The sequence below is a fragment of the Xenopus tropicalis genome, chromosome 7, assembly GCF_000004195.4.
Source record: "Xenopus tropicalis strain Nigerian chromosome 7, UCB_Xtro_10.0, whole genome shotgun sequence".
In the NCBI taxonomy this organism is placed as follows: Eukaryota; Metazoa; Chordata; class Amphibia; order Anura; family Pipidae; genus Xenopus; species Xenopus tropicalis.
In genome coordinates, this window is record NC_030683.2 from 55583021 (window position 1) to 55804195 (window position 221175).

Consider the following 221175-nt stretch of genomic DNA (forward strand, 5'->3'; position numbering starts at 1 on the left):
AGTATAAGCCTAGGGTGGGAAATGCAGCCGCTACTGCTAAGTTTCAATAATCAAAATAAATACAAATAAAATGACAGCTCCCCTCAGCGTCCTCCCCAACATCCTCCAGCTCCCCTCAGTGTCCTCCCCACCATACTCCAGCTCCCCCCAGCATCCTCCCCACCATACTCCAGCTCCCCCCAGCATCCTCCCCACCATACTCCAGCTCCCCCCAGCATCCTCCCCACCATACTCCAGCTCCCCCCAGCATCCTCCCCACCATACTCCAGCTCCCCCCAGCATCCTCCCCACCATACTCCAGCTCCCCCCAGCATCCTCCCCACCATACTCCAGCTCCCCCCAGCATCCTCCCCAACATCATCCAGCTCCCCCCAGCATCCTCCCCAACATCATCCAGCTCCCCCCAGCGTTCTTCCCAGCATCCCCCGGCTTTCTCTCCAACATTCTCCAGCTCCCCCCAGCATCCTCCCCACCATACTCCAGCTCCCCCCAGCATCCTCCCCAACATCATCCAGCTCCCCCCAGCATCCTCCCCAACATCATCCAGCTCCCCCCAGCGTTCTTCCCAACATCCCCCGGCTTTCTCTCCAACATCATCCAGCATTCTCCCCAACATCCTCCATTTCCCCCCAGTGTTCTCCCCAACATCCCCCAGCTCCCCCCAACATCCTCCCCCACCTCTCCCGCTTGTCTGCCTGTCTCCCTCCCCTGCTTGCCTGTTGCGTCCGGCGGCTGCTGCTGCTGCTTCCGTCTGCAAGCTGCCTCCGCCTGCGTGCTGCTTCCGCCTGAGTCCGGCCGCTGTTTCCCCCGTGTCTTTCTAATTTTACAGCTCAGTTCTTTTATTAGTTTGCGCCCCGTGCGTGCTGACGTCACAGGTACGCACGGGGCGCAACCAATAAAATTACCCGCTGACCACCAATGAGCCAACGGAGTGTAACTCTTTAAAGGGGCCTCCTTTAAATCCACGATCTTTTGGGCCTGGGGCAACTGTGCCCCCCTGGAATATTAATCGCGATTGCAGGCAAGTGAGACCTCTCTGAAAATCTGCTTTTAATCCGACTCGAGTATAAGCCGAGGGTGAATTTTTCAGCACATTTTTGGTGCTGAAAAACTCGGCTTATACTCGAGTATATACGGTAATATCATTGAAATTAGTTTTTTTCATGGATGTTTTGTTTATGGACAATTGCCCTTGCCTATTGAGAAATGTCACTATGAATCATGTTTTTTGCACATTTTAAAATGTTTTAAAATTCTGTGTTAATTATGTAAATTACACAATTATGTATGTTAATGAAGTGTGAGACTATTTAATCATGTTCACTGCACTGGTTTGTATGCCTGACGAAGAGGTAGGCCCACGAAACGTTGCTGCTATACTTTTGAATAAACACTCAGAGGCTACGCCCCGCTTGCATTACACTCGCTGTGCCGGTCAAATATTTTTCTGGACTGTTCTGGGAGTGCTGACTCTCTAGGCTGTGCACCGAGCTATAAGGACTGGAGGTGGTAAGGATGTGCTGGTGGAACTTTTTCTGTCGGAAGCCAGTTTTGACCACTCCCTTTTTAAAACACCCATGTTATCACAAGAGCATTTAAGGCCATATTCACATTAAAGGTGGTAGCACCCCAAACACAAATAATTGGTGCTCACTGCAGGGATATCACCCTTCACTCATATGTGAAAGAAGTTTATTAAGTCATATTAAGCCATACCCTTAAATCCATATCCCTCCTCCTCCTTTGTGGATAGCACAGCCAACCCCCAGCACAAAATTAAACACCTTAGAGCCCTCTTAACTATTTCCAAATGCTAACAATCTCCCAGAGAAAACTCCTGCCAGGTTCACCTCCCACAGGCAACATAGGGCAGACAATTATAAAAAAAAAAGCAGATGCTGGCAAATGTAAGCCTGAGTAGAAATACGATTGCTGATATTCTCCCTCGTTAAATGGCCTGGCTGATTTGGCGATCTCCTCTGCCACGATAAAACTTTCTTTCACAGCAGCTTCAGTTTGTGATTTCGCACGGGTAAAAACCGTCTGTGGAAGTGTCAGATTCTTCTTTAACTCTTCTGCTTTCTGTATCTTCTGCTCTGCATTCAGGTCTTTCATGTTATCCTGATGTTTTGTCTCATAGTGCCGTCTTAGATTAAATTCTTTAATTACAGCCACATTAGCTCCACAAATGAGACGCACTGGGGGCAGCCATTGAAGCTGAGAAAAAGGAGAAAAGGCACAGGCACATAGCAGATAACAGATAAGCTTTGTAGAATATAATGGGGTTTTATCTGTTATCTGCCAAGTAACCTGTGCCTTTTCTCCTGTAAATGGCTGCCCCTGTGGCTACACAGAAGCTTTATTATATAAACTATAGTAGTCATTCTAAGGAAAACACACCAGTTGTACCAGTACAGGGCAGCATTACATTATATAGTAATTACTTTTATACACTTTCATTTTTTGGTGTTACTGTACCTTTAAAGCAGGCTTAGGCTACAAAAAGATTTCCAAAGCCTTGAACATCCCACGGAGCACTGTTCAAGAGATCATTCAGAAATGGAAGGAGTATGGCACAACTGTAAACCTACCAAGACAAGGCTGTCCACCTAAACTCACAGGCCGAACAAGGAGAGCGCTGATCAGAAATGCGGCCAAGAGGCCCATGGTGACTGTGAACGAGCTGCAGAGATCTACAGCTCAGGTGGGGGAATCTGTCCATAGGACAACTATTAGTCGTGCACTGCACAAAGTTGGCCTTTATGGAAGAGTGGCAAGAAGAAAGCCATTGTTAACAGAAAACCATAAGAAGTCCCGTTTGCAGTTTGCCACAAGCCATGTGGGGGACACAGCAAACATGTGGAAGAAGGTGCTCTGGTCAGATGAGACCAAAATGGAACTTTTGTACCAAAATGCAAAACGCTATGTGTGGCGGAAAACTAACACTGCACATCACTCTGAACACACCATCCCCACTGTCAAATATGGTGGTGGCAGCATCATGCTCTGGGGGTGCTTCTCTTCAGCAGGGACAGGGAAGCTGCTCAGAGTTGATGGGAAGATGGATGGAGCCAAATACAGGGCAATCTTGGAAGAAAATCTCTTGGAGTCTGCAAAAGACTTGAGACTGGGGCGGAGGTTCACCTTCCAGCAGGACAAAGACCCTAAACATAAAGCCAGGGCAATAATGGAATGGTTTAAAACAAAACATATCCATGTGTTAAAATGGCCCAGTCAAAGTCCAGATCTAAATCCAATTGAGAATCTGTGGCAAGATCTGAAAACTGCTCTTCACAAAGCTGTCCATCTAATCTGACTGAGCTGGAGCTGTTTTGCAAAGAAGAATGGGCAAGGATTTCAGTCTCTAGATGTGCAAAGCTGGTAGAGACATACCCTAAAAGACTGGCAGCTGTAATTGCAGCAAAAGGTGGTTCTACAAAGTATTGACTCAGGGGGCTGAATAATTACGCACACCCTACTTTGCAGTTATTTATTTGTAAAAAATGTTTGGAATCATGTATGATTTTAGTTCCATTTCTCATGTGTACACCACTTTGTATTGGTCTTTCACGTGGAATTCCAATAAAATTGATTCATGTTTGTGGCTGTAATGTGACAAAATGTGGAAAAGTTCAAGGGGGCCGAATACTTTTGCAAGCCACTGTACTCTGCCTGGCCTATCCTGCCTGTCCTATACTCTGCCTGCACTGTGCTGTCTGTGTGTGCCATGCTCTGTCTGCCCTATGCTGCCTGTATGTGCCATACTCTGCCTGTCCTATGATGCCTGTATGTGCCATACTCTGCCTGTCCTATGCTGCCTGTATGTGCCATACTCTGCCTGCCCTACTCCACCTGTGTTTTCTATACTCTGCCTGCCTTTAGCTGCCTGTGTGTGCCAGCTCTGTCTGCCCTATGCTGCTTGTGTGTGCCATACACAGCACATCCAGTGACACAAAGCTTACACAAAGGTAAGCCATCAAAGCAGCCAGACAGGTGGGGGGGGGGGGGGGCACACAGAGGGGGGTTGTGGGCCGCCAGTTGGACAGCACTGACTTTTGGGTTTTATTTTGTAAAGTTCTTCACAAAGAGTTCCCAATACATTTTTGTTTATAGGGCTATTTTATACAGGATCAGGTAGAGAGGGTGGTTGTTAATGGTACTTTGTACATTCTTTACTTGTAGTAAGGTTCTTAGTGGGGTCCCTCAGGGTTCTGTACTGGGTCCACTTTTGATTAACTTGTTCATAAATGACTTAGGTGAGGGTATTATAAGTAATGTATCAGTGTTTGAAGATGACACAAAAAATGACACAAAAATCTGCAGCCCAGTCACTTCTATACAGGATGTGGCATCCTTGCAGCAGGATATTGACAAACTGGTAATCTGGGCAGCTAAGTGGCAGATCAGATTTAATGTGGATAAATATAAGGTCATGCACCTGGGATGTAAAAATATGCCAGGCCGCTGGTAAGCCGTCTGGTCCAGGAGTTTTATTAGTTGGTAGTCCGCTAATAACTGCTTTGATTTCTTGTGGAGTGATAGGAGATTCCATAAACTGTCTCTGCTGTCTGGTTAGCTTTGGGTTGGGGATGTTGTCTAGGTATTCCTTCATGCTGTTTTGTGTTGCTGTGTTTTTTTTGTGTGTATATTTCTTTGAAATATGTTGCAAATATGCTGGCTATTTCTTGTGAGTCTGTGCCGTAGCAGCGATGTATCTATTTTGATTAATTACAGTTGTGCTGGACAACTTTTGTTGGAGGGGGGATAAGACCATGCCATTTTGTTGGAGGGGGGTTGTACCGTACCACTTTAAGGCGGAGGGGGGGTGATAATGATACAGTTTCATGACCCCCTGTAACTAAAGATCAGACTGTACCATTCACTTTACTTTTCCCTCCAGACTCACCCTGGCATCAAACCAATAAAATTCTATAGGTGGAACATGATTGGCTGTTCACAGCTCTGCCCACTTTTGGGCATCCAACAATCATTGTATTTTCATTCAGGCTGACCCCATGACTATGTGATTTAATTTTGGTGAGTGAAGCCTCAAAGCTGTTAGATTGGCAGCAGTTTCAATTTCCATATAAAAGTCAAGGGTGAAATTTGATTGGCTGTTGTTGGCTCCTCCCAGTTTGGGGTGATCCAAAAAATGTCTCTGTTTGGGGTGACCCAATTATTATGTTATTCAAGTTTGGGGGATGTAGCTTCAAAGTGTAGCAGCAGTTTAAAACTCTTCCTGTCAAAGTCAATGGAACAATTGGGGTGTTCGGAGCGGTGCCACAAAAATAGGGGGGACGGGATCGCTTTGAAAAGCACAAGCAACCTGCTCCGCTATAGGGCGAAGAAGTGTGGAGAGTTTGGGTGTTGTACCCCTAAAACTGTAGGAGGAGTAACGTTTAGAAGAAGCAGAAGAAAAAGCGGAAGAATAAGCGGAAGTTGAAGAACAGTAGTAGGTTTTTCATAAATATAAATAAGCCAATAAAACAAGCAACCCAGAGAGGCCGGGTGTCTTAGAAGTAAAGATGGGGGAGGGGTACACCACTCTGTGAAACACAGCGCAGGCAAGTATTGCTGCAAAGAATACGGTTTCTCCACTTTGTACCCAATATTATTTTTACATTGAACTGTGATTTAACATCCCTAATAATAAATTATAACTAACATTATCTTTTCAATCTAAATACACTCTGCAGGCTCCATCAGTACCTTCCTTGTTGAATTCTGCATGTGTGTCAATGCACAATGTCTAAACATCATTACATTTGCTTCTATTGCGCATGCGCCAAATTTTGCATGCATATAAAGTCTTTAAAAACTCACCTATTTTTTAACTCGTAAGAAAGGGTTACTCTGCATGCATGTCAACTGTATATTAATATATCATTAGTACAGTTACTGCACATACCCTATAGGTATATATGAATCTGTGACAACCTAACCTCTTTCCCTCTCTATTGTCTGTGGTTTTATTTCCCTTTCATATGTCTTTTTTCACTCTTCATACACTATTCTTTGGTCATTTCTCTCCTTCCAGCATTTCCATTCATATTGTACTTCTCTTATGCTTTTCCTCTTACAGTTTTTCCATATTTTTTTTCTCAAACTCATAGAAATAAGGTAACTGCGGTTAAAGAGGACCTGTCACCCAGACATAAAAAGCTGTATAATAAAAGTCCTTTTCAAATTAAACAAGAAACCCAAATTCCTTTTCTATATTAACACATCCAAACCCATTATAAAGGCATTTAAAAATCCCAGCTGTCAATCATATGTTGCCTGCCCCGCCTCTATGTCTTAGGCATTGCATATTTATATTGCATATTTTCTTTTAATCCAATAAACGTTGTCACTGCTGAAATACTACTGTTTCCATAAAGCATGTTATATATTAAAAGGACGTTGCTACTTTGAAAGCTCAGCCAATGATTAACAAAACTCCAAAGGATTAAGAGGGGTTCCCAAACTTTTTTATATGACTGTAATTCTGTGTTTAGGGAATCAGACCGGACCTGCTAATATTCCCAATGTTTGGGCTAGATTTTTTTTATTGTGGACATCTTGGTGAGCACCGTTAACCAGGTGAAAACAAGGTATTGGGGTCCGTTCAGTGGAGTGTGATAAGATGTCTGCCATGGATCAGTGTCTTAATAGTATGGGGGACAAGTGATTTTTTTTTTTACTACACAGAGCGCACCCGTGCCAAGTGGGCAAGGAAGTGGGTTGGCTGGGACTTGACCACCAACCACTGAGAATAGGTGCCTCAAGATTTCCTCCTAATATAGCAGTTGGGGCAGGACCAAAGCGCATGTAGCAAGATACCAGGGGCCCTGAAGCACCTTAGGTACACGGGTGATTCTTTAATGTGCTCCTGGTGTAGTACGTGTGGTGCACAATGCAATCAGTGCCTGTAATTTAATGAGATGGTGAAGGGGCTATCAAGTGCCTCTCGAGACTTTTTGCTCAGGAAGAATATCAAGGACATACAAAGGAGAGCCCACCGGTGCTCCTCTTTTGGTAGCATGTTTGCCCTGTGCAGCTCTTAAGCCATTGTGGTTGTGGCAGGTGAAACCTTGCTCCAAGCTAACCTCCAGAGAGTTGGACTACTGCTTAGTGGGGACTGAGGTACTATTTCTTACAGGACAGGAGATGTAACCAAGGGTTAGCCTGAGAGGGCCAAAGTTCAGCTTCATAGTACCACTCTGTTTTCAGTCCTCTACAGCCAAGATCCAATATAGGTGATGAATCTTGGCAGGGAGAAACAGCCACTCAAACAGACTCCCCACATGTTGTAAAGGAATTATCCACCGTGCATTAATGTGCGGTGCTTCTGTGTCGGTAAGCTTGAAGTATGCGAGGTTGAAATACTACTAACCAATCATGTAAAATCCCAGACAACTTTAGTCTGGGAAATTACATGATTGAATGGCAGCAGCTTGCTCACATTCCTCAAGCTTAACAGAACTGAAATAAAGGCTTGTCAAATTAAATAGTAAAAATATTTAAGTAAAAGATCACTGGTGAGGTCTGGGTTGGCTAAAGGGTTAGGGTGACCTAGGCTGTAAGACTGGGCACATCTACTTTTAAAACACTGCAAATACAGACTCTGAACAACTGAGATATAGGTGAGTAGTATGTACTTTTTAATGACGATTCAGCATCAGATTTGGGCTGCTTACTTTTAAAACATGAAAGATATTCTAATGCAAAGGGGTTTTTTGGATTTCAGTTTGGTGACTTTTCCCCTTTAAGACATATAAGAGGCCAGCAATGTGCAGAAATACAGGCCTTTAAAGGGGACCTACACCCTAAGAAATAAATCCAAATACTTTTTTGTCATGTTGAGCAAAATAAACTTATCAATTATTTAAAAATTGTAGACTAGTAAATTACCCAGCTCTATCTATGAAGCGACCATAGCCCTTCTGGCTAAGCAAGGCAAAGATCCCCATCTGAGTGAGCCATACCACCCCCTTTCAATACTAAGTTGATGTGAAAATACTGCCCAAGGTTTTGACTAAGTGGTAGAGAAAGGTGGTTATCCAAGTGGCATCAAACTAATCTGGTTTTATACCAGGAAAAGCAATTGCCTTGAACACTAGACACCTGTTTCTGAATATGACTTTACCCTATGACAATGCAAGTTGCAGGGCAATAGCGTGTTTAATATGGTCAAATGGCTTTATCAGTGGAAAACTTTTTAGCATTATTGCTTCAGTCCCAAGTTTATCCACCTGGTACAGCTCCTATACGCCTCCCCTATCACCTCAAAAAGGGAAACTTCTCCACAGCTTATTTCACCCTCTCTAGCAGTAGAAGGCAGGTATGTACCCTGTCCCCCTGCTATTTGTAATAGAGCCATATGCACAGGCAGTCTGTAATATTTCTGGATATCATAAAGCAGAAAAAGAGGAGAAAATACAACCTAATGCAGATGACACCACATTATACTTTAAGAGATGCTTCCTGTCCCCATCCACCTTGTGCAGTTAACAGCACTCTTTGGGGGAACTGTCTGGGCTCCAAGTAAGCCCCTCTAAACTCTATCTTCCTACTGGACCTACCAAACCAGAGGAACACCTATAAATGGGCACCAATGCAGGTTGACCAATTTGTATATCTAGATGTTAAAATTGCTGTCTCACTATATCAATTTAAACATAAACCGACTGGTACCCTGGTTAAGAGAAAATATTAAATTTTGAAAGGCAGCTAAATCAATATGGATGCCACAACACTTCTTTTCCACTGTAAATATCCTACTAAAAAACTTTGTATGGGGTAAAAATGTCCTACTCTGATGAGACCACCTAGTGAAGGTTCTCCTTTAAACACATTCCAGTGTAATGTAGCTAGTATTACACTCATTAATAAAAAGACCTCCTGTATGATTTTATCTAAAGAAGTTTCATTGTCTAAAATGTAAAGCAATACTAGGTTCAGTGACATCTAGTGCACTGCGGTGACTGAAGCAGCTCCAAGGTTAGTTCAAGTAGGGCATGTTCAGAGATCACCTTGGAAGGTGTCCCCCTGACCTTGTGTATCGCTGCCCTGCTAAGGAAAGTATAATCAGTTTTAGACAGAGGCTTTATGCTACTCCCTGTCCCATTTGGCAGTCACTTCGGCGAAGGTGTCTCCACACTTCCTCCAACCCCACAGCAGTTTATTGGGGGTGATTTTGCCTCTCCTATGCACCATGTCTAACGCTGGATTTCGGGTGGCATTTAAATTCCCCATGGCTAGTCCCGTTGCATGGAGGGTTAGGCAATGAATTGCCCAGCTGCAGTAAACGGTCAGATTTGTAAGGTGGAGGGATAATATAAGTTGGCAAGTGTAAGTTCAGAGTAGATCTTCTGCAGGCATCCAATTTTCCCAGATTTTTGTTTCAAAGAGTCTTAAACCAGCCTCCTTTTAATCAGGCAGTTTAGCCGCCGCCCCCCCCCCCCTTTCACTTTAGTGGGGCCCGGTAACTGGGCAATGAGCTGACAGGGTACCAGGGTCAGCAATGCTGACAGCTTAGTGCTTTGGAGTAGTAGCTCTATCTTTGCGATGGTGACAGTGGTGGGTGCTGCCACACCAAAGCGGCATGGTGGAACTCGTAACTGTGCCCAGAAGTATAGAGAGTGACGTCCCAGGGGTAATGAGAAATGGGCATTATTAAGTATAGTACATTTAGCCTGACTTACTCCTGCTGTATTGGGAACTGGTATCTGCTTCAGCTTTTGAAGGTGTGGGTCTTCTAGTCCAGAAAATTTTAAAGATCCTGTGGCACCAAAATACATTTTCCCATCAGCTGTAACACTTAAATGTGCTGGGTATAGCATTGCATATATATGCATAGATGTAGACAGACATCTCTGCAGCTTGGTACCGGAGGTCAACTTTGTCCTTGGCTAGAGAAAGTATGGTGTCCCATTCTCTAGCGCTAAGAAGCCTGGCTATCAGGCCATAGCGCTTTTAGTATGTATACAGTGCGCCCCTTCAATCGCAAACAAAAAGAGGTTGATCCCATCAAACATCTCCGCCAGCCAGGCTATGAACTCCCCTCAGAGTGCACTGAAAAGCCAATAAAGCGGAGGTTGATAAGGAAGATCCAGTTCCCTTTATTGTCTGCCTTGGCTAGGCTGTAACTCTTTCCAGTGCCTGTATTCACACTGTAGTGGGTTACAGACACCTTACATGCCACTTGTGGGCTGCTCGACCTCTGCGGTTCACTCTCACTCTCATATCAGAATATCCAGATTTATTACTGACAAGTCTAGCTTTAATTCATTTGTCTTGGCATTTATTAGAGTAAAGCAGGATTCTTTTGAGGAGCATATCCCAAGCAGCATATCTTGAAGCTTTGATTCTGTTCAGGAAATCTGGCACCATTTTGACGCTCTTCCCTGGCAAAGTTTCTAAGCATTGCAGCAGCCAGCAAGGCCTGTTTTTCTGCCTTGATCTGGAGCTGCGGTTCCCATTGTAGTTTGTTTGGGTTCGTAATTCAAGGAATTTGCTGGGTAAAAACCAGGGTTTTGAGCTTTCTGGAGAGGAGAACTCAGAAACACGTCTGCTTCCAACTGAGTAGCTGGCCTTCAGTGGGGGGCCTGGCACTCACCTTTATCGGTGCCCACAACCCTCCCTGCCACACCTTCCTGCCCATCACACTGCTCTGCCTTGTCAGTGCTTGTTACAGATGTAATGTTTTTTCATAAATTATGTAAATTTAGAGGGCCCAATATCTACTCAGCACTAGTTCATATAAATAGTAAAAATAATTAATATGCAAATAAAGTCAATGAATTCACTGGTGGTTAGTGGAACATTAAGACATTTGCCTTAATGTTAAACCCTTCCCACCTACCTGCCCCAGACAACAGCTCACCAATAAAGACTAGTCAAAACCAATAAGAACTTTCAATTTCAGAATGCATTGCTTTCAAAAGGAAACAAGGTGGACAAGGAAATATTCTTCCCAACAAAGGAATGAGGTATGTTTGTGTTACAAAAATGAGTTCAATTGTAACAATTTATTATTTAGGAACCTTTTTAAAGGGACAGTAACACCAAAAATAAAAGCATATAAAAGTAGTTAGTTACAGTATAATGCACTGTTGCCCTCACTGGTAAAACTGGAGTGTTTGCCTCAAACAGACTACTATAGATTATAAAAACTAAGCTGCTGTGTAGCCATGGGAGCAGCCATTCAAACTTCAGCCACTTCATACTTAGCAGATAACAGATAAGCTCTGTAGAGTATATGAGGCTTTATCTGTTATCTGCTATGTAAACTGTGCCTTTTCTCCTTTTTTCCCCCCAACTTCAATGGCTGCCCCCATGGCAGCTGGTTTTTATAAACTGTAGTAGTGTTCCTGAAGCAAACACACCAGTTGAACCACTGCCAGGCAACAGTGCATTATATTTTAATTAATTTAAAACACTCATTTTCTGGTGTTACTGTTCCTTTAACACGAGTCCATCTAAATACATTTCAAGGCTCTACCCAGATTATTTCTCTTCCTCTAATACTAGCGCCAGTGAAGAACACCTGTATACAAACACACACAAAAAACAGTCTGAAGTGTATATCTGCTTATCATGATCTTCAGTAATTTTGTTTTATTTTAACAAAAAAATTGTGTTAAGATGGTTAAAAGATTAAAGGATACTTAGAAGTATTTTTTAAATGATTGTCTTAAAAATTTATTTATAAAAACATTCTTGGCATCAGATTGTTAGGAAAAGTTTGTAGGGATGTTAAGCAGGAGTTTTTATGAAGGGACTCCACTAAATTCCCCAAGAAAAGGCAACTGGTGATTCCAACAATGAAAAAGAATACACATCAATTTAACTGCAGCAAACATGAAACCAGATTACCAGATAGAGGGAGAAAGAGCAACAGCAAGTGAGAACAGGTATAACCAGTATGCCGGCGTTTCCCTTATTTAGAAAATGTTAGCATTGAGCAGTTATATTAGTATCCCATATTTATACTGTTAGTCCCCTATTATGATGTTCCAGTGTTATTTTCTGTACTTGTAGTTAAAGAATTCTTTGCAACTGATAATGCACAAAAGTAAAAAATGCAGCAAAAACAGACAGAAGAAAATAAAAAAGACAGGTAGTGAAAGGTAATAGCTAAAGTATTTCTGGTCCAGTGCTCCAAGTACGTGAGTAAAGCCAGAGTGTCATCCTACAAAGAAAGAAGAGAAATTTGTCACACTGTGAAAACAGAAAATTTAAATAGCCACTGAGTTGCCACCTAGGTAACATACATACATTTGAAAAATTAGTGGTTAGACACGCTGGTCTTCAGCATCACCAAGACTTAGTGATCCTCCAGCACTTACAGAGCGCTCCTGTAATGAATTGCAAACAGAAATAGTACGTTGAACAAGTATATTCAAAAGTTAACGACAGGTAATGTTACAATGCTAATAATTTCAGTACCTGCATTACCTTAAGAGGATCCAATTCTGAGAGTTCTTCAGAGCGGTTTGGGAGGCGATTGCTACTATCACCATTATGAGCGAACGGATCTTAAAAAAAACAAAAAAAAATCCTGTTAATGTAATGCTACAACTGCAGGTACTAATGGTAGAAAGAAAAGGGAAAAGAAGATATTTGCTGTTAAATTGTTCTGACCATTGTTTTCTACAGACTAAGCCAGTTTGTGGTCATGCATATGTTGTACCTTTTTATGGTCTCACACAAACTACAACATATAGACTTGATGGTACATGAGGTATATTGTGCACTACCTGATTACATGATCATTGGCTTTAAATAAGACCACCTTCTCACAGCTGGTGACAAGACACTTTTTATTCTGAAACTGCATATTAGAGCATTATTGGAATAAAAACTACCATCTAACATCAATATACATTATTCTGCCAATGACAGGTGGCACAAGTGGATACAATGTTTACTTTCACTGAAAAATGCCAAAATTGTGTGTCAAAAAATGCCTTCAGGAGAGGTGACCAAGCACCAGAGCAGACGCACCTTTACAGCGCTTCCAGGGGTATCAGAGTAATCCCCTCTCATCCTGCCACCACAGGCCACTCCATAAGAAAACTGCCCATCCAGGGGCCTCAGGAGAGAAGCCGCAGCAGCCCAGAGCAAAAGCAGACCTCCTGGCAACATCGCGGCCCAAATGAGGAGCGTGGCCTAGCAAAGCTGGGGACTCGCGTGAGGGCAGTCCCAGGCCGCGGGAGCACGGTTTTAGCACCCAGAGTACACAGAAGCCCACAGGACAGGCTGAAGGCACCTCTGAAGTGTCCAACAAAGGGAGAGTGGCTTTAATACCTTAAGGGCTTCCTCCATCAGCAGCATTGCAAGCTCTGATTAAGACAATCCAGCCAAAGCCCCAGCATATCCCGGCTCAGCATTATAGCTACTAAGCTATACATGACAAGTCTATACCATTGGACTGAACCTGTAACCTAGCTACATAAAGCACCACAACAAGATATACAGACAAGGTGACAAGTGAACTTGTAAAAGAAATAAGCATATCCAAGCTGGAGATATCCAGATTGATACCAGTCAAGAAAGTCTCATATCAGACTACCCCACACAGGGGCTCCTGGTGGTAATGTTGTGGTGGGGACTCTATGTGCCCTCTCGACCACCAACATGGAGGAAAATTGAATTGATGCTTGCATCTGAAATGAGATATCCCATAGATGAATGCAACAATAATGAACTGACAGGCACGATAAACTAACTGTGCAACTTGCAGCCATCTCATGCAACAAGAACTGTCCACTAAATACTGCCCAACCATATAACCCCCACCAGATTCTTACAGCAAGCCCCACTCTCACCAGCTTTACCTACACTGAACTCAGAAATGAGGCAACCATCACCGCTAAAACTACTTACAGCAATAATGGAGAGTCGCACAGCAACAACTACACAGCTAGAGGGAAATAAGGGTGGACCTCTCACTCCTGCGTCATGATCTACAAAAGATCAGAGAGCGCACCACAGAAATAGAAACCAGAGTCTCCACTCTGGAGGACACTGTGACCCCACTACCTTATAACATAGTAGTGATCAGGCAGCAACTAACAACGGCGCTTGACAAGTCAGATGACTTAGAGAATCGGCTGCGCCAGAATAATGTGCGCATCACTGGTTTACCAGAGAAATCAGAAAGCCAACACCCAGAGACCTTTATTGAAAACTGGCTAAAAGAAACTGTCAGTGCTGACACGTTTTCCTCCATGTGCGTGGTCAAGAGGGTACAGAGTCCCAACCAGACCATTACCACCAGGAGCTCCTCCTCGCCCATTTCTCATCTGCATGTTAAACTATAGAGACTGAGATGTGGCTCTGGAAAGCAGCCAGAGTCTCAGAGAATCCCACATCCTCTAAAGCATGATCTACCCAGCCAGATGGTGCATTCAAATTTTTAACTCAGCAACAGAGGCAGATGACTGGCTTACCCGGAAAAATCTAGGAAGGTCGCCTTTTCACAAGAGGCAGGATTACCTAAAATAACAGGTAAACTCGGTATTACCAAGGCCCCTACTTAAACGGTCTGTATTCTCTGAAATTGCTATGGTGGTGAGAGTAAGTATCAATAACTGCTCTACACCTGCATGGAATTCCATGACAAATAACATTTAAAATGGATTCTCTCACGTCCAGGTCCCCAAACTGTGGAGCATACCTGCTCAAGAGACTTCAGACCTCATAGCAAGGGGGCAACACTGCCCCTACCCGGAAGTTATCCTTGACACTAACACTGGTGCATGGGAAACATCTGCATATAGCAGCCCGTTTATGGTTCAATTTTTTGCAATTGTATTTTCTTTTAATTTCAGTATATAATCAATGTTCACTATGGATTAGCATTGGGAAACAGTGCTGACTGGTTGTCACAATGTCATTCCCCCTGTTAAAATTTGGTTCTGGGTATAGGCTCACCTATGTTTGGGGGGGTGGGCAAGGAAGGTAGGGTTGGGTTGGTTTTGGCACTTTAAATGCACTTACTAAATGGAACTGTCTGGCTAACCGGCAGATCTCCATCTCCAGTGAGTACAGATCTGTTATATTATAGGTATCCTTAAACGGTGACGGCCCAAATACTATATATGCAACATTCCAATGGGTTCGGTTAAACTTTTGTCCTGGAACGTAAGAGGTCTCAACTCAAGACTTAACAGAGCACTAGTTCTTAACCATGTTTATAAATCCAAGCTTGATGTTGTGTTACTTCAAGAGACCCACCTTACAGGACAGAAACTGTTAGCCTTGAAGAGGCTCTAGGGGTGTCTGTATTTTGATTAAGAAAACACTGATATTTGATCTACTACATCTACACACTGAATTCTATGGCTGCTTCATAATAGTACATTATAAAATTAACAATCAAACTCTGATTCTGGTACATGTCTATATCCCACCCCCATACTCTATAGAGGTTCTGCAAATAATCTCTCAGAAAATTACAGCCCCCCACCCAGTATACCTACTAGGAGATTTTAATGCAACTGCTCACCCTAAGAACATCTAGAGTAGATCCAGTGGCCCCACACCTAACGAGATGGATGGAGGCCTACGACCTTTGGAGAGCACACCATCCATTTGATAGACAATTCTCCTGCTACTCGATAGGCCATGCCACACTAGCCCACAATGTTGCCTACTTGCCCAAAGCAATCTCAGACCATTCCCCGTTATGGTTGGAAATCCAACTAGGACCACCCACGGGCCAGCGACTATCCCAGTTATGGCTCGCAAACCAAAACAGTGGCTGATACCTGTACAAAAGAATTTGGGGAGTTCTGGGAGGCCAACCAAAACACAGCGGACCCCCTAGTTGAATTGGACACAGCTAAGGTAGTTGCCAGAGGCACCCTTATTGGTACAGTTCATGCAACGAGGGAATCTAAAAGAGAGGTTAAAGCCGCAGAAAAGGAACTATTTGAGGCAGAGCAGGCTCATTGTCATTTGAAATCTAAAGACACCCAGGACTCCCTTATCCAGAGCCCAAAGAGACCTAGACCTTTTGTTATCAAACAACACTAGGAAAAAAATACTACATTCTAAACAATGGGACTTTGACCTAGGCAATAAAAATAGCAAAAGTTGACTAGTTACAGACCCCACAACTATGGCCAATATGTTTGCAGAATATTTTAAATGAGATTTATTCTCCAAAAACAAATATATTTGAGATTAACTTAGATAAATTTTTGAACTCCCCCAATTGATGCCTACAGAAGTAAAACTCCCAGACAATCCACTCAGAAAAGCAGAAATTGATGTGGTTATTGCAGACCTCCAAACAAAACTCCTGTTCCATATGGACTACCGGCTGCCTGGTATAGACAACTGGCAGATCAGATATCGATGCATCCCTGAAACAGGAACTCCCCTCTTCATGCTACAGTGCAATAATAAATACTGAAGGATGGAAAAGACCATGTGAGTCCTATAGACCTATAACTTTTATCAACACAGATACTAAAAAAAACAGCAAAAGTGCTGGGGCAGTGGCCTCACTAGACATAACTAAGGCGTTTGACTCTGTGGCAGGTACTGGGGAAACTAGGATGTGGCCCTAAATTTATCTCATGGGTCAAAATGAAGCCTGTTGCCCAAGTCATGGTCAATAACACACTTTCTGAAGCATTTGAGTTGAAGAGAGGCACCAGACAGGGATGCCCCTTGTCACCCCTCTTATTTGCATTGGCCATTGAACTTCCAGCTGCAAAAATAAGAAACTCCCATGGTCAAAGGAATCGGGATTCACTACAAACTACACTACTACTACTGGATGAATAAAACAAAATCCATACTTTCCACTGGGGAGTCCAGTCGCAGGAGAAAACTCTCCCACACTTACTCTAGTATCTAGATTCTGCTACTGTGGCATTATAGTCACAACAGATTTATCACTGTAGATTAATGAGAATTTAGAGCCCATCCTACCAAAATTCTGGAATTCCTCACTGAAATAAACTACTACTGACGCTATGGGGCAGAATCAACCTCTTTAAAATATTATATTTGCCCAAATTTTTACATCCAATGTGAAACTTTCCTGTATTTATAACCAATAACCAAAAAAACGAAACCGTGAATTAATTTCTTTCATCTGGGCCAACAAAGCCCCAAGAATATTGTGGCTCACACTCACTGCTCCAAAAATAAAAGGGGGGCTTGTTCTGTCTCACTTGCAAAATTACTATTTTGCATCCCAATTTTGATTTTTTGATAACCTTGCATAATTTGGTAGCACCCAGGTCATTCGGTCTGTTGGTGTGCTGAAAACCTATAGATTGTGTGTGTGTATATAACGGTTTTGCATCACTACAACAACTTAAGGTCAAACTCAACTGGCCAGATATTCAGTTCTTTTGTAATTTCAAACTGAGACATGCATTCTACTCCCAGTTCAGGACCTACCGACTTTCACCTACACTACTGTCATGGGAAGCCAGACTCTGGGCTCCAGACCTCACCAATCTAGTATCCCAATTTTATAGCATAATCCATGCCTCACATCCCGCTCCATTTGATAATGCAAAACATAAATGGCTGGCAACTGTTTCATCCTTAGATGAGGATCAGTGGGAAGAAATGACTGATAAACTTTTTAATAATTTACTCCACTTTCAACAAAAGTGTTCATTTCCCAGGAACATCTGAGTACTTGGGTGTTTTATGAACAAAGATTTTTAGTGAAGCAGTAATTAGTTTTATGAAATTAAATCAAATGTAAAAAAACTGGCAGTTCAAAAATATGTGTACCCTTGTAATTTTGCTAATTTGAATGCACGTAACTGCTCAATACTGATTACTGGCAACACCAAACTGGTTGGATTAGCTCATTAAGCCTTGAAATACATAGGCAGGTGTGTCCAATCATGAGAAAAGGTATTTAAGGTGGCCAATTGCAAGTTGTGCTTCTGTTTGACTCTCCTCTGAAGAGTGATAGCATGGAATCCTCAAAGCAACTCTTAAAAGATCTGAAAACAAAGACTGTTCAGTATCATGGTTTAGGGGAAGGCTACAAAAAGCTATCCCAGAGGTTTAAACTGTCAGTTTAATCTGTAAGGAATGTAATCAGCAAATGAAAGGCCACAGGCACAGTTGCTTTAAAACCCAGGTCTGGCGTGCCAAGAAAAAATACAGGAGCGGCATATGCGGAGGATTGTGAGAATGGTTACAGACAACCCAAAGATCACCTCTCCAAAGACCTGCAAGAACATCCTGGTGCAAATGGTGTATCTGTACATCGTTCTACAATACTACTGTTTCCATAAGGCATGTTATGTATTAAAAAGGAAGCTGCTACTTTGAAAGCTCAGCCAATGATAAACAAAACAAAGAATTAAGAGGGGTTCCCAAACTTTTTTTATATGATTTATTTATATAGTCCAAAGATTAACCCACTGGTAAACCCTCTCTACGCCCTGGAGAATATTTACTCCATATGGTGGCCACCCATATGCAACATGCAAAAGCAACATGAAGAAGCATAAAATGAGATCAAGTTCTGCTCAAGACCTGCTCTGGATCTTTCATGTGTTCCAGCACAGGGGAATGCAGGCAGAAACACATGCCTGTATTTTCCACGAGGGTGTACTAATTGTGGTGCAGGCAAGCTCTGAATGCAGGTGGAATGCAACTAGATGCATTTTACCTGCATCACAAGGAGTACAAAAATGACTGAAAAGAAGGGGTTGCCTTTTGTCATACTGTGATTCACATAACCAAATATGAAGGTAAGTTGGAGCCAAAACATTATCACAGTACATTTGAGAAAACGTACCTGTTCTGAAATCATTTAGCGGAATGTCAGTATTCTCAGATTTTTTCTCTGTTAAACAGTAAGGAATACAGTTAAAAGACAAGTGAAAATAATTATAATAATCATTTGTTTGAAAACCTAAGTTACTTACCATTTTTTAGGTTTCGGTCAATGAGTGGAAGAGTACTATCATCATAAACCTGCACACGGGAAGTTACCGCAGTGGACACCTTAAAGGACATAAATGACAAGAAACTATTTTTTACATTCATTGCTTATTTAGAAATTTAAGAAAATCTAACACAAACTCAACTGCATCATTGCTACTCAATAAAAACCCACGCCCTCTTCTTGGCAACTGCCAACCTTGCTGCACAGCAGTTACAGAATACAGTTTACCTGTAGAAGCAGTTATAAAGTTGGGAAGGGGAATAACATTATAAAACATACAGGATTAGTTTAGTTTACCTTAATCAATGGTTTATTTACTGTGTGATTAGACATGCCCTAGATGATTTTTTTTAATGTAATGCTTTACAGGTAAATTTAAATACTGCCAATAGTGCTGCATTTTTTGGTGTTACTGTTCCTTTAATGCCTTAACATACAAATACAAAACCAGTAAACTTAAATTCAATTTGATGTATATCTATATATTTTTATTTGTTTGATAATTGATACAGAAAATAAATGCCTGTTTGCCCTTAAAGAGGACCTGTCACCCTAAGAAATAATTCCAAATTGTTTTTTATTATGTTTGTCAAGTAAAATAAACTTCACATACACTATAAAAATTATTTTAATCTTATTTTCTTTAGCCGTGGAATTCAAAATTGCAGCAAGAAGACAGTCGCCATTTTGTGGACACTGTTATTAAGGCAAGCTTTGCACCCTGCCAAAATCTTGTGTCTGTGTCAGTATGGGGGGGGCCTAATGCTCATGCCTATGCACTGGTTCAAAATTAGATGGTAAGGAGGGAGGTGCAATGAGAGTAGTGCAGCAACATCTAAGAAGTTCTGAATTCAAAGTGAAAGTGTCTGCCCCGCCTCTATGCCTTAGGCATAGAGGCGGGGCAGGCAATATATGATTGACAGCTGGGATTTTTAAATGCTTTTATAAAGGGTATGGATGTGTTAATAAAAAAATGAGTTTGGGTTTCATGTTTAATTTGAAAAGGGCTTTTATTATACAGCTTTTTATGCCTGGGTGACAGGCCCACTTTAATCCAGTTAAGCAAATTATGAGGAAAAGTTGATTTGTTTTTTGCTTGAAAAAAAGACACCTGCCTTGCCTTACTCTTTCCAAGTAACATATTACTTTAGGTACTACTTGATCCAGAAGAAGGTAAAAAAAAAATCCCAATCCTCTCCAAGTTTATTATATGTTTCCCTTATATATAATTATAAATTGTTACCATTTTTTCTTTTAAACACTTCTTCTCCAATGTACACAATCCAAACTTGGCCAGCCTTTTCAAAATGAAGACTTTCAATCAGTGTCAGACTAGGGAGAGGGAGTCTGGGCCCTACCAGGGCTGCCACCTTAGGGGCCCCTCAACCCAGTCACTATGGCCACCGCTTGTCAAATCCACCCACTAGCCTCCATCCCCTGCATACATTTTACTTTCTCCTTGCAGCCATGATCAGGAGGGTGTCCCCTGGCCCAGTCTGACCCTGCTTTCCATACCCTTTACCAGCTTAAGTATTCCTTTTTTGACCCCTTTATAATTCAAAAACATCCTGTTTGGGAAATAGAGACCATAACTATACTGCATATTCTAGCTGGGACCTTACTAGTGCTTCGTAAAAAACTAAATATTTTGTGTCATCCGCAAACAAGGTTACAATACTTACAATGCCAACCCTCAGGTCATTAATAAACAAATTAAATTAAACTGGACCCAACACAACTCTTTGGGAACCCAATTAGAACCTTATTTCGAGTAAAGGATGTACCACTGACAACCACCCTTTGTAAAAATCCTTTAGCCAGTTTCCTATCCATGTACAAACATTACCAAGTATGTGGAATTGTCAAAAAAAATTGGTAACCCCATTTTAAAACATTCATAAAGTCATGCTGATAACTACTTGCCTGCAACTTCATTAAGTTATATGCTGCACAGAGAGTGTGCAAGTTTCAGAGTTTTGCATGTGACTACCTGTTTAGCGGGTGTTAGATAGGAAAAAACTTTATACAAGGAACTGTACTTGGTAGTCAACAGTAAGTAACCAGTGTAAAGAAGAGTTTGTTGGTATGCAAGCAATAAATTGTAGAGATGGGTAGAGGTGGGTATTCCTCTTGGAATGTGAACAGCAGAAACCTGCCTAAGGCATAGAGGTGGGGCAGGCAATATATAATTGACAGCTGGGATTTTTAAATGCTTTTATAATGGGTATGGATGTGGTAATAACAAAATGATATTGGGTTTCTTGTTAATTTGAAAAGGGCTTTTATTATAAAGCTTTTTATGTCTGGGTGACAGGTCCACTTTAAGGGGAGCTGCGAACATGGGTGTACTAAGTGGCTCACTGAGTGGCCACTGGCAGGATCCGGTGAAGTGCAGGGTGGAGAAGGGAAGAGAAGGGAACAGGATGGCTAGTCCACAACAACAGGTTTGCCAACATGGGTAAAGATGCTGAAGAAGACAGCTCTGAACTAGAATGCATGGGGAAAGTTAACTCTCAGAACACCCGGGGGGGGCAGCTTCTCTAATACAGGTTGGGGTAAAGTACAGGAATTGTGGACTGCTTTCTCAATCAGCAAAAAGTTCTTTTCCAGGAACGTGTTGTACATCTATGATGATGGAGCAGCTACTTGAGGGAGAGAATGGCTAGAAGGTTGAAGAAGAATCTAAAGTAATTATGGGGAAGGTAGGTTAGATGAAGATTTGGGCATAGTAAGGGAAATAGGAGCGGAGATTCAAATGGAGTTATTGGTAATAGCCATGAAAGACCACAAGTTGCATTTTCACAAATTACAAGCTGGTATCAGTTTGAAATGTATGTTTGCAAAAAGTCTGGTTGGTAAAATAGGAGAGTTGGAGGTATTAGCATTGGAGGAAATATATGATGTAATATGCATTGTTGCAACACCACTGTGCAAAGTTTGGGGCCCCTGGGTTTTAACAGTGTCTGAATGGTAGCAATTTAAATTTCCCTACTGAAAGTCAACGAGTTACCCAGTGACTAACTCTGCAAAGTTTAGGGACCCTAGGATTAATAGTTAAAGAACAGCAGCAGTTTAAATTTAAACCAATAAAAGTCAATAGGTGAATTTTAATTGGTGGTTGTGCCCTCTTTTTCTAACCTTGAGTTGAAGTCACCCATTGACAAACTGCAAAGTTTGGGCACCCCGGCATAGTGTGAGAATGACAGCATTTTAAATTTAAACCAATGAAATTCAATGGATAAAATCTGATTGGTTGCTAGTGGCCCATCCCACTTTTTTTGAACTGAAGTCCCCCAGTGACCAACTCTGCAAAGTTTGGGGTCTCAGGAGTTTTTCTCTGAACCGCAAATACCCAGTGACTCACTTTACAAAGTTTAACAACCGTGGAATTAATACTTAAATAATGGCATCAGTTTAAATATAAACCAAGGAAATGTAATGGGTGTAAACGGATTGGCTGTTGGTGGCTCCATCCACTTTCCTTAACCTTTAATCTTTGTACCCCAGTGACAAACTGTGAAAAGTTTGGGGACATTGGAATTAAACATATGAGAATGGCAGCAGTTAAAAGTTCCCAAATGAAATCAATTAAAGAAATGCGATTGGCTTTTGGTGGCTCTGTCACTTTTTCTAACCTTGAATTCGTAGTCACCCAGTGACTGACTGTGCAAAGTTTGGGAACCCTGGCATAAAAAGTGTGAGAAAGGCAGCAGTATAAATATAAACCAATGAAATTCAATAAGTGAAATCGGATTGGCTGTTGGTGGCTCTACCAACTTTTTCTAACCTTTAACCTTATTTCCCCAGTGGTTAACTGTGAAACGTTTGGGGACACTGACATCAAAACTTGTGAGAATGGCAGAACTTTAAATTTCCCCATTAAAATCAATTAAATAAATCTGGATTGGCTGTATTTCCACAGAAATGCTGCTCTACCTGTGCACTCTGCTGGAGAAACATGTTCTGAGCTTAGCTTAACCATTAAAGTGCTCAATCCAAGCAGAGAGGACCATTTAGAAATTTAACGGATTTGTGAATACTCTTTCAATTAAAAAGGGCAAAGATATTTATTCTTCAAAAAATTTGTGAAATCTAAAATACCCACACAGCAGCAGTCTTTAACAAGAAAAAGACTGTAATTCTGCAGTTTAATGTAGCAGGGAATCCGTGAATGTGCAAAAATTACCATCTAGAAGGAACTTTCCATTCTACATGTTATCCACTCCCGATTGCATTCAAAGCAACTCAGCCAATCATATAGGTAGCATCAGATTGCCATAGAAACGTGGGAAAGGAAATCTCACTGCAATGTGTTATAGTTGTCCAGCACTGAGCTCCCATTGTTCCTTCCTTGCCTTCCTCTCTATTTCCCTGCACTTGCTTCAGTACTACTACTACAATACAGCAAATTATACTGTAATTATATGTTGCAGGTCAGCAGGCTGGAAAATTGTGGCAAATACACAGTAACTGCATGTCAACCATGTTAATGACGAGGGACAAGGAAACTTGACGACGGCTACTACAGTGTGCGTGAAACGTTTCAGAAGTGGCAAATAAGTGAAGGAGGCAATATTGATGAAAACTAAGTGACTGAGTATAGCAAAGGAGTAATGATAATATGGGGAATCTATGCAATAAAAGACTTTCCTTGTTCTTTAAAGTTACCGGGAATAGCTTTTTGCGACCCCTGGCAACTTTCAAAGCTCTACTGCCTGAGGAGAAATTCTTAACTAGCCTCAAGGCAGAAGCGCCCCTGCATCAACAATGTATGTGGCATAAAGACCCCAAAATAAAAACATTGCACATAAATGTTAATAGCTGTTTGTTACTTCAGCTACTGCAAAATGTGGATTGCTGATTGTTTTATGAAAAGTAAATTTTAGCCGTTATCTGGTTGTTAGGGTCCAATTAAAACAAGGCAGAGGAGGGCCTACATAGGAAGTATTATGAAATATAAAAATAAAATTGTATCCTCACAGAGCAGTAGTTTTTTGGCTGCTAGGGCCAGTGATTTTTGGAAGGCTGAAAAGAGTATGAAGGCAAATAATTCAAAAACGATATATATTATAGATGCCTAATTAAAAAGTTGTTAAGAATATGCCTTTTATGAAAAGTTAACAGGAAGGTGAACCTCCTTATTTAATTAGCAGCATTTAGCAAAAGAAAAGTGTGCCTGCAGTTTACTTAAAGTTTAACAGCCTCAGTAATATTAAGTTACGATGGGAAACACAGCATGTTTCCCAATAAGCTCTGCGTACCTGAAAATCATTTCTTTTCCACCCATCTTTTTCCAGTGGTCTTCTCAGTTCTTTATAACCCCAAATGGTCTGAAGGCAAAAACCAGCAGCCCGTATCTCTTTGTCTGAACGACCTCTGTCAAAGAATTAAAGTCAATAAAGTGCAGGCTTTAAAAAGGCAGACAGACAGCAATGACATACTAACATACTCACCCCCCTTTATTAATAAGGACAAGTCTTTCAATTCCCTGACTCTCACGCAATCTTTTTGCTGCCTCTAGATTCCCAGAAATAACTTCATGAATAGTACTGATAACGCCGACATTCGTATCTTCAGAAAGTGCAGATGACTGGGCAGAGGAACTAGACAGACGTGCAACAAGACTGTTCAGAGCATGTTTTCCTAAAATAATAAAAAGGTATAAAATATAAGCAAGCTATTAATTTGCAATTAAGTGGACAGCAACCAACGTGAATCCTGGGCAGTAGCCCCAATGCAGCCCCCTTTTCTCTACTCCGCACTTACAACTTTGCACTAGTAATGTGGCCCCTATGGACCTGCTCTGACGCTAGATGGTGCTATTGCACTTTTTTCACTAGCAGAGCCAAATTTTCACTTAAAAAAAACAAGCTAAATTTAATGGCCACTCCTGCCTTAAGGGTTCAGGGACCGGCCAGTTACAAGGGGCAGCAAAAAGCCACCTCTGGTAACTTTAAAAGTTGAATTTCAGCTTTAAAGAGGAACTCCAGTTTTCAAACCAAAATTAAAGAGCCCCACACAATACAGAAACACCTAATATATCTATCACTGCAATATGTTCCTTCTAAAGGTATGAATAAATACCATTTTTATACAGTTTTAATACAGTTTTTAAACAGTTCTCTTTCTGCACAATTTGAAAACAACTTTTCAACAGTTTACTGACAGCATGCAGGAACTACATAACCCACAATGTATTACACTGTGATGTTCCTCTCCTTATTGACATCATATGTGCATGTGATTGTGGGGTTAGGAGGACACAGGCTGAAGGCAGGCTGGGGAAAGTCGACTACGGTTACATTTTTTTAAAATCTCAAAGTAGTCAGACCAGCAGGGCAACAGGGGGCCAGGCTTAGGTAACTGTTCCCAACCATATTATTGCATTAAAAATCATGCTGGTTTTTTTTTTTAACTGAAGTATATCGCAAAGTTGCTTGAGTTTACTTTATAAAAAGCTTAAGTTGTGTTTGGATGGAGTTCCCCTTTAAAAGTTGAATTTTTTTTTTTTGGGGGGGGGGGGGAAGTGTTTTTTTGTGGGAATAGTCCTGTTTGATCCAAGTAACATTTGGTAACATAGCCAGGTTGAATTTGATTGATTTTTTTTTTTTTTTTTTTTTTTTTAAACCTCATCTACTACCTAATACTAGTTGATTCAGAGGGAGGAAAAAAAAAATGCTCTCTGCAGCCTCTACAATTTGCCTTAGTGGGGGTATTCCTTCCTTACTCACAAAATACCTTGTTCAGATTTTAGTCTTCTTCCAACGAACATTCGGATATCTGTCATACATTTAAATTCAACAATCCGAAACTAACATTCAGACTGAAATTGTAGGATAAAGCCCTTAAATACAAATCGGAAGATGTTCTTAACATTAAATATTTGTCAGACACCAATCTGGTAAAAGGGACGTTCATTGCAGGTTCCCCAAGGATATGGTATGATACACAATATATGCACAGATTTTATCATTATCCAACGGAAATATTCTAACCTGCCCGATCAACTAAATGACTGATCGCAATGGTATGAAAATTATTAGGGCGATAATTCAGAGCCCACACATGGCACGAAAATCTTACGAAACTAGGTTTTTTGCTATTTTATTAGTACGTGTGGCCAGCTTTAAGTGTATAAAGCCATGAATGAGATTTGACCAATGTTTAACTCAACTTAGGCTAATGCCAGACGAGGCATAGGGCGGAAAAGCACTTGCTGAAAATTCCGCCTTACGCATCCTACATGTGCCTGCACCCGAATGAATGAGATACGCTCGGGTGCAGGCACATGTAGCAGATATACACATAAAAATGTGAGACAATGCAAAGTCTTGCGTTTTTATGCGTATATCGGCTACATGTGCCTGCACCCGAGTGTATCTCATTCATTCGGGTGCAGGCACATGTATGTAGGAGGCGTAGGGCAGAATTTTCAGCAAGCCCTTTTCTGCTTGCCAAAAATATCCGCCTTACACCTCGTCTGGCATTATCCTTAAGCACCAATACCGCTGCCTTATAAATAGTTTTGTTATTTGCTCTGTGGATGCGGTCAGCTTTAAGATCTTCCCATCTTTCCGAAACTACCGCAAATTACTATATGGGCTGAAGCAATGACCTAGACCTACAGTAGAGCATGGAACTTAAAGATGAATACAAGCTTGTTAGATGAAGACATCACAAAAAGTAAAGCTGATCCATGTAAACAGAAGTGAGAAGTGTACGTAGTACTCTGTTAATGATTTGGTTGTTGTATGAAAAAAATTGCTAAGCTAAGTCTAGAGACATACAGGGTATGTCAGCCTGCAGACAAGCACAGTCTGTGCTTGCTGTGGAGAACCTGCTCTGATGCTTTACAAATCTGAAAGTTGTGCCTGCATTCGAAAGCACTGGGGAGCAAATACAACTTTCAGATTTTCAAAGCGGCAGGACAGATTCTCATAAAATCTGCCCTGTGTGGCACTAGCCAACATGCCACTCTCAACAAAGACACTGAAACCAAGGACTTTGTATGTGGATTCCTAGGTAGCATGTCACATATTCTAAGAGAATAATGAAATATTTCTGTTAAATCTGTGCAATCCTCAATGAGTTTGGCATGACAGAATAAAAAGATGTGAGCACACCAATGGACACAGCATACTTTAATCACAACAGAGATATGAGTTATAAAAGTATCTTCAAGGGGTGGCCTACAACTCACAGGATACCCCTGTAAAAGTGCCTACTTATTCAGGTTTGGTAAAAGACCAATATCCTGGTCTTGCAAACATCAAATCACAGTGGTCTTGTCCTCTACAGATGCAGCATACAGTAGCTCATACTAGTCAAAAAGCTAACAGGTGATTTGCTGGGTTTTTTTTACACTTAACCCTTTAAGTGCCAGTAGAATTTCAGTAGAATTTTGATTCCCCTCAGTGCCAGACGTTTCTAAACATTCTGTGCTCTCTCATTTTAGGGGCATTTACTGGGGGGTGCCCCCACCCCCCAGTAAATGCCCCTAAAATGAGAGAAAAACTTGTTTGGAAAGCTCAGGTTCTCCTGACAAAACGATATATAGTTTTCCTACCTAAACTAACCCCCCGTTAGTTTAGGTAGGAAAACTATATATCGTTTTGTCAGGAGAACCTGAGCTTTCCAAACAAGTTTTTGTGTATTGCAACTTCTGGAACAAGCTTTAGCTCTAAATAAAAAATAAAATTTAGATTATTCATGATACAGGGATTTATACCAGAAACATTTTATTTTATGGACAAAAATTCAACTGATTCGGAAAGCCTCATATCTCCCAAACATGCCAATACCTGATATGTATAGTTTTATGGAGATTTCGGACTTCTATAAAACTCCCAGCATTACAGCAGCATACTTTAGATTCCAAAGCCAAAAATCCTGGAACATTAGGTTTACCCCAGGAAACCATATAGTTTTAAAAAGTACACAATCTGCAGAATGCGAAATGGGTAACCATGTCTTTCAACTCAAAAGTACCAAACAGCAATGCATTTCTCCAGCTAAGCGTAAAGAGAATTTTTCCTCAAAGTCCCTTCTTCAGCTATATCATCTCCCAGGAAGAGTCTGACCCTGCAATTCAGAATGGGCCTTGTCTTACCAGCACCAAGACCATACAGAGATTTATTGGTTTTGACAACTGCTACCAACAATTCATCAAGGGATTCTCTTCTCACATAGCCCCTATCCTGGCTCTCATTCAAAAAGGTGGAAAACCTTAAACTTGGCCCCTGCAAGTTTTGGAATCCTTTAAAGTCTTTCAAATCCTTGAAAGAGCTTTCTGCCCACTCTGCTGCCACAGCCCTACCAGAGTGAACCTTAAAAGGGGATTTATGGAGAAAATTAAACTTTAATATAAACTTTATCTGACTAAAATAATAAACGTTCTAAATATAATCTATTAAAAAGTTTGTTCTGTTTCTGAAATAACCAAGTTACTCTCCACTCTCTCCCCCCCCCCCCCCCCCCCATCATCTGTTTCTTTTCATTTACTCTTCATGCAGTAAGTAAAGTCAGTTTTGATCGACAGGTCTAATACATCTCCTTTGGGGGGGTTGCACCCTTTGCCTAGACAAGGTAATTCTTTCAAAATAGCTGCTTTGGCAGAAATCCCATTTCTTCACAAACAGATTTGTGCTGAAGCCAGTTACTTTGTTTTTGCTAGTCAGTTATTTGACTTGCCTAAAATTGAAGTTCAAATAAAACAGAACAATTTAAAAAAAGAAATTAAAAAATCCAAAATGTTAGGGACGGAAGCATTTGCAGGAGGAATATTTTGTTGAGTGCACCAAGATGGACCTCTCATATATTCCATTTATTATGCACTTCCTGCTATGCGCCCTCAGTTACAAATACCTTCCTACATATTGCCTTTCAGTTTCAAAGTATCTAACTGAAGGGAAAATGGATCAGAATAAGTAGCTCGTTCCTGATTCAGAAAGTCCATGTGCCTTAGTAGGCCATGAAAAAGCTACTGCCATCTGAAAAGCAGGGTTTGCGTGCCCAGACAGGGGTAATTTGTATCAGAGTAAACCTTTGTAGTCTTCTTTATTATTTTTGGAACCATTGCAAAGGCCAGAAAACCGCTAGCGCAAGTTCCAGTTGTGTGTCAGAGCATCTACAGTCAGGCTAGATGTTCAGACAAAAAAACCTTGGCGGTTAATCTGAAGCCTTTTCATCTACTTCTGGTAGCCCCAAAGCCTGCAGTTTGCTGAAGTTTCATGTGCTCTCCTCTATTTCTCTTATATGTCTGGAGAGATATGCTTCAGCCCAGGCAAATATCTTTAGAGATCTTTTAATAAGGTCTTGCATCTCCTTGGTGATTTATATAGAAAGCTTTGGCATGGGTTTGTATCTGAACACTGCAATTGTTTTTCAAGCTCTGAAAGCTAACACAGCCTGCTATAGTGCTTTTAATTTCAGAGTGTTAACAATCACAAGGCAACTAAATGCCTGCGCAGCGTGTGCCATCCCACCGGCGACTTACATTTTTGCTGGTGGGATGGCAATCTCCCTGTGTGCCAGAGCCCTAAGGGGATCTTTTTGTAATCGGAATCACCATACTTAGTTTTGCCTCCCATAAAGATTAACTATATCATAGTTATAATCAAGTACAAGGTGCAGTTTTATTATTACAGAGAAAAGGAAAATCATTTTTAATAATATAAATTATTTGATTAAAGTGGAGTCTATGAAAGATGGCCTTTCCCAGAATTCAGGACTTTCAAGATAAAGGCTCCCATAACTGTACTGTAAATGCAAGTACTGAGATAATTTTCAGTAAATTTATAAACATTGTAGCTAAGCAAAAACTTGAAAGCCATTTTCACCATCAAGTTTAAACCTTCCAAGTAAACCCAGCACAATCAGACCTATACTAACCTATTTATACACTCATACATAAACAATATATACAACATCAATACTAACTGTACATTTTAGTATCACAATAGCCTTGGATACTATGCTTGATCAAGAACTCATCCAAGCCCATCTTAAAGCCATTACAACATCACTAGGAAGGGCATTCCACTGAGAATCCCCTTGATAAAGGACTGTGTTCCTAAACGTTGGGGTTTTCACAATCCACAAGTGTCTGCTTTTTCTGTTTTATTACATTTTGTCCAACTGGTGGTAGGTATACTATGCTACCATACTATTTACTGTTCTGTGAATATTTTCCATATAAAGAGCATTATATGTTAAACATACCATTTGCTGCCTTTTGTGGTTAGTAGGTGTGCATTGTGTAATTGATTGATTTGTATTAATATTCTGTTTGCCCCTATGTGGGCTTGGGGAACAGATTCTCATTTGCACCCTTTTTCTTCTTTTTGCTGTCATTGTTTTAAAGCCAGCTATTTCTGCTATTTGTGCCCTCCAAAAATATTTGTTTGAATTTCATGGCACCACAGGCAGAGGACAAACTTCTCCCATTAACTTTGAATTTAGTGTGTCTGGTGCAGTTATGTGGAAGGGGTGAATAGTGTATTCAAAATCACCCCACATAACTTAAACCTGAAGAGAGGCTCACTGGGCATGCTCGCTGCCTCTGCTCCAATTAAAATGAGGCATGTCCAGTGTGCACCTATTTGAAGTCATCATAGTCAAAGCAAAGTAGGGCTCAGAAAGCAAAAGGGGATGGGGCTTTATGACAAACGAAGTCAGTAAAAGATGCAGTTCAGATGCTTGTAACAGAGAAACAAAATAAATCTACATGCACGAAAATGTGTGTCATTCTGGGGGCTATACACAGTAATTTTAGAGATTTAAAAAGTTTTACAAATTCTTTAAAGTTACCTGAACTTACCGATCAGTTCCCTGTTCCTGCTGTCTCCACAAAGGTTGCGCAATGCTCCACAAATGGCACGAACAACACGCTCACTCTCATGGGTTAAGTGATCAGCAAGTGAAGACAGACCTTTCTCCTGTCGAACTGCAGCCCGAATGCAGCGGCCATACTAAAAGAGCACATAAACCAAAGAAAGATAACTGAAAAGAATATAACCAACTGAACTCAGCATTTTATCATACTATTCAAATATGAAGAGAAATAGTGACTGAAACTGACATTTTAGGAAACAATATATTGGACATAACTAATACCACAGTTTCTAAAAATTTGAGGCCAGTCTTATTTGCAATTCCAGTGACTTCTATTTGTACTTCACTACATCTATAGTGCTGACCTCTATTTCTACTAGAGTTTAAAAGTGTTGTTCACCTTCCAAACACTTTTTTCAGTACACAAGTTTAGACTTTTCTGTTCCTCTCTGGTGTTTGTTTGACAGCTCAGTTGCAGTCTCAGAGAGAGAGTGAAATTACAATATTAGAAAATTGTCAAAATTAAAAAAATATCAATGTCAAAATTTTTTGTTCGTTTTTTTTTTTGCTTTAGGATAGCAATTGTCTACAAATGTTGATGCACGCAAATGTAGAGATAATTGAACTACAAAAAAACTGCAACAAATAAAATAGTAATAAAATGTATTTGCTCCCAAACAGTTTTTTGCACAGTGAAAAAAGATGTCATTCTAAGCAACTTCTCAACAGTTAAAAATTTTAAGTGGCTTTGAGTTGAGAATTTGCTATTAGAAAAAAGTGCAGCTTTCCAAACCTTAATAATATAGTATGCATGCACTGTTTTAATGTATCCCTAAAACTGGGCATTTTATTTCCACACCCGTTTTACCAGAATCATCATAGCACTGCAACTGGCAAATCTGAGCTTCTCCTACTTAATAAAAAGGTTAAACTTGATGGACGTGTCTTTTTTGAGCCGACATTACAATGTTACTATGTAATAACTATATTCATTAATAGCAATGAGCAAATCTGTGCCGTTCGGTAAATGTATTACAGACATTGGGTGAAACCTGGAAAAAAAATTTCCCTCATCCAACTCACTAAGCAAATAAATCTGTTCTACCCATCGGTAAAACCATTTTTTCTAAGCACAGGACAGGTACAGGTAACTTTCTTAAAGGAACAGTAACACCAAAAAATGAAAGTGTTTTAAAGTAATTAAAATATAATGTACAGTTGCCCTGCGCTGGTAAAACTGCTAAGTTTTCAACAGAAATGCTACTATAGTTTATATAAATGAGCTGCTATGTCAACACGGGGGCAGCCATTGAAGCTGGGAAAAAGGAGAAAAGGCACAGGCACATAGCAGATAAGCTTTGTAGAATATAATGGGGTTTTATCTGTTATCTGCTAAGTAACCTGTGCCTTTTCTCCTGTAAAGGTCCCCATACACTATAAAATCTGCTCGCTTGGCGATGTCGCCAAGCGAGCGGATCTTTACCCGATATCCCCACCTACAGGTGGGCGATATCGGGTAGGAAGTTGCTTTAAAAAAAAAAATCTGATCGTTTGGCCCTGAGGGACCGATATCGGCAGCTTCTATCTACCCATGTATGGGGGCCTTTAATGGCTGCCCCCATGGCTACACAGAAGCTTTATTATATAAACTATAGTTCTTTCTAAGGAAAACACACCAGTTGTACCAGTACAGAGCAGCATTACATTATATAGTAATTACTTTTATACACTTTAATTTTTTGGTGTTACTGTCCCTTTAAGTAATTTGTTGTATCCTTATATACTAATCATTGCTGCTAGTTTTATAGGTGGGACTGGTTTAGCAGCAGCAGTTAAAAAAAAAAAGCAGTCATATTTCTCAGGCAATGACACTAAAACAGAACATCATGAAGAGTAGTTTCACTATACCTTAAAAATATTGCCAAATTTTAAATAGATGTTAATAGACAAATGTCTCTACACTCGAACTACCAAAATTGTATTTTACCCTTTTAACATAAGTCAATAAATAGGGCATTAGTTTAAAAGAGGAAAAATACATGCATTCTGACTTGTTCCTTTAAAACAATTGTGAAAGGAAGAGGAGGAAGTTTCATTTTTCAGTTTAAGCCCCTGTATAATGTCCTACAAACATAAAAGGAGATGCCACTTACATTTCAGAAAATAAACTTATTCATGGACTGATGTTTAAGGATCTAACCTCCTAAATACAGCACACCCCAAAAGTAAAGTAAAGATGAAACTTACAACCCAGTTTCCAGCACACAGGTTTTGAATTGCTCCAGCTGAAGCTTCTAATACAGCAGGTGTGTGTGATAACTTCACAAGAGATATATAAAGCCGCACTATCTCTGGCTGGAAAAGAAGGTCATAGCCTGCAAAATATGAAAAGTTGGGGGGGAAGTATCATATATGTATGGGGGAAAACACTGCTAAAAACTTTTCTGAAGAGGACCACTAACCTTGTGCTGGCATTGTTCTTTTTGGAAAGTCAATAGTGTCAACAACAGACTCTTCTGAAGCCTTTTTACCTGAAATTACACAGAAATATGCTTCACACTGTGGAGAACTAACTGTCTCAGACACTACACAATTATTCCTTGGAATTTATATATCCCACACTACCCCAAGGCTGGAGGGTAGATTAAAGGGCATCTTAAGAAGCAACAAATAAGGATTTTAAATTCTAATGACACTAATTAGCATGATTTGCTAACCGTTGTTTTATGTAGACTAGGACCAGGGGTCAACATATACACTGATTTATACCCACTCCTGAGGTATTTTTTGGGACAGTTCGTGGTTGATGCAGGATATGGTACATAAAGGTTTACATGACATGACCTGTTCTTCATAAAGCCAAGTTGATTGCAGCTCATAATGCTATTCTCCAGAAGATAATTTTGTAAGTGTTTCCTTAAAGGAAAAGGAACACTAAAAATTTTAGTAAAAGTAAAAAATCTATTCTACCCTGCCCCAATAATTGCCCTATCCTGCACACCATTATTTTGAATGCTTTATTACAAAATACCTGTTAAAACTTGGCTTCCGGTCATTTGAAAAAAGGCGATGCAGGGGAAGCATCCACTATGCAGTGATCAATCCTAGCCTTCCTTCTGTATAGGGTTTGGGAGCGGAGGAGCGTCTTTTTAAGCCACTCCTTCGCACCCCGCTCGTTCCCCAGCCCCTAGGCAACGAACACAAGGAGGGGAACGAGTGGCCCCTGGGGCGCGATCGCCCAGGGGCCCCATAGGAAAGGCCAGGCAATGTACGTGGCTTTCACTGCACTGCCTCTCCCTTCCTCAGCTTCCCCCTCTGCCCCCCCATTCCTACACCGCCAACTCACAGATCGTTAAGCGCAGCTGCCTCTCCTGTGTCTCCAGATTCTTCTGCCCAGATAAGTGCCAAATACACACACAATCACACACTTATACTTACACACACACATTTTTTGGAGGGTTTCAGACATTCAAAGCACTTACAGCACTCACACTTACTTGCACACACACACATGCACACAAAACACATTTTACCTAGTGTACACACACACACACACATAATTTGTAATTTTTTTTTTTTTATTATTCTTATTTATTATTTTTATAAAAAATGTTTTATTGCCATTGCGGATAGCGTATTCGCTAACCGCACTGCGCAATACCTTTTGTGTATTATTTTGTTGTTTCTACTACATTTTCTGTGATTTTGGTGCATTTTTGGGTATTTTATTGCATTTTCAGTTATGCATAGTTGTTCGCTTGACCAAGCCAAAATACTCAAACTGTTATTCTGACCACAGATATTAGGCAAAAAAAAAAAAAAAATTTTAGTTTTTTTTTTTTTTTTTTATATCATCAATTTTATTGCATTTCACATTGTTCTTTGTTACTTGTCTTTGCACATGGACATTTTGTCTGCTGTATTTCAATTTGGTATCCTCTGTACCCCACATAGTTTGGTAAATCTATGCATATAGGGCATCAAACTGTTCAGTAGACCCCTGGCGTTCATATTTAGAATGTTTTACGTTGATACAGTAAAAAATGTGAGGGTACAAAATGGGGTAAAATGCAAGCTTTGTGACAATTTTCAGAAAAAATGTTCTGTTTAGCATAGCTTTGTAGTTTGCAGTAGAAAGGTGTATTTACCCATTTTTGTTTTGTCAGAATGTGGACTTTCGGAAAATATGGTTTTCTAGGGTCTCCGTACTGTTAGGGGGTCTAATGGCACATAATGCACATGCCGGAAGCTTATATTGCAGCGTATACACTTTGTATGTACTAACATCCTTTTGGGGTCTCTAAATGCCAGATACATCGGTGATCCTATGCACAATGGGCATCAAACTGTTCAGTGGACCCTTGGCAATTTTGGGGAAGCATTGCGACTCTAGTTTGGAGTTGAAAGACTCCATGTGTGTGTATCTATCTATCTATATATCGGTGTGTGTGTATATATCTATATACATATATCTCTATATATTTATATATGTACCGTATATACTCGAGTATAAGCAGAGTTTTTCAGCACAAAAAATGTGCTGAAAAACTCAGCCTCGGCTTATACTCGAGTCGATATACGCTGCGCTGACATTCGTCTCCCCCGTGTCTGCCCGCGTGCGCACATGTGAACGCGGACGTGGGCAGACACAGGGGAGATGAATGTCAGCGCAGGATAGATCGGAAGTGTAAGGACCAAGGGGATATATAATAGTTATAAGTGTTTTTGGCTCTAGTGCCCCTTACTCCAGTGTTTGTGCCTACAGCTGTCAAGCATGCAAATGTGTAAAAACTGTATAACTAAGGGCACATTGGCATCCATATGCATAATCTCATGAGCACATTGCACAGCTTGCACGCAGGTCACAGAACATGCAGTGAACTTGCACGCAGGTCACAGAATATGCGCCCAGTGAATATAAAGTGAAGTATCACAGAAACCTCTAAGACCTCTGAATATGGAGTGAAGTGGGAACTGCATAATAAGGTACAAAAGGGTAAATAGAAGGAGGCAGTTACTGTAGGTGCAAAAAAACAACTGGACAAAAGTGGGACTATAATTAATTATTTTAAACTAAATGTTAAAGTATCTTCATATTAGCATTCTTATCTTGATACTTTGTAATGCAGCTTCAAGGCAGGAGGGTCAAGGGGTCCTCCATCCACCTTTCCCTAATCTGCAGCTACCAACATTATATATTTATGAAGAGTTCACAGGGGGTCAACACTGAGTGTCCTATATTAATTATGTGATTATTGAATCTTAGCAGTAGCGGCTCCATTTCCCACCCTAGGCTTATACTCGAGTCAATAAGTTTTCCAGTTTTTTTAGGTAAAATTAGGTACCTCGGCTTATACTCGAGTATATATGGTATGTGTATATATATATATATATATATATATATATATATATATATATATATATATATATATGTGCGTGTTTATATGTGTGTGTGTATATATATATGTGCGTGTTTATATGTGTGTGTGTGTGTATATATATATGTGTGTGTATATATACAGTGGCTTGCAAAAGTATTCGGCCCCCTTGAACTTTTCCACATTTTGTCACATTACAGCCACAAACATGAATTCCATGTGAAAGACCAATACAAAGTGGTGTACACGTGAGAGGTGGAACGAAAATCATACACGATTCCAAACATTTTTTTACAACTAAATAACTGCAATGTGGGGTGTGCGTAATTATTCAGCCCCCTGAGTCAATACTTTGTAGAACCACCTTTTGCTGCAATTACAGCTGCCAGTTTTTTAGGGTATGTCTCTACCAGCTTTGCACATCTAGAGACTGAAATCCTTGCCCATTCTTCTTTGCAAAACAGCTCCAGCTCAGTCAGATTAGATGGACAGCGTTTGTGAACAGCAGTTTTCAGATCTTGCCATAGATTCTCGATTGGATTTAGATCTGGACTTTGACTGGGCCATTCTAACACATGGATATGTTTTGTTTTAAACCATTCCATTGTTGCCCTGGCTTTATGTTTAGGGTCGTTGTCCTGCTGGAAGGTGAACCTCCGCCCCAGTCTCAAGTCTTTTGCAGACTCCAAGAGGTTTTCTTCCAAGATTGCCCTGTATTTGGCTCCATCCATCTTCCCATCAACTCTGAGCAGCTTCCCTGTCCCTGCTGAAGAGAAGCACCCCCAGAGCATGATGCTGCCACCACCATATTTGACAGTGGGGATGGTGTGTTCAGAGTGATGTGCAGTGTTAGTTTTCCGCCACACATAGCGTTTTGCATTTTGGCCAAAAAGTTCCATTTTGGTCTCATCTGACCAGAGCACCTTCTTCCACATGTTTGCAGTTTGCCACAAGCCATGTAGGGGACACAGCAAACTTCTTATGGTTTTCGGTTAACAACGGCTTTGTGCAGTGCCAACTTTGTGCAGTGCACGACTAATAGTTGTCCTATGGACAGATTCCCCCACCTGAGCTGTAGATCTCTGCAGCTCATCCAGAGTCACCATGGGCCTCTTGGCTGCATTTCTGATCAGCGCTCTCCTTGTTCGGCCTGTGAGTTTAGGTGGACGGCCTTGTCTTGGTAGGTTTACAGTTGTGCCATACTCCTTCCATTTCTGAATGATCGCTTGAACAGTGCTCCGTGATATGCTCAAGGCTTTGGAAATCTTTTTGTAGCCTAAGCCTGCTTTAAATTTCTCAATAACTTTATCCCTGACCTGTCTGGTGTGTTCTTTGGACTTCATGGTGTTGTTGCTCCCAATATTCTCTTAAACACCCTCTGAGGCCGTCACAGAGCAGCTGTATTTGTAATGACATTAGATTACACACAGGTGCACTCTATTTAGTCATTAGCACTCATCAGGCAATGTCTATGGGCAACTGACTGCACTCAGACCAAAGGGGGCTGAATAATTACGTACACCCCACTTTGCAGTTATTTGTAAAAAATGTTTGGAATCATGTATGATTTTCGTTCCACTTCTCACACACCACTTTGTACTGGTCTTTCACGTGGAATTCCAATAAAACTGATTCATGTTTGTGGCTGTAATGTGACAAAATGTGGAAAAGTTCAAGGGGGCCGAAAACTTTTGCAAGCCAACATACATACATACATATATACATATATATATATATATATATATATATATATATATATATATATATATATATATATATGTGCACATAAAACCCAAATGAATGCGTAAGTCTGCATGAAATTAGCAACACTGCTACAGAGAAACCCAAGAACTTTTTGTCCTTTTTCTATCTTTATACCATACTTGCTTCCCTGCTTTACAATCTCTCTCCTCTCTTGTTTGTGCTGTTATCTCTAATGATCTCTCTTTCCCTTGTTCTTATTCTCCCTCTCTGACACACGTGAAAAATGGAAGGAAGCAACAGTCACATTGTAAAATTTACCTTTCCCTCTTCGAACCCCAAAGCAGCTAGGGTTTTGGGTCTCTGCACTGGCATTAGGAGGGTTTTCCATGTACTTCTCAGCATGAGGGATTTCCCGGTGAATGTGATAAGAAAGGTTTCTTAGCAAGCACACAACATTCTCTACAAGCTAAAAGAAAAGAAAATATGAGTTCCCCACTACAAACTTACAGTGAAAATAAAAAAACTGAAAATGTAAAAAACAAACTTACAAAACATATAGAGTTGTGGAAGGCAAAACATACACAGAAAAAAGGTAATTGATACTTTACCTTACTATCGACCTGTCCATGGCTTACTTCGGATCGTAAGATATGAACAACAGATTCCACTAACCCTTCACATTCTCTCATTTTCCTCCTTGCCTCAGAACGCTCAGAAGAAATATTACTAAAAGTTAAAGTGGAAGCATTTATGATAAGAACAAAATGGTAAAGGAAAAAAAAATGTTTTGGGTTTTTTTCAGCAAGCTCACCGCAGACAACCTGTAGTGTTGACTAGGGCTGGCTCCCACTCAACATGTCTGGGCTTTCCTTCCACCACAACCTGCATCGCTCCATCCTGTTGCCATCCTGAGTGAGGAACTAAAATTTCCTGTGTCAGAGTATAAAGAGCCTGGTCAACCAGCTCCATCTTTATAGAGTCCAAAGAGGACAGATTCCAAAGAGTACCTGGAAACAAAAAAAAGAAAAGATATGTGGTAGGATACTTATGTATGTATGTTTTTTTATGGGACAAAAAAAAAGCAGTAGATTAAAAAAAATAAATAAAGGCCACAAACTTGTGTGTATGAGTGTGTGTGCACTTGGCAAAATGTGTGCTGTGTGTGTGATAAATATGCCCCATAGTATCAACTCCTGTCTAGGGGCACCTGGGGTGTGATCAATCCCCACGCCTAGGAGCTGGAGATCAAAGGAGCAGCTGTAAAAGCTGCTTCTCCACCTGGAAGTGCTGCAGAACGTACAATCTACGATCTGTGGCACTTTAGTCCTTTTACTCACGGAACACAGATTCTACATTCTATGGCACTTCAAAGGTTCAAGTGTTGTGGTGTATCCTATGTAGTGTACTATTTTTACTTGCAAAGCCAGCTGACAGATGCCCATTAAACCACTGTATATCAGCTATTTAATATGTTATCTCCCATACAAACTGGGCCCAAAGCACAACATGGCTGCCTCCTGTTTAACAACACAATAGCAAACAAAAAAAAAATAAATTTGTTTTTCCTAGATAGAAATGCAAATGCATATTTTCAATAATGTCTTACTGAAAATAACCCTAAAGTCAACCCTCCCTGTTACACCTTTTGCTCACCAGTTACACACTCCGCCAGTTCTCTTCCTTCTTTCCCCTCCCCTCTTCTGTGCAGTAGTCTTGCCAAAGCTGGCACCCCATCACAGTTTTTCACAGCCATCTTGTTTTCTCTTGCAGGTCCATAAGAGAGATTTTTGAGAGCACCACATGCTGCAAGTCTTACTGGTGCTCGCGGGTCCTCCAAAAGGCTGATAAGGGGTGGTATCCCACGCAAGCGGCATACCTATAATTCAGAATTTTACTATGATATTACAAAGTCAAAATTAAATGGATATTGCCAACAGAATACAAAGTGTTATATATTTTTTTTCACTTTACCGATTTAAAGAACTACATGTATAGAAGACATGCAAAAAAATAAAGCTATAGGGAAAAAAATCAAATCAACTATTTTCATTATACAAATCATTTACGGGAAATGATTACATGGCATATTTTCAATGCACAGAATACAACTTGTTGCATTAATACTCCTGATTTCAATGAACAGGGATTGTGCTGAACGTACTTAGCTATCTTTATCAAGGTCCTAATGAGGACCGAAACGTTGGTTTTTAAACAATGAGTTTTCAATAAAAAAAATTTTTTGAATTTTAAGGGTGTGCCGGCCATGGATTATTTCATGCTAAATACTCAGATTTTGGCTGTGCACCCCACAGAATACTAAAGCCTTGGAGTGCAGACACCATCAGGACTGATATATATATATATATATTTATTTTTTTAATTTCATGGAGCTTCACGACACTTTAAAGAGGCAAATCTATGCAATCCCACGAGATTGGTATTTTTTTGGTCTGGAAAAAATTTCCCCAGGTATAAGAGGGGGGGATCATTTCACCAAGTTGCCCATTTCAGGTTAGAGTGTTAGTGAGGTGGTGCGCAAGAGCACCACAGGTTCACTTCTTGTTGTCAGGTGGAAGTGAAGTAACGATCACACATTTAAACAGTTATGGGTTAAGGAATATTCTTTTCTTTTGTGCTCCTGAGGAAGCGTGACAGATATCATGTGAAACGCGTTGAGCTATAGCTATATTGGATCAAGATTACTGTTTGAGCTAGATTCTCATATGCTTCACTCCATAATACATGCTTGTGAATAGCCTGCATTGTGCAGGATTTTACCTTTTCTAATAAACAGTGTTACACTATATACATTTTCTTTCTCTTTCATCATACTGTTGGAGAGGAGGAGTTCATTCACCCTTAACAGTTAGTATCCTTTTGGCTTAGAAATAGTTAAGTCTGTTGGGGGGATTGCACTAAGCACCTTAAAAAGCTTTTTGGTGCGTTACATACACTTAGGGGCTGATTTACTTACCCACGAACGGGTCGAATGGAGTCCGATTGCGTTTTTTTCGTAATGATCGGTATTTTGCGATTTTTTCGTATGTTTTGCGCATTTTTCGTAGCGTTAAAACTTACGCGAAAAATGCGCAACTTTTCGCGTAAGTTTTAACGCTACGAAAAATGCGCAACTTTTTACGCAACTTTCGTAATGGATACGAAAAACTCGCGTTTTTACGCAAAAATCGTATTGGTAACGAAAAATTCGTACAGAATCCGAAAAAATCGCAAAACATACGAAAAAGTCGCAAAATGTTCGTTTTCAAGTCGGAACTTTTCCAATTCGGGTCGGATTCGTGGGTTAGTAAATCAGCCCCTTAGGGTGCAATATCTTGTACTTAACGTATTACACTATTTGCTCTATATTGTTTCATTTTTAATGCGCTTCATGTTTTGGATATGTCTCGAGGTGCTATTGAAGTGGATTCTTTAAGGAAGCTGCAAGCAATTTTCAGCACATCACAAAGAAGTTTTCATTTAAAGGGGCCCGTTTAGCGCTGAGTACTATTGCCACATTTAGTAAAATTAAAGCTGGCCACACATGTAAAGATCTGCTCTTTTAGCAAGGTCGCCAAACAAGCAGATCTTTCACCAACATGCCCACCTTGAGGTGGGCTATATCAGGCTCATTCTATAATTTGTCCCTTCAGCCATACCATGCCTGCCTAATGGACAGATAGTGGTTGGAAAGGCCAGTCAGAGCCCCATACACAGGTCAATAAGCTGGCCTGGTCTGTCAGCAGCTTTTTTTGGCCCATGTCTGTATGAAACCAAAACAATGCTCTGTTATTGCTTTATAATAAATTAGGCAAAATGTATTTTCAGCATAATTTTTGTTTATTTTTCTCATGCTGAAAAATTACGTATATACAATGCTTTGCTAAAGTATTCACATTTTTCATGTTTTGTTGCCTCACAACCCGGAAATAAAATGGATTGTTTTGAGAGTTTGCACCATTTAATTTACAGAACATGCCTACAACTTTGAAGATGTATTTTTTTTTTAATTGTGTGCATAACTGTTCACCCCCCTCTAAAGTCAGTACATTGTAGAGCCACCTTTTGCGGCAATTACAGCTGCAAGTCATTTTGGATAAGACTCTATAAGCTTGCCACTGGGATTTTTCAAGCCTGACCACAGATTCTTAATTGGGTTGAGGTCTGGACTTTGACAAGGCCATTCCAACACATTTAAATGTTTCCCCTTAAACCTCTCCAGTGTTGCTTTAGCAGTATGTTTCTGGTCATTGTCCCACTGGAAGGTGAACCTCTGTCCCAGTCTCAAATTACAGGCAGACTGACACAAGTTTTGCTCAAGAATATCCCTGCATTTAGCACCATCCATCTTTCCCTCGACTCGGACCAGTTTCCCAGTCCCTGCTGCTGAAAAACATCCCCACAGCACGATGCTGCCACCACCATGTTTCACTGTGGAGATGGTGTTCTTGGGGTGATGGGATGTGTTGGGTTTGCGTCAGACATAGCATCTTCCTTAGTGGCCGAAAAAAGTTAAATTTTAGTCTCATCTGACCAGAGTACCTTCCTCCATACATTTGGCGAGTCGCAGACATGCCTTTTGGCAAACTCAAAACGTGCCTTCTTATTTTTAATGTTAAGTAATTGCCTTTTTCTGCCCACTCTTCCTTAAAGCCCAGCTCTCAATTATAGGTTGGAATGTAACAAAACATGAAAAATGCCACTGTAGGTATTATCTGTTAATGGATACTGATATTTTTAAAGATCATTACTTTTAATCATACAGGGATCTATTTTATAATATTGACAATTTGGTTTTTTTTTAAAGCACTACAAGTTTAAGACACTCAAACTTCTAATAACAATTCATTAATATACACTTGGAAGTCCACCAGCTGTTTGATTTTTCCATACAAGCACCCAGCAACAGGGCCACCATCAAAAGAGCATTGAAGGCCATGAAGTGGAGAGACTTACCATAAACTGGGCAAGGTTTCAGCAGATTTGGAACAGGATGTGGTTGTATGGGGGCCCCATGATTTATTATGGTAACCCTGGGTGACAATGCAACTTGCGTTTTGTTTAGCAGGGTATGCCATAATCATCCATATGCTCATTAAAAACATGTTTTTCAATCTTACGGTACATAAGGAAAAACACACAAACACACCTCTTTTTTTACATCCTCATTTCGGTAGGAGAGATGTTGCAAATAGGCAGCAGCATTTAACCTTACAGCATCTAGAGTATAGCTAAGCATTGCCAAAACCTCTGGAAGTTCTGGTTGTCTCCAAGGTCCACTGGTAGGTGCCAAAGTCAGTGGAGCAGGTCCAAGACTAGAGAGGCTACCTGATGTTGGAACTGACCCAAAACGATCAGAGAGCGGATCTTCATAACTCCTGGAAAAAGAAAGTCTGATTTTAAGAAAGCATTATCATGAATATGTCCCAAAAACATGATCACTTTTTATACACATGTCCTTAAAAAGCCTTTTATACCAGCAAATATTGTACACTATTATACACAACTTGCTTATATGAATGAATGCTTTTATTACAGAAATGCTGCCAGAATAAGCAAGGCTTAAGGATAGCCAATTATAAGGAATGCAGTGTTGTCTTTGCATGACAAACCATAGCTCACCAGACTGTACTATTAATTAGGAAAGGCTGATTTAAAAAGGTACTGAATGCTTCCTGTGAGATCAATAACATGGTAAAGAAAACACGCAGATGATATAATACCCGACACAGAATCTCTTCAGTGCTTTTAACTCTACACTCAAGCCCTTCCACGTGCGGGGCATTACAAAGTTACTGAATTAAAGCAGTAAAAATTAACTTTTAAAATGAGAAATCACACTAATTGCATACAAAAATGTTATTTCAGTAAGCTTACGGAACGCTTTTTACAAAAGGCAGTCAGCAAAAATTAAATAGAAAAAACACACAGAGGGTACATAAACTTAAAGGAGAAGGAAAAGCTAATAGAGAGTTAATCTCGAGCTGCAGGCATACCTTCAGTTGTCTCAATAGTGCCCTTAAGTCTCCCCATATTTCACCTGTTCAGATGATCAGAAGCCAAACAGTAAGAAAAAACGCTGAGCTGTGTAAAGAAAGTTCCCATAATGCCTCGCCACACCAAGTGAACATGCTCAGTGTGTAAGACTATGAGTCAGCTTCCTGCTGATTGGCTCAGATCCACATTCCTAAGGGGGGGGGGAGTAGGGAGGGGGGAGAGAGCTGCATGTCTCTGGCACAGTAATTACAGACACAACAAATCTTTTCACAGAGAGCATTTCTGTGAGTGCTTATGGCTGTATTTACATAGACCTTTCCGATAAAGCTTTTTATCTTTCCTTCTCTTTTAAAGTATAATGGTCAGTACCTGCACTTTTGCCAACATCTGGTTGCTTGGGCCCTAAATTAAATGTCTAGATTAAAAATATCGTAATGGCAGAGCAGGGGCAGGCTGTACTGCTGCACAAGGCAAGGGGCAGCCCGGTAAAGCAACGTCTAGCATAGCTTTTGGGGTACCGAGGGCAGGAATTTTTCTGGCCTGGGTGGTAGAGGGACGATAATGCAAGCAATGCCCGTTTTGACCACTCTTCTTATTAAAAACACACCAAATTCAAACCACTCCCATGTTATCACAAGCACGTTTAAGACCATGATCACATCAATGGTGGTCGCACTCCAAGAAAACCCAAATAATTGGTGCTCACTGCAGGGATATCACCCATCACTCATATGTGGAAAAAAAGCTCATTATGTTTATGCCATATAAAGACACACACTTGAATCCATATGTCTCCTCCTCCCCTGTGGATAGCTAAACAAACCCCAGGACACACCTTAGGGACCCCCCTAACAACTATTTCCAAATGCTAACAAGCTCCCAGAACAACTCCCTGCCAGGTTCACTTCCCAGAGAAAGCACAGGGCAAGCATAGTATGGCACACACAGGCAGCATAGGACAGGCAGAATATGGCAACACACTGATCAACTCAAATGAATAGTTTGCACTGCAGTACATCAGCACTGAAGGCCCATTAACTTTTTCAAGTCAGCATGTCTAGAGGGCACCTAAACTCAAAAAATTGATGTAAACTTTTCTTTGTGCACTTTTATAATTTATATTCATTTTCAAGATATAATAACAGATATAACAATATGATGTCACAAGGTAGAAATATTGCCCTAAAGGATTAAGGTAACCTCATCTGCAGTAACCTGATCTGCTTAGCTATTCTATAAAACCCATTACAACTCTTGCCACCCCAGTGTAAATTGCTAGCTGAGTAGCTTGAAGGTTGTAGTTTATCAAAAAGTTCCCTAATGGAGACATCCCTTCATGATTACTGAAGCAGTGGCAGCCTTCTCTGGAAAGAATCATAAGGGGAGAATCATGAAATGGCTGCTGGAACAAACTTGCTGTAAATACTTTGTAAATACTTTCAAACAAAGGCTTTGGGGTAAGGCTACATATGGACTACCTGGATGACCATCAGATAGCTCTATACTCTTGCTCTTTCCATTTCTGACCATCACCTCTCTACGCTGCCTGTTTCTTTCCTCTGTAAAAAGCCCAAGGCTGCAGGCATTTAGAAAGCAATCCTGCCCTCTATCAATGCAATTAATATCAGATGGTTAAATCCTAACTGATGTCCTATAAAACGATTTTTCATTACCAAGGTATCACACAAGAGGCATCTCACAAAAAGCTCTCTCAAGACCTTTGCAACCTTATTGTCATAAAACATAATGATGGCATTGTTCACAGACATATTTCTAAGCTTCTGAATATTCCAGTGAGCACCGTTGGTGCAATAATTTGGTAGTGGAAAAAACATCACCCTAAACCAGCCATGACCAGGTGCACCTCACAAAATTTCTGACAGAGTAGTCAAAAGAATAATCAGAAGAATTTCCAAGAGCCAAGGATCACTTGCGGAGAGCTTTAGAAAGACCTTGAATTAGCAGGTACACTTGTTTCAAAGAAAACTATAAGTAATGCACTCAACCGACATGGCTTCCACTGCTGAAGAAAAAGCATGTTGAAGTTTGTTTAAAGTTTGCTGCACAGCGTTTGCACAAGCCAATTAATTTCTGGGAGAATACAGTCTGGTCAGGTACGACCAAAATTGAACTCTTCGGATGTAATTGCACACACCATGTTTGGAGGGAAAATGGCTCTGAATAAGTTCAATGGAACCATTGTGATTTGATGTGTGTGGCTGTACTACCCTCAAGGGTTTAAATGCCCTACTACCAGTCATTTGAACTGAAGAAGCCACTTGGATGAGTGGTGAAACGTTTTCCAAAAAAATAAAAAAAAAACATTTCACCACCAGAAAAGTCATGTTGTTTGGGATTTAATTCTGCTAGATGCTGTATATCATGACCTGGATGAATAAGAATCTTTACAGACATATTGCTTTTCATTTTGGGAAGAATACCCTAAAATTGGTACGGGAATATGAGAGAGGATGGACAGAAAACTTATGGATTGCAGAAAACATCTTAGTTGTAACCTACGATGCCAATATCAGAATCACACCAAGCTACCTACATCTGGGTACTTGGGTAAACTTGAAAGTGTGAAACGGAGACTGACAGCACAACTACCAGCTATGACTTTGCAAAGAGAGTGGTTGAATTCAGGGCAAGTAGAGGCAAATAGAACAAATTCACCAGTTTACTGTCACATACCAACACCACCCAGCGAACAGACAAATCAACACGGAGGAAGGAAGAAAAGATCAAGACATGTCAGAACATAAAGGATTTGTGGGTAAAGAATTTATCAGATAGGGAACTATCAGAATCAGAGAAGGACGTCTTAGCCAAGGGACTAAACTTTGCGGTGGCTCCACGGTATGTCCCAATGGTAGACTTCATCACAGCCACAGAACAAAGCAGCAGAACAAAGCTCAGTCCTAACCAAGTATGTTTATTGCTAGATTTGTGCCTTAACACCACATACTTCAAATACAAGCCAAGACCAATTTTACAGGCAGAAACATGGCTGTGTAATTGGTTCACCAGTGTCACCCATTGTAGCCAACTTGTATATGGAGAAAGTGGAAAGGAAGGCCTTACTTACATTCAAGAGAACTACACCAAGTCACTTGTTCAGGTTTGTAAACGACACTTGGGTTAAAAATCACATCCAATGAAGTGGCGGCCTTTTGAAAACAAATTAACTCACTGGACAATAACATGTTCACAAGGGAGGATGTTCATGAGAACAAACTTGCTTTTTTTGGACTGTTTGATATCCATCCAAGAGGGGGGTAAAATATACAGGAAACCCACTTATATGGATCAATATCTGTTGTTCAATTCCCATCATTAGAACACTACACCACAGGCCGGAAAGTGTGACAACCGATGCAGAGTCAAAGGACAATGAACACAAATCTCAGAGGAGCACTGAAAGCTTGTGACTACCCAGACTGGGCCTTTGTCAAAACAGCAACTAAGCCCAACAGGAACACCAAAAGGAATAACCGTCCTGAGACACAGAGTAGGTGCAACATAGTCAATCCCATATGTAGCAGGAGAAACTCAGGAGAATTTTCAACAAACGCCACATACCGGTGTTTTTCAAACTTAGCAACACACTGAGACAAATACCTTTTCAGTCCAACTTCTATCTAACTTGACATCTCAAGAACCCATATCCAGTCCTAAAACTCACTCTTTAGGACTAAAGATGCACCTTTCACATTACTGCCACTATTACTATAAGGAAGTTTCTGTGGCATTACTGGGTGGGATTAAAAAGCATGGCAGTAAATTCATTTATAATATGGGTTTTGAAAAAAGTACTGCTTTTCAGTATGGATGTTATAATTTTTGTGAGACTTAAGCTGGCCATACACGGACTGATATACTGTGCATCAGACTAATCATTTTTGGACCATGGCGATCTGTATTTTAGTCGATCGTTCGCCAGAAGATGACAAAAATATGAACGGGTATGGCCACCTTTAGCCAGAAATAGGCACTTTCAAAAATTATATGGAATTATCTTGGGGATTCTCAACAAATGCAGTGTATTATCATGCAGCAGCCAAAGTATGAATATCTGTATGAAGCAAGTATTTTTGTTTGGGGTCTCTGCACACCACACAGTTTTATAATCATATACAAAAGGCCCCTGGGTTTCACATTTATGATGTTTTAAATTTTAATATTCTTGAGATATTATGGAGTGTTTTTGCAGCTAAATTATAGGCCATTACATTTATGCACAATATATATTTTGGAATCTTTACATGCCATACATGTTGACTTTGCCAACATATCTTTAGGAAACCTTTGTAGTTTAGTAGTTTGGAGATATATTTACCCTTTTTTCGATTCATGTGCAATTTACAAAACGATATGTTTTGCTAGGGTAAACCTATATTTAACAGCTTTTACCATGCGCGCACACACACACACACGCATGTTACTGTAGTGACAGCATTTTATATCAATTTAATTTCAGGGGTCTCCACATGCCCCACATTTAAATAATTCTATCAATGTTGGACATGATGACCCCTGTCATTTAAGTTTGTTTTTTTTTTTTGTTTTTTTACATATTTTTATAGAGGCTAAGCTTTACATGCATCTTTCATCAAAATGAAAGATAAGATGCTTTAATGGAAACCCCCTGAGCATTACAAGTCTCTATAAAGTATATCACATAGCCAATATGTAAAACAATACTTCATATTAACAATTTCCTTATATACTTTACCAGTAGTATTTGCCATTGCATAATCTTAAATAGAAAATTGCCATTTTAGGTGCTATGGCCTGCCTCCTGGATCATGCAACTTACTACGAACACAAAAACTCCAAGGACACACATATATCAAATTTCTTGCGGTGACCCTTGAGAGAGCACACAGACCAGTGCATAAATTACAGTGCAAACTGCGGTGATATATACATAACATGTATATATTAAAACAAATTATGTTTTAATCTATACAAAGTCTGAAATCCTCTTGAAACTCCTATTATATACAGCGAGAAAAATAAGTATTGAACATGTCAACATTTTTCACAGTAAATATATTTCTATTTGGACTACTGACATGAAATTTACACCAGATGTTGGTAAAAACCCAAGTAATCCACACAGCCAAAGAAATCAAAACAAGTAAGTCTTTAAATTAAGTTATGTGTAATAAAGTGGAATGACACAAGGAATAAGTATTGAACACATGAAGTAAAGGAGGTGCTAAAAGCCATGGAAAGCCAAGAAACCTGCTGAAATCAGTCAGCATTTAAAAAGCAATCCTGTCCCCTATCAGTGCAAATTAATGTCACCTGGTTTAGTCCTCATTAATGGCCCATAAAAAGGTTTTTCATTACCAAGGTATCATACAAGAAGCATCTCACGAGGGGTAAGAGCAAAGAGCTTTCTCAAGACCTTTGCAACCTTATTGTTTCAAAACATACCAATGGCATTGGTTAAAGACTTATTTCTAATCTTCTGAACAGTCCAGTGAGCACCACTGGGCCCATAATCTGGAAGTGAAAAGAACATAATTCACCCTAAACCAACCACGACCAGGTGCTCCTTGCAAGATTTCTGACAAAGGAGTCAAAAGAATAATCAGAAGAGTTGTCCAAGAGTAAGGATCATTAGTGGAGAGCTTCAGAAAAGACCTTGAATTAGCAGGTACAGTTATTTCAAAGAAAAGTAATGCAATCAACTGACATGGCCTCTATGCACGCTCATCACGTAAGACTCCACTGCTGAAGAAAAAGTGTGTTGAAGCTCGTTTAAAGTTTGCTGCACAGCATCTGGACAAGCCAATGAAATTCTGAGAGAATAGAGTCTGCTTAGATAACACCAAAACGGATGCTTTGGATGTCATTGCACACACCATGTTTGGAGGAGAAATGGCCCTGCACATCACACCACACCAACAATGAAGTTCGGAGGTGGGAACATCATGGTGTGGGGCTGTTTATCAGCATATGGTACTGGCAAACTTCATATAATTGAAGGATGGAGAAATGTACTGAGACATTCTTGATAGGAATCTGCTGCCATCTACCAGGATACTGAAGATGAAACAAGGGTGGATATTTTAGTAAGACAATGATCCCAAACACACAGCCAAGGAAATTCTTAGTTGGTTTCAGAGAAAGAAAATAAAGCTGCAACAAAGGCCCAGTCAATCACCTGACTTGAATTCAATTGAAAAATCTATGGAAAGAACTGAAGAGTTCATGAAAGAGGCCCCCTGAACCTTCATGATTTGAACTTTGTGTGGAAGAATGGGCCAAAATCACACCTGGGCAATGCATGTGACTAGTTTCTGCATACAAAAGGCACCTTGGTCATTACCAACAAAGATTTCTCTATTAAAAAATTTTTTGTATTAAAAACATTTCGGTAAGCATGTTCAATACTTATTTCCTGTGTCATTCCACTTTACTACACATAATTTATGGACTATGTGTGGATTACTTGGGTTGTTAAAGACACCTGGTTTAAATTTCATGTCAATAATCCCATTAGAAATATACTTACTGAGAAAAACATTGACTTGTTCAATACTTATTTTCCCTTGCTGTATATTCAGTATTGAAACACTCACAAGACTTCAGCTTTGTAGATTAGTTTTATTTTGTCATTAAAAATGTTTCTGATGAGAATTTCAGTATTATAAAAGTAGTGTTTTTATCATTTTAATAGTATCTACAGTCCAGGTAGACTAAACATATCCTCTTAGAAATGACCCTATAAAAGCACAAAAATGTAAACAATGTATGTTATATTCCCTTACTGCTTAACATCTGTTTTTTTTTTTTGTTTTTTTTAAACGGAAATAAAGCACACTCTACACACATTTTAAAATGTATTAACCCTTTAAGTGCCAGCAGAAATTGACATTTCAGTTCCCCTCAGTGCCAGACGTTTTGTAAACATTCCATGCTCTCTCAATTTAGGGGCTTTTACTGGGGGAAAGGTTAAGTTTAGGAAGGCAAACTATATATTGTTTTTTTCAGGAGAACCTGAGCTTTCCAAATCTGCCTGAGTTTTTGTGTATTTCCACTTCTGAAACAAGATTTAGAGCTTAAAATACAAAAAACAAAAGCTATTTTTCATGATATAGGGATTTATACCAGAAACAAATTTTATTTTATGGACAAGAATTCAACTGATTTGGAAATCCTCATGTCTCCTGAACATGCCAATACCTGATATGTATAGTTTTATGCAGATTTTTGACTTCTATAGATCAAAAACTCCCAGCAGTAAATTACTAAATTTTCAAAGCATTACAGCAGAATACGGCATATTTTAGATTCCAAAACAAAAATCCTGGAACATTAGGTTTACCACAGGAAACCATATATTTTTGAAAAGTACACATTCTGACGAATCCGGAATGGGTAACTATGTCTTTCAACTGCTAAGTACCAAACGCCAATGCTTTACTGAATTTAGCAGTTTCTATAAAAAATTATGAAAATTCTAAATTCGCCTCAAATCTTCCATTTTCAAGCACCTTATCTCCCACATAACATTAGGTACCAAGAAAACACACCCTAAATATGAAAGCCAAGGGCCCACTGAACAGTTTGATGCCCATTGTGCATAGGGTCATCAATGTATCTGGCATTTAGACACCCCAAAAGGAAGTTAGTACATACAAAGTGTATACGCAATATAAGCTACCGGCATGTGCATTATGTGCCATAAGACCCCATAACAGTACAGAGACCCTAGAAAACTATACATTTTCCAAAAGTACACATTCTGACAAAACAAAAATTGGTAAATACAACTTTCTACTGCAAACTTCCAAACTACAAAGCTATGCTAAACAGAACGGTTTTTATTACATTTCCGAAAATCCTCACAAAGCTTGCATTTTATCACATTATGTACCCTCACATTTTGTAACGTATCAACATAAAACATTCTAAATGTGAACGCCAGGGGTTTACTGAACAGTTTGATGCCCTATATGCATAGATTTACTAAACTATGTGGGGTACAGAGGATGCCAAATTGAAATACAGCAGACAAAATGTCCATGTGCAAAGACAAGTAACAAAGAACAATGTGAAATGCAATAAAATTGATAAAGAAAAAAAGAAAAAATAAATCACAAAAATAAATTTTTTTTTTGCCTAATAACAGTTTGAGTATTCTGGCTTGGGTAAATAAGTTTTACAGACAAAGTCAAGCGAACAACAACTATGCATAACTGAAAATGCAATAAAATGGCTAAAAATGCAATAAAATACCCAAAAATGCACCAAAATCACAGAAAAGTAGTGAGCGAAGGAAGGGAGAGGGAAAGAAGAAAAAGCCAAACACATGTTTCCCTATGGAGCCCCTGGGCGATCGCGCCCCAGGGGCCACTCATTCCCTGCCTCTGCTCGTTGCCTAGGGACTGGGGAACTAGTGGGGAGTGAACGAGTGGATTGAAAAGCCACACATCCGCTCCCAAATCTGGGAGAGAATAGAATCTACGTCCTGTGGCACTTAGGTACTTTTATACACAGGACGTAGATTCCACGTCCTGCGGCACTAAAAGGGTTAAATTACTCACATTCAGGAAAAAATTGATTTTGAATTATTTACAAACCTCTAGAACTATTTTAGGACTATTTCACTAGAAACCATAATTAATTGCTGTGAAGAATCTTATTTCAGTAAAAGCATGTCCGATATTTGCATTGCCCCACAGTAAGGATACTTCATAAAGATACCTCAGAAAAACATAATTCTAATATCTATAAACATTCTGTCCAGATATTTCATTAGGGAACAAGAACACATAAAAATGAATGGTCAATTTAAACATTTTATATTAAAAGTTATTTTATTTATAAAGCGTTATAATGCATGCAGCGCTGCTAAAAATAATCTCCAGAACAACTTGGTGGGGAAAGCTTTTGTTTAACCTACTATTTATTATTAACCTCGTGGCCTTGCCTGTACCCAAGGAGGATCCAAATAACTTTGAGAAGAGAAGTTTGCATTTCAAGATCAGCAGTGCAATTAAGCACAGCTTTTATTTGTTAGAAAAGCCAGACCACAAAAGCATAAAACGCAAACTGTAGGTGTCTCTTAAATACCACCACATCTTAAGAATTTACTTACCTCAGTCTTCTGCGAGGGTCACCTCCATTAGCTCCTCTCCTCCCAGTAGTAGCATAATCAGGTCCATCTATATATCCACCCAGGCTCCTACGATCATCTTCCAATCCATAGGCATCTTCAGAGCCATAAACCCTACCTGAAAGTAGATCAGACTGGCTGCCTCCAAGACCACCGCCCCTAACCTGTGGTTGGGGTCCATATCCAGGACCTCGGTAAGGATCAATACTACGATATCGCTGATTTGGCCTTGATAGGCTACTATAACCAGGATGTGGAGACTGGGAAATCACTGGCATTGTTGAATCGACTCCAGGACCGCGGAAATGGTAATTTCTTGGTACTGTAGTATAAGTTCCTCCACCTCCAGCAGGCTCCCTGTATGGTCGATCTAATGTTTGAGAGTATCCCACAATTGTTTGTACCTGGAACAAAAAAAAAAAAAAAAAAAATCATCATTTACAAGAAGGAACCAATGACTCTCAAGCCCCATTATGGAAGCACAGAAGACAGTAGGATTAATGCCTACATCCAATTAAAAGACAAGTTGGAAAATGAAAGAGTTCCCTTAGAATATTCCCTCTCTGCCACGCATTAACCCCTCCTCCATCAATTCTAAAAAGAGAGCTAGACCAAACAACACGGGACTTTGAGAAAAGGATTTATTGGAGAGTATACACAAATCGCAGTGTTTGTTCCAAAGAAGTTAGTAAGGGTGGGTAAAATACCAGAAAGACTTTTTAAAGGAGAAGGAAAGGCAAAGTCACTTGGGGGTGCCAAACCCCAAATGACTTTAATCGCTTACCTTGTACCCCCGGGCTCGTGCCCCTGTTCGGAGAAAACAGCACCAGCCGGGGTACCTGTAGCGGAGCGCTTCCTCCTTCATTTTGCCGGGACCCCACAACCGGCGCATGCACGAGAAGGAGGAAGCGCTGCAGGTACCCCGGGCTGGTGCTGTTCTCTCAGATCAGGGGCACCAGCCCGGGGTAAAAGGTAGGCGATTTAAGTCACTTGGGGTGCCTAAAATTTTGGCACTCCCAAGTGACTTTGCCTTTCCTTGTCCTTTAAAGCACAGCTAACACAGTGAATAAGCAGTATTTCCTATTTGTGGACCATGTAAAGCATGATGGATGGAAGAATGACTTGGTCAACCCCTGCTTTGTAAGATTCTTTCAGAAAATGTAAGAGATCTTTGCAGTGGAACATATTGAGGGTCTCTTTTCAGTTGCTGTGTATTCATAATGTATAATTGAAATTATACAAATCTTCAGTTTTAAATCTTTTTTTATTCTTTCCACTCTTGCCTTAACTTTTTCTACTGATTGGGTTTTCATCCTCTCTCAAGCTCTTCTCTGGTCAAGCATTAATTTTGTAATGTAAACCTCAGGGTTTGCATTGTGCTACAAATAAATTTAACAACTACCGTATTTTTCGGACCATAAGACGCACTTTTTTTCCCCCAGAAGTGGGGGGAAAAAGTCCCTGCGTCTTATGGTCCGAATATAGCCTACAGATATACGCGCATGCGCGTCATTGTGCATGCGCACAGCGCCAGAGCTAAGCGCCGGTAAATAGAGGAGGGCCCTGCACACCACACGGGCAAGTAAAAAACCTTTTCTTTAAGTATATCTGTAGGCCAAATGCTGGTACAGATGGGGGCAATATGTTGGGTGCTGCTGGTACAGGTGGGGGGCAATATGTTGGGTGCTGCTGGTACAGGTTCGGTTTTAATGCACATAAAATATTTTAGGACAGTATTTGTTTCAGAATCTTTTTTTCTTCATTTCCCTTCTCTAAAAACTGGTGCGTCTTATGGTCCGGTGCGTCTTATGGTCCGAAAAATACGGGTATATTTAACATATGAAATTAGCAACAAGATATGGTCTCCTCTTTGGGTTTTTGGGGGTCTCTCTTTATGGCTGATTTTTAACTTGGTGTTTTTCTCCCTTTTTTTGCCTTTCTTTCTCCTTTAAAGAAAACTAAAGCCTATCTAAAGAAGTAGGGCATAAATGTTGTACATTATGTTTTGGGTTATTGTACCAGCCCAAGGCAACCACAGCACTTTTGCCAGGAAGATATGCGCTGCTGATTAACTGCAGTTATGGACATATTCGAACCCAAAGGTATTAAAATAAAAGCACTCCCTTCTATTTTACATTATTTATCATGGTTTAGTGCATTGTAAAAATTTATGGTATATATCACCTTTAAATGGCAGCAGAATTTCCCATTTCAGTTCTGCTCAGTGCAAAATTATTTTTTTGAAAATTTTGGGCTCTGTCATTTTAGAGGAGGGCAGTTAGTTTAGGTAGAACATCTACATATTGTATAACACAGAACAATGAGGAATGTAATAAATCCAATAATAAATCCAATTTTCGCCTAGGGAAATCTGCAGTCAGAACAGTTTCAGCATTTTCTCTTGGCCAAATTAGTTTTATGGACAAAATCAAGCAAAAAAATATGCAGAACTGAATATACTAAAAAAAAAATGGGTAAAAATGCAATAAAATTACTAAAAATGCACCAAAAATGTCATACAAGCACAGAAACATACAAAAAGGGCCACTCGTTCCAGGCCTCTGCTCATTGCCTGGGGGCTGGGGAACAAGTGGGGAGCAGCTTTAAAAGCTGTTCCACCACTGCCAAACATGGAAGTGCTGCAGAGTGTAAAATCTGCAATCTGTGGCACTTTAGTCCTTTCAGCCACAGAACAAGATTCTACGTTCTGTAACACCTAAAGGGTTAAAGGAACTGCAAGATTTCTTGGCAGCTACTGGTTGTTCTCTACGTGTAATAACAATCATTATATTCTTCATATGTCCGAGTTGTGGCGTACGGTAGTAAGATGAAAGCCTTTACTCATAAAGAACAACATCCAAGCCCGGCTAAACTTTGCAAAAAAGGTATACTCAGTCTCCCACAACCATGTGGAAAAATGTATTATGGTCTGGTGAGACCAACGTTGACCTGTTTGGCCAAAATTCCAAAAGGTATGTTTGGTACAAAAGTAACAGCACATCATCAGCACACAATACCCACAGTGAAGCATGGTGAAGGCAGCATTATGCATTGGGGCTGATTTTTTTTTCAGCTGGAATTGCAGGATTCCATCCCCCTTGACTAAAGCACCAAGTAACATTCTATTTTGTCACGAAACCTTCAAGTATCCGGAAGGATGCTGAAGATGAACTTTTATGTTCAGCATGACACAAACCCATAGCATACATCTAAATCAAAAACCAATGGCTTCACCAATGTTCTGGAATGGTCAAACCAGAGCCCAGATCTTAAAACAACTGAAAATCTGTGGGGTGACTTAAGAGTTATGAACAGAAGATGCTCTCACAATTTGACAGATCTAGAATATTCTTGCAAGGAGGAGTGGGCAAAAATTGCCAAGTTCAGATGTGCCAAAATGAGAGACTCTTACACAAAAAGTAACACATTAGCATACCAAAGGCCAGCCACAGGATACGGCAACACAAAAGCATGCCGTGCAGGAGAAGGGAAGATTGGGAGGGTACTCCCTTAGGTTTTAAATTACCATCCTGCAACCTAATTGAATTAAGGTATTAACTCTACTGTTCTGCCTAGACTGATTGAGAAATAGGAATTCCATAATTACACATGCAAAATAAGCGAAGGTAAAAGCAATGGTTTTGACTGCAAGAATAAGACAAAGAAATGAAAGATGTAAGAAATTAGAAAAAGTTCAAAACAAAAAAAACATTTTCAACAACATAATCCAGAAAAAAAAAAGTTACACAAGACTTGTCATGACATAATACTCACTGGGATTTCATTGCATCGAGTTTCATCGTTTAGAGTGCATGATTTGTAAGATGAATCATCATCAATGACATATCTCTCATCTGCATGAACAGAGTGGGCCTCCATCCTAGTTGAGGTGTACAAAAATGGTGACCCGTCCTACAGAGAAAAAGACGTGAGAAAACATAAACCAATTAGATTTACTTATACTAGATATAGCATGACCTGCATGAATGAAAATCTTCAGAGTCATAAACCAATTAATTGCTCTCCGAAAGTAACACTAATTGTATTTTAAAAGAACTTTGCTAATGTCACCGAAAAGGTATCACTCTTTGCGGATGACATTTTGATATACCTAGCTGACTCCGGGACCTCACTGTCTACTAGAGACTATCCAGACCTTTGGCAAGTACTCGGGGCTAAAAGTCAACTGGGACAAATCCCAACTCTACCATATTGACCCTGCCCCAGTAGCACAAGCCACATCAAACACCCCACTAAAAGAGGTCATGACATTTAAGTACTTGGGGATACAGGTACACACGGACCCCAATACATTTAGGCAGCTCAACCTGGATCCACTAACAGACTCTCTTTCCTTGGCGCTCAAAAACTGGGAGAAACTACCCCTCTCATTATGGGGCAGAATCAATATCATTAAAATGATATATTTACCAAAGCTGCTGTACATCTTGCACAACACTCCATATGCTATTCCCCGTGCTGTGTTCAAAAAACTGAATACGATAATTAATCCATTCATAGGGGCAAACAAGCCGCCCCGTATTTCTTGGGAAAAATCAACATCCCCTATAGGAAAAGGAGGCCTGGGACTCCCCCACTTTTACTTTTATTACTTAACCTCACAAATATATTATTTGCATTGGTGCTTTGCACCTAATCCATACAACCCAAACATGCCTCTCCAAGCCTCAATCCTTCATTCACTAGAGGGTCTGGGCACCTACCCCTACAGGCAAGTTTCTGACATGACAGCCCTTCCAGACGTTCTTAAAACCCCACATCAAGCATGGACCACTGCATTAAAACTACTGGGCTGCCCGTTGCCATATCCTTCACCATACCTTCCCCTGTGGAAAAACTCACTTCTCCAGCAATTGTATGACCTGCCTGATGTGATATACTGGGCTCGCTTAGGCATTAAAAAACTATCAGATCTTCTCCTAGAAGACCAATTTCCAACCCTTCAAAACCTCCAAGAGAGGGTACCTGGCCAACGGATCCAACTGTATAGATATCTCCAATTACGTCACGCCTTCCAAGCCCAGTTCCACTCTCTTTCCCTTACACAGGGGACCACTCCCCTTGAGGAAACTTTATACTCTCCTACACCTAAAAAACTACTATCCAACCTATATAAAAGTGTAATGGAGAGCCTCCCACCACCCTTTAATCGGGCCCGCCAACTCTGGCACCAAGCCATCCCAAACCTACAGGAAGACCAATGGGAAGAAGCTATAGATACAGCCTATGACTACCTAATCTCAATTAAGGATAGGCTTATACAATATAAATCTCTTCACCAAATTTATATAACCCCCCTGAAGCTACAGAAAATAGGCAAGAGGCAGAATGATCTCTGCCCCCGATGTAACACCCCCGGTGCAAATTTTATTCATATGATCTGGGCATGTCCCCCTATAAACAGATTTTGGAAGGATGTAATGGGCACTATGGCTCAAGAGCTGGGCACCCCCCGAATAATTGACCCTGAAGTCTGCCTAATGGGGGTCATCGACGATATCCTCCCCACCAACGCAGCCAGAATTAGATTCAGCACTCTTATGTTTTATGCAAAAAAGACTTTTGTTAACTTTTGTTAAGCTTCACCTTTGCTGCAGAGAACTGCATAATAAGCAAGTAAGGAATCCATAACTGGACAAGTGACAAGAGTACTCTCTCAATTCAATCCTGGCATCTCTATACCCCAAAGTGGATCCATGCCCTCCAGTCTGCCCCAACCTGTCCAGTGGTGCAGTTGAGAAAGATATGCTCGTTTCAGCAGAGGAAGTTTTAAAAACTACTGAAGCATTGTGACTTGTGGTTTTATAAAATAGAGCCAGGTTATAAATGTGAAGCTTGGAGGCGTTCTCTCTCTCAGCATAGCAAAACAATTCTACTTGGCTTAGACATATGGGCACGTTCAAATGTGGGATGAAGAGGTGTGTTACTTGTTCTCACCTAGTCGTAGGAGATAAATTCACATCTTACATTACAAATCGGACATATGAAGCAAACACGTTGATTCTAATACAAAGAATGTAGCATAATTGTACTTTGTTTAACATGCAGTACGAGACAAATGTTTTGGAGTTTAAGGGAGCATAAAACATATATAAAGACTAAGAGGGAGACCAATATCTCTAGACCTTTTTTTTTCCCCATGTACACAAGCAAGTGCGTCCTTCTTTAGTGTCCAGGGTATAAAGAGAATTTTCTGTCGACATAGGGATGGTGATATATTACATAACATTCTTAAGTGTGAAGTTTTTTGGAGGTTTTTTTTTTTTTTTTTTTAAATCTCAGCACTAAAATGCACTTCGGTATAAACTCTGAGTTTGATGTGTCCTGTTAATATCAGTAAACCATTCTGCTTTAAGTATAATTTTATATCTCCTTTTCTGCATGTTGCAATAAGGGTATATATTACATTAATATAAAAAAGTAACATTCAGGGTTTTTTTTTTTTTTTTTGTTGAGATGAGCTAATTCTCTTAACTTTTGTACTAAACTGCACAATTAGTTATGACCCATATACTATAAGCTAAAGAAAGGCTTTTCAACCTTCATGAGCTGGAATTTGCCCTCTAAGCTATTTAGGACAGGGTTGGAAGAGGGCAGATCATGCAGGTTGACCTGCACAGACCTTTTTGACAGTTTCTTTTGAGTTGGACTTACCTAGTAAAAAAAAAAAAGAAATAAGTTTTATCGTAACTGGATACCTAGTTATGATCTTTAAAGAATGACGATTTACTTAATATGGAGTGTAGATCCTTTTGAACAGTTATAGATTATTTTAGTTTACTTATTAACCCAGACCCACAATAACTAAAGACCAGTTTTAGAATTGCAACATACAGACTAGATTTATATCCAACAACAACTAAAACCTGATACTAGAGGTAAATAGGGTCCTGCCCAATCGAGTCTACAATATAAACGCATAACTTCAAGACCCAAGTGCATTACACTCTGAAAAATAAAAAATGGTTTGTATAAGGGATGCACCGAATGCACTTTTGGATTCAGCCAAACCCCCGAATCCTTCATAAAGGATTCAACCAAATACCAAACCGAATCCTAATTAGCATATACTAATTAGGGTTTGAAAGGGTTAAACCTCAAAAAAATGATTTGCCTGAATCCTGCTGGAAAAAGGCCAAATATCGAGCCAAATCTTGGATTCTATGCATCCCTAGTTTGTATGTGTTATATGTCTTCCTTTTGGTCTGTATATAAAAAAATACATTTGGATTTTCACATACGTTTAGACCGAACCTTTCTAATTTAGCCCAACTTTAAGAGTTTTCTTCTCAATTTTAATACCTATTTCCCTTCTCCCCTTTCCTGCATTCTCACTTCCCTCCTTATCCTCTAAGTTTTCTAATTTAGTCTCCCTTCCCCAAACTTTGCTCCTTGTCTTTATTTTTCCCTCCATCTCTGTCTCTTGCATCCCCACACACTGATCAGTTAAGCCTTGGATGCCTTGTTGCCCTGTCCTATTGGTTTGTAGAGAACAAAAGAGCATTGAGTTTCCTGGTGGTAGCCATTTGGTGTGGAGGAGCTGTTCCTTCCAGTTGGTAAGTTTAGGGCAGAGGGATGGAAAAAAAAATCTCCTGATTAAGGTGGAATGTGGACAAGACCCCTGGTATGATGGAGGAACAACCTAAGAACCACTCTGTCCTTGTGAAAGATGCAGAATGGGGATTTATGGCTGAGTGTGCCCAGTTCTGAAACTCATCACGCTGAAGAGATAGCCACAAGAAAGTTGGTTTTCAACATACAGAATGCAATATCAATAGGGGCAAGAAGCTCAAAGGGAAGAACCTGCAGAGTTGTAGCACAGGGTTTAAATTCCAGGGAGATAGAGACCACCACTATGGCGGTCTCATGTGGTCAGCTGCCTGCAGCATATGGATAATTGTTTCTGTAAGAATACTGGGAGAACCAATATTTTATACTTTGAGGGAGCTGACACCTAATCCATGTTCTAGGCCATCCTGGAGAAAATCAAGTAAGAGTATTTATTCATGCGACTTCAGTGACCAGGGTACCCCCACTCTGTTGGCGGGAGCCCAGAGGTGTGTTTAAGAGCTTGCGTAGGTCAGAAAACCATGCCCATTGGGTCCAGTACGCAGTGATTACAATGGCTGTTGGGAACAGGTAAAGTCTGCGTAGAACTGGATGGATTTTTGGAGTCGGAGGAAACACATATGAGGTTGAAGTCCCACCTTGGTAATTGAATATGGTCCACTTGCATCAGGCAGTGAGGTGATGAACACTGACTATTCCCCTGGGGGTAGGGTGGTAAAACTTAAAAAGTGTGCCTAATAGTTCAGCTGGCCCAGTACTGCTGGTTGCTGTTAGGATGCAGGTGCAGGCTTCTGCTTACTGAAGAATTAAAGACACCACTATACAGGCTGCCTTGCTGCATGCTGCCCCTTGGTGGTTGATGTGAGCCACAGTAGTGGCGTTTGATTTGACCTGTAGATGTGGTGACAGTGGATGAGGAAAGTAAAATGGGGCGAGTTCCAATATGTTCATGTGGAGAGTGGACCTTTCTCTGGAACTGAATAGTCTTGTATGCGAAGAAGCCACCCACCCCTAGCCGGCCTCTTGGGAGATTTGGCTGTTGCTGGAGCGAACTTTGTACACTGTTGGAAAATGTAAAAGGAGCATTGAAGTTGTGGTTGGCCTGTGGCCATTTTCTTTATTTAAAGAAATTCAAGTAGTAGTGTTCTCATGTGGAAATGTGCGATGAGGTAATTAAACTGAGGACACACATGCATGCTCTGGTGCAGGTGTACAGTAGGATGGTGACTCACCGTGTTGGAAGCTGAAGTTTACACTCTTTTTCTAGAGTAAGGAGAACCCTCTGCTGAAGACAATTTAACTTAATTCAGAAAAAAAGATGTCAATTGAGGCATTACACAGAAGTGAGATGCACCAATTGCTTTTTATGATGAGGTAAGTAAGAAGCTGGACAGTGGGGATGCAGTAGATCTATTTGTATTTTGCCAAAGCATTTGATACCGCTCCCCACAAACAACTGCTTTCTAAACTAAGGTCTATTGGTCTTAGTGAAGTCATTTGCACATGGATAGAAAATTGCCTACAGGATCGGGTACATGGTACATTCTCTACTTGGAGTAAGGTTCTCAGTGGGGTCCCTCAGGGTTCTGTACTGGGTCCACATTTGTTTAACTTGTTTATAAATGACTTAGGGGAGGGTATTACAAGCAATGTTTCAGTGTTTGCAGATGACACAAAACTCTGCAGACCAGTCAATTCTATCCAGGATGTGGCATCCTTGCAGCAGGATCTTGACCAACTGGCAATCTGGGCGGCTAAGTGGCAGATGAGATTTAATGTGGATAAATGTAAGGACATGCACCTGTGATGTAAAAATATGCAAGTCACTTATAACCTTAATGGGACTGCACTAGGCAAATCCATAGGGCGAACAAGGTTTTAAGCTGTATTAAAAGGGGTATAAATTCACAAGGAGGGGGTTATTCTTCCCTGTTACAGAGCGCTGGTAAGGCCCCATCTAGAATATGCTGTTCAGTTTTGGTCTCCAGTGCTCAAACGGGACATTATTGAATTAGAGAGGGTCCAGAGAAGGGCAACTAAGCTGGTAAAGGAGTCCAGAAAATTGAATATATAAACGATCAGCCTTACTGCTCACACGGCACGATGCGTCAATCCCCAATAGCCCACCGCCTGGCTTTTTGGAATATCACAGAAAAAGAGGAGAGCACCTTCACGCAGATGAACTGCTTCAGCCTTCATCTGTGTGAAGGTGCTCTCCTCTTTTTCTGTGATAAGCTGGTAAAGGGTATGGAAAGTCACAGTTATGAAGAAAGACTGGCCAAGTTGGGTTTGTTTACACTGAAGAAGAGGCGCTTAAGAGGTGACATGATAACTATGTATAAATATATAAGGGGATCATATAATAACCTCTCTAATGTTTTATTTACCAGTAGGTCCTTCCATCGGACACGAGGGCACCCACTCCGTTTAGAAGAAGGGAGGTCCCATTTAAATATTCAGAAAGGTTTTTTAACTGTGAGAGCCGTGAAGTTGTGGAATTCCCTCCCTAAACCAGTTGTGCTGGCTGATACATTATATAGCTTTAAGAAGGGGCTGGATGGATTCTTAGCAAGTGAAGGAATACAGGGTTATGGGAGATAGCTCTTAGTACAAGTTGATCCAGGGACTGGTCAGATTGTCATCTTGGAGTCAGGAAGGATTTTTTTCCCCGCTGCGGCAAATTAGAGAGGCTTCAGATGGGGTTTTTTGCCTTCCTCTGGATCAACTAGAAGTTAGGCAGGTTATATTTAGGCATTATGGTTGAACGTGATGGACGTACATCTTTTTTCAACCTAACTTACTATGTTACTATGTTAAGTTTAAATGGTGTTTGTGCTTAACAAAATTCTTACCTTTAGAAGCAGAGATAAAGTCATATGGAAAAAGTTTGGGAACCCCTCTCAGCTTGCATAATAATTTACTCCACTTTCAACAAAAAAAGATAACAGTGGTATGTCTTTCATTTCCCAGGAACATCTGAGTACAGGGGCGTTTTCTGAACAAAGATTTTTAGTGAAGCAGTATTTAGCTGTATAAAATTAATTTAAAAACTGGCTGTGCAGAAATTTGGTACCCTTGTAATTTTGCTAATTTGAATGCATGTAAATCATGAGAAAATGTATTTAAGGTGACCATTTGCAAGTTGTGCTTCTGTTTAACTCTCCTCTAAACAATGACAGCATGGGATCCTCAAAGCAACTCTCAAAAGATCTGAAAACAATGGTTTAGAGCAGTGCTGTCCAACTTCTGTTGTACCGAGGGCCGGAATTTTTCCGACCTACGTGGTGGAGGGCCGATAATGGAAACCAGTTTTGACCACTCCCCTTTTTGAAACCGCACCCACTTGAAACGACACACGTTATCACATGACCATACCCATATTAATGGTTGTAGTACAGCAAAAACCTGCCATACTCTGCCTGGCCTACCCTGCCTGTGTGTGCCATACTCTGCCTTCCCTACCCTGCCTGTGTGTGCCATACTCTGCCTTCCCTACCCTGCCTGTGTGTGCCATACTCTGCCTTCCCTACCCTGCCTGTTTGTGCCATACTCTGCCTTCCCTACCCTGCCTGTGTGTGCCATACTCTGCCTTCCCTACCCTGCCTGTGTGTGCCATACTCTGCCTTCCCTACCCTGCCTGTGTGCCATACTTGCCTGGTTTGTGCCATACTTCGCCTGCGTGTGCCATACTCTGCCTGCCCTACCCTGCCTGCATGTGCCATACTTTCGCTGTGTTTGCCATTCTTGGCTGGTTTGTGCCATACTCTGCCTGCGTGTGCCATACTCTGCCTTCCCTACCCTGCCTGTGTGTGCCATACTCTGCTTGCCAATCCACACTCACCAGCACACCCTGGCCTTTCCACTCTGTTCCACCTGGTGCACAGTACTTTGAGACGTCGGCACTCTCCACCACGATCCAAAATAGCACAAAATACCGGCACAACAGGATTTGTTTTAGCGGGATAAACCCTGCTGATTTTAATAGTAGCAAACCATGTTTTGCTACTATTAAAATCAGCAGGGTTTATCCCGCTAAAACAAATCCTGTTGTGCCGGTATTTTGTGCTATTTTGGACCATACTCTGCTTGCCCTATGATGCCTGTGTGTATGGCACACACAGGCAGCCTACAGTGACACAATGCTGGCACTGCTGCACAATAACTATATATTAAAAAACGTTTTAATTGCAGTACCACCTCAGTATATGTTCTTTTTGTAGTGTGCAGGGATTATTTGTGGGTTTCTACTGCTCCTAAATTGTGAACAGGGGAACAATGGGGGTGATTACAGCCTGAGGTGTGAACACTGCAGGGGGTGAAGAATGCAGGTATTAAAAGGTGTGAACAACACAGGGGATTACATATTTAAACAATACAGTCTGATTACAGCCTGAATCTGAGGTGAGAACCATGCAGGGGGGGCAGTTAATCACAGTACTGATACCATTTAAAGCTTACACAAGAGTAAGCCATCAAAGCAGCCAGACAGGTGGGGGGCCACGGGCCGCCAGTTGGACAGCACTGGTTTAGAGGAAGGCTACAAAAAGCTATCTCAGAGGTTTAAACAGTCAGTTTTTAACTGTAAGGAATGTAATCAGGATATGGAAGGCCTCAGGCACAGTTGCTTTAAAACCCAGGTCTGGCAGGCCAAGAAAAATACAGGAGCGGCATATGCGGAGGATTGTGAAAATGGTTACAGGCAACCCAAAGATCAACTCCAAAGACCAGCAAAAACATCCTGCTGCAGATGGTGTATCTGTACATCATTCCACAATTCAGTGCAATTTGTACAAAGAACATCTGTATGGCAGGGCGATGAGAAAGAAGCCCTTTCTGCACTCACACCACAAACAGAGTTGCTTGTTGTATGCAAAAGCTCATTTAGACAAGCCATAGTCATTTTGGAAGAAAGTGCTTTGGACTCATGAGACAAAAATTGAGTTGTTTGGTCATAACAAAGAACTCCGCATTCCAAGAAAAACACCTGCTACCTACTGTCAAATTTGGTGTAGCTTCCATCATGCTGTGTGGCTAGTCCAGGTACTGGGGCCCTTGTTAAAGTCGAGGGTAGGATGAAATCAACCCAATATCAACAAATTCTTCAGGATAATATTCAAGAATCAGTCACAAAGTTAAAGTTATGTAGGAGTTGGATATTCCAACAAGACAATGACCCTAAACACAGTTCGAAATCTACAAAAGCATTTATGCAGAGGAAGAAGTACAATATTCTGGAATGGCCGTCAGAGTCCCCAGACTTGAAGATCATGGAAAATCTATAGGATGGTTTGAAGCAGGCTGTCCATGCTTGGCAGCCATCAAATTTAACTGAACTGGAGAGATTTTGTATAGACAAAATGGTCAAATATACCGCCATCCAGAATACACTTATCAAAGGCTACAGGAGGAGTCTTGAGGCTGTTACATTTGCAAAAGGGGGCTCAACTAAGTATTGATGTCATACATCTGTTCGAGTGCCCTAATTTATGTACCTGTCTTATTTTGTTATGATGCATATTGCAAAATTTCTGTTAATCCAATAAACTTTATGTCACTGCTGAAATACTACTGTTTCCATGAGGTATGTTATATATTAAAAGAAAGTTACTACTTTGAAAGTTCATCCAATTATAAAGAAAACAAAGAATTAAGAGGGGTTCCCAAACTTTTTCATATGACTGTAGCTTGTTCCAGCTATAGGAGCTGCACATGCCAAGGCAATGGTGGGCTTAAAGGCTGCTGCTGAAACAGTTTCCCATTTGTTTTTGTACTATTGGCCAAAGTGATAGGGCATCCAATGTTTTATCCTCAAGTAGTTTCCTATCAGGTGTTTTCCATTCCACTTTAATATCTACAGTTTGATAACTCTACAGTTTAGTCTACTTCGGTTCATCCTGGATACCCAGGGTTGGGAACATATTCAAAGGAGAAAGAACAGCGTTTGCCTGTGATTTGTGGGAGTTAGTTGCATCAAACGGCATGAATCTTGGTCTCCCTATTGGCTAGCGTCATCCTGCAATGCCCCCACTTCCTCTGAGAATGAAGGTTCTATATCTTCCTCAGGGAAGGTACTGGTTGTGTGCTGAAGGAACCTGCTGTAGCAGTGAAAGGTTGCTGAGGCCAGTTTCTCAATTAATGCTGCCATGGTGATGAAGGAAGCCTGGAAGGGCTGAAACCAGTCAGGAATTGGGAAAAAGGGTTAAGAAGTTTTTTTTTCCTCTTTAAAATTACTCTGAATTCAGGGACAAAAGTATATTATTCTGCGAGTCCTTTAGTTTGATCTGGTTTCTGAATTATAAGTGCAGTTTTCTCCTAACAGGAGCACCAACCTGGGGTAAAATGTAAGCGATTACAATCACTGGGGGGTGCCAAACATTTGGCACCCCCAGTGATTTTTACCTTTCCTTCTCCTATAAGCTTGCTGCTGATTTAATGCCTTATTTTCATCCTACATAAGGGCACGTATCCAGCACCAAGCAAAACTGTGTAACAATCCTAAAAAAAAAAAAAATTAGCAGTCTGTAGTTCAATATTTCTGACAAATGACCTTAACATGACTCTGAATTCAGGGACAAACGTATATTATTCTGCGGGTCCTTTCGTTTGATCAGGTTTCTGAATTATAAGTTGAAATCTCCAGCTCCTTTTATCTACTTCCTGGCACAGTGTGAAGCCCAATCCCTCTTCCTCCTGAGCACTCCTTACCTCTTCGACTACTGGATAGTCGAAGAGGAAATCTTTCTGTGAGTGCACAGAGAAGCAGGAGCCGGTGTGCGCCAGCAGTTTTTTTTCTGTGCTCATTCATGACTGCATGACTCACTGAAAACACACAGAAAAAGGCACTTATGAAAGTGCTTCACAAACAAAGTGTATTAAGCATTATTACTGTTAAAATATCCGTTTCTCAATTTCCCAGATTAGATACACTATATATGAACCAGCATGGATTTTGTTGAAAACATATGGCAGGAGTTGATTTTGGATTCTTGTAAACACTTTAAGTTATGCACTACAGTAATAATGAAATACGAATTACAAATATGTTATCACAAGTTTTTAATATTTGCCGATTAGATAAATATTTTAGAAAAGGATTAAACCACTATTGATGGATTGTTTGCACTTGCATCTTAATTGATTCAACTATAACTCCCGGCACTGTCAATCTGTAAAACTTTTTGTTCAGTTTTAGAACAATTTATAGGTATTACTAAACATGGAACGCTGGTATGAACTTTTCAACAGATATGAATTGCAATTTGGGTACATACAATTTGTTTGTGAAGCACTTTCATAATTTTGTTTTTTGTGTGTTTTCAATAAGGCGTGCAGTCATGAATGAGCACAGAAAAAAAAAAGCTGCTGGTGTACACTGGCTCCTGGTTCTCTGTGCATCCCCAGAAAACTTTCCTCTTCGACTATCTTGAAGTCAAAAAGATAAGGAAAGCTCAGCAGGAATAGGGCCGGGGCATCATGCTGTATCAGGAAGTAGAGGAAAGGAGCTGGAGATTTCAACCACGGAGCAGTTCAGTTGCCCATAATAGATCTCTACGGGCTTTCCACTTGCAACAATAGGATTTTCTGGTGGAAAGCCCTTCGCATTGCTCCTGCAGGCAAATTTGTGTGACTTCGGAAAGTGATGCGATGTAAGGGCTTTCCACCAGCGACTCCTATTGCTGCAAGTGGAAAGCCATTTCAGAGTAGTTAGTGGCCCGTGATAGCAGAGATCTATCAACTGAACAACTCCATGGATTCTTACCCTTAAAGGAGAAGGAATGGCTAAGTCACTTGGGGGTGCAAAAATGTTAAGCACCCCCAAGTGACTTTAATCGCTTACCTCATACCCCAGGCTGGTGCCCCTGTTAGGAGAAAACAGCACCAGCCCGGGGTACCTGGAGCGATGCGCTTCCTCCTTTCGCCTTCGTTTCGCTGCGACTAACACAATAGGTGCATGCACAGTAGAGTGAAAAGCCGACTTCTCTGTTAAAGTTCAGCTTTTCACTCTACTGCGCATGCGCGCGCTAGCGATACAGGAAGGAGGAAGCGCTGCAGCTACCCCAGGCTAATGCTGTTCTCTCAGATGAGGGGCACCAACCCAGGGTAAAAGGTAAGCGATTCAAGTCACTTGGGGGTGCCTTACATTTTGGCACCCCCAAGTGACTTTGCCTTTCCTTCTCCTTTAATTCAGAAACCAGATTAGACTGAGTGCAAAGACTAAGGTATGTTATTCTGAGGGTTGTTTAGAGTAATTTTAAAGATAAATAAAATAAATGTAGTCCCTTTTTAAATAGCAGTGTCCTCACTCTGTTCTAAGGCTGCTTTACACATTTTGCAATTATGAGTGACCTCTTTGTCCTTGGGGTGCTTTGGTGGCTTTTTTGGCATAGTAGGTGTCAAATCTGCCACCTAGGAAGATTTCCCTTTATCCCCTGAAAGCTGCTGGAAAAAAAAAAAAGGCTACCAATCAATTCAAAATGTAGGATAGGTGGTGAAAGAGACGTGCAAAGAATTATGAGAAATGCTGATTCGCATGAGTCATTCAGCCTTCCCTGCCCACAGCACAATGTACCTCAGGTACAAAGTCTACTCTTAACAGATATCTATGCTACCATATGCGTTAGGTTATCCCCGTTTCCTTTATTGCTGCAGTTTGCACCAGATTATGTTTACACGGAGTTATAAAGATCCCTGTCTTACATGCCATCAACACTGCTTTTATATTGTTCAACAAAATGATAACAGTCTAGAATTTATTAAGCATTATTACTGTTGAAATATCTGTTTCTCAATTCCCCAGATTAGATACACATCTGCAGCTATATCTGTCCCTAATACACCAGAACTATGCATAAGATAAATAGATAGATATCTTATGCACAGTTCTGGTGTATGTAATTAATGTTAGCTTTATTAGAACAGTCGCAGTGCAGACACATGGAAGCTTTCAACTTAAGTTTTAAAAATAGGGTTGGGTAATTTTTAGCTTAAACATAGAAGGATTTTAATGTTAACCACAATAATGGAACAGGGACGAGGCTGATTGCCTTTTGCCATTGGAAAAGATTTACCCCGCCTCTCTGAGGTAAAGGGTCAAATTTAGGGAGGGGTTTTAGGATCCCTCTGAATCAACTGCAAGTCTGTAACTAGGATTTACTGTACTAGTTCAAATGGTTGAACTCAATGTTCCCTCTATGGTGTGTTCTTGTGCACGCACACACATTTTGAGGCCAACACACGCAACAAATTGTGGTGCGCACAAAGAATTGTGTGAAAACACAGAATTTTATATCTATTCTGACCTGAGCACACAGTTTTTAAAAATGCGCAGTTTAAACTGTGTGCACTAAAGAATTTTCTGTGCACACAGCCGAGAAGATATTAGAGGTAATATTGGTTGAACTTGATAATGGGCATGCTTTTAAACTTAATAGTGTTGTAACTATATTTATTACTGTTTGGTCTTTAGTCACATAGCTGCAGCAGGAGTAATTTCAGGCCAGTCCCAGCAAGGAGCAAAAAGTAAGAAAGGTGTAGAGACAACACAGGTAGTGCAAAGAGCAGTATGTAATTAGGCGGCCAAACAGCAACTGGGCACCATTTAATATATTTATATAGTGTGGCAGCTGAAATATTTACCTGTGCGTGTCTTTTAAGTAAATTGGGCAATGTGGGCAAAGAGCTAGCATGATTGGGACAATATATCTAAATAGGCAAATCATGGAAACTGGCCACTGCTGATCACCAATGACTGGGGCAATGGGATAGTGAAAAATACATTTTAATTACTCTCTAAACTAAAGAACGACATTTAAGGCGGCTCCATTCAGCTTAGTATTAAGCTAATTTAAAGTAGGTAATAATTAATTAGGCAATAACGGTCCGTGTGGCTGTTAATTCCAGTTAAGTAAAAAATCTGTAGCTCTGTAGCATGCCTATTTAGTTATGTATGATCACACTGAAGCATGCCAATACAAGAAAAGTAAAAAAAAAAAACTGTAAGGGAGCAGAGCTGCCTGGCATTCTACCTCCAGGAAGCAGGATGGAAAAGTGGAGGGGTTAATACTGGGAAGAGGACCTTCATTTCTATGTCCAACATAACATGTAGTGGGTGCCCTAAATCAGACTGGGCCATAAATGTCTTTTGGAAGTCTATATCTGGCCCACAAGCCACCAGTTGGACAGCCCTGTCCTAGAGGAAAGTGTGTATTAACCCCTTTCATACCCTGTGCTGCCTAGGGACCTTGCGATCTTTCTCTTCTATTTTATTCCTTCTTTACATTGAAAACTGTTGGCATAAAAACATAATGATTCAACATGAGTGCTGTTACTTACTATTTGAGACATATTTCTCTATGTAGCAATAAAATCAACAATTTCAATACTTTGGGAAAAACTTGTGCAGGATGCCTGTACAAAGAAATTTAGTTAATTTATTACCTGCTGGCAACGGGTGTGGGAGCCATTGGTCAGGGGTGGCTCCTGTGGAGTGACCCACACCCGGTCCAGCTGAGCAGTGATGTGTCTCCTTTCCTCTTCCAGAGCACGAGACAGCAGCTCAAACTGTGCCTCCTGAGCTCTCACTGAGGCCAAAATACTGGCCGGACTTTCAGACTCTGGCTCATCCATATAGAGAAGAGAGACCCCAAGCTGGAGAAAGAAAGTAGACAGAAAAAGGCCAAAGAAAAAAAAGGGAGAAAAACACCAAGTTAAAAATCAGCCATAAAGAGAGAGCCCCAAAAACCCAAAGAGGAGACCATATCTTGGTTGCTAATTTCATATGTTAAATATAGTTGTTTTATTTGTAGCACAATGCAAACCCTGAGGTTTACATTACAAAATTAATGCTTGACCAGAGAAGAGCTTGAGAGAGGATGAAAACCCAATCAGTAGAAAAAGTTAAGGCAAGAGTGGAAAGAATAAAAAAAGATTTAAAACTGAAGATTTGTATAATTTCAATTATACATTATGAATACACAGCAACTGAAAAGAGACCCTCAATATGTTCCACTGCAAAGATCTCTTACATTTTCTGAAAGAATCTTACAAAGCAGGGGTTGACCAAGTCATTCTTCCATCCATCATGCTTTACATGGTCCACAAATAGGAAATACTGCTTATTCACTGTGTTAGCTGTGCTTTAAAGGACAAGGAAAGGCAAAGTCACTTGGGAGTGCCAAAATGTTAGGCACCCCAAGTGACTTAAATCGCCTACCTTTTACCCCGGGCTGGTGCCCCTAATCTGAGAGAACAGCACCAGCCCGGGGTAGCAGCAGCGCTTCCTTCTTCGCGTGCATGCGCAGTAGAGTGAAAAAGCCGAACTTTAACAGAGAAGTCGGAATGCAGGGGTTACAAAATAAAAATACCCCATATGATCTGTCATTGGTGCCCTTTCAGCTACTGCAAAAACAACATTTACTGCATTTTATGTGGGGTAAAAAAAAAAAATATGCTCATCCTAGAAAACCATATATTTTCTGAAAGTTTACATTACCCCAAGTCCAAAATGGGTAAAGGTCTTTCTACTCCAAAGTACCAAACTTTTGCAGTTCCTAATATTGGTGATTTTGATAACATTTCCGAAAATCACCTCAAAGCTTCCACTTTGCAGCATCATATTTCCTACACTTTACCAAGATAAAACATTCTAAATATGAATGCCAGGGGTCCACTTAACAGTCATATGCCCAATGTGTATAGGTTTACCTAAATATGTGGCTTTTAGGGGGCCCAAGGTGAAGACACCCAATATGATCTATCCTGTCATTTCAGCACTTGCAAAAATCAACCTATTTACATCATTTTATGTGGGATGCAGCTACAAAACTGTATGTTCACCCCAGAAAACCATTTATTTTCTGAAAGTACACATTCCCCCCTGAATCTAAAATGGGTACACATGTCTTTCTACTCCAAAGTACCAAGCCATAAGCTTTCCTAATACTGGCAATTTTGATGACATTTCTAACAGTGATCATAACATGGTCTCCTTTGAGATAATGCTGCAGAGACAGCTCTATAAGGGTGTAACCAAAACACAACTTTAGACATGCAGAATTTGCCAGTATAAGGGCATCTCTGCAATGTGTCAACTGGGAAACGCTTTTCACACGGTTAAACACAGAAAGAAATTGGAATTTATTTAAAATGTTGCTTAGCAAGCATACAAGTCAGTATATTCCCCTTGTAAGCAAGGAAAGACATCACAAAGCAAAACTTAATAAAAGGTAAAAAAATGCAAAAAAGGTATCAGACAAGTTGAAATAGAGATGGAAAGGGGTATCGCAGCTAGGAGTAAAAGAAATCCAAAATTTTTTAAAATATGTAAATAGTAAAAAATAAAAAAAAAAAACAAGAAAGGGTGAGACTCTTATTATCAGTTGATTGACAATAACAGAGAAAAAGCAGAAATTTGGAATGCTTATTTTTCATCTGTATTTACAACTGAGGAGCCAGCTAATCAAGGTTTCCCTTTTAATAAACCCAATTCTAGTCATATAACTACGGATGCATGGGTCACTAAGAAGGAAATTCAAAAGAGACTTGAACATGTAAACAAAGGGCCAGGACTGGATGGTATTCATCCCAGAGTATTAAACAAGTTTAGCGCTGTGATTGCCAAACCTCTTCACTTAATTTTTCAGGATTCATTGAAATCTGGCATGGTGCTGAGAGACTGGCTATTTGTGGTGCTGTTATTTCAAAAAGGATCCCGTTCTCAGCCTGAAAACTATAGGCTCGTTAGTCTGATATCAGTAGAAGGAAAGCTTTTGGAAAGGGTAATAACGGATACGGTACTCAAATACATTCCAAATCACAATACTATAAATTTGTGCAAGCATGGTTTTGTGCATAACAGATCTTGCAAGACTAAGCGTTTGATACAGTACCCCACAAAGTTAATGATAAAATTGAGGATTATTGGCCTAGAACAGTGTTGTCCAAATGGCGGCCTGCGACCCCCCTCCTGTCTAGCTGCTTTGATGGCTTACTCTTGTGTAAGCTTTAAATGGTATCAGTACTGTGATTAACTGCCCCCCCTGCATGGTTCACACCTCAGGTTCAGGCTATAATCCCCCTGTATTGTTTAAAAATGTAATACCCTGTGTTGTTCACACCTTTTAATCTCCGCATTGTTCACACCTCAGGCTCAGACTGTAATTACCCACATTGTTCTACTGTTCACACCTCAGACAGACTGTAGGAGCAGTAGAAACCCATAAATAATCCCTGCACACTACAAAAATAACATATACTGAGGTGGTACTGCATTTAAAAGTTTTTTAATATATAGTTATTGTGCAGACTGTAGAAGCAGTGCCAGCATTGTGTCACTGTATGCTGCCTGTATGTGCCATAGGGCAGGCAGAGTATGGCACAGGGCAGGCAGAGTATGGCACAGGGCAGGCAGAGTATGGCACAGGGCAGGCAGAGTATGGCACACACCGGCCAGAGTATGGCACACACCGGCCAGAGTATGGCACACACCGGCCAGAGTATGGCACACACCGGCCAGAGTATGGCACACACCGGCCAGAGTATGGCACACACCGGCCAGAGTATGGCACACACCGGCCAGAGTATGGCACACACCGGCCAGAGTATGGCACACACCGGCCAGAGTATGGCACACACAGGCAGGGTAGGGAAGGCAGAGTATAGCACACACAGGCAGCATAGGGCAGGCAGAGTATGGCACACACAGGCTGGGTAGGGAAGGCAGAGTATGGCACACACAGGCAGCGTAGGGCAGGCAGAGTATAGCACACACAGGCAGGGTAGGGAAGGCAGAGTATGGCGCACACACAGGCAGCATACGGCAAGCAGAGTATGGCACACACAGGCAGGGTAGGGAAGACAGAGTATGGCAGGTTTTTGCTGTACTACAACCATTAATATGGGTATGGTCATGTTATAACACGGGTGTGGTTTCAAAAAGGGGAGTGCTTAAAATTAGCTTCCATTATCGGCCCTCCACCACGTAGGTCGGAAAAATTCCGGCCCTCGGTACCACAGAAGTTGGACAGCACTGGCCTAGAACATAGTATTTGTACTTGGATAGAAAACTGGCTGAAGGATTAATTACAAAGAGTGGTGGTAAATGGAAAATTTTTTAATTGGGCCAGTGTTGTAAGCAGACCCTGCAGGGGTCAGTCCTTGGTCCTTTACTTGTTTATTAATGACCTTTTTCACTCTACTTCATATACACTGGCCCCCGGGATTCCGAAGAAGGTCAAGTGAAGGAAGAGGATCACTCAGTTACATGAACCCCGAGCCTGTGCAGTTTTCTGCTAAAATGAGCACCAGGGTATCAGGTAAGTGATTACATTCCCTGGGGATGCCTATCATTTGGCAGCCCCCATTGATGGTAACTTTCCTCCTTCTTTAAGTTATTGCAAACAAATCTCTACACTTTTCAACCATGTCGGTTTTTAAACTCTGGCTGGTGTTTATGTTTATGTCCTGCCCAGTCTTGTCTCTCTTGTAGACCAAAACAGATTTATCTCTAGAATTGTCCCTCCTTCTTGCCCTTGATCCTGCCTAGTCTCTCATTCCTTATGAATAAAAAGTAATCACACATTAAAATACATTTAAAAAGTTACATTTACCTTACACCCCAAGAAAGTACTGCTTCTGAAGCTATTAAAAAAAATTAAAAAGAAAAGGCATACCCAACACACTCAAACACAATGTACCTAACCAAAAATGACTGGGGACGGTCGGTCTCAAAATTATAAACATAATGGCTAAATTATAAAAGACTGACTTCATCCCCATACTCTAAAATTACCAGTATCCCTCAATATAAAAACATACCCCTTTTTTTAAAATGTTATCAGTCTTGGAATTACACAATCACAGCAAGCAGGCAGGTGTCATTTTGTAGACACTGTTAGTAAGGCAAGCTTTGCATCGTGCCAAAATCTTGTTTATGTGATAGAATGGAGAACCTGATGACCAGGCCCATGCACTGGCTACACAGTTAGATGGTGAGGAGGGAGAGGAAAAGTGAAGACTGCAAAGACATATTGGAAGTTAAGGCATAGAGGCGGGGCAGGCAATATATGACTGACGGTTAGGATTTTTAAATGTCTTTATAATGGGTATGAATGTGTTAATAAAAAAGTAATTTGGGTTTCATGTTTAAATTTGAAAAAGACTTATTATACAGCATTTTATGTCTGGGTGACAGGTCCCCTTGAAAAAAAGTACTTCTCTCATCCATAAAACCACTTTCAATGTGGGGAAGGAGGGGCCTTCACATCAGTGCATTCTAATGGTGTCTAAACAGAGTTCTCACCAGAAAAAAAAAACCTCCTGCACTTAAATTACTTTTTTATGCTTGATGTGGGGGCAGAGAAGTGACAGAGAGAAGCAGTGTGGTGGGTTAAGTCAGCCAGGTGATGCACCTGGCCAAAATGGCCTAGCGAGAATACTGGCCGAGTTTCTAAACTGTGGCAATATCAATGTTGAACAAATCACACATTTAAAAGAGAAGGAAACGCTAAGTCACTTGGGGGTGCTAAAATGTTAGGCACCCCCAAGTGACTTTAATCGCTTACCTTGTACCCCGGGCTGGTGCCCCAGCCCAGGGTACCTGTAGCGAGCACTTCCTCCTTCCTTTTGCTGGCAAATTCCCAGGACCAGCACATGCGCATTAGAGTGAAAAGCCGACTTCTCTGTTAAAGTTTGGCTTTTCACTCTACTGCGCATGCGCGCGTGTGAAGCAGGAAGGAGGAAGCGCTGCAGGTACCCCGGGCTGGTGCTGTTCTCTCAGAACAGGGGCACCAGCCTGGGGTAAAAGGTAGGCGATTTAAGTCACTTGGGGTGCCTAACATTTTGACACCCATAAGTGACTTTTCCTTTCCTTCTCCTTTAAACCGGAAATTGATTTGGATATCCTTTTTAGCAAGTAAGGAAATAGGGGCTACTAAAAATAGCTTTTAGTACAAGGTTTATCCAGTTACTGGTTAGATTGCCAAATTGGGAGTCAGGAAGGGAATTTTACCCATCTGAGGCTAATCTGGCTCAACTAGCAGTTAGTTCGATTTCATATAGATATAAAAGGTTGAACTCAATGGACTAGTGCATATATGCCAAATTCGGCCCACCTGGCTGTTTTATGTAACCCTTGGTGAATGTGTCTGACCATCCAGCCAGATCAATTTCCATTTTCCTCACATAGTAACTAAGACTAAGGGGTATATTTATCATGCTGTGTAAAAAGTGGAGTGAAGCATTACCAGTAATGTTGCCCAAGGCATAGTGCTGGGCGGTATGACCAAAAATTTATATCACAGTATTTTTTTTATTATATCGGTATCACGGTATTTGACGGTATTTTTTTTTTCCCCATGCATGATTAGGTGACCACCCCAAACACCCCCCCCCCACCCACCCCAAACACCCCCCCATCCCCTTCACATAAATATAACTTACTGGCCAGGCAGCCGCAGGCACCCCCGACAGCTCACAGAGCCTCCTGGCAATTTTTCTTACTATTTCCAGGTTGCGCACGTAACGTCAGCGCGCACGTAACGTCAGCGCGCACGTAACGTCAGCGCGCACGTAACGTCAGCGCGCACGTAACGTCAGCGCGCACGTAACGTCAGCGCGCACGTAACGTCAGCGCGCACGTAACGTCAGCGCGCACGTAACGTCAGCGCGCACAACCCAGAAATAGTAAGAAAAATTGCCAGGAGGCGCCCACACCGGTATGCCGGTAAGTTAAAAATTTTTATCATTTTTTTTTTTTAAAAAAACGGTGTTCGGTATATACCGGTATACCGCCCAGCACTACCAAGGCATCCAATCAGTAATCAGATTTCAACAGTAGCAAAGCATCTATTGGCTGCTATAAGCAACATCACCGGTAATGTCTTACTCCACTTTTTACACATTGTGATAAATATACCCCTTAGTATCTTACTAAGTATATTAAAAAAAATTTGGCCCGCGCCTGTGTTTCAGATTTTGGCCACCTTATGTGATTGAGTTTGACACCCCTGGACTAGTGTCTTTTTCTCAATATAAATCACTATGCAAAAGCCAGTGAAAGCTTGTGTGTTTTATATGTTATACGAGGACAGGTTCACAGGGCAGTGCCCTGCAATTATCCTCTGTACAACCCAGACTATATTGAATTTAGTATAATAGCTGTATTAAAGGATAAGTAAGCCTTATATTTTAAAATCTAAACCTCTAAACTCACATTTTGATAAATCTGCCCCTTGGATTTATTTTTTAACACAAAAGCTAAAAAACTACATATCAGGTCAGGTTTCCAAGGGAAATTTTGTTGCCTGAGGGGCAACAAACAATGCAAAATTCCATTAAAAATTCTCCCTATTTAAATTGCCACAGGTAAAACGGATGACTGCCATAATTACAGGACAAAACTCCCTTCTGCATTTTTGCACCACTCTGTGAAAAGTCAGTTTTATGGTATGTTTAGGTACTATCATGCCTGTGGGGACCAAGATTTTGGGAGGGTGACTGTTGCCCTGCATTGCTACAACGGGTGTGTTTGCCTCATAAAGACTACTATAGTTTATATAAATAAGCTGCTGTGTAGCCATGGGGGCAGCCATTCAAGCTGGAAAAAACGAGAAAGGCACAGGTTACAAAGCAGATAACTAGTAGATAAGCCCCATATAATGGGGGTTTATCTGTTATCTGCTAAGTAACCTGTGCCTTTTCTCCTTTGTATGGCTGCCCCCATGGCTACACAGCAGCTTACTTATATAAACTATAGTAGTCTTTCTGAGGCAAACACACCAGTTGTAGCAATGCAGGGCAACAGTACATAATATTGTAATTACTTTTATACACTTTCATTTTTTGGTGTTACTGTTCCTTTAATAGTAAGAAATCAAAGTCTGGCTTGGGACTACACCAGCTACATGGGTGTAGGAGAAACAATAGGTCATCTGAAAGCAGCTCTGGCTCTTTCTGAAAGTTCAGACTCGGCACAATGGCTGCCTACACACCAATATTACAACTAAAAAAATACATTTGGTGGTTCAATAATAGCGTTTTAAATGGCAGAGTAAATTATTTGCTATGTTAACAGTGTAATCTAGAAATAAAAAGTATACCATAAAAATCATGGCAGTCCCTTTAAGCAGTCCCCAAAGTACAGAGATCCCCCGGGGAAACCCACAGTTGAAAACACAGTTCCTCTAAGCAATTCCACAAAGGCAGAAAGTTCCCTTAGACAATTCCAATATTAAAGGTACAGAGTTACTTTGGATAAATACCTACACAGTAACAGTTCCTGTTCCAGTTCCACAAATTGGTAGCCCTTCTTAGGGACCACAACACTCTCTTGTGTATTTATGTATTTTAGCAGTTACTCTACAGGAAGATTGGTCAAACTTCCATGTGGTTGCAGCACCCCCACACCCATCCCTTTTAAGGGTGATCTTATGCCTTTACAAATGGGTGCTGGTCAATAGGCAATCTTCTCCTTTACAAGCTGCAAGCGGGGGAGGATTAAGCCTACAGAACCAATGTTGTGGTCTTGGCAATCTCTCTATAAAAGCCCCCTGACTCAAACCAACACCCAGGTCAGGAGAGTCTTATCCTAAGAAAGGCTACCTTGCACAGAAGTGTCAGCCTTTGAAAAATATAACCAAAGTAAATAGTTAGGACCACCATATGGGGTTTACCTTGATGCGGTATGGTGGCTTACCAATCTTAGAATTCTTAAATATCTTAAAAACCCCTGTTTTTTTGAAAATACATGCACTAGCATAGATACTAATTGACTTAAAAAACAGAAGACCAGGGAATGTGCATTGATCAATCCCACTCTTTTTTGTATATGTTGTAGCTAATTTGGCCAAATCAGTAGTACTTCCATTGTATTTGTATATTCTGTTTAGGCTTGGAATGCTCCCACAAACCCCTTGTGTATTTCTGAATAAGACTTCCCTAGCAAGTTACTACACATGAAGCATACTCGGCCTCTGTTGCAACAACCCCCCTCACTTCCCAGACCAATAGCACTGATTTAGTAAGGGAAAGAATTTTGCCAGACCAAGTGGTAAACTGGTTTGCCCATTATATATCTCTGGTAGGGGCTGGGTAAAGAACTGTGCCATTTACGAGATGCAACCATATTTCAACAGCCAATCAAACTGCCGTCTGTAACTCAGCATTAGTCACTATGTACTTAAAAGCACAAACACAGCAGCACTGTACTCTAACAATGTATCTAAAGTGATAGTTAGAACCATCCATAAGGGAGCAGTATGTTCAACATGAATTCAATAAATGGGGTTTGTGCTGAACATACTTTTTGCACGTATGCTTTCTTGTTTCTTTAGCTAAATTACCTAAAAACCACCAAATATGGAGTAGATTGCCCTGTTTAGCTAAAGGAATTAAAAAAAAAAAAAAAGTTTTTTTGCAAGAACAAATCATATTAACTGAACTAACATTGCAGCAATACTTCAAATTCCTTATCTGTTTCCCTAATCATGTGACTAATGGTAGAAAGTTTCTTCAGGGATTTCAGTAGTAGCCGAGTAGAGCTGCTTACTTTATATTAGCAATAATTGAGATTTAACCTTGCATTAAATGATTTACTTAAAGGGAAAATAGTACCCCCCTCCTTTTAACATTAGTTCATTCAAATGCAAACAAAAAAACACCAAATGTTATTTAGTTTTCACCCCAGGCCTGCTCAGGGTGCCAATACATAATGGGCAGCAAAGCAATAGATAAAATTTATTGTTGATAAATGCAAGGCTAACATTTGGAAATTTAAAAAAAAACATATGGTACCTGGTGGCACATATGGATAATAAACTTTAAAGGAGAACTAAACCCCCAAACAATGTAGGTCTCTATAGAAACATATTGCATAAAAAAAGCTCATATGTAAAACCAGGTTTCATCTAAATAAGCTTTTTTAGTAGTATGCGCTATTGGGTACTCCTTAATAGAAAATTGCTATTTTAAAAATTAAGGGCTGCCTCCTGAGACCATAGGATTCACAGTACACACAAAGAAACCAAGGCACACATGCATGCTAGGCCACATCAGCCAATTAATGGACAGAGTTCTGTCTTTTGCTTCCACACTACTTCCTGTTACAGTTAGAGCTGCATTATGTCTGGTCAAGATTTGAACAGTCACCTACAAGTTAGAAATCAAAGCAAAAACCTAATTGGTTGCTACAGGCAACATCACTGGTGATATTTATCTCCGTTCTTAATAAACATACCCCTTAGTATAAATTGATGCTGGTCTGATTGCCATCTTGGAGTCAGGAGGTAAACTGAAGAGGCTTCCTCTGGATTAACAGGTAAAGCTAAACACCACAAGCTTTTGTTGGAGGGTGTCAGATTGACAGAACACTCAAACGCTCACTAAATTATGTCACTTTCAACTGAACATGCATCCAACCCTTCCTCATCCAAGAGATTACCAAAATTCTCATCTATGTTCTTGTCATATCTCATTTAGACTGCTGTAAATCACTACCCTGTGGACCCCCCCTGTCTAAATGTACCCAGCTCTAAACCATCATGAAAACTGTTTCCAGACATATACACCTCGCTTTTTGTTCCACAAGTGCTCTCTGCCAGCCCTTGCACCGGCTCATATACAGGATTCAATTTAAGATTTTTGTCCTCAATTCAAGGTTTCACCTACAAAGTGCTTACCAGTGCCACACCACTATATTTAACAACCAAGTGCACATTTCAGACTTAGAAAAGTATGCTTAAGAAAAAAATCATATAAAAAAAAAAATTTTTTTGGATCCCCCTGTGGTCATACAAAAATATTGTGGTACGATCTGAAAGTTCAGAAATTTTCATATCCGAATGATCATAAAAGGCGCAAAAAACTTTGGACCTTCTGTGCATGTTTTTGGAAGCCTCCCATAGGACTCAATGGTACTCTGCAGCTTCAACCTGGCCAAAAGAAAAGTCACCGTACCGAAGCTTGAATGAATCCCAAACATTTGTATGCGTACAGATACAATTTTGTTGCACAAATTGTCACAAAGTACGAAAAAGTCTAGCAAATTAACGAAAACTTCGTAAAAAATACGCAGTTCTATAAGTCAGAAAAAATACATTTTTTTCCCATTCGGGCTAATTCGTACTTTGATAAATGTGCCCCCTAGACACAACCTTAGGTCTGCATATGACATTCTCTCCTCCTCACTCAGGCATCCAGGACTTTTCACGTGCTGCACCTATTCTCTGGAATGCTCTCCCCTGTCCAATTAAACACTCTTAGCGCCTGCAGGCTTTCAAACCTAAAACTCACCTTTTCATTCAAGCCTATAAGTTAAGCGCTCAGCAACTGGACCACCCCACCAAGCCCCCATACTGTCTGCTCAAATATCATAACTATTCATCCATTACTGTGCACTTACAATTACTTCACTAACCAGCAGGAGCTTTACAGCCACACTGTTTACTACCACCATATATCTCACTTTCTCTCCCTCTTTGAACGTAAGCCATCGCAAGCAGGGCCCACCCCCTACTGTCTCCTAAAAATATCCAGTTGAAAATGTCTTTATATTAATCATTTGGTCTTGTATTGCCTCATTCTGTAAAGCACTGTGTGAAAGCATAGCACTATATGAATTTTCATTTTTCAACCCTACCTTACTATATAACCATTTTACAAGTTTTTGAAGAAAACAGAGTTTGAAGTACCAGTGAAGGAAACTCCCTTTCAGATTTTGTTGCAACTGCTCCTTTAAAACATTACATTTTTAAACCATTCCATCAAACTTTTTCCTGACAATAACAAATTAATTATAGGTGTAACTATATTGTAAGGAACTCTTATCTAGTAAAAACAGTATTTCAACTGTAATAGCCTCACAATTAAAATATTTACAAAGATGTAGGGGAAAACATTTATTGACCAAAACAGAAAATATAATTATTAAATAAACATCAAAAGCAGACCAATTAAGGGAAAAAAAATCATCTTAAATTCTTTATCACCTACCATCTTGCCTTTTGGTGGGCCTTTAACTAACATCATAGGGGCAGCAAAGTGCTTTAATTTGCAAGCATTCAGTTGAACTCTTACAGCAGCAGAGTTAAAGTTTCCATCTAGCTGATTCAAAGTTACATAGAGGAATATTTTTATATTCCTCTATGTATTTTGTTTTACACAAACAAAATGTAAGCATGAGCTTGCCTGAACAAGAGGGGCTAATAACAGAGCAAAGATGCCATAGAGAGATAACTAGAAGTCTCCCAAAGCAAGGAATGTTCCCAGTAACAATGCATTCAGATTGTCTCAAAGCATTTTTTTTTTTACAGTATACATAAAATGCCTAACACTTCCTGGATTGCGCAAGATTTGATTCTGTTCAGGAAAAAACACTGCCTTCCTCAACCTTAAATATAGGGTTTCTTTACTGCTGCTCTAAAGTTTTACATATATGTCCAAAATAATATAATATATAACGGATTTAACATTGTAAACGCTAAGGAACAAGGTCAGTATTTGTACTTAAAGCATTCGTTTACGCCCTATTATTTTCACGTTGCCCCATTACCATTTCCCAGATCCTAAACCAACTTGAAAGTCTTTAATTAAAAAAATATCTTCAGTTTGAAGTTTTACATCACTCAGTTTTTTAAAAGATTCAGCCTACTACAACACAAGTGACCACAAACGAAACGAACAATGAAACGTTCCAAGTAGACATTATTAAGCAGTTACCTATAAGCTGCGAGCTTCCTTAGTCCGTCACGAAAATAGGGCAATAATTACTTTGAAATCTAAGCATTTAGAAAAAAAAAAAAAAAGATCTACAGTAAAAGACTCGCTAACATGTAACGCCGCCCGACTTTCTCCATGCTTGTCTATACACAACTAGGGTTCGCTTACCGCTACAGAAGAAGAATTTGTACTGCTGACAGGGCTACACATACTCACTTCAAAATCCGGGCCTCCCCGCAAACACCACTGACGTCAGTATGTTCGCAGTGACGTCAGGCCCGGTAATAAAAGTTACCGATCGGATTCCAGCGTTCAAACCCCATACACCCTTACAGGCCTACCTGTGACGCTACATCCCGGGAGTATCAACCAATTGAAGGTCAGGAACAAAAAAGGTCAATCTGAAAGCCAATAAGAGAGAGCATTATACAGCGAAAGGCGGATAACAACCTATAGGGAGTGGTTTGTATAAATATATTCAAACATTGCATACAACAGCTAACAGGGAGTGGCAGGAAGATGTTTGTGATTACAAGAAAAATCATGTAATTATTTGGGAGTGGGTGGGGTGTTACGGCTTGAAGGACGCGTGCGCTGCTTTAGGATTTTTATTTTTTTTATTTTTATTTTTTTAAATCTTTTTGTTCAAGTTTTATAGCTTGTTTACTGTGCTTCGGGTACTTATTTGCTTCAAATTGTACTCGTTTGTGGAAACGGTCGAATGTGTTAACTCTACTTTGATAATACTGTACTGCAAGGTTGTCAGGTAAAGAGTAGCATATTTATGTATGCATAAAAGCCCAGTCGAAATATAACGTTATAGAGATATAGACGCAGAATTCTTACACCCTATAATTACTTTTTTACGTTGTCTGAGTATAGAAGATTGAATGGAGTATCACAAGTTTAGCTTTAACATTGGGGAATAAAATACGTTTTTGTTATAGTCGTCATAAGGGTGTTGCATTTAATATAGTATCACTGCTTTTTTTTATGGCGTGGTTTTTCATAGCAGTTCGTACTGTAGTTACAGATCTTTTTTTTTTCTCTTTTGTACTGTTTTCCTACAAACAACTGCATCTCTGTAGGAGATTTTTTTAACGAGTAGCCCTACCTTTTTACAGCTTAACTGTGCCAGTTGTTTGTCCCTTTGTAAGAAACCATGCAGCAGGAATTTAAGGCCCTTACATGTTACTATTATAGCCCCTTAGTCAAATTAAAGCTGGCCATAGGTCGCACGAAACATCGTCAGATCCGCCACACACAGTCAGGGCTGAAACAGCAGATAAGGAGGTAGAAACAATAGGATTTCTACCTCCTTCTGCCGATTCAGCCCTGACAGCAGATTTTGGTCAGGCGCCTTCTATGGCGCCCAATCAAAATTTTCTAACCTGGCCGATCGGCGATTCGTCCGATATCAGCAGCTTCCTGCGATATCGGTCGACTCGCCGACATGCCATACACGCACCGAATATCGTACGAAGCGAGGTTTCGTACGATAGTATCGGTGCGTGTATGGCCAGCTTAAGCCATAGTTTATATTTGGCTTAGTACTAATGAATTGAAACTGGCAGTCTAAATATTAACATCTGTGATGTGGAGGAATTTGACATAGTTTCAGGATTATTTAGGGAAGCGTGGTTTTTGGACGGACTGATCCTATTCAAAGTATTTTTTTTAAAAAGCTGTGTTGGATTCATGCAAAATCTAAGTAGACCACATTACTGCAACCCAGAGATATTTTGATACAGATTTCCTTAAAAAGCTTTGCTGGCTGAAGTTCTAGCATTATATGCACATAGTCAATTGATTATTCTGTATTTGGACTAGGATCTTAAGTGGTGTGCTGCAGGGTTGGGTATGGGTCAACTTTAAGTTGCTTATTAATAATTTGGAGGAGGGCATTGAAAGCATTGTCTGTTTGCCTGGTTACTGAAAACTTCATGTAACTATTTAAGGGTGAAGACTTAGTAGCAGCTACTTTTATAGCTTCTAAACTCCAGAAAATACTCAGCCATAGACAATACTGAGAATTGCCTCTGCTAAAAGACATGTAGAGACAGTTAACAGTAAAGGATCAGCATTGTCTATTTTAGTAGCCACGACAAGTAGCTGCTATTAGCAGCTCCATGTGTCTTCTCTTAAGTTGTTTTTATTTTCAGTCACGTGTTTTGTCCCCACAACAAAACATTTTATTTTTTAATCCTAAATATGCTCCTAAATGTCAGATAAGGTTCATTGTAGGTAAATTTTAAGCTAGGGTGACCAGATCACTTGAAAAATCTTGGACACGTTTAATAAATGCCTGTTGCAGGGCTGCACTGATGCATTTACATTTAAAGCAGAAGAAAAGGCATTTTATTGCCAGTAGATAAGTAACAATAGTGCAAGCTAGAATGCTATATTTAATATGTAAAAAGCTTTACCATACCTGAGTAAAAGGCCCTAGAAGCTCTTTCTGTTTATTTAAGATAGCAGCTGCCATTTTAACTTGGTCTCAGTAGCTCCCTTGCTGCAACACGGTTGCTGGGAGCCCAGATTACACGGCACAGTTGTGAGGTGGAGGACTGCAACTTTCCTGTGAGTGTTTATGGCTTTATTTAATTGCAATCAGTGCAGCCCTTCTAAGCTGTTTTTTCTAGAAGTGTCCCTGAATTTTCAAGTGATCTGATAACCCTAATGTAAGCTTATGTAAAAAAAAAAAAAATGCTCATATACTTTTGTTGGAACTTGAATATCCACTTGTTTAGCAAGGTTGCCAAACGAGTGGCTCTTTCATTGATATGCCCACCTTGATTTAACCACGGGTGACATCTCTCTGTGTGTCATCAGCCTAAGGTGTACCTATGATGATAACATTAACTTGCAGCAAACAATAAATTTCTACAGGACCCAAGGTCAGCTAGGAATTGTCCTGTATTAAAAAATGTAATCCATAAGGGGAAAGTGTACAGATATGGGGGCTTATTATCAAGAATGTTTGGGGCCTTGTTTTTTTCCGGATAAGTGGTCTTTCAGTAAATGGAATTTCCATTCCTTAAGTTGACTAAAATTTTAACTTGTAATCCATAAAAAAATATCAATGTGACCATCACACCACTCATATCATTTATAATATGCCTTTCCACTAGTGATGCACTATTGACGTTGGAAAGGAATTTCAGGGAGATTAGTCCCCGCAGTAGCTGAGATTAATTGTGGGTGACTAATCTCCCCATGGGCCCTGAGCCTTAAAGTTCCCAAATGTTAAATCCATTGTGTTTTTGAATACACTAAAGCCTTATTTAGATCTATATGAATGCCAAGGCTAATTTGTTGTATACTGTCTGCAAACATTGATTTTGTACTTCCATTGTATATTTCCTCAATGTTTAGTTACACTAGTTTTCTCATTTTAATGCTGTGTTCCTAACATGTTCTAACATCCTAGTCCCAAATGTCGGTATGGTTTCCCAGTGTATTTTTGAGGGCAACTGAAGTCAATCAGTAAATCACCCTGTTTGTATTATAGGGCTTACAACCAACTCGAGGTTGGGGTTGTTCTCTCTGGAAAAGAGGCGCTTGCGAGGGGACATGATTACTCTGTACAAGTACATTAGAGGGGATTATAGGCAGTTGGGGGATGTTCTTTTTTCCCATAAAAACAATCAGCGCACCAGAGGTCACCCCTTTAGATTAGAGGAAAGGAGCTTCCATTTGAAGCAGCGTAGGTGGTTTTTCACGGTGAGGGCAGTGAGGTTATGGAATGCCCTTCCTAGTGATGTGGTAATGGCAGATTCTGTTAATGCCTTTAAGAGGGGCCTGGATGAGTTCTTGATCAATCAGAATATCCAAGGCTATTGTGATACTAATATCTACAGTTAGTACTAGTGGTTGTATATATAGTGTATGTATGTGAGTGTATAGATTGGTAGGTGTGGGTTAAGTGTGCTGGGTTTACTTGGATGGGTTGAACTTGATGGACACTGGTCTTTTTTCAACCCTATGTAACTATGTAACTATGTAACTATGTAACTCGCCTACTCAGCACCAGCCATGTCTGTGGGCATGTCTGACAACTAAGCACAGTAAAATATCTTTTTACTTATTATAGTAAATTATGACAATGGGCTAGACGTTTTAGTTTTCCAGGTGCCCTCAGCCATGTACCTTTTATATTTGTTGCAAAACTTGCTCACCCACCTAGTGGTAGATATGAGAATAGCATACAAATTCTCCACAGCTGCATTCACCCTGAGAATAATTACTGTGGTGCTTAGTCTCCTGGACGTATGGTGATGTCCCAAAAATGCAAGTAAAATAGATACTGCATTCACAAAGAATTGGCTGTGGAGCTTACCCCATTTATCACAACTCAACATTTCGGGGGAGGGGGCCAAGCAGGAGAAACCGTGTCTTTCTATTATACGACTTGGGTCGCATTGAGTAATAAACAATAGCTTACGTTAAAGCAGTTTTATTGTACAATTCTGGCTCCTTTTGAAAGCTCAGGATCAGGCATAGTGCACTAAGATGGCTGCCTAGACATCAATATTACAGCTAAGAAATACATATATTGGTTCAAAAATACAGTTTGAAATGTCAGGGTAAATTGTTTAAAATGCACAGTATAATTTAAGAATTAAAAGTCATCATTAAGGAATATATGAGTTTTGTTAGATGGAAAAATGAAAATAGGGTAAAGGTGGCCACACGTGGCGATTTGCAATCTTTCGTGCTACCATCGCACGAAAGATCGTTCAGTCAGCCACTAACTGTGCAGGGCTGAAACGGCAGATGAGGTAGAAACAATAGGATTTCTACCTCCTGCCGATTCATCCCTGAAGGCAGTTTTTGCTCAGGCGCCTTTTATGGCGCCCAATCAAAATCTTTTAACCTGGCCGATTGGCGAGTCGACCGATATCAGCAGCCTCCTGCGATATTGGTCGACTCGCCAACTTGCCATACACGCACCGAATATCGGTTTCGTAAGATATTATCCGTGGCCAGCTTAAAGCTCTTGTTCTTGACAGATCTTTCTAGGCAGTATTTGATTTGCTTTGTCTTTCAAGTATTCATTTTGATCATCTGAGAGAGATATATCTTTGCTTTTGAGAACATTGGTTTCCTGGAGTATTCTCTTGCTTCATTTAAACATGGTGTTATATTTGTTGTGGGTGTGTGCCCATGCAGTGTCTCTAATCTTTTGTCTAGATATACTTTATTTAAAAAAAAAAAAACATTTTATTTACATATGAACATTTTATTTATTCACCACTTATAGCATATGGCACTTATTTTGAGATTAGAATGTCCTCTAATGTATTTGTAAAGAGGAATTATGTCTTTTTACAAACATCTTTTCTCCAGAGAAAACAACCCCAAACTTGACAGTCTACCCTCATAGATGAAATCCTCAATTACTTTTACCAGTTTAGTTGTACATCTTTGCCCTCTCTCCAGCTCATTAATATTTTTCTTAAGGACTGGAGCCTAAAATTGCCCTGCATACTCAATATGAGGCCTTACAAGGGGCCTATAAAGAGGCAAAACTATGTTTCCATCCCTTCTTTTTATCCCTGCTTTAATGCCCTTTATTTTTTATATGCCCTATATTTTTTATGCAACACAGTACTTGCTTTAGTAGTAAAGTGGCAGTATCCTGCATTGAACTTGGAACAGTACTTTCCATGCCTATGTCCAGGACATTATAAAAAAAACAAATGGCCAAGGACCTGTCAAATGAGTCCAAACATGGCTGGCTTTGGATTATCAGATAGAAAAATCTTGGCAGGGCAGGTCCCACAGCAATGATTTTTGGTCTCTCTTAAATCCAGAGGAGAAATCGGAACCAATTAGAAAGGGAAGTTTGAGAACAAACTTCATGTTGTTTTGATAAACATGTGAATGAAATCTGTTCTGAAATCAGTTCTTCTAACCTTAGTCCACAGTCATATAGTAAGAAACACTGGGAAAAGTTTGGGCACCCTGGTTTTAATAATGTCAGAATGACAGCAATTTAAATTTTCCCCACTACAACGCAATGAGTGGCATCTGATTGTCAGTTGGTGGCTCCAACCACTTTTTTTCTTAATCTTGAACTGCAGTAACCCTGTGACTAACTGCAAAGTTTAGGGACCCTGGCTTTAATAGTTAAAGAATGACAGCAGTTTAAATTTAAACCAATAAAAGCCAATAGGTGAATTGTGGTTGGTGGGTGTACCCACTTTTTCTAACCTTGAGTCAAAGTCACCCAAGTTACAAACTGAGCAAAGTTTGGGCACCCTGGCATAAATAGTATGAGAATTGCAGAATTTTATATTTAAACCAATAAAACTTAATGGGGAGAATTCTGATTGGCTGTTGCCCAGTGACTAACTCAGTTTGTAGACCCTGTGATAAATATTTAGAGAATGGAAGCAGCTTTCATTTAAACCAATGAATTTGAATTGGTGAAATCTAATTTACAAAAATAAAAAATTGGACGGAGCCACCAACAGCCAATCTTTTTTACCCAATGACAAACTGTACAAAGATAGGGAATCCTGGTGTAAATAGCGTGAGAATGGCAGCACATATTTAAATTTAAACCAATAAAATTGAAGGGGTAAAATCTGATGGTTTAGTGGCTCCGCCCACTTTTCCTAACCTGACTCTATAGTCGATCAGTGACAAACTGCAAAGTTTGGGGATCATTGCAATAAATGTGTGAAAATGGCAGCAGCTTATATTTCCCCATTGAAATCAGTGACATTGTCTAAATACCTGTGGCTCCACCTGCTTTTTCTAACCTTCAATCAGTAGTCATCTTAGTTTAAAGCAATAAAATTCAATGAAAGCAATCTAATTGGCCGTTAGTGGTCCAACCCACTTTTCCTATTTTAGAACTGCAGTCCCCAATGACCAATTCTACAAAGTTTGGGGACTCCGGCGTAAAAATTGTGTGACTGACAGCATTTTACCTTTTTTTTTTTTTTTTTTTTTGGTCAGGTAAGTTTTACTGTAAGCAGGTCACATATACAGGTAGAAAACATATATGGCAGTGCTCAAGGAAATATTACATGGCTTTACAGTTTTACAGTCAAATACATGTCACAACATGGTTCATGCAACATAGACGTAATTATGGTGATGTGTAACTATCGACTCCAGGGTTGATGTACCTTATGATAGGTATCTCTGTATGGGTAGCTATTGGGGTAAAAGGGGGTAGAAGAATTTAGGCTTTTGGGTGGACACTATGTGAGCCATGCATCATAGGTAGGTACCATTTGTGCTTTTCAGTTAAGAATGGTAAGCCTGCAGGCTTGGAAGAGTACCTTGGCTAGAAATATTTTGTTGTCTGGGCTTAGCTTCAGGATATTGACCCAGTAGTTTTTCAGCAGGGGGCACGACCAAGGGACAAGGAGTAAGGTGCCTGTGTCTGATTGGCATCTGATGCATTGGGGAGAAATATTTGGATATATTTTATGTAGTTTCCCTGGGGTGTAGTATGCCTGGTGGATAAGGTATAGTTCAAGCATCTCGTGCCTACAATTAATGAAGACAAATTTAGTGGTCACTAGCACCTCTTTTCATTGCTCATCCATCAGGTACCCCAGGTAATCTTCCCATGCATCTCTACATTTCAAATCAACAGGCTCATAACTAGCATTAATTATGTATTTGTAGAGGGTAGAAATCTTACATTTTTTGTGACCCTTTCTTATAATTGACAGTAATGGGTCCTTGGAGAAGGCGAGGAGTGACTGACTGTGCAGCCGTTTGAGGGTCATTTGCACCCTGTGGCAAATTAGCAATTGAGAGGCTGGCAAAGCGTTGTGGCGTTTTAGGAATCAGAAAGGGATCATCACTCCCTTCTCCCAAACATCTTGGATAGATGTGATACCTGAGTTCACCCACTATCTCGGAGGGGGCATTTCCGCCAAGTTCTCAAGGATTTTGTTGCATGGGTCTATAGTGCAGCATCTGAAGAGTTTTCTCTGTATTGTCATAGGCTTTCTTTACAGCTGCTATTATAGGGTTGGGAGGAGACAGTGGTAGCTGGGCCAATACAGCTTGCCAGGGGGTCACATGAGAGGGTAGCAGGGTAAGCCAGGTGTTGTACAGTGCTGAGCAGGGACCATCAGGAATAAGGGAGCATATGTGCGACATTTCCATAGCTAGATACAAAATATGGAAATCGGGGTGGGCCTTTAGTTTTTGGTCTTTTTATATGGGAGAGGATTAGTCGAGATCGGCCCTTTGGTAGTTTGCAGTAGAAAGATGTATTTACCCATTTTTGTTTTGTCAGAATGTGTACTTTCAGATAATTTATGGTTTTCTAGGGTCTCCTTACTGTTAGGGGGTCTTATGGCACATAATACACATACCGTGTGCAAAAACTGCACGAGTCGGAGCGTTATTTGTGAAAATTCATATGCGTAATTTTCCATTTGGGTGCCCCTGTACTCTGCATAGTTTGGTAAATCTATGCATATATGGCATCAAACTGTTCAGTAGACCTCTGGTGTTCCTATTTGGGGTGATTTTCCTTTGTACGCAAGAAATTGTGTGAGATAAATGCAGCAAATTGCAACATTTTTAGTAGATTTTCTGAAATGATAGAAACCACTAGCTTTAGGAAAGCTTTGCAGATTGGTACTTTGGTGTAAGAAAGGACTCTTTACCCATGTTGGATTTGTCTGAACGTGTACTTTCCGAAAATATATGGTTTTCAGGGGTAACCCTATATTTCTGCAGTTTCTATCCCACATAAAACTGCCATGTGTTTATGAATTAGGTAAAGGTAAGCCATGAAATTAGTGTGCACAAGGTATATTTGGGGGTCTCGAAGTGCCATGTGCTTTGATAAACCTATGTACATATTTTATCTTGGTACCTAATGACCTATAAAAAATAAGATGCATATTGGAAGTTTTGAGGTGATTTTTGGAAATGTAATAAGATTGTCAAACTTAGGAAATCTTTGTGGCTTGGTACTTTTGGAGTAGAAAGACATGGGTACCCATTATTGGTTTATCTATAAAAGAGACTGCTGTGGGGCATAGTTTTGGGAAAGTAATGAAGTCTAGATACTTTTGAAGTTGCGCTGAGTTATTGTACCTTAGATTTTTAGAGCTTGTTATAGAATTCCCCAAATCTGTTTGCTATTTGTCTGCGGTCAGTAGTTATTTCTCCGGTCTCTGTTAGAATTCTGTGTATTATAGTTTGGGGTGAGGTTATTTTAGATATATATGCCAAGAGCTTCCCTGTTTATTCCCCCTGCTCAAACCCATGCTGTGCTGCATATAACATCTTTTTTTTTGCGTGATTTTGGTTAGTTTACATTTCAGTTTAATCTGTGCCTGCGTTAGTATTTGGTGGGTTTCTGGTGAGGGGGTTGTTATGTAGGAGGCCTCTGCAGCCTCTGTTTCCTCTATTGCTTGGTTAACTTCCAATTTGGTTTTGGTCCTAGCTATTTTAATGGCTTGTATAAGAGTACCCCTAGCTACAGCCTTAAAGGCATCCCTTTAAGCAGGTGGGGCTGAACTGGAATTCTCCTCCTCCCAATATTGTTTGGCTGAGCTTTGCACCCTCTCAGCAATTTCTTCCTGGGACAGCCACAGGGGGCTTAGCTGCCACCGTTTAGTGTCTGGGTGTGTACTCTGCTGTACTTGAATGATGATTTGTGTTTGGTTTGAACCTCAATAAGTTTCTGACTGCACAGCGAGTTTGGGAGCTGCTAGCGAGTTTTGCATGTAATTTAAAGTGTTGCATGTAGATTAAGTGTATAGTAGGCGTTAAAAACAAAAAAGGCGTTTGAAACTTAAAAGGCACTATACAAGGGATTGCACTCGGGAGACTGTAAGTACCCAGTGGCAATATGAGTTGCAGTATGATTGCTGGTGTTACTCAGTGTGCATCTTGCCGCATGTATGTGGTCCTGGAGCAGCAGTTCCATGCAGCATTTACTTGTGAGAGATGCAGGTGGGTTTTCCTCTTGGAATCTGAGGTGCAGAATCTAAGAGGGGAACTGGCAGCACTGAGGACAGCTGCAAACATGGGGGAGAACAGGAGGCTCACTGAGCAACCACTGGCAGGGGCCGGTGTAGTGGGGGGCGGAGAAGGGACAGTGGAGGTTAATGAGGGAGACAAATTTGTGACAGTAAAGAGGGGAAGTAGGGGACACAAGGGTAGGGGGGCTGGTTCACAGCTTGTACAATCCAACAGATTTGCCGCTTTAGGTGAAGATGCTGGGGAAGACAGCTCTGAGCTAGCATGTATGGAGCGGGCTGACTCTCAGAGCACCCTGGGAGCCGGCACCTCTAATACAGGTGGGGGGAATAGTGCTAGGAAGGGAAGGCAGGCTATAGTTGTAGGGGATTCAATTATTAGAAAGGTGGATAGGGTAATTTGTCGCAAAGACCCTACATGCCGAACTGTGTGTTGCTTGCCTGGTGCTAGGGTTCGGCATGTGGTGGAACGAGTGGACAGATTGTTGGGAGGGGCTGGGGAAGACCCGGCGGTCTTGGTACACATAGGTACCAATGACAAAGTTAGAGGAGGGGGGGAAGTCCTCAAGAACGATTTTAAAAAGCTAGGTGCGAAGTTGAGGGCGAGGACTTCCAAGGTAATTTTCTCAGAGATATTACCTGTGCCACGAGCAACATTAAGAAGGCAGCGGGAGCTTAGGGAGATTAATGCGTGGCTGAGAGATTGGTGTAGGGAGGAGGGCTTTGGGTTTCTCCAGAACTGGGCTGATTTCTCAGTCGGCTACAGGCTCTTTGCCAGGGATGGGCTGCACCTCAATGATGATGGGGCAGCTGCTTTGGGGGAAAAGATGGCTAGAGGGTTGGAGGAGATTTTTAACTAGGTGTGGGGGGGGAGGGTGCAGCGGGAAATTCTGTGGTAGACAGGATAGATGAGGTAGTGGGCATAGTAAGGGAAATTGGGGGAGGAGACTTGCTTCGGGATACTGATAATGGCAGGGAGGCCCATAAGTTGTTTACACGTCATTCTCACGCCGGAACCAGTATTAAATGTATGTTTACCAATGCAAGGAGTCTGACTGGTAAAATGGGAGAGCTGGAGGTACTGGCGTTGGAGCGGAAATATGATGTGATTGGAGTTGCTGAAACTTGGTTGAATGAGTCTCATGACTGGGCAGTTAATATTGGGGGTTATACATTGTTTCGGAGGGACAGGGGCAATAGAAAAGGAGGAGGAGTGTGTCTGTTCATTAAGCAGGAATTAAAAGCAAATATTAGGGAGGAAGTGATGGGGTTAACAGAGGGAGCTGAATCCTTATGGGTTGAGCTTCTCACAGATAGTAAGGAATCTACCAAACTAATTGTAGGGGTATGCTATAGACCCCCTAATGTAAGCGAAGAGGAGGAGGCCCAGCTCCTGTTGCAAATAGAAAAGGCTGCTAGTTTGGGGCAAGTGATAATAATGGGGGATTTTAATTACCCTGATATTGACTGGGGCAATAGTACTGCCAGGACAGTAAATGGGAACAAGTTTATAAACTTGCTGCATGACAACTTTATGTCACAAGTTGTTGAGGAGCCAACCAGGAACCATGCTATACTAGATCTAGTGATCTCTAATGACCCAGAACGTATAGCAAATGTGCAAGTGGTTGAACCCCTGGGTAATAGTGACCATAATGTTATTTCATTTAATGTTTGGTGCAGGAAACAAATTTACACGGGGGCAACAAAGACAATGAATTTTAGGAAGGCAAATTTTAGCTCCTTAAGGGCAGCGCTTCAGGGCATAGATTGGGGCATTATGTTTTCTGATAAAAATACAGAGCAGAAATGGTTGTCATTTAAAATGATATTAAATCATTACTGTTCTCAATTTATTCCATTAATAAGAAAAAGTAGAAGTGTTAAGAATCACCCTATGTGGCTTAACTCTGAGGTAAAGAAGTTAATAGGGAGAAAAAGGAAAGCTTTTAAGAAATATAAGTCAGAGGGGACAGTAGCTGCGTTTAATGATTATAAACACTATAACAAGTGTTGTAAAACAGCAATCCGGAAGGCAAAGATAGAAAATGAGGAGCGCATCGCGGCCGAGGCCAAGACTAACCCCAAAAAGTTTTTTAAGTATATTAATAGTAAAAAGATGCAGGTTGAGGGTGTGGCCCCATTGAGTTATAATAACAATATGGTTACAGCTGATACAGAAAAGGCAGATGTGCTTAACCAGTTCTTTTTTTCTGTGTATACAGTAGAGGAGCCAGTGGGACAAGTCCCACCCAATAGCTGCACTGTTGCCTCAGCTCCAACTACACAGTGGTTGGCACAGGATATGGTGCTTAAAGGGTTACACACGATAAATGTAAACAAGGCACCTGGGCCAGATGGAATACACCCTCGGGTACTGAGAGAGCTAGGGGCAGAATTGCAGTGGCCCTTGTTTCTGATATTCTCAGACTCTCTTTCATCAGGTATGGTACCTAGGGATTGGAAGAAGGCGAATGTCATTCCCATATTTAAAAAGGGAGTAAGATCTCAGCCTGGCAATTATAGGCCTGTAAGTTTGACATCCGTGGTGGGCAAGTTATTTGAAGGCTTGTTAAGGGATCACATTCAAAATTATGTAGTGGAGAATGCCATTATGAGCAGTAATCAGCATGGCTTTATGAAGGACAGGTCATGTCAGACCAATTTAATTGCTTTTTATGATGAGGTAAGTAAGAAGCTGGACAGTGGGGATGCAGTAGATATCATCTATTTGGATTTTGCCAAAGCATTTGATACCGTTCCCCACAAACGACTGCTTTCTAAGCTAAGGTCTATTGGTCTTAGTGAAGTCGTTTGCACATGGATAGAAAACTGGCTACAGGATCGGGTACAGAGGGTGGTTGTTAATGGTACATTCTCTACTTGGAATAAGGTCCTCAGTGGGGTCCCTCAGGGTTCTGTACTGGGTCCACTTTTGTTTAATTTGTTCATAAATGACTTAGGGGAGGGTATTATGAGTAATGTATCAGTGTTTGCAGATGACACAAAACTCTGCAGACCAGTCAATTCTATCCAGGATGTGACATCCCTGCAGCAGGATCTTGACCAACTGGCAATCTGGGCAGCTAAGTGGCAGATGAGATTTAATGTGGATAAATGTAAGGTCATGCACCTGGGATGTAAAAACATGCAAGCCCCGTATACCCTTAATGGGACTGCACTAGGCAAATCCATAATGGAGAAGGACCTTGGAGTCCTTGTAGATAATAAACTTGGCTGTAGCAAGCAATGCCAAGCAGCAGCTGCAAGGGCAAACAAGGTTTTGAGCTGTATTAAAAGGGGTATAGATTCACGGGAGGAGGGGGTTATTCTTCCCCTTTACAGAGCGCTGGTAAGGCCCCATCTAGAATATGCTGTTCAGTTTTGGTCTCCAGTGCTCAAACGGGACATTACTGAGTTAGAGAGGGTCCAGAGAAGGGCAACTAAGCTGGTAAAGGGTATGGAAAGTCTCAGTTATGAAGAAAGACTGGCCAAGTTGGGTCTGTTTACACTGGAGAAGAGGCGCTTAAGATGTGACATGATAACTATGTATAAATATATAAAGGGATCATATAATAACCTTTCTAATGTTTTATTTACCAGTAGGTCCTTCCAACGGACACGAGGGCACCCACTCCGTTTAGAAGAAGGGAGGTTCCATTTAAACATTCGGAAAGGATTTTTTACAGTGAGAGCTGTGAGGTTCTGGAATTCCCTCCCCGAATCAGTCGTGCTGGCTGATACATTATATAACTTTAAGAAGGGGCTGGATGGATTCTTAGCAAGTGAGGGAATACAGGGTTATGGGAGATAGCTCTTAGTACTAGTTGAACCAGGGACTGGTCCGATTGCCATCTTGGAGTCAGGAAGGAATTTTTTCCCCTCTGTGGCAAATTAGAGAGGCTTCAGATGGGGTGTTTTTGCCTTCCTCTGGATCAACTAGTAGTTAGGCAGGTTATATATAGGCATTATGGTTGAACTTGATGGACGTATGTCTTTTTTCAACCCAACTTACTATGTTACTATGATGAGGGGGGAGTGGCCTAATATGGATCTGGTGCCATATCTGATTCTGGGAGTCCTGTCTGGGGAGACTAGTGCTAGGTCTATGTGGGACAATGTCCGGTGGGTCATTGAGTGGCATGACTAGACCTGTGACGGGGTTTCTAGTCCTCCAGACATCCTGGAGTCCCATAGAATCTGCCCAGCTTTTTAGTTTGGTAGGCATGTCATTTAGTGATCCCATCTTAACTAGTGAAGGTAGGAGACCAGAGTTAAAATTGCCTAGCCATCATTGTGGCACCAGGGGTAGTAAGGCCACTTTCTGCGAGATTTGACTCAGGATGTCTGTAGAGAAGGGTGGGGGCACATACACTCTGATTAATATGAGCTTGAACGAGAGGATCATACAGTGGAGGATAATATACCTCCCATAGTGGTCAGTGTGAATTTGGAAAAGTACGAATTGGAGTTTTTTTAACTTGCATGGGATGAGAAGGTATGTATGTATGTATATCTAGGTGGCATGATATGTTTGTGCTACCCAGCCTCTTTTAAGAGCCAACACTTTCTGACCTGTTAAATGGGTCTCTTGCAGACGGACTATTGCTGGAAACCATTGTTTAAGCGCTGTGAATAGGAGGGCCCTCTTTATCTTATTGTTGAGACCCCTGATGTTCCATGAGATTACGTTTACCGTGGACATATTGTATTAATACCTGTATGTGCCATGTACTCAACTTTTGTTGCTGTGGAGGGGATAACTGTTGGAGTTGGAAGTGGAGGGGAGGATAAACATAGCCCAAAGAATGCCCTTGCACACCCTGAGAACTTGGGTGGGCCTGCATCCCAAACTACATTGCATCAGCATCCGCTTGGGACGCGGCAAACAGCTAACAAATTTAACCAGGTAGAATAACAGTTTAACCGTAATTCGTTTTAAATCTTTCGTTACCCATGTTCGCTCTGGAGATAGCTGATGCCGCAACTGGCCCTCTGAGTCCTTAGTGAGTGGATTATACTGTCCAGATTGTTATATCTTTCAAGACAGTCCCTGGCTAATTGAGCAGGGTAAGGATCATGAATTGCAGATTAACACCTTTCTTTGCAGGGAAGACTGTGGAGTAAGTGATTCCTCTTTCGTGCAATTTCTTCATGACCTCCACAAATTTGTCTCTTTGCTTTTGGATTCCATTGTATAGTCGCTCCTGATCCGCATCTGTTTTAGGATGGTGTCGCGGTCCTTGTAGTTGAGGACTTTTGCAATAATTGTGCGTGGAGGGGGCTGTCGCGCTGGAATTTTGTGAGCCCGTTCCATGATGAACATTTGCAATAGGTGCCCCATTCCAAGGTGGTCTTTGAGTTTTTCAAGGAATAGTTTTGGTGTGGAGCCTTCTTGGCCCTCTGGTATTCCGACAATGTGGATGTTGTTGCGTCTCTGCCTTCCTTTCAAATCATCCGCTCTGGCTTTGCATTGTTTAAGCTGGTTTTGAAGTTCTGCAACCGCCTGGGGGACTGTTCTCATGGCGTCTTCCACGTCGGAGATTCTTCGTTCAGTTTCAGCTGTCCGCTCCCGCAGCTTTTGTAAGTCTTAGCGCAATAGCGCCAGATCAATCTTTACCTCCTCCACCATGGTATCTATTTTTACCTCCACTGCGGTCTTGGTATCCCGGATTGCCTGCAGCAGTTCCTGAAGGGTGGGTTCTGGTGGTGCTTGGTCCACAGGTTGGGAGGTAGTAAGAGTTGGTGCAGGAGGTGTGAAAAGCCTAGGTGCGCGGCCGCCATCTTGATTCTGATGCCGGAAAAATTTGTCCATTTGCTGGCTGTTGCTTTGCTTGTTTTCTTATGGCCACCCATCTCGCTTGTGGGTCCGAGAGCCACTTTAGGAGCCGAGTTTTATCTGTATAGTTGCAGTGTAAATGTCTTTACCGGATCAACTGCAGCAGAGCTTAGAGCAGGCATATGTCGCTACGTCGACTGTTAAGCCACATCCATGTTTCTTTTTCCTTTTTATTTGAAGTTTTGTCTTTGTTCTAAGAACCTTAGCCCTAGTCTGTAACTGTGTTCCACTGTATGATGATTGATCATTTAACTGCTGGTAGGAAGAGCATGTGTGTCATTTTAAATTAATTAACTTAAAGGACATGTAAACCCCACGCACACAAATTTAATCAGTGAACAGTCTCTTTTAAATCTTTCAATACCTGCCACTCTGGTTGTCCAGAGGTTAATAGTAAGGCTGCATCTCCTTAATCACTTAGGTTTCCTTTTCCTCCTCTAACCCACTCGGCCCCCTCCCTCAGGAGTTTGCTTAGACTTCTGGCTTGAGGGCATGCTCAGTTGTTCTAAGCTCAGATTACTAAACACGCCCTCCAGTCTAGCAGCCAGTGAAGAGATGGCATTGCTGGTTCCCATAAAAACTCGGCTCTAGCTGTCTGCTTCAATTTTTTTTCTCCTAACCTCCTCTCCTGAACTCAGCTCAAACAAAGCAGAACTTTTACCAAATACAGTTCTGCCTGTGTGAGCCAGCATTCTTGATGAAATGTATGCTGAATAAAGGTTTTTATGTGTGTATGCTGTTTGCAGATTTAAATGTATCTGATTATGTATCAGAGGAAAAATGGCCACCGGGTCATTTGCTTTAGGAAAATGTGATGGTGCTAGCAAAGGGAGGGGATATATGCAGTACAAATGATGCCATTTGGGTAGGGGAGACGTTGTCTGCTCAGCCAGTGTGAGAATGGTGGCAGCAAGTTTTGCATGAGTTTTGTAAGTGTTTGTGGCGCTGTGACGTTAGTCTAAACTGTGTGCAAGGTGTGAGAAACTGAGCAAGTGACCCCCTATAGCCTTACCTTTTAAAGGAGAAGGAAAGTAATTTTGGCATTTTACTGCCAATAGATTTGCCACATTGGTGCCACCTAGAACACTATATTTATTCTGCAGAAAGCTTTATCATATCTGAGTAAAGAGCCTAGAAGCTTTCTCAGTTTAAGATTGCAGCTGCCATATTAGCTTGGTTTTCATGGCTTCCTGCTTGCAGCTTCATCCATTATAGCTCAGATTACACGTTCCTAAGGGTAGGGGGAGTGAGTTTTATGACTTATGGGAGGGGGAAAAAGGGAGAGAGCTGTCCAGACTTTCTGACTTTTTCAGGCTTTTTCTGAGAGAGGTAGTCAGATACCCAAGAACATGTTTGCAAAAAAGGAGACAAGAAATCCTGTGTTTCTTTTGATAGAGAACTCAGTGTAGCTTTTCTGTGAGTGCTTATGGCTATATTTATAGACCTTTCTGATAATGCCTACTTAGTTTTTACCTTTCCTTCTCCTTTAATCATCTGCCTAAAACAATGTACATGAACTATATCATCAGAAATAGTATATTCTCCACACTAGCAAAATGAAAGATTAAAGCGTATGTCTTCACTATCTATTCCCTCCGTTCTCATTTGGATAGTAATGTTTACCCTACATCAACACATGAAACATATTACACCAAAACCGCTAAGATTGGGTTGTCCATTTAAGTCTTTTGGATTTACACAATTTAAGTTGAGTATCCAAAAGGCTTCTCTCCTAAAGTGATCTAATCTTAGCCCTTATAAAAGTTGGGGACCCCTGATCTAAAGGCTGAAGCATCATGGTGTGCCTTAGCCCAGGCCTTAGCAACAGGTTGCTGGGCAATATCCTGCTTCTGTTCTGTTCAAGTTTCTTTTTTTTGCCCTCTCTGGATCCCATACCGCTCTAATACTAGATCGATGCATTCCAATCCTCTCTTCAAGTGACCTCACCATCTTTCCACATGGGCATTTAATTATGTAAACAACCATGGAGGTTTCACATGTCATTCTCTGTATAATTTTTTTTTTTTTTTTTTTCCAATGTAAGGGTGCATGAAGTGTGTGCCTACACCATAGGCCAGTGTGTGCACCATAGACAGCTGGTCGTAAATAGAGAACGTGGCTTTGTGTTTGCTTTTTCACATACTTATCCCTAGGATCTGATGGGCTTAAGAGTATAGCTGAATGTTGGTTTCTTCCTGTTAGTGCAGACACTAGAATGGTGCTCCTCCCATGTCTATAGTTGTACTTTACCCACTAGATTCCAGAACAGAAGATTTTTTTTCTTCTGTTCTGTCTCAGAGATGGTGGACAGAGGCTAGTGTAGCAGAATAGTTTTTAGTTTTTATTTTAAGGGAGTATGCCGAGCTGCTCCCTAGGGCTGAACCCACTATTCCTCCTTACTAGGACCACTTAGGCTGGCAGTGGGTTCAGCAGTAGTTAAAAGGCTCACAGAACAGTAGCCTTTCCCTTTCTGGGTAGGGTCCGGCCGACCGGTAAGCATATTCTATGCATTGGGGTCAATAGACCAGACGGGGCACGTCGACTAGATATGTGCGGTTTACTAGGACTCAGTAGGCCCAACCACCCTCAAATGGGAAATACCACTTTCTCTAACCGAATTCCTTATCTGGATGAAATCCACCATTACTACTTGGAAGGTGCAGTTACACAATGAACAACAAGCAGAAAGCGACTTCTTCAACAGCTTGCTTCTGACCTCACCAGCATCTGGTGATAGCTCTGATTCTCATTCAGGGGAGACACATGACACCAGATATGGAGAATAAACAATTATTTATTACAGAGCCAGATACAGCTAAAAGACATGCTATCAACACTAGAAATAAAGGATGAACTGGCTACTGTGTCTAAAGCAGATTGAGTCTTAGGAGGCCGTACAAAGAAGTCCCGAACATTTCCCATCCTTAAATCAGTATCACAACTGATTGAAATCGAGTGGTCTCAACCTGACCGTAGGATAGCACTTACACAAAGATTTTGTAATATGTACCCAATCCCAGAAGACCAAAAAAAAAAGGTTCTGGGACAAAGCCCCAAAGGTAGACAAAAGAATTGTATCCACATTGCAAAAAGGTTTTGTACATGCAACATCAATCTTTAGACGTGCAATAGCATCTGCAGGCCTGGCACGTATGGCATGTCATTGGTGCCAGTAACAATTAAGACCAACCTCAGGAGGAACGGTCAGCTGAACTAGAAAAATTTAGTCAAGCTTTTGCTTTTCTGGCAGATGCCTCGATGGATATAGTACATTTAGTGGCCAAGTCTAGCATTAACACTGTAATAGTTCAGCTCTTTGGTTATGCCACTGGACGGGAGACATTGCTTCCAAAAACAGACTCCTCGCACTCAAATTTACAGGAGATTCATTATTTGCGCTTGACCTAAAGCAAATCATTGTGGATATTACAGGTGCCAAGAGCACTTTCCTGCCTTTGGGCAATAAAACCCAGAGAGGACTGTACTGATAAAACCTACCATCAGCACTCATGGCAATCACACAATAGGACTTTTTCAACGGGGCTTCTCCTAAAATTCATACCAGTCTAATCAGGAACACAAGCGAGGTAGAGCAGCATGGCAACTTCAACAGATTCTTCACATCCTCAATACCCAGGGACCCAATAACACTTTGGGCTCTCCACGCTGCAATAGACAACTTACTAGGGAGCAATGTCATCATCCCTGTACCAACCCATCAGAGATACCAAGGATGTTAATCCAACTTATTTCTGGTAAAAAAGCAAGAGGGGACCTTTCAACCAGTATTAAACCTAAAGTCCCTCAACCCCTTCATCAAAAACCAGGTGTTCCGGATGGAAGCACTTTGATCGGCTATTGCATTGATTGAACCAGGAGCTTACCTAACAAAAATAGTCCTGCAGGCTACATATCTGCACATACCCATCAGGGAAACATCCCAGAAATATCTGCGCTTTGTGATAGGGGAACAGCATTTTCAATTCAGGGCACTGCCATTCGTACTGTGCATAGCACCACGTCTCTTTAACAAAGTGCTAGATCCTATAGCAGCACATCTCAGATGGGATTTGCAGTCACCTCGTACGCCGACAACATTTTGATATGAGCACAGTCCTATCGCCAAGTATAGGAGCATACCCAGATCTGTGTCAAAACCCTAACACAACACTTGTGGTTCATCAATGGCAAAAAGAGTCAAGTAATCCCCACACAGGAGATTCAGTTCCTAGGAATGATCTTCAATAGTGTGGCGCAAACAGTCAAACGGGAGAAAGTGTCAAAGATTATAGAAACAGCAGTCCAAACTCATTCCAAGGAGTGGATTTCTGCAGTGAATTGCCTCAGATTACAGGGCCACATGGAAGCGATTCCATTTGCAAGATTCCATATGAGGCCCCTTCAGAGACATTCCTCAGCTGGTGGAACAAAAATCATGACAATTTATCCCTACCTGCATTGACACAACAATCATTACAGTGGTGGACCCAGCGACAGAACCTAGACAAGGGCAGATGCTGGGACCTTCCAAAGTAGAATGTCATCATAACAGATGCAAGCCTCTCAGGCTGGGGGGCAGTTTTCCCACCGCTAACATGCCAGGGAACTTGGAAACAGAAGGAGACACAGATAGCAATCAATCTTCTCAAGATCAGAGTCATAAACAACACGATACACAACTGGTCACACCTTCTAACGGGTCTCCCACTATGGGTACAATCGGACAGGCAAGGTGGAACCAGGAGTGCCCAGGCAATGAGAGAGATCTCAGCAGTACTCAAGTGGGTGAAACTGCTTGTACAAACAATATCCGCAGTATATATCCCAGACGTACTAAACTGGGAGACGGATAATATCAGACACTCGACCAAGGAGAGTGGTTCCTACATCCGCAGATCTTTTACCAACTCGTACAACGCTGGGGGACACTGGACATAGATATGCTGGCTTCCCACAGAAACTTGAAACTACCTATCAGATCACAAGATCTATAAGCATCTTACGCCTTGATCATACCTTGGAACTTCTAGAAGGTCTATGTTTTTTCCTCCATTAGCAATCCTTCCAAGATCTATCGGAAAATCAATGTAGGAGGAGTCACAACTATACGAATATACTAATAGCCCCAAATTGGCCAGACAGATCATGGTATGCAGACCTGTCTCCATGACTGTGGCACAACCGTGGGGACTACCACTCAAACCGGATCTCTTAACACAGGGCCCAATCAAGCACAACAACTTAAAAATGCTTCATTTGACAGTGTGGCTTCTTGAGGCCACACTGTGGCAGAGAAAGGACTTTCTAACTGAGCCACCAGGATTCTTATGAGTGCCAAGAAAGTCAACACTTCTAGAATTTACTACATAACATGGAAAATATTTGTAGACTGGTGTGCTAGGAAATCCACCCCTTGACAGGCGACATCAGTCACCTGAGGTCATAAAATTCACCACAGACGGGTTTCACCAAGGACAAGCCCTGACAACACTCAAACAACATACTTCAGCACTATCTGTACTATTAAAACAACAACTGGCTGTACAACCAAAGTTACAACAGCCTACACCACCATTGGACCTCAATCTAATTCTATATACCCTACAGAAATCACTGTTTGAACCACTATCTTCCTGTGAGAGTAAATTCTCACGTGGAAGATGTTTCATTTTTGCCATCTCCTCAGCGAGAAGGGTGTCGGAGATAGCGGCACTTTCGTGTTAACCAATTGGTTAGTCAACCATCACCCACCAGTGCTAAAGAAAGGTATCTCCATTCCCTTGATGTTGTGAGAGCAGTAAAATTCTACTTGCACCATACAAAGGAATTTAGGTGTTCTATCTTCATTAAAGGAGTACAGATTTTCCACTCTACCCCAGCTGCCTTTGGATGGAAAGGTGTCTGGGAGGTCTTAAATATCTAGGCCCACCTGCTACAAGGAGACAGCTTTTGGACATCCCCCTAGCATCTGCACTTACAGGAATCGCCGTTTGGACTTTGGGATTTTGGTCTATCCCGAAAATCCTTTTCTCGTAGGACTGGACTGTCCGTGCAGTAAGCCCCGCCCATAATTACAGAATGTACTTGTTTTTAATGTACTTTTTTAAATTGTTTTTTTTTTTGTATTGTTTGTGATTACACAGAGACCAGCGTGCTACAAAAAACTGAATCCACTGGGTGGAGCACAATCTTACATACGGGAGGATTGCCACTCTTTTTTTGTTCTGTCCTGCCTCCAGAGTTCAAGGAATACTTAACCCCATAGCGTCTGCATTCACTTTTGGGGCTGTACTTGGCTTACATAGTATATCTGATCCGTGTTCCTGTCCTTTTACTTTTTTATTCTTTGTTTTCTTTTTCAGCTCAGTTTATTTGCATTGCCCATTTAATAGTATCTTCAACGGGGTGGACGTGGCCATGCCGCTGTTGTGAACAGACGCACATCTCCATCTCTCCATCCCCGGAGGACTCATTAAGCCACTAAGCTCACAGAAACACTGGATTTACAACAGCATTTTTTAGCCACTTGAGCTAGTAATCATGAGGCAACAAAAGCAGAAAAATCCAACCTCAGGGCAAGCCCACAAGGACCCAAGCCCCACCCACCTACAACAGTTTTTAAACCAGGCAAACTTGTCTCCACTAACATCCCAACAGAAAACATTAATGTCAGAACCAATAATTCCAGAAAAAATTAAGGAAGCCATAAAACAACTAAAAACAAACAAATCCCCAGGTCCTGATGGATGGGAAATATGACAAACAAAGGCCAGTTTAGCAGAGACGATCTACAAGCACAAATAGCTGTAATACCTAAATCAGATAATGATCACACTAACTGCAAAAACTTACGCGCCATATCGATACTAAACTCCCAACTACTCCGGAACAGAGTCCACAAAGCTCTAGGACCCAGACGAGAACCAGACCAAAGGATATAATCACCCGCCTGCATTACTACACAACGAAAGAGGCCATAATGTTAGCCTCCCACTCTGCTTCCCAATCGGATTACAAAGGCCATAAATACTATATCTGCGCTGACCTTGCCGCATTGACAATCTAAAAACGCAAGCTAATGAGACCGGTAGTCACCATCCTGACCTCACACCGGATCCGCTATAGATGGGGATACCGTTCAAGGTATTGTTCATGTACCAAAACTGCCCATACTCGGTGGTGACACCCCAAGAAGGCCTGGAGCTTTTAGCTCGACTAAAGCTTCACCAACTAGCCACAACTTCACCTAATATCTCTCCGCAAAAAAAGCCCAAGCGAAAGATCTATCTCACCACTCTGGCAAAAAAGCCCTAAAGCAAAATGTAATCTGAACTCTTAAACTTGCCTCAATCCATTCTCTATCAAGATGGAGTCCTCCGGGATAAATTCCCCCCAACTGAGGTCATCCTTAAGACCTTTACGAAATCCATGTAGGATTTTAACAAGTGTATACAAACTGTTTATACTATTTTTGCTAGTTATATATGTTACTCCCCCTGTTTATACTATGTTGTTAATATTGTGGTTATAACTAACAGTCAATATATATGGTATCTTATGGGCCAATTTATCATGCTCTCTCATCTTCACCTCCAATGGCTCTAAAATGTATTTCTCATAACGCTAAAGGTTTGAATTCCCCCACGAGACGCTCGGTAGCATTCCGACAATACAATAAGTAAGGGGCCGACATCCTTTTCCTCCAAGAAACGCACTTCTCCAAGACATCCATACCTAAATACTTTCACCACTCATACCATCTTGTGTAAACTGCTTGCACAGATAAAAAACAGAGGGGTTGCAATATTTATCAGCAATAATCTAAACTTCCAAACCGCCAATACAAAATCAGACCCAGAATGCAGATTTTTGATACTAGTGGGACAAATTCAAGACACCCCAATAACTCTATAACAGTATACGGCCCCAATGACCGTCAACAAATATTCTATTAGGGCTTCTTCTCAATCCTAGAGGAGTGGCACAGAGGCCCCCTCGTACTCGCTGGCGATTTTAATGAAGTAACCTACCCAAACATAGACCGGCAACCAAGCCAGGCACCTGCACTCGCAAAAACACAAACATTACTTTGCAAAAATAATAGATAAATACTTGCTGGTAGATGCATGGAGAGAACAACACCCCTTTAAGAAAGACTATATGTTCTTTTCTATACCACACAACTCTCACTCTAGAATAGACATGTTCTTAATAAAAAAAAAACAAATCTCCCCTAAAATCTCCCAATCAAAGATACTGTCCTGTCCCTTGTCAGACCATTCTATAATTACTTTATCACTGATCAACCTAGCTCACAAACCTTCAAGCAATATATGGCGACTAGACGACTGCCTTCTCTCTAACCCACAACACCAACAAAAAATAGAATCTGAACTAGATGCCTATTTTGCCTATAATACCCCAGATATTGCAAGCCCAACACTGTGGGCAGCACATAAAGCCTACATCAGAGGGATCCTAATCCAAAAAAAATCTAAGGCAAAGAAAGACAGAACCAAAGCCATTAACTAGCTAAATGCCAAATTGCAGCAACTAGAAGACCAACTCAAAACCTGCCCTAACTTAAAACGAGAACTCGAGAAAGCTTAAACAGAACTCAGCCTACTATTAACAGAGAGACAGAGAAATAAATAAAATCTACAATGGACAAAACAAAAATTCTACAGAAAATCTAACAAAGCCAACACAATGATGGCACGGCAGCTATCAAACAAATTCAATAGATCCCCCTTTACCCAAATCAGACTGAAAGATGGATCTCTAACGGCGAGCGCATTGCACAAGAATTTGCCACTTATTACCAGACACACAAGGACCCAAGCCCCAACCACCTACAACAATTTTTAAACCAGGCAAACTTCTCTCCACTAACATCCCAACAGAAAACATTAATGTCAGAACCAATAATTCCAGAAAAAAATAAGGAAGCCATAAAACAACTAAAAACAAACAAATCCCCAGGTCCTGATGGATTCCGGGGATAAATACTACAAATTCTTTGCCCCCAAATTATTCCCCTGGCTACATATAATGACAAACAAAGGCCAGTTTAGTAGAGACGATCTTCAAGCACAAATAGCTGTAATACCTAAATCAGATAAAGATCACACTAACTGCAAAAACTTTCGCCCTATATCGATACTAAACCTAGATATCAAACATCTAGCTAAAATTATAGCCTCAAGACTCAACTGGTTCTTAGGACAACTTATACATAAGGACCAATCTGGATTTATCCCTTAAAAACAGGTTACCAATAACATTTGCAAAATTATAAATCTACATTTAGCAAAATCAAAAGATGTTCCCTCCATGCTTCTAACGTTAGATCTAGAAAAAGCATTTGATTCTGTCTCTTGGAACTATCTGCAACAGATGTTAATCACCTATAATTTTCCTGCTCCTTTTCTCTCTGTGGTTAAGACCCTCTACAACCACCCCATAGCTAAAGTAAGTCACATGGGTTTCTCATCAGAAGCATTTAACATAGAGGTACCAGACAAGGGTGACCCCTGTCACCCTTGCTATTTGCACTAGCTATTGAGCCTCTAGCCCAATCTCTAAGGCTAAATAAAAAGATCTCGGGCATCCCGTTAAACTTGATCAACATTTATTCCCCTAATAAGCACCAACTTAGGTTTCTGAAATCTATACTTAACAAATCCCTAACCCAAGACACAGCTTACCAAGTGATAGGTGATTTCAACATTCTCACAACTCGGAGACAGAACCAGCCCCTCTCTAGACAGCTCAGCGCACTATATGTCCAGAGAATTCAGAAAGCTGACCAGGCAGTATTCGTTTTTTGACAGCTGGAGGATCAATCACCCAAAAGATAAACAATATACTTTCTATTCCCCAGTATATAAAATACATTTCTGCTTAGATTACTTTTTAATCTCACAACCTTGCCTTCATTTGCAGTATTCCAGTGAGATCTATCCCATAACATGGTTAGACCACTCACCCATACGGCTAACATTAGACCTAACAAAACTACCACCTAGGGAGCCACAACCATCAAAGAATATTTTTGCATTAATGAAGGCACAGTTAATTCTACATCCACTTTATGGGAAGAACATAAGGCCACAATTAGGGGACATTATAGCTCTAACCACAAGCAAGAAAAAAGAGGCACAAGCCTCCTACACAACCCTCCAAACCCTAGAAACCCAATACAACAAAACGCGTACGGACCAGCTCTTAACTCTAATACTAGAGACCAGACACCAACTTACAGCTCTAAAGCACAAAGCAACAGAGAAAGCTATCTTATGGACAAAACAAAAATTCTATGAACAGGGAGACAAGCAGCACACCCTCTTAGCAAGAAAGCTTAAGGATAATAAAGCCCAGTCCAAAATTAATTAAATCAAAACCCCCTCCGGGCAATTGACATATAACCAAAACTCAATAGGAGACATATTCAATAAGTACTACACCCATCTTATTAAAAGGCCTCTACACCCATCAATTTAAAGGCCTCTTCCTCTGGAAATTTACTTGCAACCCAAAACAACACACTCCCAGACTTCTTAGAAACCGCTAACCTTCCTAAACTCTCTAAGGAAGATAAACCGGTACTAAACGACACTATCACACTAGAGGAACTAAGCTATGTCCTTAAAAAAAATGCCTAACAGAAAGTCCCCAGGACCGTACGGCTTTCCATACAAATACTACAAATTATATGCTCACATTTTAAACCCACATTTAGTAAAACTTTTTAATGAATTTCTAGAAGGTCATCCCATCCCTTCCTCCACATTAAGCTCTTACCTCACACTCATTCCTAAAGAAGAAGGGAAAGACCTAAGCATATTTTCCAATTACAGACCCATAGCGTTGCTAAACTCAGATCTTAAACTGTTCACTAAAATCTTAGCAAACAGCTAGCACCCATTCTACCTAAACTCATTCATAAAGATCAAGTAGGCTTTATTCATGGGAGACAGGCAGGGGACAATACAAGGCGCACTATTGATCTAATAGAAATACTTAACAGGAACTCCACTCCGGCGGTCCTGCTAAGTTTAGATGCTGAAAAAGCATTTGACCGCCTGAGCTGGCCCAATCTCATTGCTAACACACCTTAACTTCTCAGGACCCTTCTTAGAAGCTCCCAAGAATTTATATCTTAACCCTACAACTCAGCTGAAACTGCCTGGTCAGGCTTCCAAATCAATAGCTATAACTAATGGTACCAGACAGGGCTGCCCCCTGTCCCCCCTCCTGTACGCACTCCGTATAGAGCCACTAGCAGCTGTCATTAAGAATTCACCCGATATCTCAGGGATCAAGGTACAATTGACAACTTACAAAATAGCCCTCTTCACAGACTATGTGTTACTCACTTTGACAAATCCAACGATTTCGCTCCCAAATCTACATGAAGTTTTAGACACATATAGCCTGCCCAAAACCGTAGCCCTTCCATTTCATCTTTCACCAAACTCCTTGCAAGGCCTACCACTATAACTGGCAAACAAATGCAATCCCTTACCTGGACACATATATAACCTCAATATACTCTGATCTATTTAGATATAATTTAGCACCTCTAATAAATAAAACCAAAGGTCTATTACAATCCTGGTCACAACACACCCTGTCTTGGTTTGGCAGAATAGCAGCCGTAAAAATGACCATTATGCCGAAGTTTGTGTATCTGTTTGAGACCTTACCTGTATCAATACCTATCAAGATACTCAAAGCCCTCCAAAACCTATGTCATAACTTTATATGGGGAAACCGTAGGCACAGAATACCAAAACACATACTGGTTACACCATGTAAATACGGAGGAGTGGGGGTTCCCATGTTTAAGAAGTATTATGAGGCGGCCCACATTAGGCAACTACTAGCCTGGTCTCGGAGGAAGTCAAGCTGCACCTGGGGTCATATCGAAAATGCCTATTCAAAAGCCTGTCACTTATACTACCTAATATAGTCAGAACCAAATCACCCATTGGCAAAGACAGACCTGCTAGTACAGGTATAGGACCCATTATCCAGAATGCTCGGGACCAAGGGTATTCCGGATAAGGGGTCTTTCCGTAATTTGGATCTCAATACCTTAAATCTACTAAAAAATCAATAAAACATTAATTAAACCCAATAGAATTGTTTTGCATCTAATAAGGATTAATTATATCTTAGTTGGAATCGATTACAAGGTTCTGTTTTATTTCTACATAGAAAAAGGAAATCGGTTTTAAAATTCTGAATTATTTGATTAAAATGGAGTCTATGGGAGACGGGCATTCCGTAATTCGGAGCTTTCTGGATAACGGGTTTCCGGATAAGGGGTCCGATACCTGTACCAACACGCCACACATTAACCATATGGTATGCTTCAAGGTGGAAATATAAACTACTTAACACCAAATCTCTCAACACACTATTTCTCTGAAACCCAGACTTCCAACCAGGAACTCAACCTCACTATATCACCAAATGGACTCTCGCCAGCTGGCAGACCATAGGGGACCTGTTGAATTAAAGAACTAAGGAGATAATCCCTTATGCCGATATCATGTAAACAATTCCCCAAAGGAACCTACAGTTCTTTGAATACCTACAATTAAGGCATTTTGTGAGACCATATAGCGACAGAGCAAAAGAACTCTCATATACAGCCTTTGAACAAGTCGCAAAACCCGGCCTACCACAAAAAGGCTTAATATCTAAAATATACCAACTATTATCTGAACCACAAGGAGACCCACCTCTTAGACACCAATACATGATTAAATAGGACTCAGTTCTGCCTCAGCCCCTCTCAGACCAAGATTGGGCCGCAACCTGGGAAAATGCAAGATGGATGGTAAATTGTTCGAGACAAAGGGAACATATTTACAAAATATTAATGTCTTGGTATCATACTCCCGCTAAACTGCACAAATTATTTCCAAATCATTCACCACTATGCTGGACAAATTGCGGAGAGATAGGCACTTTACCTCATATCTTTTGGACATGCCCCATCATAACCCCACTCTGGTTGGAAGTCTCAGACTCAACAAAACATTTTATACTACAATACCAATAGACTTAAGCACGTTCCTCTTAGGTAAACCAATCCCACAGACGCACAGATCCACTCAGGTTTTGATCAACCATATACTTACAGCTACACGTCTTGCTATAGCAGCGAAATGGAAATCCTCAGCCCCACCAACACTAATGGAAATCAAACACAGAGTGGAAAGTAACAAACTGTTCGAATCAAGCATCGCCCGACTGCAGAACAAAACTCCACACTTCCTACAAATATGGGCGCCATGGGAAATGCTAGCCTCAACCCTCTAAGTCTACATGATCATTGATATTAACAAACTAGCAGCACCATAGAAATGGAAACTTTAAAACAACATAAATGCTGAACTGATCTCCTACTTATCCCCTCCCCATCTCCTCTTTTTTTTTCTTTTTACTATTTACTTTTTATTAATGTATGTAAACCATTGAAATGCCTTTCAATAAAAAATTCAAGTTACAAAAAAAAAAAAAAAAGATCTCTGGCATAATAACAGGGGACTCCGAATACAAATTTATATTGTATGCTGATGATATAATAATGACAATGTCTAACCCCATGACTTCTCTCCCATATTTATACGATACGCTCTCCAATTTCACCAAAATCTCGGGACTCAAGATTAACCCCTCTAAGTCAGAAGCCTTAAGCATAAATCTCCAACCCATCTTAAAAAATTACTGGAAATTAATTTCGAATTAAAATGGCAAAACAAAACTATCAAATATTTGGGAGTTCAATTATCAGCCGACTATAAATCCTTAGCTAAAGATAATCACCCTAAAATAGAACAAAAGATTTTCAATGTGGTTAAGTCATGGCAAAGACTTAAACCGTCTTGGTCGGGCAGAGTAACAGCACTGAAAATGTCAGCCCTACCCTTGTTACTTTATCTGTTTCGCACACTCCCAACTTCCCCCCCCAAAGAATATATAGAGAAAATGCAAAAATCTTTCACCAAGTTTGTTTGGAATGGGAAAAGACCATGAATTAACTTCACCACTGCCTGTCGTAACCGACACAAAAGAGGCCTAGGCATTCCTAACCTGAAAGGATATTATGTTGCAGCACAATTAACCCAGCTAATACTATGGCATCAATCAGAAGAAAAACCACTGTGGGCTATAATTGAACAAAATTCCCTACCGAACATACCTTTAAGGAATATACTTTGAACTACTCACTCTACTCACATACAAAACAACCCAATAGTACTCTGGAACAGATCAAAGGAGCCCTACAAACTTTGCTCTCCACATAAACCTGCTGCTAGCCTTATTAACAATGTGGACTATAAACCAGGCCAACCACCGGCAAGACTCCTATATGGTGGGAACAATCTAACCTAGATACCATATACTCACTAACCAGCTCCAACATACTCTTGCCGTGGCCAAGACTCCAGGACAATTATAAAATCCCGAACCACGAATGGCTCCATTACTACCAAATAGCGAGCTTTATCAGATCTTTACATAAAGATAAACACTTCCCTTCACTTACCACATTCGAAAGGTTGTGCCTTCAACTTACCACATTCAAAGGAGCACTATCCTATCTAAACAATACATTAATCCACCTAACCCCTACTAAAGTTTGTGCGAACTTGGGAAAGCACGCTACGTCTATGCTTCGACGAAGCTACTTGGCTAGATATCTTTAAAGATACAGTAACATGCTCCATAAATGTACTGATACAGCGGACTTCCCAAAAGATTTTACACCAATGGTACTTAGTACCAGCAAGAATCTCTAAATGGTACCCATCAGCATCATTACTCTGCTTCCAAGCATGTAACCAACAAGGCACCTTCATACATACCTGGTGGCATTGTCCAATCGTAGCCCGCTATTGGATAAGAATATATACTTTAATAACAGCTGTAACAGGTTTAACACTACGTAAGAACCCAGCAGAAGCTCTTTGAAACAAAAACATCTCCGGCGGTAATAGTATCTTCAACCAATTGTCTTGGGTATCCCCGATTAATAAACCGAACACATCAAATCCTGCCTCCTTTTAGAGATATCACTGTCAATTCTTACCACCTGCAACATCTGGGACTTGGGAAGCGAGTAAAAAGATGTCTTGGGTGGTGGCTTTTAAAATGCAGCAGTGTATTCCTGCCAGTGGGCTTAGCATAAATATGTCTGTAGCCCTAATTCACTTTTATATACAGTAACATCTAAAACATTTATACTCTGTCTTTTAAAACTCACTTTTAGCTTCACAGGGCTATCTAGTTGATTCAAGCCAGTAACCAAATCCATCAGTTGATCTATAGTACCCCTCGACACCAAAAATGTCATTGATATAGCTCCTATAAAAGGAGCCATATCTCCTGAACAAGTCTTTGCATTTTGCATAGACATTGACATTTGAGAGCGCTACCCACAATCCCGTCGCCGTGCCTGGCCATTGAATAAAATATTGGTTTTCAATTTAATTCTTGTACAATATAAACTGCAGCAATGACATCATAAACTCAATTGGTGGGCCTTTGTAATCCTGATTCCCAGTGACCAACTTTCTCACCACCTCATTGTAGGAGCACACTTCACGCACTGTTACACTGGAAAATATTATACAATTAGACAGAATGACATGTGACATGGTGGTTTACATAATTAAGTGCCCATGTGGACTATTGTACTGTGGTAAGACGGTTAGGTCACTTAAAGAGAGGATTGGCATGCATCGATCTAAGTATTACAGTGGCTTTGGATCCAGAGAAGGCAAGAAACTTTGTGTACAGAAGCATGATATTTGCCAGAAACCTAATGCAAAGCATTGGGCTGAGGCACAACATGATGCTTCAGCTTTTAGATACATGCCTATTGATGTAGGGTAAACATTACTATCCAAATGAGGGAATAGATAGTTTAAGACATACGCTTTTATCTTTTATTTTGGTAGTGTGGAGATTATACTGTTTTTGTTGATATAGATCATGTACATTGTTTTAGGCAGATGATTAAATATTCTTCTTTCTCTACAGGATTTTTAATTGAATGGATTGTATCTCTACACAGTGAGACAGGCTTTTATGGTACACTAGTGACCTCTTATGGTAAGATTTGATATCACTAATTTATGTGGTTTTATATGCTGTTTTAGTGCATTATTTAGTGGTGATATTTTTATTGTTGCATTATCACTTTTAATGTGTTTGATTGAAAGTGGTCATATAATTGTATACTATATATTCACTTACACAGAAAATGATTGGTTGATTATGTAATTGTTTGATGATTTGGCTTGGGCACTCACTGTTTTGTATTTTTTGGTATGTATTGTAAGTTTGTTTAAAGGAGAAGAAAAGGCTAATAAAGAGTTCTCAAGCTGCAGGCATACATTCAGTTCTGTCATAGTGCCCTTAAAGAAGTGAGGGTGGGGCTTCACTTTGCACAAGGAATCAAAGGAAAGGATTAACTTCTAAATGAGGAACCAGGTCAGACAGAATGCTGGGACAAAGGTAGGTAATTATTGAGGCTGTTTAGAGTAATTTTACTTATAGAAAAAAAAAAGGTTTACTTATTCTTTAAGTCTCCCATATTTCTCCCTATCTGTCAGGCGCAGCCACAGGTGGGTGGCTGGCAGGTAGGAGCTTATATGCCGTGTAATATGGGTCCAGGGGGTACTGCGCTTGTGGATAGCCAGGAAACAAGTTATGTTGCTGAAACATGATTTATTAATGAAAATTGAGAAATAACAATATGGAAGTCCTTACAACAGGCCAGTGGTCAGAGGCAGGCAGAAGACGAAACAAATCCGTAAAACAGGCAGAGGGTCAGGACTGGCAGCAAACAAGGAGGGTCCGGAATAACGGGCAGTGGTCAAAGGCAGGCTGAAGGCAGGAGATCAAACAGAGGTCAGGAACAGGAGTCGTAGAACAGGGTAAGGTAACGGAATCAGGCAGGTATGCGGGCAGGAGTCAGGCAGGAACAGGGACTGGAACAAGCAGGTAAGGTCACTGGAACGTAAAGGGCTTAATGATCAAGCAACCAGGGGTTGCTTGTGACAGGCTTATAAAGTCCGTTAATTGACCGATTGGAACCACCTGGACTAATTAAGGGAGGAGAAGGAGAACATAAACACAGAAGCAAAGAAGAGGGGTTAACAGAATGTTCAGGCTGGATGCCCAAAGTCTCCAGTGGCTCAGTGAGGTAATGCAGAACCTGCCTAACATAGAGTCCAGAGTTCTGGTACAGGCAGGTCCTGACACTATCAGATGATCAGAAGCCTCATAGGAGACACCAAGACCAGTGTACATGTGCAGTTAGTAAGACTATGAGGAAGCTTCCTGCTAATTGGCTCAGATCACACATTCCTATAGGGGGGATGGAGTTCTTAGCATTTTTGAGGGAGGGGGGAGCAGGAGAGGGGGGAGAGAGGAGTGAGCTGCCCATACTCTGGCACAGGAAAACAAAGAGACAAGAAATCCTGTTTCTTTTTAAAGAGAACTCAGTGCAGCATTTCTGTAAGTGCATATGGCTGTATTTGCATAGACCTGATAAACCCAATAAAGTTTACTTAGTTTTTACCTTTCCTTCTCCTTTAATTGCTATCAACACTATCCTTGAGAGAGGTCCTAATAAGGACCGAAACATCAGATTTTTGTGCAATATGCTTATAACAAAGGCATTGAATTTTAATAAGGGTGTGCTGGTCTGGGAATATATTTTGTATACAATTAAATTGAGTGAGCAATTAGTGCAGGCACTAGGAAGACTGTATTTGCAATAAAGTAGTTACAAAACATATGCAACAAGTGTTAAAAATACAAAATGGTATGGATACACGGAATATATATAAAAAGCTAATAAAACTAGAAAGTAAAAACCTATCAAAGATGACCATCTCCACAATCTCTGCCGGGGGTGAATTCTCTGGGTCTAACAATCTCTTAGTCAGATAAAATAAATCAAAAAGCTGGGACCTGGGTGCTTTCTGTTCCTGGTTATTCCATCCATGGAATCTCTGGGTTCGGATTACTGCAGTAATGCAATCCTTGAAATGGTCTTGGTTTTTAGCTTTCTGTAATCCACTGCCTTCTCCTCACCCACATCAAAGTAGGCTTTTTGGGCATTTCCCAATAAGACTGGTGCCAATATGCCAGCCCATTCTGCAGTGGGCCATTATTCTTTGGTGGCCTTGCGTTCAAATGCAAGGAGATATGCTTCCACCTCATCCTCTGAGGTCCATCTTTTGTAAAAAGCAACTTGCATGGATAGCTCTTTCAGAGCCCACACCCAGATTAACATTACCACCATTGGAGATAATCTGTACTACACAACTGAGGAGTACTTTCTCTTTTGCGCTTCTGCAATAGTGCCCACTTGAACTGCTAGCAGCTGGTTTGCCTTGGCAGCCTGAGTATGAGTTTCTTGCTGAACAGACACCGCATGTAGTAGGGCTAACCACCTCCTCCATATTGGTTCCCAAATTCGGCACCAGCACAATTAGCGGATCCCAATTTATGACATGACTGCAGGTCTTTGTAGAAACATTGAATTCAGCTTTGCTTTAACCCTTTCACTGCCAGCCATTTTGAACAAAGTGGAACTTCTACTGCCAGACAGTTTTTGAACATTTTTCACTTTAGGGGCTTTTCCTAGGGGGGACTTTTAGTTTACCTATATATTGTTTTTTTCAGGACAACTTAAGCTTTCAAAATATGGTGGAATTTTTGTGTAATTCCAATTCTGTAACAAGATATAGGCTTCTAAATGTCTAAAAAATGAAAAAAAAAATGTTTTCCATAATATAAACACACCAGAAACAAAAATGTTTATGCACAAAAATACAACTGATTTGGAAAGTCCCATGTCTCCTGAACACGTCAATACCAAATATATATAGTTTTATGGAGATTTCTCACTGACATAGGTCAAAAACTCCCAGCAGTACACTACCAAATTTCCAAAGCATTGCTCCAGAAACCTGCATACTTTAGATTTCAAGTTCATAAATTCCACTAACATGAGGTTTACCCCAGAAAAGTATACATTTTTAGAAAGAACAGATTCTGTGGAATCCAGAATAGATAGAACTGCCTGTCTACTCCAAACTACCAAGTTGCAATGCTTTCCTAAAGTTATTGGTTTTTATCAAAATTTGTGAATTTTTAAAAAATCGCTTCAAAGCTTCCTGTCTATAGTATCTTATCTCCTACAGGTCATAAAGTAACCAGATAAAACACCCTAAATTTGAACGCCAGGGGTCCACTGAACAGTTTCATGCTCAATATGTATAGGTTTACCTAAGTATGTGGCATGTAGGAGCCCCAATGTGAACATACCCCCATATAATCTATCGTTTCTGTCATTCCAGCTTCTGCAAACTCAACACATTTACATCCTTTTGTGTGGGATAACGCTACAAAAAAGTACGCTCACCCCAGAAAGCCATATATTTTTGGAAAGTACACATTCCCCGAAATCTAAAATGGGTACCCATGTCTTTCTACTCCAAAGTACCAAGCCGCAAAGCTTTCCTAAGTTTGCCGATTTTATTACATTTCCAAAAATCACCTCAAAACTTCCAATATGCAGCATCTTATTGTCTATAGATCATTAGGTACCAAGATAAAACACCCTAAATATGAACCCCAGAGGTCTACTGAACAGTTTGATGCCCACTGTACATAGGTTTATCAAAGCACATGGCACTTAGAGATTCATAAACACATAGCAGTTTTATGTGGGATAGAAACTGCAGAAATATAGGGTTACCCCTGAAAACCATATATTTTTGGAAAGTGCACGTTCAGACAAATCCAACATGGGTAAAGAGTCCTTTCTTACACCAAAGTACCAATCTGCAAAGCTTTCCTAAAGCTAGTGGTTTCTATCATTTCAGAAAATCTACTAAAAATGTTGCAATTTGTTGCATTTATCTCACACAATTTCTTCCATACAAAGGAAAATCACCCCAAATAGGAACACCAGAGGTCTACTGAACAGTTTGATGCCCTATATGCATAGATTTACCAAACTATGCAGAGTACAGGGGCACCCAAATGGAAAATTATGCATATGAATTTTCACAAATAACGCTCCGGCTCGTGCAGTTTTTGCACCTGGTATCTGTATTATGTGCCATAAGACCCCCTAACAGTACAGAGACCCTAGAAAACCATACATTTTCTGAAAGCACACATTCTGACAAAACAAAAATGGGTAAATACATCTTTCTACTGCAAACTACAAAGCTATGCTAAACAGAATGGTATTTATAACATTTCTGAAAATTGTTATAAAGCTTGCATTTTGCCCCATTATGTAGCCCACATTTCATAACGTACCAACATAAAACACCCTAAATATGAACGCCAGGGGTCTACTAAACAGTTTGATGCCCAATATGCATAGATTTACCAAACTAAGTGGGGTACAGAGGAAGCCAAATTGAAATACAGCAGACAAAATGTCCATGTGTAAGGCAAGTAACAAAGAACAATATGAAATGCAATAAAATCGCTAAAATCACAAAAAAAAACCCAAAATCAATGTTTTTTTATTTTCCTAGTGATATCTGCAGTCACAGTTTGAGTATTCTGGCTTGGGCAAATTAGTTTTACAGACAAAGTCAAGCGAACAACAACTATGCATACATAAAAATGCAATAAAATGGCTAAAAATGCACCAAAATCACAGAAAATGTAATAAAACCACCAAAATAATACACAAAAGCTATTGCGCAGTGCGGTTAGCGAATACGCGATCTGCAATGGCAATAAAACAATTTTTTCAGACTAGAATAAAAATGATGCGATAAAAAAAAAACTACAAAATTACATAAGTGTGTTTACACATGGCAAACTGTTTTGAGTGCATGTGTGTGTGTGTGCAAGTAAGTGTGAATGTGTGAAGCCCCCCAACCCCCCCAAAAAATGTGTGAGTATAAGTGTGTATTAGTGTATTTTGTGTAATTGTGTGTGTATGTAGCACTAACCTGGGGTCAGAGGAGCTGAAGATCACAAGCGAAGACAGGAGACGCCGGGACAACAGCTGCAGAGGTGAGTAGCCGGCACAGGAAGCGGGGGGGGGGCGGAGGGGGGAACAGAAAAAGTTGGGCACGTAGAATCTACGTGCCCGACTTTTTCTATGGGGCCCCTGGGCAATCGCGCCCCAGGGGCCACTGGGTACCCCCCTCCGCTTGTTCCCTAAAGGGTCCTTTACTTTGCGATCATTCTCTGCGCTTGGATGAAGCAGCGAGCGCAGAGAACGCGCGCAAAGTAAAGAAAACGTAGCTCCTACGTGCAACACCTTTCAACACCTTTTTATGCCAGCACGTAGGAGCTACGTCTTTGGCAGGGAAAGGGTTAACTAACGTTTTTGTAACAGGCCACCCCTTTAAGGCTCACACAAAAATAAAAGAAACATAATAAAATCCTACTCCTGTCTGGAGACTAACTAAACACAGGCTTTGCCATCTCTAACATGCCGGTCAGTTATTCTGATCCTGGTGTCAAGTAACACAAAGGCCAATATCCATCTGTTTGGAAAATTGTGGCTTTTGGATCAGAGCAGTATTACTGAAGAGCTCCTCTCTTCTCTCACAAGCAGCCTAGTCAGTTAGAGGCAGACCCTTCTGCAGCTAGGGTTTTGCTTTTTTGCACTCAATATCCCTCACTCTGCCACAAACCATATAGGTTAAAACCGCTAGATAATGTGCATATGGTTGTTTCTTTATTTGCGAGCATTCAGTGCCCACTAGCGTTCGATCACAAACGTAAATTGATCTTATGACAGAAACATACATTTTCAGTATAAAGATACTGAGTTAAAAAAGTTTGAAGACATTATACATATAAACATACTTATCTGTATTCAAGTGCGTTGACTCAAACCAAAGAACAGAATTTCTTTGCAGTGAACGTTCGTTCATGTTGTATGCTGCAAAAAATGTTTTACCATCGTATGATACTTTGTCATTTCTGCTTGACATCACATTGATAGTTTCTTGTGCCAGTCTGTGGTCTCTTGGTGATAGAGTAAGACAGCAGCAGGGCTACAGCAATGACCCATGCAGAAATGGTCTATATGGTGCAGGTTTTTGGAAATTATGACCGCAGAAAAGTTGTATACCATTGTGCAAATAGATTGGACAAGCACTCCACAGGATCGAGGCTTTGGTAAAAATGGTTAGGCTTTAGAATATCTTTAAAATATTGCTTAGCAAGCATACAGATGAGTATATTCCCCTTGTAAGTAAGGAAAGGCATTGCAAAGCCAAACCTTTATGGTTGAATAAAAGTTAATGTCGAAGTTGGTAAGAAAAAGCACGCTTTTCAGTATCAGTACTGGCCCCCCCTGCATGGTTCACATTTCAGATTCAGGCTGTAATCACCCACATTGCCTGTTCACAACTCAGACAGCAGAAGAAACCCACAAATAAACCCTGCACACTATAAAAAGAACATATACTGAGGTGGTACTGCAATTACAATGGTTTTTAATATATAGTTATTGTGCAGACTGTAGGAATAGTGCCAGCAGTGTGTCACTGTATGCTTGCCATTTAGGAGAAGAGGTAAAAATTAAGTAAGCTTTATCAGAAAGGTCTATGTAAATACAACCACAAGCACTCACAGAAACTCAGCACTGAGTTCTCTTTCCACTCTCCTGCTCCCCCCTCCCTCAAGAATGCTAAGAACTCCCTCCCCCCCTTAGGAATGTGGATCTGAGCCAATCAACAGGAAGCTTCCTCCTAGTCTTACAAACTGAGCATGTACACCGGTCTTGGTCTTGATGCAGGAGCGAGGCATTATTGGAACTTTCTTTACAGAGCTCATAATTTTTTTTTTCCTATGAGGCTTCTGATCATCTGAACAGGAGATATGTGGGGAGACTTAAGGGCACTATTGAGAGAACTGAAGGTATGCCTGCAACTTGAGATTCTCTTTATTAGCCTTTACTTCTCCTTTAAGAGGGGCTTTGGATGAGTTCTTGAACAGGCATAGTATCCAAGGCTATTGTGATACTAAAATCTACAGTTAGAATTGATGTTGGTATATATGGTTTATGTATGTGAGTGTATAGATAGGTCAGTGTAGGTTTGTGTGTGCTGGGTTTACTTGGAAAGGTTAAACTTGATGGACTTTTTTTCAACCCTATGTAACTATGTATGTATGATTGTGGACAAAGCCAAAAGCAATTGGGATTAGCAATTCTTTCTGGCATTAAATACCATTTTCACATAACTTCATATGAAACTTCTAACAGAATTGTATTTATATATCTCAATTTAGTGATCTGCTAAATCTAAGACCACATTTGTGGATCTAAAGCACAATTAATATCACTTTTCCAAGCCTTAACATAAGCATGTTCCTTGGGTTTGTTTACTTCGCAAAGAGTGAGGTAGAGCATTGGGACTATATGAGGTGTTAATGCACCAGTTTTCTAAACAGGAATTGTGACCATTTATGTCCAAAAGATTTTTAAAGTTGCAATGGAATGTAAAATGTGTATTGCCCTAAAGATCTCTAAATTTGCTTCAGTAAGTTATATAGAGGAGTGATATATAGGGAGTGAGGAGAGTGTGGCAGTCATCAACAAACATTGAAAATTTGTAATGTGTGTTATTAATCTTGATTTCCATCATATTAGATGAGATCGAATTAGGTATGCTAGGGTACTATGACCAGGTCAAAGATTATGGATGAAAGGAGACATCCCTGTTAGGTGCTCTGCATTTGTTTAAAGGAGACATATTGGATAAATGTTTTGTAGGCAATTATGAATAATATATGGTGCTGGTTTCCCTTTGGGCTAAACATTAACCCTATCTGTTACATTGGCCCCTTTATTGGAGCTCCCTATAGATCTTATCACTTCTCTGTCGGAGTTTGAAATGAGGGGTGGGTGTGTCCTAACGGTCCCTGCCAGAAGCACAGTAGGAGGGGGAGAGCCAATCACAGCCCTGCAATCAGAGAAGCACAGACAAGCTTCAGTTCCCTATCAGGTCAGCCTAGCTGCTGATTGGTTCCCATCCTACAGTTCAGGGTACTGAGAGCCGCCAGCTCATCCAGAGTATTCAGCCAGCAGGAAGTGGAATGGATGGGTGGGGTTACTGGGGATTTTGGCAAACTTCTCAATAAAATCAGTTAAAAACACAACTTTTTTTTAGCACAATCCTTCTGTATCTAGAGAAGTACAATTCCCTGGTTCATTGTTAATTTTTATAGGATATGTCTCCTTTAAAGAGTAATGAGTGGAATCCTATTATGGCTAGAAATATACTAGGAGAATTGCATAACAATGTTAGAAAATTAGCCTTTCCTTCTCCTTTTAAGAATATAATATAAATAGGGCCAAGAGACTGTTTTAGTTTCAATCATTTTTATTGGGATTTTTTTATATTATAGCCAAATAAAGGCATTAAAATATTTTTAAACATTAACTGTTTTAGTTTCAATCATTTTTATTGGGATTTTTTTATATTATAGCCAAATAAAGGCATTAAAATATTTTTAAACATTAATATTTACATTATGCAGAAAAATAATCTGCAGTACAAATAATAACAGCCGTTGAAAACTTATACATTCAGTATTGGTCAACATATGATAAAATATGATATAATATAATTTAATATTGTTGGTTAAGAAATTTGTTATGTACACGTATATTTATACCCGTATACTAATCACGCGTTGAAAACGTGCAAAACGCGTATAAACTGACTCTACTGAGATCCTAGGGGTCGCATCCATCTAAGGATTGATTGAACATAGTCAAGCTGTATCATTAAGAAATTTTGCTTCACCAAAAATATAGAGCAATATTTTACTATAATAAATTGATATATCCCAATAAGGAAGTATACATATAGTAAAAACTATAACTACAACTACACCTAATACTACAACTAATGAAGTTGTATTCAATTGCTAAGAGTTAAGAACAGTACGCTCTCCTCATAAATTATTGTGTTATGCAGAGTACACAACTGGAAAAGTCTCCATCTCTGTGAGAGGGTTTATAGGATGTATTGGATTTATTAGATTTATGGGATTTATAACCTCTAATTAAGATCATTCAATTTAGTATCTGGGTATATCGAATGCCATAAACTTGATCTCACCAGAAAGGACTGTAAATTTCCTGATCTGATTGCCCAGGTTTTTTCTGCATTGAGATTAAACTCTACAGTTTTAAGAATATCTTCAATTTTGGGAATTATTTTAGATTTCCAATTTTCTGCTATCTTACGCCTGGTAACCACAAAAATGTGATTAAAAATCAGTCTCTCCTTGGAAGGTAAGTCCATGGTCTTTAAGTGGAGAAGGGCCATACTGGGAGGAATACACATCAAATTCACAGGTAATTTCCTAAGAAAAACCTCTATTTCCTTCCACAATCCTTGGATTTTAGGACATTCCCAAAAGATATGTTCCAAAGAACCTGCTTGTTTACAGTCTCTCCAACAAAGTGGAGTAACTTTGGTATCGAATTTGGCGATTTTTACTGGAGTGAGGTACCATCTCCATACCATTTTTAAGAGATTCTCATGATGAGACACACAGTGTGTGGACTTTCTCAGCGATTTGACTGCTAGCTCCCATTCTTCTTGGTCTAAATCTAACTGTAAATATTCCTTCCATCTTGTCAACTGACACCTAGGAGGTTCTACTCTATCCGATAATAATGTCTTATAGAACACGGATAGTCCTTTTTGAAATATCTTTTCTGGTAGTAAAAGTTTATTAACTTGGGAGGGTAGGAGTAGTGGGGTTGAAGTATGGGTTTGTAAAAATTTCCGGATTTTGAAATATTTGTATTCTTCAGATTTAGGGATATTATATTGTTGGCTTAATTGTTCAAAAGATTTTAGTTCTGTATTTTGAAACAATTTATCTACTGTATCTAAGCCTAGGTCTATCCAATTACCTAAAGAGAGTTCTTTAATTACACTAGCTAACGTAGATAAGGGGACAGGTTGAGTGATAGCTAATGGATTGTTAGAGCTTGATTTAATTAGATCTTTCCATAATTTTAGGGTATTTGTTATCATCATATTGGGTATTGATCTGTAAGTTTTCCATATTAATTTGGTTTCTAATAGGTTTTTATATGAGGAGAAAATTGTTTGATTCTGTTCCAACTCTATCCAGTGTTTAGTTCCATCCTCCGTCCAGATTACCCTAGACTGATCTAAAACTGTAGCTCTATAATAAAGCTCAATGTCAGGTACGCCAAAACCTAGGTTTGATGCATGTAGTGTAAGTATTCTATTGGTGATTTATTCATTAAGACAAACTTATTGAGAAGTTTTTGTAGGGAAGTAAAGAATTTTTTGGGAACTTTTACTGGGAGATTTCTGAAGAGATACAATAGCTGGGGCAATACCATAATTTTGAAGGCAGCAGTCCTACCTAACCAAGAAAACTCGAGCTTGGAAAGAGCCTCTAGCTTGGTTTTGAGCCTGGAAATCCATGGCTCGTAATTTTCCTTGTATATCTGAGAAATTAGAGGAGTGACAGAAATTCCTAAGTATTTGATTGACTTTTCAGACCAAGAGTAAGGGGAAGACTTTTTGAGCGACTGGATTGTATCTAAGTCCAAATTACAGGGTAGAATCACTGTTTTATTTTTATTGAGTTTATAATAGGAGATTTTTGAAAAGTTATTTAATTCTGTTTCTAAATTTGGTAGTGATATTAAGGGATATTGCAAATATAGTAAAATATCATCGGCATACATGCCTAGTTTTGTTTCTGCATCGCCAACTTGGATACCATGGATCAATTGATTGTTTCTAATCTTTTCTGCAAGAGGTTCAAGGGTAAGTATAAAAATTAAAGGGGAGAGTGGGCATCCCTGACGTGTTCCATTAGTAATATTGAAAGGAGAAGACAAAAAACCAGAGGACAATACCATTGCTGATGGCTGGGAGTAGAGTGCCATTATAGCCTTATACAGGTAACCAGTACAACCAAACTTTCCCAGTACCCTTGACAAGTAGGTCCAGTTGACCCTGTCGAACGCCTTCTCCGCGTCCAAAGAGACAAGCAGAGAAGGCGTCCGACTGAGCTCAATCCTGTGTAAAAGGGCCAGCACCTTCCTTGTGGCATCATTAGTACCTCTTCCTTTCACAAACCCGACCTGATCAGAATGGACCAGTTGTGGAATTAAGGGGGCTAGTCTGTTAGCTATAACTTTAGCATACATTTTTAAATCTGTATTTAAAAGAGATATGGGCCTGTAACTACTAGGGTCAGTTGGGTCTTTGTTTTCTTTGGGGATAGTAGTAATGATTGCAGATAGTGATTCTCTAGGAAAAGTACCAAGGGTTGCTACTTCATGAAACATATCTGTCAATGGTTTAGAAAGAATATTCATAAATTTAATGTAGTAGTCATTTATAAAACCATCAACACCAGGGGCCTTGTCTCTCTTAAGTGTTTTTATTGCAATTTCTATTTCATGACGACTAACAGAATTTGTTTCTGTTCAAAGTGATCTAATGAGGCGAGATTTACACTTTCCAAGTACTGGTCAAGTGGGTTTGTGAGTATCAGAGTGCTGCCTTAAATTATATAGGTCTTCATAGTATTTTGCCAAGGCATTAACAATTTCAGTAGGATGTTGTGTAGTTACACCTGTGTGTGGATCTTTCATCTTAAAAATTCTCTGGACTATCCTGCGGCCCTTTATCTTCTGAGCCATAACTTTCCCAGCTTTATTCCTGTCATTGTACCAGTTTTCTTTCAAAATTATGTGCCATTTATCATACTGCTGGAACAATATCTCTCTTAGTTCCTGTCTAAGCCCTTCTACTTGAGGAATTAATTCTGTTTTCTTTTTGTCATAAATTTCCTTTTCCAATACTTTAATCTCTTTTAAAAGTGAATTAGTTTTTTCTTTCCTTTTTCTTTTGAGAATAGAGCTCTGTTTAATGAATACTCCTCTCATATAGGCCTTATGGGCATTCCATAAAGTGGATCTAGAAGTTTCCTTCTTATCATTTAAAGTAAAATAATTATTTAAATTTTCCTTAATCAGGGGGGCTAACTGTTCTGAATGTAGTATTGTTTTGTTCATCTTCCAAAGGTAGGTAGTAGAGGGAAAATCTTGGATTTGGAGTCTAATTTTGATGGGTGCATGGTCTGACCAAGTTCTTGTACCAATTTCTACACTTGTTAAAAGGGGTAAATTTATCTACAAGGCAATGATCAATTCTCGTATAGGATTTATGCACAGGAGAATAATAAGTAAAGTCCTTTTCGACCAAACACAAAAGAAAAATAAAAGAAATAGTGTGCTTAATTAACCACTTAAGTTCAAACTTGGCATGCACATGGTGTTTACCACCTGGATTACTCAAAATTACACACAGAAAAGGAGATTTTTGTGCTTATGCCTATTATTAAAAATGACCTTTTATTTCATGTATTTAAAAACCATTACTATGGAGGCAATAATGTTGCAGGTGCTCTGAGTAAGGACCGGTAGCGGCCGCTTGCATAAGAAGTATCAACAGATGAGATACGTCCGGCCCCTGAACTCAGGCACCTGCTATATGTATAGCTTTTACACGCTGCCATATATATATATCTTTGAAGTACATGCTGCATCACCCAATATATATATCTGCATGGAGCTCTGAGAGCAACTACTCGCATTGCCTTTATCTGGATAATAAGGGAATGGGCAATCACACTCTATACAGTGAAGATTGCTTCGGTTTGGTCCCCCTCCCCCGACCTGTTCTCTCTCTCTCCCCCATTTTTTCTCCATATTTCCACCTGATTATTCTTTTCGGTATTAATGATTGGTAATGAATTTTCCCACTATGATCCTTGCTGGACAAGTGGCTTTTTAATGATTTAATGAATTCGTGAGGGTTAATTATTGCCTCCATAGTAATGGTTTTTAAATACATGAAATAAAAGGTAATTTTTAATAATAGGCATAAGCACAAAAATCTCCTTTTCTGTGTGTAATTTAAAGTCCTTTTCCCCAGGGTGTAGACATCTCCATGCATCGTATAATTCGTATGTTAATAGGGTGGGTCGTATAACAGCCGGAGGACTCTTCCTTACTGAGGAGCAGTCAATGATGGGATCCACAACTGCATTCAAGTCTCCTATAATAATTTGATGTCCTTTTGAAAAATTTTCACTCTTTTTTATTTTTTTGTTCAGGAAACTGATTTGATTTCTATTAGGAGCATAAAGATTAACAATTGTATAGATTTGTGAGTTGATTTTTATAGAAATTATTACCGATCTCCCATCATTACTACTATATGAGTCTAATACTTCTATCCCAGAAGAGTCTCTGACTGCCACACATACACCGGCCTTTTTTTTTCTTATTAGTGTAGAGTGATAAATAGAAGAAAACTGGTACAATTTAAATTTAGCAGATCCTTCCTTATTTAAATGAGTCTCTTGGAGACAAACCAAATCAATACTATCTTCTTTAACTAACCTTTGTAGCATATATCTTTTCCTGTGAGAGTTGAGGCCTCTCACATTTAGAGACACAATATTAAGATTTTGAGACATGTAACAAAAACATTCTGATAAACCATATATTTGATATCACCTTTAGAACTCTGCAAAGGATTTCCTGGAGATTTTCAGCCACAATTATACCTAATGAAGAAAGTCTATAATGTCCACAACTCTCAGCACTGTTTAGGGAGAAAAAAATTAGTAAACAAGAAAATAAGAACAATATAAAAAGTGATATCATAACTTTTGACATCTCTAATCAGGTAAACTGAAACAGAACAAAAATAAAACGGTTAGTGACCAAATGAAAGGTCAGGGCCCTTAGGCCTCAGTTCACGGCTGTGAACTGCGAACAAGAACAATTCTCCTCAGCAAAATATTCCGGGGGAGAAAAGTTCAGTAGGGGGAGAAAGTTTGTGGTGTAGAAACACTTGAAGATTTAGTTCCTTCAAGAACCTCCTGATGCAGTAGAAGCTTTATTTTTCTCTTTGCCTTTGTCTTTATCTTCTGCTTCTTTTGCAGTGGACCACTCCATATTTGCACTTGAGCCTTTATCCTTGGGATTTATCACCTGCATGTTCCACTGGGATAACAAGTCCAAGCCTTCCTTAGGTGTTTTGATCACTGAGACAGTGCCAGATCTGCGGATGATGAGCTTAGTGGGAAAGCCCCAATTATATGGGATTTTTTGATTTCTTAATGTGGCTGTCACAGATGCAAACTCACACCTTGCTTGAAGAGTAACCTTTGACAAATCTGAAAACAGGGACAGGTCTTGATAGAGAGAGGGAAGTTTCTGTCCTCTCCTTGTTGCTGCAAGGAAAGCCTCCTTTACGTGATAAAAGTGCAGTCTTATTATCACATCCCTTGGAACTTTATCAGATAGGAACCTCGGTTTGGCCAGTCTGTGAGCCCTATCAATGATCAGTTCGATGTCAGGAGTATCAGGCAGTGTGGCTTTGAGGATCTTTGTAACATGTGCTTTCAGCCCATCCAGTGTAACAGATTCTGCAATGCCTCTTATCTTCACGTTGTTTCTACGATTTCTATCCTCAGAATCAGTCATTTTTTTCTTTCAGCCATCTGACCTCCTCTATTAGCTCTTCATGGGCATCTACAAGCTCATTATGTCCTAGTGTCATAACAGAGATCTTGTTCTCAATCTTATTCATTCTTTCATTAGTATCTATGGCAAATTGGGCCACATGGTTAGACAGTAACTTAAAGTCAGCATGCATCATATCTCTGAATGCCATCATAAAATCCTTCATAACTGCTTGGGTCAGGGGCTCATTAGTTGCTGGGAGCTGCGCTATGGGGTTTGGGCTGCTCATTGGGGCTTGTATATTAGTGGTATGGCCTACCTGAGCCTCCTGTTCCTCCACATGCTGTCTGGGTTTCAGCGGGCTTCTGGACCTCAGAGGGTCTGGCATTGTGTCTCCAAATTCCCTGTGCTTCAACCCTGTGTGTCTGAGGTGCTGGAAACCATATTTTGGTGAAATAAACAATCCTTGTTGTTGTTGTAATGCAGGAGTTTGTGAGTGCTGATCCCTGTCACCATAGCAACCGTCATCTTGTGTTTCAGGGCTGTAGAGATCTAGGAGTTTTCTAGGCTTGAAAGTTGTTTTTTTACCTCTAAAAACCTGATTTCTTTGCTCCATGATGTTCCTGAAGTGTTCCCCTGCTAAAATGCCGCTGTTTGGGGGTTCCTGAATCGCTTTAGGCTGCTTAAATTAGTGTTTCAGCACAGAGCTGTGGATTAGGCTTCTATACAGCTCTGTAGCCACGCCCCCTCCAAGAGACTGTTTTAAAAGCTTTACGTATATCTAGTTTTAAAAGCATTGTTTTAGTATATGTGATATGGGCTTTATGGATTAATAATTGTAAATGTCCTCTAATCAGTGTTAATAGTTTTGGTCTGGGCTGTTGTAATTTTTAGTAGTTGAGGGAATGAAAAAAGCAGGGAGAATTCAGAATTACTGTATATAAACTTGGCAGACTTTTCTGGGGGGATTACTGGTGAACTGACCAGTTGAGAGTTTAAGGGAATATATTGGTTTGGGATAAGAAAGATTATTTTTTTGGCCTCCTGAGAGGGACAGAGTTTAAGATTTGATTGAAACAATTCTATTTTTTATCTTGAATCTACTGTTGGACCATCACACTGTCTATCAGTTAGAGCAGGGATCCCCAACCTTTTATAGCCGTGAGCCACATTTCAATGGAAAAAGTGTTGGAGAGTAACACAAGCATGAAAATGGTTCCTGGGGGTACCACTAAGAGCTATAATTGGCTACTTAATAGCCCCTATGTGGACTACTAGAAGGCTCTGTTTGTCAGGACACCTGGTTTTTATTCAACCAAAACTTGTCTCCTTACCAAAAATTCAAAAATGAGCACCTGTTTGGGTGCAATGGGGGTAACATCCAAGGGGTTGGTGAGCAACATGTTTCAGAATGGAGCGCATATTAGTTGGAGTCTCAGAAATATCGGTCCCCTGTCTCTCTGCATCAACCAGACAAAAGTGTTTAAAAAGTAGAGGGTTAATATTTGGAGCATAATAATTGACCAGGGTAATTTGTGTGGTTATTAAGCAATAGCATCTAAATTATATATCTACCTTTGAAGGATTTTCTGAGCCGTCACCAGCACTCATTACTCGTGTATCGTGTTGCATGTATGTGGTCCTGGAGCAGCAGTTCCATGCAGCATTTACTTGTGAGAGATGCAGGTAGGTTTTCCTCTTGGAATCTGAGGTGCAGAATCTAAGGGGGAAACTGGCAGCACTGAGGGCAGCTTCAAACATGGGGTAGAACAGGAAGCTCACTGAGCAACCACAGGCAGGGGCTGGTGTAGTAGGGGGTGGAGAAAGGACAGTGGAGGTTATTGAGGGAGACAAATTTGTGACAGTTAAGAGGGGCAGTAGGGGACAGAAGGGTAGGGGGGCTGGTTCACAGCTTGTACAAACCAACAAATTTGCCACTTTAGGTGAAGATGCTGGGGAAGACAGCTCTGAGCTAGCATGTATGGAGCAGGCTGACTCTTAGAGCACCCTGGGAGCCAGCATCTCTAATACAGTTGGGGGGAATAGTGCTAGGAAGGGAAGGCAGGCTATAGTTGTAGGGGATTTGATTATTAGAAAGGTGGATAGGGTAATTTGTCGCAAAGACCCTACATGCCGAACTGTGTGTTGCTTGCCTGGTGCTAGGGTTCGGCATGTGGTGGAATGAGTGGACAAATTGTTGGGAGGGGCTGGGGAAGACCCGGCGGTCTTGGTACACATAGGTACCAATGACAAAGTTAGAGGAGGGGGGGAAGTCCTCAAGAACATTTTTAAAAAGCTAGCTGAGAAGTTGAGGGCGAGGACTTCCAAGGTAATTTTCTCAGAGATATTACCTGTGCCACGAGCAATGTTAAGAAGGCAGCGGGTGCTTAGGAATATTGGTGCAGGGAGGAGGGCTTTGGGTTTCTCGAGAACTGGGCTGATTTCTCAATCGGCTACAGGCTCTTTGCCAGGGATGGGCTGCACCTCAATGATGATGGGGCAGCTACTTTGGGGGAGAAGATGGCTAGAGGGTTGGAGATTTTAAACTAAAAGTGGGGTGGGAGGGTGCAACGAGTAATTCTGTGGTAGACAGGATAGATGAGGTAGTGGGCATAGTAGGGGAAAACGGGGTGGAGACTTGCTTCGGGGTACTGATAATGGCAGGGAGGCCCATAAGTTGTACACATCATTCTCACGCCGGTACCAGTATTAAATGTATGTTTACCAATGCAAGGAGTCTGACTGGTAAAATGGGAGAGCTGGAGGTACTGGCGTTGGAGCGGAAATATGACGTGATTGGTGTTGCTGAAATTTGGTTGAACGAGTCACATGACTGGGCAGTTAATATTGGGTGTTATACATTGTTTCAGAGGGACAGGGGCAATAGAAACGGAGGAGTGTGTCTGTTCGTTAAGCAGGAATTAAAAGCAAATATTAAAGAGGAAGCGATGGGGGTAACAGAGGGAGCTGAATCCTTATGGGTTGAGCTTCTCACAGATAGTAAAGAATCTACCAAATTAATTGTAGGGCTATGCTATAGACCCCCTAATGTAAGTGAGGAGGAGGAGGCTCAGCTCCTGTTGCAAATAGTTTGGGTCAAGTGATAATAATGGGGGTTTTTAATTATCCTGATATTGACTGGAGCCATAGTACTGCCTGGACAGTAAATAGGAACAAGTTTATAAACTTGCTGCATGACACTTTGTCACAGGTTGTTGAGGAGCCAACCAGGAACCATGCTATATTGGATCTAGTGATCTCTAATGACCCAGAACGTATAGCAAATGCGCAAGTGGTTGAACCCCTGGGTAATAGTGACCATAATGTTATTTCATTTGATGTTTGGTGCAGGAAAAAAATTTACACTGGGGCAACAAAGACACTGAATTTTAGAAAAGCTAATTTTAGCTCCTTAAGGGCAGCGCTTCAGGGCATAGATGGGGGCATTATGTTTTCTGATAAAAACACAAAGCAGAAATGGTTATAATTTAAAATTATATTAAATCATTACTGTTCTCAATTTATTCCATTAATAAGAAAAAGTAGAAGTGTTAAGAATCACCCTATGTGGCTTAACACTGAGGTAAAGGAGTTAATAGGGAAAAAAAGAAAAGCTTTTAAGAAATATAAGTCAGAGGGGACAGTAGCTGCATTTAATGAATATAAATACTATAACAAGTCTTGTAAACCAGTAATCCGGAAGGCAAAGATAGAAAATGAGGAGCACATTGTGGCAGAGGCCAAGACTAACCCCAAAATGTTTTTTAAGTATATTAATAGTAAAAAGATGCAGGTTGAGGGTGTGGCCCCATTGAGTTATAGTAACAATATGGTTACAGCGGATACAGAAAAGGCAGATGTGCTTAACCAGTTCTTTTCTTCTGTGTATACAGTAGAGGAGCCAGTGGGCCAAGTCCCACCCAATAGCTGACTGTTGCCTCAGCTCCAACTACACAGTGGTTGACACAGTAAATGGTGCTTAAAGGGTTACACAAGATAAATGTAAACCAGACACCTGGGCCAGATGGAATACACCCTCGGGTTCTGAGAGAGCTAGGGTCAGATTTACAGTGGCCTTTGTTTCTGATATTCTCAGACTCGCTTTCATCAGGTATGGTACCTAGGGATTGGAAGAAGGCGAATGTCATTCCTATATTTAAAAAGGGTGTAAGATCTCAGCCTGGCAATTATAGGCCTGTAAGTTTGATATCTGTGGTGGGCAAGTTATTTGAAGGCTTGTTAAGGGATCACATACAAAATTATGTACTGGAGAATGCCATTATGAGCAGTAATCAGCATGGCTTCATGAAGGACAGGTCATGTCCGACCAATTTTATTGCTTTTTATGATGAGGTAAGTAAGAAGCTGGACAGTGGGGATGCAGTAGATATAATCTATTTGGATTTTGCCAAAGCATTTGATACGGTTCCCCACAAACGACTGCTGTCTAAACTAAGGTCTATTGGTCTAAGTGAAGTCGTTTGCATATGGATAGAAAACTGGCTACAGGATCGGGTACAGAGGGTGGTTGTTAATGGTACATTCACTACTTGGAGTAAGGTTCTCAGTGGGGTCCCTCAGGGTTCTGTACTGGTTTAAGATTTTTGACTATATATAATAATAATATAATATTAATAATCACCCCTCTTACTAGGGTTCCGGTTCCTTTGAAAAGCAGACAAATAACCCACACCAAGTTAACACAAAACAATATATTTACATTATTTACATGTACAGATTAATCACAAAGTCTACATCATTATAGCTACCGGCAAACACAGAACATGGTCGCCTGGTTCCTCTTCTCTAACCAGCTGATCATGGCTTCCTCTGATGCTCTCCCCAGGTTGTCCTCCACCCAGGTTGTCCCTTGACCACTGTCCATCCCACATTTATACTCCTTTCAGCCACTGCCGCGCATACCAACTGATTAGATGGGGTTGATAAAAACCACACTTTGCCCATTATTCAGTAACTGTTGAGTTTTATGGCTTTCCGCAGACATACTGTCCCACCACCATCCACAGAAAAACCCTTTGATATGGAGATTTGGCTTCGGGTGTAACTTGAACTGGTTTATAGTAATCAGTAGAACTCCCCTCTACACAGTGTATAACACATAAATATGTATAGAGACCCTTGGTCCTTTGCTTTTTAACTTGTTTATTAATGACCTGGAGGTGGGCATAGACAGTACTGTTTCTATTTTTGCTGATGACACAAAATTGTGCAAAACTATAAGTTCCATGCAGGATGCTGCCGCTTTGCAGAGCGATTTGACAAAATTGGAAAACTGGGCAGCAAACTGGAAAATGAGGTTCAATGTTGATAAGTGCAAAGTTATGCACTTTGGTAGAAATAATATAAACGCAAACTATCTACTGAATGTTAGTGTGTTGGGGGTATCCTTAATGGAGAAGGATCTAGGGGTTTTTGTTGATAACAAGTTGTCTAATGCCAGGCAGTGTCATTCTGTGGCTACTAAAGCAAATAAAGTGCTGTCTTGTATAAAAAAGGGCATTGACTCAAGGGATGAGAACATAATTTTGCCCCTTTATAGGTCCCTGGTAAGGCCTCACCTTGAGTATGCGGTGCAGTTTTGGGCTCCAGTCCTTAAGAGGGATATTAATGAGCTGGAGAAAGTGCAGAGACGTGCAACTAAACTGGTTAAGGGGATGGAAGATTTAAACTATGAGGTGAGACTGTCGAGGTTGAGGTTGTTTTCTCTGGAAAAGAGGCGCCTGCGAGGGGACATGATTACTCTGTACAAGTACATTAGAGGGGATTATAGGCAGTTGGGGGATGTTCTTTTTTCCCATAAAAACAATCAACGCACCAGAGGTCACCCCTTTAGATTAGAGGAACGGAGCTTCCATTTGAAGCAGCGTAGGTGGTTTTTCACGGTGAGGGCAGTGAGGTTGTGGAATGCCCTTCCTAGTGATGTGGTAATGGCAGATTCTGTTAATGCCTTTAAGAAGGGGCCTGGATAAGTTCTTGATCAATCAGAATATCCAAGGCTATTGTGATACTAATATCTACAGTTAGTACTAGTGGTTGTATTTATAGTTTATGTATGTGAGTGTATAGATTGGTAGGTGTGGGTTAGGTGTGCTGGGTTTACTTGGATGGGTTGAACTTGATGGACACTGGTCTTTTTTCAACCCTATGTAACTATGTAACATGTATATATCACAAATAATGGCACCCAAGACGAGCAATTTCTTATACTTGGTCCACTTTTGTTTAACTTGTTCATAAATGACTTAGGGGAGGGTATTACAAGCAATGTTTCAGTGTTTGCAGATGACACAAAACTCTGCAGACCAGTCAATTCTATCCAGGATGTGACATCCTTGCAGCAGGATCTTGACCAACTGGCAAACTGGGCGGCAGATGAGATTTAATGTGGATAAATGTAAGGTCATGCACCTGGGATGTAAAAATATGCAAGCCACTTATACCCTTAATGGGACTGCACTAGGCAAATCCATAATGAAGAAGGACCTTGGAGTCCTTGTAGATAATAAACTTGGCTGTAGCAAGCAATGCCAGGCAGCAACTGCAAGGGCAAACAAGGTTTTGAGCTGTATTAAAAGGGGTACAGATTCACGGAAGGAGGGGGTTATTCTTCCATTTTACAGAGCGCTGGTAAGGCCCCTTCTAGAATATGCTGTTCAGTTTTGGTCTCCAGTGCTCAAACGGGACATTATTGAATTAGAGAGGGTCCAGAGAAGGGCAACTAAGCTGGTAAAGGTTATGGAAAGTCTCAGTTATGAAGAAAGACTGGCCAAGTTGAGTCTGTTTACACTGGAGAAGAAGCTCTTAAGAGGTGACATGATAACTGTACAAATATATAAAGGGATCATATAATAACCTCTCTGTTTTATTTACCAGTAGGTCCTTCCAACTGACATGAGGGCACCCACTCCGTTTAGAAGAAGGGAGGTTCCAGTTAAATATTCGGAAAGGATTTTTTTACTGTGAGAGCTGTGAAGTTGTGGAATTCCCTCCCTGAGTGAGGGAATACAGGGTTATGGGAGATAGCTCTTAGTACAAGTTGATCCAGGGACTGGTCCGATTGCCATCTTGGGATCAGGAAGGAATTTTTTCCCCTCTGCGGCAAATTAGAGAGGCTTCAGATGGGGTTAGCATCTCAATTTTATCATTTAAAATCTTTTACTTTCTCCTCTAAAAAAACAATTTTTTTATTTGAGAGCTTTAAAATTCCCAGCAATCCAACATGCAGAGAACATGCATGTCTTTTGTGACAGTCGCTTTTCTTTAATTACAACAGTCACAAAATCTTTTATTTGATACCAAGGATCAAATGCCTCCTGCATGCACCTTATAAGCTCCTCTGTATTTTTAACTGTTACTATCTTTTTGTTAAATCCTTCCATTTTTTCTACTAAAAATGTATGTTCAGTAAATATTTCCAATGTCAGTGATTTCAATGCCACTCTAATATCTGCCTCGTGCCTGGCTAAGCCAATTATGTAAGATTATTAATATAACTGAAGTTCTACAGTATAGTGTGGCAAAGAGATCACTGAACAATAAATGTAAAAAAAATATTTTATAATGTTTGGAAACAAATTTTTACATAAAAATGAATCATGAAGTACAAACCGGATTCCAAAAAAGTTGGGACACTAAACAAATTGTGAATAAAAACTGAACGCAATGATGTGGAGGTGCCAACTTCTAATATTTTATTCAGAATAAAACATAAATCATGGAACAAAAGTTTAAACTGAGAAAATGTACCATTTTAAGGGAAAAATATGTTGATTCAGAATTTCATGGTGTCAACAAATCCCAAAAAAGTTGGGACAAGTAGCAATAAGAGGCTGGAAAAAGTTAATTTGAGCATAACCAAGAGCTGGAAGACCAAATAACACTAATTAGGTCAATTGGCAACATGATTGGGTATAAAAAGAGCTTCTCAGAGTGGCAGTGTCTCTCAGAAGCCAAGATGGGTAGAGGATCACAAATTCCCACAATGTTGCACAGAAAGATAGCTGAGCAATATCAGAAAGGTGTTACCCAGCTAAAAAATTGCAAAGATTTTGCATCTATCATCATCAACTGTGCATAACATCATCCGAAGATTCATAGAATCTGGAACAATCTCTGTGCGTAAGGGTCAAGGCCGTAAAACCATACTGGATGCCCGTGACCTCCGGGCCCTTAAACGACAATGCACCACAAACAGGAATGCTACTGTAAAGGAAATCACAGAATGGGCTCAGGAATACTTCCAGAAACCATTGTCAGTGAACACAATCCACCGTGCCATCCGCCGTTGCCAGCTGAAACTCTACAGTGCAAAGAAGAAGCCATTTCTAAGCAAGATCCACAAGCTCAGGCGTTTTCACTGGGCCAGGGATCATTTAAAATGGAGTGTGGCAAAATGGAAGACTGTTCTGTGGTCAGACGAGTCACGATTCGAAGTTCTTTTTGAAAATCTGGGACGCCATGTCATCCGGACCAAAGAGGACAAGGACAACCCAAGTTGTTATCAACGCTCAGTTCAGAAGCCTGCATCTCTGATGGTATGGGGTTGCATGAGTGCGTGTGGCATGGGCAGCTTGAATGTCTGGAAAGGCAGCATCAATGCAGAAAAATATATTCAGGTTCTAGAACAACATATGCTCCCATCCAGACGTCATCTCTTTCAGGGAAGACCCTGCATTTTTCAACAAGATAATGCCAGACCACATTCTGCATCAATCACAACATCATGGCTGCGTAGGAGAAGGATCCGGGTACTGAAATGGCCAGTCTGCAGTCCAGATCTTTCACCTACAGAGAACATTTGGCGCATCATAAAGAGGAAGGTGCGACAAAGAAGGCCCAAGACGATTGAACAGTTAGAGGCCTGTATTAGACAAGAATGGAAGAGCATTCCAATTCCTAAACTTGAGAAACTGGTCTCCTCGGTCCCCAGACGTCTGTTGAGTGTTGTAAGAAGAAGGGGAGATGCCACACAGTGGTGAAAATGGCCTTGTCCCAACTTTTTTGGGATTTGTTGACACCATGAAATTCTGAATCAACATATTTTTCCCTTAAAATGGTACATTTTCTCAGTTTAAACTTTTGTTCCGTGATTTATGTTCTATTCGGAATAAAATATTAGAAGTTGGCACCTCCACATCATTGTATTCAGTTTTTATTCACAATTTGTTTAGTGTCCCAACTTTTTTGGAATCCGGGTTGTAGATAAAACACACAAAACAAGAGACATACAAATTTTATAGACTACATTTCAACATTTACAGAGGCTGCATGTACACCCGCCAGGTTAAGACTATGTGATGCACAAAGAACAAATTTTGCATACTCATTTTCTTGCAAAATTCTTGCCTGGACTCCGTTATACTTTCCAGCCATGTTTGCTGCATTATCATAGCCTTGGCCTATTGCATCCTTGATATCAATGCCATCAGCAAGTAACTTGTTCAAAATTTCTGAAGCTAAACCACTCCCAGATTTTTCTTTGGTGTGGATGAAGTCTATAAAACTTTCTTCAATTGTCACCTTGCCTTCAACCACACTGACATAACGTATGATTTCACTCATTTGCTCTTGATGGGATATATCTGGTGTACAGTCAAAAAGCAATGAGTAGTATTTAGCTTCTTTTATTTTACCAATAATCTCAGTGCGAACTCTCTTCCCCAGGATGCTGATAAACTCATTTTGAATCTTATGAGAGAGGTAATTAGTGGAGCCTTTTTGATGAGAATCAATCTTTTCTTTCAGTGCTATGTTATGGTGGCCTATTACTTCTATAATATCATGAAATATGCCAGCTTGTGGGCTACCAATAACATCTATTGAGCCTCTTAATGCCAGGTTGTTCCTTGGACAAAATAAGATGGCATCTAAAATACATTTTAAAATATTACGCCACTTCTGTTTTTCAGTCATGATAATTTTTTCTAGTTCGCTATCAATTAACTTTGCTTCCTTCGTTCTTTTTTCCATGAGTTTCAACTTTGAATGATTTTCACGATGATCGGCAGAATTCTCATGAACCAGAATGCGTGGGTTCAAATTCTTCCAGTCAGAAAACCCCTTTTTAGGGTTTATCAGTGAAAGAGTGTTTTCCAAACAAAATACATGGAAAACAAAACAGTGCATTTGATGTTTTGGAGTATATTAACCATGTTCTTTCTATCTTTCTACCACAGGGTATTTGCTTTGTGAACCACTTAGGGCTCTGGCACATGGGGAGATTAGTCGCCCGCGACAAATCTCCCTTGTCACGGGCGACTAATCTCCCCAAGTCTCTCGCGAGTCTTTTTTGGCGATTTCGGGAAATCGCGCCGCCGCGTGTGCCATCCCGCCGGCGACTTACATGTTCGCCTGTGGGATGGCGGGTCATGGCAACTCGGGGAGATTAGTCGCCCGTGACAAGGGAGATTTGTCGCGGGCGACTAATCTCCCCGTGTGCCAGAGCCCTTAGGGTTAAAGCTGCGTTCCTCATGGGTTTGGGACTTTCCAAAATCCCCATCTTTTCCTTGATCAGATATCTTCTGATTTTATCAGTTATTTCTGGCCATGAGGGTGGATCATTTAGATTTATCTCTATTTTAGCACTGTCTTCAGCAGGAGTATCTTGTGATACTGTGTCACCCTGTATCAAACCTTTACTGGCAGTAGGTGAGCTGGTGGCATGCAGTTTAGTGATAGTTTTCTCACTGTCTGATTCTGCATAGCTTTTACTTTTCTCTTCTTCTAGGATTAGTCCTAAATCTTGGTCCGGTTCAAAACAGATTTCTGGAGCTGTTTCCACGATGCTGGTGCCCTGACCACTTAAACCAATGCCACTGGTGCTTGTTTCTGATGTTGAGGGTGTTTTTGCTTCTGTGCTTTTGCTTGGTTTTAGCCATTTTGAAAGTGCTGTGACTGCTGTTTACTTGCTTCATCCTCCCTAATCTTTCTTCTTTTCTGAACTCTGGACCAGATGTTTTTTTGGATGATATTCCTTACAAGATACTAGTCAAAAAAAAATTTTTTTTTTTAAATTCAGGGTGCTCAAAAAAAACCCCATGCCAATTAGATAATGCATTAAGCACAATTATCTATAACTAATTTTCCCAGTGCTTTGAAGGACCATTATTAAAATAAAGGAAAGCAACTATGCTGGTAAAGGGAATGGAAGGAGGGGGGGGAGACTGGCTAAGTTGTGATTGGTTACACTGGAGAAGAAGCAGTTGACGGGGGATAAGATCACTATTTAAATATATAAGGGGAGCCAGTAATGAAATAGAGAATGTACAGAGAAGAGCGACTAAGCTGATAAAGGGAATGGGCTCAGTTATGGGGAAAGGCTGGCCCTGTTGGGATTGGTTACACTTGGGAAGGGGCAGTTAAGCGGGGGTAGGATCACTATATATAAATATATAAGGGGGGCAGTAATGAAATAGAGAAAGTACAGAGAAGAGCAACTAAGCTGATAAAGGTAATGGGCTCGGTTATGGGGAAAGGCTGGCCCAGTTAGGATTGGTTACACTGGGGAAGGGGCAGTTAAGGGGGGTAGGATCACTATATAAATATATAAGGGGGCCATATAATAAACTCCCTGTTGCTTTATTGACCAGTAGGCACTAAGTAAGCAGACACAAAAAAGGGTTGTTACAGTGAAGCTTTAAAGCAGTGAAATTCGATCCTCACTAAAAAACCAATATTAATATTAACACTTTGAGCCCAGGGACTAAAGCTATTGCCTTTTTGGGGTCAGTAAAAATTACCCCAGCCCTCCCCATCTCATGCAAACTGGAGGCAGATTCAGATGTTTTGCTTCCTCTCAATCAAGGAGTAGTTTGGTATTATTCAATTAAGAAACTAACTTTAACATAAATACTGTTTTTGGCTTTTTTCAACCTCCGCTACTATGTACATTATAAATAAATATGGATAGCAGTATACCCATTCAAACAATATACTATGATACTATGAGTATATATATATATATATATATATATATATATATATATATATATATATATTCTCATAGTATACACATAACATAACACACATATAAAGGGGTCAGAAGACAGCAGAACACTAAGGGGCACATTTACTAATCCACGAATCCGAATCACGAATGGGGAAAAAATCGGATTGGAAACGAAAATTTCTGAAGATCGCAAATATCATGAAAATGCTTACGAAAAAATCGTATTAGTCATGATAATATCGTTTTGGCTATCCGAAAGTCATGAAATTTTCGTACCAAACAATTGTAAACAGTGGTAAAACCTTTCCGATTTAATCGCGCAAGCGTCCGAAAAAGTCATGCAGACGCCTGAAAAAATTGGTGAAAATACGCTCGGCGTGTTCGTGCTTTTGTAAATGTGCCCCTAAGTCTAAATGTTACTTTTTTAACATATTTAAGTCAATCACACAAAACACTACTTGGTTGCTAGGTTAAAGTGGTCCCTAGCACCCATATAGCTGCTGGAAATGTTTGGAGAGTTGCTAAACAAAAATCTACATAATTGAAAAAAATCACAAAGAAAATCAAGACCAACTGCAAATTGTCACTATCTACATCACAGAATGGTAGACACAACACAGAGCAGGCACAAACATCATATTGATAACCAACAAAACAGTGAGATCTGAAGCCCAGCCCTGTCACAGGAATGGCCTGATTATTTACAATTAAGGCACACTAAATTCTTATTAACAGCCCATTTAGTGAAAAAATATTTAGCTCCATACATTAAAAACATCATAAAGCTTCTTATTAAATCTTGGCAAATCTGGCATTTTTTTCTGCATTTTAAAGTATTATATTTTATAATTTTTTATAATAAATCACACAAAATAGTCACAGGCAGCACATCAGCCCAAACTTAAAACCAAATAATCACAGCACACATGAAACACCACCCCACCCCTAGTCACAGCATGCATAACCCTTATCAGTGCTAAAACAAAAGCCCCTACCCCATAGTCACAGCACACATAACCCTAATCAGTTCCAGCACAGCAGCAACCACCCACCAGTCACAGAATAGTCATATGTATTGCCCCAGCCACAGCCCAAGTAGATAGAACTAAAAAATGGGTAGCTGCCATTATCATACCACATAAAAAAGCCCCCCAATTGCCCCCATGTACCAGTGCCAACAGCCATCATATTGCCCCCATGTATTTTTGCCAACACCCAAGCCAACCCCTCATATTGCCCCCCCATCTGTACCTATGCCAGCAGCCCAGCCAAACCCCTCATATTTCCCCCCCATCTGTACCTGTGCCAGCAGCCAAGCCACCCCTCATATTGTGCCCCCATCTGTATCTGTGTCAGCAGCAGCAGCGTCTCAGTGAACTCCCAGGTCCCAGCCAGGCCAGCAGTCCTGCTCACTCAGCCTCAGGCCTCGACGATTTCACACGACAAACAACTGCCGCCGCACCCCAGCGCCTTCTATTCTTCTGGCTGCCTTGTGTTTGAATGACACGCATGCGCAGGGGGGATTGCATGCCACTTCCCAATACGCATGCGCAGGCGTACGGAGGTAAGCACCAGTATAGGGAAGGGTGGGGAGGTGCGCTCCTGTGACAATTAAACAAAAACTAATCATGCCAGAGGGGGGTTTGGGTGGCGGTTTTATAAAGGCCAAGGTGGTGAACAATAAATACAGCTACAACTACCAAAAAAAAAAAACATTTCTTTTCCCTTTTAATGAGACATATACAAACAGTAAATTAATAAAAGGGAATAAAAACACAGAGAAAACCCTAAGTACGTTACCGAGTTCTTTTTGTGCAAAATGAGGCAAGAGGTTGGAAATCCTGAGCCCATCCCCCAACATTAAGTTGAGGCCTCCAGAATGAGCTAACTAGTACCTGGGTCTGTGCCTGCCCCTTATATCCCCCTGCTGGGCTCCTCCCTCATTACCATATGCATGAGGAGGGAGTGCCCAGGGGCTTGTCACATGACCCCCCCCTGTAGAGCTGTACCTCTCATGCCAGTTTCATTTCATATAATATTGGTACTTGCCAGTGCCCAATATTAATATGAAAGTAGGGGATTGTTGTAACCCATATGTGGGTGATCAAAATGATAACAAACATGAGGGGTGTCTCATGTACCAGTCCCCCCAAAACTATCCCTCTTAACTGGTGGGTATGGGCAGTCCCTGTTTGGTATCATTGAGAAGTGTGCGGCCCCCTCATAAACCATATATGATTTATGAGGATGGGAACCCTAAAGCAGAAGAGATATGGATCCCTTTCTATAATCCATATTTTCTGTATGCTGTTCCCCCCTGCTGTTCCTAGGTCCACACTTTGCCTCTCTTTGATCAACAGATCACAGAAACCAGCTTCCTGCTTCCACGGGCTGGTCCCGCCTTGTCTGTTGAAGTTGTCACCTTCCACAGTCCTTGGTTGTCTTTAGGGGGTATTTGTGAATTACCCCCTACTGGGAAGGGTTTCCCTCAAATGTGGATTCCAACCAGACTTTCTAAATTGAAAATTTAACCCTTTACATGTGGAGCCTTACTGCTACAACATGACTCACACAAATGTCCTTTACCCTCTAATCTTAGCCTCCCTCCAAATCCACATTCCTCCGATCAGGTGCAGGTATAGATGTGTATTGTGATGGCTCATCTTATCATGATCAGGGTACCCCGTATACTGGGTTTTCAGTTATTTTGCCCAACCACATTGTTATGCATAAGTGTTTGCCTTATTACTCTCAGTATGCAGAGCTTGCTGCAATTGTATGTACCTTAGAAAGATGTAATACAGAAGCTTGCAATATATATATATTGATTGTGCATATGCGGTAAATACTCTAAAACACTATATTACCTCTGTATGTAAATAATGGGGTTAGGTCCTCTGATGGGAAGGCATTAAACCATGCATCATTACTAAAGTATATATGGGTTCTTTTGCAGGCAAGGACTTTGCCATGTGCACTGGTAAAGGTTAAGGGTCATTAAAAGGGTTCTGTTCATTCTGGTCTCGATGACCAGTGTGCAAAGAATGCAGCAAAGCAGGCTGATTTGTGGTCTCCTCCCAGTGCACCTGATATTTCAGCGCTGACAGGAAACACACGACCTGATTTGCTTTCTTTACAGAAAGCGTATGAACCATATAAATTGGTAAAAGAATGGCATCTGAAGGGTAAAAATGAACTGGCTCCAAATGAATGGGCAAAGTATACAATTTTATCACCTGGGGATTCCCAGAACCAAATACTGTTGTATCAAAGGGATTTTCCTTTTCTAGTAGTTTGTGTACCCCCTTAATTTGGAGAAGGTTTTTTCCAGACATTCCATTCTCATCCAGCGGGCGGCCATTTTTCGGCAGAGAAAACTCTACACAAGATTCTACAGTCTGTGTGGTGACCTTCTATAAAAGATGATGTTAAATCCAAATGCTCTTCCTGTTTACCATGTCTGCAAGTAAATCCACCATCCTGTTCTAATAGATCTTTATTAAGATCTGCTCCTCCTGCTGAGGGTCCCTGGTCTCAAATTCAAATAGACTTTATTGATCCACTTCCTAAAACACCTGGGGGATTTTCTCACTGCTGCTAAAGTCTTGATATCTGAATTGTTCTCAAGGTGGGGACTTCCAAAGGTTGTAGCTAGTGACAGAGGAACATCATTTACTGGCCAAGTTTTTTCACAGTTACAGAATTTGTTGGATATTAAGCAAGAATTATACATTGCTTTCCATCTACAGTGTTCTGGAACTGTGGAGAGGGGAAATAGAACATTAAAAACAATGCTGACTAGATTTAGTGCACAGAGCCAACTACTTCGGCACAAATGCTTCCACTGTGCCTAATGGCTATAAGATCTACCCCACATTCCACAACTGGTGTTAGCCCTTACCAAGCCATGACAGGAAGATTAATGCAAATGCATGGCCACCTATTAATACCTTCTGCAACACCACTCTTAACAGGGTGCAGTCACAGAAGCCTGGGTTAAAAACATGGCTGAGCACATTAATGCAGTTAACAAATTTGTTGCTAGGAACATTGGGCCATTCAAAGAGTCAAATAAAAAAATACTTTGATAAGAAGGTTCCTTTACTCCAATATGGAGGGGCCCATTTACTGTGGTAGACAAAGCCAGTCCAGCAACATATCTAGTCAAAACTGTTGGTGACAAAGGCAAGGTTACCTTAAAGTGGTATCACATTAACCAAATGAAGAACTGTTAATAAGAGACCTGGATAAAATGAAAAAACAGCAGCACTCCGGAAATGTTGTAGAAAAAAGTGACTTTACTCAAGTGCACACAGCAACGTTTCGGGCATAAACCAGCCCTTTATCAAGCCTAGTCAAACAAATACAATCAAGTGTTATATACCCACAGGAAAGGGAGGGACCATCACTCCAGCCCTCCATTTAACCCTTTGTGTTCAATATACAAATTTTCAATATATAGATTGCACATATCAAATTTCAAAATTGTAAAAAACATATAAAACAGCACATATATATGCCATAATAATACTTCCATAATATGCTCTAGTGTATCAAGTGCATCAAAATGTAATAGTGATAAATATACTGCTAACGTATAGGAACAATAAATGTCTTACTTTAATGTATTTCATTAAAAATAATTGCTTTTTCCTTATTTCTTTTTCTTTTTGGCTCCGATGCCAAACTCAGGGGACAAATCACCCCTGAATTGTTAGGAATCTGGAGCTTCCACATCTCTGAATCTTACTGTCCTATAACAAAAACAGTAATAAACAAATTTTTAGATAAAAACCAAAAACAAAACACAATATTTGTTAAAACACAGTATTTGTTAAAAACAAGCACTCGTAATCACTTACTTATATAAATAACATAGGGGTATATTCCCTGTTAAGACCACCTGGTGACAAAGTACCCAATATATTTATCCAGCGCATTTCTAGTTTCTTCAGCATCCACTGTCTATTACCTCCCCTCCTGAGAGGACCAACAGCATCAATAACCTGATATCTAAGTTGTGAAATAGAGTGCTTCATCTCATGAAAGTGTGCTGGTATAGGAAGATGCTGCAATTTACAGCATCTTTCTACACCAGCACACTTTCATGAGATGAAGCACTCTATTTCACAACTTAGATATCAGGTTATTGATGCTGTTGGTCCTCTCAGGAGGGGAGGTAATAGACAGTGGATGCTGAAGAAACTAGAAATGCGCTGGATAAATATATTGGGTACTTTGTCACCAGGTGGTCTTAACAGGGAATATACCCCTATGTTATTTATATAAGTAAGTGATTACGAGTGCTTGTTTTTAACAAATACTGTGTTTTAACAAATATTGTGTTTTGTTTTTGGTTTTTATCTAAAAATTTGTTTATTACTGTTTTTGTTATAGGACAGTAAGATTCAGAGATGTGGAAGCTCCAGATTCCTAACAATTCAGGGGTGATTTGTCCCCTGAGTTTGGCATCGGAGCCAAAAAGAAAAAGAAATAAGGAAAAAGCAATTATTTTTAATGAAATACATTAAAGTAAGACATTTATTGTTCCTATACGTTAGCAGTATATTTATCACTATTACATTTTGATGCACTTGATACACTAGAGCATATTATGGAAGTATTATTATGGCATATATATGTGCTGTTTTATATGTTTTTTACAATTTTGAAATTTGATATGTGCAATCTATATATTGAAAATTTGTATATTGAACACAAAGGGTTAAATGGAGGGCTGGAGTGATGGTCCCTCCCTTTCCTGTGGGTATATAACACTTGATTGTATTTGTTTGACTAGGCTTGATAAAGGGCTGGTTTATGCCCGAAACGTTGCTGTGTGCACTTGAGTAAAGTCACTTTTTTCTACAACATTTCCGGAGTGCTGCTGTTTTTTCATTTTATCCTGGATATTGTTTTACCCTGGCTGAGGGTTCAGCTTGCACCTGGGGCTACAATTAGCTGGTTTGTCCATTGTGTAGCACACCTTAATCAATTTGTTAATAAGAGACCTATTATTCTTTCAGACATGGAGCGACAAATTTATGAAAAAATACATGCTGTTTTATGTGAAGGACAAGGCTTGTGTCTTGGAAGAAGTATCATGGCTTCAGCAATGGTGTTTGTGGTAACCCTGTGTTTAACACTTATCAATACTAGTTTTAAACAGATAGATTATCCCAATCAAGATAACAGTGCTATACTAACAATCGGAAATGTTAAGAAGGTTACTGCTGTAATTACTAGAACAATTAGAGATATGTCAAATGAAGTGGTAGTAAATGGGACCATGTTATCAGGATCAGAGGGATGATGGGTTAATGCCATATAACTGTGTCTCAACTAATCTTCCCTGGTAAGCTTATTAGATGGACTTATCCTGGTGGCACAGAAATTCACACAAGTACCGAACAATATTGGACCAATACAACTAAAATGTCTACCCAGAGCATGTTGCTGCTTAAAAATATTTCTTTAACAAGTAATGATATAGTTACATGTTCTCCTGAGGGTCACTGGGCTGAAGATGAATGAAGATGCCACTAATAATAAGTTGGGCAGAGAAATGGCATGTATTACTTATGGGGACTTAATCTTGAGCAAAATATCGGACATGCTCCGTGATATTGAATTCCAACGTATCTTTGACTTTATTCCAGATACAAGAATTAGGGGGTGGTATGGGAAATTGGAGACAGGTGTGACCATGTGTACCATTTGGGACTTGGCTAAAGTTACATTACATGCCATCAAATGTGATGACACACTCAGTACCATGATACCATTGACAATATCTCTCCCTGTTATACCCACCAACGGAATCTACAGAGATTTGGCAAAAATTCATTCCCTTGGAATTCTCGAGGAAAGTGTTCTAAAGGAATTTAAAAGACCTCCTACTCTTTTGGTTAAACCTCCATCTGGTGACTGGCAATCCCCAACATCCTGCTGCTCAAAGGAAAAGGACATCTATATATGCAGATGCAACATCCTGGATCTGGCTGGAGATACTTGTGGCCTAACACTCAATCAGACTTTCAGAACAGAAGATGAAAGTTGAAGAAACCATTACCATGTATGCAGTAAAACTAACTAGATGGCACCAGGATATGGTAAAAACGGCTTATGTGGGTGATGGGAAATACTGCATAATAGCAAAAGGACATAACTTCTATGGGGGAAATGAGTGCACCTTATGCAGATGCAACATCCTGGATCTGGCTGGAGATACTTGTGGCCTAACACTCAATCAGACTTTCAGAACAGAAGATGAAAGTTGAAGAAACCATTACCATGTATGCAGTAAAACTAACTAGATGGCACCAGGATATGGTAAAAACGGCTTATGTGGGTGATGGGAAATACTGCATAATAGCAAAAGGACATAACTTCTATGGGGGAAATGAGTGCACCTTAAGCAGTCCAAACTTTTACTTAACAGTAAAGGAAAAACTGGAAATCAATGGTCACACTATAATCCCTGTCCCAGTTTATCATGGCACTTCTGAAGTTCAAGTAAAGTTACGTTATCAGGAAGAAATTAAAAATTTGGTTCCGCAATTGCATTTACCAATACCAACATTATCACTTGATGTCTGTAAACTAATGGAAAGAACCCCGAAACATTTAATACAAATGAAACAAAGTACAAAGAATGCTATAGACTCAGTATTACAATGGACAATGTTTCATAACACCAAATTTTTCGGTTATCATTCAAAATGTTAATCTGTATCCAAGGTATACTTGTAATATGTGGGTTTCTTCTGTTTTGCAAAATGACTAGAACCATTAAGAATCTTGAACGTTGTTCTTGTTTCCTGGACAAGTTCAGGAAAAGAGGGATCATATCACATAGGGTTCATTCGCCCTTTAGGTGGGGACTGTAAGATTCTTGTAAAATATAAATACATATAGTGGGTTCCAATATTTCATTAATCAGTAATGAAACTTTTTTTTTTTTAGTAGAGGAAACAGTCTAATTATAACTTAGCACCTGGTTGTTTGGTCCAAATAATAGAAGTTTCCTAATTTGTAAAAAAAAAAAAGGTACTGGTCTGGGAAAGGTGCTGTCACACCTAAACTCTAATTAACAAAGTGTCAAGGACACTGGAGCCAGCTGAATGGATCCCTGGTGATATGCATAATCAGTCATGAAGGACAGACTTTGTGGAGATGCAGACATGACAACTGGAATACCCAAAATGACAGACAGGTAACTTCCTATAACTGACTGGTATGTGCTAGCATCATTCAAATGGACCAATCAGGAGAGACTTCTAGAAAGTTCTAGAAACCACCCATCTCTTCTGTATGTAAGTTGACTTCAATAGGGCACAAGTAGACTCAGGGCCAGGAGAGGAGTGACCACCGTATCAGATCAGAGGGAATCCTGACATCAGGGACCAGGCACTTACAAAACCTAAGGAGAGGTTTCATAGAGTGTGTTTATGAGGTGTGGTGTGGGATATTATTATTTAGGTGGTTGGGTCTCTGTGTTTCATTTTAGTGTGTTTAGTTAAGTTTGTGTCTACAAATTGTGTATATTTGTAGTGTATTGTAGTCTATAAGATTTTTATGACCTTTTTGTGTTTATTGTAGTCTCTTGTTTTATGTGTTTTATCTTAATTTTACACTGTCATGTGATCTCTGAGGGAGCACATATCACTAAATGGTAGCTCATGGGAAAGGATGTAAATGGGCAATATTTACTGATATATATTCCACTTTGGTGAGATTCTTTAATAGGTCACTTAACATAATATAAACAATCTGTTGGTTAAGTATTCATTCTGGGGGTATAGTTTTCCTTTAACTTATGAACAACAGATGAACTTGAGGGAGCTCTTACATAGTTCAACAGAGGAGTTAACTTCCTTGGAGTGCCCCTTGAGGCCGATCCCAAGGGCATATTGCAAAGTTTTAGTTTGGACATTATCTGCAGTTATTTGTCTAGAGAAGCACAGCTGTATTGTTTATTATTGAATGTGAATGCCAAGTGGAAAGGAAAGTCCTGTCTTATATTCTACTGCCTTATATTATGTTTGTCTGGGTAAATTTGGTATTAATGGCATTGAAATTACAAGGGTCCCCTTTTTCTGGCTGCCTGCAAGATTCCTTAACCAGTAGTAAGAAGAGTTTGTTTAAAAATAATGCGCTCAGCTTAAACAAGCTCCTGTCTGTGGCCTGTGTATACAGATAAGGAGGGGGGCAATATACAGAGTGTTTTCATGTGCTGATGTCTCCTGCACCCACACTGCTGGAGAATTAAATAACATTTAATGCTAAGAAACCAAAGATATTTCTTAATCAGTTGCATGCCACAGGTCATATATTTAATATGCAGTATATCTGCCTAAGAAGCAGAAGACATCTACCCATTTTTAATGTGTATGGTTTTCCTGGCTCAGCTTACTCTTTTACACTGACTTTTCAAAAATCAAATAAAGTGCACAAATAGCCTTTTAGAGAAAGGTGTAAAATAACTTGTATGTATGTTTGTATGTTAAGCAAAATCCCCATAACATAACATAACATTTAGCATTGGTACATGACAAAGATGGTACATAGCTTAGTAACTGGGAGAAAATTGCGAGAGTACAGGATCAACATTTCAGAACTAGAAAGGGAAGTTTGAGAACAGTCTTCATGTTGGATTGAAAAACGTGAAGCCACTGCATGAAATCTGATCTGTAGTTGGCTCCGCCCACTTTTTCTAACCTTGGACCACAGTTATATAGTAAAAACCACTGTGCAAAGTTTGGGGACCCTGGTTTAAATAGTTTCTGAATGGCAATAATTTAAATTTCCCCACTGAAAGTCAACAAGTGACATCTAATTAGCGGTTGGTGGCTGCAAAGTTTAGGGACCCTAGGATTAATAGTTAAAGAATGGCAGCAGTTTAAATTTAAACCAATCAATAGGTAAATTGTGGTTGGTGGGTGTGCTCACTTTTTCTAACCTTGAGTCGAAGTCACCCAGTGACAAACAGTGGGCACCCTGGCATAAATTGTGTGAGAATGACAACATTTTAAATTTAAACCAATAAAATTCAATGGATGAAATCTGATTGACTGTTAGTGGCCCAACCTACTTTTCCTATTTTTGAACTGCAGTCCCCCAGTGACCAGCTTTGCAAAAATCAATTTGCATAAAAATTGTGAGACTGACGGCATTTTACACTTTACCGTTGAAAGTAAATAGGTGAAATGTGATTGTCTGTTGGTGGCTCCACCCACTTTTTTCTAACTTTGAATGGCAAATACCCAGTGACTAACTCTGGAAAGTTTAACAACCCTAGAATTAATACTTAAGTAATGGCATAAGTTTAAATATAAACCAATGAAATTGAATGGGTTAAAATGGGTTGGCTGTTGGTTGCTCCGCCCAATTGTTCTAACCCTGAATATGTAGTCAGCCAGTGACTGATTGTGTAATGTTTGGGAACCCTGACATACAGTAAATAGTGTAAGAAAGTCAGAATTTTAAGATTAAACAAAAATAAATCAATAGGTGAAGTCTGATTGGCTGTTGGTGGCTCCACCCACTTTTTAAAACCTAAAAATGCAGTCCCCTAGTGACCCTGGTGTTAATACTGTGAGAATGGCAGCAGGTTGATTTTCCCCATTGAAAATCAATAGTTAAAATCTGATTGGCTGTTGGTGGCTTCACCCACTTTTTCTAACGCTGAACCACAGTTACCTGGTGACTAGCTCTGCAAAGTTTAAATTTAAACATATGAAGTCTAAAGGTGAAATCTGATTGACTGTTGTTGGCCCTGCCCACTTTTCTAAACTTGTAACATAATCACCCAGTGACTGACTGACTGTGCAAAGTTTGGGAACCCTGGCATCAAACCAATAAAAATCAATAGGTGAAATTTGATTGGCTGTTGGTGGCTCCTCTCACTTTTCAAAACTAAAACTGCAGTCCCCTAGTGACCAACTCTGCTCTGTCCACTTTTGGGCATTCAACAATCATCATATTTTCATTCAGGCTAATGAATATGTGATTCAAGTTTGGGGAGTGTAGCCTCAAAGCTATAAGATTGGCCGCAGTTTCAATTTCCCCATTAAAGACAATTGGTGAAATGCCTGTTTTTGGCCCCTCCCACTTTGGGGTCATCCAACAAAGTTGCTATTTCATTCGGGGTGACCCTATAATTATGTTCTTCAAGTTTAGGGGGTGTAGCTTCAAAGCTGTAAGAGTGGCAGCAGTTTGAAAATCTTCCCTGTCAATGGAAAAATTGGGGTGTTTGGGGGGTGCAATCTCTTAGAAAAGCACAACCTGCTCCGCTATAGGGCGAAGAAGTGTGGAGAGTTTTGGTGTTGTACCCCTAAAACTGTAGGAGGAATAGCGTTTAGAAAATGGGGGTGCTAATAAAAAGAAGAAGAAAAAGCGGAAGAATAAGCTGAAGTTGAAGAACAGTATGTTGGGTTTTTCAACCCAACAAAATAACAGACATATTAAGTATAGAATTGTATGATATTTACAGTAGCTTGTTTTACGGTACATTTTTAACGAGGTTATTCACTTATAGCTATATTCCACTTATTCCATATTTTTTCATATTTTTTGAGATTTCCATTTCTTTTGTATGCAGCCTTTTCTATTTTACTCAAATCCCCAACTGACTTGTGCCATTAGTCATACGTTGGAAGGTCAGGGCATTTCCAGAACCTGGTGACCCATTTCCTAGCTAGAAATAGTACTTTTTGTAGGTACTTTATCTCTTCACTGGGTAGTTTCAGTGATGAAGTGATGCCCAGCAGACAAAGTTCAGGCTCCCTAGGTATCGGGGTATTTAGGAGTTTGGAAAGCATATCAAGGATTTCTACCCAGTACTGCTTTATCTTTGTACAAGACCACAGTGTATGTAGCTCTTGCCCACACCTATTACACAGGGGTGAGATGTTAGAGTCAATTTAGTGCACTCTTACTTTGGTTAAATAGGCCCTGTGGATTACATACAGTTGTAGCAGTCTGTACTTATAATTCAGGGAGGGGGCCTTAATAGCTTGCTGCCATTGAGTATCAGTGAGGTTTGGTGTGCCCTTTTCCCAGTTGGCTTAAGAGTTAGACACATTTTTGTTTAGTTTATGCTTTAGAAAGTCCTTGTATAAACCAAATATTAGCCCCTTGTTTTTTTCCCTCTGTAATAAGCTTGGATATGTGAGGTGCACCCAAGGTGATTTTGTGGATATTATTACATTTACGGAGTGCTGTGACAAAGTTGTCGTACATAAGCCATTGAGTATTAAGAAGCCTGTACTGTACGTGAAGCACAGCAAACTGAACTGCACCTTTTTTCCCCCCATAGCCTTCCCAGGGTACATAGGTCTTGTTCAGTCCACACTGGGTTTAATCGGTTGAGCCTTAGGGTTGGTGAGCTATTTGCCATTTTTTTTTAAAGGTTTTTATTTTATTTTCTTAACAAAACATACATACAACAATACAAGAAAGCATGCTATAATGTGATTACAGAAGTTATACATTACAATGAATAAGGGTTGGTGAGTTTCCGGTCAGCATAACCTGGGTTCTATTGGGTTATTGTAATTCTTAGTAAGTCTGCTAATTCTAAGGGGTTTGCCTCGGGTTGTGCTTCTATCCAGGGTTCCCATACATTCTCAAATCTGTTGGGGCAACCTCTAGCGAGATATGTTAATTTTTTGTGTAGAATTACGGCGATCTAAGCAATGTTCTGGTTTTAATTAAAGGCACTAGGTCGTCACTTAGGCCTAGTAGGCACACTTCTGGAGACATAATTCCTGGCAGGAGAACTTGTTCATTCCAATATTTGGTTACCTCTGTCCAATATTTTGCAATTGCAGAGCAGGTCCATATTAAATGGAAGAACCCCGCGTCTGTCATTTGACATTTAGGGCAGAGGGCAGTCTGGTTTTTACCCATGGTCTTAAGTCTTAATGGGGTAATATATGTCCTGTGTATTATTTTAAACTGGATCATCTTATCCTTAGTAGAAATCAAAAAATTGTATAAGTCACTTGTTGTGTCTGCCCACTTGTCATCGTCTAGTTACGGGATATCGCTAGACCATTTACATTTTGCTGTTTCAAATGGGGACCCTAGGGCTTGTAGGAGCGCCTTGTATAGATCTGATACCAATTTTTGGGGGTTCGGGTCCCACAGTCTTTGTTCATAGGCTGGTGTTGCGGTATTGATTGTTTGGGTACCAAATTGCGATGTAACCGCATGACGTAGTTGGAGGTACCTATAGAATACTACGTTAGTCTGATTTAGTTTCCTTTGTAATTGGTCATAAGTGGGGAAGTTGCTCTCAAGCAGAAGGTCTTGCAGGTGGCGAACACCAAGCTTGGGCCAGTAGTGGAAGTCCGGGAGGTGAAGTAGGTGTTTTAAGTTTGAGTTTCTCCATAGCGGAGAGCGAGGCGATGACAAGTGGGCCAGCTGGGGAGAGAGGGTCTTAGCTATTGCCCATATTTTTTGTGGGGTACCAATGGCCATGGGGAGACCAGGTGTGTCCCTTGTTTTCCTATAGGGAGCGTTTCTCAGGGCTTCCATGGATCCCATGCATGTGGCCTGGAGTATTTTAAGTGGGTTGTCCAGTTCTTGGGCAAACCAGCTGTGTATTAACATTAGCTGCATAGCATGGTCATAGAATCAAAGGTGGGGGAGGGCTAGACCCCCCTTGTCTTGTGGGGCCATTAGCGCCTACTGACCATAGGGGCTTTGTGGGCCCAGATAAAGGTGAAGATTGAGTCTATGCGCTTAAAGGGGAAGGAAAGACAGTCACTTGGGGGTGCCAAAATGTTAAGCACCCCCAAGTGACTTTAACCGCTTACCTTGTACCCCGGGCTGGTGCCCCTGTTAGGAGAAAATAGCACCAGCCCGGGGCACCTGGAGCGCAGCGCTTCCTCCTTCCGCTTTCCACTTCCTAAACTGCCGGTGGCCGGGCATGCACAGTAGAGCGAAAAAGCCGACTTAAATGTTTAAGTTCGGCTTTTCACTCTACTGCGCATGCGCGCGCAGCGAAGCCGGAAGGAGGAAGCGCCGGCAGCTACTCCGGGCTGGTGCTGTTTTCTCCTGACAGCGGCACCAGCCCGGGGTAAAAGGTAGGCGGTTAAAGTCACTTGGGGGTGCCTAACATTTTGGCACCCCCAAGTGACTTTACCTTTCTTTTTCCTTTAAACATTTGTGGGGGAAGCCATATAGGGGCATGGTGGAGGGCGCATAGGAACTTAGGTAGGTATATCATTTTGAATAGGTTTACTCTGCCCCATATAGTCAGGGGGAGGGCTTCCCAGAGTCCACTTTTGTTTTTAAAGTTGTGTATGATCGGCTCAATGTTATCAACTATGTAGTCAGTTGGGTTTTGTGATACAGTGATGCCTAGGTATCTGAATTTTGTGACCCATTTCAGTCCCTGAATATCGTCTCTTGCTTGGTGTCTTTCGAGGAAGAAGAGGGTAGATTTGGTTTTGTTTATTTTAAGACCACTGTGTGTACCTAGGTTGTCTGCTAGGGTCAAGGCATTGGTAGGGGATTCACGGGGGTCTGCGAGGAATAGAAGGACATTATCTGCATACAAAGCTATTTTTTTTCCTTGAGTTTACCGTATTTGAGCCCTTGTATACTGGGAGATTGGCGGATCAGTAGGGCATAGGGTTCTATTGCGAGGGGGGAGAGAGGGCAATCCTGCCTGGTACCCCTGGTGAGAGAAAAGGGTTTAGAGGTGACGTTGTTGATACAAATTTGTGCCACTGGGGAGAGGTAGAGGAGCTTTATCCAGGAGATGAATGTGGGGCCTATGCTAAATTTGCTTAGGCGTCTTAGGTTGATTGCGGTGCTTTTATTGGGCATGAATCCGGTTTGATCTGGATGGATAATGGATGTTATGACTTTGTTAAGGCACCGTGCAAGTATTTTGGCTAGTATTTTTACATCTGTATTTATAAGGGAGATGGACCTGTATAAGTCACAGAGTTCTTGGTCTTTCCCTTCTTTAAGGATAAGCACTATAATTGCGGCGTAAAAGGAGGGGGGAAGAGTGCCGGTTGTTTTAGCATTCCGTAGAGTAGAGTGGAGTTTTGGGGTGAGTTCTTCACTCAACAGGTGGTAACAGGCTGCGGGTAAACCATCTAGTCCCGGGGTTTTCCCTGGGGGGAGGGATCCGATTGCTTTGGCTACTTCGCTAAGGGTTATTGGGCTGTCTAAGTAGGCAGATTCAGTATTGCTCAGTTTGGGGAAGGTAATTCCTTGCAAGAGCTGCAGCATGTCAGGTTCTGTGCCTATAATGTGTGAGGAGTAGAGGTGTTGATAGTAGTCAGCAAACACATTGGCTATATCTATTGGGTCTGTTACATAGGTACCTTGGTTATATTTGATTCTTGCATTCAAAGTGGTGGGGCTGTTAATTTTGGCCAGGTATGCTAGGGTCTTCCCGTTTTTACCCCCCATGTCAAGGGCACGTTGGCTTGCGTATAGCAGTTTCTTACGGGTACAGGTGGTTTGTGCCAGTTCTAGTTCCCTTTGGGCAGAGACTAGTAATTGGTGATTGTGTTCGGTGGTATTTTCGCTATAGTTTTTTTCAGCTGCTAAAACTGCTCTGCTTTGGCTATTTTACTTTTGTTTATGTTTCTAGCTTTTGTGATTGCGGATATAAGGGAACCACGAGCCACTGCCTTAGATGCTTCCCAAACCGTATTGTCTTGACTGGTGCCTTAATTTATGTCCCAGTATAGTTAGTATTCTGTCTTACATGTTTCTGCCACTTCGGCGTTGTTGAGCCAACGGGGAGAGAGTCTCCATAGGTGGTGTGCGGGGTGTGTTTTAGCGGGGGAGATATGAGGCCTCTTGTACCCACTGTATAAAGTCTGGTGAGCCTAGGGCCATGTCTATTCGGGAGAGTGAGCCTTTTCCTATGGAGTGACAGGAGTATTGCTTTTCGGTTGAATGTTTATGTCTCCACATATCTTGGAGGCCATGGGCTTTTGCCCAGTGCTTAAAGTAGTCACTTTGGTGGGTTGCTGTGGGGAGCCTGTCCAGATTTGGGTCTAGGACCGTATTAAAATCTCCGATCATGGCTAGGGGACAGGGCAAGTAAGGGGAGATTTTCCCGAAAATAGCTTCTAGGGTCTCTTTGTTGAAAGGTGGCAGTATATAGACCGAGGCTGTTATCATTGCCTGGTTGTTAACTTTGCAATGGAGAATCACATATCTACCATAATGGTCTATGGTCAAGTTTAGTAATTCAAAGAGTATGTGCTTACGGATAAGAACAGATAGGTAGGTGGAGTATGGTGCATGGTAAGCATTACCGACCCATCTCTTTTTAAGTGGAGTTTTTGCCTGGTTAGGTGGGTCTCCTGGAGGAGGAGAAGATTGGGCTTGTATTTGTTAACATAGTAAGGAATATTGCAAAAATTATTCTCATTGCTTCTGAGGTTCTTCCAACACTAGTTCACGCCTTCATCACATCACGACTGGACTATTGCAATGCCCTCTATGCAGGCCTTCCAAATAAAGACCTACACCACCTGCAGCTAGTACAGAATGCTGCCGCAAGATTGCTAACAAGCCAACCCCGCCATTGCCACATAACACCAATCCTTCGCTCACTACACTGGCTACCCATAAAATGGAGAATCCTTTTCAAAATTGGCATGCTGACATTCAAATCCCTACATGGCCTAGGCCCTGGATACCTGAAGGACTTGTTGCAACGACGTCACACCTCCCACAATCTTAGATCAAATGGATCCAATAATCTGACCACCCCCAGAGTACAACTGAAAACCTTTGGATCCAGAGCTTTCTGTCATGCTGCCCCTACCCTGTGGAATGCCTTGCCAAACGGGATCAAGACAGCTCCAACCCTGGACACGTTTAAATCAAAACTGAAAAGCCACCTGTTTAGCCTGGCATTTATGGCCACATAACTTTTCCTCTGCACACATAGATATGTACTGAGATGAGACAAGCTTATGCGCTTTGGGTCCTACGGGAGAAAAGCGCTTTACAAATGTTTGTTGTTGTTAGTTGAACATGAGAGCTCTTTTGAATTTAGAGTTTAGATAATAGGGGCCTTAACATAGTTGGTTATCAGGTTAGGTAGCCTGGAGTCGGCATTCTCAGGTCCATATCTCGGTGCAGTCATTAACTGGGCACTGGTTGCTCCTGTGTTGGGTGGTGTGAGTAGTGTCGCTTTGTGTCTACGGAAGGAGTCTTAGTGCAGGCTTGCTTAGATTGGCGTTGGTTAGTGTGTCCTAGTGCCTTATTTTGCTGTGCAGCAATTTAATCCCTTGGTAGTATTAGCAGTAGTTAGCTTGCTTTGGTTATATAAATTGTCAATAGGCACATATGTTACTTAGCGCGTCGGCATTTTGCCCTGAGTGTTATAGGGATTGAGTGATTTGCTGGGCGTTAGTCACTATGGTCAAATAGCATATCATGTTGTGAGGGGCCTGTGGTTGCTTCGTTAACAGTAGGTATAGGCATACTCACAGGTGCCTGATTGATGCGCAGTTTGGCTGGATAGATCAGGAGTAAACAATCCCTGCTTCGCGGAGCCTCTTTTTAACCCCTTGGAAGGATGCGCGTTGCTTTTGGACTGCCAGGGAGTAATCTGGGTAGAGCGTGAGGGGGCCATTTCTCCGTGCTACATCCCTGTCCCGGTAGTTGAGAAACCGCATAATAAAGGGTCTGGGGTAGGTGCCTGCTGGTAGTGGCCGCGTTGGTATGCGGTGGACCCGTTCGATAGTCAGTAGCCGCGAAAAGGTGTCAGGCCCCAGAATTTCACGTAGCCAAGTTTTGGCAAATACTTTGGGGCAGTTACCGTCAGATTTTTTGTTGAGACCTAGGAGGCGTAGGTTATTGCGTCAGTTGCGGTTTTCAAGTTCCTCGACTTACCTGTTGGTAAGTGTTTGAACTTGTTGCCTTAGCGCTTCGATTGTTGAAATCCTATGCTCTGCTTCTTTTGTGTGCTCCCTCAGGTTTTGGAAGTCGTGGCGCAGTAGAGATATAAGGATTTTAATAGTCTCCAGTTGTGAAGTCATCGAGGCATGGTTCCCTTTTATGGCCGCCAGTAGTTCAGAGTTGGGGGTTCCATTGGCGGAGTGGCGTCCAAACTTGCTTCAGACTCTGGTGACAGTGGGCCTGTGTAGGGGGCCTTCTCCATGTCTTGGGATGCCTGGAGATGTTTGTATGCTTCTCCATCGTGTTTTGGGCTTGCTGTTGCCAGTAGCGTGCAGTTTAAGCACTGGTGCTGCTGTATTTAGTCAGAATATTAGTTAGTGGCACGGAGCAGCGGTGAAACACGTCTTCTCACAGCGCCATCTTGGCCACGCCCCCCTATTTGCCATATTTTCTGTTGTAGGGCTAGGAGGGATAACCGTGCCTTTTACATTTTAAACAAAAAGCTAGCTGTCTTTTTGGCCTACCCATCCCATCTAGATGTACCTCTATAATATGCACCATATCATACTGTTGTTCAGAGATTATGAACTTTTCCATTTACACACGTTTTTTGTAATACTATGCTTTCTACTGCATACTTCCTTACAGCAAACACAAGGTCATCTACTCAGAAAAGAAGAAAGAAGGCTTCATCATAATATATAAAAATAACGTTTTGCTGTTATTGTGGAATTTTCTCCCTGAAGTGGTTGTACTGGAAGATAAATTAGATCGCTTCAAGAAGGGGTTGGATGATTATTTAGCAAGTTAGAAAATATATGACTTACTTTTTACCAAGTTAGAAAGTTGATCCAGGGACTAGTCTGATTGCCAACTTGAGGTTAGGAAGGAGTTTTTCCTTATAAAATGCTTGAAATGTTTTTTTTTTGTTTGTTTTTTTGGGTTTTTTTTTTGCCTTTTTCTGGATCAACTAGAAGTTGGGCAGGTTCCATTTAGACTAAAAGGGCCTGTTAATGTCAGTAGAAGGATAGCTTTTGGAAGGGGTATTGGTCCTCCAGGTCCAGTGAACCAATTAAATTGAATTTTCGCATTGAAAATGAAAAGCACTGTGGGATCCTTCCATTTCTTAGTGACATCATTTAGTGCTAACATTTGTCTTGTCTTATGTTTTCTAGTCCTTGCCAACCCTTAGTAAACCCTGCTTGTTCTAGTTGCATTATAAAGAGTAAGATGGTTATCACTCTATTAGGTATCAATATTTATCATTCAGCTAAATGGGACAATAGCACATATTGTGGGACTTTTGCTTGGGGATAGTTATTATAGTTGCTTTCAGTATCTCTTATGGGTAGGTACCCCTTTGTAGAACTGGTCATTTCCGGCGAGGTGACTGTTAAAAGTAAAGTATGTATGACTTTATTACAGTGGGTGCTAAGTAGGTATGATAAAAGTACTTGCAAAGGTGCTATCAGCCTCATTCAGTGAATATCCCTGGTGCTGTCTCTTGGAGACGGTAGCTTTCCTTGATTGACAAGTGTGTGGACCATTCTTGTTGCAGACAGTGTCTTTGGATAAGTTCATTTTTGGACTTTTTTATATTGTTGGGCATAGATTACATGACATTATAAGTTGTTTACTGTGCTGTGTTGTAACTACAGTCATTGGAATATTGCTCCACAGTTTTACCAGGTAGGGCTATCTGTAGGATATGCTGCTGTTCTTGATATGTTCTGTATGGCTGGAGACATCTGGAAAGCACTGTAGGGTGATGTATGTTTTTGGCAGCTCTTTTTTTGTTTCAAAATTCTTGCTGTTCTTTAACATGGTAAAAATGTACTCATGTGCTCTGTCAAAGCACTTAGCCCATTGTGACATCTGGTAGCATGTATTTGATCATAATACTGATATGCATTAGCTCTTGGGCATAAATAAGCCTTGTAGCCTGACATTGTTTCTTCTGTTCTAGGTCTGCCATTTTGTTGGTTAATCTTTGTATTTTGTCTTCCAGCACACTATTGGCATATATTAGTTCATTATAGGACTGTACTAGTTTGGGCTAGTTTCCAGATGGTCTGTCTGTTTGCCAACCTGTCTGATGTCATCTCGCAGATCCGATAGTGTTATTAAAGTCATCCTAAAGTTCCATCCTAAGAGTAGTCAGCAGCAACTTTAATGCAGAGACTGTAAGTGATGTAGTGTGGAATATATTTGGAATGTGTACTTGAGAGTTGCTGGAGCTGCTACTTCTTAAATTGCTGCCTTCTTGGGAGAGTGGGAGATTGTCATTGGATAAATGCATTTTGGTAGAAATAATATAAATGCAAGTTATATGCTTTATGGTAGTGTGTTAGGAGCATCCTTAATTTAGAAGGATCTGGGGATCTGTGCATAAGCTGTGTAACTCCAAGCAGTGTCATTCAATGACTACTAAAGCAAATAAAGTAGTTTTACATTAAAAAGGGCATTAACTGGAGGGATGAAAACATAATTTTTCCTCTAAACTAAACCGGTGAAAGCGGTGGGTAATTGAATCTGTGAGGGTTAACTGTCAAGGTTGGAGTTTCTATGGAGAAAAAGTGTTTGTGCCATGTCAAGTGTGTCATGTTTCTAGCATAAGCTTCCATCATCTTGTCATTTTTTGTTATTCATTTGCTGTTTGCTGTATATGCAGGGATCTTTTTTCAGCGTAATCTTTATCTTTTTGGACCGCCATACTAACATGACTTATTACCAGGGCTGCTCCTGCCACGAGGCAAGGTGAGATTAATGCCTCAGGTGGCAGTAAGCAACAAGTTACCAGAAACAAATAGATATTGCACGCTCTGCTCTAGCAGAGCCAAAGTTTTATTTTAATAAACGAAAATTCAGCTCTGCTAGTGCAATAGTGATGTGTCCCCTCTAGACCCGCTCTGACTCTAAAGTTGTAAGCGTTGAGTGGGAGAGAGGGGGCAGTATCAGGCCTCATGCAGCAGCCCTGATGTTAGATTGTAATGGTCCTCCAATGTCATTTTTTCTGAAGTTTTGTCTGTGCCACATGCAAATTTAGGGAGACAACTGGAGCTTGTCTGAAGTCTTAGTGTAGTAAGGAAGGGTTTGGGTTGCTAAAGCACAGGGCTGACTTTTCTTTGGGGTACAGTCTATATAGCTGTGATGGATTGCACCTCAATGAAAGGGGGGCCGCTGCGCTAGGGTAAAGAATGGCTAAGAGGTTGCAGGACTGTTTAAACTAGGCATGGGGGAGGGGAGGTAAACTAGAATTTTATGGGAAAGCTAATGTATACCTGGCAGTGGGATTAGCAAAGGGTCATGGGGATGGAGTGAGGGGGCATACAGTTTACCAGCTGTTACAGAGAAAACAGCCAACTAGTAATCTTAGATCTAACTGTGTTACCTTAAAGGACATGTAAAGCCTACATTTGCCTACAATGTATATCGGTTGGGCACGACTCCCCCACCCAAATGGCATCATGTGCACTGCATATATCCTCTCCGCTTGCCAACACCATCACATTTTCCTAAAGCAAATAGTAGCTTTCACCAGGTGGCCATTTTTCCTGATACATAATTGGATACATTTAAATCTGCAAACAGCATACACACACACACACAGACCCTTATTCAGCATATATTTCATCAAGAATACAGGCTCACACAGGCAGAACTGTCTCTGATAAAAGTTCTGCTTTGTTTGAGCCTGAGCTAAGGAGAGGAGGTTAGGAGAAAAAAACAGCAGACAGCTAGAGCTGAGTTTCTATGGGAACCAGCAATGCAATCTCTTCACTGGCTGCTAGACTGGAAGGCGTGTTTAGCAATCTGAGCTTAGAACAATTGAGCATGCCCTCAAGCCAACAGCCAAAGCAAATTCCTGAGGGAGGGGGCCGATCTGATTAAAGGAGGAAAAGGAAATCTAAGTGATAAAGGGGACACTGCAGCCTTACTATTAACCTCTGGAGAACCAGTGTGGCATCTATTGAAAGTTTTCAGAGAGGCTGTTCACTGATTAATTTTTGTGTGTGGGCTTTACATATACCTTTAATATAAATGTCAGAGGGAAAATTAGTAACCTCTGCTGCATGCTGGCTAAATCACGGAGCTTATCCGGTAAATTAGAAGAGCTGGAATTTATTGCAAGCACTAAAAATTATGATATAATTGGTATCACTGAGACCTGGCTGGATGAAACGACTGGGCTGTGAATTTCAATGGTTACACCCTTTTTAGGAGGGACATAGGGATTAAAAAGGGTGAAGGGGTTTGTCTTTATGTAAAGCCACATTTAAAGCCATGTGTTAAAGAAATTACCAGTGACGTCAAAGGTGAGGGTGTGGAATCCCTTAGGGTAGAGATTTCAGCAGGGCTAAAGGTTACAGAGAAAATTATCATTGGTATATGCTATAAACCACCCCGTATAAGTGAGGAGGATGAGGCCCAGCTACTATTGCAAATGGAGGAGGCCTAACAACTAGCTCAAGTTGTTATTAGTGGGACTTTAATTATCCAGACCAGTGCTGTCCAACTGGTCCGTGACCCCCCTCTGTGTGGCCCCCCACCTGTCTGGCTGCTTGATGGCTTACCTTTGTGTAAACTTTAAATGGTATCAGTACTGAGCTTAACTGGCCCCATGCATGGTTCTCACCTCAGATTCAGGCTGTAATCCCTCTGTATTGTTTAAAAATGTAATCCCCTGTACTGTTCACACCTTCTTATCTCTACATTGTTTACCCCTTGCAGTGTTCACACCTCAGGCTCGGGCTGTAATCACCCATATTGTTCTCCTGTTCACATCTCAGACATTGTATGTACTGCCTGGTCTATGCTGCCTGTGTGTAGGCAGCATAGGGTAGGCAGAGTATGGCACATAGGCAGTATAGGGCAGGGAGGGTATAGCGCACACACAGGCAGCATAGGTCAGGGAGGATATGGCACACACACGCAGGCAGAGTAGGGCAGGCAGAGTATGGCACACACAGGCACCATAGGGCAGGAAGGGTATGGTACACACAGGCAGGGTAGGGCAGGCAGAGCATGGCACACACAGGAACCATAGGGCTGGCAGAGCATGGCAAACAGGCCGGGTAGGGCTGAGTATGGCACACACAGGCAGCATAGGGCAGAGTATGGCACACACAGGCATCATAGGGAAGGCAGAGTATGGCACACAGGCAGCATAGGGCATGCAGAGTGCTGTCTCTGTGTGCCATACTCTGCCTACCCTATGCTGCCTGTGGGTGGTGAACCTGGCAGGGGTTTGTTTTGGGAGTTTGTTAGCAGATAGCATAAATAGCAATAAAATGGTCCCTAAGGTGTGTAATTATATGGAGGGTTGCTGTGCTATCCACAGGGGAGGAGGAGGCATATGGATTTAAGGGTACATCTTAATATGACATAATATAATTCTTTCACATATGAATGATGGTGTGAGTGAGGACGAAGCATTTGGGTTTTTGCTGCACTACCACCATAGTGATAAAATGGGTGTGGTTTGAAGTCGGTGTGGTTTAAAGGGGGAGTGGTCAAAACTGCCTTCCATTAGCGGCCCTCCACCATGTATGCGAGAGAAATTCCAGCTCTCGGCACCGCAGAAGTTGGACAGCACTGATCCAGACCATATAAGTTAAGAGAATGAGGCCCAGCTACTAGTACAAATGAAAGAAACAACTTTTTTTTTTTTTTTTTAGGCAGTTAAAGAAACTACTAGGAATGTGATAACTAATAACTGAACTGGGCTGTGAATTTAAACTGGTTACACCATTTTTTAGGAAGGAGAGAAGGATTAAAAATGGGTGGAGGGGTTGTCTTTATGTAAAGCCAGATTTAAAGCCATGTGCAAAAGAAATTACCAGAGACACCAATGGAGAGGGTGTGGAATCCTTTTGAGTAGAGATTTCAGCAGGGCTAAAGGTAACAAAGAAAATTATCATTGGTGTATGCTATAAACCACCCGGTATAAGTGAGGAGGATGAGGCCCAGCTACTATTGCAAATGGAGGAGGCCTAACAACTAGTTCAAGTTGTTATTAGGGGGACTTTAATTATCCAGGCTGAAGTAAAGAGGTTAGCAGGTTTGTAAATATGCTAAATGACAACTTTTTATTTTAGGCAGTTCAAAAACCTACAAGGAATGATTCTCTTGGACCAGGTGATATCTAATAACCCTAAACTCTAATATTTCTAAGGGTGAACATTTAGGAAATAGTGAGCTTAGCATGGTCTCCTTTGAAATAATTTTGCAGAGACAGCTCTGTAAAGGAAATTGCTAAATCACTAAATATAAGATGTGCAGATTTTGCCAGTATAGGGGCATCTCTACAATGTATTCACTGGGAAAGGCTTTTCACTGGGTTAAACACAGAAGGAAAATTGAATATGTTTAAAATGTTGCTTAACAATTATAGAGGTCAATATATTCCCTTTGTAAGCAAGAAAAGACATTGCAACCTTTATGGTTGAATAAAAGTGCTAGTGTCAAGGTTGGTAAGAAAAAAACATGCTTTTAAAGCATTCAAGTTAGCTGGGACAGCTGAAACTTTTATCAGGTACAAGGAAGCAAATAGAGCATGCAAAAAGCTATCAGGTGAGCTAAAATAGAGATGGAAAAGGGGTATGGCAGCAAGGAATCCAAAAATATTTAGTAAATAGTACTTGGCTGATGAGAACAAGGAAAAAGCTGAGATTCTGAACTCCTAATTTTCTTCTGTCTCCAAAATTGAGGAGCCAGCTAATCAAGGCTTCCCTTTAAATCAGGGGTCTCAAACTCGCGGCCCGCGGGCCATTTGCGGCCCTCGGTACAGTATTTTGTGGCCCGCACCAACGCCTTCTCAAAAGCAATGAATGGATCGCGATTTTTATTGCGATTCAAGGGATAATGCAAGGCACGGCGGGCGGGAGCTGCTGATTGCGGAAATGACGTTATGCCATCATAACAGTTATTATGGGAAGACGTTCTGTGTGCACAATTAGCTGCTAAGGAGCTAATTTCTGCACACAGAACGTCTTCCCATAATAACTGTTATGATGCAATCAGCAGCTCCCGCCCGCCGTGCCTTGCATTATCCCTTGAAAGCCAATTTTTTGTGAAATCCCTTATGCGGCCCAGCCTCATCCTGACTTTGCCTCCTGCGGCCCCCAGGTAAATTGAGTTTGAGCCCCCTGCTTTAAATAGACCCAATTCTAGTAATATAACTACAGATGCATGGGTCACTCGGGAGGAAATTCAAAAGAGACTTGAACATGTAAAGGTAAACAAAGGTCCAGGGCTAGATGGTATACATTCCAGGTTATTAAACAAGCTTAGGTCTTTCATTGCCAAACCTCTCTTCACTTATTTTTTCACGATTCGTTGAGGTCTGGCATGGTTTCAAGGGACTGGCGAATTGCTAATGTGGTTCTGTTATTCAAAAAGGGATCCTGTTCTCAGCCTGAAAACTATAGGCCTGTTAATCTGACATCAGTGGTAGGAAAGCTTTTGGAAGGGTAATAAAGGATAGGATACTTTGAATACATTGCAATTCACAATACTATAAAATCATGCTGGCACAAACTTATCCGTAACAGATTTTGCCAGACTAATTTAATTGTCTTTTATGAGGAGGTGAGCATGAACCTTGACTCTGGAATGGCAATGGATGTCATCTACTTGGACTTTGCTAAAGCATTTAATACAGTTGATAACATTGAGGAATGTTGGCCTTGAACATAATATTTGTACTTGGATAGAGAACTGGCTGAAGGATAGATTGCCAAGAGTGATGGTAAATGGAACATTGTGTCAACTATAAGTTCCATGCAGGATTCTGCAACTTTGCAGAAGCGATTTGCCAAAATTGTAAAACTGGGCAGCAAAATGTAAAATTTGCAATGTTGAAAAGTGCAAAGTTATGCACTTTGGTAGAAATAATTTAATTGCAGGTATTGGACCCCTTATTGAAACCCATTATCCAGAAAGTTCCGAATTACAGAAAGGTCCTCTCCCATAGACTCCATTTTAACAAAAAAATTCACATTTTTAAAAATGATTTCCTTTTCCTCTGTTATAATAAAACAGTACCTTGTACTTTATCCCAACTAAGATGGAATTAATCCTTATTGGAGCCAAAACAATCCTATTGGGTTTAATTTGTGTTTAAATATTTTTTTAGCAGATTTAAGGTAGGAGATCCGAATTATGGAAAGACCCCTTATGCGGCATACCCCAGGTCCCGAGCATTCTGGATAATGGGTCCCATACCTGTATACTAAATGGTAGTGTTTTGGGATGATCCTTAATTGGGAAGAATCTGGGGAGGTCTCCCATTGAGTATGCAGTGCAGTTTTGGACTCCAGTCCTTAAGAAGGATATTAATGGGTTGGAGAGCGTGCAGAGGATGTGCAACCAAACTGATAAAGGGTATGAAAGATTTAAACTATGAGGTTAGATTTTAAGGGTGGGGCTGTTTTCCTTAGAAAAAAGGCGCTTGCGAGAGGACATGATTACTCTTTACAAGTACATTAGAGGGGATTATAGACAGATGTTCCTTCCCTTAAAAACGATCAGCACACCAGAGGCCACCCCTTTAGATTAGAGGAACAAAAATTTTATTTGAAGCAGCGTAGGTGGTTTATCACGGTAATGGCAGCAAGGTTATGGAATACCCTTCCTACTGATGTTGTGATGGCAGATTCTGTTAATGCCCAGGGATGGATTTGATAGCCTTGCGCCCCGAAGCCGTCCCCTTTCTCTTCTTCATCATAATTTTATTCATTATAGTAATCTGTCTAGACATTCTTCTTTTTTTTCTATACCATTGCTTTCCAACCAATCATATGAAGAAGGCCTGTGATCCACTATATCACACTTGTAGGCCAGTTTATAACAATATGTTGTCACAAAGAAGTTAGTTGTGCCCAATTAAAAAATATTTTTGCAGGACACATTTGTCCTGTTGGCCTACATTTGCAGAGTACTGTGCAAACTGTGCATCAGGTCCCAAAGCAGTAAGTGGGGGGTGCTCTGCCTGAATCTTAGATAATGTTTAATTAATACTTGTTTGCTCTTGTAGATATTCTTGAAAGCTTAACTTGGAAGCCAGTGCTAATTCATGTGAGTATCATCCTGAAGTAAATATTCTTACTGTTTTTTTTGTTTTTTTTTTTATAAATCTGTAAGCAGTGCTGAATTTAGGCCCAGTGGCACCCTGGGAAGTGATGCCTTGAGTGTAATGTCACTTCCATTGTGCATGGCGGCTGGGGAGGTTTTATATACAGCCCCCTGCTTGTAGGGGGGCTCTGTTCAAACCCAAAGAATCTGAAAACCACTGCTGTATACTATTCCTTGCACCCTGTAATCAGCTATTTGTACTTCTGTCTCCTGCATTGCGCTAGTAAAGTTATATTGAAGAACAATATTGATTTCATTGTGTGTATTTCTATACAATTTTTTTTTCTAACAGTGTAATGGCTTCCACTGTTCGTCTGAGATATTGGAACCCACGTCTCCTACGTACAATGTTCCTTCAACTCCAGCGGCAACAAAATACTGGTTTTTTCTGTGATGTTACCCTACAGGGTGGTGAAGGTGAGTTTTTGGACAGGGCAAAATATATAAATTTTGTAATTATAACTATAAGCTATCTACAGTATTCAATTAACAGGGTAAGGTTGGATTTGGACTGGGCAAAATAATATAATACATACAATGAAGGTGGTCCGCATGCCAAATATCCATGTTTCTCAAAGTGCTTGATTCCATAAATTTTACCAGTGTTTCAGCTCTGGCTTGGGGCATTTAAAAAAAAAAAAAAAAAAAAGGAATAAAGCACTTTGAGAAACACAGATATTTGGCATGGGGACCACCTTCATTGCATGTATTACACTCTTCTGGTTCTGAGTGACCAGTTTTAAGGGAGTGCAGCTTTAACTTTATATTTTCTAGGGTAGGAATACGGCTTGTCAGGCCTGCCACGCATGCTTCTTAAAGGAGAATGCAAGTCAAAATTTAAAAAGTATACTGCCCAATAGTCCTCCTATTGTTTTGTAAAAACGCCACACTTTTGGCTCACCTAATCAAATATTTACTTATTTTAGTCACACTTACTTCACATTTTCTAGAACAGGCAGCCATCTCTAAAAAGGTATTCTCCCTTCCTTTCCCTCCTTGCTTCATACTGCACATGTGTTTCATTCCCTCCCCTCTGCCAGATCCGCTTCTGATTGGCTGGTGGGCATGTGTAGCTCAGAACAGGAGACAGGATCAAGTTACACACATGCTCAGAGAATAGGAAGGCTGCCGCTGGCAGCCTACAGGAAGGACAGAGAAATTTCAGTGATGTCACTGTAGTCGTCACACTGCTGTAGGCTGCCAGCACCATATCTCAGAGAAGCAAGCAGGGATCTGGGAATTTAGATATGCAGTAAGTACTTAAAAAGAATGCCTTTAGATTTACTTTTAATTTATATTAACCTTTCATTATCCTTTAATAACCCCCTACATTTTCATCTAAATGTATTACTTCTACAGTGCTGCTTTGGCTATGCTGTAACTGGGTTCAGAGTTTGGAGTCTGCTACACATTAATAGTGTACTATACAGTGCACTAAAATGTTCTCTTTGTAATGCTTATAAACAGCAGCATGTTCACAAATGTTTGCTTCTAAAAGGCTACAGAATATGCGGGTGTTACCAAGACTTTCATCCTGGATATTGGCAAAATTTTTCATAAACAATCTTGTTCAGGAACTTTATTTTGCTACTTTATTTGAGGTGTAGTGATGTGCAGGCTGGCCCAGTTTTGGGTCATAAGTGGTGTCGGACTAGGCTTTCCCTGGCGACTTCCTCGCCCATGACCTTACTTGCCCCATCTCTGATGACACAGATGTCTCTGATGTGGTTTGAATAAGGGACTGGAAAAAGTATTGTTGAGAGACTGAATAGGTAGATAATTAATAGTAAGTAACAATAAAATTGTAGTCTCACAGAGCAATAATTTGTGCCTGCTAGGGGTCAGGTACCACTTATTTAAAACCTGGAGAAGGCTAATAACTCGACTATAACAAAGAACTATAACAAAGAAATGATGAAGACCAGTTGCAAAATTGCTAGAAAAAGGCCATTCTTTACCATACTAAAAGTTAACTTGAATGTTACAAGATGGCATTACACCCCAGCTAAACTTCATAAAATGTACCCAAACAGCCCCAAGGTCTGCTGGAGGTGCAACACTGCAGAAGGTACTCACTTACATATATGGCTTACTTGTCCAGTACTCCAACCCTTCTGGCAAGAGGTAATGAATACCATTAACTCTATTACCTTCATGTCACTCAAGCTAGAAAATCCTCCACTTCTGTTCTGTTATACAGTCATGGCCAAAATTGTTGGCACCCCAGAAATATTTCCAGAAAATCAAGTATTTCTCACAGAAAAGTATTGCAGTAACATATGTTTTGCTATACACATGTTTATTCCCTTTGTGTGTATTCGAACAGAACAAAAAAGGGAGGACAAAAAGCAAACTGGACATAATGTCACACAAAACTCCAAAAAATGGGCTAGACAAAATTATTGGCACCCTTAACTTAATATTTGGTTTCACACCCTTTGGAAAAAATAACTGAAATCAGTCTCTTCCTATAACCATCAATAGTTAATGTTCCTGACCGCAAACTGTAAATTTAGTAATCCGTGGGAGACCTCCTGCCAGGACAAATACTTATACGGGAACAAGAAGGACACAACCAAATGGAAGTTCAAACTTGTTCAGTTTATTATTACGTGATCATAGCTTTTATACCCCTTGTGTACATGCAGATACAAAGGAATCATTATAAAAAACATGGAGTAGAACCTCATTAGCTTCAAAGATGGCCTAGCTCATTAGCTTCAGAGATGGCCTTCAAGGACGTCCAATGCGGGACAGGAATTTTAAGGAGGACACAAGGAGTAGAAGATGCGTCAGTGCACAGATAAGATTAACTTGTTGTTCAAGGCATATATTTTGCAAGGTGCAAGCTGTGCAAGGGTACTATTTGGGAAAAACAACTTATGGGATGTTCAAGCCTTGCTGGTTGCTGTTACAAAATGGAGATACATTTCTAAAATGGAGTATGATATGCTAATGCTAAGTGTATCAAAGTTATCAAAATACATGCATATATGAATATATGATTATATTGATATGAAAATATAGGATATTATATCAAACCTCACATCAATAAGCTTCTTACACCTCTCTCCGGGAATTTTGGACCATTCTTCCTTTGCAAACTGCTCCAGGTCTCTCTTATTGGAAGGCCTTTTCCCAACAGCAATTTTAAGATCTCTCCACAGATGTTCAATGGGATTTAGATCTGGACTCATTGCTGGCCACTTCAGAACTCTCCAGCGCTTTGTTGCCATCCATTTCTGGATTCTTTTTGACATATGTTTGGGGTCATTGTCCTGCTGGAAGACCCAAGATCTTGGACACAAACCCAGCTTTCTGACACTGGGCACTAGAGTGCGACCCAAAATCCTTTGGTAATCCTTAGATTTCATGATGCCTTGCACACATTCAAGGCACCTAGTGCCAGAGGCAGCAGAACAACCCCAAAACATCATTGAACCTCCACCATATTTCACTGTAGGTACTGTGTTTCTTTTCTTTGTAGGCCTCATTCCATTTTTGGTAAACAGTAGAATGATGTGCTTAACCAAAAGTACATTTTGGCAAACTGTAGTCTTGCTTTTTTATGTCTCTGTATCAGCAGTGGGGTCCTCCTGGTTCTTCTGCCATAGCGTTTCATTTTATTTAAAAGTCAATGGATAGTTTGCGCTGACACTGATGCTCCCTGAGCCTGCAGGACAGCTTGAATTTCTTTGGAACATGTTTGGGGCTGCTTATCCACCATCCAGACTATCCTGCATTGCAACCTTTCATCAGTTTTTCTCTTCCGTCCACGCCCAGGAAGATTAGCCGTAGTGCCATGGGTTGCAAACTTCTTGATAATGTTGCGCACTGTGGACAAAGGCAAATCTAGATCTCTGGAGATGGACTTGCAACCTTGAGATTGTTGATATTTTTCCACAATTTTGGTTCTCAAGTCCTCAGACAGTTCACTTCTCCTCTTTCTGCTGTCCATGCTTAGTGTGGCACACACAGACACACAATGCAAAGACTAAGTGAACTTCTCTCCATTTATCTGCTTTCAGGTGTGATTTTTATATTGCCCACACCTGTTACTTGCCCCAGGTGAGTTTAAAGGAGCATCACATGTTTGAAACAATCTTATTTATCCAGAATTTTGAAAGGGTGCCAATAATTTTGTCCAGCCCATTTTTGGAGTTTTGTGTGACATTATGTCCAATTTGCTTTTTTCCTTCCCTTTTTTGTTCTGTTCCAATACACACAAAGGGAATAAACATGTGTATAGCAAAATATGTGTTACTGCAATACTTTTCTGTGAGATATTCTTGATTTTCTGGAAACATTTCTGGGGTGCCAACAATTTTGGCCATGACTGTATACAATACCTGAAAAAAACATTACCCTCTCTGATCCTTTAACCTTACACCTTCTGCAAACAGCAAAAGCTTTAATACCCAAGAAATGGAAAACAGCTCCCCCCCCTTACCCGAATGGCTAGCAAATGTTGAGGAGATACGAAAAATTGAAGAACTATCATTAATGTTACAAAATAAGAGCTCACAATATTGGAATATATGGTCCCCTTGGGTTAACTTTGTTAAATCTATTTGATATTTTTGGAAAGAAAATTTATTTTTGCTTGTGTTAACACAAAAAAACAAAACTGTACAAAACCGATCAGTTATACATCTATACTGGCATAAATATACTACTGGATATTGACAAATGTAATTTTGTTATGATTGATAGCAATGACTTGTTATCGGATCTTGCTGTTTGATACTTGTAATCAAAGGATGTTATTCATGGACTACCCTCCCCTAACCTACCCTCTTCTTTTTTCTGTACCCCCTCCACCTTTGGAAAATACAAAATAAATAAAAAGTTGAAAAACTTAAATGTGAACCACCCCTTTGATGCTGATGTTAGCTTTTTTCCATTCTAAAAACAGATCTGTAAATTTGTTTATAGTGTTTGCTATGGCAACCAGAGGCATTTGATGCCATTCACACTTGGGGGAAGGGTATTTAGTAATTTGTATTAGTTACAGTCTGGTTTACTGTCCTTGAGAAAGCACAGTTAATGTTTGAAATGTCAAGATTTTTTTCAGTAAATGCAGGGCCGGAACTAGGGGTAGGCAGAAGAGGCAGCTGCCTAGGGCGCAATGATTGGGGGGTGCCAGGCAGCCTCTCCTGCCTACCCCTAGTCTGCGATCCGCACACCACCCCGCTCCGCTCTCAAACTGCGCGCCAAACAAAACGGGGGTGCGCGATTCTCAAACTGTGCATGCGCGCCAAACAAAAGGGTAGGGGGGGTGCGTGATTCTCAAACTGCGCATGCGCGTCAAACCAAAAGGGGTGGGGGTGGCTTGCGCGATGCAGGGGCGAGGCGGCCGACCAGGTAGCCTAGGGCGCCCGGTCGGCTCAGCCCGCCCCCGAGTAAATGTTTTCATTTTTCTGTCGAGTTTCTGTCCTTATCCGGAAACCATGATCCAGAAAGCTCCGAATCACGGGAAGTCTGTCTCCCATAGACTCCGTTTTAATCAAATAATTCAGAATTTTAAAACGGATTGCCTTTTTCTCTGTAATAATAAGTACCTTGTACTGGATCCCAACTAAGATATAATTAATCCTTATTAGATGAAAAACAATCCTATTGGGTTTAATTAATGTTTTATAGATTTTTTTTTTTTAGTAGACTTGATGTACCGTATATACTCTAGTATAAGCCGAATTTTTCAGCCCCAAAAATGTGCTGAAAAAGTCACTCTCCGCTTATACTCGAGTATATGGCTTGTCTGGCACACAGGGGAGTGCACGCCGAGCGCGCATGTAGTCATGTAAGCATTAGAGATGTAGCGAACCTCACAAAAAAAGTTCGTGAACCCGTTCGTGAACTTCTGCTAAAAAAATGCGAACTTTGCGAACCCCATAGACTTCAATGAGAAGGCGAACTTTGAAACATAGTAAAGCCATTTCTGGCCAAAAAACTGATTTTAAAGTTGTTTAAAGGGTGCCACGACCTGGACAGTGGCATGCCGGAGGGGGATCAAGGGCAAAAATTTCTCTGAAAAATACGTTGTTGACACAGCGCTGCGTTTTGTGCTGTAAAGGGCAGAAATCACACTACATTTCTAAACTTGTGTAATAAACTGCTTTAAAACGTCCGGTGTCTACATGCCAATCAAGTTGTGTAAAGGTTACAGCCGGTTCACACGCAAAGACAAAACGCTGCAGTAGTGGATACGGAATATATTATTGCTGGTGGAAAAACGTCGCTCAGGTGCTTTTATTGCAATGCAATGTCACTACTATCTGTAACGTGTTTGGTGCACTACTATGAACAACAGCAAACAGCACTGGACACGTTAAAGAACAGTACACCAGTCCCCAACACAGCTAGCACTGGGCTCTATAAATTACAGTAGCAAAGTAAAAAAACACAAATAAAAAAAATTATGTGAATGTGTGGTTGGTGCTGGTGCACTACTATGACCAGCACACCTGTCTCCAACACACACAGACGGAGCTGCAGTACACAATGAAAAGAAGAGTAACATTAATCAGAAAATAAAAGCAGTCCTTACAAGGACTATTGGGTTACAGCAGATGAGATCAGCAGGATAGCTGCCCACAGCAGATACATACAGAGCAGTAGAAAGTAGATTACTAGTCAGCAAAGCTACCTAAACTGCCCCTCAAACCCCTGCACAGCTCTCTCCCTATGCTAACTCATCAAGCACACACAGGCAGAATGTAAAATGGCTGCTGGGCTTCGGTTTATATATGAAAGGGAGTGGTCCGTGGGTGGTCCAGGAGGGAGAGCTGCCTGATTGGCTGCCATGTATCTGCTGGCTCTGGGGTGAGAGGTCAAAATTTGGCTCCAGCTAAGGCGAACCCAAAATTGCGAACATGGCTAAAAGTTTGCAAACTTGCGAACGCCCGATGTTCGTGCGAATTAGTTCGCCGGCGAACAGTCCGCTACATCTCTAGTTAGTACATACAAATTGCCCCGGAGATGTCTTTAGCTACTGAAAATTCAACAAAATAACTGGATTTTTGTGGGGTGAAAACACAAAAAAACACATTGACCCCCCAAAACCATATATTTTCGGAAAGTACATATTCGGGTAAATTCAAAATGGGTATCCATGTCTTTCTACTCCAAACTACAGAGTCGCAATGCTTTCCCAAAATTGCCGGTTTTGAAGAAATACCTGAAAATCGCATCAAACCTTCCACTTTCAAGCAACTTACCACCCACATAACATTAGGTACCAAGAAAACACATCCTAAATATGAAAGCCAAGGGTCCACTGAAGAGTTTGATACCCACTGTGCATAGGATCACCGATGTTTCTGGCATTGAGAGACCCCAAAAGGAAGTTAGTGCATACAAAGTGAATACACTGCAATATAAGCTACCGGCATGTGTATTATGTGCCATAAGACCCCCTAACAGTATGGAGACCCTAGAAAACCATATATTTTTTGAAAGTACACATTCTGACAAAACAAAAATGGGTAAATACATTTTTCTACTGCAAACTACAAAGCTATGCTAAACAGAACGGTTTTTAAGACATTTCTGAAAATCGTCACAAAGCTTGCAATTTACTTAATTATGTACCCCTACATTTTGTAACGTATCAACATAAAACATTCTAAATATGAAAGCCAGGGGTTTACTGAACAGTTTGATGCCCTATATGCATAGATTTACCAAACTATGTGGTGTATAGGGGCACCCAAATAAAAATAGTGCATATGAATTTTCACATATGACACTCCGGCTTGTGCAATTTTTGCACCTGGTATGTGTATTATGTGCCATAAGGCCCCCTAAAAGTATGGATACCCTAGAAAACCATATATTTTCCAAAAGTACACATTCTGACAAAACAAAAATGGGTAAATACATTTTTATGCCGCAAACTACAAAGCTATGCTAAACAAAATGGTTTTTATGACACTTCTGAAAATCGTCACAAAGCTTGCATTTTGCCCTATTATGTACCCCCACATTTTGTAACGTACCAACAAAAAAACATTCTAAATATGAACGCCAGGGGTTTACTGAACAGTTTGATGCCCTGTATGCATGGATTTACTAAACTATGTGGGGTACAGAGGAAGCCAAATTGAAATACAGCAGACAAAATGTCCATGTGCAAAGACAAGTAACAAAGAACAATGTGAAATGCAGTAAAATTGCTTTTTTTTTTATCCTAGTGATATCTGCAATCAGAATCACAGTTTGAGTATTTTGGTTTGGGCAAATTAGTTGTGAGAGATGCAATGGAAAAGGTCATTATTTGGTGTATTTCCACCAGTGTTTAACCCTTTCCCTTGCCAAAACCGTAGGTACTACGTTGTTTTAAAAAAAGCAGTTATATGCCGACGACGTAGTACCTACGGTTTTGGTACTAGTGTCATTTATGTCAGCTGTGCCCCCAACACCCTCGGCAAGGAGCCAAGGGGGCTGGCAAGTTGGTCCAGCGATGCGATCGCATCGCAGGACCTAGCTACAAGCAGCAGACCGATCGCATGCGTCTGCTGCTTGTACTGTCTGTTCCCCTGCTCCTAGCCCCGCCCCTGCACTTCCTGTGCTGCGAGGACTGCCTGCGATCCCTGAGACCTTCTGCTGGTAAGTGCTCTTTATTTGCCTAATACACACTCACACATATTTACAGGCATTTACACACATTTACACACACATCTACACACAATTTAGCATTTTTATTATTTTTTTTCCGATTTTGCACATGCTAGCACACTTTAGCACACTTATATACACACTTACACACTATCACACAAATTTTAGATGTGTGCAGACATTTGTCTTTAGTTTTTTTCCCTAAAAAAATTATTTTGGCAGCATGACTATTGGATCTATTATTCTAACCACTAATTACACTGTGTTGTGACTTATTTTGTTGTTTCATCAATTTACACAATTTTTGTGGTTTTATTGCATTTTTATCCCTGTATATCTGTTCCTAATCTGTTTTTAGCGTAGCTTTGCCATGCAGTACTTTGGTGTAGAAAAATAACTTTACCTATTTTGAATTCCTCAGAATGTGTACTTTCCAAAAATAGGTTTTCTGGGGGTCTGTGTATAGTTAGGGGGGTTACTGCACATAATACGCTGTCAGGGGGCTCTGTGTGCAAAAGCTGAGCTGGCAGGCGAGAAATCCTTATGTGCTATTTTCATTTTGGGTTCAGTAAATACCGCATACTTTGGTATATCTATGTATATTGGGCATCAAACTGTTCAGTAGGCCTCTGGTGTTCCTATTTGGGGTGAATTGCCTTTGTACGCAAGAAATTGTGTGAGATAAATGCGGCGAATCGCAACATTTGTATGCAATTTTCTGAAATGTCATAAAAACCACTAACTTTACGAAAGCTTTGCAGATTGGTACTTTGGTGTAGAAAGGACTCTTTACCCATGTTGGATTTGTCTGAATGTGTACTTTCCAAAAATATATGGTTTTCTGGGTTTTTCTGTACAGTTAGGGTGTCTTACTGCACATAATACACGGTCAATGGGCTTTTTTTTGCAGAAATTGAGTTGGCAGCTGAGAATTCCTATGCACTATTTTCATTTGAGTGCCTCTGTACACCACATACTTTGGTAAATCTTTGCATATTGGGCATCAAACTGTTCAGTAGACCGCTGGCATTCATATTTAGGGTGATGTGTCATTATATGTAAGAAATGCTGTAAGATAAATACGGCAAATTGCAACAATTTTAGGCATTTTTCAGAAAAGTCATAAAAACCATCAACTTTAGGAAGGCTTTCCAAATTAGTACTTTGGCATAGAAAGTCTTCTTTACCCATGTTAGATTTATCAGAATGTGTACTTTCCAAAAAGATATAGCTTTTAGGGGTCACCCTACATTTCTGCAGCTTCTACCCCTCATAAAACTGCCATGTGTTTATGAATTAGGTAAATGTAAGCCATGAAATTAGACCTCTGGGGTTCATATTTAGGGTGTTTTATCTTGGTACCTAATGACCTGTAGAAAATAAGATGCTGCAATATGGAAGTTTTGAGGTGATTTTTGGAAATGTCATAAAAATCGTCAAACTTAGGAAAGCTTTGCAGCTTGGTATTTTGGAGTAAAAAGAAATGGGTACCCATTTTAGATTCAGGGGAATGTTTACTTTCCAAAAATATATAGCTTCCTGTGGTGAGCGTACTTTTTTGTAGCATTATCCCACATAAAGCATGTAAATGTGTTGATTTTGAAGGAGCTGAAATGACAGAAATGACAGTACATATGGGGGTATAATCACATTGGGGCCCCTACATGCCACATACTTAGGTAAACCTATACATATTGGGCATCATACTGTTCAGTGGGCCCCTGGCGTTCATATTTAGGGTGTTTTATCTTGGTACCTAATGATATGTGGGAGATAAGATGCTGCAAACTGGAAGCTTTGAGAGGATTTTTGGAAATGTTATCAAAATTGCCAAATTTAGGAAAGCTTTGCGGCTTGGTACTTTGGAGTAGAAAGACAAAAGTACCCGTTTTAGATTCGGGGGAATGTGTACTTTCCAAAAATATATGACTTTCTGGGGTGAGTGTACTTTTTACTAGCTTTATCTCACACAAAATGATGTAAATGTGTTGATTTTGCAGAAGCGGAAATAACAGAAATGATAGATCATATGGGGGTATGTTCACATTGGGGCCCCTACATGCCACATACTTAGGTAAACCTATACATATTGGGCATCATACTGTACAGTGGGCCCCTGGCGTTCATATTTAGGGTGTTTTATCTTGGTACCTAATGATATGTGGGAGATAAGATGCTGCAAACTGGAAGCTTTGAGAGGATTTTTGGAAATGTTATCAAAATTGCCAATTTTAGGAAAGCTGTGCGGCTTGGTACTTTGGAGTAGAAAGACATGGGTACCCATTTTAGATTCAGGGGAATGTGTACTTTCCACAAATATATGGCTTTCTGGGGTGAGCGTACTTTTTGTAGCTTTATTCTACATAAAATGATGTAAATGTTGATTTTGCAGGAGCTGAAATGACAGAAATGATAGATCATATGGGGGTATGTTCACATTGGGGTCCCTACATGCCACATACTTAGCAAAACCTATACATATTGGGCATCAAACTGTTCAGTGGACCCCTGGCGTTCATATTTAGGGTGTTTTATTCGGTTACTTTATGACCTGTAGGAGATAAGATACTATAGACTGGAAGCTTTGAAGTGATTTTTAAAAAAATTCAGAAATTTTGATAAAAACCAATAACTTTAGGAAAGCATTGCGACTTGGTAGTTTAGAGTAGACAGACAGTTCTACCTATTATGGATTCCTCAGAATCTGTTCTTTTTAAAAATGTATAATTTTCTGGGATAAACCTTCTTTTAGTGGAATTTTTGGCCTTGAAATCTAAAGTATGCAGCTTTCTGAAGCAGTGCTTTGGAAATTTGGTAGTGTACTACTGGGAGTTTTTGACCTATACAAGTGAGAAATCTCCATAAAACTATATATATTTGGTATTGGCACGTTCAGGAGACATGGGACTTTCCAAATCAGTTGTAATTTCATGCATAAACTAATTTTTGTTTCTGGTGCATGTGTTTATATTATGGAAAATATGATTTTTTTTTCATTTTTTAGACATTTAGAAGCCTATATCTTGTTACAGAATTGGAATTACACAAAAATTCTACCATATTTTAAAAGCTTCAGTTGTCCTGAAATAAACAATATATAGTTTTCCTGGGTAAACTAAAAGTCCCCCCGAGGAAAGGCCCCTAAAGTGATACCAAAAACAAGAAAATAAATAATAAAAGTAAAAATCTATCTAAGGAAACAATGTGCAATAAATAAAACAAATATATAAACTACGAAATTCGTACCAAATTAAGCGTTGAGGTCCAGGTGTAGATACCCCGAACTTAACACTAATGTAGAAAGGCAAAGCCCATAAAGTCCAATGAAATCAATTTCACTCACCCAGGTCCCAAGGTGGTCCGGGTGCTCAGGGCCCCGAACCCGTAGCCAAGGAGATTATTCCAAATTCAAACGAAAGAAGCACCAAGCACTCCGGATTTCAAACGATAAAACCCATCTTTATTAGTCCATTAAAATGCGAATACCTAATACCTCAGAATCAATTCTGAATCAATGATTCTAAGGTATTCGCATTTTAATGGACTAATAAAAATGGGTTTTATCGTTTGAAATCCGGAGTGCTTGGTGCTTCTTTCGTTTGAATCCCTAAAGTGATACAGTGCAAAATGTCTGGCAGTAGAAGTTCCACTTTGTCCAAAATGCAGTGAAAGGGTTAAGGTGGGATACAAGTAGAACCAGGAAAAAGGCCTGGTTTTACATCAGGTAATGCTGTGTTTATGTTACTGGCTTAGGAAAATCCAAATAAATAGGTTCCTGGAGTAAATGGAGGGTTAATTGGTTAGGTCCTCCATTCCAAACTCTCTTTAATGTTTTCAGTTGGCCAGCTGTAGGGAGCTGCCCGATTAGGCTGCAGGTGAGCAGCAAATAAAAGGGCTGTGTGATTACACAGGGGTTAGAGAGAGCAGAAGGTTGATCCTTGACTCAGAGTAGGTCACTCTCAGAGCAGGGCACAGGGCAGGAAGTTGCCTGCCTGTGTTAGGAACTCCCAGAGGAGCTGGGGGTGCCACCTGCCACTGCCAGGAGCAGAGGGAGTTATGACAGACGGATGAGTGCTGTCATAAGGCTTAAGGTGAAGCCTGAGTGTTCCAGAGTGTGGAAGTAACCCTGGAAGGTGAGAGCCCTGAAGGAGGGACATATCCTAACACTGAACTGTTTATGAACTGCCTTATGTTGATGTTGGGAAGAATTTGCCCTAAATAAACCTGTGTTTGTTTGAAGAAGTGGTGTCCCTGTCTCGTATGCTCCAGATCCTCTGCATGCCTGCCTACCATTGCTAATTCCCCCAAAATTACGTGTACAGCATGTCACTTAGTTTTACAGACAAAGTCAAGTGAACAACAACTATGCATGACTAAAAATGCAATTAAAATTATGCCCGGGAGATCCACTGACATTAATTTAAGAAGACTCTTTACCAATTTACAAATCCCTCACTTAGAGACGAGCACCAGGGTTGTGGCCTCCCTAGTCTCCGCCAAAGCTTTTGACTCAATTGAATGGGGATATCTATGGGAAGTCTTATCCGGCTTCGGCTTTGGCCAATCATTTTTAAAGTGGATCAGGCTGCTATACCAACGTCCCACAGCAAGAGTCCGAGTAAATGGGATCACATCTCCCCCTTTTTCCTTGGAAAGAGGGACTCGCCAAGGCTGTCCACTCTCACCAATATTGTTTGCCCTGGCAATAGAGCCCCTAGCCATACTGATCAGGAACTCCCCGGGTATTAAGGGCCTTACATATGGTAATATCAAAGAAAAAGTATCATTATATGCAGATGACCTACTAATATATATATATATATATATATATATATATATATAATATATAAAACAGTCCACCTTGAAAAAGGTCCCAAAAGGGACCGAAACGTCGGTTGTACATGCAATTATAATACACGAGAGATTTTTTGAAACACAAAGACCCTTGGTGCTGGCTGTTTTATTTTGATATTTATATAATATATATATATCTCGCAGATCCCAGGGATTCGCTGACCTCTCTGTTGCAACAAGTGGATAATTTTGGCCACTATTCCTGCCTGTGAGTCAACTGGGATAAATCAAACCTTTGTCCTATAGATCCTCTCCAACCACAACCCGTCGTACCCAATATCTCTCTAAAGTGGGCAAATCAATTTAAATACTTAGGAGTTTGGATAACTGCAGATCCTACTAAATACATCTCACTTAACCCTGACCCCTTACTTGCGGATCTTAGGGGCTCTGGCACACGGGGGAGATTAGTCGCACGTGACAAAACTCCCTGTTCGTGGGCGACTAATCTCCCCGAGTTGCCATGACCCGCCGGCGAACATGTAAGTCGCCGGCGGGATGGCACATGCGGCGGCGCGATTTCCTGAAATCGCCGAAAAAGATTTGCGCGAAATCGCGCCGCCGCGTCTGCCATCCCGCCGGCGACTTACATGTTCGATGGCGGGTCATGGCAACTCGGGGAGATAAGTCACCCACTAACAGGGAGTTTTGTCGCGGGCGACTAATCTCCCCGTGTGCCAGCGCCCTAAAACCCTAAAATTTTTATACATACTGCATAATGCCCCAATCTTTATCCCCAAAGTCGTCTTTAAGAAACTTAATCAAATTATCCTACCATTTGTCTGGAACAATCGGCCCCCTAGAATGGCCTGGACGAAACTTTGCGCTCCCTTAACCGAAGGAGGCCTAGCTCTCCCTCACTTTTATCACTGCTTCTTAGCCTCGCAGATACACTTTTTACACTGGTGCTTTATTCATGACCCTTATAACCCAAATATGCAGCTCCAGGCAACAATACTCGGCTCACTGGAAGGACTAAGTAATTTTCCATATCGACGCCTTAAAGACACAGGCCCACTGCCAACAACTCTAACTAACCCGCACAAAGCCTGGACCATAGCACACTACTCAAACACCCGCCACCTTTACTCACGTCTAGGCTTCCTCTGTGGGGTAACCAATACTTACCACAATTTAGATCACTACACAACTTCGTATATTGGCCTCGCCACAATATTAAATATCTGGGAGATCTTATGGAACACTCAACCTTCCCAACATATGCACAGATCCGAGAGAAAGCTCAACAACCTACTCTTCACTTTTACAAATATCTGCAGCTGCGATCAGTGTTCAGGGACCAATTTGGCACTCTCACCCCTCAGCTTATTTCGTTAACAGTGGAGGTAATCCTCCATTCTAGTAATCCAGCAAAGTTTACCTCAAATCTATAACAAAACTTACTCTCAGCAGGCCCCAAACCCTTTAACTCGGCACAAATATGGTGGACTTCCCAAATACCAACACTCACCCAAGATGATTGGGAGGAGGCAACAGACCCCATGTATAACTGTCTCATCTCTACTACAGACAGATTGATACAGTATAAAACCTTTCATCACCTGTATATCACACCATTAAGGTTGCACCAGATGGGCCGTACCCCAACAGATAAGTGCCCGAGATGTGCAGCTAAGTTCTGGTCAGCAGTCACTAAATACTTATCGAATAACTTAGCCTTCCCTACTGTGACTGCTCCCAAAACTTGCTTACTAGGAGTCCTAGACAGTATAATTGCTCAAAATAACTCCCGGATACGCAATGCATTGGATGGGCTCTACCCTGCCCACCGTTACAGCCTGGAAGAATCTAGTGAATGCGGTAGCTCCTCTATATAAACTCACATATGAGACTAGAGGCGCACCTGATAAATTTGACAAAGTTTGGGGCCCTTGGTGTGAACTAGAGGGAAACTGATCGATCCCGCTCCTAGTTGCATAGTAAGTCCCCCAGTACCTTCCCACCTTTTCTGCCACACCCTGAATATCTTACTCAGTAAGGTGACGGACCCAATATGCTGGAACTGCTGCCAGACTCACATTCACACTCTGTAATGTTACACCTATCCCTTTGATTTTGGTAACAAATGTTAGAGATAGACCTGGAAAAGAAAGTCCAATACGTTTTCCTCATTGTATTATTAAATGTGTTACTTTATGTTTTTGTTTGTATGAAAATTAATAAAATACACCTTTAAAAAAAAGAAAATGCAATTAAATGGCTAAACATGCAATAAAATGACTAAAAATGCACCAAAATCACAGAAAATGTAACAAAAACACCAAAATAATTAACAAAAGGTATTGCGCAGTGCGGTTAGTGAATACGCAATCCGCAATGGCAATGAAACATTTTTTTCAGGCAAGAATAAAAACGATGCGATAAAAAAAATTACAAAATTACATAAGTGTGTGTGTACACATGGCAAAATGTGTTTTGTGTGTGTGTGTGCAAGTAAGTGTGAGTGCTGTAAGTTGTGTGAATGTGTGAAACCCCCCATCTTCCCCCAAAAATGTATGTGTAAGTGTGAGTATAAGTATGTATTAGTGTATTATGTGTGTGTATGTATGTTTTTTAACACTTACCTGGGACAAGCAGTCACACAGATTCTCTGGAGGTGGGAGGAAGGACCCAGGAGCCGTGCTGCAGCTTCTTTCTTCCGATCAGTCAGTATGCAGAGAGAGGGAGGGGGAGAGCAGGAAATGACAGGCACGCACAGACAGCATGTCTGCCATTTCATATGGGGCCCCATGGCGATCGCGCCCCAGGGGCCACTCGTTCCCCCCCTCTGCTCGTTGTCTAGGGGCTGGGGAACGAGCGGGGAGCAAAGGAGCGGCTTGAAAAGCCGCTCCTCCGCTTCCAAACCCGGAAGTGCAGCAGGACGTAGAATCTACGTCCTGTGGCACTTAGGTACTTATATACACAGGATGTAGATTCTACGTCCTGTGGCACTTAAAGGTTTAAATGCCCAAATTGTACTTCTTGTAGATATACGACTCCTGGAGAATCTTTTCTACATCCTCAGACTGGCAAACGTCTGTTTATCAGGCATCACATTACTTGTACTACATCATATGTCATTTACATGATTATGTGCCCATGTGGCCTTTCGTATATAGGCAAAACTGATCAACCTTTAAGATTACATATGGATGGACATCGTTCAGCAATTAGTACAGCATTTCGAGATGGGGTGACAAATAAACCAGTAGCTAAGCATTTTCTAGAGTTTGGGCATAGGCTACCCACTTTTCGCTATATAGTGATTGATCATGATCCCCCATTAAGGAGGGGTGGCAACAGGTCCAACTGCCTTCTTCAGAGGGAGGCATTTTGGATCAAAACACTGAATACACTGGCTCGATTTGGTCTAAACGAATATTGTTCATTTTTATGCTTCCTTAACCAACGCTAGATTTTTGGTGTTATCCCACTCCACTGCCTTGGATATATATATATATATATTTTATACATATGTTTCATGTTTTTATTGCTATATGTGTTGGGTTTTATACCTGACAAAAAAGTTTTTATTACATTGGTATAGTATTACACTGGTTGACTTCACCTTCACTAGTTTGGGTATATTGCTAAATGTGTATTTAGTATATTCTATGCTTTCATACCTAAAAAATAGGTTTATTGCATCGGTATATTGTATATTGCCAAATGTGTGCACAGTTTAGTCTATGCCTTTATACCTTATAAAAAAAGTTTTATTGCATCAGTATATTACTATACTTGTTGACTTCACCTTCACTAATTTGGGTATATTGTCAAATGTTTGTATATTATTATTATTATTAACATTTATTTATAAAGCGCCAACATATTCCGCAGCGCTGTACAATAAGTGGGTTACATACATTGGACATACAGAGTAACATATAAAGCAATCAATAACCGATACAAGAGGTGAAGAGGGCCCTGCCCAAAAGAGCTTACAATCTACAAGGAGAAAGGGTTGAGACACAAGGTGTGGGAATGGGCATGACCAGAGTTGTGAGAGGTGGGGCACAGGGTATTGCTAAACTAGATTAGGGTAAGCCTCTCTAAATAAATGTGTTTTTAGAGATTTCTTGAAGGCAGAGAGATTGGGAGAAAGTCTGACAGTTTGTGGGAGCGAATTCCAGAGAAGGGGGGCAGCCCTTGCAAAGTCTTGAATGCGAGCGTGTGAGGAGGGAATGAGAGAGGAGTTGAGGAGCAGGTCAGTAGAGGAGCGTAACAAGCGGGTTGGATGGTACCTAGAGATGAGTTCAGAGATGTAGGGTGGGGCAGAGTTATGGACTGCTTTAAATGTGAGGGTCAATAGCTTGAATTTTATCCTGGATGGTAGGGGAAGCCAGTGCAGGGATTGGCAGAGCGGCATGGCAGAGGAGGAGCGGTTGGAGAGGCGTATGAGCCTGGCAGCAGTATTCATTATGGACTGGAGAGGGGACAGTCTTTGGAGGGGAAGGCCAATTAATAGGGAGTTACAGTAGTCCAGGCGAGATATTATAAGAGAGTGAATAAGAATTTTGGCAGCATCTTGGGTGATAAATGATCGGATTTTGGAGATATTTCTTAGGTGAAAGTGACATGATTTGATAAGTGATTGGATATGAGGGGTGAAGGACAGGGCAGAATCAAGGATAACCCCAAGGCACCGGGCCTGGGAAGATGGCGTGATGGTAGAATTGTTAACCGTTATAGATACCTCGGGAACAATGTGGGCGTTGGATGGGGGAAAGAGAACCAGTTCAGTTTTAGAGAGGTTTAATTTCAGGTATCGTTGGGACATCCAAGTGGAGATAGCGGACAGGCAGGAAGAGACGCGAGTTAGAAGCTCTGGGTTGAGATCAGGAGAGGAAAGATAGATCTGAGTATCGTCAGCATAGAGGTAGTACTGAAAGCCAAAAGAACTGATTAGTTTGCCAAGTGAGGAGGTATAGAGAGAAAATAGTAAGGGGCCCAGGACAGAGCCTTGAGGAACCCCGACAGAAAGAGGCAAGGGAGAAGATGATTCCCCATTGTAAGAGACACTGAAGGATCGATCTGAGAGATAAGATGAAAACCAGGATAAGGCAGTGTCACGAAGGCCAAGAGAGCGGAGAGTCTGGAGGAGAAGAGGGTGATCCACAGTGTCAAAAGCAGCAGAGAGAGATCGAGAAGTATTAGTAGCGAGTAGTGTTTTTTGGCTTTAGCCGAAAGGAGGTCATTTGTTAGTCGGGTTAGAGCAGTTTCGGTGGAGTGTTGTTGTCTAAAACCAGATTGTAGGGGATCCAGGAGGTTATTGTCAGAGAGGAATAGCGCCAGTCGGTTGTATACTAGGCGCTCAAGCAGTTTGGAAATGAATGGGAGCAGAGAGATAGGTCGGAGGTTAGTAGGATTGGAAGTATCTAGGGAGGGTTATATTATACTTTATGCTGTGTAATTTTGAGATATTTTATTCTCTGCTTGATTCAGGGTTGGGGTTTATCACATGATTCACTCACATGATTCTATTGTTACATCTCATTGGGTCTGATTTGGGTTAGTGATTTATATATAGAAGTGTTTGTATTACTAGTATTGTGGTCTTGAAAAAGGTCTTAGAAGGAGACCGAAACGTCGACCTAGTTTTATGGAACAATAAAAGTAATTTTTTTGTAAATGTTCCCTGTGTGCAGGGCCGCTGCTGGCCAAATGGGTGCCCTAAGCAGAAATTTACTTTTGTGCCCCCTCCCCCAAATATTACGGAAGTAAAAAAATTTAAAAAACCACCTACTATAGGGGCCCCACACACACACAGTGCCCCCAATTGCCCCCATAGACAATGCCCCCATAGTAAGTGCCCCCAATAGCCCCCATAGATTGATTGAACTATCCGGGACAGCGGGATGCGCTATAAAAACCGGTGGGACAGTGTTGGGGGGTATGTTAGAATATATAAAAATGTTTTGTTTTTTTTTTGGAGCAGCTGAGATGGTGCCCCCCTGGGAGTTGGTGCCCTATGCAGACTGAGTACTCTGCTTATAGGGAGCGGCGGCCCTGCCTGTGTGCACCTGCCTATGTGGGATTTTGTGTGAGTATGCAGAGTGGGTAGCACCTGGGTCATTTGATTGAGGATTCATGGGAGTACTGAAATCTTTTCGAACTTTTATATATATATATATATATATATATAATATAGATAGATAGATAGGCAGAATAGAACAGCACTCACAGGAATTTGCACAAAGGGACATCAAATGAAGTGAAGAAAAAGAGGTTCTTTATTTAGTCCGACGTTTCAGTTCCGGTTGGAACTTTCATCAGGGACAGCAATGTTACAGTGAACAGTGAACGCTATTTAAACCCAAAAGGGCGCCAAAAATAGTTGCTAAGCAACCCCAACATACAGTGAGAACATAAAACGAAAAAAAACGAAAAAAATGAACAATCAGCAAAACTAAAGGATATATAATAGTAAAAGCATAATGGGCATGATGTTACACACAAAAGGTAAGGTATTGTTCCAGATCGCAAGAAATGGCAACGCTGTTTCTTCAGGGTTGCTCAAAAAACAGAAGTCACCGAAAGCCCTGAGTCCCCCCATATAGGGCGCACACTTTTTAACTTGCAACTATCCTTACCGGCTAGGCACCTTCCATGCTGCCAATTCCCGTAGCGATCCATGCAGGCACAACCCCGTACTGCTTCCTATGCGGTTGCTAGGCAACCCGCCAGTGGTGAGCGGACTTGCAAAGTCCCGTGCGCCTAGGCAAAGCACCGTAAGTTACTGCGCATATACACGGACCGCTATTAGCGAGCGGTTTTGCATAATCCCTAGTCCAGCGGGTACTTTAATCAACTAGGTCCACGATTATGTGGCCAGAAGATCGTGAGTGCCCCGACATGGGTCGCGTGCAATCAGTAGATAGCTTTGCAACTTTTTATCCACCTCTGTGCTTTAACACAATGTAATATTCATGTATGACATTTGTAACAATTATTTGTATCCATTCTGCTGGGCTCAATTTGAACGTCTAATACACCAAAATATTGTTCCTTTTTTTATTTTTTCTATATATTTTGTTCTATATACTTTTTTACTTTTGTCCCGCTTGCTCCTTGATCCCCCTTAGGTATATTAGAAAGGGTAGCAGGTGTACCCTCTATGCACACTTTAGGGGCAGCAGGCGTACCCCCTTCCTCTGTATCCTATACTTTTATGCACCTCAGTCCACCTTAGCTGCCACTGCACTCCCTAGTGGATCCCCTCCCCCGTGATGATGCCCTGCGTAGGGCCACAACTGTCAGCCCCCAAGTGAGAGGTGCATATGGCAACACCACTTTGTATCCCAGTTTATCTGGAAACACGGCTATCTACTGATTGCACGCTACCCATGTCGGGGCACTCACGATCTTCTGGCCACATAATCGTGGACTTAGTTGATTAAAGTACCCGCTGGACTAGGGTTTATGCAAAACCGCTCGCTAATAGCGGTCCGTGTATATGCGCAGTAACTTACGGTGCTTTGCCTAGGCGCACGGGACTTTGCAAGTCCGCTCACCACTGGCGGGTTGCCTAGCAACCGCATAGGAAGCAGTACGGGGTTGTGCCTGCATGGATCGCTACGGGAATTGGCAGCATGGAAGGTGCCTAGCCGGTAAGGATAGTTGCAAGTTAAAAAGTGTGCGCCCTATATGGGGGGACTCGGGGCTTTCGGTGACTTCTGTTTTTTGAGCAACCCTGAAGAAACAGCATTGCCATTTCTTGCGATCTGGAACAATACCTTACCTTTTGTGTGTAACATCATGCCCATTATGCTTTTATTATTATATATCCTTTAGTTTTGCTGATTGTTCATTTTTTTCGTTTTATGTTCTCACTGTATGTTGGGGTTGCTTAGCAACCATTTTTGGCGCCCTTTTGGGTTTAAATAGCGTTCACTGTTCACTGTAACAATGCTGTCCCTGATGAAAGTTCCAACCGGAACTGAAACGTCGGACTAAATAAAGAACCTCTTTTTCTTCACTTCATTTGATGTCCCTTTGTGCAAATTCCTGTGAGTGCTGTTCTATTCTGCCTATCTACATATTGTTACTTTGTCCAGGCACCCAGGTAGAGTCTAATTCTTTTGGAGTGCAGCTTCATAACCCGCTTGTATATATATATATATATATATATATATATATATATATATATATATATATATATATAGGAATAGATGACGAAGAAGCCGCTCTCACAGGACTTAAATGCAAAAATAAAGAATTTATTGATAGAAATGGTGAACTGACGTTTCGGCTAAAAACCTGAGCCTTTCTCAACGTTACAAAACAAAGTGAGTGTAAACCATAAATACAACTGGTGGGAAATTCAAACAGAGACGTGTGGTTGTGACGTCACAGTTGTTCTCCTTTAAGAAACATCTGTTGCACTTTTACAGGCAACTGTCACAGATAGGATGTAAGTTTGTGAGCAAACTACAGTATATACACTAAATGGCAACAAGCCAACCCTCAGATCACGGAAGAGCTATGGGAAGACATACTAGACTCTGCATTTGAAGCGGTCATAAGTAGCAAAGACAAAATGACTCATCTAAATTGAAGACCAAATTGAAGCCAAACCTCAGCCTAGAATGCCCACAATGCAGACACACTCCAGCAGAATATATGCATATGGTATGGTCTTGTCCACAAATTCAACTATTTTGGAAACAGGTAGTACACAGTATCAATATCAAAAGAGATCTATGACACTGGATAGAAAGTCACTGTGTCCCCATCATCACCCCCCCCCCTGCCGCCTCATGGTAAAACATGTAAAATCACGGCCAATAATTGAGTCTCCCGACTCTCATATGATTATTTTACGTGGTATAACTTACTTACAGGTCATATCTACAATGGAAAAAGCACCACAATTGTTTAGTTGTTGTATTAAACTTTATTGAAAAAACAGTAGCAAATATAACTACTGTATTGCACTGTATATGACTGTTACTATTTGAATGCTCAATAAAAGAAATGTAAAAAAAAAACATTTTGTCCCTACTCCCTGCTTAATTAAAGTGTTAGTAATGTTTGATATTCCATGTACTATTATCCAACCTGTAAATGTTATGGACTAATCATGATACTTTACCAATTCACCTTACTTTCCATGTTTAATTGTAATGAATCTCTAGCCCACAGGCACTAAGAGTGCCATCATTCATTTTTATTTTAATGGGTATTCCACAATGGTCTCACACATGTCTTAGTTATATGTTTTGCCACAAATAACTCAGGTAGTTATGTCAGATTTCCCTATTCTGTTTTTGCCTGATTTACAGTTGTACATATTACAACCACAATGGTTTTCACCAAATAGTTTTGACATCTTGTAAAATTTGTGCAAATGATGGATGTTTTGTTTAAGTTATTTAATTATTGAAATACAATTATTAACAATATTCCTCTGTATTCTTTCTTACAGTTTTATTGCTTTTGTTTTATTTTTTCTCCTGAAAACCCAGCCGCCCTCCTCTTGCATCCCTGCCTGCTCGCACCAAGGTAGGAGAGCGGCTTGGGAGGGAGGATTTTGTTAACTACAAAGAATGTGGGCCCCCATGGTCCAGCCCATCTACCCTATGGGATCTGTTACTCTATAGTTATGCCAGTGATAAATATTAATGAAAATGTGGGCCTCCTATTTATGAAATTTTATATCAATTTTGGTAGTCAGACAAACCAGTTTTCTAGGTTTGTGAATAAATTTGTGAAAAGTCCATTTGCCTCTTGATTTTCTTATGAATTAAATTTTTGGTCTTAAACGAACTGTAATGCTAAAAAAAATGTAAGTAAAACAATTTCACTTTAACCTGCTCCAGTAATATTTCTGTCCAGCAGAAAGTTTATTATATTCAAAAATATAGAAAAATTTACTTTTGGTTGTACAGTGTCTTTTCAGTAAGGCACCAGGGTGACGTGGCGCTCCACATGTCCTCCTAGTCAGACTTCTAAACAGGAAGTTATTTCTTGTGGCTTTACTGATGATTTTTAAGCCCCTTGGGTTATTCCTTTACTGTGAGCAGTAATAAAGTCAACACACACATTTCTTCCCTGCTCGTATCTCTTACAGAACGACATTATGCTACGAAAGTAACACTGCCCACATTCACCCTATCCTGGAACCTAAACTAAAGGCAAATTGAAAAATCTACTTTAGAGCAACAACATTTAACTTCTGATTTTACCAGGTCTGGATAGGAGGAAATTTATAACAGTATTTTTGATAAAGTATTGAATAAGATAGGGCATTTATTGTAACAGGGTAGAATGGATTTTTTACTTCAATTTTTAGTGTTACAGTTGATTTATGTCAGAAGCTCTTTTTAGAGAAAGACAGTTATGGCTTTGGGATAGTGACACTTGTTATCATGGAGTTACAGTATAGCCTTAACAATATGCCTTTCACACTGCCACTGTCACCTCACCTATATTCAGTTAGCTGCAGAGAACATTACATTCAAACAGCTGCTTTGAGAGCACAACTACAAAGTATATGCAGTCCTATATTAGCAACTTTTTAAATGGAGGGAAAACAGTAAATAGGAAAACTCTCAAAACAATAATGAAGTCGTAAATTGTTGGTAACTTACAAGTATTCCGTGCGTTTACATTGATTTTAGCACAGGGCAAGATACATCTACTCTTTTTTTTATTTTACAAACATGATAGACTTTATACAATATTGTCCTTCAGACTGCGCGCCTTCAATTGCTGAAATAAAACCTCCAGTATGTATTTAATAAATGCCAACATATTAAATAACTGTATACATTAAACATACAATAAAGCATGCAAAATAACCATTACATGAGGTAAAGAGTCCCTGTCTTTAACAGTCTGACAGAAGAAAGGGTGCAAACACAAGATGTGGAAGTTTCCATATAGTTAAGGTTGCCTTTGATACCTTAATAAAATAATGGGTAGCTGTGTAGGGTTTTTTTCAGGAACCGGGAGAAAGAGAACAGATAATAATGCTCTTCACATAACTGAAAAAGAAGAGGTTTATCTTTGCCATATTGGTAAGGAACATGCAGCTTGTGAAAGCACATTTGGGTTGCAGTATATTAACTGTGTGAAATAGAGCAATGCATAATTTGACCAGTTTATCTCCAGAAGAGCACAGATGGTGAGCAGAATATGGGGGGAAGTAGAGAGGCCATCTGGTTTTATTAAACATGATAAAACTTTAAGGAACTGTTAATTGTATTTAGAATTAACTTCTCTCTGATAGGTCTTGTTTTAAATATATACAATTTTGCGGTTGTATTTAATAAAACTGTGATTTTTTTTCTGCAGGTGAGGGAGTCAGTGTTCATGCTTGCCTTCTTGCAGCATGCAGTCCATATCTTGCTAAACTACTTGCTTCTGTTACTGAAGTATCACAACTTGATACTGATTCTGCAATTCAGACAGATTGCACTGGACACATCCTTACTGTACCAGGGATTCCTAGCTGTTATCTTTTACCTTTGGTCCATTACATGTACACATCAGAGTTAGAAGTCACTCCAGAAAATGTACATGGGGTACTAGAAGCAGCACGAAGACTACAGATACCAGAGCTAGAAGGATTGCGTTTGGAAGGAGGACGACTTGTGAGGCCCGAGTTAGCCAGGAAGCTAAATAGGGACTGTTTTGGTAGTGTAATATCACAATATGCTACAGAGTCTGGTAATGGTAAACAAATATTCACAAAAGAAGAAATTACTTCAGGCAGAAATGTACCTGTCAGAATGCATGAACAAGGTCCATGTATTTTAGAGAAAAGGACCAATAAAGAACATACTTTTCCAGCTGACACTGGGTCATTGTTAAGAGGTAAAATGGAAGCATCTAGTTCACTGCAGGGAAATATTGAAAACCCATTGTTGGAAATAACAAAAAACCCCACTGAAAAGTCTGGGCCTTCTACAGTGCAGACATGTTTTCAGTCAAGAGAAAACTATGAATGCGCATTTCAAGATTCTGGTACAACACAAAATGTCAGTGCAATAAACCAAGACATAGAGATGACAAAGCTATCTTCAGAAATCCCATTAATTGTGCTGAACCCTGATCAAAAGAGGCATATACTGGTAAGTGAACATGGGGCTGACACTGTTCCAAGCAGGAAGACAGATATGCAAGATAAAAAACTGTTTAAACTTCAAAGAGCATACAAAGTGAGAAAAGAAACTGGAGAACAAGCAACAAAAGGCAAGACAAACATCATACCACTGAGCAGAATAATAAAGCTAGACCGAGGAGAAAAGCAAGACATGCCACAAATGGATGAAAATATCAAAAATAATTTTAAGCATAAACAAAACCACAACATGAATTCAAACTTAAACCCTCAAGATTCTGTGCTAAAACAAGTGTGTAGGAATAAAAACAGTCAATGTACAATTAAGCTTGAGTTGAATGACCCTTCAATCCAGACACAAAGCCATATACAAGTGTGTCCAGAGCAGCAAAGAATTGTCCAGAGTCACCTAGAGGAAAATGCAGCATTGCAAAAGGATGTCTGTGTTACATGTGTTATTGCAAAACCAATGGCAAATACTTTACTGCAGCACAAAACAGTAAAAGTGGTAAAACTGCAACATACGGGATCAAATGTCATGAACACAAAAAAAATACTTCTAGAGGAAAGAGACATGATAATCTCATCCCAGAAAAGAACATGTCAAGGGATAAAGAGAGACTGGTGTGCTGATGAGTTTGAAGATAAACACAAAGAGCTGGTAAAGCGGAGCAAAACAGAAAATGGACACTGGTGGGAAGAAATTAATGAGGTAGAATCACCAGCTTATGCTCTCTCCCCTAATGAGCAGGACATGCAGTTAAATCAACCTGAAGAGCTGGTTGAGCAAATACTGAGTGTATCTTCCCCCAGTTCTTCAGAAGTGGATGTGGGTGGTCAAAGTCCAGTTCCCACTAAGTATGTAGGTGTGCGGCCTGATTCATCTTCAGAGTCAGACACAGAGATTGATATTTTGTAATAAAAGGAAATCACAATACAATCATATACAGTAGTATTTCAACTTTATCTTGCCAGATGTTCTTTTCAAATGTATAACAGCAGAATCTTGATAATAGTTGCAGACTCTGAAAAATATATCTGTTAAATAAACCATTCGTTATGTCTCTTCATTAATGCCGTTGCACAATCCTCTTTGGAAAACAGAAGAAGAGAGGTTTAAATTATTTATATTTGTGAATTTATGCTGTAGTACACCTGTCCAAACGCAGACCTCAACTAATTAGGTATTTATTTTGCCTTTTGTACAACTTCAAGTCAAGCTAAATCTCTAAGGCACTAAACAGAATATTGTTACGGTTGTGTAAAACTGACCTTTTGGAGCAAGGTTTTAAATATTGGCTACGGGTTCGGGGCCTTGGGCACCCGGACCACTTCTGGACCTGGGTGAGCTTCGTTTTGTACTGAATTTTGATTCTGATAAACATATATGATATAGCGGGGCTATCTATATCTGTGACTGGCTCTGGGTTTTTTACACCCGGGCCCTTATAGTGATTTGGTACGTTCTTGCCCTGTCATGATTACGAATGTATTTAATTATACTCCTTGAAGAGTTTACAGACCTTATCCCTTATTTGAAGTACGGTTTAAGGTCCGGCAATGGAAGCCCCCCCACCAGTGGTCGGTGCGCAGAGTATTTTGAAAGCTATCCGTGTGTGTTCGCCTGCTCATAGGAAGTTTCTCAATAATTTTTCCACATATGTGAACCAGGGAGCTCGAGGAGTAATTGGGGAGTTATGTAGTATGTGTAGGGACTTAGGTAAAAATATAATTTTATAGTATAGGTATTGCCTGGTAATGTCAACGGGAGTGTCTGCCAGATATCCAATTTAGTGGTCAGGGCTTGCACTATCTTTTTGAAGTGAGCCCCCTGGGAGGGGGTCTATGGGAAAAATTATAAATGTATTCTCATTCACCTTAAGTCCTGTAAAATCCCCAAACTGTGCCACTGTATGTAACAGGGACACCAGTGCCTGTTCAGAATTAACAAGATATAGCAGCATATTGTCAGTGTAAAGTGACACTTTCTCAATAATTGCTTTAAACATGTGTGCCTCTGTTTGCTTATTTGCTTGGATTTGAATTGCAAGGGGCTCTATGGCCAGTGCAAAGAGAGGGGGCAGCCCTGCCGTGTACCCCTGCCTAGGTGGATGGTACTGGAGCTTAGCCCATTGACCACCATTGACCACGCCTCTGGTTGTGTGTAGAGTGCTTGGACCCAGGCTATAAACCGGCATCTCAAGTTGTAGAGGGATAGTACCTCCCAGAGTTATTGTCACTGAACAGTGTCAAAGGCTTTGGAAGTGTCCAGGGACACCACCACCCTTAGTCCTGTGTTGTCATGTTGGAATGATAGATTAGCATATAGTCTTCTCAGATCTATGTTTGTGGCCTTAGACGGTATGAACCCAGTTTCGTCTTCTATCACCCCCTTGAGCATGTTGGAAAGGACCTTTACAAATCTTTTAATATCAGTTTAGGAGGGCTATATGAGTCTGTCGGGGGGGCTTACCGGATTTTAGGATGAGTGTAATATAGGCAGGAGTTGGGGAGACCAGTTACTTGGGTTACTTTGTTAGACCAGGAGCACAGTTTGGGGGTCAGAAAGTTGCTATGTGCCTTGTACCACTCACTGGGTATTCCATCTGGCCCTGGTGTTCGCCCATTTGATAAATCTATAAATAAATGGCCACACTAATCTCTTCTTGAGATATGTCAGTGTCTAAAAGGGTCAATTGGTCATCTGATAGCTAAGGGAAATCTTTTGTCTCCAAATAATCTGCTAGCCCAGTTGCTGTTGTTGGGTAGGGGTTGGGGGCATATATATTGAGTTATAGTACTGCCCAAAGCCCATAACTGTTGGTACGTTAGCCTCCCAGTAGTGTTTTAGAAAAGAGGAAATTTCCTCCGCTATTTGTGGGTGTTGTATCCATCTGGGATGCAACAGACACGTGGCAATATTTTCACATCCTTAAGAAAAATTTACACCCCAGTTGTGACCAGATATAGATCAATATGCAACAGAGCAGCTATAGAGGTCTTGTAGCAGCTGTACTGCTGTGAGTGTGGATTTCTCCACCTCCATGCATCTGTAAAGCCTAGTGCCCATGCCCACTGAGCAAAGATGGAAGAGTCATGAAGATTTGGTTTTAATCTATTTGCTACTGGGTCCAGCACCATATTAAAATCACCTGTCCATATCATTGGAGTATGACCGTATAAGGTGACCTTCTGTACTATTTTGTTAAGAAGTTTCATGTCTGCAGGTGGTTGAAAGTATAGATTGACTATTAGACTATTAGATATAGTGCCTCATTTATTTTAGCTTTAATGATCTGGTATCTACCTGCACTCCTTCCACAATTTTTAAATTACCTTGATATGACATACTGCATACGTATCCATTTCATCCATGGTCTGGGACCATCCAGCAGTAGCCGCCATCTTACTCACATAGTAAATTAACTGATGCTCTTCTGGACAGCACCACTGAGCGGCCCCAGGTCAGCATTCAGACTTCAGATCAGTGTATAAGTTGAAAGTAAGCTCCTAAAACATTATAAGAGAGATTAGTTGGAAGAAAAGAGAAAAAGAACAAACATTAAATCCCTGGTGAACCCCCCCCCCACCTGGTATCCTCTCCCAACATTATTATCATTATTATTATTATATTATCATTATTATACATTATTAATTATTATTATACATTATCCCCAAACATATCTTTGATATCACTCTGACGGTGTAACAAATTAAACTCAGCTGAACATTGTCCAGAGTTCCGGACAAGAGAAAAAGTAAAAAAATTGCCTGGCCTTATCACATATGCCATAGGAGCAGGTCGGCCACGATCAGCCAGTTTTGCCAAAAGTCAGGACCCTCAGTTGCAGCCCTAGCAGCAGTGGCCGTGTTCATACATGTAGGCCAACGGGCCTATATCCACTTAGCAAAGGAGTTTTGCAATGGATTGTAAGTAAGGTTAGTGTCACTCAAGCAGTCTACCCTCCCCAGGCTCTGGCCAGCCAGGCACTGGCAACTTAAAGCATATATGGGTGTACCCCTAGGTTTTCCTAAGAGTGACTCTCCTGTTGCTTTTTAAATGATATTGTCCGGAAGGTATCTCTCTCTCTTTCAGAGTATTCTGTCTCCTTGCCCGGGCTGGCGCTTAGGAGTGGTCCCTATGGCGCTTGCTGCCACAATAAAAAATGGGGATATTGCAGAAGAGCAGTACTGTACCGTAAACTGGGACTTATGTGATTCCTGCAGCAGAACATGTGAAGTGATGGGCCTTGTGGAGGTTTGTCCCATTTAAGTGACCTTGTGCCCCCGCAGGCTTGCTGCCATCTCAGGTCCAAAGACTAGGCAAAGATGGCGTTACTGTTTGTGTGGATTGCGTGACTGTCTAGCCAATCCGCAACCACTTTGGGTCTATCGAAGTACAATAACATTTTACCATCTAGGACTCTAAACTTGGCTGGGAACATCATGGCATATTCAATCTTCAGGTCGAGTAGTCTCCGTTTGGCTCCTGTGTAAGTGCTTCTTTTGCACTGGAAAGCAGTAGAGTAGTCTGGGTACAAGGATATTCTGGCTCCTTCAAAATGTATGTCCCCTTTCTTCCGAGCAGCTCTCAGTGCAGCATCCCTCTCATGGTTGTTTAAAAGCTTAATTAGAAAGGCTCTGGGCAGGGTTCCTGGAGGAAGAGGCTGCATGGAGACCCTGTGAGCTCTCTCTACTACAAATTGGGCTGAGAAATTTTCAGTCCCCAGCAAATCTTGGAGCCACTTCTCCACAAATAGTTCTGGGTTGTAGCCTTCAGCTCACTCAGAAAGTCCAACAATTCTCACATTAGAGTGCCTTTGCCTGTTATTGAGATCATCAATACAATCTGTGGCTGTTTGTAGCAGCGGACAGAGTATGGCGCACACACAGCAGCATAGGGCAGGCAGAGCATGGCACAAACAGGCCCTCGGCACCACAGGAGTTGGACAGCAATGCAGTAGCTAATTGGTGGTAGTGGGTTAATCTAGTTGACCTACTTAGCTATTAGTGGTCCCTAGAGCGATCCTGACAGCAGTGCTAGTCGTGCTGTAGCAGTCAGGTGCCCCCGTAATATAACCGGTTATTAGTTTTGCCTAGTTGGGAAATAGGAAGGGGGTGAGGAATATGCAAGTACCAGCTAACCTTGTGAGAATGAGGCAAAACAGAGCTTTCCTAATTGCACACCAGAAAATTATTTCCCAGGAAACAAAACCACTTTTTATTCAGATACCTCCCCAAGATGAGATGTCTGGGAAACATGGCCCATGGGTAAACAGTTATTTTAATGGCTGGTCTAAACTAAAATGCAGTAAAGTTACCAAAAGGCCATTCCAGTCCAGGCCCGTAAATAAAATATAATTGCAAAACAAAAGCAAAAATGAGGAGTTATCAGAGTTGGATGCCCATTCGGTATGGTATCTGCTACATCAAGGCTGATGGAGGACTGCTACCAGTGCCTAAAAGACCTTACACAATCACACTCCATCTGCCAGCCAAACTAACTCCTGCCCATGCAGTTCTTCAGAGAAAGCACCCTTTATCCAACAACACCATCCTGTACTTGTCCCAAATATAGACAGAATGGACCTGCACACCAAGTAGAGCCCTCCCCAGCCTTATATGCAGAACCAGCTTGTTATCAGCTGCCTCATGGCTGTTGTTTACAATTTACTTGTAATATAGGTCAAAATTGGCCAGTCAAAAAATGCGGAACTCTGTGGTGTCTGTATGCTTTTTAATATGGATATTTGAATAAAAATACAATTTTTAAGCAAAGATTTTGTAGTGAGTTTGGGATACTTTATTGATATAGATCATGGCTGTTGTTAGCTACCCCTAATCCATGGGAGGCAAATATTCAGCCTGAGGATCATTTTAAATGGGGAGGTAAATTTAAGGTTGCCGTACCCCGACAGAGTTAAGCTACCAATTCAGGTGCTTCAGACAGGTTTGGCAGCTCTGGTATGATTTTGTTAATGCGGTCCTCGATCTGGTAGCTCCTGTCCGGTAAATGTAATTCAATCGTTTGGCACTAGCATTCAGTTATAATGCTGTTTGGACTAATATAATTAAGTTAATGTCTAGGAAATGAAGACCAGGGCAGAGACATGGAGCTACATGCAGCAGCTACTTACCACAGTTACAAACATAGACAATGCTGATAATATCCTGATAATTGTCTCTACATGTGTTTTAGCAGAAGCAATTCTTCTGATAAGTTACTGCTACTAAGTAGCTATGTGTTTCTTTGCTGGTGGGATGTCATATCGGGGAGATTAGTTGCCCGCAACAAGGGAGATTTGTCGCGGGCGACTAATCTCCCTCGTGTGCCAGAGCCCTAACACCTCATTTTGATTTCCCAGCAATCTGTCAGCAATGTCTCTACAGCTTGGAGAGTGTCATAAAAACCTATTATCTGCCTGTTAGAGGTTACCATCCAAAATCTACTTTTAAATGTTACAGCTTGGAGAATTAAGAGGCATATTAGCCAGGATTGTAAAACCCCTCATAGAAAGAATTACATCCCAGCGTACAGACAAAGGGAAAAGTTAAACTACCTGTAAACTACCTGTAAACTACCTTGCATTTATGTTTCAGAGTATGGTGTCACTATTCCAGCCCACTCAGAAGAGGAGGAAACTGGGATATGGAAATCATTCAACATCATTCAAACATACAAACAGACAGCACTTAAGCTGCCATCTTTTGATTTTTTGATCCTCTTGTGTGGTTAAGCTCCACCGCCATAAGTATTCTAAGATTCTAACCCTGAAAGAATCACAAGACAGGTAATTTACTGGATCTATAATTGTTGTAATTTAGGTTGATCATTTTTCATTTTTATTCACTGGTAACACCTACTGTAGCTGCCTTGACAACCTGCTGATAAAGTTCAGGTGGTTTTCACCTGGTCTCTGTGCGGAAAGAGGTGGTGGGAAAACTTTGTGTGAATTGTTAAATGCAGATGATAAAACCTAAGGGGGATAAAAATCTGATCCTATGTTACTGAGCAATCTTTGTTTAATAACTAGTTATAGGTATTCTGTTTGTTACAAATTACTGTATATCCTGCAAAATGTTTATCAAATGTTTGTTTATGCTCTAATTACTAGTTTATTAGAATCTTCTTATTTCTTCTTCAGAACTTAACTTTTTATTCAAAATAAATAAATTATAGTTTTTTTTATGTGCAACACTGATTGTTACACTACACCTTGCAAGCTGTCAGCCTCAGCATGGAATAGCAAAGCACAGCATTGTGCTCCCCATTCCTGAGCTGACTTATGTCTCTCAGCATTAGGCTGATGCCACACGGAGCAGATTTTCAGCCTGCAGATAAATGGAGGCCAAGCAAAAAGCTGATTGTTGTGACTCCAATTGGAGCCACTGCATCGATCTTGGTGCAGGCACACTAAGCAGAATTTGATGTGAAACTATGCGAGCAGTTTCATGCCGAATTCAGTGTTGTGTGCCTATTTATGTATACATAATACGCATGTCCTTGTCCTGCATGGCCAGCCCAAATATATATTTTGTGGTATTGGCATAGGCAAATATATATTTTGTGGAATAACCATAATATAGACATATAATGTATTTGTATAGTTAAGCTTGTTTTTCATAATAAGGTTGCATAAAATGTTCTAAGAGCTAGGGGCACTTTTACTAAAATGCGTTTTTTTCTGGCCTTAAAATACGAAATGATATAAATTCGAAGTAACCACGATAATTTCTGTAGTTCTAATATGTTTTAACAATGCTCTTATCGTTCATACAAAATCACAAAGTTTTAAGGCTGAAAGGTTCGTAAACACAGCGAAAAGATTTCTGGCTTTGAAGCCTTCCACAGGACTCAATGGCACTCGACAAATCAAACCTGATGAAAATATAGTTCCAATGAAAGTGTTAACGAATTCCTACATGTTCGTATTCTTTGCGCAAATTATGGTTTTTGCGTGGAAATTTCCGAAAACCACAACAAAACTTGTGGAATTTTACCGAAATTTTTGCATACATACCGATAGAAAAAATAAGAATATATCTGAAAATTGTTTCGTAAATGGGCCCCTAAGTGTGTCTTTTGGTATGGTTGTATAGTAAAAATGCACTGTTTTTGTTCTATAGATAAAGGTCACATGGTTATCCATGACTTGTGGAATTTTCCATATCAACTATGGAGTCATGTTGTTTCAGTTAAGCTTTTTGCATAACTGTTACTGTTAACTGTCCTATTCTGCTCATATTTTTATTTTTGCTGACGATACTTAATTATGCCAAGCTATAAGTTCAATGCAGGATGCTGCCACTTTGAGAGCGATTTGACCAAATTGGAAAACTGAGCAAAATGGAAAATGAGGTTCAATGTTGACGTGTAATGTTAAGTGTAACGTTATGCACTTTGTTAGTAATAATATAAATGCAAGTTATACTCTAAATGGTAGTGTGTGAAATTTGTGAAGGATCTGGGAATTTTGTAGATAACAAGTTGTCTAATTCAAGGCAGTGTCATTCTGTGGCTAATAAAGTTCTGTCTTGTATAAAAAGGTCATTGACTCAAGGGATGAAAACATAATTTTGCCTCTTTATAGGTCCCTGGTAAAGCCTCACCTTGAGTATGCAGTGCAGTTTTGGGCTCCAGTCCTTGAGAAGGATATTAATGAGCTGGAGAGAGTGCAGAGACGTGCAACTAAACTGGTAAAGGGGATGAAAGATTTAAGCTATGAGGTTAGACTGCCGAGGTTGGGGTTGTTTGGTCTGGAAGAGAGAGAGGCGTTTGTGAGGGGAGATGATTACTCTGTACAAGTACATTAGAGGGGATTATAGGCAGATAGGGGATGTTCTTTTTCCCATAAAAACAATCGCACCAGAGGCCACCCCTTTAGATTAGAGGAATGGAACTAATTTGAAGCAGTGTAGGGGGTTTTTCAGTGGGGGCAGTGAGGTTGTGGAATGCCCTTCCTAGTGATGTGGTAATGGCAGATTCTGTTAATGCCATTAAGAGGGGCCTGGATGAGTTCTTGAGCAAGCATAGTATCCAAGGTTATTGTGAAGCAGATATGTTCCATGCCCTTTGGAACTGCCCAAATATAAAAAAATTGTGGAGAGAGGTTTTTTGTATTTAGACCATTTACTGAACAGTAAACCTACATAGTAACATAGTAAGTTAGGTTGAAAAAAGACATACGTCCATCACCTTCAACCATAATGCCTATATAATAACCTGCCTAACTGCTAGTTGATCCAGAGGAAGGCAAAAAAAAACATCTGAAGCCTCTCTAATTTGCTGCAGAGGGGAAAAAATTCCATCCTGATTCCAAGATGACAATCGGACCAGTCCCTGGTCAACTTGTACTAAGAACTATCTCCCATAACCCTGTATTCCCTTGCTTGCTAAAAAGCCATCCAGCCCCTTAGTTATATAATGTATCAGCCAGTACAACTGATTCGGGGAGGGAATTCCACAACTTCACAGCTCTCACAGTAAAAAATCCTTTCCGAATATTTAAACGGAACCTCCCTTCTTCTAAACGGAGTGGGTGCCCTCATGTCAGTTGGAAGGACCTACTGGTAAATAAAGTATTAGAGAGGTTATTATATGATCCCCTTATATATTTATACATAGTTATCATGTCACCTCCTAAGCACCTCTTCTCCAGTGTAAACTTTACCAGCTTAGTTGCCCTTCTCTGGACCCTCTCTAACTCAATAATGTCCCATTTGAGCACTGGAGACCAAAACTGAAAAGCATATTCTAGATAGGACCTTACCAGTGCTCTGTAAAGGGGAAGAATAACCCCCTCCTTCCGTGAATGTATGCCCCTTTTAATACAGCTCAATACCTTGTTTGCCCTTGCAGCTGCTGCCTGGCATTGCCTGCTACAGCCAAGTTTATTATCTACAAGGACTCCAAGGTCCTTCTCCATTATGGATTTGCCTAGTGCAGTCCCATTAAGGGTATAAGTGGCTTGCATATTTTTACATCCCAGGTGCATGACCTTACATTTATTCACAAGGATGCCACATCCTGGATAGAATTGACTGGTCTGCAAAATTTCATCTGCAAACACTGATACATTACTTATAATACCCTCATTTATGAACAAGTTCATTTATGAACAAGTTAAACAAAAGTGGAAAAATCAAACTTGAAAAAGGCAGGCACTCCGGATTTTTTCAAAGTTGAGAGATGCAGCAACAAAAATAGTTTACATTAAAAATGTATAAATTTTATTGGATCCATATGTAAAAACAAGAAGCCTTACGCGTTTCGTACCCTGAGGTACTTAATCATAGGCTGAAGACATTATGCACAGTACACATTATTTAAAGACAAATTGACCAATGGAAAGGATCATACAGTTAACCAATCAGACGAGTAGGTCTAATGGCTAGGGGTCGGGAGTAAAAAGTCACAAATTCACATAGGGATACAATAAACATTATATATGTTGAATTAGATACACATACATAGGCTAGTAACAATTCATACATAACAAGTGACATCATAGTCGAAGTTTAGACCATATGGTTGTCGAGTTTTTAAGAAAAAAATCCATTTGGTTTCTTTTCTAATTAGAATTGAAGAAATGTTCCCCCCTCTAGGATTGGGGATTACTCTATCTATCCCTGTAACCTGTAGAAATGAAAGAGATCTATTGGAGCATTCTTGGAAATGTTTTGCTACAGTTGTATGACTATTTGTATTAGTAATGTTTAGCACATGTTCTCTTATCCTGTCTTTTAATTTTCTACCAGTTTGACCGACATATTGCATCATACATTTGGTACAAGTGAGGAGATATATAACGTTTCTAGTGTTACAGTTGATGAAGTGCTTTATCTGGTATTTTTTCTGAGTTGTAGATGAGATAAAACAATTCGTTTTATATATGTAATTACATGTAATGCATTGTCTGGTTCCGCATTTGAAGCACCCTTTTGTGGATAACCAAGTATCGGTGGTTACATCAGTATGGATTAGACTGGGTGACAATAAATTACTCAAAGTTTCAGTTTTACGGGTGACAAATCTATGTCCATTATTGAGTATTTGCCTCAAAATAGGATCTGTTTTTAAGATAGTTAGATTATTGTTAATAATCTTTTCTATCATATTTAATTGTGGACTGTAAGTTAGGATACAAGTCAAGGAAGCATTATCCTTTTTATGCACATTATTCTTATATTTAGATTTTTTTGAATCACCGGTTTTGTATCTATCGAAAAGGCTGGATCTATCTACAGCAGCAGCCCTCTCGAAAGCTTTCATGATATTCTTCTCTGGATAACCTCTATCAAGTAATCTATAATAAAGGTCAGTGGACTTGGACATGAATTCAGTTTCTTCAGAACAAACACGTCTAATACGCAGAAATTGACTGTATGGAATATTGAGAATGGAATGCCTTGGATGACATGATGTGGCTTCTAGAAGTGTGTTAGCTGAACATTCCTTTCGAAAAATAGTACTGGTGACAGAATGGTTAGAAGTGCTTAATGTGATATCCAGAAAATTAATACTGGTGTGATGTATTTCAGAAGTGAATTGTAAATTATAATTATTGGTATTGATGTGTTTAATGAAATCGTTAAATTGTTCATCCGTGCCAGACCAAATAATTATAATATCATCAATATAGCGTCCATAATATTGGATATTGTCAGAAAACCGATTATTTTCATTATATATGTGTAACTCCTCCCACCAACCTAAAAAGAGGTTCGCGTAGGAGGGTGCGAATTTGGCCCCCATGGCCGTGCCTCTGCATTGTAGATAGTACTTTTTATCAAAATAGAAAAAATTATGAGTGAGGAGAAAATATATAGATTTTAATAAAAAAGTGATGAGATTAGAATCATAGGTGCTATATTGGTTTAAATGAAATTCAATGGCCTGTAGGCCAAGGTCATGAGGAATGCATGAGTATAAGGAAGCGACATCAATTGAGGCCCATTTTAAATTAGGTAAATTCCATTGATAATTATCAAGAGAGTGTAATAAGTGGCCACTATCTCTAAGATAGCTTGGTAGTCTTAGAACTAGAGGCTGTAGAAAATGATCTATAAATTCGCACAAATTTTCACCGAGTGAACCAATACCTGCTATAATGGGGCGTCCTGCTGGTGGTCTCTCTTTTTTATGCATTTTAGGCAAATGGTGAAAAATGGCTGATTTTGGTGTATCATTTTTAATAAAGGCAACAAGTTTATCATCGATGATGTTAAAGCTTAATGCCTCCTGTAGCAAAGCATCAAGCTCTGAAGCATATATATTTAGGGGACTTTTTTCAAGAGGTAAGTATGTCTCTCTGTCTGAAAGTTGTCTATGAGCCTCAAAAACATAATCTGATTTGTTAAGTATAACAATTTGACCTCCCTTGTCTGCTTTTCGAATAACTATATCATGGTCATTTTTTAAAGTGTTGAGTGCCCTTTTTCTTTTCATCAAATGATGTTGTGAACAACATCATTTGATAAGGGAGAAAACGAGGACAACCAAGTTGCTCCTGTTCTCTTACAATCTAATATTTCTAACTTTAAGGACATGAATGTACTTCTTCAACTTGAACAACTGAAAAGAGAGACTGACCCCGAATCAGGCAGGGTCGGAGTTAGCCTCTCTGAGTCAAAAAGTAGATTTAGATCTAAGTCTACTTTTTACCCTACACATCTCAGAGACAATATTGTAAACATGTTTCAAAAAAATGTAGAGACTGAACTATCTTTATTGCATGAAGCTACAAGTGATTTACCACCTAGGAATAATCTTACAATGAAAGAAAAAAGGGCACTCAACACTTTAAAAAATGACCATGATATAGTTATTCGAAAAGCAGACAAGGGAGGTCAAATTGTTATACTTAACAAATCAGATTATGTTTTTGAGGCTCATAGACAACTTTCAGACAGAGAGACATACTTACCTCTTGAAAAAAGTCCCCTAAATATATATGCTTCAGAGCTTGATGCTTTGCTACAGGAGGCATTAAGCTTTAACATCATCGATGATAAACTTGTTGCCTTTATTAAAAATGATACACCAAAATCAGCCATTTTTCACCATTTGCCTAAAATGCATAAAAAAGAGAGACCACCAGCAGGACGCCCCATTATAGCAGGTATTGGTTCACTCGGTGAAAATTTGTGCGAATTTATAGATCATTTTCTACAGCCTCTAGTTCTAAGACTACCAAGCTATCTTAGAGATAGTGGCCACTTATTACACTCTCTTGATAATTATCAATGGAATTTACCTAATTTAAAATGGGCCTCAATTGATGTCGCTTCCTTATACTCATGCATTCCTCATGACCTTGGCCTACAGGCCATTGAATTTCATTTAAACCAATATAGCACCTATGATTCTAATCTCATCACTTTTTTATTAAAATCTATATATTTTCTCCTCACTCATAATTTTTTCTATTTTGATAAAAAGTACTATCTACAATGCAGAGGCACGGCCATGGGGGCCAAATTCGCACCCTCCTACGCGAACCTCTTTTTAGGTTGGTGGGAGGAGTTACACATATATAATGAAAATAATCGGTTTTCTGACAATATCCAATATTATGGACGCTATATTGATGATATTATAATTATTTGGTCTGGCACGGATGAACAATTTAACGATTTCATTAAACACATCAATACCAATAATTATAATTTACAATTCACTTCTGAAATACATCACACCAGTATTAATTTTCTGGATATCACATTAAGCACTTCTAACCATTCTGTCACCAGTACTATTTTTCGAAAGGAATGTTCAGCTAACACACTTCTAGAAGCCACATCATGTCATCCAAGGCATTCCATTCTCAATATTCCATACAGTCAATTTCTGCGTATTAGACGTGTTTGTTCTGAAGAAACTGAATTCATGTCCAAGTCCACTGACCTTTATTATAGATTACTTGATAGAGGTTATCCAGAGAAGAATATCATGAAAGCTTTCGAGAGGGCTGCTGCTGTAGATAGATCCAGCCTTTTCGATAGATACAAAACCGGTGATTCAAAAAAATCTAAATATAAGAATAATGTGCATAAAAAGGATAATGCTTCCTTGACTTGTATCCTAACTTACAGTCCACAATTAAATATGATAGAAAAGATTATTAACAATAATCTAACTATCTTAAAAACAGATCCTATTTTGAGGCAAATACTCAATAATGGACATAGATTTGTCACCCGTAAAACTGAAACTTTGAGTAATTTATTGTCACCCAGTCTAATCCATACTGATGTAACCACCGATACTTGGTTATCCACAAAAGGGTGCTTCAAATGCGGAACCAGACAATGCATTACATGTAATTACATATATAAAACGAATTGTTTTATCTCATCTACAACTCAGAAAAAATACCAGATAAAGCACTTCATCAACTGTAACACTAGAAACGTTATATATCTCCTCACTTGTACCAAATGTATGATGCAATATGTCGGTCAAACTGGTAGAAAATTAAAAGACAGGATAAGAGAACATGTGCTAAACATTACTAATACAAATAGTCATACAACTGTAGCAAAACATTTCCAAGAATGCTCCAATAGATCTCTTTCATTTCTACAGGTTACAGGGATAGATAGAGTAATCCCCAATCCTAGAGGGGGGAACATTTCTTCAATTCTAATTAGAAAAGAAACCAAATGGATTTTTTTCTTAAAAACTCGACAACCATATGGTCTAAACTTCGACTATGATGTCACTTGTTATGTATGAATTGTTACTAGCCTATGTATGTGTATCTAATTCAACATATATAATGTTTATTGTATCCCTATGTGAATTTGTGACTTTTTACTCCCGACCCCTAGCCATTAGACCTACTCGTCTGATTGGTTAACTGTATGATCCTTTCCATTGGTCAATTTGTCTTTAAATAATGTGTACTGTGCATAATGTCTTCAGCCTATGATTAAGTACCTCAGGGTACGAAACGCGTAAGGCTTCTTGTTTTTACATATGGATCCAATAAAATTTATACATTTTTAATGTAAACTATTTTTGTTGCTGCATCTCTCAACTTTGAAAAAATCCGGAGTGCCTGCCTTTTTCAAGTTTGATTTTCCCATGATGGCTCCCTGTGCTGAGAGGTCTGGGGCATGAGCACCTGGACCCACCATAACTGTGGGTAAGAAATATTCCCATACTCTACGTTGTGTGATTACCTTTTTGTTTTTTGATTTATAAACAAAAGTGGACCCAGTACAGAACCCTGAGGGACCCCACTGAGAACCTTACTCCAAGTAGAAAATGTACCATTAACAACCACCCTCTCTACCCAATCCTGTAGCCAGTTTTCTATCCATGTGCAAATGACTTGACTAAGACCAATAGACCATAGTTTAGAAAGCAGCCGTTTGTGGGGAACGGTATCAAATGCTTTGGCAAAATCCAAATAGATTATATCTACTGCATCCCCACTGTCCAGCTTCTTACTTACCTCATCATAAAAAGCAATAAAATTGGTCTGACATGACCTGCCCTTCATAAAGCCATGCTGATTACTCCTCATAATGCCACTCTCCAGTATATAATTTTGTATGTGATGCCTTAACAATCCTTCAAATAACTTGCCCACATACTGGCCTATAATTGCCAGGCTGAGATCTTATTCCATTTTTTAATATAGGAATTACATAAGCCTTCTTCCAATCCCTTGGTACCATACCAGAAGGAAGAGAGTCTGAGAACATCAGAAATAAAGGCCACTGTAAAATGGACCCTAGCTCTCTCAGTACCCGAGGGTGTATTCCATCTGGCCCAGGTGCCTGGTTTACATTTATCTTGTGTAACCCTTTAAGCACCATATCCTGTGTCAACCACTGTGTATTTGGAGCTGAGGCAACAGTGCAGCTATTGGGTGGGACTTGGCACTCTGGCTCCTCTACTGTATACTGTGAGAGAAATGCTGGATTAGAGGTGGAAGGTGTTTATATTTCTCCCAGATTTCTCTCTTATATATACTAAGCTCCAGGGAAAGTATGTCAGCAGTGAAAGAGTGTTCTTTCACTGCATTCAGCTTTTGAAAAAGCCGGTAAAAAGGGCCCTGGAGTGAATGGAAGTGAGCGGGTGGGACTTCCATTCAACAGGCTATCCAGGTTTTGGTGAAGCCTGGCTAATTACTGGCCTCGTTAGGCTTCTGGGGAAACCCCTTTGAACATGGTGTCTGCAGAGTGACTCACTCTCTCCCTTCCTGGGGAACTGCCTGCATGCAGTAAGGAGAGAGCCGGACACAGTGAGTAACCAAACTACTTTTGTTTTTTGTAGAGTTGGATGCTAGATCCTCTCTATTGCATAGAGAGGGAGCTGCTGTATGTGAGTTAGAGCCGGACAGGCTAGGATTTATTTTTATGTTTTGTTTTCCAATATACTCCTGTGTGCCGGTTATATATGAATAAAGCTGATTGAGGTCAGCTTAAAACTAAATGCTGGGTGTGAACTGTTGTTTTCTGAGCCCAATCTGATCCCTGCGATCTACCTAAACCCCCAGAGACTGCACTGTTTGGACGAGTTGCCTTACATATGGTGGAGGATGCTTTGGCAATAAAAAAAAAAAAATTTTTTTTTTTTTTGTTTGGTTTTTTTTTGTGGAGATTTAAAGGGCCAGAAACCCAATTTCAGCTTTGCATTATAAAGTGTTTTGCTGCAGGGCATGATGGACGACGTTATCAAGGCCTTGATACAGGCTACGGCTGCTCAGCAAGAGGCCACCAGAGTCCAGCAGCAACAGCTGATCGCAAGCCGAGAGGAACAGCGACAAGACCGGGAACTCCTCAAAGAGGTAGTGCAGCAGCTAGCTGCAAGGAGTGTTGCAGCACCTCCTACAGAAACCACTAAACCAACTGCTATACGAGCCAGCTACTATCTGCAAAAGCTGACAACAAGTGATGATGTTGAAGCGTACCTTTCCACTTTTGAGAGAATAGCAGAGCGAGAGGACTGGCCTAAAGAGCAGTGGGCAGGCCTGGTGGCGCCCTTTCTCTCCGGAGAACCACAAAAAGCCTATTTTGATCTGGATCCTGTAGCCGCTAAAGATTATGATAAACTAAAAGCTGAGATTTTGGCCCGGCTTGGGGTCACCCTCTCGGTCCGTGCCCAGTGTGTTCATCAGTGGATGTTTATGGCAGAAAAGCCTCCACGCTCCCAAATGCATGACCTAATTCATCTAACTAAAAAGTGGCTGCAGCCGGAGACCCTAACAGGGCCACAGATCGTGGAGCGGATAGTGATGGACCGATACCTTAGGTCTCTGCCTTCACCTTTGCGCAAATGGGTAAGCCATGCAGACCCAACAACTGCAGACCAGCTTGTGGAAATGGTAGAGCGGTACATTTCTGCTGAGGAGCTACTCAGTTTTCAACAAGTGGAGCGCACCTTGGCTCCCAATGGGAAGCTTCCTGCATGGAAAAAGGGACCTGCGACTGGTAAGAGCATGCTCCAACGTGGACAATCTACAGGCGCTAGACCCAGAGACTACCTCGCAGAGGACCAAATAAAGAATTGGTGCGGTGTTTCCGGTGCCATATGCTGGGACACTTTGCTGCAGACTACAGCCTAACTGATGAACCTATGCAGTGTGAAACTGCCTTAACAAAGAGACGTACGTCGATGTATGCTCAGATTGTGTGTACTGGTCTTCCAAAGACAGGGAAAGATAAATACCTGAGTGATGTTATTGTGGAAGGAAAGCCAGTGAATGCATTATTAGATTCTGGTAGCCAGGTTACCCTGATGAAATCTGTGTTGGTTGAAACCCCTCAATATGGGCCTGATACTGTAGGGGTTACATGTATACATGGGGATACTCGCGAGTATTCTATGGCTGAAGTGGAAATCAAAACTGCCTACGGGACATTAAGGTACCCTGTAGGGTTGGTTCCCACTTTACCACATGATGTAATTTTGGGGAGAAACTTTCCACATTTCTGGAAATTGTGGGAAACTGACAAGGTTATGGACCAGTCCTACTTAAAGGGAAGCCGCCCTGATTCCGGTAGTAAAGTGTCTGAGGTTGTACCGGAGGGTGGGGCTACTATAGATTTTCCCTTTTCAGTATTAGCAGGGGAATCTGATGAGGTAGACCTGGAACCCCAGGTTGACCAGACTATACCAGGTGGGGAAGTCCATGTAGACCCAGTTGAGGAAGACAATGACATGCCTGACTTGGAGATTAGGAGGGATAATTTTGCTTCAGAGCAGTTAAAGGATCCCACACTGTCTAGAGCAAGGGCCAATGTAAAAATGATAGATGGGAAACCTGTAGACTCTGACTCTAGACCCTCTTGTCCCTTCTTAGCCCTCCAAAATGACCTGCTATATCAGGTAGTAGAAAAGGGAAATGACCGGGTGGAGCAGCTGGTTGTCCCAAAACCATACCGGCGTATGGTACTTGACCTCGCACATAAACATGTGATGGGCGGACATTTAGGGGTAGAGAAGACAAAGGAGTGAATTTTGCAACGGTTTTTCTGGCCAGGGCTACATGGTGAAGTTGAGCAATACTGTAGTTCCTGTCCAGACTGCCAGTATTCAGCTCCTAGGCCACATTTTCGTAGCCCTTTGGTCCCTCTCCCTGTGATAGAGACACGATTTGAGAGGATAGCCATGGATTTGGTGGGCCCAATAGTAAAATTTGCACGGGGACACCAACATATATTGGTAATCATGGATTATGCTACCCGATACCCTGAGGCCATTCCTCTACGTCAGTGCTGTCCAACTGGCGGGCCGCGGGCCGCGACCCCCCTCTGTGTGGCCCCCCACCTGTCTGGCTGCTTTGATGGCTTACTCTTGTGTAAGCTTTAAATTGTATCAGTACTGTGATTAACTGCCCCCCCCTGCATGGTTCTCACCTCAGATTCAGGCTGTAATCAGGCTGTATTGTTTAAATATGTAATCCCCTGTGTTGTTCACACCTTTTAATCTCTGCATTGTTCACCCCCTGCAGTGTTCACACCTCAGGCTCAGGCTGTAATCACCCACATTGTTCCCCTGTTCACACCTCAGGAGGAGTAGAAACCCACAAATAATCCCTGCATACTACAAAAAGAACATATACTGAGGTAGTACTGCAATTAAAAAGTTTTTTAATATATAGTTATTGTGCAGACTGTAGGAGCAGTGCCAGCATTGTGTCACTGTATGCTGCCTGTGTGTGCCATACACAAAGGCAGCATAGGGCAAGCAGAGTATGGCACACACAGGCAGGGTAGGGAAGGCAGAGTATGGCACACACAGGCAGAGTAGGGCAGGCAGAGTATGGCACACACAGCCCAAGTTTGGCACAAACCAGCCAAGACTGGCACACAGTGAAAGTATGGCACACGCAGGCAGGGTAGGGAAGGCAGAGTATGGCACACACAGGCAGGGTAGGGAAGGCAGAGTATGGCACACACAGGTAGGGTAGGGAAGGTAGAGTATGGCACACACAGGCAGGTTAGGGAAGGCAGAGTATGGCACACACAGGCAGGGTAGGGAAGGCAGAGTATGGCACACACAGGCAGGGTAGGGCAGGCAGAGTATGGCACACACAGGCCAAGTATGGCACAAACCAGCCAAGAATGGCACACACAGTGAAAGTATGGCGCGCAGGCAGGGTAGGGCAGGCAGAGTATGGCACACACAGGCAGGGTAGGGAAGACAGAGTATAGCACACACAAAGGCAGGGTAGGGCAGGCAGAGTATGGCAGGTTTTTGCTGTATTGCAACCATTAATATGGGTATGGTCATGTGATAACATGGGTGTGGTTTCAAGTGGGTGCGGTTTCAAAAAGGGGAGTGGTCAAAACTGGCTTCCATTATCGGCCCTCCACCACGTAGGTCGGAAAAATTCCGGCCCTCTGTACAACAGAAGTTGGACAGCACTGCTCTACGTAATACCTCCTCTAAATCCATTGCTAGAGAATTGGTACATGTCTTTAGCAGGGTAGGAATCCCAAAGGAGATACTCACTGACCAAGGCACCCTGTTTATGTCCCGGGTCATGAAGGAGCTGTGCAGGTTGTTTAAAGTGGTCCAGCTTCGCACTTCTGTATACCACCCCCAGACTGATGGGTTAGTGGAAAGGTTTAATAAAACGCTCAAAAGTATGCTTAAGAAGGTGGTAGACAAGGATGGGAAAAATTGGGATTACTTGTTACCCTATTTAATGTTTGCCATAAGGGAGGTCCCTCAATCATCTACAGGGTACTCACCGTTTGAGTTGCTATATGGTAGGCACCCAAGGGGCTTGTTGGACATAGCAAAGGAGACTTGGGAGGGACAACCCACCCCCTTTAAAAGTGTCATTGAGCATATAGACCAAATGCAGGACAGAATAACCGCGGTGATGCCCATAGTAAGAGAGCACATGGAGCAGGCACAAGAAGCCCAACAGAGGGTGTATAATAGGGGTGCCAGAGTACGCAATTTTTCCCCTGGGGATCGTGTACTAGTGCTAATACCCACCGTAGAAAGCAAATTTTTGGCAAAGTGGCAAGGGCCCTTTGAGATTCTTGAAAAGATTGGTGAAGTAAATTATAAGGTTCGCCAACCAGGTAAAAGGAAACCTGAGCAGGTTTACCACATCAATCTTATAAAACCCTGGAAAGAAAGGATGTCATTGTTCACCAAGCCTACTTTATCTCTAAGGGCAGAACCCCTAGTTCCAGAGGTTAAGGTGGCAGACTCCTTGTCAGACACTCAGAGGAAAGAAGTACAGACCTTTGTAATCAAAAATAGGGATGTTTTTTCTGAGAAACCTGGATGAACCTCTTTGGTAAAGCATGACATCATAATTGAACCAGGGGTAAGGGTTAACGTAAAACCTTATAGGGTGCCTGAAGCTAGACGAGAAGCCATATCTCAGGAAGTTAAAAAGATGTTAGAGTTGGGAGTCATTGAGGAGTCACATAGCGACTGGTCCAGTCCCATTGTCTTAATACCAAAACCGGATGGGAGCTGGCGCTTCTGCAATGACTTTAGAAAATTAAATACTGTCTCCAAATTTGATGCCTACCCTATGCCTCGTGTGGACGAATTAATTGAGAGACTAGGGACGGCTAGATACCTGACAACCTTAGATTTGACCAAGGGCTATTGGCAGATTCCCCTGACGGACCGAGCCAAAGAGAAAACTGCTTTTAGCACTCCCGAAGGTCTGTTCCAGTATGTAGTGTTGCCATTTGGGTTACATGGAGCCCCAGCAACCTTCCAACGTACCATGGACCAAATCTTAAGGCCCCATAGGCAGTACGCAGCAGCGTACCTTGATGACGTAGTTATCCATAGCTCGGATTGGCAATCCCATCTACCCAGGGTACAGGCCGTGCTTGATTCCATACGATGGATTCCATGCAGAACTACAAGTTCACAGTGGAGCATAGACCGGGGTCCCAGCTGGGAAATGCAGATGCCTTATCCCGGGTGCACTGTCTTGAGGCTAGTTGTGTTCCGACCCCTACGTCGAAACAGAGGGGGAGGGTGTGTGAGAGAAATGCTGGATTAGAGGTGGAAGGTGTTTATATTTCTCCCAGATTTCTCACTTATATATACTGAGCTCCAGGGAAAGTATGTCAGCAGTGAAAGAGTGTTCTTTCACTGCATTCAGCTTTTGAAAAAGCCGGTAAAAAGGGCCCTGGAGTGAATGGAAGTGAGCGGGTGGGACTTCCATTCAACAGGCTATCCAGGTTTTGGTGAAGCCTGGCTAATTACTGGCCTCGTTAGGCTTCTGGGGAAACCCCTTTAAACATGGTGTCTGCAGAGTGACTCACTCTCTCCCTTCCTGGGGAACTGCCTGCATGCAGTAAGGAGAGAGCCGGACACAGTGAGTAACCAAACTACTTTTGTTTTTTGTAGAGTTGGATGCTAGATCCTCTATTGCATAGAGAGGGAGCTGCTGTATGTGAGTTAGAGCCGGACAGGCTAGGATTTATTTTTATGTTTTGTTTTCCAATATACTCCTGTGTGCCGGTTATATATGAATAAAGCTGATTGAGGTCAGCTTAAAACTAAATGCTGGGTGTGAACTGTTGTTTTCTGAGCCCAATCTGATCCCTGCGATCTACCTAAACCCCCAGAGACTGCACTGTTTGGACGAGTTGCCTTACAAGAAACAGAAGAAAAGAAGTGGTTAAGCACATCTGCCTTTTCTGTATCCGCTGTAACCATATTGTTACTATAAATCAATGGGGCCACACCCTCAACCTGCATCTTTCTACTATTAATATACTTAAAAAACTATATGGGGTTAGTTTTGGCCTCTGCCACAATGTGCTCATCGTTTTCTATCTTTGCCTTCCAGATTGCTGTTTTACAACACTTATTATAGTGTTTATATTCATTAAACGCAGCTTCTGTCCCCTCAAACTTATATTTCTTAAAAGCTTTCCTTTTTTTCCGTTAACTTCTTTACCTCAGAATACCTCGGAATAAAGCCACATAGGGTGATTATTAATACTACATTTTCTTATTAATGGAATAAACAGTAATGATTTCATATCATTTTAAATGACAACCATTTCTGCTCTGTGTTTTTATCAGAAAACATAATGCCCCAATCTATGCCCTGAAGCGCTGCCCTTAAGGAGCTAAAATTTGCTTGTCTAAAATTCAGTGTCTTTGTTTCTCCAGCGTATATTTGTTTCCTGCACCAAACATCAAATGAAATAACATTATGGTCACTGTTACCCAGGGGTTCAACCACTTGCACATTTGCTATACGTTCTGGGTCATTAGAGAACACTAGATCCAATATAGCATGGTTCCTGGTTGGCTCCTCAACAACCTGTGACATAAAGTTGTCATGCAGCAAGTTTATAAACTTGTTGCCATTTACTGTCCTGGCAGTACTATGGCTCCAGTCAATATCAGGATAATTAAAATCCCCCATTATTATCACTTGCCCCAAACTAGTCAGACGAAGGGGCGTGCCCCCGAAACATTATATGGTTTGCTACTATTAAAAATCAGCAGGGTTTATCCCGCTTAAATTAAGTCCTGTTGTGTCAGTATTTTTGTGCTGTTTGGTTCACAGAATGGTATACCACTCGACATCTTTACTTATAAAAGACCCAGCATCTCTGTTCTTTAGTATTACAACTTTCCCAGTCTTTTGTTATCCCAACTTTTTTGAAATGTTTTACTGCATCAAATTTAATATGAGCATATTTTTTCAGAAAAACAAAATCAAATTTCTCAGTTTCAACATTTCATACAGTATGTAGACTTTGTACTATTTGCAATTAAATAAAGCGGTTTAAATGATTTGCAAATTATCTCATTCTCTTTTCATTGACACATTACACAGTGTCCCAACATTTTTGGAAAGCTGAGTTGTACTTTATGCACCTGATCTTCCCTCTATATGGGCCTGTCATATATATATTATGGGGATTGTATTATCTTTTGATTGCCTTAGTTATAGAAAATTTAGATACCAAAAGTCACTTAAGGTAAAAAGTTTAGGTTTATTGACACGTACATGGGTTCTGAGCAAAGTCAAGTGTCAGAACCTCATAACAAAGAGAGCACAGGGTTTTCATTGACATTGTGATATAAGAGCATACAACATAAGAATGTATGAGTAAGAGACAAGACCGCCATGATGGGGGGAGAGGGGGTACTGTTGTGCCAGACCCCATGAAAATCTGCTTTGGAAGGGGGTCCAGCCGCATTGCAAGTTACACATAAGGTTACTTTGAAACTTCCGCAATTTATGTAACTTCTGCAAAAGTTACCTAGAAACTTAAGAAAGTGCTGTAACTTGACTAGAAACTAGGTAACTTGCATACACAGGGCCGGATTTAACTTCTTGGCGCCCCGAGGCCGCCCCCGCCCCCCACGAGTGCGCATGCGCGAATGCGCGGCGCCCTCTCCCCCGAGTGCGCATGCGGAGCAGTGGGGAGAGGTCCCGACTGCTCCGTATGGGAGCCAAATTTAAAAATTCTGTTGCGGCGGGGCGGCATGCCGCCCCTAAACTTGTGCCGCCCTAGGCCCGGGCCTTTGTGGCCTTTCCACAAATCCGGGCCTGTGCATACAAGCAAAAGACAATGCAGAGAAGGGGCAAACTCACCACCAATTAATTAAACAACTTCCCCCCAATGAACTGACTTAGTAGCACATTTATTATTAATTTTACCTATTTATATGACCTGCTTATATAGTGAAACATCAGCTGTTTATTATACACATTTGTTCATGGGGGGCCCCAAATTTTCTGATGACGGCCCTGAGTATACAGGTCCTTCTCAAAAAATTAGCATATTGTGATAAAGTTCATTATTTTCTGTAATGTACTGATAAACATTAGACCTTCATATATTTTAGATTCATTACACACAACTGAAGTAGTTCAAGCCTTTTATTGTTTTAATATTGATGATTTTGGCATACAGCTCATGAAAACCCAAAATTCCTATCTCCAAAAATTAGCATATCATGAAAAGGTTCTCTAAACGAGCTATTAACCTAATCATCTGAATCAACTAATTAACTCTAAACACCTGCAAAAGATTCCTGAGGCTTTTAAAAACTCCCAGCCTGGTTCATTACTCAAAACCGCAAGACTGCCGACCTGACTGCTGCCCAGAAGGCCATCATTGACACCCTCAAGCAAGAGGGTAAGACACAGAAAGAAATTTCTGAACGAATAGGCTGTTCCCAGAGTGCTGTATCAAGGCACCTCAGTGGGAAGTCTGTGGGAAGGAAAAAGTGTGGCAGAAAACGCTGCACAACGAGAAGAGGTGACCGGGCCCTGAGGAAGATTGTGGAGAAGGACCGATTCCAGACCTTGGGGGACCTGCGGAAGCAGTGGACTGAGTCTGGAGTAGAAACATCCAGAGCCACCGTGTACAGGCGTGTGCAGGAAATGGGCTACAGGTGCCGCATTCCCCAGGTCAAGCCACTTTTGAACCAGAAACAGCGGCAGAAGCGCCTGACCTGGTCTACAGAGAAGCAGCACTGGACTGTTGCTCAGTGGTCCAAAGTACTTTTTTCGGATGAAAGCAACTTTTGCATGTCATTCGGAAATCAAGGTGCCAGAGTCTGGAGGAAGACTGGGGAGAGGGAAATGCCAAAATGCCTGAAGTCCAGTGTCAAGTACCCACAGTTAGTGATGGTCTGGGGTGCCATGTCAGCTGCTGGTGTTGGTCCACTGTGTTTTATCAAGGGCAGGGTCAATGCAGCTAGCTATCAGGAGATTTTGAAGCACTTCATGCTTCCATCTGCTGAAAAGCTTTATGGAGATGAAGATTTAATTTTTCAGCACGACCTGGCACCTGCTCACAGTGCCAAAACCACTGGTAAATGGTTTACTGACTATGGTATTACTGTGCTCAATTGGCCTGCCAACTCTCCTGACCTGAACCCCATAGAGAATCTGTGGGATATTGTGAAGAGGAAGTTGAGAGACGCAAGACCCAACACTCTGGATGAGCTTAAGGCCGCTATCGAAGCATTCTCGGCCTCCATAACACCTAAGCAGTGCCAGAGGCTGATTGCCTCCATGCCACGCCGCATTGAAGCAGTCATTTCTGCAAAAGGATTCCCGACCAAGTATTGAGTGCATAACTGAACATAATTATTTGAAGGTTGACTTTTTTTGTTTTAAAAACACTTATTTTATTGGTCGGATGAAATATGCTAATTTTTTGAGATAGGAATTTTGGGTTTTCATGAGCTGTATGCCAAAGTCATCAATATTAAAACAATAAAAGGCTTGAACTACTTCAGTTGTGTGTGATGAATCTAAAATATATGAAAGTCTAATGTTTATCAGTACATTACAGAAAATAATGAACTTTATCACAATATGCTAATTTTTTGAGAAGGACCTGTAGGTGTTACTAGTGAGAGAACATGGATATCTCTTCACAACACAACAAACAAGCTGCTCTTACAGCCAAATAGGTGGTTCTGTCTTCAAGGCCACAGTAGTATCCAAGTAGGGGGGTTGTGCTTACAGCTGGACTATGGAGATGTATTGAGAAATGCAGGCTGACTAGTGAAGGGGTGCACAATCTGCAGGTTAACCCTTGCTGTACAGATTTACCTATAACACCTTTCTAATATGTTGCTTTTTTTTCTTATTATATATGAGCTTCCCCTAACAGGCTCAGGCAAATAAAACACCCTGCCAGTACTGTTGGGGACTCCCCTGCTATGTCTGCAGGGGTGTTTCAGCCTCTTGCAAAACAGCATCACTAGTGCAGAGAGCGCAAAAGCACTCTGCACTACAAGAGAAAACATAACATGTTATCACAAGGCCATACCCATATTAATAGTGGTAGCATAGTAAAAACCAAAATGGTTGGTGCTCACTGTAGGGATCACACCCTTTATTCATATGTGAAAGAATTATATTATGTTATATTAATACATACCCCAAAATCCATATGCCTCCTCCTCCTCTGTGGATAGCACAACAACCCCCAGCACATAATGACACACCTTAGGGACCATATAATAGCTATCTCCAAATGCTAACAAACTCCCAGAACAAACCCCTGCCAGGTTCACCTCACACAGGAAGCATAAGGCAGGCAGAGTATGGCACACACAGGCAGCATAGGACAGGCAGAGCATGGCACACACAGGCAGTATAGGGCAGGTAGAGTATGGAACACAGGCAGCATAGGGCAGGCAGAGTATGGCACACGCAGGCAGCATACAGTGACATAATGGTGGCACTGCTCTTACAGTCTGAGGTGTGAATAGATGAACAATGTGGGGCATACAGTCTGAAATGTGAACAATGCAGGGGGTAAACAATACAGGGGTTTACAGCCTGAATATGAGGTGTGAACAATGCAGAGAACCAGTTAATCTCAGTACTGATACCATTTAAAGCTTACATAAAGGCCAGTTGAACAGCACTGCACTACGGATTTAAAATCGTGCTCTGGTGCAGCGCATGCATGATCGTGCCTGGCTGTTGTGTTTCTCTGCAATAGAGGTATGTTTAGCTAAGAAGATG

The 221175-nt window shown here is 40.7% G+C and overlaps 2 protein-coding genes across 12 annotated transcripts; one reads left to right on the forward strand and one right to left on the reverse strand.

Moving 5' to 3' along the window:
- Nucleotides 1-11570: 11570 nt before the first annotated feature.
- ctnnd1 (catenin delta 1) lies at nucleotides 11571-83781 on the reverse strand. Of its 9 annotated transcripts, NM_001126073.1 has the most exon segments (20): nucleotides 11661-12175; nucleotides 12262-12341; nucleotides 12433-12521; nucleotides 18779-18826; nucleotides 18909-18987; nucleotides 24190-24304; nucleotides 24382-24571; nucleotides 30747-30897; nucleotides 33008-33135; nucleotides 33223-33291; nucleotides 38161-38308; nucleotides 38451-38568; nucleotides 38654-38849; nucleotides 39496-39718; nucleotides 42989-43217; nucleotides 52955-53376; nucleotides 56747-56884; nucleotides 71000-71209; nucleotides 83614-83673; nucleotides 83766-83781. In NM_001126073.1, coding segments are annotated over 17 exon segments (2595 nt in total). In that variant the 5' UTR covers nucleotides 71189-71209; nucleotides 83614-83673; nucleotides 83766-83781; the 3' UTR covers nucleotides 11661-12175; nucleotides 12262-12278.
- btbd18 (BTB domain containing 18) lies at nucleotides 83744-195273 on the forward strand. 3 transcript variants are annotated; one of them, XM_018095903.2, is made up of 4 exons: nucleotides 83744-83817; nucleotides 168566-168606; nucleotides 168956-169080; nucleotides 193435-195273. In XM_018095903.2, the coding sequence occupies exons 3-4, from the start codon at nucleotides 168960-168962 to the stop codon at nucleotides 195120-195122; spliced, it is 1809 nt and encodes a 602-aa protein (XP_017951392.1). In that variant the 5' UTR covers nucleotides 83744-83817; nucleotides 168566-168606; nucleotides 168956-168959; the 3' UTR covers nucleotides 195123-195273. The 3 variants fall into 3 exon arrangements, with proteins under 3 accessions (XP_017951392.1, XP_017951394.1, XP_004916175.1); XM_018095905.2 differs by lacking the exon at nucleotides 83744-83817 and adding an exon at nucleotides 83850-84038; XM_004916118.4 differs by lacking the exons at nucleotides 83744-83817; nucleotides 168566-168606 and adding an exon at nucleotides 191564-191640 and having other exon boundaries at nucleotides 169012-169080.
- The last annotated feature ends 25902 nt before the right edge of the window (nucleotides 195274-221175 follow it).

Bases quoted from the DNA above. Each gene is read 5' to 3' on its own strand.
- ctnnd1 (XM_012960396.3), bottom strand. From the start codon at position 71,188: ATGGATGAGCCAGAGTCTGAAAGTCCGGCCAGTATTTTGGCCTCAGTG. The intron at 30,898-33,007 runs GTAAGTTTCATC...GTGCTCTTTTAG, and splicing joins TGTGTGCTGGAAACTGGGTT to TATGGCCGCTGCATTCGGGC. The intron at 18,827-18,908 runs GTAAGTAACTTA...ACTGTTTAACAG, and splicing joins TGACCGAAACCTAAAAAATG to AGAAAAAATCTGAGAATACT.
- btbd18 (XM_018095903.2), top strand. From the start codon at position 168,960: ATGGCTTCCACTGTTCGTCTGAGATATTGGAACCCACGTCTCCTACGT. The intron at 169,081-193,434 runs GTGAGTTTTTGG...TTTTTTCTGCAG, and splicing joins TACCCTACAGGGTGGTGAAG to GTGAGGGAGTCAGTGTTCAT.